Genomic DNA, 288,358 nt, shown 5'->3' on the forward strand with positions numbered 1-288,358 from the left:
TGGACTTGTTGAATTTTGATGAGCAGTGTTATACAGCCTTGTAGATAATGTAGATAATCATTTTTTGAAGTGCAGCACTGTGTGTTGTCTGAAGGAGAGGCAGCAAGGATATGCTGTGTTGCTGGAAGGGCATGACCAATGATTCCAGCAACAGAGTGGCCAATGTACTACCAGTCAAATCCAGTACTAGTTGGAAATGGCAAAGAAAGTCATTGCTGATAACAACTTCACTGATTTCCTTGATAAGAAAGTTCTATGTGATCACATCTTTCAGATTGAGATCCAGTGATTGAAGTCACTGTCCCAGGCTGGGGCTGGGACGTTAAAGTCGGTGGAGATTGGTCTGGTTTGGCTGGGCTCAGCTGCAGCTAGGGGGTAGGCATGTAGATGCTGTGGTCCATGTGCAATGGTACTGTTGATGCATTTCATTTCATTTCATACATACTTGCTAGCAACTATGATAGGATGGCAGCATATATATTTCTATCTGGCATTCTATTATGCCATAATAAGGCCCTATATCATAACATATTAGCTGAGCTCATAGTGCCAGATAAAATATCATTCAAAATTGAACCAGTATCCACATCAACATATGTAACATGACTATACACCCGTTAGCAATCTGAGTTGCTTCTGGAGTAAATCAGAGACAAAAGAACAGATATTAATTTGTTTATTGCTGGTGATGTATTGATGCATTGTTGGTGTTGGAGTACAGTGAAGATCCAGCCTGCTAATTTGAGTTCTCTATCCCGGATAGGTTAAAGTTAGATATAGTGGAAATTAGTGAAGTTTGGTGGCAGGAGGAACAAGACTTTTGGTCAGGTGAATACGGGGTTATAAATACAAAATCAAATAGGGGTAATGCAGGAGTAGGTTTAATCATGAATAAAACAATAGGAATGCGGGTAAGCTACTACAAACAGTACAGCGAACACATTGTTGTGCCCAAGATAGACATGAAGCCCACGCCTACGACAGTAGTACAAGTCTATATGCCAACTTGCTCTGCAGATGATGAAGAAATTGAAGAAATGTATGATGAAATAAAAGAAATTATTCAGGTAGTGAAGGGAGACGACAATTTAATAGTCATGGGTGGCTGGAATTTGGTAGTAGGAAAAGGGAGAGAAGGAAACGTAGTAGGTGAATATGGATTGGGGGTAAGAAATGGAAGAGGAACCCGCCTGGTGGAATTTTGCACAGAGCATAACTTAATCATAGTTAACACTTGGTTCAAGAATCATAAAAGAAGGTTGTATATATGGAAGAAGCCTGGAGATACTGACAGGTTTCAGATAGATTATATAATGGTAAGACAGAGATTTAACAACCAGGTTTTAAATTGTAAGACATTTCCAGGGGCAGATGCGGACTCTGACCGCAATCTATTGGTTATGAACTGTAGATTAAAACTGAAGAAACTGTAAAAAGGTGGGAATTTGAGGAGATGGGACCTGGATAAACTGAAAGAACCAGAGGTTGTACAGGGTTTCAGGGAGAGCATAAGGGAACAAGTGACAAGAATGGGGGAAAGAAATACAGCAGAAGAAGAATGGGTAGCTCTGAGGGATGAAGTAGTGAAGGCAGCAGAGGATCAAGTAGGTAAAAAGATGAGGGCTAGTAGAAATCCTTGGGTAACAGAAGAAATATTGAATTTAACTGATGAAAGGAGAAAATACAAAAATGCAGTAAATGAAGCAGGCAAAAAGGAATACAAATGTCTCAAAAATGAGATCGACAGGAAGTCCAAAATGGCTAAGCAGGCATGGCTAGAGGACAAATGTAAGGATGTAGAGGCTCATCTCACTAGGGGTAAGATTGATACTGCCTACAGGAAAATTAAAGAGACCTTTGTAGAAAAGAGAATGGCTTGTATGAATATCAAGAGCTCAGATGCAAACCCAGTTCTATGCAAAGAAGGGAAGGCAGAAAGGTGGAAGGAGTATATAGAGGGTCTATACAAGGGAGATGTACTTGAGGGCAATGTTATAGAAATGGAAGAAGATGTAGATGAAGATGAAATGGGAGATATGATACTGCGTGAAGAGTTTGACAGATCACTGAAAGACTTAAGTCGAAACAAGGCCCCGGGAGTAGACAACATTTCATTAGAACTACTGACGGCCTTGGGAGAGCCGGTCCTGACAAAACTCTACCATCTGCTGAGCAAGATGTATGAGACAGGTGAAATACCCTCAGACTTCAAGAAGAATATAATAATTCCAATCCCAAAGAAAGCAGGTGTTGACAGATGTCAAAATTACCGAACCATCAGTTTAATAAGTCACAGCTGCAAAATACTAATGTGAATTCTTTACAGATGAATGGGAAAACTGGTAGAAGCTGCCCTTGGGGAAGATCAGTTTGGATTCCATAGAAATATGGGAACATGTGAGGCAATACTGACCCTACGACTTATTTTAGAAGCTAGATTAAGAAAAGGCAAACCTACGTTTCTAGCATTTGTAGACTTAGAGAAAGCTTTTGACAATGTTAACTGGAATACTCTCTTTCAAATTCTGAAGGTGGCAGGGGTAAAATACAGGGAGCGAAAGGCTATTTACAATTTGTACAGAAACCAGATGGCAGTTATAAGAGTCGAGGGGCATGAAAGGGAAGCAGTGGTTGAGAAAGGAGTGAGACAGGGTTGTAGCCTCTCCCCGATGTTATTCAATCTGTATATTGAGCAAGCAGTAAAGGAAACAAAAGAAAAATTTGGAGTAGGTATTAAAATCCATGGAGAAGAAATAAAAACTTTAAGGGTCGCCGATGACATTGTAATTCTGTCAGAGACAGCAAAGGACTTGGAAGAGCAGTTGAACGGAATGGACAGTGTCTTGAAAGGAGGATATAAGATGAGCATCAACAAAAGCAAAACGAGGATAATGGAATGTAGTCAAATTAAATCGGGTGATGCTGAGGGGATTAGATTAGGAAATGAGACACTTAAAGTAGTAAAGGTGTTTTGCTATTTGGGGAACAAAATAAATGATGATGGACGAAGTAGAGAGGATATAAAATGTAGACTGGCAATGGCGAGGAAAGCGTTTCTGAAGAAGAGAAATTTGTTAACATCAAGTATCGATTTAAGTGTCAGGAAGTCATTTCTGCAAGTATTTGTATGGAGTGTAGCTTTGTATGGAAGTGAAACATGGATGATAAATAGTTTAGACAAGAAGAGAATAGAAGCTTTCGAAATGTGGTGCTACAGAAGAATGCTGAAGATTAGATGGGTAGATCACATAACTAATGAGGAGGTATTGAATAGGATTGGGGAGAATAGGAGTTTGTGGCACAACTTGACTAGAAGAAGGGATCGGTTGGTAGGAAATGTTCTGAGGCATCAAGGGATCACCAATTTAGTATTGGAGGGCAGTGTGGAGGGTAAAAATCGTAGAGGGAGACCAAGAGATGAATACACTAAGCAGATTCAGAGGGATGTAGGCTGCAGTATGTACTGGGAGATGAAGAAGCTTGCACAGGATAGAGTAGCGTGGAGAGCTGCATCAAACCAGTCTCAGGACTGAAGACCACAACAACAACAACATCCAATGATTCACGTTCATGGGTGGTCATGGCAAATTGCTCTTGTGGCGGAAGTTTGACCATCCATAAGCTTTAAAGTGTGTGGTTCAGAATCAGTTGATAATCAACTAATGTGTGCAACACGTGCCAGAGCTGTGATGGAGAACAGTTACCCAGTTGTTCATTGTAAATCACTTGCTGTAGTTGTTCTTCCAGTATGTATGAGAGGCATTGCAGAACAGCTGATTTTGCTGCTATGTACAGATTATTTATGGGGAGCATAAAGTTAATGTCACTTATCAGATCAGCATGCTCTCCTAAGTGACTGAGCAGCATAATAAATGTAGCATAATCGCTAGTGATGTCATACATGGGAGCAGCTGGTTTCCAGGAGCCCAGGAAATCAGTCAGGGATCAGTGGTTCATGTCTTGGAGATAGCAGCACCACCATAAGCTTGGTGTTGGCCATTACAGACTGGACATCATACTACTGTTCAGTGATGATGGGCTAAATCTAGGGGATTTAAATACCACCACCTAAGGCTGATCATTGTGGAAGGAGTCATGATACTGGGTGCGTTGAAATGTCTCAGACATGATCGGTGTTTTAGATGTGGCTATCGTCACTCAGGAGGAGGTCAATACATAAGTAGCCCACCAATGAGTGGTTGCTGCAACAGGTCTCTATCCAGGACTGCTGGTGGAGATAGTAGCCTGGTTATCTCTCTGGACAGGGCTGAGTTTCATGCCACTACAATGCAATGAACTGCTTAAAAGCCATCAGCATATAGTGCAGAAGGAAAGAGAAATGTTACTGTAGTGCCAGTAAGCTTTAAGGAAGGTTCCACCAAGGGGCCTGGGATGTGACTGGGGTGGGGCCTAACCTTCCTCACAATATACCCACCCCCCTTTATGGAACCCAGAGCTGAAAACAGCCACACAACTCAGTCATGAACCTGACTCTGTACCTACAACATCCTTCCTGAGCACCTGACTAGCTATATCCTCGCCCAGAATTACTACTCTTCCTCTTACAAATAAATTTCTGGGAGAGCAATAGGCACCCACGTGACATCATCTCATGCCACCTTATTCATAGGCCATCTAGAGAAATCCTTGTGAAGACACCTTGTCTACATTTCTCCAGAACATTAACATCGCCTCCATGCACTTCACCTTATGTTCCTCAACCCAACACGCCATCTTTCTCAGTGTTGGCTTCCTGCTCAAGGATTGCTGTATTAGTACTTCTGCCTATGAACCAAAAGCAATACCACCACTTCAACAGCTGCCTCCCATTCCATACCTGAAAATCCCCACCATACAGCCTAGCCACCAATGGTTGTAACATCTGGAGTGATGAGCTGTCCCTCTCCAAATATGCCATGGGTTTCACTGGTCTTCATAGACTCAAATTACCCTTCTAGCTTTGTTCAGAAACCAATACCCCATGCTCTGTCCCTCCAGTCACCTACCACCTCCCATATATCCACTGTCCAGCATCAAAAGAACACTCCTCTCATGAATCAGTATCATCCAGGACTGGAGCAGCTGAATTAAATTCTCAGCCAGGCTTTTGACTACCTCTCATCATGCCCTGAAATAAGGAATACTGAACCCACTATCTTTCCCACTGCTTCCACAGTGGTGTTCTGCCATGTGTCAAATCTCTGCAGAATTCTTCTCCATCCCTACTCCACCTGTGCTCCTACACCTTTTTCTCATGTCTCATATCCCTGAGATAGACCTACACCCAAGACCTGTCCCATACATCCTCCCACTACCACCTGTTACAGTCTGGTCACAGGTATCTGCTATCCCATCAAAGGCAAAGCTACCAGTAAAAGCAGCCACAAACAAATTTGCAACCACTGTGGTGGTTTTTATGAGGGCATGGCAACTAACAAGCTCCTCATGAATGGCCACCACCAAACTGTGGCCAAGACACACTGGGACAACTGGTTGCTGAACATGTTGCACAGCATTCTGTGCTTCACTTCAATAACTACTTCACAGTCTGCACCATCTGGATCCTTCCTACCAACATCAGCTTTTCTGAATTCCGCTGGTAGGAACTCTCCCTACAACGTATCTTATGTTCCCACAACCCCCCTGGTCTCATCTTTTCCCCTTCTCTACACCTCTCTTTCACCCTCTTCCCTTTCCACTCCCTCATCCATCCGTATGCTGCAATTCCTCCCTCGTCCCACCCCATACCACCTCCTTACCCTCACCATCCGCCACAGATTGCTGCTTACATCAGACATAATCACAGTCCACACTCGCAGTGGCCGGAGACAGAGCAATTTGTGTATGAGTTATGCTTGTGTACTTGCTTGTAATTTCTATTTCCAAAGAATGACTTTTTTGTCTGAATGCTTAAACATTTAGTAGTTTTCTCATTGTGCCTGTCTACAACTCACCTCCTTCTCTACATGCTGAGTGGCAATCTATCCTTTTCATAAAAATGCTATACAATACAGTGGTTATTTGGCACTGTGAGATGAGAAAAATGGTATTGCATATGAAAGTTGGATGTCTTCTGTTCTGATTTATAAAATCCAGCCTAAAAAGAATTGTGGATTAATAATTGCACATAATAGTACTAACAGAGAAGTGGAACTTTGAGTCCATTTGGGATTCGTACTACAAAGAATCATTATCTATGAGCACCTTCAAAAATGAGCACAAAATTTGTCATATGCATCCAACAGAGAATCTTAATTCCAGTTAAGTTTTTAATTACAAACCTCCCTGTTTAACAGCTTATGGTGTCTAAATTTGTGTATGCGTACAACATAATCTACATATTTCCTTTATTGACGATGTGAGGTACTGCTTTATGGTGCATATGCCAGTGTGCATCTTTACAGGAGTTAGTTTCAAATGTTCTACATAGACAAGTATAAATTTTAAAGGCCTTCAGTCATACTTACTTACTTACTCACTGGTCATACCGGACTCAAGAGTCCATTTCGCAGCAACGTATTTTCGCCATCTGTCCCTGTCTTGGGCTATTTCCCTCCATTCACCTTCAATACCTAGGCTCCTCAAATCAGCCTTCACATTGTCCTCCCATCTTCGCCTCGGTCCCCCCACAGGACATTTTCCTTCTAGGTGCCCTACCAGTACTCTTCACGCTGCCCTGTCCTCATCCATTCGATCTACGTGACCCGCCCATCGTAGCCTACATGATTTAATAATATTGATTATGTCAGGGCTTGAATAGAGTTCGTGAACCTCTTCGTTATGCAGTTTTCGCCACTCTCCGCTAATGTCATCCCTTTTTGCTCCAAAAATTTTCCTCAAAATTTTGCTTTCAAATACTCGAAATGGTTTTTCGTTTTTCACAGTGAGAGACCAGGTCTCACACCCATACAGCATAACTGGTAGAATAATAGTTTTGTATATTCTAATCTTTAAATTCCTAGACAATATCTGTGATGAAAGTAATCTATTCAGTGAGAAGTAGCACGCATTTCCCACCTGTAATCTCTTCTTCAGTTCAGATTAAGAGAAGAAGAAACAGGTATGGTTCATCACGCCATTGCCTGCTCCCCACCGGCTGTCCGCGACTGCTTATTTTTTGCATTCACAGCTACCCTTCATATCTGAAGGCCGTATCCCCTATCCGCAACCTGGGTACGTGCTGTGCCATGGTCGTAGGGGCCCACGAGACAGAAGGCCTTCAGTCATGCAGTATGATAGTATTTTCGCTTAAAATCACTGAAGTAGGAAGAGTGTTTCAGTGCATTTATTATATTTTCCAATAGCAGGAACAGTAACTTACAGTTTGTTATGATCTAGTTAAAAGAAAGGCAGTTTTTAATTGCACATATCTTCAGCCTTGCTGGTATGGTATATATTGTATTTTCATTTTCTTTCAAAATTCATGCAGATTTAAAAGTGCACATGTCTTTAAAGCTGACATAAATCGAGTAGTTTGCTTTTATTTAAAGTAATGTAATAAGACAATTAAAGCCTGCATACATTCTTAACCGTGCTATTACTGGAAATGTGATGTACTGTGTGAAAGTCTATATAACAATACTACAGTGCACATAGTTTTGCAGTTGGAAATAGATGAAATCTTATTTGGCTTTAATCATCAGATAGTGAAACTGTGCATCTAGAGTTTTGTAGAACGATTGTAATTGCTAAAAACACAAAGGTTTTAACTTTCCTTACTAAGTTTAGGTACATTAAATATTTTTGTAGTCACAGCTTTACAAGTGAATGTAGTGAACTATCATTTCACCAAGTTCATGCAGGAAGGTAATTTTGAAACATATGCGTTACTAGATTCACCATAGAAAATTGTGATTCCATTTTGTAAAACTTAATGCATGAAGACAATTCACAACTACTGTCAGGGTTAACATATTTAATAAAAAGCTTTTACAAATTTTCAAAGCTGAAGTTTACAAGCAGTAATGAGATTCTGATAAAGCTAAGTTTTCAGTCTATAGTCAAACAGTGGAAAATCCAAGATGGAATGTAACAATATTAGAGAAGGAAAGTTTCTATTCACCATATAGCGGAGATGCTGAGTTGTGATAGGCACAATAAAAAGATTCACACAATCATAGCTTTCAGTCATTAAGGCCTTTGTCAGCAGTAGACGCACATACACACACACACACACACACACACACACACACACACACACACACACACACACACACACACCGAGCGAGGTGGCGCAGTGGTTAGACACTGGACTCGCATTCGGGAGGACGACGGTTCGATCCCGCGTCCGGCCATCCTGATTTAGGTTTTCCGTGATTTCCCTAAATCGCTCCAGGCAAATGCTGGGATGGTTCCTCTGAAAGGGCATGGCCGACTTCCTTCCCCATCCTTCCCTAATCCGATGAGGCCGATGACCACGCTGTCTGGTCTCCTTCCCCAAACCAACCAACCAACACACACACACACACACACACACACACACACACACACACACACACACACACACACCGAGCGAGGTGGCGCAGTGGTTAGACACTGGACTCGCATTCGGGAGGACGACGGTTCGATCCCGCGTCCGGCCATCCTGATTTAGGTTTTCCGTGATTTCCCTAAATCGCTCCAGGCAAATGCTGGGATGGTTCCTCTGAAAGGGCATGGCCGACTTCCTTCCCCATCCTTCCCTAATCCGATGAGGCCGATGACCACGCTGTCTGGTCTCCTTCCCCAAACCAACCAACCAACACACACACACACACACACACACACACACACACGCGCGCAAGTGTAACTTGCACACACGTCTGCAGTCTCAGAAAGCTGAAACTACAGTGCGAGCAGGAGCACCAGTGCATGATGGGAGTGGTGACTGGGTGGGGGCAAGGAGGAGGCTGGGGCAGGGAGGGGAGGGATAATATTGTGGGAGTGGCGGACAGTGAAGTGTTGCAGTTTAGACAGAGGACAGGAGAGAAAGTGCGGAGGCGGGAGGGGGTAAGTAGCGGAAAGGAGAGAAATAAAAATAAAAATAAATTAAAAGACTGGGTGTGGTGGTGAAATGATGGCTGTGTAGTGCTGGAATGGGAATAGGGAGGGGGCTGGATGGGTGAGGACAATGAGTAACACTCCCATCATGCACTAGTGCTGCTGCTCGCAGCGTAGTTTCATCTCTCTGAGACTGCAGACGTGAGTGCAAGTTGTGCCTGCGTGAGTGTGTGTGTGCGCATGTGTGTATGTGTGTCTACTGCTGACAAAGGCCTTAATGGCTGAAAGCTATGATTGTGTGAATCTTTTTATTGTGCCTATCGCGACTCAGCATCTCTGCTAAGTTTTCAGTCTATAGCTCTCACAGTATTTTAAAAAGTATGAACTTTGAGACAGATTATCTAATGGCAATTACAAGCATCTGTTGTGGCTGTGTGTTCTGTGTTGCTGATATGGAACAAGAATAATGAGGACGGATGTGATGTTATTTAGCAGTGGCCATGGTTCAATGTATCATTGTGTCTTCAGATACGGATGCCTTTTGTGATAATGTAGGTCATGGTTTAAGCACACTGAAACTCTTTCAGCAAATAGTGGGATAGTTATTGTGATAAATTTGACGTTATTATTAGCATTCCTTCTTAAGTGAAGTGATTTCACTATAAAGATTATGATTTATCTAATTAAATTAATGTAATTAATCAGTCCGATGAAGTGCACAGTACTAACTGCTTGGGTAGTCTTGAAAAGATATTGTCATTACAAGTGAAAATAGTTAAGGATTTAACATAGAAGTGTAACAGTAGTTGATGCTACTTTGAATTTTGATAACTTATAGGGGGGGCGGAGGGGAAGAGAGAATAGGGCTATTAGAATCTCAGAGCAACTGTGTGCTTCCTGTCACATGAGATCATCAAGAAACTACTAAATGTCTTTCTCCTTACGAGGAAGTTACCTAATTCTCTCCAGCATGCATGAACAACCTTGCTGCCCATGATGGCTTCACCAGCATTCCCCGCTGACTTTTGGCCCATCATTGTTTCCACCAGGCTTGCCACCGTTTTGCACAAGGTACCGGCAGCACAGTTAATGTGATTGTTGTGGATGAGTGTCAGTAGGCATTCATCCTTTAGTACAAGATGTTGGAAAATACATTTGTCTCTAACTGAGCTCACACCAACACGGTTCACTATGCCACTCTGTCTTCATGACATCACAGGACTTTTCCAAGGTGTTTGACTTGTTACGCCTTGCTGCCCTCCACCCACTACTGAGGGTGCATGGCCTACCTGAGGAATTGTGGATTACATCAAGGAGCGTTATGAGGGCAGCATGACAGTAATAGCAGGTGGCACTGGTGAGTTCATGGCTATGCAGCCATCTACAGGGTCTCATCAGGGTGATACCCCTGCCCTGTCCTTAACCTCATTGACCTGACCATAGATACTGTGTTAAGTAGCTTGCCATCTCACATCGGGGTGTGGAATCTCTGCTGTCAATTCTGCAGCCTTTGTTGACAATGTACTTTTCTTTGCTTCCTGGATGGTCAATGCCCCTGTCACAGAGAGAGAGAGAGAGAGAGAGAGAGAGAGAGAGAGAGAGAGACGCTATTAGTGGCCTTGTTCTGTGGAAAGAAGGAGAAGGTGGATCCTGCCATTGTCTTGAATTGCTGGCTACGCTGCCAGCATCTGTGTGTGAGCAAGTTCTTCTGGTATATAGAGCTGCAGTTCTCCTCTGCTCAACAGTGCCTATTCCATCAAAGGGGTCACTTGGAGGAGTAGCTGACCATCATTAGCTGGTTTCTTGGGTAGGCTCCACAGCACAAGACCACTAACAGCATTTGTCTCTCTCTCTCTCTCTCTCTCTCTCTCTCTCTCTCTCTCTCTCTCTCTCTCTCCCCCACCCCCCCCCCCTCCCCCCTCTTCTCTCTGATCAGTGTACTCGAGGCACAAGACATCTGCATCAGATCTGCCATCAGAAGACACTTACGTCTGCCAGCAGACACACGCCAATACCACTTCCGTGCTCTTACCACTGAGAGGAGGCCTTGGTATTCCTTTGACACAATGGGTGCAACCAACCCTCTGGCACAGCAGTCTTTTGACATTGCAGAAACTCAGGTCAGCCATTAACAGCATGGTCCTGAAAGAGATATGGAGGGATGGAGATGGTGGACTCAAGTGCCACATGAGGAGGGTTGGTCATTCATGGAAATTGTCAGTGCTGGTCAACAATATGTGGGGAGCTTGTCTGCATGTTGCCTTTGACAGAGTAGCCCGGTCAACATCTGTCACGACACCAGAGCTGCACCATTGGGTCCTGTACTCCACTCATTTTCTGTCTGGGTGTGACTGTGTATTGAGCATCTGAACACACACGGACATCTTCCACACAAAGGCAAGGAGAAGTTGTGGGCGGGAGGTGGACACTAGATTCTGTGCAGGGTGCAGTGACAGAGACTGTAGGGCACATCATTCAGTCATGCATCCAGACTCATAGGAACCACATGAAGCCTCACAACGCTTCCATCGAGTACTTCTGACTGGCTCTGTGGGGCTTCTTTGTCACTGTGGAGCCCTGTTCTCCAATTTCAGGAGGAGTCCAGAAGATGAACATTCTAGAAGATGAGGATAGAAGCCGCAGAATATCAACATCGAAATTGTCATTAACTATCTCTGTCTCTGCTGGTGCCACACTAAAAAGGCCGCAAAGCATCAGTAACCCGACTTCCATCATGCTGTCTGGACTTGTGACGTGACGTTGATGAGGTCATGTCATCAATGGGCACCTCCGAATGGCATGGGACCTGTCACCATCCTCAGCAAGGGACCTGCAACAATTTAGATTTCATGAGAGTGAACTTTCAATGCTCAGTTCACACATGCTAGTGAGTATGTGGAGTATGTGTGTTATCCATGGTATTTTTGAGAATATGATAGCCTGATTTAGGCTAGAGAGCTGGACTAAATCTCTTCCTGACACCTGGGGCACTGCAAATACATGCAAGACATTTATGATTGAAATTGGTTGTTTTCCCCTAAAGGTCACACATTTTGTGTGGTTTTACTGTAGTTATAACTTTGTGATACCTATGTAACGATATTTTGGAAAAATAAATTTATGTTTAAGCATCATATCCTAAGAACAATCCTTGGATAGGTAACTTGTTTTTCAAATTTCAAGAAAGGAAAATTGTTCACTTTGCTGAGAGTTCCATGCAACATATTTGTCCATAATGTCAAAACTATTCATGATAGCAAACTGAAACTGAGTTGGTTGGAAAGGTCTTGGGTTTTAGCTTTAATTTGATATGTGACATAATACTGTTGATAAAATAGTCTCCCAGCTGGGGACTACTCAGGATGATGCCATCATCAGTAAAAAAAGAAAAAAAAAGAAGAAAAATAAAACCAGAAAATTAGAAGTGAAAGAACGTAAGATAATGAGGAAAATCCTAGGACCAAGAACTAAAGATGGGGTACATTATCCAAAACCCAATGCAGAAATATATAAAAATATCTCCAAAATAACAGACACAATGCGCATGAGAAGAATCCAATTCATGGGGCACTTAGAAAGAATGGACTCAAAGAGGTTAACGCACAAAATTCATACATTCTTAAAGAACAAAATTACGAGACCGAAGTGGTACAAACAGACGGAAAAAGAACTGAGAGAATTAGGGTCTCCAAATCTACATGATAGAAATTAAATCAGAAAAATCACAAACACACGGGGTTTTGAGGAAGAAGAGAGAAAAACTAACCGACATACATGGTCTATGCAATGAAAGCCAGCCCATTCATTGTTTATGAAGGAATACTGGGCGAAAAGGAAGGCCAACAAATGTTGATTACGCGTGGTCCTAAGTGATCCATCCGCGAAGAAGAAGAAGAAGAAGAAAACCAGGTATTCTACAGGTCAGAGAATGGAATGTTAGATCTATCAATGGGGCAAATAAGTGAGAGAATTAAATAGGGAAATGTATGGGTTGAAGTTAGATATAGTGGTAATTACTCAACTGCAGTGGCAGGAAGGGCAGGACTTCTTCTCACGTCAGTAGAGTGTTTTCAACAAAAAGTCAAATAGAGGTAATGAAGGTACCAGACCAAATAACGAGTGTGGGTATGTTACTATGGGCTACATAGTGAATGCATTATTGTAGCCAAGATAGACACAAAGCCAATACCCAAACCAGTACAAAAGTTAATACACCAACCAGTTCTGTGGATGATGAAGGGATTGAAAAGAATATGTGGTGAGATAAAGGGAATCATTCAAATAGTTAAGGAAATGAAAATTTAATTGTGGAGGGCAGTTGGAAGTTAAGGAAAGAAAGAGAAGGAAAAATAGTGAGAGGATGCAGATTGGGAGAAAGGAATGAAAGACACGGTCACCAAGTTGAATTTAAAACACAGCTTAATTTAATCATCACTGGCACTTGGTTTAAGAATCATGTAAGAAGCTGTGTTCATGGAAAAGAGACTGGAAGGTTTCAGATTGATCATGTAATTTATTTACATTTTTGTGTGGAGTCACCAATATTATGGGTTTTACAGATGTATATTACATTTATCTCTTAGTATTACAGGTAGCAACAAAACACAATCAAAAATGCTTGTCAAAATACATTACAATCTTTACAACAGAAATCCTGAATTTACCACAAACTATGAAATCTATATTTGATAAAAATCATCTTGTTGATTTCTGAAAACACTTGAAATATCATATGTCTAGCTTGCATATATATATTTTTTTCCAATACAACAATGGACTCTTAATCTTTGCTGCTTCTAAAATCAGTAAGTGAATTGAGGCACCTTTCAGTTAAGAATTTTGTTTTTTTAGTTTTGATTTGAATTGTTTTTTAATACTAGTTTTCAGGGACTGTTGCCCTGTATTACACCACATCAGCCCATTAATGCATGGGGTCTGGTCTGTCCTTTTTAATTTAGTTTTTGCTTTGAAGTAGTCACATTTGGATCTAGTGTTGTGGTCATGTATATCATTACATTTAGTTACTTCAGCTTTCTTGGAGATGAAAGAAGTAGGTTAGGTCATAGACATACAAAGAATAGATGGTGAAGTATTTGTGTTGTAGGAAAAGTTGACAGCAAGGATGTTTACAGCCCAGTCCATACATACTCATAAGCCCCCTTTTTTGTATAAACAGTGCTCTGTTAGAGCGTATATCTAAAGAACAACCCCATATTTCTATGCAGTGCCTAAGTTAAGGATAGATTGTCCCATTTCAGGGTGTGACCGAACACCAATTTGGACAACTGGCTAAAAAGACACAGGCCATTGCCAATTTTGTTACACACAGCATTAAAGTGGTTAATCTAGACATTTGCAACTGTTTGCTTCCTCTTCCATTATTCCACTTACCTCATTTGTGCAAGAGTGGTATGAGCTACCAGTTGCAAATATTACTATATATGATTTGCTTACATTGACCTTTAGTCCTTGTGTGGGCACAGAGTGAGGTGGTGCTTTGTTTGGTGCATTGGACTTGCATTTGGAATGATGGTGATTCAATTCCATGTCCGGTCATCCGGACTTAGGTTTTCCATGATTTCCCTAAATCGTTCCAGGCAAATGCAAAGCTGGTTCCTTTCAAAGGGCACAACTGGTTTTCTTCCCCATCCTGGATACATTTCAAGCTTGTGCTCCTTCTCCAGTGACCTTGATGTCAATGGGATATTATACACTGATCTTCCTTCCTTCCTTTTGCATGGAAATACGTTCTTAATTCTAATACACCATTAGTTGCTGAAAATTCCAGTTCCTCACAGTCTTTGCCAAACAAAAAAACTGAGATGTCATCAGCATAATTTACAGTGTGCAAATTAAAGTGGTGTACAATAAAATAAATATACCACAACTGAGATTGCTTTGGTCCAGTTTTTACTGTCTTTTTTTATAAGTGACAAGAAAACAATGGATAGTAGCAGAGAGGAAAATTCAAATATATTTTCTACGGTTGTCAAAGACTCCTACTATCAATTAAAAAGGTGTATTAAAATAAATTATATTTTTCCTGTGGTTCTATATATAAAAAAAATTGGTTCAATGTCAACCACACTTGGGGTAATTTGACCAATTCACAAGCAGAGCGCACAATGTTGGGATCATGGATTTACTTCAGACTTTGCACACCTTTAGTAGACCATTACAACAGCTTAAGCTCCAAGCAGTAAGGTTCACTTCTATGGCAATTCTGAGAAAATCGCAAAAGAAGTTCTACACATCTGTTATGTTGTGGATGTATCTGTGCGTAGCTACTGGACGATAGAGTTCATGGTGGTCAAGTGGTTAGCGTTCATGCTTTGTAATGCAAATGTGTATGAGGCAACAGTTTGACTCCTGCTCAAACTTGATTTTTAATCTTTCTTTTTCTTTTTTATCATTGGTCACATTATTCAGTTTACATGACAATTTGGTAGGTAATATAATTAAAGAAAACCACTCGTACTTGCATGAAGTTTTAGTGAATTTCATGTTATTTGACTACTTACTATTATAAATTAAATTTAAATATTAGAACAAACATATTTATAACTACCAAAAATTAAATGAAGAAATGTGTAGGATTTTCCTGAAATTGTATGCCTACTGTGATCTGCGAAATCCCTCATACATGCAATCTGATAAGGTATCCAGAATTACATTGCACCTTGATGCTTTGAGCTGCAGACACATAGGCAGGCCCCATTTAACATTTAACCTGTGTAGTGGTCAAATGTTGCTAATGTAGCATGAATTTACATTTGTACTGCAAAAATTAAGGTTTGAGTGGGGTTTGAACTGTCGCTGTGGTGTCACCACCAGACACCACACTTGCTAGGTGGTAGCCTTTAAATTGGCCGCGGTCCGTTAGTATACGTCAGACCCGCATGTCGCCACTATCAGTGATTGCAGACCGAGTGCCGCCACACGCCAGGTCTAGTCTAGAGAGACTCCCTAGCACTCGCCCCAGTTGTACAACCGACTTTGCTAGCGATGGTTCACTGACTGCATACGCTCTTATTTGCAGAGATGACAGTTTAGCATAGCCTTCAGCTATGTCATTTGCTACGACCTAGCAAGGCGCCGTATTCAGTTACTATGTGTTCTGAACAGATAGTATTGTGACTCATGTACTGTCAAGAGTGACATTCATCATTATTGGATTAAAGTTAAGTATCAAACTTATTACATCCACTTTCTGAATTCTAATTCCTTGTCATGTTCCAGACCTCATGTCAGTAGAGTCCTTCCCTCCTCACGCCGGCCTGCGTGAGCTAAAACATGTGCATTTTGGCCTCCTCTAGTAACACGGTGTTGGCCCTTCTGCCAACACAACAGTCGCCTCTTACACATTTGTCTTACAAAGCTCAAACACTAACCATTTGAACACCATGACCTCTAACATGTGTCTCCTATGCGCAGATACATCAGTTTTTTAATAGTCTACTAAAGGTGTACAAAGTTTGAAGTAAATCTGTGATCCCAACATTGTGGCCTCCCCTTGTCAGTCATTTTTTCATGAAAAATTGGTAATATAATCATTGGTCACATTATTCAGTTTACATGACAATTTGGTAGGTAATATAATTAAAGAAAACCACTCGTACTTGCATGAAGTTTTAGTGAATTTCATGTTATTTGACTACTTACTATTATAAATTAAATTTAAATATTAGAACAAACATATTTATAACTACCAAAAATTAAATGAAGAAATGTGTAGGATTTTCCTGAAATTGTATGCCTACTGTGATCTGCGAAATCCCTCATACATGCAATCTGATAAGGTATCCAGAATTACATTGCACCTTGATGCTTTGAGCTGCAGACACATAGGCAGGCCCCATTTAACATTTAACCTGTGTAGTGGTCAAATGTTGCTAATGTAGCATGAATTTACATTTGTACTGCAAAAATTAAGGTTTGAGTGGGGTTTGAACTGTCGCTGTGGTGTCACCACCAGACACCACACTTGCTAGGTGGTAGCCTTTAAATTGGCCGCGGTCCGTTAGTATACGTCAGACCCGCATGTCGCCACTATCAGTGATTGCAGACCGAGTGCCGCCACACGCCAGGTCTAGTCTAGAGAGACTCCCTAGCACTCGCCCCAGTTGTACAACCGACTTTGCTAGCGATGGTTCACTGACTGCATACGCTCTTATTTGCAGAGATGACAGTTTAGCATAGCCTTCAGCTATGTCATTTGCTACGACCTAGCAAGGCGCCGTATTCAGTTACTATGTGTTCTGAACAGATAGTATTGTGACTCATGTACTGTCAAGAGTGACATTCATCATTATTGGATTAAAGTTAAGTATCAAACTTATTACATCCACTTTCTGAATTCTAATTCCTTGTCATGTTCCAGACCTCATGTCAGTAGAGTCCTTCCCTCCTCACGCCGGCCTGCGTGAGCTAAAACATGTGCATTTTGGCCTCCTCTAGTAACACGGTGTTGGCCCTTCTGCCAACACAACAGTCGCCTCTTACACATTTGTCTTACAAAGCTCAAACACTAACCATTTGAACACCATGACCTCTAACATGTGTCTCCTATGCGCAGATACATCAGTTTTTTAATAGTCTACTAAAGGTGTACAAAGTTTGAAGTAAATCTGTGATCCCAACATTGTGGCCTCCCCTTGTCAGTCATTTTTTCATGAAAAATTGGTAATATAATGTTGGCACAAAGTGCACTCAATGAATAACTCTAGAGTAGACATTCAAGACCATGAGGAGCAAACAGAACACTAAATTTTGAAAGCAACAACAGGGAATACTGAACTTTAGAAAGTGATGTGTAGATGTACAACTGTGGTATATTTCTCCAGCTGACTAATTCATTTCCAAGTTACATGTTGTACTATGGTAACTATTTTCAAAGGAAATATATCATGTTAAGGATACAGTACAGTATGAGAATGAGCCTTGTTACAAAAATTACTGGAGCTCTGGCACTCGAAAATAACCAAATTTTATTAGTCATGTTGGACTGATAAGACTTATCAAATCCTTGCAAGGATAAAACATTTTATCTTTTTGCACTATCTTTTGGAATAGGATTTTGTTTTTCCCATACAGATCCCTTAACACCCCCACCACTCACGTCAGGATACAGTGCCTGAAAAGATCTAGATGATGGTCTGCCAGTGTGATGTGAAATCCAATGTTCCACCTACTGTGAGATGCTTCAGGTGTATAATGTTTGTACATATGTCTTCCCATTGCACTGCTACCACTATCTGCAGGGATTGTGGACATCTGCTGCACATGAACATTCCTTGTACCCCACCCCCCATCTGTGTAAAATGTGGTGAGCTCCACTCTCACTGACACCATATTGCTCAGTATTTAAGCATACAAGAAAATCCAAGAGTGGAAGACCTTGGACATGCTCACATATCAAGTGGCCAGAAAAAAAAAGTTTGAGCATTTAATTCCCAGACAAATGACGTGATCTCATGCTACAGCTGCAACTTCACAGTGCCTTCCTCTGTTGCATCTCTTCCAGGGGGTGCTCAGAGCAGCCTGCTTGATATCTGCCCACCAGGCAGTCGGGGCCCCTTCTGGTGCTTGCACCACATCCACTTTATGAGCATTCTCCTCCGGCTTCTCTAGCTTCTTCCTTGGTACTCTTCCTTCCATGGTTCCTGCTGGTCCACAGCAAGATACCTGCCTGTGACTGAAGGAACTTTGGATTGCTGCCTGTTGAACTTCTCATTCCTACTCTGCACCCAATTCAGGGAAATCCTCATCTTCTGGTGAGAAGAAGGACAAAACAAACTCCTTGAAGACAGCAGAAACTCTGGTGGCCACCATACTCTGGACTCTGCATGTACACCTGTGCTCAAGGTGGATATCCCGGTGTTCCCTGAGGCACCAGATCTCACTAGACAATGTGCCACAGAACCTATGTCAGTCGATCCCCTAATGTTTCAGTTGGTGGCACTACCTGACCTTCGGTCATAGCCTGCCCCCCCCCCCCCCCAACCCTCCTGGTCGCTTCATGCCCCTGCAGCATTCACACAGTTTTATCCTGCAGTGGAATTGTAGTGGATTTTTCCACAACCTGGCTGAGCTAAAGCAGCTTTTAAGCACGTACCCTGCATCCTGTATTGCCATCCAGGAAACATGGTTTCCATCAACTCTGACCACTGCCCTTCATGGCCACCGAGGTTATTTTAAGAATCATACTGACTATGAAAGGGTATCAGGTGGAGTTTGCACATATGTGCTGGACTCTATGTACAATGACCTTGTACACCATTGGAATTGTGGCTTTTTGGGTACAGGATGTACTGTCTGCATTACCCTCTCAGCTTCTCCACTATTGCTAGTCTTGGGTGTCTTCTATACCCCTAGCCCTTTGAGGGGTGGAGCAATGATCACTGGCCATGGTAAAGACATTGAAACCTTACTAGCACAACTTGATCTTTGCCTCTTGAACTCTGATACCCCCATGCACTTCAGTGTGGCACACAGGATTTATTCAGCCATTGATCTCTCCTTTTGCAGTGTTGATCTTCTACCATCTATCCACTGGAGGATCCACAATGACCTGTGTGGTAGTGATCACTTCCCTATCTTCCTGTCCTCCCTCAACATAGCTCCCCTGGACACCCACCAGGATGGCTTCTGTATAATAGTGACTGGTATGGGTTAACCTCTGCTGTCATCCTTAGGACAAGGCTGTATTGATGTGGCTGTTCAGCATACAATGGCAGCTATTCTTCTGGCAGTTGACCAAGCCATTTTGTCTCTCCTTTTGCAGTGTTGATCTTCTACCATCTATCCACTGGAGGATCCACAATGACCTGTGTGGTAGTGATCACTTCCCTATCTTCCTGTCCTCCCTCAACATACCTCCCCTGGACACCCACCAGGATGGCTTCTGTATAATAGTGACTGGTATGGGTTAACCTCTGCTGTCATCCTTAGGACAAGGCTGTATTGATGTGGCTGTTCAGCATACAATGGCAGCTATTCTTCTGGCAGTTGACCAAGCCATTTTGTCTTCTTCGTCAGAAGGTGGTGCCCTGGTGGACCCCAGAGATCACTGCAGCCATTAGAGATCATAGACAGGCTCTCAAATACCAAAAGCAGCACCCTTCAGTGGAGCACCTCATGACTTTAAATGGCTCTGTGCCAGTGTTCGCTAGTTCATAAGATAATGAAAGCAAGAATCTTGGGAACAGTACATTTCCACCTTTGGATCACGTACCTCTCCATCACAGGTATGGGCAAAGAGCAGGCGGCTCTACACTTTACAGGCTCTACACCTCTACAGGTGTACCAAATACTTCCTTAGATGGTGCCATTTATACTGATCCAGAAGTTGTCACTGAGCATTTTCCTGAGCATTAGGCTCATGCATCTGCATCTAAAAACTACCACCCCACCTTTTGGCTACTAAAACAGCAGGAGGAGTGAATGTGCTTATCTTCTACTACTCACCATTGCCCTGATATGGCCCCAGTGCAAGATCATATCCACAACCAAGTCATGAAACTTCTTTCAGTGGATTGTCAGTGCCACATCTTTGCCCTCTTTAGTCGGATATGGAATAAGGCTGAGTTCCCATATCAGTGGCAAGAAACTGGGTAAGTGCCCACTCGAAAAGGACAGCTGTTGCCCAATCAGCCTTATCGACATTCTCTGTAAGTTGCTCGAATTCATGGTGAGAAAGTTTCTGTGTTGGGACCTTGAGTCCTGGGGCAATTTCGCTGCATCTCAGGGCAGTTTGCACAAAGGCCATTCCACTGCCGATAATTTTATTCACCTGGAGTTCACCATCTGAATGGCATTGCTGTCTTTTCTGACCTACAGAAGGCTTATGACATGACATGCCATCAACACATCCTTACTCATTACATGAGTTGAGTCTCTGGGGTCCACTCCCAATTTTTGGCAATGACTTTCTGTTGCACCGTATGTTCTGGGTTCAATTGAGCACTTCACACAGTACCACCCATATCCAAGAGAATGGGGTTGTGCATGGCTCTGTACTGTTCCCCACTTTCTGGTGCCCATCAGTGGCCTAGCAGTATCACCATCCTTATATGCCAACGATTTTTGTTTTTATTATTGCTCCTCTAGTATGGTTGTTGCTGAGCATTGCCTACAGGGTCCATGGGAAAAGCACATTCATGGGCTCTCACACATGGCTTTCAGTTTTCAGCCACCAAGGTATGTGTCTTGCATTTTTGTCACTGTCATACTGTCCAGCAACACCCACAGATTTACCTAGACAATAAATTACTTCTTGTAGTTGAGACGTACCACTTTCTGGGACTAGTCTTTGATTCCCAATTGATGTGGCTTCCCCACTGTGCTGTAGTTGTGTCCAGCTCTTTGAAAAGCACGACAGGCAGAGTGCTTTCACTTCACGTCTAGTTTTTGCAGTGACGCTTTCGGTTTGGCACACTGCTTGGATCACCACTGCCCTCTGACGGGAGGTGGAGCAAGTGTACGGTCATGTGATGATCGAGGAGTGTGTACTGGGCGGTGACCGGGAGATGTGATGGCACGAACGGGGCCCGGCTGTTGGGGGTTGTCAACTGCTCGCCACGTGCTTTGCCTGACCTCTTGGCTGTCAGGAGCTAAGTTTGCCTTACCCGCATGTATGTGGCCTATGAAGCTTAGAAGCCGTGGTGCAGGAGATCAGCGCATGGGACCGTATGTCTTCTTATCGCCCGTTGAAACCACTGGCAGCAGTTGGCTCTGATGAGCATTTGGAAGTGCAAAGCATTCCTGGCACTGTGGTGGAGTGCGATATATATATTTCTTCACCAGTGCTTTTATTGGGGTCTTCCCACCACAGTTTTCATTTGGCTGTCCGCGGGAATGTGGTAATTGCTTCTTCGTCAGGCCGTTTCATTCACACTTTGATTGGGTGATTTAGGGTCGGTGTCACGTGTCTCTGTGCTTCGGAGTCTGTGCAGGCCCCGCCCTTGCTACATCTTCTGGTTTTGGGTAACTTGTGTCTGTATGTGTGGATGGATATGTGCGTGTGTGCGAGTGTATACCTGTCCTTTTTTCCCCCTAAGGTAAGTCTTTCCGCTCCCGGGATTGGAATGACTCCTTACCCTCTCCCTTAAAACCCACTTCCTTTCGTCTTCCCCTCTCCTTCCCTCTTTCCTGATGAGGCAACAGTTTGTTGCGAAAGATTGAATTTTGTGTGTATGTTTGTGTTTGTTTGTTTGTGTGTCTATCGACCTGCCAGCGCTTTCGTTCGGTAAGTCACCTCATCTTTGTTTTTATACATAATTTTTTATTTTGTTTGTTTGTTCACATTTACTTTTAGAGTTTATATTTCAGGGCGTGATGGTGGTGAGGGAGTGCCCAGGCTTAGGATTGCTCCAGTGCAAGCAGCTTTTGTACTAAATTAAGATCCATGGGATTAACAAGGAGGGCATGGTTCGAGAGCTGGCCGCATGTTTACGAGATTCCTTGCAGTGGCCTGTTGTTGTTACTGAGGAAGTCATTGGTGGTCTGCCGGCCAGTGTAGCCATGGCCGTTGAGGTGGTGGGTGAGTTTGAAAAGCCTCTTAGTTGGTTTTCAGTAGATCAGCCTAACCGGAATCCAGAGCAGTAGTAGACTACTGGCGTCTTAATGAGAAAGTGATTTTGGAATCAGTACCCCTTCCCAACCTCCACAACTCCTTTACTTGGTTTGCTGGTGCTACTTGGTTTACTGTACTTGATTTGAATCAGGCCTATTATCTTATTCCTTTGACTGAAAATTGTAAGCACATTACTGCTTTCTGTACCGATTGGAATCTGTATGAATTCAATCGCGTTCCATTCAGTCTTGCTACTGGGACTGCTGTTTTGACCCATTTATTAGAAAATGTGTTGGGTGATTTAAAGTTACGTTGCATCTGCAATTATTTAGATGATCTAGTTATTTATAGTCGGTCATTTGAAGAACATTTGATTCATTTGCGTCAGGTGCTGGCTAGGCTCCAGATGGCCGGTCTAACAGTCAAACATCTAAGGTTACACTGGTGAAACCGCATATTTCCTTTTTGGGCCTTATCATTTTGGGGCAGTCAGCCCAGATTGATCAGGATCGTATAAAAGCCTTGCGCGCCTTGCCCCCTCCTAAGGATAAGCGGGGAGTGGCAAAGTTCATTGGTATGGTGAACTATTTTAGGCGTTTCATACCGGATTTTGCCTCCTTAGCCACACCTTTGAATCAACTCCATAAGAAGGATGTTCGTTTTGTTTGGGGTCCCACTCAGCAGGCCTTTGGGCAGATTAAGATGGCTATTGCCAACCCGCTGGTTCTTGGGGTTCCCGACTTTGACAAACCCTTTGTTGTGCAAACGGACACGTCAAATGCTGGAGTTTCAGCTGTTCTACTACAAGAGTTGGAGGGCCATAGAAAACCTTTGGCTTATGCATCTCGCAGGCTAAATGACACTGAGTCAAAGTACTCAGTGTATGAGTGCGAGGCGTTAGCTTTTCTCTTTGCTTTGGAGAAATTTCGTTTTTATCTGGAGCATAAGCCTCTCCAGCTCGAGACTGATAATCAGGCTTTAAGTTGGGTCCTGACCAGACCATGAAAGATGGGGCAGATCGCCCAGTGAGCCGTGAGGATCTCGGCTTTTAAGTTCCCGGTGAAACATTAGGGGTACCGAGAATGTGGTGGCGGACGCCCTTAGTCGAATGTTTGACCAGCAGCTTGGGGGTTTGGGTGACGGACAGGATTATTCACAAGACGTTCAGGCCATGGTCTTGGGCGAGGTACCCCAGCCGTTCGGGGATCTTGCTGAGAATCAGGATCAGGATTCCCAAATAGCACGTTTAAGCAACAGGTGAAGTCGGGCGAGTTAGTTTGGGGATATAGTATTAGGAAAGGAATTTTGTGTAAAGAAGTGGGTCGAGATCATCATCCCAGGATCTGCTTCCCCCAAGTGTTGATTCAACCCTTGTTTCAGTATTATCATTGCTCCTTGCGGGGGGGGGGGGGGGGGGAGGGGGGGGGGGGAGTCACTTGGGCACATATAAAACTATTCATAGGATTAAACAGTATGTTATGTGGCCTCAACTTGAACTGTATGTTGAACAGCTGGTAGCTAAGTGTCATTTATGTCGGGCTGCTAAACCTAACAATGCCATGTGGCCCTATGGACCATTTACATATTGATTATGTGGGTCTGTTGCCTTGGTCCAAGAGAGGCATTCTATATATATTAGTCATCATTGATGCTTTCTCTAAGTTTGCGTGGCTGGTTCCTAGCTGGAACGTTACTATCAAAGTCACTATCTCGCATCTCACCAACATCTCCTCTGTTTTCAGTCCACCTAAGAGTTTGGTCAGTGATAATGCTCCCACCTTTGTTTCGGTGAAGTTTAAGGCCTTTTGTTTTGGGAATGGTGTTAAACATATAACCACTACCCCATATTACCCTCAGGGATCTTTTGCAGAGACCATGAATAGGAACTTTAAATCAGCCCTTATCATTGCCATCAAGGTAGTCCGAGTAGGTGTGATTCCAATTTACTGTGGATCAACTTCACAATTAATACAGCAGTTCACAAGGCATTGGCCTATCCAGTCAATTCCCCCTTGTCAAACTTCTGGCAGATCCAAGAACTACTCCCCAAGCTGGTAACCCCTTGTCAGATTAAGAAGAATTGGAATCAGGCACGCTGGAATATTGCTGCCACTCATGGTAGACAAGCTTTGAGATATAATTGCAATCGGCAGCCTTATAAAGGAAAACCAGGCGATCAGGTTTATATCAGGAATTTCTCTGGCTGGGGGAGGGGCAAAGGCAGAGTAAGCAAATTTACTCCCCGCTTTTTGGGCCCTTGTACCTTCCTTCGGATTCTGGGTCTGGTTAACTTGCTGGTTAGGCATAATCAGTCTGGTAGGGAGTACTGAGTCCATTTGAGCCAGGTTAAGTCTGGTTAAGTTGGCTTTCAGTTACCAGCATGTGGTCACCTTTGGGGGGTGGTTGGGGTGGGGGTGGAGGGGGGGGGTGGAGGTTGAGCCATAGTTGTGTCCAGCTCTTCAAAAAGTGTGGCAGATGGAGAGCTTTCACTTTGCATCTAGTTTTTGCAGTGGAACTTTCAGTTTGGCGCACTGTTTGGATCGCTACTGCCCCCTGACGGGAGGTGGAACAAGTGTACGGTCGCATGACGATCGAGGAGTACGTACTGGGCGGTGACCAAGAGAGGTGGTGGCGCGGGCGGGGCCCTGTTGTTGGGGGTCGTCAACTGCTCACCACGTGCTTTGCCTGACCTCTTGGCTGTCAGGAGCTAAGTCTGCCTTACCTACATGTATGTGGCCTTTGAAGCTTAGAAGCTGTGGTGCAGGAAATCAGTGCATGGGACCATACGTCTTCTTATCAGCCACTGAAACCACTGGCAGCAGTTGGCTCTGACGAGCATATGGAAGTGCAACGCGTTCCCAGCACTGTGGTGGAGTGTGAGAAGCTGAGTACTGTTTTTATGTAGCAGAGTCAGTTATATTTTTCTTCACCAGCGGTTTTGTTGGGCTCTTCCCACCACAGTTTTCATTTGGCTGTCCGCAGGAATGTGGTAATTGCTTCTTCGTCGGGCCATTTCATTCACACCTCGACTGGGTGATTTAGGGTCAGTGTCACGTGTCTCTGTGCTTCGGAGTCTGTGCAGGCACCACCCTTGCTACATCTTCTGGTTTTGGGTAACTCGGGGAGGTGGTGGCTTGTAGTGGAAGTTTTGGGGCTGTTCTGCTGTGGCCCTTTAGACCACCAGCAACTATTCCGTCTATTGTCATTTGGGCCCTTTACACATGTCACTCCCTCACTGAACTAAGGAAATTTTTTTTGGGAACTGCCTTTAATGTGAAGGTTTGTGTGCTGGCTTATTCACATTTATCTTGTAACAACTGACAGGTGTAAATTAAGTTATTTAACTGGCGAGAGATAACTATTTTAGCTTTAGTACAAACTAGCTACTTAAAGGTGTTTTTTTAAGGAATTGTTCTCATATAGATATAACAAGTTTAAAATCTTATTGTAGGGAGGTTGTTAATGTCATATCTTGCAATATCCTTTACATAGAGAAAATTTGTCAGCTATTTAAAAGAGTTTTTTAATTGTTGTCTTATATATACAAACATCAAGTTAAAATCTTACTATTGGGAAGTTGTTAACATGCTGTGATTTACCAAATGAGAAAGATTTGGTAGACAGACACAATAAAAAACACACAAACACACACACAAATTTCAAGCTTTCGCAACCCACGGTTGCTTCATCAAGAAGGAGGGATGGGGAGGGAAAGTTGAAAGGATGTGGGTTTTAAGGGAGAGGGTAAGGAGACATTCCAATCCTGGGAGCGGAAAGACTTACCTTGGGGGGGAAAAGGGACAGGTATACACTCGCACACACACACATATCCATCCGCACATATACAGACACAGAAAGACATATGTAAAGGCAAAGAGTTTGGGCAGAAATGTCAGTCAAGGTGGAAGTAAAGAGGCAAAGATGTTGTTGAGTGACAAGTGATGTACAAGGGGCGGCAACTTGAAATTAGCGGAGGTTTAGGCCTGGTGGGTAACGGGAAGAGAGGATATATTGAAGGGCAAGTTCCCATCTCCGGAGTTCTGATAGGTTGGTGTCAGTGGGAAGTATCCAGATAACCCCGACAGTGTAACACTGTGCCAAGATGTGCTGGGCATGCACCAAGGCATGTTTAGCCACCAACAAACACTGTCTGCCTGTGTCCATTCATGCGAATGGACAGTTTGTTGGTGGTCATTCCCACATAGAAAGCTCCACAGTGTAGGCAGGTCAGTTGGTAAATCACGTGGGTGCTTTCACAAGTGGCTCTGCCTTTGATCGTGTACACCTTCCGGGTTACAGGACTAGAGTAGGTGCTGGTGGGATTTTTACATCGGGGGCGGTTACAAGGGTAGGAGCCAGAGGGTACGGAAGGTGGTTTGGGGATTTCATAGGGATGAACCAAGAGGTTATGAAGGTTAGGTGGACAGTGGAAAGACACTCTTGGTGGAGTGGGGAGGATTTCATGAAGGATGGATCTCATTTCAGGGCAGGATTTGAGGAAGTCGTATCCCTGCTGGAGAGCCACATTCATAGTTTGATCCAGTCCTGGAAAGTATCCTGTCACAAGTGGGGCACTTTTGGGGTTCTTCTGTGGGAGGTTGTGGGTTTGAGGGGACGAGGAAGTGGCTCTGGTTATTTGCTTCTGTACCAGGTTGGGAGGGCAGTTGCGGGATGAGAAATCTGTTTTCAGGTTGTTGGTGTAATGGTTCAGGGGTTCAGGACTGGAGCAGATTCATTTGCCACGAAGACCTAAGCTGCAGGGAAGGGACCGTTTGATATGGAATGGGTGGTAGCTGTCATAATGTAGGTACTGTTGCTTGTTGGTGGGTTTGATGTGGACGGATGTGTGAAGCTGGCCATTGGACAGATGGAGGTCAACGTCGAGGAAAGTGGCATGGGATATGGAGTAGGACCAGGTGAATCTGATGGAACCAAAGGAGTTGAGGTTGGAGAGGAACTTCTGGAGTTCTTCTTCACTGTGAGTCCATATCATGAAGATGTCATTGATAAATCTGTACCAAACTTTGGGTTGGCAGGCCTGGGTAGCCAAGAAGGCTTCCTCTAAGTGACCCATAAATAGGTTGGCGTATGAGGGGGCCATCCTGGTACCCATGGCTGTTCCCTTTAATTGTTGGTATGTCTGGCCTTCAAAAGTGAAGAAGTTGTGAGTTAGGATGAAGCTGGCTAAGGTAATGAGGAAAGAGGTTTTAGGTAGGGTGGCAGGTGATCGGCGTGAAAGGAAGTGCTCCATAGCAGTGAAGCCCTGGACATGTGGGATATTTTGTATAGGGAAGTGGCATCAATGGTTACAAGGATGGTTTCCGGGGGTAGCAGATTGGGTAAGGATTCCAGGCGTTCAAGAAAGTGGTTGGTGTCTTTGGTGAAGGATGGGAGACTGCATGTAGTGGGTTGAAGGTGTTGATCTACATAGGCAGAGATATGTTCTGTGGGGGCTTGGTAACCAGCTACAATGGGGTGGCTGGGATGTTTGGGTTTGTGAATTTAAGGAAGTAGGTAGAAGGTAGGGGTGTGGGGTGTTGGTGGGTTCAGGAGATTGATGGAGTCAGGTGAAAGGTTTTGTAGGGGGCCTAAGGTTCTGAGGATTCCTTGAAGCTCCGCCTGGACATCAGGAATGGGATTACCTTGGCAAACTTTGTATGTAGTGTTGTCTGAAAGCTGACTCAGTCCCTCAGTCACATACTCAGGATGATCAAGTACCACAGTCGTGGAACCCTTGTCAGCCGGAAGAATGACAATGGATCAGTCAGCTTTCAGATCACGGATAGCCTGGGCATCAGCTGTGGTGATGTTGGGAGTAGGATTAAGGTTTTTCAAGAAAGATTGAGAGACATGGCTGGAAGTAAGAAATTCCTGGAAGGTTTGGAGAGAGTGATTTTGAGGAAGAGGAGGTGGGTCCCACTGTGATGGAGGATGGAACTGTTCCAGGCAGGGTTCACTTTGGATAGTGTCTTGGGGAGTTGGATCATTAGGAGTAGGATTAGGATTATTTTTCTTTGTGGCAAAGTGATATTTCCAGCAGAGACTACGAGTGTAGGACAGTAAATCTTTGATGAGGGGTGTTTGGTTGAATCTGGGAGTGGGACTGAAGGTGAGGCCTTTGGATAGAACAGAGGTTTCGGATTCGTAGAGAGGTTTGGAGGAAAGGTTAACTACTGAATTGGGGTGTTGTGGTTCCAGATTGTGTTGACTAGAATTTTGAGGTTTTGGGGGGAGTGGAGCTGGAAGTGGGAGATTGAGTAGATGAGAGAGACTGGGTCTGTGTGCAGTGAGAGGAGGTTGAGGTTTGTTGGAAAGGTTGTGGAGTGTGAGTGAGTTGCCTTTCCAGTGGTGGGAAACCAGGAGACTGGATAGTTTTTTTGAGGTGGAGGGTGGTATGTTGTTCTAATTTGCGGTTGGCCTGTAGGAGGATGCTCTGAACAGTCGGTGTGGATGTGGGAGAGGAAAGATTGAGGACTTTGATTAAGGATAGGAGTTGACAGGTGTGTTCATTGGCTGAGTTGATGCGTATGTGAAGGATTAGGTGGGTGAAGGCTATGGATTGTTCAGTTTGGAACTGGTATAGGGACTGATGGAAAGAAGGGTTACACCCAGAGATGGGAACTTTAAGTGTGAGGCCTTTGGGGGTAATGCCAAATGTCAGACAAGCCTGAGTAAATAAAATATGGGAGTGTAATCTGGCTAGGGCAAAGGCATGTTTGCGGAGGGAATGTAAATAAAACTTAATGGGGTCATTGTGGGGATGTTGTGAGGGTGACATGGTATTAGAAGGTGGAAAATGTAACATGAGGCTAAAGTGAAAATAAAAATATATGGGGAGAGATAAAGGTGAACTAAAAAGCAACTGGAGTTCTGGTGTGAAAAAATTCGAAAATGTGTTGGTTTAAGCTGATCTATGTTGATCCTGTGGTGAACTTAGGTTGGTAAACAATGATGTGTACAAAGGTTAGGTAGTTGTGTTGCCTCAAAAACACGTTAAAGGGTGGAGTAATTTGGGAAAATTTCGAAAAAACTGCATGTAAATGTATTAAAAGGACTGATTATGTGTTGGCAGATTATGAAAATGAGGCTAACAATTGTCTGACGATGAAATAATAATGTTAAAACCTATGGGAAGCTGCTAAAAATGATCGGTTATGTGGGAAAAACGGGATTGGAAATAAAATGAAAGTTGTTAGAACTAGCTGAAATGGTGGTTTAATACGTGAAAGGAACTGAATTGTGAAACAGTATTCACGAGGTTACACGAGAAATGTTTGTAAACTGGGAACGGTGGATTTTATAGCAGCAGTAGTGTTGAAACCGTTAAAAATTTTTTGGTTATGGTTTGGAAGTAAATTACGTATTATTGAGTATATATAGGCAGGATAAATTGTATGGTAGATTACAGAAAAAAGGGAAGGTGAATACAAAGTGAAACTACTTGCACAAACAAAAAGAGAAAGTAGGATGACAGAAAAGATTTCGAAATGCAACAATGACAGTAACAAACGTAATTGTTGGGTTCAAATTAATGATATGAATATAATAGAAAGAAACATTCCACATGGGAAAAATATATTAAAAAACAAAGATGTTGTGACTTACCAAACGAGAAAGCGCTGGTAGATAGGCACAATAAAAAACACACAGGCCACCAGGATGCTTATTTTGGAAAGGAGGGGTCCCAGAATGAGACATTCAGTCGTTTATATGCCATTGCTTGCTGGAGGTCTGGAACTCAGAATGGTCTGGCCTGATCTCCTCAAACAAACTGAGGTCAATTAAGGACACCATGACTATGTGAAAGTCTTTCCTGCATGTTTCTCACAGGGGATTCATCGTCCTCTGTGGACTACACATTGGCCACACTTGTCTGACTCATGGCCACTTTCTCAGACTGCCCACTGCCAATGCAGAGCCTGCCTGAAGATGGTGGCCCACTTACTCAAAGACCACCCTAATTTGGTTGCTTTGAAGCAGCATCTTAATCTTCCAGACACACTCCCACTGGTGCTAGCGCATGACGCCAACTTGGCTGACCCGTTGGTTCATTTTGCCCGCGAAGGCGGTTCCTATTCATCCCCTCCCCCCCTCCCCCCTCCTCCATGGGGCCCTTCGTGGCCCTTGCTGGGTGGCTCAGCCCTTCCCACCATTTTATTCTCTTTACCATTTATTATTTTTTGGTTTTAATGTTTTGTCTTGAGTGGTCTTTTGATGACTTTTCTGTGCTGTCTTTTTCTCAGCTTTATCTCTGTTTTTTATTGTGTTAGATACACTTAAGCTTTCCAGGATCTTCTTCTGTCTCCTTCCCTTGGTGACATCTCCTGGTATGCCACTTAACAGATGAAGGGACTGATGACCTTGCAGTTTAGTTCCTTTTATTCCAAACCAACCAACCAACAATATTGCTTCATGAAACTAACAATGTTCTAGACCATTCTTCACACATTATGAAAGTATACTGTGTTGTTTACTCCATGCTAATGATGCAATTTTAACAAGAAAAAAATTTTTAAGTGTTTTTCCAACCAATGGGTGAAAGTTACCCTCAAAGGGCCAAAGTAACATAGCTTACTGTATGCTAGAAAAAAGAAAGGTCCAAGAAATGAGCCTTGAGTGCCTTTGTGTGTCAATGTTTCAGTTGTGGAGTTGAAAGCTAAAATCTTATCGGTTTTAGATATAAGTTTGGTACACTGTTCCCAAGTCATCAGGCACATGGCTAGAAGTTTCACTGATGTGTTGTTGATAGTGTGTACCCTGTTTTTTTTTTTAAAAGAAAAGCCCATGGGTTACTGAGTCAAAGGCATTTATCAGATCTGGAAATATTCTGGCTGTGTGCACACACTGCTCTGTATTACTATGTAATTCATGGAAGAAACTGGCTGTGTTTAGGTCCATCCTAAATCCATGCTGTGATTCAGTAATCATTTCAAGTCTTCAGAAAAGGGCTGTTAGTTGTGATAGGATAACTGTTTCAAGTATTTTAGTGAAGATGAAGGTTAGTGATATTGGACTGTAATTAGAAACTACTTACTTACTTTCTCTCTTATGGACTGACCAAATTAAACTTATTTTAAGGCACTTGTGTGTTTTCATTAATACTATAATTGATATGCTAGGCGAGGAGTTTAGTAATTTCATTAACATATTTCTTTAACACCACATTTGAGATACCATCCCATCCAGATGAGTGCTTGTTCTTTAGCATCTGTATTGCATTAAATATCTCCTGTTGATTCACCTCCACTAATTAGAGCCCTATATCATCAGTGATATTATTAGGTGTGTGAGCCTGTAGATCTATAATAGGAGCTATTTGGTCACACAAACAAATTAAATTGCATTTGGGTATTTCACTAGGCAGTCTTAATGTCTAATGCTAACTGGTTCATACAGCACCTTGCTGACAGTTTTACAATGTTTATCAATTGGTCTCCAGGATACCTTAACTATGCTCTATTGCATTATTGTTTATCTGTTTCCTCAGCTGTAAAAGGTCTACCTTTAAAGTTCTTTGGCATGATTGTACTGCTCCTTAAATATGTATAGCTTTGTTTCTTTATAGAACTGTTCAACATCATAATATTCTGCCTTAACTTAATTAGCCTAGGTGTTAGTTTCAGTCTACTATTTGTTTCAATATTACAGGTTGCTAGTACCCTGGTTATTTCTTTGAAAGGGCAGCAGTAGTCAGAAACCCTTAGCACTGATCTATAAAATTTACCTCATTTGTTTTCTGATCCTTTAGTTTGGTAAATGGTGTCCCATTTCTTCTCTGTCAGCTTAGTTTTGTTGACACTGGTGTTGGTGATATCCAGAATCCATTTCTTCTCAAATATTTTAATTGTGTTTGTTATAGCAAAGCTTAAGTACCTAACAAGTGACAACAGTGATCAGAATTATTAAACTCAACACTTCAGCAACTGACATAGTCTTTTACATTGCTGTTGACTATTGCATAATCTATTTTATAGGAGCTTGACTCTATTACCGTAGTGTCAGGGCTTTTTGAATTTGTGAGATTATGTGAATTTAATATAACTGTTAGTTTAATTTTGGTTTTACTGCAGGAGTTCATGTCAATATTCAGGTCTCCAACTATAGTGAGATCAGTGAGGCCTGTTTGCCCCACATATCAGTGTATTCCAATAATTCTTTGTTTAGCTAACCTACTTGAATGAATGCTTATATGGATGACATCAGCCTTTCAGTTGTTCCTTCTTTATTTCTTCAGTGTGCTGTGCAACAAATGAGATTCTTTTAAATGTAAGATGTTCATTAACAAATATTGTGACTGCACACACCTTTGTATTGTTGCCTGTGGTAACTATCTGCTGCAAATTGAGCTTGTTTCTAAGATACTGCAGAATTAGTTGCATTATCCTATTTTTGTTTATCTTTTGTTCTGTATAAATCATAACAGTTTGAGGTATGATTCTGATAAGTAAAATCGTTACACAGGTCTTTCACACTGCACTGAACTGACAGTTGATTGGCTTCCAAGCTGCTTTCCCTGCCTTGTTAACAGGGTTCTATCACATCCGGGTGTTTAATTCAATACATTCACATTTCTTCTTGTGCATAGTGGAGCCCGTGTATGGTATATTCTTCCCACTCTATTTTGTCTATATCTAGAAGGTCCACATGATTTCATTTTTACATGGTTTCTGTAGCTGAAGTTGTGGCACTCAATTTCTCTGTCAACAGTCAATCACTGAAGGAGCAGTATGTTTATTAAGGTGACATTTCGAAGTTACTAAATAGTGATATTTAGTAACTTTCCTTGCAATACATCCTACGTTTCCGTAACCCTCCTGGTCTCAACCTTCGTTAGTCACTGTCCTCACCCATCCAGCCCAATCCCCGTTCCCATTCCAGCACTACACAGCCGTCATTTAGCTGCCCCCAGCCTTTTAATTTCTTTTTATTTCTCTCCTTTCCACTACTTCCTCTCCCCCCCCCCCCCCCCCCCACCTCTCTCCTGCCACTGTCTAACCTGCAGCACTTCACTGTCTGCCAGCCCCACTGTACTATCCCTCCCCCTCCGTGCCCCAGCCTCCTCCTTACCCTCACCCATCATGCACTGGTGCTGCGGCTCGCAGTGTGGTTTCAGTTATGAGACACTGCAGATGTGTGTGCAAGTTGCGTTTGTGCGCGCTTTTGTGTGTGTGTGTGTGTGTGTGTGTGTGTGTGTGTGTGTGCGTCAATTTCTGACAAAGACCTTAATGGCCGAAAGCTATAATTGTGAGATTCTTTTTGTTGTGCCTGTCACAACTCAGTATCTCTGCTATAAGGTCAGTAGCAACTTTCATTCTCTAATATTGTTACATTCCACCTTGGATTTTCCATTGCTTGATTTTTGCCTGATGGCTTTTCTTTGATCCTAACCCTGTGCTATTTTCCTTTGTCACTACTTTCTTTTGCAATGCTACGCTCAATGTCCATCCTTCTTTCTTTTCTTTCTTGTATTTCTCTTGTTACCTTACAAACCGCACTGCACGCTCTACTTATGAGCCACACTGTGTCAACCATCTCGGTTGCGTGCAACAGATGGCCTCAAGACCATGCTGATTGTTGGTGCAGCATCTTTTGTCCCACATTACTCCAGCCAATATAATTAATCCAATACTTTCAAACTAATCACTCTCCCTGCATCAGTTTCCATATTTTTGCACCTCTACAACAACTACCAAACCTCCCCCCTGTCCCCTCATAGCTGACAAATTCTGTCTTGAAGACCTACTACACATATCCCTCCCTCCAAAACTTCCTCCCACCACCACACAGAACCTAAACAGGCCCACAACACAGTCATTCAGTTTATTCAGTATATTCACCATTGAACAGGCCCACAACACATTCAGTTTATTCAGTATTCAGTTTATTCACCATTGATCACTTACAGCGGAATAGGTCTGAACATTAAATATACAATTAACAATAACTTTACAGTAAAGTTTTTACAATTTAATTCCACTTCTTTCAGGAATATTCTTATATACTAATGCCAATGATTATTTCAAAATATTCTGTTATCTTATTAAATGGGTGTTTGAGTAACCAGTCATAAATCTTACGTATGAAAATATTACTGGTCAGTGACCGAGCAGATGCTGGAAGTTTATTGAAGAGTTTTAAACTCATTATTTAGTGTGAGTTTGCAGTCTTTGTGAGTCTGTGTCTTGGTATGTTGAAGTCCAGTTTGCCTCTGGTGTTGTGGTGATGTATGTTCTCTCTGGTCTCCAACTCATTTAAGTTGCTTTTGACATAGAGCAGTGCTGTGTAGATGTATAGATTCACAACAGTTAATATCATGTGCTTGATAAAGAGGGGGCAGCAGTGTTCCTTGGGCTTAACTTTGCTCATTATTCTGTTTTTTTTTTTTTTTTTTTTTTTTTTTTTTTCCACTGACAAAGCAAGAATGTCCCCATTCCAATATGCCGTAGGAAATGTGTGACTGAAACAGGCCAAATATACCACTTTTAGATACTCATCAGTGACTCCATCTGTCAGTCTCCAGATGGGATAACACACTCTTGCTATTCTCTTGCAGATATGACTAATATGTTTCTCCTAGTTTAATTTTGAATCAATGTGGAATTCTAACAATTTTACTGATTTGCTTTCAACAGCTGTAGTTAAATCTAGAATTAGTTATTGTGTTTTATTAGGATTACATAGGAGTTCATTAGAAGGAAACCAATTCATTACTAGTTCTAGTTTTTCCTATGTTGCCTGATGCAGTTCTGTTGTGTCATGGTGTGTATTGAGCAGTGTTGTGTCATCTGCATAACACACAATTGAATTTGCTCCTACATGGTAAGGTAAATCATTAATTGCAATGATGAACAGAAAAGGATGAACCTTTCCTCCAGAAGCCTTAGTCCCACAGAAATATCAGTCTTTTCCAAAGGCCTCACCTTTTGCCCGACTCCCAAATTCAATCATGCAGAACTTGTTAAAGACCTTCTCTCCTTCTCCTGGTCTCTACAGTGGAAACACTTTTTCGCCACCAACCCGGCCAGCCAGACTCAACCAAAGACCAATATTGAACCTTGCCTAACCCAGTTCACTCCTCTATCCAACTGTGATCCACCCCCACTGGCTCCAAGCCACCCCCTGTTCACTTTCCAGAGTTTCTTAACATCGAACCTTGCCGCACCATCATTCACCAAATCCCTCGACATGCAAACTAACCTCACATCCACATAAAAGAACCGCAGTCCACCCTCTAAAAATGGATCCGACTTAATAATACTACCTGCAGACAAAGACTCCACCACCGTTGTTTTGAACCGCAAGGATTACCTGGCGGAAGGACTCCATCAGCTGTCAGATACTTCCACCTACAAACCTTGCCACAGTGACCCCATCCAGTAATCCAGCAGGATCTCCAGTCACTACTCAAATCCTTAGGCCCATCTCACAACCTCTCCCCAGAGTCCATCTCTCTACTTACCCCTAACACTCCCCGCACCCCCACCTTCTACATGCTTCCTAAAGTCCATAAACCCAACCATCCAGGACGACCCATTGTGGCGGGTTACTGTGCCCCCAAATTAGAGAATCTCTGCTCTCATAGACCAACACCATCAACCTATTATCTGGAACCTATCCTCCTATATAAAAGATACCAACCATTTCCTCCACCGACTCTCCACAGTTCCTGTCCCTTTATCACACAGTACCCTGCTCATCACTGTTGATGCCACCTCCCTGTACACTAACATTCCTAATGCCCACAGCCTGACTGCTATTGAACACTACCTTTCCAGATGCCCTATAGATTCAAAACCAACAACCTCTTCCTAGTTACAATGCCCAACTATATCCTCACCCACAATTACTTCTCCTTTGAAGGCATTACCTACAAACAAATCCGGGGTATGGCTATGGGCACCTACATGCCACCATCCTATGCCAACCTACTCATGGGCCATCTAGAGGAATCCTTCCTAAAAACCCAGAATCCCCCCCTCACCTGGTTCACACTCATTGATGACATCTTTGCTATTTGGATTGAAGGTGACGACACCCTATCCACATTCCTCCAGAACCTCAACAACTTCTCCCCCATTTGCTTCACCTGGGCCTACTCAACGCAACAAGCCACCTTCCTAGATGTTGACCTCCATCTCAGAGATGGCTACATCAGTACCTCTGTCCATATCAAACCTACTAACCACCAGCAATACCTCCACTTCGACAGCTGCCACCCATTCCATACCAAGAAGTCCCTTCCATAAAGCCTAGCCACCTGTTGCCATTGCATCTGCAGTGACGAGCAGTCCCTTTCAAAATATACCGAGGGTCTTACTGAAGCCTTCACTGACCATAATTACCCTCCCAATCTTGTACAAAAACAAATCTCCCATGCCTTACCTTTCCAGTCTCCCACCACCTCCCGAAGTCCCACCGTACAGCCACAGAGGAGCATTCCCCTCCTAACTCAGTACCACCCAGGACTGGAGCAACTGAGTTACATTCTCTGCCAGGGTTTTTATTACCTCTCATCGTGCCCTGAAATGAGAAATGTCCTGCCCACTATCCTTTCCACCCCTCCAGACAGGCCGTCCACTGAACTTTCACAATATACTCATCCATCCTTACACAACCCTTGCTCCCAATCCCTTACCTCATGGCTCATACCCCTGTAATAGACCTAGATGCAAGACCTGTCCCATACATCCTCCTACCACCACCTACTCCAGTCCGGTCAGTAACATCACCTATCCCATCAGAGGCAGGGCCACCTGTGAAACCAGTCATGTGATTTGCAAGTTAAGTTGCAACCACTGTGCTGCATTCTATGTAGGCATGACAAACAACAAGCTGTCTGTCCGCATGAATGGCCACTGACAAACTGTGGCCAAAAAACAAGTGGACCAACCTGCTGCTGAACATGCCAAACATGATATCCCTCATCTCAATGACTGCTTCACAGCCTGTGCCATATGAATCCTTCCCACCAACACCAGCTTTTCTGAACTGCGCAGGTGGGAACTTTCCCTGCAGTACATCCTATGTTCCCATAACCCTCCTGGTCTCAACCTTCGTTAGTCACAGTCCTCACCCATCCAGCCTAATCCCTGTTCCCATTCCAGCACTACACAGCCATCATTTCACCGCCGCACCTACTCTTTTAATTTCTCTCCTTTCCACTATTTCATCCCCCCCCCCCCCCATCCTCCTCCCCGCACATCTCTTCTGCCCTCCGTCTAAAATGTAGCACTTAAGATCAAATTCATCACACATAGTCACTACATGACCAACTAATATCATTTATGAATTTCAGATTCATGTCTGCACAACTTTTGTGTAATCAGAAGTTGCACTTCATATACTGGACATCCTTCATCATATGCTTTTTGCATTCTTTACATGAAGAGTTATTATAAAATTGCTTTTTAAATGGGGCTGAAGTAGCACAGCACTGACCTACCTGTGCCATCTTGAGATTTTCAATGTGGAGCTGCCCCATAGGAACCGATGCAGAAGTTACAAGGGAGAGGAAGAGATAGGGGGGGGGGGGGGGGAGAGAGAGAGAGAGAGAGAGAGAGAGAGAGAGAGAGAGAGAGAGAGAGAGAGAGAGAGCTGCATATTAAAACTGAAGGAACTGAAATAAGGTAGGAGACTGTACCTGGAAATATTGTTATGACTGTTTAAGTTAGTTGAGAGTTTCAGAAGGAGCATTAGATGATTGACTGAAATGGGAAAGCAATACAATAGTAGATGAGTGGGTAGCTTTAAAAGACGAAAATGTGAATGCAGCAGAGAATTAAAAAATATCCAGTAGGATCTCTTCAATTATATGTGAGTTATTGAATGTAACTGATGAAAGGAGAAAATATAAAAATGAAGCAAGCAAATGGGGATATTGCGGTCAAAAAACTGAGACTGACTGGGAGTACAAAGCAGCAGACTTACCTTAGATTATAAATTAAACAAAGGCAAATCTACATTTATAGCATTGGTAGGTTTAGAGAGAAATTTTGACAGTATTAACAGGAATACTTTCTTTGAAATTATTAATGCAAGAGCAGGAAGCAAAGAGTATTTACAACTTCTACAGAAACCTGACTGCAATTATAAGAACAACATGAAAAGGAAGCAATTGTTGAAATGGGAGTCACACATCATTGTATCCTGTCCCAGATGATGTTCGATTTGTACATTGGACAAGCAGTAAAGAAAGCCAAGTGGAAATTTGAAAGTTGAATTAAAATTCAGGGAGTAGAAACTGAAACATTAAGGTTTACTGGTGGCATTTTGATTCTGTCATGGACAGCAAAGGGCTTAGAAGAGAAGTACAATGAAATGGACTGTGTCTTTGAAGAAAAAAAAAGCTATTATATGAACATCAACAAAAGCAAAACAAGGGTAATAGAATGTGGTTAAATTAAATAAATGATGCAGAAGGAAATGAGAGACAAAAAAGCAGTAAAAGAGTTTTTCTTTTTGGCCATAAAAATAACTCATGATGGCTGAAGTAGAGAGAATATATGTAATCAGAAACAGTAAAAGAAGATTTATTATAAGTCAGTCTGCACAGTTAATATGTAATGGTTTACACTCAATGGTGGATGGCAATAACATACACAAATGATAAAACAACAAAAACATCTGAAAAATGAAAGTTAACATAAAAAACAAAGTACTGCTGCCTTAAAACAATTTATTTATTTATTTTTCCATCCGTAGACAATAAATATTGTATGGTTGTTGTCCAAAAGTACATGTAAATTTATGGGAAACAATTTATGGAAAAGGAACATACAAAACTTTACGTTAAGTAGTACAAAGAATAGAACATACAAAATTGTACAAAAAACATACAAAGAATAATACTTGGTCATACAAGACACATTAATACAACTTTTGTACATGTATACTGACAGTATTGCAATTGCATAGTCCGTTTGTCCTAAGGCTTTACTTTCGTCTTCCCTAAACAGGAAGCCCTTATAATCACTGCAATAATTCAATAAAGATATTACCAAACTCAACAGCTGTCAATCAGAGATACAAAATTAATGGAAACTTTAGGGGATGAAAGACAGTATTTTCAGTTTTGCCTCAGTATAAACATTATCAGAATTATTTATTGGCCTAAATAGTCATTTACCAAGTAAAACCATTGTTCAAGTAGAAATTCTTTTAATACTACTTTAAATCTGTTTTCATCGTCTAGCTTTCTGATGTTGGCTGGCAGTATGTTGTAGAGTTTTGCACCAATATGGCTCACATGCCTTTGTGTGCATGCTCTTTTTGTTCATTGGGTATGGAGTGCTGTGCTATTTTGGGTGTTGTAGTTATGCAAGTCGGCATTTGTCTGAAAATCTGCAAGGTGGGCCCTAACATATAACACATTTGTATGTACACTATGTGATCAAAAGTATCTGGACACCTGACTGAAAATGACTTACAAGTTTGTGGCACCCTCTATCGGTAATGTTGGAATTCAATATGGTGTTGGACCACCCTTAGCCTTGATGACAGCTTCCATTCCCGCAGACATATGTTCAATCAGGTGCTTGAAGGTTTCTTGGGGAATGTCAGCCCATTCTTCATGGAGTGCTGCACTGAGGAGAGGTATCGATGTCAGTCAGTGAGACCTGGCATGAAGTCGGCATTCCAAAATATCCCAGAGGTGTTCTATACGATTCAGGTAAGGACCCTGTGTAGGACAGTCCATTCCAGGGATGTTATTGTTGTGTAACCACTCCGCCACCGGCCATGCTTTATAAACAGGTGCTCAATAATGTTAAAAGATGCAATCACCATCCCCGAACTGCTCTTCAACAGTGGGAAGCAAGAAGGTGCTTAAAAAATCCATGTAGACCTGTGCTGTGATAGTGCCATGCAAAACAACAAGGGGCGCGAGCCCCCTCCATGAAAAACATGACCACACCATAACACCAACCCCTCCAAATTTTATTGTTGGCACTACAGTTGCTGGGAGATGACATTCCCCGGGCATTCGCCATAACCACACCCAGACATCGGATTGCCACATTGTGTACCGTGACTCGTACACGTTTTTCCACTGTTCAATCGTCCAATGTTTACGCTCCTTACACCAAGCAAGGCGTCGTTTGGCATTTACTGGCGTGATGTGTGGCTTATGAGTATCCGCTCGACCATGAAATCCAAGTTCTCCCTGCCTAACTGTCATAGTACTTGCAGTGGATCCTGATGCAGTTTAAAATTCCTGTGTGATGGTCTGGGTAGATGTTTGGCTATAATACATTATGGCCCTCTTCAACTGTCAACGGTCTCTGTCAGTCAACAGATGAGGTTGCCTTGTAAGCTTTTGTGCTGTACGTGTCCCTTCATGTTTCCACTTCACTATCGCATCGGAAACAGGGATGTTTAGGAGTGTGGAAATTTCACATACAGACGTATGACACAAGTGACACCCAATCACCTGACCATGTTCGAAGTCCGTGAGTTCTGCAGAGTGTCCTGTTCTGCTCTCTCATGTCGTCTAATGACTACTGAGGTTGCTGTTATGGAGTACCTGGCAGTAGGTGGCAGCACAATGCACCTAATGTGAAAAATGTATGTTTTTGGGGGTGTCTGAATACTTTTGATCACATAGTGTATACGAAGAAGGTATTGTTAGAACTTTAAGCTTGTCGAATAAGGGTTTGCATGACTGGACTGATGACCAGCCACGGAAATTTTAAAAAACATCTACACACAATGGGTATAACAGAATAGGACCCTAAATGTAGGATCTGTGATAAAGGTGAAGAAACTGCATCACACCTAATCTTCAAATGCATGGCACTGGAGAGTAAAAGATACTGAATCTTTGGGACAACTAGACCTGAAGAAATTGTGTCTATTAAAAAACTAGTAGAGGGACTCCTTGCACAATTTAAGGGCACTGGTTGGCTTTACTAGATATACAGGGAGCGATACCGCACAATAAACCTAGTTTCCCTGCGGGCAGTGGCAGGTCACCTAAGCTGTTTTAGCTTCCCTGTTAAAATCAATCAAATCAATCAAGTGTTTGCATTGTGTCTGCGGATGACTGTGTGTTATTATTCAAATAGCCCTCTTCTGTAACAGAAAGATTTGTTTTAGATGGCAAGTGGTGGAACCCCAAAATATTATTCCATATGTTGCAAGAGACTGAAAATGTCAAAATATGCCAGCCTGTCATCCTGTGCAGTACAAACATTTGCAGTAATTCTAAGAGCAAAACAGGCTGAGTTAAGTTTCTTCACAAGTTTCATTACACGGTTATTAAAATTAAGATTTTCATCTACATGAATCCCCAGCAATTTTGTTGATGCCACTCTGTCTATGGCCTTGTCACCCACCAGCAGATCAAGATTTACATTTTGTCATATTTTCCCAAACTGCATATAATTTGTTTTATTTGCATCTAATATCAACTGGTTTGCATTGAACCAAGTGTAGACATTCTTTATTACTTGATCAGTAGTTGTTTGCAGCATTTGCTTTAGTGCACCTATTATCACACTAGTTTCATCTGTGAATAGTATGGCCTTTGCTGCTGCATCTGAGGTGTGTATGTCATTTATGCAGACAAGGAACGATAAGGGATCTAGAATACTGCCCTGTGGCACTCCTGTTTCCACTCTTTTTGCCTCTGGTATTAAATTTATTTTGTGGTTGGAATAATCTGACATCAGTCCTACAACCTGTGTCCTATTTTGTAGGTATGATTCAAACCACTTTTTCCCTGTCCCATGAATACCTAATGCTTCCAGTTTTTCTATAAGAATGCCTTGATTGACAGTATCAGATGCTTTGGAGATATCTAAATTTATTCCTATTACACAGTTGTCTTATTCTAGATTTTTGATTATTTGTTCAGTGTAGCACATTAGCGCTGTTTCTGATTTTTACGTGCCTGGAAGCCACGCTGATTTCTATTTAGTAGCTTACGTTCATTTAGATATTTGTTGATTCTGTGCTTCATTAATTTTTCTATTATTTTGGAAAATGCTGGAAAGAGGGATAGTGGCCAATAGTTTTCTACCCACCATACCTCTCCTGCTGTATGGGTGTCATACTGTTTCAGCATTGTTGGTTCATGGCAGTCACCTCCCACTGAAGTTCCACACTACGAGGATGTGGAGGAGAGGGGGAGAGGGTATGCGGGAGAGGGACATTGCAATGCAACATATCAACCTCACAGACTAATGGCAGTGCTCTCAAGCAGGTGACCTTTTGAACTGAGAGTCTGCTGGAGCTGGTTCTATCGCTGGCTCTTGTATGGACGTTATCTCGTTCTGTGGTTACTTGTGTAATAAAGAGAGTACTGTCTCATACCAGGATGTTATCTACAACCCTGATCCCATCCCAGAGTAGGACATAAAGATATACAATTATACACTTTAACAGTATTCTCACTGCTTCTGCTGTATAAACATTTTATTTACTTTATGTGCAGAGCCTCAGAAGATAATTCCATAACAATGGAGTGAAAATATGCAAAACTAGCCAACACACTTGTCTATATGTCAACACAATGAGAAATACTTCTATTCACATATAACACTAAACTGAGCTTCATGATCAATTTATCTATCTGTCAACTCCATTTTAACTTGTTAACCATCTGGATCCCGAGAAATTTTACAGTGCATTTTATTTAATACATGACTACTGATGTCTCCTTATAGTGCTAACAGCTCAGTAATGACTATTTTAAATTTGATAATATGAATTTTTGTGATGTTAAGACTTCTGTGTGTCTTCAGCTATCACTGGAGCTCTGTCTGCTGAGGTTGGTTTGGGCCCTTTATTAGTATGTCAGCATTACCAGCAAACATTAGTTTTTGAACAACCATTTAGTCATTGTAACATCATTTATGTAACATAGACATAAGATTGCGCCAAGTGCCAATGCCTTTGGCATTTCACGTGTTATGTTCCCCCATTCTGACATTTGTTTAATGCCAGAGACATTTTGTCAATGAGACCCTGTGTGTTCTGTTATGTTTGTTCCATAGACCATTTGAACAATTCTTTTATCAAAATGATGTGGAATGAGTCAGTTTAAAGGATATGTATACACAATTAGTGTTGACATTAATAAACACATTATTTTGTTAGTCCTGCTCATACAGCTTCCTGCTACATATTATTCTTACTGCTCACTTTTATGCATTCAGCACTTTCTTTCTCAATGGTGAGCTACCACAGAAAATTATTGCATAAGATATTATTTAGTAGAAATATGCAGATATGTCAGGAATTTAATTCATTTATTTCCAAGATTAGAAATAATACAATGTACAAAGGTAGCTAGCTGTTTGACAAGCTCAGTATTTTGCCTTTTCCAGTTCAAGTTTCCATCAATACGAACAAACAAAAAAATTGGAGCATTCTACCCCATTTAATGGCTCCTGCTCATGTGCTACCTCAATTGTTGGTACTAATGTGAAGGTAGAATTCCATCCATGTATGAAAGATCACAATAATGCCATAAGATTCACATTCACTTTAGTGATCTCATATTTCTTTGGGCAATCATAAGTTTTTGATTTTATTTTGCTATGGAAATTTTACAACTGCACAAGAATATCTCAGATTTAAACTTAAAGCTCTTCCTTCATACTGCTGTTCTTCACTACATGCGGTATAGCACATATCCAACAAAATATTCACAGTGGCATTTGTTTTAGCAATTTCGAGAAAAGCTCCAACATGACCATAACAGATTTTGATTAAACTTGATATGAATAGTCACACATGTTCCCACAATCAACATCAGCAAAGTTTGACTTTCCACCAATTTAATATTTGAGAGATATATTTAGCTCCAACGTGCAGTTTTCAAGAGTGCGCCCTTCAGTTTTTGGCAACTTTCGAGACTTTATTTCTTTGACAATATTTTCATGAAAGAAACAAAACTAGGCTATCTTGTACAATTTTTTGTGTCCTCTGGTGTGAAATTACATTAAAACATTAAAAAAGTTTAAATGAGCAATTACCATATAGAAAGTCGACATAAAAGTTTTCTGGGTGTGGTTGTTGTTGTGGTCTTCAGTCCTGAGGCTGGTTTTATGCAGCTCTCCATGCTACTCTATCCTGTGCAAGCTTCTTCATCTCCCAGTACCTACTGCAACCTACATCCTTCTGAATCTGCTTAGTGTATTCATCTCTTGGTCTCCCTCTACGATTTTTACCCTCCACACTGCCCTCCAATGCTAAATTTGTGATCCCTTGATGCCTCAAAACATGTCCTACCAACCGATCCCTTCTTCTAGTCAAGTTGTGCCACAAACTTCTCTTCTCCCCACTCCTATTCAATACCTCCTCATTAGTTACATGATCTACCCACCTTATCTTCAGCATTCTTCTGTAGCACCACATTTCGAAAGCTTCTATTCTCTTCTTGTCCAAACTAGTTATCGTCCATGTCTCACTTCCATACATGGCCACACTCCATACAAATACTTTCAGAAACGACTTCCTGACACTTAAATCTATACTTGATGTTAACAAATTTCTCTTCTTCAGAAACGCTTTCCTTGCCATTGCCAGTCTACATTTTATATCCTCTCTACTTCGACCATCATCAGTTATTTTACTCCCTAAATAGCAAAACTCCTTTACTACTTTAAGTGTCTCATTTCCCAATCCAATTCCCTCAGCATCACCTGATTTAATTTGACTACATTCCATTATCCTCGTTTTGCTTTTGTTGATGTTCATCTTATATCCTCCTTTCAAGACACTGTCCATTCCGTTCAACTGCTCTTCCAAGTCCTTTGCTGTCTCTGACAGAATTACAATGTCATCGGCAACCCTTAAAATTTTTATTTCTTCTCCATGGATTTTAATACCTACTCCAAATTTTTCTTTTGTTTCCTTTACTGCTTGCTCAATAGACAGATTGAACATCAGGGAGAGGCTCCAACACTGCCTTACTCCCTTCCCAACCACTGTTTCCCTTTCATGTCCCTCGACTCTTATACCTACCATCTAGTTTCTGTACAAATTGTAAATAGCCTTTCGCTCCCTGTATTTTACCCCTGCCACCTTCAGAATTTGAAAGAGGGTATTCCAGTTAACATTGTCAAGAGCTTTCTCTAAGTCTACAAATGCTGGAAACGTAGGTTTGCCTTCTCTTAATCTTTCTCCTAAGGTAAGTCGTAAGGTTAGTATTGCCTCAAGTGTTCCATCATTTCTACGGAATCCAAACTGATCTTCCCTGAGGTCCACTTCTACCAGTTTTTCCATTCGTCTGTAAAGAATTCGCGTTAGTATTTTGCAGCTGTGACTTATTAAACTGATAGTTCGGTAATTTTGACATCTGTCAACACCTGCTTTCTTTGGTATTGGAATTATTATATTCTTCTTGAAGTCTGAGGGTATTTCGCCTGTCTCATACATCTTGCTCACCAGATGGTAGAGTTTTGTCATGGCTGGCTCTCCCAAGGCCATCAGTAGTTCTAATGGAATGTTGTCTACTCCCGGGGCCTTGTTTCAACTCAGGTCTTTCAGTGCTTTGCCAAACTCTTCACGCAGTATCTTATCTCCCATTTAGTCTTCATCTACATCCTCTTCCATTTCCATAATATTGTCCTCAAGTACATCGCCCTTGTATAAACCCTCTATATACTCCTTCCACCTTTCTGCCTTCCCTTCTTTGCTTAGAACTGGGTTGCCATCTGAGCTCTTGATATTCATACAAGTGGTTCTCTTCTCTCCAAAGGTCTCTTTAATTTTCCTGTAGGCAGTATCAATCTGACCCCTAGTGAGATAAGCCTCTACATCCTTACATTTGTCCTCTAGCCATGCCTGCTTAGCCATTTTGGACTTCCTGTCGATCTCATTTTTGAGACATTTGTATTCCTTTTTGCCTGCTTCATTTACTGCATTTTTGTATTTTCTCCTTTCATCAATTAAATTCAATATTTCTTCTGTTACCCAAGGATTTCTACTAGCCCTCATCTTTTTACCTACTTGATCCTCTGCTGCCTTCACTACTTCATCCCTCAGAGCTACCCATTCTTCTTCTACTGTATTTCTCTCCCCCATTCCTGTCAATTGTTCCCTTATGCTCTCCCTGAAACTCTCTATAACCTCTGGTTCTTTCAGTTTATCCAGGTCCCATCTCCTTAAATTCCCACCTTTTTGCAGTTTCTTCAGTTTCAATCTGCAGTTCATAACCAATAGATTGTGGTCAGAATCCACATCTGCCCCTGGAAACGTCTTACAATTTAAAACCTGGTTCCTAAATCTCTGTCTTACCATTATATAATCTATCTGATACCTTTTCGTATCTCCAGGATTCTTCCAGGTATACAACCTTCTTTTATGATTCTTGAACCAACTGTTAGCTATGATTAAGTTATGCTCTGTGCAAAATTCTACAAGGCGGCTTCTTCTTTCATTTCTTCCCCCCAATCCTTATTCACCTACTATGTTTCCTTCTCTCCCTTTTCCTACTGACGAATTCCAGTCACCCATGACTATTAAATTTTCGCCTCCCTTCACTACCTGAATAATTTATTTTATCTCGTCATACATTTCATCAATTTCTTCATCATCTGCAGAGCTAGTTGGCATATAAACTTGTACTACTGTAGTAGGCATGGGCTTTGTGTCTATCTTGGCCACAATAATGCGTTCACTATGCTGTTTGTAGTAGCTAACCCGCACTCCTATTTTTTATTCATTATTAAACCTACTCCTGCATTACCCCTATTTGATTTTGTATTTATAACCCTGTAATCACCTGACCAAAAGTCTTGTTCCTCCTGCCACCAAACTTCACTAATTCCCACTATATCTAACTCTAATCTATCCATTTTCCTTTTTAAATTTTCTAACCTACCTGCCCGATTAAGGGATCTGACATTCCACACTGCGATCCGTAGAATGCCAGTTTTCTTTCTCCTGATAACGATGGCCTCTTGAGTAGCCCCCGTCCGGAGTTCCGAATGGGGGACTATTTTACCTCCGGAATATTTTACCCAAGAGGACGCCATCATCATTTAATCATACAGTAAAGCTGCATGTCCTTGGGAAAAATTACGGCTGTAGTTTCCCCTTGCTTTCAGCTGTTCGTAGTACCAGCACAGCAAGGCCGTTTTGGTTAATGTTGCAAGGCCAGATCAGTCAATCATCCAGACTGTTGCCCCTGCAACTACTGAAAAGGCTGCTGCCCCTCTTCAGGAACCACATGTTTGTCTGGCCTCTCAACAGATACCCCTCCGTTGTGGTTGCACCTACGGTACGGCCATCTGTATCGCTGAGGCACGCAAGCCTCTCCACCAACGGCAAGGTCCATGGTTCATGGGGGGGGGGGGGGGGGGGCTGTGGTACTGCATCATAATGTATAAAACTACTGCTCCTGGAGGAAAACCAACATTTTGGCCACACTTGCAGCAGCATTCTTCTGGGTCTGTGTCTACGTCTAATAATTTTATGTCGACTGACTATGGCCGCAGAAACCTACGCAATTACGAGGGCTATCCACAAAGTACATTACGTTTTGGGATTAAAAATAAATAAAGTATTGGAATTTTTTTTATTATATACAGATGAAAGCCACACTTAAATACTAATTTTCTACATAGTTGCCATTTAAATTAAGGCACTTATCGTAGCGATGGACGAGCTTGGAAATTCCTTCGTCGTAAAATTCGGCCGCCTGATTATTCCTGAATAACATACGGTTTTTCTGTTGAATGTGGTAGTTCTAATTTACTTGATTAGGAAAAAAAAAATAACAAACAGCCATTTGCGGTCCAATTTCAGTCATTTTCTACTAATAATATATTTACATTTTTGCCATGTTGCTCACTTGACCCCCATTTTATTTCTCCTTCGTCTTCATGCAGCCCCCTCCCCCTCCCCCATTTCCCAGCCCTTCATTGTCTCCCATCCCCCCACCCCCTCCCACTACAACCACGCTACCACCCTACACACCCATGAGTGTGGTTATGCTATGTCTTCCTCAGGATGGCACATACATTTTTGGTGCTTTGTAAAAGACAACTTTGAGGTATGATGTCTTTTACCTGGGACATCTTACAAATGTTAGAAAAAGTTGTTTGATCTTCACGTAATTTGTAAAAATTGTTACGATGAAGTTTTTATGCTTGTAGAGGGTCAGAAGTGATGAACATTTTTAATTTCCTATTGGTTTGGTTTCTTTTAATGCTAACACTGTTGTTCTCATTAAATGATTTTTATGTGCCAACACGACATACAACTTTGTAATACACACAGCATGTGGCGTTGCTGTGTTTTGCTGTTCAATGAATTTAGTTTTTGGTAAAGGTTTGAAAAGTATTTTAATTTATTGTTGATGTGTATGGTTATTGTATTAACTATTGTATTCTTAATGGATTGAGAACATTTTTACACACAAAAAAGGTTTCCTATAACCATCCTTCCCGAGGTTTCCTTAAGGCAGTGGAAGGAGTAAACTGCCTGTTATCTGTATGCACTGTAACTGTTCATTGCACGTTTTTGACACGGTTTTCACGTCCTTGGAAATACCATTTTTTACTATGTGACATAAGTCTTGGAATGATATTTCCAGTGTTTCTGGCATACGCTTGAAAAAATTTGCTAATACCTATTCTATACATCAGTGTAAATTTGGTTTTCTGCCCTGTAAAATGATTTGAAAATAGGTCTTGGCACAAAACTAGCTATCAAGTGAATAAAAAAGTAAAATTTGCAACTCTGAACTCGTTTTTCATTGTTCTGATTAACAGAAGTTGCTGACAGCTACTCCAGCATACTGGAGGTTCTTAAATATGTGCCATGTCAGGAATTAAGGGATGCATGTGTGTATGTGTACAGAAGGTTGAAATTGGCAAAGGCATGTGCGAAGATACGGTTAAATCAAAGATATCTCTAGAATGGTAATGTTCTGAAGTATGCAAGGGTAATTGTCAACAAGTTAGGAAGTGCAGTGATGGTGTAAAGGAAGGCAGAAACCATGTGTGGGTTAGGAGTGAGATTAGGATAGCCCATGGTTCAAAAGACAAACTTAACAAAGACCTACCTTTTGTATTTGAGATTGGTAGCATGTATTGGATATTACAATTCTTACTTTGTAGCAAGGGGTCAGGTTGTTCACTTCGGCTACCTATGTCTGAGAGCAATGTTGCAAATTTGATTTCTGAAGTTAAGGCAGCATGCACATAAGGAAAATTGGATTGCCTTGAGGGGACGTTAGTTGCCGTCAAACACAGGCTAGCTAAGGAGTGTCTCACTGCTTAGGGCAATAGGGCCAGGGATAGTGAGAAACAGGTTTTGGCTGGCATCAATTGTAAATTAAATAGAGAGAAGATGTTAACAATAAAAAACAATAAAAGAAATACATTAGTCGTCTTATCAGAGGTAATGTAACAGGATAAAGTCCTGGATTTTTTGATAAATAACGGTATGCAACAATTGATAGGATCCAACAATGTGAATATAGCTTTAAAAAAGAAAATTTATGATTTGCAATTCTTGATGACACCAAGGGAAAAAATGGGAGTCTGATATGTATGAATCCAAATTTGCCTGTATAAATTCTCCAGTAATTATAGTGTACCAAATAGTGCAGTTTTCACGGCTGAATGCCAGAAATTTAAAATGACAGATGATATGGTAATAGCTTCTTCTGATATTCTGAATTTGTACAACAATACCCCAATCAAAGAAACCCTTTCCCTTATAAAGAATAACATTTTGCATAATGCTACTATGAGTTGAGGAGCTAATTGAGTTTCTCCATCTCCTCTGGTTCAGTCTATCATATAATTACTTTGGTTTTCATAATATGGTCTACCAACAGCCAGATGGCCTTGCTATGGGCAACTGCCTCTCAGGCTCATTGGCTGACATTTTTATTAATAATTTGGAGACTAGAATTTTGAACTGAATCAGGATCTCTGTGATGAAATTGTTTTTTTTTTTTTTTTATAAAAGATATGTTGTTGATGATTTCATGATTATGAAGGGCACTTACGACAAGGTGGTATACATTTTTAATTTATTCAATGAGCACCATCCGAAGATGAAGTACATGTTGGAAGTTGAAGTGGATTGGAAATTGAGTTTCCTGAATTTAATTATTGCAAGAAATGATGAGAGCATCGGCTTCTCAGTTTTTCAGAAGTCTACGCAATCTGATGCCATAATATGCAACGATTCCAATCATCCCATCAGACACAAGATAGCCTCATTTTGTACTATGGTAGCATGACTGTTGAGTTTGCCTCTAAATGAGGATGTAATTAATAAAGAGTTAAAAATTTTGAAGTGGGTTGCTCTGGCTAATGGCTATAACCAATTGCTGGTATCTGGTTTGTACAGGAAGCACAAGTGGATGAAGCCACTAAGGACAGATGTTATAAAAAAAGAACCTAATGTTGAAATATAGGGGACCAACCTCCAAAACGTTGGCCTGCTCCTTCCCGAAAAGATTTTAGGGTAGGATTCCGTACAAGTGGCCAACTAAGGCTATAAGTTGACACACAGGCTTGGCAATAAGGGAGTGGGTCATGGAGGTGGCAAATGTAATTCATGCAGTGTATGTAAGTTGCAATGCCAGTCCTGTAACCATTATATTGGTCAAACAGGTAGAAATTTTGTCGCTTGTTTTAAAGAACATGTAGGTCTTTCTAATAGGACTACATTTGGACAGCATTTAAAAAATGAGGGTCATTGGGTTGGTACTATACTTAAGGTTTTGCATCACACATCAAATAGTGTCTGTTGGAAAATTTGGAAGAACTTGAGATTTTTAAGAGCAAAATAAAGGAGCTGGATAAAGCATTGAATGAACAAGTCCATTTTCAGTTTAGTCAGTTTTTTGCTCTGTTCCAAAAATTGTGTTTAGTTTATACTCTCTCCGTCTACCACCAATACTACTGTTATATCCGCCAACCCCTGGATCACGAACTCCTGTATGCCTGAGATTCGCCCCCCAACATCCCCTTTCCTTCCCCCTTTTCTGCCCCCCCCCCCCCCTCCCGCTGACATCCACTCAATTTCTAATATTCTCATAGTGACATTTTGCTCCCTGGGTTCATTGTCATGTACTGAGTTCAGTTTCCAGCTTTTTCATCTATCTGACTATTGGCCGCATATCGTACGTCCCTGTAGAGTAGGTCTACATAGTACGAGGTGTTGGTTACCAAAAAGTCTTTCAAGCCCTATTTAAACTGAGCTTTATCTGAAACAAAGTGTTTAATAGACAAGTTTTTAATAGTTACTGGCAATTTATTGAAAATGTGAGTTCCTGAATATTGGACCCCTTTTAGGACCAAGGATAGTGACTTTGTCTTATTCCTAGTATTGATACTATGTATGAGCTATTGGATGGAAACAGAGACATATAATTTGCAAAAAATTTCATTAAGGAATAAAATATTGAGGAGCAGTGGTTAAAATACTGAGTTTCTTGAAAAAGCTTCCACGTGATGTTCTTGAATTTACACCCCAAATGAGGCTTGTTACATGCTCTTGCTCACTTTGACAGGTTATCTCAAAATATGATCCCATTTGACGTAATAGAATGAAAGCAAGCAAAATACGCAAGGTTGTGTTGTGTGTTCCCTCCTACATCTGATATCACTCACATTGCAAATACGGAATTGTTTAGGCACTTCAGCAATTCTTTGGTTTGCCCTTCCCAACTGAATTTATTATCAAGTTGTAATCCCAGAAATTTAACGCTGTCAAAATCTTATCTGCATGTCTTCAGATATTATACACATGATGGACAGAAATCTCTTACAGATTCTGAACTGCATATAGTTGGTCTTGTCGAATGACAGTGATCATCTTTACACCATTTACTAATGTCAATGAAACTTTTATTTGCAACCATTTCTAAATCTGTACTTGACTTGCTATTTATTGGAATGTTTGTTTCATCTGCTAACAGAATGAACAGAACAAAATTAGCATCTGGCAATGTAATAGACAAGGTGTCATTAATGTACACTAGAAAAAGCAGTGGACCCAAGACAGAACCTTGAGGTGCAACTGGTACCAACAATGTCAGTGGACAACAATAATGTTGAATCTGGCAATGGAACTTAATTCTTGGGTTTTCCATAACTTAATTCAACTAGCACAATATTCAGCAAAGTATATATTATGGTCAGATCAATTAGGAATGTTACAAACACGAGTACACTGATAATAATGTATTATGCTCTTTTCTCACACTGCCCTAGTAAGGGAATTGTTTTTTGGGTCAAAGTTCTGAGTCAGTTGAATTATTTTAACTTCAAAAGAAAATAACCAGAATAATTTTATTCAAACTTTCGTGCCAATACATACTAGCAATATGACCTTCCACTAGGACAAGCATTAACAAACTTGACAGAAATATGGACAAACTTGACAGAAGTATGGACTGTCACCATCATGACAAGATCATAAAGCTTATTTATGACTAATTCCCCACTCAACAAACATGTATAGCAATGGTGTTAAATGTATGGTAATAAAATTATGCAATCACCTTCCAGCATCAATAAACAAAATTCAGGAAATAAATTGTGCAATCCTAAAGCATCGACTGCACACCAACTAAAGCAGTGCCGTGAAACAGCAGCAAGCAGGCACCAACTCGCGCGCCATGTTCAGCGCCCCCATCAATGATGATTTAACCAGCCACCCATTGCTGGTAGATACATATCCGTTGAGAGCATCCGTATGGAGTAATAGGAAGCTGATACTTAGTCTGCAGTCTGTCAGCAGTAATAGTAGCTAAAGTACTTGCAAGCAGGAGGCACAGGAGCCACTTCATAAAGAGAAGTTACATTTATTTCCTTTTCAGAAATGAAGTATTGCGATAATTTAAGTTTAATGTACAGATCATTTTGGTTTCCTGCTCTCCTCCTTTGTCTGTGTCAGTACTGAATTCCACAGTAGTTGATACAGCACAAATAAATTTTAAATGAATGTAAAATCTCTCTAAATAAAATACTGTAATTCCATGATCCAGGAAATTTTTTGACTCTGACCTGCCCTAACAAAAGTATACCAAAACAGTCATCATATAAGACATTTTCATGTGCTGCTTATGCTATCTATAGAAATAAAAGTAAATGAAATGAAAATGTTACTGTTTCAGCATACTCGTCTTGTAACCCAATCGTGTGTCACACAGGAAAACAAGATAATGAACTACATAAAGCTGTAGCTGTTAGAACGTGTGCTATATATGTAAAATACCAATATTATGATGTTCCTGTCTGCTGTTCATAAAGGGCCTTTAACAAAACTCGGTGAAACTTTTGTTTGATATTTGTGTTATATATGTTTAATATGTATTTTTGTACTGACTTAACCCATGTAATATGTATTTTTGTTTTCACTTATCCCATATCAATTGTAGAAGCTATGTGTCTGATTTTATCCATGGGACAAATAATGATAAATAAATACAATCTTCCAGCAGCCACAAAAGTCTTATGATCTGGGGTAATTACAACAGGCAACATGCATAATTAACCTTCCAATACAAAAAGAAATTAATTAAATCTTGAGGGCCTAATTTTGAAAGTCTGTACATTTGTTTAAAATTCAATTTATAAAAATTCAGGTACAAAAATCAATGAAAGGCTTCACAATGCACAACAAGACAAAGGTTTCAAACACTTTGCTGTTCTATCTCAACATGAACATCCATATCAACCAATTCAGCAAATACAACAGAATCTTTATTACCCTTCCTGCACGTCCGAATCAGAGTTGTACATAACATGGGCTGAGGCATAATAACCAAGGGTTGGAACGACTACTCACAACTCTTTAACCTTCAGCATTGTTTTTATGTTTACTGTTCCTTGATCCGACAACCTCATGTTTCAATTAACTCTGTCAGCGCTATGTATTGAGGCCTACGTATATGTTTATAGGCTACCATAATTGTGTCTGCAATCTTTTTATTCAACAGGCGATCCACTTCTTAACGTTTATTGTGAATATGATTTCCGCAACGTGGAATTAAATGACAGAATCAAAAAACCAACATAAAACCTTGATGGAAGTTTATGACTGAACTCCCGACCAAATAGAATGAGGTAGTAATATCAAATCGTACTTAATGGGTTAACCAGAAGTAGTGCACGGCCTACTTCTTCTCGTAGACAGAGTTAGATTACTACAGACTACTTTGAAAATTTCTAGTCTGCCACGTTTACATAGGCTACTGAATTGGAACTACTTCACGACAAGAAGAATATTGTACACCTGTCAAACTTCCGGACACTCTCATGCATTCCCTGTCATCTTTCAGAAACAAATGCTACCCTCGATCAAAGATATCGTGCCGAAATGCATTCTGGTAGTGCTGCCACGTAATTTGTGACGTGTAGTTACTTCCGTTGATAACAAGTCAAGATCATATGTGAAGCTATGTGATAAAACATGACTTTCAAATTGGCGTTAGGATTAAAATTGTGATTGCAGAGGTGGTCGGTGTGTATATTTTCTGCCCGTTGTGTAGCCATTTCGATAGAAGTCGGTCCTATTCTTACATTTAATCCGCATGTTGTAGGAGTTGGCCGGTTTGATGAGATTGCAGATCGTGGTAGCTTTCATTTCGTCTGTCAATGTAGGAATTGTAATCTTACTGCTGTGTATTACTGTAGCAGAAAACACAAGATAACACATTATTCGTTGCGTAGGATTGCTTGCTGTTGTTCCTAATACTGTGATTTAGTTTCATGACATGACATACTTATTCAAGGTTATTTTTTTCATTGGTAATGTAGTGTTTCGTATATAGTGATTTAGCGTTTCTGCTACTTACAGGAGGATTATTGTTGTTTATCAGAGTTAAACACATTTTCACTATGTAATCTTTGAGCTAAGTGTGTTTCATGCGCTGTGTAGTAGTGTAATTATTGGCTTTAAAGCTATTGTAGTATCAGCTTATGTAATTCCCTTTTCAGTACTGCAGTTGAACAAGTTCAAGTAGCAAAATAACAATGTCTCAACAAACAGGGTATACGGATACTACACCTGTCATTCCAGGTCAGTGTTTGTCTCGTAATGTTCTCGTCGATTCACTTTAGGGCGTGTATTTTTGAGTAATGTAAACAGTAATTACAGGACTTGGTGCTTCACCAGTACCTACGCTAATACCAAATGGTCAACCTCCTCAATGGACAAAGCCACCAATTTCGTATTCTGCGAAACAGCAGAGACCACCAGTGAATGGGCAGCGGCCTCAAAGTTCAAGTAATCCATTTGCAGCTAATGGAACACAGACACCTCAAAACCCTGGTATGTTATTACTATACTAGATATTACATATTATGTTCTGCTTAGCTGTTTTTGTTGGGGTGCTTTCGTGACTGTCACAGAGCTAGAAATCAAAAGAGTAACTTCATCAGCCTGATTTTTAAAAAAAATTCTATATTTCTTTCTACCTCTGCCATTTTAATTATGTACAGTATGCATCACAGTTCTTAGTTTACTGCAATAGAGTGTGATTGACGTGGTTATGTGCATATAGGCCTACTGTGTTTCAAAGCCAGTGCAAGAAAGAGGGATGAAGGAAAATGAATTGTGAGGTTTAGAGAATGGGCAGAGTCATGGAAAAGTTGCCGAGAAGCCAAGGTCAGAGGAGATTTAACAAACGGAATGGAAGGAACCAACTCGGAGTGCACAGATTTTGTTTGTTCATTTTTATTAAATTTCTGTGTTATGTAGATCCTAACACGAAGGTGAACATACACAGATGTGTAACTAGTAAAGCTATATACTAATAAAAAGACAGCTGTTTGAAACAAATTCTGTTCCCAGTGATTCATATCAATAAACTACTCAAGCCCGTCAACTATTTGTGCTTACATAAGCTAGCAAAAAGACTATGACTTTAGGAGAAAAGTTGCCACTAATACCTCACATATACTTAAATGTTTGCAGTTATACCAAATAGATATTTATGGATTATTGCTAGCCTAATATTTAAATGTATTTGTATTGATTATCATTACCTGTGAAATTATTAGTAGAAATTTTAAGTAGTTTGCACCTAGGTAATCGTGTAAGTTGGAGACACAGCTACAAATTTCAGTGTTGGATCATTCCATGTCAAATCACCCAGGTCATGTCACCCACCATCTCATATTTACATGAAATTTCATTTGTTTGCATACACTTCTAACCTAAGAACTTCTGGAACTTCCTTTTTGGTCTCAGACTAAAACTATTTTTTTAAGTATTGATTTTTCGGTATAGTGATGATCCGATAATTTCACTGTGCGAGAATGTCCATGCAAAGTTTTACTTATTTATAGAAACTCTCATAACTCTGGCACATATTAAGCTTTTGATTTGGATTTTTTTTTTTTCAGAAGTTAAAAGAGGTACATTGTTAACAGAAACACACCTATTTAAACCATAAAGTTACAAAGAAAATTACAAAAACATATTAACATAGGTCACTTTCAAATTTCTAGAAGAATTACAAGGATGTTGAAAAACATTTACGTCACGGTTCTCCAAGCTGCTGGTGATCTAGTTTTGGTCTTAAATTGTTCCCAAGATTGTAGGCTTTCTAATAAAATTAAAATATTAACACAAATAAATCAAGACTTTATTTTGATGAAAAATGGGTCATTCCTAATGAGTGCATGTGGGTCCGATGCCCACTGCCTCAAATTTTCATGAAATATTTTTACTTATTACTTTTGTAATGGCAAAAAAAATTTCTTCTGTATATTTCACATAGTTTTTGAAGAAGATGTGGCAAAGTTTTCGGAAAGCTTACATTGTGTCAGAAGCTTCCATTTTGGATTGCCTTACTTTGGAAAAGAAACAGAGCTTAGCTAATTTTCAACAAATCACCAATATTTTTCCACATACCAGAAAAAATTTATCTTTATGGGAAAAAATAGTTAACTGTCTCGACTTCTGGTAATAAAGAAAATCAACTTAAATTCTTATGGCTCAAATAATAGACCAGTTCTTTTAACTGAAATTCAAATATGATGTGTTTAAAAAACTAAAAAACAGCATGGATTCTGACAAACATAGGATTTTCCTTTTCACTTTCAATTTATTGCGCATAATGTGTAATTTTACATGCATGTGCATTTTCGGCTAAGTGTGAAGTTTTTACAGTTACAATTTTTTAGTTTACATTTTTCTTATTACATTATAATTCATGATAAATTCAAGTTATAAGAGCATTTTTGGATAAGCCATTACTTGAATTGCTTTTTAAAAGTATCCCCTGTCAATATCTTAACTTTGTTTGGTGGTAAGTTATTAAGAACAGCTTCTTTGACGTAAGTGCTTTTCGCTGTTGAAGTTATTCTCATGTTAACCATATGAAAGTCTTTCCTATGTCTTGTTTCATAGTTGTGAATATCCATGTGTCTTTTTGTGAACTTAGTGTCTTCTCTCACTAGCATTATAGTTTCTAGTATATACATGGCATAAACTGTGAGAATATTGTGTCTAATGAATAGGGTTTTGCAAGACTTTCCTGGTTTTCCATTTGCTATGATCCTCAAGCCTCACTTCTGAAATATGAAAACTCTTTTCATATTAGTTTGGCATGTTCTACCCCACAGTACTATTCCATTAGACGAGAAATGATACACTAATCCATAATATGCAGTCCTTAAGAGAACTAAGATATGGAGATAATCTTCTTAAAACATATAGACCGGGTGTTATTTTTTTTACAGACATAATCATCTTGCTGCTTCCATGAAAGTTGATCATCATTGCATAAACCGGGACTAGTGTAGCAGGGGATACAACCCGTCGGCTTTGGACATTGACGTCACAAGTCGCCAATCGAGAAGCGATTCTTCTTAGTGTTGTAGCTCTCTTCAGTGGCCGATAAGTGTTTTTTGGCTTTTTTTTAAAAAAAATCTCACGAGATAGAATAAACAGATCCACTTTATTAAGCAATCGGTAAAAAAACGAAACTGAAACATAACAGCAAAAGCGAAAATGGTAAACTGCTATCTGGCGACTTGTGACGTCATTGTCCAAAGCCGACGGGTTGTATCCCCTGCTACACTAGACCCCATAAACCCAAGAATTTACAGTCTGTGCAGATTTTTGGTAGAATTTCACCAATCACAGTATTTTGTCTGTTTGTACCACATGGTTTAAAATGGATAATATTAGTTTTTTCTATGTTTACTTTTAGGTTTTCTCTTTCAAAGTGAGCTCTTGCCTTTTCAATAAAGTTACGGACCTCTTCAACTAGGGTCAGCTCACTGTCTGCACAGCAGACACAAGATGTATTGTCTGCATACATAGTGATCAATTACTTATTGTTAAGAGATCTTGGGGAATCATTTACATAGCATATGAATAGGAATAGACATAAATGGAACCCTGAGGGACACCAAAGTGTGTATTTCTTATACTTGACCTTCTCCTCGCCAATATTTCTCCATCTGAGGATATAATTTTCGTGCACTGCTGCCTACCCTTTAAATATGTTTTTAGCAATTGCATGAGTTTTCCAATTTTCTCAATTTTTGATAGGAGAATGTCATGATGTACTCCATCGAAAGCCGTTGAGAGGTCCAGGAATAATCCTGTTGCTTAGGATGTTTCATTTATCATTTCAAGTACTTGATGGACAAATTGTACTGCTGCTGACGCAGTACTTCGATCTCTTCTGAAACCATGCTGGAAATCATCTAGTATGTCAGCATTGTCTTAATGTTCCAGGATTTTTTAAATATTATTTTCTATATCAGTTTGTTGAAAGTTGAGATTAGGGCAATGGGTCTGTAGTTCTGTATGTGTTTCATTTCACCCTTTTTGTGTATTGGTTTAACTACACCTAGTTTCAACTTGTCAGTGATCAGTGTCCTTGAGAACACATTTCATTAGATGAATTAGTGGTTTCATTAGTTTGTGCTTGCATTACTTCAGTAGATATGGAGAAATTTCATCTAATCCTGCTGATTTTTCATTTTGGCGGCTATCAATAAGCTGCAGTATGTCCTATGTGCTTATTGCGAGTAGTTTACTGCAGTTATGTTTGTTACTAGACTCAAATGTGTGCTGTATATCATGTTTCATAGATACATTATTTTCGACAGTATGTATGACATAATTATTAAAAATATTCCTAACTATAAGGGGATCAGAGATATCATTATTCACAGTTAATTAATAATGTACAATTTTAGTTTCTGTTTCATAGTTTCTGATTTTATTTAAACTGAACGGTAGGGCTTTGAAATATTAGCTGAACCTCCTATCTGTTGGCTGATTCTTTCTGCTTTTAAATCTCCTGTCTTCTTTGTTCTGCTTATATTTGTACTGCTTGTAGAGTTCTTTATGTAACTCTGAGTTAGTCAGTATGTGTAGGCTATACATGTTTTCCATTTTTTCTTTCAGATGTTTTGTTTAAAATGTAATGGCACAGGTTTTGATTTTAAAGGTTGATTTTTTTTTGTGGAAACTCACTTTTTTAAATGACATGGCTCTATTTAAGTGCTCAGTCAAAATTTCTGTGAACATGTTCCATTTGTTGTTGACCCCAATGGTAGTAATAACTGATTCCCATAATTCCTGGCTTAAACTATGTCTTAGTGTGCCCGCCACGCTAGCTGCATGGTCTAACACGCTGCTTCCTGAGCGGGAAGGCATGCTGGTCCCCAGCTCAAATCCGCCCGGTGGATTAATGTCGAGATCTGGTGCCAGCCAGTCCGCGGATGATTTTTAAGGCAGTTTTCAATCTGCCTCGGTGAATGCAGGCTGGTTCCCCTTCTTCTATCTCAGTTACACTATGTCGGTGACTGCTGCACAAACTATGTCACCACATACATGTACACCATAATTACTCTACCATGCAAACATTTGGGGTTACATTCATCTGGTATGAGACGTTCCTGGGGGAGGGGGTTTGTCAGCTGGGGGCTGAACCACACAATAACCCTGGGTTCGGTGTGCAACAGTGACAGGGTGGGTGGACTGCTGTGGCCTGTTTTGGGGTTGTGAACCGCTGAGGGCCAAGGCAGGATGAAGCGTCTTCATCGTTTCTAGGCCCCCAGTTTGCATACACAATACACACAATGTCTTAGTGTTGCAGTGTTGTTTGCAAATAGTATTTGCCTGTGCTCATATATTTTTGTTGGTTTGGATTTAATATTACATTTTAGCACTAGTGTTTGGCCTAAACGGTTTGAGAGGTGACAATTTAAGTCTGTTGAGATGATGTGGCCATAATTTGTGATAGCATGATCATTTGAACTACTGTGTGTGTTAGAGATACTAGTCCAAGAAGATCTTTAGCCCCATAAGAAAGGATACATAGCCCATATCAATTCAAGCAGGCTAGGAAGAGAATCTTACCTTCATAGTCTTGAATCTTATTGAATTTAGCATATGTTAGAATGAAGAACTAAGTAAGGAACATACTTTTTTTTTTGTTTTCTCCCAAAAAGTTTCTGCTTAACAGCCCTCCAAAGATGACACTGCACATATAATTTTGAAGGTGCAAATTTTGAAAAAATTTTAAAATGTTGTATCTCTATAACAGTTCTAGACATTTTTTTTAATATTTATTTTGAAGATAATTGCTTTATGATTTGGACTTATCTGTCAAAGTTCTTGTACTATACCATTCTGAAATTTTTTTATAATTCATGGAAAAAATGTTTTTTTCAGAAATGAGAATCGATAAATTTTGATAAATTTTTTTTCTGTTGGTTAGTACCATATAGTTCTACATTCCATGAAAAAGAGAGCTTCCACTTTCAAGTTGAACAGGTTTTGTAAACAATTGGAATTTTTGCCATACATAAAACCTGTTTTATTACCACATTATCACATAACAGGCTCATAAAAATGAAAACGTAGCATTATATATCTAAAATCAAAGATGATGAGACTTACCAAACAAAAGCGCTGGCAGGTCGATAGACACAGAAACAAACACAAACATACACACAAAATTCTAGTTTTCGCAACCAAAGGTTGCTTCGTCAGGAAAGAGGGAAGGAGAGGGAAAGACGAAAGGATGTGGGTTTTAAGGGAGAGGGTAAGGAGTCATCCCAATCCCGGGAGCGGAAAGACTTACCTTAGGGGGAAAAAAAGGACGGGTATACACTCGCGCGCGCGCACACACACACACACACACACACACACACACACACACACACACACACACACACACACGTATCCATCTGCACATACACAAGCAGACATTTGTAAAGGCAAAGAGTTTGGGCAGAGATCTCAGTCGAGGCGGAAGTAAAGAGGCAAAGATGTTGTTGAAAGACAGGTGAGGTATGAGCGGCGGCAACTTGAAATTAGCGGAGGTTGAGGCCTGGCGGGTAACGAGAAGCGAGGATATACTGAAGGGCAAGTTCCCATCTCCAGAGTTCTGACAGGTTGGTGTTAGTGGGAAGTATCCAGATACCCCGGATGGTGTACCACTGTGCCAAGATGTGCTGGCCGTGCACCAAGGCATGTTTAGCCACAGGGTGATCCTCATTACCAACACTGTCTGCCAGTGTCCATTCATGCGAATGGACAGTTTGTTGCTGATCATTCCCACATAGAAAGCTTCACAGTGTAGGCAGGTTAGTTGGTAAATCACGTGGGCGCTTTCACACGTGGCTCTGCCTTTGATCGTGAACACCTTCCGGGTTACAGGACTGGAGTAGGTGGTGGTGGGAGGGTGCATGGGACAGGTTTTACGCCGGGGGCAGTTACAAGGGTAGGAGCCAGAGGGTACGGAAGATGGTTTGGGGATTTCATAGGGATGAACTAAGAGGTTACGAAGGTTAGGTGGACGGCGGAAAGACACTCTTGGTGGAGTGGGGAGGATTTCATGAAGGATGGATCTCATTTCAGGGCAGGATTTGAGGAAGTCGTATCCCTGCTGGAGAGCCACATTCACAGTCTGATCCAGTCCCAGAAAGTATCCTGTCACAAGTGGGGCACTTTTGTGGTTCTTTCGTGGGAGGTTCTGGGTTTGAGGGGATGAGGAAGTGGCTCTGGTTATTTGCTTCTGTACCAGGTCGGGAGGGTAGTTGCGGGATGCGAAAGCTGTTTTCAGGTTGTTGGTGTAATGGTTCAGGGATTCCGGACTGGAGTAGATTCGCTTGCCACGAAGACCTAGGCTGTAGGGAAGGGACTGTTTGATGTGGAATGGGTGGCAGCTGTCATAATGTAGGTACTGTTGCTTTTTGGTGGGTTTGATGTGGACGGACGTGTGAAGCTGGCCATTGGACAGATGGAGGTCAACGTCATGGAAAGTGGTATGGGATTTGGAGTAGGACCAGGTGAATCTGATGGAACAAAAGGAGTTGAGGTTGGAGAGGAAATTCTGGAGTTCTTCTTCACTGTGAGTCCAGATCATGAAGATGTCATCAATAAATCTGTACCAAACTTTGGGTTGGCAGGCCTGGGTAACCAAGAAGGCTTCCTCTAAGCGACCCATGAATAGGTTGGCGTACGAGGGGGCCATCCTGGTACCCATGGCTGTTCCCTTTAATTGTTGATGTGTCTGGCCTTCAAAAGTGAAGAAGTTGTGGGTCAGGATGAAGCTGGCTAAGGTAATGAGGAAAGGGGTTTTAGGTAGGGTGGCAGGTGATCGGCGTGAAAGGAAGTGCTCCATCGCAGCGAGGCCCTGGACGTGCGGAATATTTGTGTATAAAGAAGTGGCATCAATGGTTACAAGGATGGTTTCCGGGGGTAACAGACTGGGTAAGAATTCCAGGCGTTCGAGAAAGTGGTTGGTGTCTTTGATGAAGGATGGGAGACTGCATGTAATGGGTTGAAGGTGTTGATCTACATAGGCAGAAATACGTTCTGTGGGGGCTTGGTAACCAGCTACAATAGGACAGCCAGGATGATTGGGTTTGTGAATTTAAGGAAGTAGATAGAAGGTAGGGGTGCGGGGTGTCGGTGGGGTCAGGAGGTTGATGGAGTCAGGTGAAAGGTTTTGTAGGGGGCCTAAGGTTCTGAGGATTCCTTGAAGCTCCGCCTGGACATCAGGAATGGGAATACCTTGGCAAACTTTGTATTTGGTGTTGTCTGAAAGCTGACGCAGTCCGTCAGCCACATACTCCCGTCGATGAAGTACCACGGTCGTGGAACCCTTGTCCGCCGGAAGAATGACGATGGAACGGTCAGCCTTCAGATCACGGATAGCTTGGGCTTCAACAGTGATGATGTTGGGAGTAGGATTAATGTTTTTTAAGAAGGATTGAGTGGCAAGGCTGGCAGTGAGAAATTCCTGGAAGGTTTGGAGAGGGTGATTTTGAGGAAGAGAAGGTGGGTCCCGCTGTGACGGAGGACGGAACTGTTCCAGGCAGGGTTCAATTTGGATAGTGTCTTGGGGAGTTGGATCATTAGGAGTAGGATTAGGGTCATTTTTCTTCGTGGCAAAGTGATATTTCCAGCAGAGAGTACGAGTGTAGGACAGTAAATCTTTGACGAGGGCTGTTTGGTTGAATCTGGGAGTGGGGCTGAAGGTGAGGCCTTTGGATAGGACAGAGGTTTCGGATTCGGAGAGAGGTTTGGAGGAAAGGTTAACTACTGAATTAGGGTGTTGTGGTTCCAGATTGTGTTGATTGGAATTTTGAGGTTTTGGAGGGAGTGGAGCTGGAAGTGGGAGATCGAGTAGATGGGAGAGACTGGGTCTGTGTGCAATGAGAGGAGGTTGAGGTTTGCTGGAAAGGTTGTGAAGGGTGAGTGAGTTGCCTTTCCGGAGGTGGGAAACCAGGAGATTGGATAGTTTTTTTAAGGTGGAGGGTGGCATGCTGTTCTAACTTGCGGTTGGCCTGTAGAAGGAACAGTTGGTGTGGATGTGGGAGAGGAAAGATTGAGGACTTTTATTAAGGATAGGAGTTGACGGGTGTGTTCATTGGTTGAGTTGATGTGTAGGTGAAGGATTAGGTGGGTGATGGCAATGGATTGTTCAGTTTGGAACTGGTATAGGGACTGATGGAAAGAAGGGTTGCAGCCAGAGATGGGAACTTTAAGTGTGAGGCCTTGGGGTGTAATGCCAAATGTGAGACAAGCCTGAGAAAATAAAATATGGGAGTGTAATCTGGCTAGGGCGAAGGCATGTTTGCGGAGGGAATGTAAATAAAACTTATGGGGTCGTTGTGGGGGTGTTGTGAGGGTGACATGGTATTAGAAGGTAGAAAGTGTAACATGAGGCTGAAATGAAAATGAAAATGAAAATATATGGGGGGAGATAAAGGTGAACTAGAAAGCAACTGGAGATCTGGTGTGAAAAAAGGCGAAAAAGTGTTGGTTAAAGCTGGGCTATGTTGATCCTGTGGTGAACTTGGGTTGGTAGACAACGACGTGCATAAAGGTTAGGTGGTTGTGTTGCCGCCAAAACACGTGAAAGGGTGGAAAAATTCGAGAAAATTTCGAAAAAACTACGTGTAAATGTATTAAAAGGAGTGGTTTTGTGGTGGCAGATTATGAAAATGAGGTTAACAATTGTCTGACGAAGAAATAATGATCTTAAATTCTGTGGGAAGCGGCTAAAAATGATCAGTGATGTGAGAAAAACGCAAATGGAAATAAAGCAAAAGTTATTAGAACTAGCCGAAATGGTTGTTTAATAGGTGAAAGGAACTGTTTGTGAACTACAAACGGTGGATTTTATAGCAGCAGTAGTGTTGAAAGCGGAAAAAATTTTTTTGGTTATGGTTTGGAAGTGGGTTACGTATTATTACTTATTATTGAGTATATATCGGCGGGATAAAATTGTATAGTAGATTACGGTAAAAAGGAGAAGGTGAATACAAAGTGAAACTACTGGCAAAAACAGAAAGAGAAAATAAGACGACAGAAAAGATTTCGAAATGCAACAGTGACAATAACAAACGTAATTGTTGGGTTCAAATTAATGATATGAATATAATAGAGGGAAACATTCCACGTGGGAAAAATATATCTAAAATCAAAGATGATGAAACTTACCAAACAAAAGCACTGGCAGGTCGATAGACACACAAACAAACACAAACATACACACAAAATTCTAGCTTTTGCAACCAACGGATGCTTCGTCAGGAAAGAGGGAAGGAGAGGGAAAGACGAAAGGATGTGGGTTTTAAGGGAGAGAGTAAGGAGTCATCCCAATCCCGGGAGCGGAAAGACTTACCTTAGGGGGAAAAAAAGGACGGGTATACACTCGCACGCGCGCGCACACACACACACACACACACACACACACACACACACACACACACACACAAGCAGACATTTGTAAAGGCAAAGAGTTTGGGCAGAGATCAAAGGCAGAGCCATGTGTGAAAGCACCCACGTGATTTACCAACTAACCTGCCTACACTGTGAAGCTTTCTATGTGGGAATGACCAGCAACAAACTGTCCATTCGCATGAATGGACACAGGCAGACAGTGTTTGTTGGTAATGAGGATCACCCCGTGGCAAAACATGCCAGCACATCTTGGTACAGTGTTACACCGTCCGGATTATCTGGATACTTCCCACTAACACCAACCTGTCAGAACTCTGGAGATGGGAACTTGCCTTTCAGTATATCCTCTCTTCTCATTACCCGCCAGGCCTCAACCTCCGCTAATTTCAAGTTGCCGCCGCTCATACCTCACCTGTCTTTCAACAACGTCTTTGCCTCTTTACTTCCGCCTCGACTGAGATCTCTGCCCAAACTCTTTGCCTTTACAAATGTCTGCTTGTGTATGGATATATGTGTGCGAGTGTATACCCGTCCTTTTTTCCCCCCTAAGGTAAGTCTTTCCGCTCCTGGGATTTGGATGACTCCTTACCCTCTCCCTTAAAACCCACATCATTTCGTCTTTCCTTCTCCTTCCCTCTTTCCTGACGAAACAACCGTTGGTTGCGAAAGCTAGAATTTTGTGTGTATGTTTGTGTTTGTTTGTGTGTGTATCGACCTGCCAGTGCTTTTGTTTGGTAAGTCTCATCATCTTTGTTTGTAGATATATTTTTCCCACGTGGAATGTTTCCCTCTATTATATTCAAAACCTAGCCTTATTCAGAATAATCTTAGTTTTGAAAGATGAATAAGAGACTCATTTTTCAAGCATTTTAAATGGTTCCAAAATGTATGTGAAAGGTCCAAAGACTTAAATGTTTCAATGTATACAACTTCTGCACATTTTGTTTTGTACTGAAATTAACCAGTCAATGAACTAAGTGTTTCACTGCTTCAGTATCTTCCTTTAATATAGAGTTATTCCTTCCTGCTGAACCAGTAGGAACTGGAGCACTTACAATCTTCAAAACATTGTGAACAGGAAGTGAGCACTGATGGCGTTGTTGCTGTCCTTCAGCTGGAAACCTATATCTAGCAGCTGGTCCATGTGGTAACGTAAAGTTCACTACAGTTTCGTTTAACTTGTAACTGGTGTCTATAATCTCTGCAATCCGCCAGACACAGTCGTACACACATGCCACAAACATCCCCCTTCTCAGGTTGTGAATCTGAATATTATCCTGCTGTTTCTGAGGAGTTGGCCAAACAAATGAAATTTCTTCTTTCTTGCTTTTTAAAATGCGTGAAATATGAGTTCATCCATCACTTTCAGTCCAAAAATGTGTCTTCTGAATTCCTTTCACAGGAGTAGTTTGTTTGGACCATTCTTCTTTTTCCTGCTCACGGAATTCTTCGATTTCCGCTTTGGACAAAAGAATGAGGGCTGTGGATGTGTAAGATTTCATGACTTGTAAAATCCTCAGCATTCTGAATCACAGCTGTATTTGGTCTGGAAAGATTGCTTTGTGGCATGGTGCTTTAGCAGACCCACACCATCATAAGGCCTGTTCCTGCGACCAGTAGGACTGTATACCCAGTCGTTTGGCACAAGTTACTTACTCCATTCAAAAAGTTGATAACAATTTTTAAAATGACTAGGAGTACCATCAGAAATAATGATGATCTTCTCTACCCCCGTTTGCAGTTGAAGAGTTTCGCACATTGCTAGCAAAGCATGTGTTGAGTCATGTCCTGTGTCATCACTTATAACTGCAACACTTGTGGTATTGTATTGAAAATGTCACTCCTGTAAAAACTGAAACCTGGTCATTACTCCAATGATACTTCTTGTGGGAGAATTACAGACCAGTTCTCAGCAAAATCACAGTGAAGCACTGAACATAGTTATTTAGCCTGTACACATGATTTCACTTTTGCAATCTGTTGTTGCAATTTCTTCAGATGCTGGTATGTCACTACTTTCACTGACCATTTACTAAGTTCATCAATGAAACTGTCAAATGCAACAGTTTTCTTAATTAGGCCTAGTATATTTTCCTCCCATGTTGCATGTGTAATTTCTGCAGAGTTATCTGCTATGTCTTCCAGGCCAAGTGTCTGTAAAGATGGTCCTCCTTTTCCAGGACAGTCACCACATTCTTGAAACAAACAAGTCTCTCGCTTTACATCACAGACTACTAATGACTTCACACGCCCAACCGAGGGTTCATGTTATGTGCTCCAGCAAGTTCTTCAAAGTTGCTGCACAAACTTCAAAATTCGCACAGTACGCACATTAACGGACGTCTCTAGGTGGGTGTGGAACCACCCACTTCGGTCGTAGAGCGTAAAATTTTGATCTTCCAATATGTGAAGTTGTATAGTTGCTCTTATAAATTGCAAAAGTTTCTTTAATACGGCAGTCGTGTACCTCCTCACTTTCACAACTTTTTGTCCTTTAACTGTTACAGTTATATTTTCATTTTTGTTGGCACTCTATTGAGAGCAGTCCCATTAATCTTCCAGATACAATGACTGCACTATTTAAACTTGAGCTCCTTCTACAGAATGACCATAATAGGTATCTGGTCTTCCAAAGTCTCCTTTTACAGACCTCACATTTCTTGATTTGTCTACCATGTTCGTCAGTACTGATGGAACGTGGTTCAAAATTGTTTTCTTTCGAAAATCTCTCGGGAAAAATAGTTAAAACTTGCACCTTTTCGCTGTAGGATGCACAATATTCAATAGCTGAATTGACATTTGTGAAAAATTCCTGCCAAGAGGTGCAAGAGTGCTTTGGTTCATTTTCCTCTGAAGATGGAATTTGTACTTTGAAAAGTGTGGTGAGTTTTGCTGCAGTGTATTCACCCGTAGCTTTTGTAATGTTTTTGCGCTTTCTTGATGCATAAAGCATATGACTTGACTTCGGTTTCTTAACAGGACTAGCACCTACCTCTGTAGTTGACTGATTCAGGGTATTTAATTCTTCCTCTATTGATGCAAAGTCTGCATCATCTGCACCATGGGAGGCTTCACCTTGGTCAGATACTATCATGGTTGTTATTCTGTGAAAACATTTAGAACACAAAAAGTCGTCACTGGAAACTTCTTCACTTTGAAACAGAGTCTTCAAATGAGAACTCTTATTCCCAACCTGAACAAAGTTCGTTTTTTTGTGGATATGCAAATATGACCCCAATCAGAAGTCATTTCAGACAGTCCTTTTCACAAAACACAGTGCAACTTTGTCAACTGGTAAATTCCTCACAAAAACGCAAAACTCTCTAGATAGTCTCAGATTTCTTAGAAACTTCTTCAGTAAACAAATTAGCACTGAGCAACTACAATACAGAAACCTGCAATGAAGAATCACGACAAAGAAACTGACAAGAAACTACAACAAATTGTAAGAAATATCTGCAACAATGAAAGTGAAAAGAAATAACTGCAAGAAAGACAATCGAAGTAACAAAGAAATTACCAAGAAACAACTTCAGTGAAGACATAAATTACCCTTGAATGTTAAAAAAAAAAAGATTTTTCAAAATAAAACTTGTCCAACTTAAAAGTGGAAGTTCTCCTTTACAGAGAATATAGTACTACATGGTATTAACCAACAGAAAAAAATCTAACTTTTCTGGATCGGCATTTGAAAAAAAAAAAAAAAAAAAAATAAAATAAAATAAAATAAATAAATAAAAATCCATAAATTATAAAAATTTCAAAAGGCGACAGTAAACTTTGACAGGTATGTCCAAATGGAGGATACCATTGTAATCATAAAGCAATTATCTTTGAAATAAAAAACCTCTAACAAAATACCTAGAACTGTTACAGAGATACAGCACTTTAAAAATTTTTCTTAAATTTGCATCTTCAAAATGGTGTTCAGTGTCATCTTTGGAAGCCTGTATCTTGGGGCAGGAATTTTTTTGGAGCAAACAAAAAATACGTGTTTCTTATTTACTCCTGAATTTTAACATATACTAAATCCAATAACATCCAATACCATGAAGGTAACCCCCTGCCTGAAGTGATACGGATTATGCCATTTGCTTTCCTGACCATCATGTAAAGTTTTGATATTCAGATCTCCCAGTATGACAAAATTTACACTTCTACAATCTGACATTAATTTACTTAAAACTCCACCAAGTGATTTCAGAAAAGCATCAAAATTTGCACAGGGGGCTCTATATGTACCTATGACATAGAAAGGAACAGTGCAAAATGTGAGTTTAAGAATTGCAGTTTTGAAATCTTTGTCAACACAGAAATTGTTCCCCAATAGCACTTTTTCTGTGGTGGTTATGAACTTACATTTTCTTGAGTACAGTGGAACACCACCACCTTTATTGTGTGTTCTACAACAGAACGTACCTAGGTTGTAGCCTTCTAATTTCCAACATTGAACGGTGTTCACTGTTTTCAGATGTTATGTAACTATTACTCCATGTGGAGATAGTCTTGTGATAAATGATTCAAAAGCATCTATTTTGTTTCCTAAACCCTGTACATAATGCAAAATTATTGTTTCACTGACCTGGCATATCGTCATTTGTTCTCCCAAGAATTCGTTATTTTTGCCCTTGAGAGGGATGGCCTCTGTAGCACAACTTGGTATATTCAATTTGCCGTTTACTACTTCTTGGGTACCTGTTATAACTAAGTCCTTCCCTAGTCTATTGAGATGTAAGCCATGGGATGTGTGGAACCTTCTTCCTGCGCAGCTTATGTTGACAAATGTAGCATTTTTAAATTTCGTGCATATATTTAGGATCTGTCTATTTGCACTTCGCACTTTTTTATTTACACACAACCAGATTGGCAAGTTGTGTTGATGTAAAACAGAGATGATGATATGTTTGAGCTTCTCTGCTCATGTTGCGTTCTTTTGAGAGAGATCACTAGGTCATTTCATTTCTTGCTACATCATTTGGTCCCGCTAAGAACATGAAAAAGTCATTATTTGTTGTTGCTGTTTTCATATCGTGGTTCATGGAAGTCACTGCTTGAAATTTTGCACCTGGTTTCACTATGCTAGTTATTTTGTGATTGCATCTAGACTGAAATTCGGCTGCTATGTTCCATGCATGATTTTCTGCAAATAAGTTTGTTTTACACATTTTTGCTGGTTGATGGTAACTATTTTTAGGCCTGCCAGTACTTGGGTGTTGTGTGGTGGCACTGTTTGTTTTGTAGTTTTTGTCCACAGTAGCTGATAATCCATCTTGAGGGACATTTTATTTTGGTTCACTGTCGGTGACTACAATCACAGTTGAATTTTTTTTTTTCCTTTGGTTGAAAGCAGCTCTGTCGTTCTTTGTTTTTGATGTCCTTTTTCTTCCCACGTGGTTCTACACAGCTCGTTGAGATATCAGTTTACAGTTTGAAAGTACTTCAAATGGGTTTTCGTGCACAATGAGTGTGTCACTGGTATGTTTGCTGTTTACACGATTTTGCAGGCCTTGCATACTGTTTTTGTAAATGATTTTAGTCCACTTTTTGCTAGCAGTCATGATGCTTTGTGGAACTTGTCAGATATTCAGCTCACTTGTTCCAAGCTGAAAATTCAAGATATCCACTTTCAGAGTACTGATTGTAAAATGTAAGCTCAACACAGGTTCCTATAACTTTGTGATTTTTGTCTTTGCAATTTGTATGCACCTTCTTTTTAACAGCAAAATTAACTCTTTCCGCGGAGAAACGTGTCGAACTTTTGTATTGGCCGCCATGTTGTACCTGTGCCCCTTTATATATTAAAATATTTGTAACATTGTTCAGAATGTCTTTTAAAGCATATTATGTAGACTGCTAAGCTTTAGTACATGTCTCACATTTTGTTAAAATAATAAAAGTAGAGAGGCAAAAGTTATAATTTTAATTGAAATACTAGGTCTACAACTTTGCTTCCACCTTTTTTTCTGGAAGTTCGGGGCTTTATTGTGAAAAACTTAAAACTTATAAAAAAATTAAGATTCATAGTATTGCCCATCGCTGGCCAATACATTCTCTCATCTATTGGATAGCATACAAATCCCGTGGCGGGAGAACTGGGCGTCTTTTGGGGGGATCCATGAATCAATTCACCGTATGTACTCTAATCTAAGCCGCACTCGAATCTTAAGCCGCGCCTGAAAAATGAGACTCGAAATCAAGGAAAAATTTTTTACCGAATCTAAGCCGCACCTGAAATTTCAGACTTGAAATTCAAGGGGGGAGAGAAGTTTTAGACTGCACCTCCAAATCAAAACAAAGTTGTTCCATTGTAACATGAGACACAATTTAGGTTGAATGGATGAAGATACGGCAACAGTAGTTTGGTTCGAGTTGTAAGCTTAACAGTTAAGCTTTACCAAGTAGCCATTTCTATGTGTCAGGCGCTCCATCCGTATTTATACGGGTACCCTTCATTTTTCACGTGCTTCATCTGGTTTGAATTGATTGCTTATTTTGCTTTGATCTGATAAGTGCCGTTCTATTTGTTATAGGTGTTTACATCACTCTAAGCTGAAAATGCATTATTGTACTGTGACATGCATTGTTTGTCGCATTCTGACAATAAGTGTTTACGTCCTGTCGCCCGCTCGCGGCATGGCTTGCTTTTGTGCGCGCTACCGCCGCTTGCAATTAAAAAAAGAGAGGAATTGTCTCATTAGCGAAACAATGGCAAGAGACTGCTATTTGTTGTTACTTACACTGGTGCTTTTTTTTTATAATGATCAACAAGAACCAAATGATAGACTGCGTATGATAGCAGATGTTCTGGATGAGAGTTTACCGAAAATTTTTCTCCGTTTGAAAATCTTTGCAGACACCTCTTCAGTACATTACATTCTGCACAGAAACTAGTCATCTTAAATTTAAAAATCTAGTCAGTTGCTGTGCTTCATTTCTGACTGTATCACTATTCAGCATAAGTTTAATACGAATATAAACATGACATGATATATATATTCTTCGCGTTTGCTGTTGTCTCACTCTAGTTTCGTAGTTTATTAGGCAGACAGGATTTAAATGAGGTAGCAGCAAACACGAAAGAATACATGGCATAATGTTTACATTCCTCTACCTTGTCTATTAATTTACTTACTGACACAGAGGTTTTGGCGCCAGTATTTATCTTTGTGCCTCGAAAGCATGCCTTTGTAGCGTCACATATATTCGACGGCAGAAGTTAGTTGTGCCGGCACCTACCAACATTTTTCAGAACTTCCGCTTACTTTGCACTCAATTCTAAGCCACAGGCAAATTTTTGGATTACAAAAACCAGAAAAAAAGTGCGGCTTACATTCGAGTAAATTTGGTCAATTTTGCACTTGTTCTTATGATCGGAAGTACTGGTCAGACGGACTGTATGCCACTCATCGAAAAAGGTATCACTGTATTGTGGCTGTTTATGTATCAGTGCTGGGCTCGAACGCATCAGTTGCTTTCGATAATGACGTCCTGTGACTGTTTTTGTCTGTTTCAGTAGCTACGAAAGTGTTCTGTCTTCCACGTCCATGCCAGTCTTTGACATCAAAATCAGCGTTCTTAAGGCATTGAAAACATTCTCTGCATGGTTTCCACTGATAGTTCCCTCACCATTGTTCTTACCCAGCATTTTAAGAGCCACAGCCACAGATTTCTTCATATTAAAGCAGAAAATTAAACTTCCCACAAACTGCGAAAAATGGGTACGTAAGTTGACGTACTTAACCGAGAATAACCTTATCGTGCAATCACAAATCGACTAATATTTTTATGGCCTTATGTTGACAGATGCCTAAGTTTATTGTATTACACCTATGACAAACCACCCGAACCCCACTTGCCGCTACTACCGTCTATTGTAAAACGGCAGAAGCAAAGTTGTAGATCTAATATTTTCGTTGCTGATATTAACGTTATTAAGGGTAGCAAATGAGCATGTTTAAATCACAATTATTCTATGCAGACAAATGTTTAAATTTAAAACTTACATGTTCAGTGAAGATCCTTGGAGTTCTCAGGTGAAAGTTGTAATAACGTGTCTGTTTTGAATACACTGTGAGAAATTAGATTCTGTTGACTTAATATCATTTTCATTAAAATAATACACTCTTACTAATGTGCTTAATTCAGGTGCACCAACAGTACATACAGTGTTTCCAAAGGCACAAAACAAGAATCTTCCTTCTCAGACCAAAAAGAATGACACTGACAGTCCAAATAACAATTATTGAACTATATGAAATAAAATAACCGTAACTTCTGAACAGTTAGCATCAGGACGTTCAAACTGCACTATTGGTCGCAGAGCATGATGGGAATTGGCATGCACACACACTTTGTTTTTGTTGGCCATTTACACATGAAAATGTCATGGTACAGCGTGCCTTAGTGTATAATGCTTGTGAAGGCCTCTTTGCGAGCACCAACAGCCCTACTGTGGCTCAAAGGAAGTTTGCGACTAAGTTCAAGCTGAAGGCAACTGGTCCAAGTGTGCTAACAATCAAGAATTTGATCCACAAGTTTGAGAGAACAGGTAGTGTTCACCATGACAGTGTTGGCCATGTCTTTCATCTAAAAGGGTGAAAAGTCTGAAAACATTGAGAGGACATGCACCGTGTTTCAAACCAGCCCCAGGAAATTGATCAGACAAGCTGCACAGCTGGTGGGAATCAGTTGGGAGACACTGCGACAAATTGTCGTTGAAGTCCTACATCTCTTCCCATACAAAATTCAAACCTGTCATCTGTTAAGTTGCAGAGCCATAGAACAGTTGTTGTATTTCACCAACACTATTGTTCACAGAATTGACAGGACTTTGATGTGGGTATGGGTTGGATTAGCAACGAAGCCCACTTTCATTTGGATGGTTTCGACAATAAGCAAAATTCGCGCATTTGGGGGACTGAGAATCCATGTTTCACAACCGAGAAGTCACTTCACACTCAGTATGACTATGTGGTGTGCAGTGTCCAATCACAGAATAATTGGTGCGATATTCCTTGATGGCATGGTGACTACTGAATGGTACATGAACATTTTTGAAGATGATTTCATCCTCATTATCCAAAGTGCCTGATTTCAGCAAGATTTGGTCCATGCAAGATGGAGCTCAATTCCATCAAAGCAGAAGCGTGTTTAATGCCCTTGAGGAGCACTTTGGGAAGTACATTCTGGCTATGGGTTACAGAGGGGCCACTGGCATGGGCCTTGATTGGTCGTCTTATTCTCCGGATTTGAACACATGTGACTCCCTTTTGTGGGGCTGTATTAAAGACAAGGTGTACAGCAATGATCCCAAAATCATTGTTGAGCTGAAAACAGCCATTCAGGAGGTCATCGACAGCATTGAGGTTATGACACTTCAGCAGATCATGCAGAATTTCGCTATTCATCTGCACCACATCATCACCAATGATGGCAGGAGTATTGAACATCTCATAACCTAAATCTGAATATCTGTAGTGGCGTTTACATATTGAACAAAGTGTGTCCATGCTTGAGTCGGTAACTAATTTATGTCCCCCCCCCCCATGTAATTCAACACTTGTTGCCCTGTAGTTTCTTGAATGTGTTCTTCTTCGAAAAAAGAAGTTTTACATTTTGGTGGACACCACAGACACACACTGAATGAGTGCCTGCTGTACCAGCTCAAATACACTACTCTGGTCTTAGAGAACAAAATTTAGAAAAAAACAATGTTAATGTTTGGGTTCTCGCATTTAAAACAATAATATAGCTCCTTTCGGCTGCAGTGGATAAATCTTTGTTATATATAGACATTCTTCTGAATGCTAACTTTGTTTTTTGTTCCTGGTTATGTTTGAGTACATTAATCATTTTGCTAAAATCAGTGACAAATTTTGCAACTTCATCAGTGATCATTTTACCGCTTTTTGGCTAAGGAATTGGTAAAATACCTATTCTGTTTTCAGTTTCCTTGCCTGTCGAACTACATACTTTGTAACAAGGAATTCTGACATTTTTCCCTTTTGATCAAGAGGAAGGAGCTAAAGATAAAACTTGAGTTTTCCAGATCTCCCTACGCCAGCAGCTCATTCTTTCATTAACAATGCCGTGGCATCAAATTCTTTGTTTTTCTTAACAATTTCATCATCCATTTTTTCCTCTACCTGTCAAGAATTTCTGTACTGCAATACAATGCCTGTTACACCTTTTCTTTAAAATGTGCTTCACTTTTTGTAGTTTCAGTTTGCAATATGGGGCATTGGGGTGAATTTGGAATGGAATGAAGTTGGGAAAGCACCCCAAATCATCCCAAGTTTTATTTGCATCATTGATACTTTCACTTTCTAACACTGACTCTTGAGTTGTCACCTCTGGGTCACTGGCATCACTGTCATTTCCATCACTGGTCTAATTTTTTTGTTCACAAATACTGAAACATGTTGTACAGATTTTTGCTTGGTTTGACATCGATTCTCTTAGCATTTAATGATTTAGACAAAGGCAAACTTATTTACCTCAAGGACTTTTTAACTGTCTGTCTGTATATTTGGAAATGATGAGAACAAATTATTTGCTGGGTTTCAAAAACCTTTAAGTAATAGTAGCTGTCATGTCCACATATAGTTCTTCCTTGATCATCTGGAAAGTTTATATTGGACCATAACTCTGCCAAATATTCTTGGTCTGCGCTGTTTGAAGACTTTTTTACCGAGGTGTAGGTTGTCAAATTACATGGTATTGTAATTAATTTTCCTGCATTACTCAAATTCATATTTTCCGTTGTAAGTAACTGAGCACTGCATCAGTTAAAAATGCACTACATTACTGCACAATGAACAAATATGACCCGCCGCAAAGGAAGATGAAACAGCAGGGGCCAAATGGACTGATTGTTGCATGTCAGTGATGTTCAACAATATATGACAGTGATTGTGGCAGTGTTTTCATTTATGTGCAGGTTTCAAGCAAGCTACTGCAAACACATAGAACACTTTATCACTGTGAGCTGTGGTTAGCTGCATAGATAAATGCGATAGATTATATGCATCAAGAATCACTTAGTTAATATAATGAAATAAATTCTTCACACTTAAGAACAATTAGTCTGCCTGTAATAATTGATATTTAAGTTGCTAATTTGAGACCCCTGCATCTGAGTCATTGGTTGTCAGACCTGGCTGAACTTAGTTGTAATGACTAGTTTTTTGTCACAGTCAAATTTTTTGATTTCAGATTTATTTGTTCATTCACAGAACACCCATTAATATTTTTATTTTATTAGAAAGCTTACAAACTTATGAAATATTAACGCCAATACTAGATTCCAAGCAGGTTGGATAAACATGTTTTTCCTGTGTCCTTGTAATTTTTCCAGATATAAGAAAGTGACTGATATTAACATTTTTTTATAATTTTCTTTGTAACTTTACAGCTGAAATAAATGCAGCCTCTCTTAACTTCTGAAAAAGAAAGAATCCAAATCGAAAGCTTCATATACATATAAGTTATGAGTACTTCTATAGATAAGTGGAAATGGAAGAGAATGTAGATGAAGATGAAATGGGAGATACGATACTGCGTGAAGAGTTTGACGGAGCACTGAAAGACATGAGTTGAAACAAGGCCCCGGGAGTAGACAACATTCCATTGGAACTACTGACGGCCTTGAGAGAGCCAGTCCTGACAAAACTCTACCATCTGGTGAGCAAGATGTATGAGGCAGGCGAAATACCCACAGACTTCAAGAAGAATATAATAATTCCATTCCCAAAGAAAGCAGGTGTTGACAGATGTCAAAATTACCGAACTATCAGTTTAATAAGTCACAGCTGCAAAATACTAACGCGAATTCTTTACAGACGAATGGAAAAACTGGTAGAAGCCGACCTCGGCGAGGATCAGTTTGGATTCTGCAGAAATGTTGGAACACTTGAGGCAATAGTGACCCTACGACTTATCTTAGAAAATAGATTAAGGAAAGGCAAACCTACATTTCTAGCATTTGTAGACTTAAAGAAAGCTTTTGACAATGTTGACTGGAATACTCTCTTTCAAATTCTAAAGGAGGCAGGGGTAAAATACAGGGAGCGAAAGGCTATTTACAATTTATACAGAAACCAGATGGCAGTTACAAGAGTCGAGGGGCATGAAAGGGAAGCAGTGGTTGGGAAGGGAGTGAGACGGGGTTGTAACCTGTCCCTGATGTTATTCAATCTGTATATTGAGCAAGCAGTAAAGGAAACAAAAGAAAAATTCTGAGTAGGTATTAAAATACATGGAGAAGAAATAAAAACTTTGAGGTTTGCCAATGACATTGTAATTCTGTCAGAGACAGCAAAGGACTTGGAAGAGCAGCTGAACAGAATGGACAGTGTCATGAAAGGAGGATATAAGATGAACATCAACAAAAGCAAAACGAGGATAATGGAATGTAGTCGAATTAAGTTGGGTGATTCGGAGGGAATTAAATTAGGAAATCAGACACTTAAAGTAGTAAAGGAGTTTTGCTATTTGGGGAGCAAAATAACTGATGATGGTCAAAGTAGAGAGGATATAAAATGAAGACTGGCAATGGCAAGGAAAGTGTTTCTGAAGAAGAGAAATTTGTTAACATCAAGTATAGATTTAAGTGTTAGGAAGTCTTTTCTGAAAGTATTTGTATGGAGTGTAGCCATGTATGGAAGTGAAACATGGACGATAAATAGTTTGGACAAGAAGAGAATAGAAGCTTTCAAAATGTGGTGCTACAGGGGTAGATCACATAACTAATGAGGAGGTATTGAATAGAATTGGGGAGAAGAGGAGTTTGTGGCACAGCTTGACAAGAAGAAGGGACTGGTTGGTAGGACATCTTCTGAGGCATCAAGGGATCACAAATTTAGCATTGCAGGGCAGGGTGGAGGGTAAAAATCGTAGAGGGAGACCAAGAGATGAATACACTAAGCAGATTCAGAAGGATGTATATTGCAGTAAGTACTGGGAGATGAAGAAGCTTGCGCAGGATAGAGTAGCATGGAGAGCTGCATCAAACCAGTCTCAGGACTGAAGACAACAACAACATAGATAAGTACTACATTGCATGGACATTCTCACAGGACCAAATCATCAGGACATTGTTATGTAGAAAATTCAGTATAAAAAAGTTTTAGTCTGAGACAAAAAAATGCAGATGTTCTTATGTTATAGGTATAAACAAATACACAAAGTTTCATGAAAATCGGAGAGTGCGGGGTACAAATTCTAGAATTATTGGGAGAACTGTCATGGATTGACCCTTTCGTGTTTTGAATCTGTAAATATTTAGGTTAGGGTGTGATACTGGACAACCACCTCCCCCCTTCTTCCACCCACATGAAATGTTGTTTGTGGTGACACAGTTCTGTAGCATAGCCTGAGGTCTTTGTTTGGTTGAAAAGTAATAATTTAGTTAGGAGTTGGGGAATCAATGAAAATGAATGCCAAATAAAGGCTATTGTAGTTGAGTGACCTTTAGTGTAGCTTAAAATTTGTTTCTGCTGTATTTAATTGCACTTTACCATATTTAACACACTTTTTATGATAAAAACTATAACTGCAAGGTAAGTCTAGAAACCATAAATTAGATAATGAACAAATCTCAAGACTATTTTGTTCCATATGATGCACATATATTGTACATAAACTATAAAAAATGAAAGGCTCGTCCACATTGTAACTATTATTCTGCGTTATTATTTCTATCAATGTGTGTACTTTTGGCTAGATAAAGAGGAAGAGCCAGAAAACTATTTGAATATGGTTTTGTGTGTGTGTGTGTGTGTGTGTGTGTGTGTGTGTGTGTGTGTGTGTGTGTGTGTGATTTTTGACTTCAGTCAATAACTTGAGTAGTGTACCGTAGTGTTATGTAATAGCCTATAGTATTTGACTAAATATGGAAGAGACAATTGCTTCATTTTAAAATATGTTGTCGGTCGAACGGCTAACACAGTGATAAGTGGTGTTGTCATACAGCAGTGGTACATTGAAGAGCCAAAGAAACTGATACACGTGCCTAATATCACATAGGGCCCCCGCGATCATGCAGAAGTGTTGAGTTGTGACATGGCATGGACTTGACTAATGCCTAAAGTAGTGCCAGAGGGAATTCAAACGATGAATCATGCAAGATGGAGATCTCTTCTGAACAGCACATTTGCAAGATGTCCCAGATATGCTCAATAATGTTCATGTTTGGGAAATTAGGTGTTGACAGGCCCAGGCGAGGCATAAAGCTTTGTGTCGTGCAGTCATCAAGCGTACATGAGTACCGGATTCCGGATATTCACGGTACACTTGTGAAATGGTCATAAGGGAAAATCCCCATTTCATCACTACCTCAGAGAGACTGTGTCTCATTGCTTGTGCACAGACTATAACACCACGTTCAAACTCGCTTAAATCTTGATAATCTGTCATTTTAGCTGCAGTAACCAATCTAATAACTGCGCCAAATAATTTTGTTTTATATGGGCACTGCCAATCGCAGTGCAGTATTCTGCCTGTTTATGTATCTCTGTATTTGAATATGCAGGCTTGTACCAGTTTATTTGGCACCTCAGTGTATAAATAAACAATGAGTCAAGAGAGAAAAAAATTAAGATTCGTGCAAGAAAATGCTCCAGATTCTGAGCTAGCAGCACAATCCCACAATGAGATGCCTTCAAAATAATTAGCAGGGTGGCGACCCATCTGGAAAACTTGAAATTCTTGTGGATTTATATTTTATCATGAAAAATCAGAGAATTTCGTAAAACCTTAGGGAATTCTGTATTTCTAATGTAGCACTGAAATTTAATTTTATTGTGTTTTGTAAATCACTGGTTTTAAAATACTTAACATTTCAGTGTTTGTTAATAATATTATCCCATATAAATCATCATTTCCTCCACCCCTGTCCTGTTAATTTTCCTGTAGCTTCTTGACATCCTCTTCCTCCTCAGACTTGAGATTCTCAGGAACCTGAGTGATACAATTTAAGTTTATTTTATTGCTGTTTAATTAAACTAGGATTTGAACTGTGATTTAGCTCATAAATATTTATCTTGGTAACATACAGAAGCTACTCTTTACGTGTGTACAAAGTACAGTCCGTGCTTGCTTGTGTTACAAAAAAAACGACGTGCCCACTTGAAAGTTAACTAGGCTAATTTGACATTTATTTAGTCATTCATTGGCATTATATTGTTTTCAGTCTCCCTCTTTGTTCTCATTGTTGGTTATAAAGGCAAACTGAATTATTGAAGCGTTGTTGATAAATGTGATAAATGTTTTTCGTTGTACATGAAATGATTTTATTGGTGAGCATTATCACTAATTTTATACATGACCACTCGTGTCGTCGTGTGTGTGTGTGTGTGTGTGTGTGTGTGTGTGTGTGTGTTTGTCGCCAAAAATTTGCATGTTTAGTAGTCTTTTTCTTGCGCATATGTGTGACTCAATATCCCTGCTGTACGGTGAGTAGCAGTCTATCCTTTTCATAACAATGCAGGAAAGGACAGATTGTTACTTACCATAAAGAAGATTCTCTCTCTCTCTCTCTCTCTCTCTCTCTCCCCCCCCCCCCCCCCCCCCCCCCTCTCCTGATGAAGGTTGTGGGCGAAAGCTATATGAGTGTGTCTTTTATCATGCCTACCTGTAGCTTGACGTGTAAGTAACAATCTCTCTTTTCCTACATTGTTGATATTTGTGCCTGAGTTTCCATTGTTTGCTTTGATCTTCCATTGTTATCGAACTAATAAGAATTTATTTGAATCTAGTTGGGTAGAAAAGAAAATTATGACACAGCTTGACTAAAAGAAGGGATTATTTCATAGAACCTTTGCCAAGGCACAAAGGAATCATCAATTTGGTAGCGGAGGGAAGTGTGTTGGGTATAAATTGTAGAGAGAGAGACCATGGGATGAATATAGTAAGCAGGTTCAAATGGACGTGCGTTGCAGTTGTTGCGCAGAGATGAAGAGGCTCGCGTGGGATAGAGTAGTGTGGTGAGGTCCATCAGATCAATTTTCAGACCGAAGGCAACAGCAGTAATTATTATGATTCGAAATTTTTATCTTCATCTTTGCTTTTTCCATCAAAGAATGATCTGACTTCATATTGGCTTTGTGTTTGGCTGACACATTGAGAGTCTACATTTGGAAATATTTTGTTCCTTTCATCTGGTACAGTATTGCTTCCTTCCATATTTGTCGGTTCAGTGTGTATTCTGCCAACAAATGTGCATCCACTACTGCACTTTCAAATCATTCTGTCTCTTATTGCATTTTGTTTATTGTTAGTGGCAGTGACATTAGAAGCAGACCGAGCGAGGTGGCGCAGTGGTTAGCACACTGGACTCGCATTCGGGAGGACGACGGTTCAATCCCGTCTCCAGCCATCCTGATTTAGGTTTTCCGTGATTTCCCTAAATCGTTTCAGGCAAATGCCGGGATGGTTCCTTTGAAAGGGCACGGCCGATTTCCTTCCCAATCCTTCCCTAACCCGAGCTTGCACTCCGTCTCTAATGATCTCGTTGTCGACGGGACATTAAACACTAACCACCACCACAACCACCACCACCACCACCACCACCATTAGAAGCAGTCAGTGAAGTATTGTTACCACAGACATGACAGATAAGATTGTGTTTAAATCATTTACATGAATCGTGAAGTATGACTTCCATGAACTAATGTTTTAAGTAACTGCACACAACAACTGTTGCTTCAGTAATTGTGTATAAGGTAGTATAGCTGGTCAAAAGTCACTACTTCCATAATTTTGGAATTTATTCTTTTAGGTTATCTTTTTAGTATAGAGTATGTATGGTTTTGTTTCTTTCATAGATTTTAGTTTAAAATCTTTTAATTTAGAAAGTTAGTCACCAACACTTGTTTGTTACTACTTAAAAAGTCAAGTCTGCAAATGGAATGAGTGTGAAAGTGCTGGAAAATGTGTTAGGATACTCAGTTCACTGCAGTCTGTTCACCACTACTTTTCTAATTCAACAGTATTAAATTTTACTGGTATTGGTGCTTTCTTTATTTTTCATTCTATCATACAGTTCAAATGCAGGGTGACGTAGAGGAACCATGGCACAAGTAGAACTAATAGTTGACCAAGCACAGGGTAGACATGTATGTAGTAGAGCAGTTTATGATGGGAGGGACCATTCATTGTACACAGTCACTTTGAATAAACAGATAGTACTTTATGTAAAACTAAACGTAGGGCTGTACACAGGAAGATGCTGAAGGGAATGGGTTTGGCTGTCAAGAGGGGAATATGTGAAGCTATCAAAGACTACACTAGCAGAATATTATTGAGATACCTGGCACAAGAATATTATTGAGATACCTGGCACAAAACCCAAAGGAATCCTGTGAGATGCAAGAGCAGTTACTGGCCCCAAAGTTAGTGTCTCGACATTTGGGGATGACAGAGGAACTGAAACTAAGAGGAGAAAAGCAAAGCCAGAAATAGCTAAGTCTGTTTTGATATGTTCCTTTGCAAAGGAAGGTACTTAGGTACTGCCCCAGTTTAATTCTCATACTACTGCAAAGTTTAGTGATATATGAGGGTTCAGTGAAAAGTTACGCACCACCTTTGTTTCTTGTGTTTTGATGAGAATATGTTAATAAATCAGACACAGAAATAACCTATAGGATGTTCTCTTTAATATTCGATACTCACTTCAGCACATTATCAGTGGACTACTGAATACACTTCTGTCGGCAGTGAGTTTTCTGAAGTCATCACAGTATGTTGATGCAGGAATTCTTATTATTCCATGATTACCGGTTGCGATGAAACTAAAGCCGCCATCATTGTATCTAGGGAGGACAGAAAACACTATAAAAGTGGGCTTGGATTCCACTTATATGACATGTATACATATAAATTTATTTACATACCTTAGGACATATACAGTTTACAACATAAAGTGGTGATATTAATAGTTGCCTATAACACGCAGGCCTTACAAAATTGTCGTACGTAGCACATAGGCGTCCAAGAGAGATGACATAAATGTTAAGTGTCTCCATCACAGAGAAGCGTACGCTAGGTACTACCACAACTCCGGCTCTGTTTTTACACCACAGGCTGTGTCGCGAGATGGTGCTAGCAGAAGAGGCGCCAATGAATGTCCCAGCTTGCGTCATAACAGGCTCTGCGTGTGTGGTAACACTACATCATTAGGGCTTGTACATAATTCTAGATATTACTGTATCACATAAACATATACAAAACTTACGAAAGCAGCAGACCTACACAATTGCACATCTGCCTGCTCACATACACGACCTATCGAGAAGCAAATGCAAATTTCATGAGAAGTGCGGAATTACAAAAATGTAAATCTATCTGGTCCTATACGTAATAAGATGCGATCATACACAGATATTTTATGGGATCTGCAGGGTTATACACTGCACATCAGTCTGGTGATATATAAAATCTACCAAGAGTATATACAAAATTTTAAGAACATTACAGGCTTACACAGTTTGTACCCATCTGGTCATATATAAAAATGCCAATAAAACGCACCTTGCGTATGGGCGCAGATTTTTCCAGTCATATCAAATGCACATCTGCCTGGTTACATATACAAAACATACCAAAAAGAAATGCAAATTTTTTGGGACTACAGAGTTACACAAGTGCACATCTGTCTAGTCATATATAAAACCTACCAAAAGTCATACCCCCTCTCCGTGCTCAACTAGTTGGAACATCTCTAAAGCAGACTGGGGGCTCTTCTCTTCCAGGGCGACCTTTCGGGATCAAACCTTCGCAAGCTGCGATAGCCAGGTCGCACACCTCACGGAAGTCATTCTCACTGCTGCTGAATATTCCATCTACTTCTTCTCCACGTCGCGTACCGGTCCCCTGGGGAACCACAGCATGTAGAGACACTTTACGTGCTCGTCAACGTGCTTTACGCACCTTTAAATGCCACCCTACGATGGCAAATTGTATCAATTATAAACGATTACGTGCGCAGTGTCAACGTGTTATTAAAGAAAACAAGAAAGCCAGCTGGGCTGCTTTCACAAGCACCTTCAACAGTTTTACTCCTCCTTCTGTTGTCTGGGGTAGCCTGCGCCGGCTATCTGGGACTAAGGTCCACTCACCAGTTTCTGGCTTGACGGTCGTGAATGACATCCTTGTGGCCCCTGAGGATGTCTCCAATGCCTTCGGCCGCTTTTTTTGCAGAGGTTTCGAGCTCTGCTCATTACCACCCTGCCTTCCTCCCCTGAAAACAGGCAGAGGAGGCAAGGCTACCTAACTTCCGCTCCTCGACTCGTGAAAGTTATAATGCCCCATTCACCATGTGGGAACTCGAAAATGCACTTGCCCGGTCACGTTCCTCTGCTCCGGGGCCTGATTCTATTCATATTCAGATGCTGAAGAACCTTTCTCCTGCGGGTAAAAGTTTTCTTCTTCGTACTTATAATCCCATCTGGATTGAGGGTCATGTTCCCACATGCTGGCACGAGTCTATTGTTGTCCCGGTTTCTAAGCCGGGGAAGGACAAGCATTTGCCTTCCAGTTATCGACCCATCTCCCTTACCAGCTGTGTCTGTAAGGTGGTGGAGCGAATGGTTAACTCTCGTTTGGTTTGGCCGCTCGAATCTCGACACCTACTTACCAATGTACAATGTGGATTTCGTAGGCGCTGCTCTGCTGTTGACCATCTGGTTACCTTGTCGACCTTCATTATGAATAACGTCTTGCGGAAGCACCCGACCGTGGCTGTGTTCTTTGATTTGTAGAAGGTTTACGACACCTGTTGAAGGGCGGGCATTCTCCGCACCATGCATACATGGGGTCTTCGCGGTTGCCTTCCTCTTTTTATTTGTTCGTTTTTAATGGATCGACAGTTCAGGGTACGTGTGGGTTCTGTCCTGTCGGACACCTTTCGCCAGGAGAATGGGGTGCCACAGGGCTGTTTTGAGCGTCGCTCTCTTCGCCATAGCGATCAATCCAATAATGGATTGCCTCCCAGCTGATGTATCATGCTCCCTTTTCGTGGACGATTTTACCATCTATTTTAGCGCGCAATGTACGTGTTTCCTGGAGCGCTGTCTTCAGTGTTGTCTTGACCGTCTTTACTCCTGGAGTGTCGCCAATGGCTTCCGTTTTTCTGCCGAGTAGACGGTCTATATTAACTTCTGGCGCTACAAAGAGTTTCTCCCACCGTCCTTACGACTCGGTCCCGTTGCTCTCCCATTCGTGGAGACAACAAAATTTTTGGGTCTTACATTTGACAGGAAACTTAGCTGGTCTCCACGTGTGTCATATTTGGCTGCCCGTTGTACCCGTTCTCTAAATGTCCTCCGTGTTCTCAGCGGTATGTCATGGGGAGCGGATCAAACCGTCCTACTTTGCCTATATTGGTCGATCGTCTGCTCAAAGCTGGATTATGGGAGCTTCGTATACTCCTCTGCACGGCCGTCCATCTTGTGCCGCCTCAACTCTATACAACATCGGGGTTTACATCTTCCGATCGGAACGTTCTATACTAGTCCCGTTGAGTCTTCATGCTGAAGCCAGTGAATTGCCACTAACCTACCGGCGCGATGTACTGCTTTGGCGGTATGCCTGTCAGCTATTGTCAATGCCTGACCACCCGTCTTATCGTTCCTTTTTTGACGACTCTCTCGACCGTCAATACGGGTTGTATGTCTCTGCCCTGCTACCCCCTGGAGTTCACTTTCGTCGACTCCTTCAGCACCTTGATTTTTCACTCACTGCAACCTTTCAGTGGGCGAGAGCCACACGCCACATTGGCTCCAGGCTCAGGTTTGCGTTCACCTTGACCTCAGCTCGCTCCCAAAGGAGGTTACCCCAGTTTCGGTATACCACTCCCGTTTTGTCGAACTTCGTTCGAAGTTCATTAATATGATCTTCATTTATACAGATGGCTCTAAGACCAATGACAGTGTCGAGTGTTCTTTTATTGTCGGGGCACACAGTTTCAAATACTGGCTCCATGGCCATTGTTCGGTCTTCACAGCTGAGCTATTTGCCCTCTACCAGGCTGTTCTTTACATCTGCCGCCACTGACATTCTGCTTATGTCATCTGCTCTGATTCCCTGAGTGCCATCCAGAGCCTCAGTGATCCGTATCCGGTTCACCCTTTTGTGCACCGGATCCAACGCTCTCTTCAGCAGCTGGCGGACGACAGTTCTCCGGTTATCTTTATGTGGGTTCCTGGCCATGTCGGTATCCCTGGGAACAAAGCTGCAGATGCCGCGGCCAAGGCTGCAGTCCTCCAGCCTCGGACAGCTTCTTGTTGTGTCCCTTCTCCAGATTGTAGCAGGCTCATTTGTCAGCGCATTTTATCACTGTGGCATGCCGATTGGTCTACACTTACTGGAAACAAGCTTCGGGCCTTGAAACCTCTCCCCACGGCTTGGACGACCTCTTCACACCCTTCTCGCTAGGAGGAGGTCGTTTTGGCCAGGTTACGAATTGGACACTGCCGGTTCAGCCATCGCCATCTGCTGACGGCTGCGCCGGTGCCGTTCAGCCGATGTGGGCAATTACTGTTGGTACGCCACATTTTAACGTCCTGTCCGAATTTTAATACACTGCGCTTTGATCTTGGCCTGCTGTGTACTCTGGATGCCATTTTAGCAGATGACCCAGGAGCAGCTGCTCGCGTTCTTCGTTTTATCCACTTGACAACCGTGTCTAAGGACATTTGATCATGCTTTTTTTTTTTTAATCGTATGCCTGCTAATGTCTTTTATAGTGTTGTCCCTTTTAGTTGCTGTTTTAACCTTGTGCCTCGCGGTGCATTCCTAACTTAGTCTGGGCGCTAATGACCATTGTAGTTGTGCGCTCTAAAACCACAAAAAAAAATTTAGGGTGTGAAACAAAATTTGTGATGAGATTGAGGATTTTATAAAATGTCAAATGAAAGATGCATTCAGCAGTCTATATTTCCACTTTTACTTTATTTTTGTGACCAACTTTATTGTTTCACTGCATCAGCTTATGACCCCTCAACTGATTTGTAGGAAAAATCGAACCTCATGTGAAATTGCAATAAGGGTCAGCATTCAGTAAGTGATATCTTTAGAGGTCTTTTTAACAATGTGTTCACTATATTGATTCCAGTGTGCAGTTGACGGATGATGAGATTGTGTTGTTAAAAAGAAGTCTACGGATACCCGTTACTGAATGCTGGCCCCTATTTTGATCATGCCTGAGGCCCAATTTTTCGTACACGGGACCTGAAGATGGCACAGTGAAATGCTAAAACAGGTTACACAAATAAAATAAAATTGGAAATATAGACACCTGAAGATAATTTTGATTTGACATTTTATATTGAATATACTAAGTCCCACAACCGTCCTGTATAAAGAGGAGCTTACAGAGCCTTGAGGATTTTGTGGTAGGGAAGACATAGCATGTAATCACAGATGTAGAGTCATCAAAAGAAGTAGAAGTAGCTTCAGGTGTGCCAGAGGGAAGTGTGTTGAGCTGCTTTCTGTTTGTAACTCTTCAGGCTTTCCCGGCGAGATCTTGACATGTGGAATAAACGGGTCTACTGCCGGATGTTTGTGTCGCTCTGGCACAATATTTTGGCCACGTAACTTGTTGCCTTCTTCAGGTGCTACCTCAGACTGCCATGTTGGGGGATCTTGTCCAGTATTTATGCCCAGAGGGCACTGGGTGCTGTTTGTTTTGTGGTAGATAATATTACTACTAACCACAGACTTTTTGCAGTTAATGCAGTTATCTGTACTAAAGAAAATATTCACAAATATCTTTAAGATTTCAAAGTGGTATTAAGATTGGTAAGTTGCTTTAAATGTATGCAATTTAAAATTGAGCTTCACAAAATGCTATAAAATTGTATCATATGGCTAAAAGTTTCACTGTGTCACGCTTGGAACTGGTCAACTCGAATAGAATGGTTTGTAGGGATACGAAATGGGATTACCGCATATGCTTAGTTGTAGGCAGAATGGGTGCAGATGATTTGTTGGCAGTATTTGGGGGAAATGTGATTAGTCTACAAAGGAAATTGCTTACAAAATGCATGCGTCCAATGTTAAAGTATTGGTCAGATGTGGGGGACCCATTCCGAATAGGACTAACAGGCACACAAATGGTGACAGTCAGTTTGGCCCACAGGAGAGTGTTATGGAAATGTTGAGAAACCTGAATTGGCTGATGCTTAAAGATAAGTGACAATTATTTTGCAAAAACCTATTTACAAAGTTTAGAGAACCAATATTAAGTGAGGCATATGAAGATATACTTCAGCCACTTTTGTATTGCCACCATATGGATGGCAAGACTAGGTAGAGTAACTACAATGCACAAAGAGCCATTGAAGCATGGAAGAAACCCTAAAGTGTGATATAATACTAAGTACCCTTTGCTATACACATTAGTGTTTTGCAGAATACATGTCTAGATGTAGAACTGGTGAAAATATGACATAAAACATGCCACCATCAAGGATGGAGCAAGACAATGCTGAAATTCAGATACAAGTATTCTGAAGCACAGTATCTCCCACAGACATGCAGTTAGAGTTCAGCTGCAAGGAGATGGTACAGGTACACTCCATAACTCACTGAGATCGAAAGTCTTGACAAAAGGGGGAAAATTAATATCTACATAACCACCTGCAGTACTCAGTTCTGATCTACAGCTTCTGTAGAGTTGGATAGAAAGCATCTTAACATTTTTTAAAGAAGTGCAATGAGGAGATTCTTTGGGATCTGTTAAAGATGGACAGTGGAAATGTGAAAACCAAGCACTGTTTCATAATTTTGTATTTGATACCGGAGAAAGAGCATAAGAATATTCTTTGTCTAACCTCGCTGCTCAGATAGTGCACTTTGATTTTAGATTAACAGAAAATTGTTATATTTGTACTGTTTTGTTGTAGGTAGTCTGTCTTCACAATCGTCAAGGGATCCTTCGCCGGCACCGTCAAGTGCATCTACCCTATCGTCTTCTACTCCAAACCTCGCGTCCCTCGATAACACTGGGCGGCAACCTGGAAGAGTGCCTGTATTGCCTTCTAACCCGTACACCCCTTTGCAGACTGGATCGGGGTCACCACTGAGAATAGCACCACACGGTAGCAGCCATCCACATCTCTCAGCAGGTGCTTCATCTGGCCAGCAAGTGCAGCCAGAACAGAGGTTTGTTATAAGCAATAAGCAAACTATTTCTATTGTGTTCCACATAGTCATTACTTTCCCAGATGTACTTAATCCAGTTATCCTAATTTTCGCAATAAGATATGCTACTATAGTGCAAGTTGTTTTTTAACATTGTTACCAAAAATCTCAAAGTTGTTGACTGATTTACTTCAAATTTTTACACGACACTCTAATAAACATTCAGACAGATGTAGGTTGCATATATTTTTTAACTGATTCTGAGAAAGATAATTCTGCACTATGCTGTGCTGCAAAAATGTACAGTTTCATTTTCTTGGACAGAAAGGAGGGAGAAGGAGATTAGGACATGTATCCAGTTCCCATATAAATATACACCGAAGAGCCAAAGAAACTGGTACACTCGCCTAATATCGTGTAGTGCTGCTGCAAGCTTGCAGAAGTGCCACGGCACGCCATGGCATGGACTCTAGTGATGTCTGAAGTAGTGCTGGAGGTAATTGAAACAATAAATCCTGCAGAGCTGGCCATAATTTTGTAAGAGTACAAGGGGGTGGAGATCTCTTCTGAACACCTTGTTGCAAGGCATCCCAGATATGCTCAATAATGTTCATGTCTGGGGAGATTGGTGACCAGCGGAAATATGTAAATTCAGAAGTGTGCCCCTGGAGCCACTCTGTACTGGAATTGCCCAAATCTGTCGCAATGCACAATGGACATGAATGGATGCAGGTGATCAGACAGGATGCTTACATAAGTGTTACCTGTCAGAGGCATAGCTAGACACATCAGGGGTCCCATATCACTCCAATTGCACACGCCCCACACCGTTACAGAGCATCCACTAGCTTGCACAGTGCCCTGCTGACAAGCATGGTTCATGGCTTCATGAGGTTGTCTCCATACCCATACACATCCATCGGCTTGATACAATTTGAAATGAGACTTGTCCAACCAGGCAACATGTTTCCAGTAATCAACAGTCCAGTGTCAGTGTTGATGGGCCCAGACAAGTTGAAAAGCTTTGAGAGACAAGGCATAAAGCTGCGTGTTGTGCAGTCATCAAGGGTACACGAGTGGGCTACCAGCTCCAAAAGCCCATATTGGTGATGTTTTATTGAATGGTTCATACGCTGACACTTGCTGATAACCCAGCATTGAAATCTGCAGCAATTTGCCGATGGGTTGCACTCCTGTCATGTTGAACAATTCTCTTCAGTCGTCGTTGGTCCCATTCTTGCAGGATCATTTCCTGGCTGCAACGATGTTGGAGATTTGCTGTTTTCCCAGATGCCTGATATTCACGGTACACTCGTGAAATAGCCATATGGGAAAATCCTCACTTCATCACTACCTTGGTGATGCTGTGTCCCATTGCTCATGCGCTGACTATAACACCACATTCAAACTCGCTCAAATCTTGATAACCTGCCGTTGTAGCAGCAGTAACTGATCCAACAACTGCGCCAGACACTTGTTGTCTTATAGGTGTTGCCGACCACAGCACTGTATTCTACCTGTTTGCATATCTCTGTTTTTGAATATGCTTGTCTATACCAATTTCTGTTACTTCAGTGTACTTAGCAATTGTAAAGCTCTGTTGGATTCACTAGCACATTTAAGAGAGCGTACAATATCAAAATAGGAGCAAGATCCCTTAGTCTTTTGTCCAGTGCCCTTTAGTGGTGTGTGAACTCTAGCCCTCCCCCCCCCCCCCTCTCTCTCTCTCTCTCTCTCTCTCTCTCTCTCTCTCTCTCTCTCTCTCTCTCTCTCTCTCTCTGTGTTTATGTGTGTGTGTTGTCTCCCAATATTGTAGCCTGGCTGCTTAAAAAGTTTGCATGTCCTTTTTTTATGTGCTTGTTTACTGCTAAAGATATCATATGTTTAGTAAAACATCATTCTGTCCTCTCATATGACATATATTCGATGGTGGGTTTCCTTTATTGCTCATTTAAATAACATTTGAGAGAAAAGGGATGGCTCTGCTTATTAGCTACCAAGATGTAACATTTGGAGAATGGATAAGCCCTGAAGAATATTAAGCCATTCATATTCTACAAAGGTAATGTTACTTGTGTTGCAACACAATTTGACCACTTAAACAGAAGACAATTTTTTTTGTCCAGGAAAAAACCGCGAAAAATCCAGGAATTTTTCATTGTTTTAATCTTGAGTTAAATTTTTGTAATTTTGACTGGTAAGAACTGATAGTCTAACAAAGAATTTTACTGTACCCACTACTGGAGAATAGTACTGCAGCAATAAAATGTAAACGAGAGAATAAAACCAAAATAAAACTTACAATAATAAAACTTAAGTTGCAAAAGGTAATGCGCCATTTACAACAACAAAACACAGTGCACACACAAGTGCCTGTCAAAAGCAAAATGTGTCAAAGGCCTTGGGATGAAGACAGTGGAATACTTGATAACAGCAAAATACTTCCAATGAGCCTGACATCATAACTGTTTACATTAAGTTCGGTTTGAGCCAGCGGGCTCATGCGCATGTACAGTTGAGTTGTGTATGAGCAGTACCTTCTGCTTCTGGCTACTTGAAGAGTGGCTGCAGCATGACACGGGGAAGTTATGGGACGCAGAACAATTTTTCTGGTGCGCCTAAGCTGCCAGATTCGTGCATGTACAGAGCAGTCTGGGTTGTATTGGGGAGGGGGATAGTGACCAGTGTTTACATTTAGTGATTTTGATGCTTTCTCTTCATTTACATTTCATACGACAAATGAAAGCAAAATGGATTTCTGTGGCTGGAAGCTATCAAGGGAATTAAAATATAGTCACATAATTACAGAAGGCTAAAATGTGTCACTAGTTTCAATTTTCTGATTTTATTTTATTTCTATGTTTTTGACAGTCAAGCATTAATCGCCTTGCACAACAACGAAGTTATTTTTGTCGATTTTCTACATAATTGTGGGTTTTATTAATCTTTGCCACACATGCAGTCAATTTATAAGAAACAAAATGTTTCATTCCACACTATTGGCTAGTTTCAAGTGTTCACTGAATTTAAAGTGCACATTTTCATCTTCTGGCACGTATGACATTTTGTGATAATAAAGAATCAAACATGAGACAACACAGTACTGGTACTCCAAGAAAATTTGCATCCCGAAAAGCACAATAAAAAGCTCAGTGTCAGGTTGTGGCCTACTTCATTGTAAATCTGGACATAAGAATGTGTCCTTTAAGCTGAATTATGCATTTTAGTGTGGTTTACAAAATTCCTATATTCTTGAAGTATTCTCTGATGTCCTATTTCCTTTATGATGATGTGTAAGGACTCACTGCCATATGTGAATAAACATATGGGCTACCTATATCACCGTAGCTGCCCACGTGCAGTTACATCTGTTTTCTGGTGCTCTCGGGCAGCTGCTGAAACAACCCATTTCAAAGAGGTCGCAGGAGAATATTGCGAATGGTTCTTTGAGAAGCGTTATTTTCAAAGGAAATTACCTTTTATGCAAGATGAATTATGTTATGTGTGAGAATGAGCAATGAATTTTTTTAAATCGTAGAGGATTTGACTCTCATTTAAAACTTAACAATTTGAGTACCAAACCACTTGGAATAATTTCGAGTTCAGAAGACCAGACATTAATGTCATTGTTTGAAATTTTACTGGCACATTTGTGTGTTGTATCTTAAAGTATAACTCTCGCTAAAAAGACTAGTGTTATATGTGAAAGCTTAACTTTTCTTGTAGTTTACTAATCCTCAAGATCAGTATTATTCGTGAATGCTTAGGTTTTCATGTTGCTGCACTACATACATTAATTTAAGCCATTAACTTTTCCTTTTTGTGTGTTCACACTACTTAACAGTGATGTTGCTGCTGGGTCACTACATCATATGTCATGCTCTATCTGCTGTCATTGGCTGACAAGATCACATGAGATGAGCTATGATTGACTTGCAAAAGTGCATTGCACTCTCTATTTCAATTCTTTTGAAATTAATGTGCTGTGTTTGATGGAATTCAGATTTGTACTTCTGTAATATGAAAATATGCAGTGTATTGTAATATGAAAATATGCAGCGTATGTGTTGCTGCACATCAAAGATCTTTCCAAAATGTGTCTTTTCACCAAGTTTCGTTTTCTAAACTGCTGGGAAGTTCTATGCTGGTGTATAAAACCTTTACCATTCAAAGGATTGTTGTTCTTACTGCTCCGAGGGAAACTACACTGTTGCGTATCATGGAAAAAGTGTATTTTCACCTCGGAAGAAGAGTATTTTCACGTGGGGAAAAGTTCGTTTTTAACCAAGAGCCCCGGAATTTTTCTTTTTTCTTGTCCATGTATACACCCTGTAAAAGTTTTAATAAAGCAGTTTCCAATGCTACTAATTTTCTGTAGTCCTGTACCACCTGCATGAATCTGTGTAGCAATGATACATTTTTGGGAAGCATGTTCTTGCTCCCACTTCAAATGGTGGCCCTAATAACTACTTTGAAACTCTAGGGCACACTATAGTAATCTCTCTTCTGTTAAGACATTGTGAAAGCAAATGTGCTGTTTGTTTTACGTATAATTCCACACATGTTTTATTTACAGGTACAGTCCAGCTGTTCAGCAGATGGGCTTCTCATCTCCACATATAAATGGCCCAAATGTGGGGATTCCTCCCACTTCGAGGATTGTGCGAACTAATATGGAAGGAACTGTTGCGAGGAGTGATGTGCAGGATGGCTCGGAGCATCTCGACCAGTCACCAAAAAATCAAGAACTGCAGAGACAGATGCCTTATGCACAACCTGCTGTAACACAGCAGCAAAGCAGTGGACAGGTGCCTTCTTACCCCCAGCAACAAGGCCAGAGAATGCAAGGGGACCACCAGGTTTCAGCTCAGTTCATGCAGCCTGGTCAGCATCAGTTACAAGGCCCCCCCACTTTGTACAGTGGTGTCAGTCCTCAGAAGATTCAAGGAATGTCTAGTGTTCAGCAGGCATCACCAGTCCAGGCTGCTTTCCAGACTGTGAATCCAATTTTTAAGCCACAGGTGACTGGTCAGCAGCACATGGATCAAAGTTCTCCCTCTCAGCAACTTTTAAATCAGAGGAAGCCAGTCGATAGACCTCAGCCCCAAGGGCTTCAGTCACAGACCCCTGCAGGCAACCAGTATCAACAGAGCGTGAGTGTCTACGAAAACCAGGGAGCGAATCCACAGGTACAGCAGGCACCGCAGCTAGCGAGGACAAACTTAACACAAACACCAGTGAATCGTTTGCAAGGACAGAATCAGTTTTCCTCTTCTACGACAAACCAACGACTGGTGAACTTGCCGGAACAAACTTTTGTTCAGCCTCGAGCCCAGGGTCCAAGTCAGATAATGCGTCCACCACTTAATCAACCTGTGGGACAAGCTTTCACTTCTGAGCCTCCCAAGAGTGGTACGCAGTTGCATCCGACAAATCAGTTTCCACAGCCTCCAAATCAGCTCTCAGCTGGTGCTCCCACTCAGCAACCGTATACCCCAAATACTTACGGACAGGCCAGGAACAATCCACCCGCGAATCAGTTCTCATACGCTTCGAGTCAGCCGTATCCCCAGAGTTCAGATTCACATGTAAACTCATCTGCCAGGCAGATGCAGGAGCAGCAGCAGCAGCACATTCCAGGTCAGTTCCCTCCACAGCAGCCAGCTGGTGCCTCTTATCAGTCTGGAATCACTGGTCCTGCTTCACCAGGCTACCCAGGACAGAACATTGTGACTCAGATGGGCACACAACAACAGCACCACCACCACCACCACCAGCAGCAGCAGCAGCAGCAGCAGCCACAGCCACAACCAGTACCTTATAAACCTGGAGCATCTGCACCAACATTAACACAGTTCGCACCATCTATTCCAAGGAGTCAAGATCAGGGCCCTTATTTGCCAGCCTCACAGGGACCACCACAAATGACACATCCTCCACAGCTACAGCAGCAGCAACCACAGCAACAGGTGCCTCAACAACTACAGCAGCAGCAACACCAGCAACAATTGCTTCAACAACGTCAACAACAGCAGCAGCAGCAGCAGCAGCCGCAGCCGCAGCAACAACTGCTTCAACAACAGCAGCAGCATCCGGTAGCTCCATGGCTCAACACGCAAGTGACACCCATTCAGCAGCAGCAGCAGCAGCATCACCCATTGGTCAAAAGGTATCCACAGCAGGTATGTAAATAGTACAAAAATGTGAAAAATGTTAACTTTGAGAGAATAAAAGCTGACTGCAATTATATAAGCACTTTTTAGGCTGCAGATTTTCAATATCTTGGATTCAAAGTTCCATATTCCAGTGGTAGAGAGAATAGATGGAAATTGAGTGGAATGAAACATAACAATGATGTACAGCAAATGGATTATGTAGATAAAGGCAGCAGAGTGTTGCTAGAATAGGGATCATAGTTGATGTAAATGGTTTGCTTTCAGTCAGAGCAGCCTACTGGTATGAGTTGTAACAGAGTTAGTAAATGTTCACAAATAGTAGTGTGTCATAACAGCTGACACAGGGTGTGGAGTTGTGCCCAGCAGCTTGTTTTACTGCTAGGTAGTAGATTGTTAATTATTGGCTGCAATATGGCAGCCACCGTTTATTTGTGTAGACAGATGGTTGGTTCGGCACGTTATTTGCATACCACATTCATCAGGAAATTGCAGAATGTAGAAAACTTGGAGATCCATTGCATAAGTGCTGATTGACCAACTAAATAATTATGGAAAGCATGAGGATGCTCTGGCAAAGGCACGGAGTAGGTGGAAGAAATTAGGCAACGAGACATCTGTGAGCTTTTATGGGAGATAGTAGCTCCTGAATTTGAATCTGACCAAAATGTTAGCACTGTCAGGATGACCTTACTGTGTGTGTCAAGGTACCCATGGTATTCTAATCTCTGCAGTTAGTGTTGTAATCTGGTTTTATATATGAGTGATATAACTCTGCATCTATATCTAAATGCCGCGCGGGATTAGCTGAGCGGTCTAAGGCACTGCAGTCGTGGACTGTGTGGCTGGTCCCGGCGGAGGTTAGAGTCCTCCCTCGGGCATGGGTGTGTGTGTTTGTCCTAAGGATAATTTAGGTTATGTAGTGTGTAAGCTTAGGGACTGATGACCTTAGCAGTTAAGTCCCATACGATTTCACACACATTTGAACATATCTAAATCTATACTCTACAAACCACAATGAGCTGCATGTCAGAGGGTATGTCCCATTTTACCCGTTTCTAGTATTCCTTCCCATTCCATTCACATGGATTGTGGGAAGAATGATAGTTTGAAGGCCTCTGTGTGTGCTGTAATTATTCTAATCATGTCCTCATGACCCCTATATGTGCAATACATAGGGGTTTTAGTATATTTCTAGAGTCATTTAAAGCTGGTTTGTGGAACTTTGTTAATAGACTTTCTCAGGATAGTTTGCATCTACCGTCAGGAGCCTTCCAGTTCAGTTCCTTAAATAGCTCTGTGACATACTCCCACAGATCGAACAAACATGTGACCATTCGTGCTTAAATTGTTTGTATATGTGATTATCCCATGTTTGTCCTATTTTGTATGGGTCCCACACACTTGAGTAAGGTTTGAATTGAAGTTTGTGTTAGGGTGGACATTGGACTTAGGTAGTCTATGCACCTGTATTAGCCCCAACGATACAGTGGCATAATGGCTGGCACATCTGTCTAGTAAGCAGGAAACATGGGTTCAAGTCCCAGTCGTGGTACAGATTTTATTTCATTCTTTTGGGTTCTGTCCTTACCATATTTAAATGGCTGAACATTTAAAGCAACTTGTCAATCTTTGCACCACTTTGATCAAGATCTGACTGACTATTTATGCAGCTTCTTTCAGACAGTACTCCATTATAGATAACTGCATCATCTGCAAAAAGTCTGAAGTTACTAATAATATTGTCTTCATGGTCATTAATATACTTACAACATGAACAGCAAGTGTCCCAACCCTCTCTTTTGAGGCACACACAAAGTTACTGCTACATCTGACAATGACTCTCCATCCAAGATAACAGGCTGCATCCTCCCTACCAAATAGTTCTCGGTCCAGTAACAAATTTCCCGTGATACCCCTTATGATCGTACTTCCGACAATATATGTAGGTGTGGTACAGAGTCAAATGCTTTTTGGAAATAAATAAATACTGCATCTGCCTGACTTCCTTGATCAAAAGCTTTCAGTTGGCACGTGAGAAAAGTTTGAGTAGGATTTTGTATGATGGATGTTATCGGTATATATGCTGGTTGGCATGGAATGGGTTATTCTGTTGGAGATACCTTAAGATAATATGTTCTAAGATTGTACAACAAATTCATGTCAGGGGTATTGGATGGTAGTTTTGTGGATCACTTCTATTACCATTCTTGTGCACATGCTTGACCTGTGCTTTCCTACAACTACTGGGCACGATTTCTTGTTTGAGGGATCTACAATAGATTATAGTTAGAGAGGGGCTGGTTCATTATAGTAACTGATAAGGATACCATTAGGCCCTGTAGCTTTGTTAAATTGTGACGGTTTTAGCTGTTTCTCAACGCCACTGACACTAATACCTCTTTCACTCATCTCTCCAGTGGTACGAGCGTTAAATTGGAGCTAATCTCTTGGGTTTTACATTGTAAAGGAACATTTGAAAATAAGAGTTAATAATTTCAGCGGTTGCTTTGCTACTCTCAATTTCAGCTCCTGTCTCATTCACTAGGGACTAGACACTGACTTGGTGCCACTAACTGCCATTACATATGACCAGAATTTCTTTGGGTTTTCTGAAATATCATTTAACAACATTTTGCTATGGTAGTCATTGAAGACATCATGCATTGCTCTCTTGACAGGCAAATGTGTTGCATTCAGCACCTATTTGTCTATAGTCCTACGCATTGTTTTGCATCTATTATGCAATAGTCTGTTTTTTCTTTAGAAGTTTCTTTACAGTGGCTGTATACCATGAAGGTTCCCCCCTATTATGAACTGTCTACTTGGTACCTATATATCCAGTGCATGGTCAACTATTCTTTTAAACTTTAGCTATAGTTCCTCTACATGTTCTTGCCCTGGGCTGAAAGTTTGAAGTTCCTCATTGAGATAGGACACTGCTGAATTTTTAGGTAGTTTACTAAACATATGAGAGTTGGAACTTTAATAGTGACAACTATTTATTTACAGCTCATACAAAATAGATGTTGTTGTTGTTGTTGTTGTTGTTGTTGTGGTCTTCAGTCCTGAGACTGGTTCGATGCAGCTCTCCATGCTACTCTATCCTGTGCAAGCTTCTTCATCTCCCAGTACCTACTGCAACCTACATCCTTCTGAATCTGCTTAGTGTATTCATCTCTTGGTCTCCCTCTACAATTTTTACCCTCCACCCTGCCCTGCAATGCTAAATTTGTGATCCCTTGATGCCTCAAAACATGTCCTACCAACCGATCCCTTCTTCTAGTCAAGTTGTGCCACAAACTTCTCTTCTCACCAATCCTATTCAATACCTCCCCATTAGTTACGTGATCTACCCGCCTTATCTTCAGCATTCTTCTGTAGCACCATATTTCGAAAGCTTCTATTCTCTTCTTGTCCAAACTGGTTATTGTCCATGTTTCACTTCCATACATGGCTACACTCAATACAAATACTTGCAGAAATGACTTCCTGACACTTAAATCTATATTTGATGTTAACAAATTTCTCTTCTTCAGAAACGCTTTCCTTGCCATTGCCAGTCTACATTTTATATCCTCTCTACTTCGACCATCATCGGTTATTTTACTCCCTAAATAGCAAAACTCCTTTACTACTTTAAGTGTCTCATTTCCTAATCTAATCCCCTCAGCATCACCCGATTTAATTTGACTACATTCCATTATCCTCGTTTTGCTTTTGTTGATGTTCATCTTATATCCTCCTTTCAAGACACTGTCCATTCCGTTCAACTGCTCTTCCAAGTCCTTTGCTGTCTCTGACAGAATTACAATGTCATCGGCAAACCTCAAAGTTTTTATTTCTTCTCCATGAATTTTAATACCTACTCCGAATTTTTCTTATGTTTCCTTTACTGCTTGGTCAATATACAGATTGAATAACATCGGGGAGAGGCTACAACCCTGTCTCACTCCTTTCCCAACCACTGCTTCCCTTTCATGCCCCTCGACTCTTATAACTGCCATCTGGTTTCTGTACAAATTGTAAATAGCCTTTCGCTCCCTTCAGAGTTTGAAAGAGAGTATTTCAGTTAACGTTGTCAAAAGCTTTCTCTAAGTTTACAAATGCTAGAAACGTAGGTCTGCCTTTTCTTAATCTTTCTTCTAAGATAAGTCGTAAGATTAGTATTGCCTCACGTGTTCCAACATTTCTACGGAATCCAAACTGATCTTCCCCGAGGTCCGCTTCTACCAGTTTTTCCATTCGTTTGTAAATAATACGCATTAGTATTTTGCAGCTGTGACTTATTAAACTGATAGTTCGGTAATTTTCACATCTGTCAACACCTGCTTTCTTTGGGATTGGAATTATTATATTCTTCTTGAAGTCTGTGGGTATTTCGCCTGTCTCATACATCTTGCTCACCAAATGATAGAGTTTTGTCATGACTGGCTCTCCCAAGGCCATCAGTAGTTCTAATGGAATGTTGTCTACTCCCGGGGCCTTGTTTCGACTCAGGTCTTTCAGTGCTCTGTCAAACTCTTCACGCAGTATCTTATCTCCCATTTCATCTTCATCTACATCCTCTTCCATTTCCATAATATTGTCCTCAAGTACATCGCCCTTGTATAAACCCTCTATATACTCCTTCCACCTTTCTGCCTTCCCTTCTTTGCTTAGAACTGGGTTGCCATCTGAGCTCTTGATATTCATACAAGTGGTTCTCTTCTCTCCAAAGGTCTCTTTAATTTTCCTGTAGGCAGTATCTATCTTACCCCTAGTGAGACAAGCCTCTACATCCTTACATTTGTCCTCTAGCCATCCCTGCTTAGCCATTTTGGACTTCCTGTCGATCTCATTTTTGAGACGTTTGTATTCCTTTTTGCCTGCTTCATTTACTGCATTTTTATATTTTCTCCTTTCATCAATTAAATTGAATATTTCTTCTGTTACCCAAGGATTTCTATTAGCCCTCGTCTTTTTACCTACTTGATCCTCTGCTGCCTTCACTACTTCATCCCTCAGAGCTACCCATTCTTCTTCTGCTGTATTTCTCTCCCCCATTCCTGTCAATTGTTCCCTTATGCTCTCCCTGAAACCCTGTACAACCTCTGGTTCTTTCAGTTTATCCAGGTCCCATCTCCTTAAATTCCCACCTTTTTGCAGTTTCTTCAGTTTCAATCTGCAGTTCATAACCAATAGGTTGTGGTCAGAATCCACATCTGTCCCTGGAAATGTCTTGCAATTTAAAACCTGGTTCCTAAATCTCTGTCTTACCATTATATAATCTATCTGATACCTTTTCGTATCTCCAGGATTCTTCTAGGTATACAACCTTCTTTTATGATTCTTGAACCAACTGTTAGCTATGATTAAGTTATGCTCTGTGCAAAATTCTACAAGGTGGCTTCCTCTTTCATTTCTTCCCCCCAATCCATATTCACCTACTATGTTTCCTTCTCCCCTTTTTTCTACTGACGAATTCCAGTCACCCATGACTATTAAATTTTCGTCTCCCTTCACGACCTGAATAATTTCTTTTATCTCGTCATACATTTCATCAATTTCTTCATCATCTGCAGAGCTAGTTGGCATATAAACTTGTACTACTGTAGTAGGCATGGGCGTTGTGTCTATCTTGGCCACAATAATGCGTTCACTATGCTGTTTGTAGTAGCTAACCCGCACTCCTATTTTTTTATTCATTATTAAACCTACTCCTGCATTACCCCTATTTGATTTTGTATTTATAACCCTGTAATCACCTGACCAAAAGTCTTGTTCCTCCTGCCACCGAACTTCACTAATTCCCACTATATCTAACTTTAACCTATCCATTTCTCTTTTTAAATTTTCTAACCTACCTGCCCGATTAAGGGATCTGACATTCCATGCTCAGATCCGTAGAACGCCAGTTTTCTTTCTCCTGATAACAACGTCCTCTTGAGTAGTCCCCGCCCGGAGATATGAATGGGGGACTATTTTACCTCCGGAATATTTTACCCAAGAGGACGCCATCATCATTTAATCATACAGTAAAGCTGCATGTCCTCGGGAAAATTTACGGCTGTAGTTTCCCCTTGCTTTCAGCCGTTCGCAGTACCAGCACAGCAAGGCCGTTTTGGTTAATGTTACAAGGCCAGATCAGTCAATCATCCAGACTGTTGCCCCTGCAACTACTGAAAAGGCTGCTGCCCCTCTTCAGGAACCACATGTTTGTCTGGCCTCTCAACAGATACCCCTCCGTTGTGGTTGCACCTACGGTATGGCCATCTGTATCGCTGAGGCACGCAAGCCTCCCCACCAACGGCAAGGTCCATGGTTCATGGGGGGAGGCAAAATAGATATTGGTTTCAAAGTTTCACTGACCTTCAAAGTAGTCACCAGCATTGTGTATAACACATTGCCAGTGATGTGGAAGTCGTAGGTTACTCTTAACAGTGCCAGTTGCGTTGACAGTTCAAGCAGCACAGTCTCTTGCCTGACAATTGTAGCAGTTCTGAAGTGAATGCCGTGAAGTGTTTCCTTCAGTTTATAAATCGAGTTGAACTCCCGAGGGCTGAAGTCAGGGGAGTGCACTTAGCAGCTCCATCAGTGAAACAAATCAGTAACTGTATGGTCTTGAGCATTGTCCTGCAAAATGATGGTCAGGTCCTGCAAAAAGTGTCATCACTTCTGTCTCTGTGCTGTTCATTTTGGAACACAATCTACGACCAGCTTAGACACAGAAGTGATGACACTTTCTGCAGGACCTGACCGTCATTTTGCAGGACAATGCTCAAGCACGTACAGTGCAAGATGTTACTGATTTGTTTGACTGATGGGGCTGCTAAGTGCTATACCACCTACTGCATTCCCCTGACTTAAGCCCTCGTGAGTTCAACTCGATTTATAAACTGAAGGAAACACTTCACGGCATTCGCTTCAGAACTGCTACAAATTCGTCGGGCAATAGACTGCGCCACTCAAACCTTCAACACAACTGGCACTGCTAAGAGTATCCTACGAGTTCTAAATCGCTGGCAACGAGTTATACACAATGCTGGTGACTACTTTGAAGGTCAGTAAAACTTTGAAACACACATCTATTTTGTACGAGCTGTAAATAAATAGTTGCCGCTATTAAAGTTCCAACCCTCATACATGTGTTTCTGTTTGTTTTAATTGTCGTTTCTACTTTGGTAATCGTTGTTGCCACAATCGCGTCATGATCACTCATACCAGTTTTGGTGTGGACATTCTCAAAGAGGTTTTTTTTCGTCACGAGTGGAGTCCCTAACTAGATTTTCGTGGTAGTTTCCAGAAAAGGCATTTAGTAATATCCCACAAGATGTCTTTATCACACCCACCACTAATAAAACTTTTACTTTCCAAATTAATTGTTGGTTGATTAAAGTCTGCACCAGTGATTGGGGAACTTACATACAAGTGAACTGAGGTTTTCTCTAAAGTTTTCTGTTACATCTGGAGATGAGTCTGGTGGACAATAGAAGGATCCAGGTATCATTTTATGCCCACTCCTGATACTGAGTCTTGCCCAAAGTCTCACATGCAGCTTCAATATCTACCTTGGTGGATTTGAGTTTCTTGACAACTGCAACAAATAGAGCACCTACATTTCTCGTTTTCCTATCCTTTCAATACACACTCACATTTTCCCCAAAAATCTCACAGCTATCAGTTTCAGATTTCAACCAGCTTCCTCTACCTATTTTTATTTGAGCTTCACTGCCTTTCAGGAGTGCTTCAAACTCTGGCTCTTTGTTGCGAATGCTTTGGCAGTTAACCAATAGGATTTTGATACTTTCACCTGTGGGGGAATCATTTCTATCAATCTTACACTGATTCTTCTTGGTTTCCTACAGCTGTCAGTATCTGGATTGAATGAAGAGTGTACAGTTCTCAACCATATGGCACAAGTTCAGGAAGTCACGGGCTACCTTGTCACAGAGCCTTCGAAGTCTTTCCACTTCACTCTGAACCAAAGGGCTACAATTAGTTCTGGGGACAATCCTGCAGATTGTGAGATTCGTTTAAACTCCATATGCAAAGCTGATCTTCTCAATCTACTTTGTCAGTCACGGAATGACAAGTATGACCCCGGAGCCCAAACAACAGGCATCATTTGTTCCTGCATGTGCCACAGTCTGCAGTTGATTGCATCCTGTTCGCTCGAGGCCGAACGTTTGAACCGCCAATGTTAATAGATCCCGTATCCTTTTGTGTTTACCTGTGCTTGACAACTACAAAACAGGTTTCCCCAGAAAGTTGAAGTGAGTCCCACTGGCTCAGTTTCAGTGAAAGACAGCAGCTCGAACTTGTTGGTTAGGGGGATCAATACACCACTTGAGTCTTTCCTCATCCCTGTCCATCCTGTACAGGATGCCAAGATCTATCATTGACATGCCATTTGCGGTAAAGTGGATGAGCAATGACAGATTCTATACTTTCTGCAGAGGAGATAGGATCCGTAGGAGAGAATAGTACTTGAGTTACCTCTGGTGCCGGTTCGCAGAAGCTCTTCCAACACACTGATTTGCAGCAGATGCCTATTGTTTGACAGTAGGCAGGGCGATTTCCAGCTTCTTACGTATGTCAACCAATTAACGTAGTTGCAGTGTCAGATTGACTCATTTTGAACATTAGTTTTTTCTTGTTGTGCTTCTTTTTGTTATTTACAATAGCTTAATGCCTTTTCTGACAGTGTTACCACAGTCTTATCATGATTCTTGCACCATCCTCCTCAACTCTGCCTGCTGGTGATTAAGATGGTGGTGAGGTGGATGCCGGCTTGTAGATATTCAGTGAGAAATGGTCAGTTTTGTTCATAAGAACTGGTGTAGTAGAAAATGGTGTAATTTGAAGGGGGAAGGAGAGGGGAGATGTGGGGAAATGTAGCTTTGAGATAAATTTCAGATGCTAAGGAATGCATGATATTTTTTGTTCCTTTCTCATTTGTCCCTGTCCTATTGCAACGGAGGATGATACTACTTGGATACTTTTTAAAAGTTAGTGTATCGAATGGTTTTTTAATTAGTGATGCATGAGTAAAGTGTTGCTCACATAGCAAGATTGTTTTGTAGGTATCTTGCTGTTACATGCTTCTGCCGTGTGTGTATTGTTACTTCCTAACTGTTTGCAAAGATTGATTGCATTGTTAGCTGTAACAGGTAGAAAATGCAATTTTGACTGAGAGATACACTGATGCAGCAGTGTTCATCTTCAGCATGCCACTGTAGAAGTTGGCACAGAAACAGCTGAGTAAAAAATCGGTGCAGTTCACACATTTATTTATTATTCAAAACAACTTTAGAGTTCATGTGAGACAACTTGTGCAAGATGTGTGTGCAAATTTGAAATTCTAGATTCACACATTTTACTGTTGGCGTCGCTTCTGTATATTCTTTCATTGATTGTATCAATACATATTTGTATTGTGCTATATTGTGAAATTTCTAACACTCCTACTGCCATGGTAAACTTGTACTGTTGTTGTCAATTGTAGCCTCAAATTTAGCGCTCTTTCAAAATTTTTGAGATCGGTAGGCCTACCTTCATTCAAAACAATCTTTCTCTAATTCCATTGTACACCTATGTGAGAAGCAGATCTTTTTTGAGAATTTTTGGACACTTACAAAACTATTTTTGTAAATTATTGTTACGAGTGTTTTGGATAATTCATTTGATAGCAAATCAACGTTTGTGATTCACAGTTACTGCCAAATAATAGATCATCACATATTTCATTGTATATCAGTACAAATAAATGAGCATTTTTGAGAATTTTCAGAAGGTAGCATTGTTCTGTGCATAATCTAATTTGTTGTAAATTGACATTTATGATTTAGTTCCTGTAGCAGATATTGTAACTAACACATTATGTTAAAACTTGTTTTCCTTTAAAGAGAACTGTATATTTGTTACATATACTGTAGATTAATTCTATTTTAGGGTTTGCTAACAACTGCAATTAACCTCAGAAAGTTTTAGGAAACAAGTAATTTTTACCGTGGGTTTTTCAGTTGCATTGATTGTAATCTTTGTTTTGTGTATTTGCTTCAGTTCTTAGAGAAAATTAGTAAGTTTCTAGCCTAACTTATTAAAAGATAATCAGCAGGCTTAGTTTTAAATTATTTATTCACTGTCCTTTTATACATTGCACCAGCCAAAATGCAGCCACACTCTAAATGCTGTTCTTGAACATGGAATGAGTTGGGTGACATTTGTAGGCAACTGGAAATCACACTGACTAATGTCAAATGATTGGCAGCTGCTGTGAATTTCTGTGCTGGAAGAGCTCCCAAGAGTCATGTACCTATGGTACACCTCAAGTACTGTCCTCTCATGTGGGTCGTATCTCCTCTGCAGGAAGTATGGGACCAATTATTTCTTGTCCACTTGACTCGGAGTGGTGTTTCAATGGTAGGGTAGGCGCCCTATAGAGGGTTCACGGGGACTAGGGAGGACTTGGATTGTTACACCAACTCGCTAATAAAAAATTCTGATGTGTTGTCTTTCACTCTAACTGAAACTGAGCCAGTGGGACTCAATTCACCTGTTTGGGGGAAACCTGTTGTTTCTGGTGTCAAGGGGAGGCAAACACAAAAGGGGAGGAGTCTATTCATCGTTGACAGTTCAAACGTATGGTGAATGATTGAACCCCGTAGGGAAATGGCAGTAAGGTACAGGAAAGGACACCAGGTGCACTCTTTATGTATGCCTGGGGTCTCATTCCACATGTTGAAGAGGCTATTTGCTGTCATCTTGGTTCAGAAGTCTTACTTGGAGCATTCCATCGACTAGCAGAGAAAGTTGAGAAGACCAGCCTCATGCATAAAAATTCAATGAAGCTCACATTTTGCAGTATTGCCCCCAGACCTGTCATGCCCCTTCACTTCTGCATGGAGTGGAAGGATGGAACCAGAACCTTTGAAGGTTCAGTGACCAGCTGGGCTTCAACTTCCTGGACTTTTGCAATAGTGTTGAGAACTTTTTCTCCCTAATCAGGCCTAACCAGGTTTCGGGGTACACTGAAGGCTTTTTTTTTTTTTTAGGTTAGGCAACTCTCCATCCAATCCAGAAAACAATGTTGTTGTTGTTGTGGTCTTCAGTCCTGAGACTGGTTTGATGCAGCTCTCCATGCTAATCTTTCCTGTGCAAGCTCCTTCATCTCCCAGTACCTACTGCAACCTACATCCTTCTGAATCTGCTTAGTGTATTCATCTCTTGGTCTCCCTCTACGATTTTTACCCTCCACACTGCCCTCCAATGTTAAATTTGTGATCCCTTGATGCCTCAGGACATGTCCTACCAACCGATCCCTTCTTCTAGTCAAGTTGTGCCACAAACTTCTCTTCTCCCCAGTCCTATTCAATACCTCCCCATTAGTTATGTGATCTACCCACCTTATCTTCAGCATTCTTCTGTAGCACCACATTTCGAAAGCTTCTATTCTCTTCTTGTCCAAGCTATTTCTTGTCCATGTTTCACTTCCATACATGGCTACACTCCATACAAATACTTTTAGAAATGACTTCCTGAAACTTAAATCTATACACGATGTTAACAAATTTCTCTTCCTCAGAAATGCTTTCCTTGCCATTGCCAGTCTACATTTTGTATCCTCTCTACTTCGACCATCATCAGTTATTTTGCTCCCCAAATAGCAAAACTCCTTTACTACTTTAAGTGTCTCATTTCCTAATCGAATTCCCTCAGCATCACCTGACTTAATTCGACTATATTCCATTGTCCTCGTTTTGCTTTTGTTGATGTTCATCTTATATCCTCCTTTCAAGACACTGTCCATTCCGATCAACTGCTCTTCCAAATCCTTTGCTGTCTCTGACAGAATTACAATGTCATCGGCGAACCTCAAAGTTTTTATTTCTTCTCCATGGATTTTAATACCTACTCCAAATTTTTCTTTTGTTTCCTTTACCGCTTGCTCAATATACATATTGAATAACATAGGGGAGAGGCTACAACTCTCTCACTCCCTTCCCAACCACTGCTTCCCTTTCATGCCCCTCGACTCTTATAACTGCCATCTGGTTTCTGTACAAATTGTAAATAGCCTTTCGCTCCCTGTATTTTACCCCTGCCACCTTTAGAATTTGAGAGAGAGTATTCCAGTCAACATTGTCAAAAGCTTTCTCTACGTCTACAAATGCTAGAAACATAGGTTTGCCTTTCCTTAATCTTTCTTCTAAGATAAGTCATAAGGTCAGTATTGTGTCACGTGTTCCAACATTTCTACGGAATCCAAACTGATCTTCCCCGAGGTCAACTTCTACCAGTTTTTCCATTCGTCTGTAAATAATACGCATTAGTATTTTGCAGCTGTGACTTATTAAACTGATAGTTCGGTAATTTTCACATCTGTCAACACCTGCTTTCTTTGGGACTGGAATTATTATATTCTTCTTGAAGTCTGAGGGTATTTCGCCTGTTTCATACATCTTGCTCACCAGATGGTAGAGTTTTGTCAGGGCTGGCTCCCCCATGGCCGTCAGTAGTTCCAATGGAATGTTGTCTACTCCGGGGGCCTTGTTTGGACTAGGTCTTTCAGTGCTCTGTCAAACTCTTCACGCAGTATCGTATCTCCCATTTCATCTTCATCTACATCCTCTTCCATTTCCATAATATTGTCCTTAAGTACATCGCCCTTGTATAGACCCTCTATAAAACAATAGCTGTAGAAAACCCGGAAATATCAATGTAAGATCGAAAGTAATGCCTCCCACAGATAATAATAGTTAACTGACGAAGCATTTGCAACAAAATGCCAGAGTTCTTGCTCCTGAAAAGGAGTGAAGCACACATAATATGAGGAGCAGAAAGCTGTTTGAAACCTGAAATTGATAGCAGTGAGATTTTTGGGGAGAATTTCAGTGGATATTGAAAGGTGGGGCAAATGGGAAGTGGAGGTGGTGAATTTGTTGCTGTAGACAAGAAAGTCAAATCCATGAAGACAGAAATTGAAGCTGCATGGGAGATTGATAGGGTAAGACCCAGTATCCCGTGTGGGCATAAAATGGTCTATTGATATGATTGAGAACTTCAGAGAAAACCTCAGTTCACTATACGTAAGTTCTGCAATGATATAGTAATTGTCAGTGGAGATTCTAATCGTCTGCCAATCAATTGGGAAAATTAAAGAGTTTTGTTAAGCCATCCTGTGAAATGTTACTAAATGCCTTCTCTGAAAACTATCTAGAACAGATAGTTAGGAGTCCCCAGTCATGATGGAATTGTATTGGATCTAATGTCAACAAATAGACCTGATGTCTTTGAGGATGTCCACATCAAAACTGATAACAATGTCTGTGACACTGTTGTGGCAGCAATGAGTACAAAGGACAGCTCAAACAAGCAGAAGCATATATATGTTCAGCACACTAGATAAAAAATCAGTAGTGTCATATCTCAAGTGAGGAACTAGAAACTTTCACCACAGGACAGGAGTATGTAGAGGAACTGCGGCTCAAGTTTAAAAGTATAATTGATGATGCAGTGGATAGATATGTACCCAGTAGAACACTTCATAATGGGAGGGAACCTCCATGATATACCGTCACTTTGAAGAAACTTCTAAAGAAACGGAGATTACTGCATAACTGGTAGCATAGGGCTGTTAATAGAGAAATGCTAAATGCAATGCATTTGGCTGACAAGTGAGAAATGACTATCGTCTCAGGATACTGTCAAATGATCTTCCACAAAACCTAAAGAAATTCTGGTTGCATGTAAAGGCTGTTAGTGGCAGCAAAGTTAGTGTCCAGTCCCTAATGAAAGAGACAGGAACTGAAATTGGGGGTACCAAAAAGGAAGCTGAAATGCCTAACTCTATTTTAAAATGTTCCTTTACAAAGTAAAACCCAGGAAAATAGCCCCAATTTAACCATTGTACCATTGAAGAGATGAGTGAAATAAGTCTGTGTTAATGGTGTTGAGAAACAGCTGAAATAGTTAAAATAGAATAAAGCTCAACGCTCTGGTGGAATCCCTGTCAGATTATATACTGAATTTGTGGCTGATTTAGCCCCTCTTCTAACTATAATCTTTTGCTGTTTCCTCGAACAAAAAACTGCCAAGTTCTTGGAAAAAGGCAGAGGTCACACCTGTCTACAGGAAGGGTAGTAGAAGTGATCCACAAAACTGCAGTCCAATATCCTTGATCGATTTGTTGCAGAATCTTAGAACATGTTCTGAGCTCAAACATAATGAGGTATCTTGAACAGAGTGTCGTCCTCAAAGCCAACCAGCATGGATTTCAAAAACATCGATCATGTGAAACCCAACTCGCACTTTTCTTGCATGACATACTGAAAGCTTTGGATCAATGCAACCAGGTAGGATGCAGTTTTCCTTGATTTCCGAACAGCATTTGACTCTGTACTGCGCGCGCGCGCGCGCGCGCCCACACACACACACACACACACACACACACACACACACACACACTTATTGTCAAAAGTACAATCATATGGGGTATGAAGTGAAATTTGTGAATGGATTGAGGGCTTTTTAGTCAGGAGGAGGCAGCATGTTATCTTTGATGGAGAGTCATAATCAGATGTGGAAATAACTTCGGACGTGTCTCAGGGAAGTGTGTTGGGACTCTTGCTGTTCATGTTGTATATTAATGACCTTGCAGACAATATTATATTAACAAATGTTCAGAAACGTAAAATTGCGCAATTCACAAAACAAAAAACCATGGTATTCTATGACTATAATATCAGTGAGTCACAATTGGAATCGGCCAACTCGTACATATACGTGGATGTAACATTTTGTAGAGATATGAAATGGGATGATCACATAGGCTCAGTCGTGGGTGAAGCAGGTGATAGACTTTGGTTTATTGATAGAATACTGAGGACCTGCAATCAATCTAGAAAGGAGATTGCTTATAAATTACTCATTCTAGTGGTTCTAGAGTATTAATCAAGTGTGTGGGACCCATACAAAATAGGGCTAACAGGGTATACTGAATGTGTACAGAGAAAGGCAGTATGAATGCTCACAGTCTTGTTTGACCCATGGGGGTGTCCCGCAGAGATGCTGAAGAAACTGAACTAGAAGAATCTTGACGATAGATGTAAACTATCCCAAAAAGTCTGGTAACAAAGTTTCAAGTACAGTTTTGAAGTGATGGCTCTAGGAATATACAACAAGCCCCTATTGATTGTGAGGATGAGATTAGAATAATTACAGCATGCACACAGCTGCTCTCCATATGTGAATGGAATGGAAAAAAACCCTAATTACTGGTACAGTTGTACATGGCCTGTGCCATGCACTTCAGTGTTTTGCAGAGTGTAGATATAAATGTATTTATAAATTGCTTGTGAAGCATAGTATTTTATGGGTAGTTATGGATGAGTTTCAAAGTGGGATATGGAGAACCAACATTATGATGTTGCTACATGGGAGAACCTTGAATAGTGTCCATGAGACTATTGAAGATTATTTTCTCGTCTGATGGACATACCACCTCATGCATACTTCAACGATTTTGTGTAATTTAAAATGTCTTAGGACATGTGAGGCAGATGTCAAATTTGGATGAAAGTTTTGACAACTTTACCTATATTTGGCGACATCAGCTATGTGGTTGTCCCCATATAATTTCTACAGCTTTTGTTGCCTACATTTCTGTCCAGCTTTCGTCAGAGGAACTGTTGTTTCTGAAACTATGTAACTGTGACACTATCTTTGTCAAGTTTCAACAGCATTATATGCCATTAAGAAGTTAATCTTCTGTGTCCCTTTGGTATGAGAATTCATTTTAAACATGTAAGTAATTTAATTTACTATCACTGATTTTTATATAACAATTTGTTATGCCTCTGCTACAGTAGTTCTACATTGTTGACTAAATTTTTTGCAGCCTGATTATCAGCCTACCAGCCCAGATAATCTCAGTCAGATGATGTCTGGAATGTCAGTTGCTCAACAAGGTTTCAACAAATTGTGGGTAAGTATATCTTACAATGTAATTGAGTCTCTTGCCTGTAAGAGAAGTTCTTGCTTTCTTCTGCTATACCCTAATTTTTCTGTCTGAAACAACAACGTAAAAATTTGTGGAATATAATTGTTAGTGGGTGGTGTTCTTTTTGTAGTGTAAAGAAAATTTTATAACTGTTCTAGAGTAAATTTATCTCCAAATAGTGTGCTAGAGGTGGCATTGATTTGTCAACAAACAGTGCACTACATCTGGTGTGTTTTATCAGATTTTTCTCAATTCTGAGGGCTACCAGTTTCCAGTCACAGGAAGCAAAGCATTTTATTCTGTTGTGATCAGCTGTGTTCTTTCATTAAATAAGCTAAGAATGTTGGTGTCTAGCAAACTCCTACCACAAGAGATATATAAAGATCTGTACAAGATGTAATAAGCAATAAAAAAGGAAATGTTGAAGTCGGGTAATGTAAGATCGTTCCCAAAGATCAAGGACATCTTGCAAAGAGCGGCCTACCTGAACTGGCAATGGGCTGGCCACATTGCTAGAGGCAAACATGAGAGGTGGGCAAAACTGGTGATGCAGTTGAGTTCAGGAAGCAGATGAAGGTCCAGAAGAAGACCACCAGACTGGTGAAATAAGGACAAGATCACACTAGTGCTGGAGGAACCTGCTAAAAGTGCACCTGAATGTTTGACTTGAAGAGCCCTTGCCATTTTGTGATAGAAATGGCTGATCATGATGAAGCTAAAGATATCAGACAGTGATTTTGCATGTTTTTACTGGAGTAATGTTTTCAATTTTGAATTGTTCAGTAGAGATACTTCTGCAATGTTTAGCTGTTTTTGGTAACACTAAATAATTGTTCTGAATTACCTGTATTAATGTGGACGGCATCTGAAATTTTCAATCTTTTTTTTTATTCGGTCTGTTGGTTGGGTATTGGAAAGATCACCACCAGGTATTCAGCCAGGTTGCCAGGTTGCGTCATCCAAATTGTGTGATACTTTGCCAAGACATGTAGGCATCGTGAGGCCATCATGATGCCTGAATATCTTTCTGTGAGTGCCAACTTGTAAATCCTCTCCATGTTATTGAGGAACAAACAGTGGCCATACTTGCTGAAAAGGATGGGAAATCTGCCACTGGAACATGACCTGTGGTTTGTGAGAGACTGCTGAAAACATGTGTGTGGTGTCATTCCAGCACCTCAGTTGGTGTGGCATATGCCATACTTTTAACAGTGAAGACACAGTCTGAATAAGAGTATTCAGTTATATTAAATAGTACATTATTATGATGTACAGTCAAGATCAAACTGTATTTCACCAATTTCGAAAATTACTAGTTTTGACCTGTGAACATATTATGAAGACTAGTGTCTGCTACCAATGAAAGCCAATGGGAGTATCTACATATTGATTTGTTAGCCATTTTTTTTACATTTTGACATATTTATTGTGGACCATTGTAGTAAGTATAGACAGTGTTCCATGATATTGTCTTCCTGTTTGTTAAAGAACATTTTAATCAATAATTAGTCTTTTAATAACTACATCATCATCATCATTTATTTTGCTGGAGATATCTAGGACCATGTTAAGTCTTGTTACATTTGGCAGAGAACTAAGCTTTCTTTGAAGCCTAGATATCCTTCATGCTTTGTGAATGGGCGTGATTGCTCTCCATCATTCAAGGGGCAGCACATCTTTTTATTTCCTTCAGCTTGGTTTAGCCATTCCTCAACATCGACTTCTGGAAGAGATTCCTGTAGCAAGTGACTTTGGGTTTTATTTGTTGGAGTTCAAGGATTTTTTTATTTCTAAACTAGAGAATTGTGGATTTTGGAGTTGAATAAAAAAGTGGAAGATCTTCTTGGTTAACCTGTTCCTGCCTATTCTTTTGAGGTACCTTAAAATTGTTACACATATTGTGCAGGTTGTCTGTAATTCTCTCTGTTTTGCGATGGATTCCTTATTGGATCAAGTTTGCTGGATGTTACTCATGTAATTGGATGCCATGGATGGTGGTCTAATGATTCTGTGCTCTTTTTCTCCAGTTCTTTGACAAGCCTTTTGTGTGCCTTTAGGGATCGGGTTGTGGCTCCATACATAGCTATTGGCTTCAGAAGTGTTTCATAGTGATGTATCTTAGTGTTTTGTGAAAAGCATTTCTAGTTTTAGATCGTGTGTGATGTTCGATAGGCTATTTCAACTTTATGCTTCCTTGTCCAGTCTATTTTTAGGGTTCTTTAGTCCAGTCGGTAAAAATGGAACCCCCAATAGGATTGTTTTGTTGTCTACGTCTGTCTGTCAGACTGTTCAAATCCCTTTTTCTCAGGAATGGGTTCCCCCAGGGGCTCACTGTTCTTTCATGAGTTATTGCGCAGCACACATTGGGCCCTGAGCTATTGGAGCCCATTCTTCATTCCCAGGCTGCATTTCCTTCACTGTGACCCTCGCTCCTCATCCTCACTCCTACTCTGCTGACCCTTCCTTCCCTTCTCTTGGCATTCTTATCTATGTCAATCTAGCTGTCCATGTGGTTCCCTGTATTCCTAGCGGTTTTGTTCCTTTTGCCTATTTGATCTCCACTTCTAGATTTTCTGTCTTCAGTGTGAGCCATTTGAGGAAGAATTCCCTCCCTAATGTCCACGCTGTGGAGCCCTGCCCTTTCTGCCCCTTGCCCCCCCCCCCTCCTCCCCCTTCCTTCCTTGCCATAGCCCCCCTTCTGCCCTGCTAGGTCACCAGCATGTGTTAAAAGTCTGTGTGGTGAAGCTGTTATGTATCTGTCAGGCTGAGCCCCTTGACAACAGAGGTATCACACTACTGATACCTGAGCTGTTGCTTCCCCATGTATGCCAAGGAGTGGTTGCTTGTCATCCTGGAGCATCAGCATCCCTGGCAACAGCCACCATGCCGGACGACACGTACTGTGGCTGGGTAGCAGCCATGGGGGAGAGCCCCTGCTCGGAGTGGGTGGTATCAGGGTAGATGCTTGGTGCATGAAGTGGATCAAGCAGCAAAAATCTGGCTGTTCTCAAATGGCTGTCTTGGGAATGGTACCGGATCATTGACTACTGCTTTATATGACCCTGAAACCTTCCCTTTCCGGGTCACACCCTGGGAGAAGAGCCGGGTTCGCCATCTTAGGATGAAACACTGTCCACACTACCTGGTCTGTACTGGGATGGGTGAAGACACATTCACCACCACAAAGCCATCGTTTTTTTGTGGAGAATATGAAGGACAAGTTTGGTGAAGTGGAGTCTCTCGGCATGATGTGGTTGGATCTCCAGTTAATCAAAGCTGCTTCAGCCACCCAGTCTGCAGCTCTTCGTGCTTGTGATCATCTTGGCGATCTCCTGGTGTTTATTGCTCGTCATCAGCCTCTGAATATGGTCCGGGAAGTGATTTGTAATTGGAACCTCATACTTCAAATTGATGAGTAACTCTGGGCTAATCTGAAACGACACGGTATTCAGTTCATTAGATGTGTGCAGAAGGATCATAAAGACTAATGCATCAATACTGGTGCCTTTGTTTTGGCTTTTGAGGGGGTATCCTCCTAGAGAGGGTCAAAGCAACGTGTTACCAATGTGGTGTGAAGCCATACGCCCTGCTACCCACAAGGTGCTTTTGGTGCTTGCGTTTTGGATATATGTCTTCGTGCCGTAAGGCAGACTCGCTGTGTGGTGACTGGACACCCATTCCATGAGAGAAGTCGCTGTGTTTTGCCACCTGTGTGTGTGCAAATTGTCATGACCACCACTCTCCCTGCTCACCAGACTGCCCTGCTTATAAGTAAGAAAAGAATAGACAAGACTGTAAGTCCGTGGATCGTCTATCTTATAGTGAGACTCGTCAGCAATATGACTGACTCCACCCTGTGTCAGTGTTTTCTACTTTTGCCTCTGTTGCATCCTTTCTCCCTCCTATACTTGGTCCTGTCCCCCATCTCCTGTGGTTCTCCCTTCCCTTTCCTCCACCCCAATCGATCTCATCTCTTCCCCTCAAGAAACTGCTCCTCCTCCTCAGCCAGAGAAGAAATCCTCTCCTCTGGCTCTTGCTTGGGACGGGGCTCCCTCTTGGAACACCCCTCCCTGGCATTCTCAAGATAGAAAGCCTGCAACCTCGGCTCGCACAAGGGAACCACAGTCAAAGGTCCCAAAGCATGTCGCTCTCTGTCCAATCCGAACATTGCTCCCACCCTCTAACGGAGGAGGAGAGGAGGAGGAGGAGAAGGAGAAGCAGTAGCAGTGCAAGTCCAAGGATGAGGCTTCCCTGGCATCCTAGGGAAGCTCCACCCCCTCCTCACTCCAAATCAGATCCAGTTTTTATGGATGTCACCCTATCCTCGTGTGTGTGGTGACCACTGACCCGATGACATGATGTCCGCTCGGCTTCTTTGTGTCTAACCTGGACTCTCACCACTCGATAATCCAGTGGAATTGCAATGGATATTACTGTCACCTACTGGAAATACAACTAGTTTCCTTTTTTCTCCATTCTGTCTTGCTCTTCAAGATATGCACTTCCGTGATGACCACTCTGAAATGTTTGATGGTTATCGGACGGTTCTGTCAGAACTGTGCCGTTACCGAGATAGCATCTAGAGGGGTCTGCACTTTTGTGACATTAATGACTGGATTCCCCTTCTTACCAAACTGGAAGCAATAGCGGTATGAGTGCAAATGATCCCCAGCAATCACTATTTGCAGTGTCGACCTCCCTCCAGGTAGGCCATTTCCTAATGTTGAACTGCCTACCTTAATACAGCAACTCCCGCCCCCATATCTCCCCCTTGGGAACTTCAGTGCAGACCACCCCCCTGTGACTAGAGATCTTCTAATTGGCCACCTTATTACAGACTTTGATATATCTCCTCAATGATGACGCTCCTACACACTTCAGTGTTGCTCATGGCACCTTTTCTGCCATTGATCTCACGATCTCCTCCCCTGCTCTCATGGCTTCACTACATAGGTCTCACCTCATGATGAGCTTTGTGACAGTGTCCACTTTCCTGTGATTCTGTTGTTCCCCTAACACCGCCAGGCAGACCGTCCCCCATTTTGGGCATTCTGTAGAGCCAAGTGGCCCATATATACATTTGCTGTGCACTTTGTCAACTCTCTCTTAGATTGCATTGATGTGGTTGTGCAAGACATCTCTGACACTATTCTTAATGCCACTGGCACTGCTATCCTGCTATACACACGTCCCCTTCATGGTCGAGTGGTACCATGATGGACCGAGGATGTAAGAGTCGCAATCCAGGACCACCAATGGGCACTGCAACAAATTAAATAACACCCTCACAGACTAACCTTATCGCTTTTAGGTGTCTCCGTGCTAAGGTTTGCTACATTATTAAACAGAGTATAAAAAAATACTTGTTTCTTCTCGGGGGATGTAACCCTCTTCATTGCAGGTTTGGTCCAAGGTCTGTAGCCTTCTCAGCAGCCAGTGACTTTCAACTGTCCAGGGTCTTATCCCACAGGGTGTTTTGTGTATTGATCCATCGATCCTTGTAGAACACCTCGCGACAGCATCGGTGTTCTCATCCTATCCCACTACCTTTCTCTGGCAGAAATGATGAATTGTAGAACCCACCTCTGTTTCAACCCCACCAAGCTGAATCTTGTAATGAACCCTTCACTGAGTGGGAACCCTGGTAGGCTCTTACTTCTTCACATGACGTGGCCTCAGGCCCAGATTCCACCCACAATTGTCCTTAAATCAGGGAATAATCCAAGGTCTCTTGACAGTTACCGGTTGATTAGCCAGACCAGCTTACTTTATAAGTTGATCAAGAGGATGGTTAGCTTCTGATTATGTTGGGTGCTTGAATCTTGGAGCGTTTTGTCCCCGTATCAGTGTGGCTTCTGGGAAGGATGATCTACAACTGACCATTTACTCAGATTGGAAACAACAATATGACAGGCTTTTGCTAAATGCAGACACCTTGTTGCAGTCTTCTTTGACCTACATAGGGCATAAATTTTAGTTACCTTCCATGACTGGGTATTTCACGACCCCCTTCAGATTTTTATCTGCGAGTTTTTATCCCACTGGCCTTGCAGGCTAGACTTGGCATTTCACTCAGCACCCCTTGATCCAGGAGAATGGATCTCACAGTGTTCTTGTATTAAGTGTCACACTCTCTCGATGCCATCGATAGGCTTGTAACTTGTGTTGGAGTTCTGGTTACTCTGGCATTATATGTCGATTTTTGCAGCTGGAGCAACTCCCACTTGATAGCATCTGCTGAACGCTTGCTCCAAGGCGCCAGTTTTCTCCCTCCAAAACTCGGGTCATGCATTTTGCTGTCAACCCACAGTACATCCCGATCCAGAACTTCATTTAGGCAACCACTGCCTAGATGTTGTAGCACAGTCTTGTTTCTTGGGCCTTATATTTGATAAAAAAAAACTAACATGAATGCCCCATATTCACCACCTGAAGACTACCTGCATGCTGGAGCTTAATGCTCTCCGCCTCCTGGCTCACACATCTTGGAGTGCAGACAGCACCACTTTTCTCCATCATTACCGTGCTCTGGTCTTGTCCAGACTAGATATGGTAGCCAGGTTTATGGCTCAGCGGCACCTTCCACTTTGAAACTGCTTTACTCCTGTTCATCATTGTGGGGTATGTCTGGCTATTGGTGCATTTCACACTAGTTCCATCGACGCCCTCCTCACAGAAGTGGGGATTCTCCCTCTCAAATATGATGGAGCCACCTCCTGGTTTCTTATGCAATCGCCATTCGCCAATTCCCCGACCATCCAATGTACCCTGTCTTCTTTGCAACGAGGGATGTCTCCCTCCTGACACTTGCCCATGGGTGGGATTGCCAGCTGGCATGTGTCTCACTTCCCTCTGTCAGGATCTCCACCTCCACTCACTGAAATGCACCCCGTGTCTTCCCTCCTATAAACCCCCCCCCCCCCCCCCCCTTTTGGATGGCGCCTACACCACAGATTAGGACTGATCTGTTCCAGGGTCCTAAGATCTCTGTCGCCCCTATGATTTTTCTGGTGTCTTGTATGTGCCATCCTTGCAGAGTTCCAGGATGTCACCATCTTCTACACTGATGGTTCTAAGAAAATTGATAAGGTGGGATGCACTTTGTCTCTTACTGGCATGGAACGCCATATACTGCCGGAATCATGTAGTGTGTTCACAGCAGAGCTGCTAGCCATTAACAGGACCCTCCATTTTGTTAAAGAAATCTGGAATAAACAAGGTTTCACAGAACAATTAAGGGGCAAAAAATCAGAACATTGTTAATTTGTGATTATATCATGCGAAAAAAAACTTCAGTATTTGTTTGCTATTCAAACTTCAAATATTCTCAAAACTCTTGGAATTCCTGGGATCAACATGTTGCCAATATTGATGTTGATAACAGGCAAAAATCGTCGAGATTTTCGATTCCTGGGATGGATGAAATGTTTATATGCACAATTAAATTTGTATGGAACCCTCAGAGTGAACTCCCACTCGCACCTGGTCAGTTTCTTCTTGATGATCTTACCTAGGTATTTAAATTTTTCTACCCTGCTGATGTCTCTGTATTTCATTCGGAGTTCTTGGGAAGGCCATCTTTGATGTTGATCATCGCTTCTGTGTTGTCAAATTATATGTACAGTCCAGTTTGATTCACGGTTATGTTAGCAGTTAGAGTTGAATTGTAGCAGTTTGTGTCATTTGACAGTATGGCTATATCACTGGCAGAAGTTACAGACTGTCATGATTACCTTGGATTTACTTCCCATTCTCATTAGGTTGTTGTCAGGTTCCATCAGTCTTGGTTACCAGATTCTGGTCCCCCCCCCCCCTCCCAAGAACACGACTGAAAATCATTGGAGATAGCCGTGTTTTGATATTGGAGGAATCTGAGAAGAATTCTGCGTACTTTATCTTGTGGTATATGCATGTCAGTGTAACTCTAATTAATGCCAGCAGTTTGTCAACCCCAAATTCATTAAGGATGTTGAACAGGATTTTGCCATCTATTGAACCACAGGCATTCTTGAAGTTAAAAAAGACTGACACACATTGTTGTGAGCTTAGAGTGTCATTTGATGATGCTTTTGAGGTTACAGGACTGTTCAGCTGAACAACCTTTACTGAAGCCCTCTTGGTACTCCCGTACTTGATGTTCGGTTTGGGTTTCTAAACGCTCCAGTATGGAAAGTGATAGAATTTTATAGGTTATCAGTAGCAGGGATATTTCTTTGTAATTGTCATTTTTTGTGCTGCCTTTCTCGGGCAGTGGATGGATTAGGGCTGTTTTCCAGCCTTCAGGTAGGTGCCCTCTGTCTAATTTTTTTTTAAATTTACTGTTACAAGATTTTAACTGATTACTCAGGTGCACACTTTAACAGTGTTTTTGAAATTACTGAGTCTTCTGTAGGTACTTTGTTGTTTTGGAGACAGCACTTGATTAGTTTTTGTCATTTCGTCTGTACCCGGAGCACTGGAGAAGGTCTTTGTTGGCTTTGATTGGGCTTATGAATTTTTCACAATTTACTAATTTCTTTAAGTAATCTGCTAGAATGTTACAACTTTCTTCATTTGAAATTGCCAAGCATAGTGATAGTCGCTTATAGACCAGGAGTTCCTTTTAAAGATTCTGTGATACAATCGGGTTTCATTTCTCATAACGTTTTGGTGTAAAATTTCGATAAGTGATTTTTTTTTTACCATTGTAGCAATTTGGGCCCATTGGATTTTGTGGTTTTCCCAGTCAGTTTCCAGTTTCTTCAGGTAATACTGTTGCCATACAAAGAGTCTTTCCTTGAGGACTGATTCACTGATAACGTTTCACAATACAAGATTTTTGTCTTTTGACTTCTGCCAGTTCTTTTGCCTCCTCAATCATAGCCATATTTATTTAGATTTAGTGGCTTTTTAAATACTAATTGGTAAGTAATTTTTGTTTGTGAATTTCCCATTTTTGTATGGGATAATTACTGTGACTGGTGTTTAATGTAATACATAACACCATAGTGTATAAGAGAGTATTTTATCACATATGTGATAATAGCACTATCCAGCAGCAGCAACACATCTGTATAAAAGGGTAATGATATTAACAAGGAATTAGCACATGTACTTGATACCTGCATCATGGTCATGACAAGATACTTTGATACAAAGATAACACTGAATTTGTATGTTATGTTTTATATTTGTGTGTATTTTATGTGATTGTTTAATTTCTCATATGTGCTGTTCTGTTTCCATAACAGAAACTAAAGAGATATCTACTGGACAATACTAGTAAATAGGAAAGCATGTGCGACATAATTGAAATCTTAACTGTATATTATAAAATACGCTTTATTCTTTCTTTATAATCAAATTGTGTAGCTGAGGTTCCACCAGTTCCTTTTGGAATGCCGGGAACAGGTGAATACATTCTGGGACTGTCTTTCATTGCCATCTGACGAATATTTGAGAGTAATTCAAAATAATCACTCTTTGAAAGTGTGAAATCTCTCAAATTCACCACCACTTGTGAAGCTGAATGAAAAGCTAGGGAAGCTTGGTGGAACTTTTACTAAAGTAGACAGAAAGTAGACTCTTCTGTGCATTGTGTGTTGCTTTTTCAAAATAATGTGTTACAACAACTGATATATACTTTGTGGAAAACCACATGAATGGGTGGAGTAATAACAAACAACTTATGCTAAGTCTGGTTTGTTGCAGGGACATGAAAGCTGTGATCTTCTACAGAACCGAAACATACTACCTCCTGAGAAAATTGAACCACCAAAAATTAGATTACACCAAGAATTTTTGGATAGTGTTAATTGTAGCCCAGAGTAAGTGAAGTTTTATTGTAGTGACTTGCTTTTGTGTTTACTCTTGTGTATGATTTCATGTTTGGCAAAAAGTTCTTTAAGGCTAACTCTGTTGTAAATCTACATTTCAGCATTTTTAGGTGCACACTTACCAAAATACCTGAAACGAGTTCTCTTCTGCAGAAATCAAGATTACCTTTAGGAATACTTATTCATCCCTTCAAGGATCTTAATGTAAGTTCAGATTGATCTATCTGATCTTATTTTAGTCTTTCCTTCTTATCCCATCCAGTAAGTCTTCCTGGACCTGGGGTTCTGGTTGACTTTTCCAAAGTCTACCCCTTTTCGTAAACTTCTTACTGTTCTTTCCCTTTACCCCTCTTCCTTCCCCTACAACCGTTTGCCAAGAGAAGAAGCTGCTGGCTGTGAAAACGTTTTTTTTTTATATGTGTGTTCTTCTGCCCCTGCTTGGTGTGTGTGTGTGTGTGTGTGTGTGTGTGTGTGTGTGTGTGTGTGTGTGTGTAATTTAATGTGACAATGCCAAATGCAACTTGAAATACAAATAATAGAATGACTGAAGATAACACTTTACAGAAGAGGTACTGGTGCTGTGTAAATAAAGTAGTTGTTAAACATTGTAGTTTAGCTTTTGAATAACACAGGTTTCTGGATCTACATAATGTATTACAGTTGGTTAGTTCACTAAGTACTACACAAAGTCCTGTTCCTTTCATTATGCCTGCCTTTTGTTGCAGCACTTGCCTGTTATACAGTGCAACACCATTGTCCGCTGCCGTTCATGTCGAACTTACATTAATCCATTTGTGTATTTTGTGGACCACAAACGATGGAAATGCAATCTCTGCTTCAGGGCAAATGAATGTAAGTTATTTCTTGCTCTTCATTTCTTAAGACAGTAAATATTAAACTTAAATAAAAGTCCAGTATATGAAATTTGCTGCCATGACCAGTCTCATTCATTTCTCTTTTCAGTACCAGAGGAGTTCCAGTTTGATCCTGTCAGCAAATCCTTTGGGGATCCGTCAAGGAGGCCTGAGATAAAGTCTTCAACCATAGAATTTATTGCTCCATCGGAGTATATGGTGAGTGGAAAGTTGATGATCTGCTGAAATGAGTAACTTGATGATGATGATTGTCTCATTTGCCTATTTATGTAATATTCACAGTACTGGACTGTTACAACATTGTTTTAAACTTTGATTACATTTTTTAGCTACGTCCACCGCAGCCGGCTGTGTACCTCTTTGTGCTGGATGTAAGTGCTTTAGCTGTCGAGTCTGGATACCTTCAGATATTTTGTGAGACTCTGCTGGAGGAACTGGATAAACTGCCAGGTGATGCAAGAACCACTGTGGGCTTCATCACGTTCGACAGTACAATTCACTTCTACAGTCTCGCAGAGGGCCTCAGTCAGCCACACCAGATGATTGTTGTGGACACTGATGGTCAGTAACGCAGCCAAATATAAACATGTAGCTAAGTTGCACATTTTATTGCCTCTGCTTGCAAGAAATTCTCGGGTTTTTTAGTTTATCAAATTTCTCCGTGAAAGTTGATAAACAGTAGTTTTGTAGTAATATATATTACCTTAATTGCTACTTTTTTGCTTGAGTAATTTTTTTAATGGATCCCTAAAAAAAAGTTGCAGTTCAAATCTCAGAAATTTTTTAGGTTTTTGGAAGTGTGCGTGTGCACTTTCATCCAGTTGCAACTACATGTAACAGTTTCCCCTTCATGGTATCTAATCATTTCCCACCTTTTTAACTTTATGATTCACCAAGTTTGTGGTCAGCTATTGAGAAAGCTCTTCACTCTGTTAAGTTGAACTACAGACAGGACTTCAGCAACCGTGCAACACACTCAACAATGCTCTGTCACTAACAGTAAATGCAAAGATCATTTCTTTGTAAGTGTGACAGTAGATGCCCCTTTGCCAGCTTGTATATCAGGTTTCTTTAAATGTGACATTGATGAGTAAATGGTGTAGTGTAGTCTCTGACATCAGATTTGGAGATACTTCTGCTCAACAAAGTGCACTAAGAAGAAACATTTTTGAGATATATTTAATGCAGTGCATCAATTAAAGCACACTTCTAAATAAGAAAACCACCAAATAAGGCACTTCAGCTTAGCAAACATGTAAATCAGAATGGCATCTGCTTTGTTTTCTTCTATCAGCCAATCAAAACACATTGTATGTGAAGTCATGCAGACATCATTCTCACTGCACAGGGATCAGAAGATTCTAAACCACGTTGCACAAGGCGTATGACAATTCTTATGGAACCAAGTTAATTGTTTTCAAAAAATCTGAACCAAATTATCACCTTTGCTCCTAACTGGACGTATGGCTGTGCAACAGATCAGGCTCTCCACAAACTTCACTCACAAAATGATGTGGAACAAATGTATTCATTGTTAAGTTTTTTCACCATAAAAACTGCATGGTGTTCAGTACCCTGTGCTGTGACTGGCTGATAGAAGTGCCTCAATATGTGGTATGTTGATTTATGTGCTTGCGGAGCTCAAATTTATGGCATTTCTGCTATTTTACTGTATGACTGATAAGGAAATACGGCACATGCCATAACCCGATCTCCCAAAACTTTGCTCATTGGAAGAGGGGCGAGAATAAGCAAACAAGTATCTTTGGTTATCTGTATATATTAAATTGTTTCTGTGTTGTTGTTGTTGTTGTTGTTGTTGTTGCTGCTGTTGTTGTTGTTGTCTTCAGTCCAGAGACTGCTTTGATGCAGCTTTCCATGCTACTCTATCCTGTGCAAGCTTCTTTATCTCCAAGTACCTACTGCAACCTACATCCTTCTGAATCTGTGAATCTGCTTACAGTATTCATCTCTTGGTCTCCCTCTACAATTTTTACCTTCCGCACTGCCCTCCAATACTAAATTGGTGATCACTTGATGCCTCAGAATGTGTCCTACCAACCGATCCTTTCTTCTAGTCATGTTGTGCCACAAATTTCTCTTCTCCCCAATTCTATTCAGCACCTCCTCATTAGTTATGTGATCTACCCATCTAATCTTCATCATTCTTCTGTAGCACCACGTTTTGAAAGCTTCTGTTCTCTTCTTCTCTAAACTATTTATCGTCCGTGTTTCACTTCCATACATGGCTACACTCCATCAAATACTTTCAGAAAGGACTTCCTGACGCTTAAATCTACATTTAGTGTTAACAAATTTCTCTTCTTCAGAAACAACTTCCTTGCCATTGTCAGTCTACATTTGATATCCTCTCTACTTCGACCATCGTCATTTATTTTGCTCCCCAAATAGCAAAACTCATCTACTACTTCAAGTGTCTCATTTCCTAATCTAATTCCCACAGCATCACCTGATTTAATTCAACTACATTCCATTATCCTCATTTTCCTTTTATTGATGTTCATCTTATATTCTCCTTTCAAGACACTGCCCATTCCGTTCAACTGCTCTTCCAGGTCCTTTGCTGTCTCTGACAGAATTACAATCTCATCAGCAAACCTCAAAGTTTTTATTTCATCTCCATGGATTTTAATTCCTACTCCAAATTTTTCTTTCCTTTCCTTTACTGCTTGCTCAATATACAGATTGAATAACCCTAGGGATCTCTCCCCCCCCCCCCCCCCCCCAACCACTGCTTGTCTTTCATAATCCTCGACTCTTATAACTGCCATCTGGTTCCTGTACAAATTTTAAATAGCCTTTCACTCCCTGTATTTCACCCCTGCCACCTTTAGAATTTGAAAGAGAGTATTCCAGTCAACATTGTCAGTATTGCCTCACGTGTTCCAACATTTCTACAGAATCCAAACTGATCTTCCCCAAGGTCAGCTTCTCCCTGGTTTTCCATTCATCTGTAAAGAATTCATGTTAGTATTCTGCAGCCGTGACTTATTAAACTAATAGTTCGGTAATTTTCACACCTGTCAACACCTGCTTTCTTTGCGATTCGAATTATTATATTCTTCTTGAAGTCGGAGGGTATTTCGCCTGTCTCATATCTCTTGCTCACTAGATGGAAGAGTTTTGTCATGGCTGGCTCTCCCAAGGTCTAATGGAATGTTGTCTACTCCTGGGGCCTTGTTTCAACTTGGGTCTTCCAGTGCTCTCTCAAACTCTTCATGCAATAACATATCTCCCATTTAATCTTCATCTACGTCCTCTTCCATTTCCATAAGATTGCCTTCAAGTACATTGCCCTTGTATAAACCGTCTATATACTTCTTCCACCTTTTTGCTTTCCCTTCTTTGCTTAGAACTGGTTACCATCAGAGCTCTTGATATTCATACAAGTGGTTCTTTTTCCTCGAAAGGTCTCTCTAATTTTCCTGTAGGCAGTATCTATCTTACCCCTAGTGATACATGCCTCTACATCCTTACATTTGTCCTCTAGCCATCCCTGCTTAGCCATTTTGCACTTCTTGTAGATATCATTTTTGAGACGTTTGTATTCCTTTTTGCCTGCTTCATTTACTGCATTTTTATATTTTCTCCTTTCATCAATTAAATTCAATCTCCCTTCTGTTACCCAAGGATTTCTACTAGTCGTCTGCTGCCTTCAATTGTTCCCTAATGCTCTCTCTGAAACTCTGTACAACCTCTGATTCTTTCAATTTATCCAGGACCCATCTCCTTAAATTTCCACCTTTTTGCAGTTTCTTCAGTTTTAATCTACAGCTCATGACCAACATATTGTGGTCAGAGACCACATTTGCCCCTGTCTTACAATTTAAAACCTGATTCCTAAATCTGTCTTGCCATTATATAATCTATCTGAAAACTTCCAGTGTCTCCAGGCCTCTTCCATGTATTTAACCTTGTTTCATGATTATTAAACAAAGTGTTAGCTGTGATTAACTTATGCTCTGTGCAAAATTCTTCCAGGTGGCTTCCTCTTTCATTCCTTACCCCCATTCCATATTCACCCACTACTTTTCCTTCTCTCCCTTTTCCTACTGTCGATTTCCAATCCCCCATACTATTGAATTTTCATCTCACTTCAGTATTTGAATAATTTCTTTTATCTCATTGTACAATTCTTCAATCTCTTTGTCTTCTGCGGAGCTAGTTGGCATATGAACTTTTACTGCTGTGGTAGGCGTGGGCTTTATGTCCATCTTGGCTACAATAATGTGTTCACTATGCTTTTCTTAGTAGCTTATCCACATTCCTATTTTTTTTATTCATTATTAAAGCTACCCCTATTTGATTTTGTGTGTATTCACCTGACCAAAAGTAGTGTTCCTCCTGCCACTGAAATTCACTAATTTCCACTATATCTAACTTTCACCTATCCATTTCCCTTTTTAAGTTTTCTAACCTACCTGCCCAATTAAGGGATTTGACATTGCAAGCTCCGATCCGTAGAATGCCAGTTTTCTTTCTCCTAGTAATGACATCCTCCTGAGTAGTCCCCACCTGGAGATCCGAAAGGGGAACTATTTTACCTCCGGAATATTCTACCCAAGAGGACGCCACCACCATTTAACCATACAGTAAAGCTGCATGCCCTCGGGGAAAAATCACGGTGGTAGTTTCCCCTTGCTTTCAGCTGTTCGCAGCACCATCACAGCAAGGCCATTTTGGTTACTGTTACAAGGCCAGATCAGTCAATCATCCAGACTACTGAAAAGGCTGCTGCCCCTATTCAGGAAACACATGTTTGTCTGGCCTCTCAACAGATACCCCTCCGTTGTGGTTGCACCTGCGGTACGGCTATCTGTATCGCTGAGGCACGCAAGCCTCCCCACCAATGGCAAGGTTCATTTTTCATGAAGGGGAGAGTTTCTGAAATAACAACAAATAAAGTTTTTGAGTAAATAGTTCAGTTGAAGCAGTGGCATGGTGGTTAGTATTGCAGCATTACACTTTCACACCCCATGTTTGAAACCTAGTTATTATCTTTATTTTTGTTTTTTATTTATATACCTGTGCCTGTAGATTACTGCATGAATATTTCCCATTGTATATCAGAATAATGGTGTCCTCCTTCATCTACTAATTATGTGTTTGGTGGATGAATTTAAAAAAATATATGGAATAATTTTTTTTGGTTAAATTACTGTAGTGAATCTTGATTGATAATCAGTTGCAGGTGCCAGTTTTCAAAAAAGTGACCCATTACGTGTGGTTTGCTGTGACATTATTGCAGACGTGTGAAATAGTCATCAATGTTAATATTTCTTTCCAGAGTAAGACCGTACAAAGCAATGTCACTGTGGCAAACCTGCCTTCGCGTGGTGCTTGTGGTGTACAGAATTTCTATGTTTAGAATGTATCTATGATTTGTATCATCCAAGGGAATGCAACAAATCTCCCTGAAGTATAAGCATAAAAATAAAATATAAGAGTTAAGAATTGATAAAAGAATAAGATATAAGAATATGAAAAAAAAAAAAAAAAACCCTGCAAATAGCGCGCGCACACACACATTTATAATAAATGTATGACACAAACTGTGAAACCCAGTTGTAATTTTACAATAAATATAATGCCCTAAGTTGATAAGAAGCATTCATGTAGTAACCTTCTATGGGCATGGGTAGGTAAACAAAAAATAAAATAATAGACAATAATTGGGTTTCAAGAACAGAATGCAAAATTTGGAGGCCGTGACGCTAGTCACTGTGCCACCAGTTTGGCTGAGCTTATCACATGCTGAAAGGCATCTGAATTACGTCTAAAACTTTGATGCTCCTGTCCTTAGAAACGGTAGAGTATCTACAGATAAGCTGGAACACTTTCACTTATTTTGGCTCCTTTTCCACTGAGCGAAGTTTCTGGGAAATTGGGTTATGCCACTTGCTTTGTTCTCCTCTGGAGTTAATGGAAGAAATTTCATTCATAAGTTCGCTCATGTATTTAAAAAAAAATTAATCTTCCTTTTTTATTTTTTGTAAACCAACTGTATTAGAAATCTAATATAAAAATCCCCTGATGCAGTCAATGTTCCAGCACAAAAGTCATGATTAAGGCTTACAATTTGGTATCTGACCAATTTAATTCACTGCTACAATCAAATACTGCTGCTATCTGTGACTAATAAAGCAAGGAAGACTTAGACACAAATCTAAGAATAAACAGTTCTCCCAACTTCAACGCTTGCTAATGAAAAGAAAACTCCGCATATCACATAGCTACTCATTTCTGATTGTCAAAGATTGAAAGTTGAACTAAAAATCTGCATTTGTTCTGCAAAAACAATAAAATCACTATGCCTCATAGTAAGAGCTTGCTAATATTCTTTATATGGAAATAATTCAGTAATCCTGGGCTGGCCCAAAGAAAATCAATGTCTGTTGAAAAAGAATAAAAGGCAGACTGAATACAATTAAATTTTTATTCTTCATTCATCACTGGCTGGTTTTCATCACTGTGCCTCTTGTTCCTTACACATTATTGTGCTCTTTCATTCCATGTATGTTGGATTTGATTTAATTTTGGGAGAACTGAAGGGTGATCTGCTTAATTGTTAAAAATCATTCAACATCCAAAATCACATAAAATATTTATTTTTTAATCAAGCCATCTGGTTTCAACAGACTATGCTGTCATCTTCAGGTCTTAAAATTTTTTGTTGTAAAACATGTTCATTTTACGCTTTTCTGCGTACTCTGTCTGTTGTGTTGTGATGCTGCCTACTAGCCACTCTTCTTCGATCGCTCAATAAAAATTTTTAATGTGTTACTTTAGTTTTATATTTTGAGTGAATGCTGTGCTGAGGAATAAAAAGATGGATATAACTGGACTTTGAAAGTGTCATATTTGGTGTTTACACACACACACACACACACACACACACACACACTTACTTACTTCCCTACCACGAAAATAGTCTTTTTCTTCTTCTTGTTTATCCTGGCTTCTTGAGATCTCTTGTGAAGAGACACGATACAAGAAGTTCCGTAGTGGTGTAGGACAATCAATGAAGTTGTACAACTGTTAATAGTTTAGCTTTTGAAACTACCAGGTTATTGGCATGTATGGGAAGAAAGGCATATATGGAAAGAAAAACACTCTCATACTCTCATGCGGTCAGCAAGCTTTGTGTAACATTTTGTGTATGTAATGGGCCTTACTACGTCATAAATAGTTCTAATGAATTAAGCTGCTTTACAGTGTTGTTAGGCAATGTGATCAACAAGGTGATAAATGTCTCAGTTAAAACTAGACCTCGATATTTTGAATAAACTTTCGGTTAATTTTTTAAAATCAAAATCAGCACTTCTCTCAAAATTAATTTCCAACTTTGTGCATTAAGTCCAAATGCATTTGCAACTATTGTACTCGATTTACTGGACAGCTCGATCATGCTTTGGCATGTAACGTATTTCAAATTGAGCATGCAGGTTTCAGTTTTCCCTCACGGGCTAAACGATTCTTTTGTAATTAAGAGTTTGAAGATTGCGTTATTGTGAGAAAAGGAATTTTTGGTGTTGAAACCAGCAAGATTTTGAGAAGTATGATGGGACAAATACTTTGTCAGAACAATGAAACACCATGCGTTGTACCTTCATACTGAACTAACAGCTTGTATGACCACAGATCTGTACAATTCTGTTCACGGTCCAAATTTCTTATTTCAGACAGGGTGATAATGATGAACTTGAGTGAGAATGATCAGAGTGTAGATTTGCTTAAGGGATACAAATTCCCTTTAGAACTTAGTGGTAAAGCAATTTTCATGCAAGCAGTAAATGTGGACATTGTCAAATGTCTACAGTTGTACTGAATGCAGTTTGTCCTCAGTTTTCAAATATAGTGTGTTTTCAGACAATAAAAAAACTGTTGCCAGATTGTCAGCATGATATTCCAGAAGAAAACTTTGTAGTTATGGCAATCTTTCCTTTTGAAAACCTTTCAAATGTATGGTTATAGAATTTTTTTCTTTAATTGGGTTCATTTAATAGATTTGATATGTAAATGTTTCTTTTTTTCCATTCTTCTTCTTGTTCTTCTTTTCTGAAATGTTTCTGTACATAAATGTGATGTACCACTGATAGGTAAGTTTTTGACATTCAACATAAAACTGAAAAATGAGGCAGTAATGCCTTTAAATATTTAAAGACAATCAGTAAATAAATAAATAAATAAGACAAAAATGGATGACTTGTGTGTTTCAGAAATAAATGGACAGCAATCAACACAAAAATTAGTGGAAAACAAAATTCAAATTGGCCTTAAAGTAAACCAATTTTGCCTTGTTCCTACATATAACATATCTCCTCTCAAATAATGTTCTGATCCTGTGGATGGATTTGCCACAAACAGTGCCACACTTCTCAGTGCTGTAGACGTTACTGAATGCAGAACACTGGTGTCAAATTGTGATCCAGCAGTGTATGTTACTTACAGTCATTTTTGGTCAAATGCTGATGATGAAAATTTCTTTCATCACCTAGATTCAAACTGCTTTCATCAGAGTAGAGTTTGTTTGTGTTCTCAGCTGTTGTGGTAGGTATTTTTGATATGCCTTCAAAGCATACTTTACTTTGTTTTTGGTCAACCAATATTTGTTAAGATTTTTATGACAAATCAATTTTTCACTCCTGAGTGTGTCACACTTGTAACAACCGACATGATTGAAGGTTTTGGAGGGATTATTAATTACAGTTAGTTATTGAGGCTGTCTCAAAGCAATTCATCTTCTTTTTCACGATATGTTTGTGTTCTTAAGTATGTAAACGGCATGAAATTTATGGTTGCAGATGTTTTCCTGCCATGTCCTGACAATCTGCTCGTCAACCTTGCCGAATGTCGAGAGCTCGTGAGAGACCTGTTGCAGCAGCTGCCTCAGAAATTCTCGGTGTCTCATGACAGCCAATCAGTGCTGGGTGCTGCCCTGCAGGCTGCCCACAAGTTAATTGTAAGAAACACATACAAGTTAGTCTTTCTTCTGGGTGTAGTTCTCTGCAAAAGCGTTTGTGCTGTCATGTATATTACTGTCAATTAGTGTACGTTTGATACTTGGTGGCTGATAAAATATTCAATTTTGTTGTCAGAGTATTGTTTCAATGCTCTGGAATTGATTCCACAAGTTTGTGGTGGTGAAGTGTGTAACCTTCGATATTTGTTTTAGCCAAACAATTGGAGTACAAAAACCACACATTATTTTCTATTGGGTATTAGCTATTTTTAAAAAAAGTGACTGAAGTAAAGTTTAGCAGAAGTTAAGACAAGCACATTCCATAGAGTAATTTCCAACTTTTATAGAATGGCAGGTGTGCTGATGCAACGACAAGGCCTTGTTTTTGTGAAAATCACTTGCTTTGTATGCTGCCATTATAGTGTGTCTGTGTGTGTTCACAGTTCTTTCAACATTCTCATCATAGTGCCAATTTAAATTTTTTGTTACTTGCTTAATCAGTGGAGTATGCTCTTTACAAACAGATCAGAAAGTAGTAAAATACCTCTCGAGCAGTAACCAGTTTTCTATCAACATTGCCACTGGAGCAGTTGCAACTCTTAATTTTGCACAGTGTGTTTAGTTTAGATTCTTTGCTAATGCGTCTACTAAGAAATGAAAGTAGATAGTTTTGACTATGAAGAATTCTGATGATGTGTAGATTTCTTTACTTATTTTGTTATGTAAAAGTGATGGAAACATACGGACTTCGCTGTGGTGTAAATTTTAGCACTACACTATGTGATAAAAAGTATCTGGACACCCCCAAAAACTTATGTTTTTACTATTAGGTGCATTGTGCTGCCACCTACTGCCAGGTACTCCATAACAGCGACCTCAATAGTCATTAGGCATCGTGAAAGAGCAGAATGGGTCACTCCACGGAACTCATGTACTTCGAACGTGGTCAGGTGATTGGGTGTCACTTATGTCATATGTGTGTATGCAAGATTTCCAAACTCCTAATCATCCCTTGGTCCAGTGTTTCTGATGTGATAGTAAAGTGGAAATGTGAAGGAACACGTACAGCACAAAAGCGTACAGGCCAACCTCGTCTGTTGACTGACAAGAGACCGCCGACAGTTGAAAAGGGTAGTAATGTGTAATAGGCAGCCATATATCCAGACCAGCACACAGGAATTCCAAACTGCATCAGGATCCACTGCAGGTACTATGACACTTAGGCAGGAGGTGAGAAAACTTGGATTTCATGGTCAAGCAGCTGCTCATAAGCCACATATCACGCTGGTAAATGCCAAACGACGCCTCACTTGGTGTAAGGAGTCTAAACATTGGATGATTGAACAGTGAAAAACATTGGGTGGAGTGGCAAATGTGGCGATCTGATGGCAGGGTGTGGGTATGGTAAATGCCTGGTGAATGTAGTCTGCCAGCATATGTAGTGCCAACAGTAAAATTCGGAGGCGGTGGTGTTACGGTGTGGTCGTGTTTTTCACGGAGGAAGCTTGCACACCTTGTTGTTTTGTGTGGCACTATCACAGGACAGGCCTACATTGATGATTTAAGCTTCTTGTTTCCCACTGTTGAAGAGCAATTTGGGGATGGTAATTGCATCTTTCAACATGATTGAGCACCTGTTCATAATGCATGGCTTGTGGTGGAGTGGTTACACGACAATAACATCTCTGTAATGGACTAGCCTGCGCAGAGTGCTGACCTAAATTCTATAGAACACCTTTGGGATGTTTTAGAACACTGACTTTGTGCCAGGCCTCACTGACCGACATCAATACCTCTCCTCAGTGCAGCACTCCGTGAAGAATGAGCTGCTATTCCACAAGAAACCTTCCAGCATCTGATTGAATGTATGCCTGCGAGAGTGGGAGTTGTCATCAATGCTAAGGGTGGGCCAATACCATATTGAATTCCAGCATTACCGATAGAAGGCGCCACAAACTTGTAAATCATTTTCAGCCAGGTGTCCGGATACCTTTGATCACATAGTGTAGGAGTAGGTTTCTTAGCAGTGAACTGCCAGTGCTTTCCCATGCATCTTTATTGTTAAGGAAAGCAGACACACCTGTGTCTAACTAGAATTTAATTGATTTTGAGACCTTTTAATTAGATTAAAAAATTGTTCTGCTGCCTGTGTTCCATAGCAGCAGATTTCTGCGACACGGAGATGCGAACCTTCGCTCGTGCGGGCTGTAATGGTAATGTTGACAAGACATGCACTTGTTGGTAGCTTTGGTATTGCCATCCACCTGACAAAATATATGAATATGACATTGCCTACCAGACTGGAAACATTGTGCATCATGGCAAGGTGAAGCTTATGTATCATACAATGAGAAGCACTGAGAACGAGACATCCTGACTGCACGTGTAGAACACTGCGAGCACCACGAACTGAAAGTTATTACCTCTGCGTCTAGAATTAGTTTCAGTATGCCCCCCTTATCCCTTCTGAGTAGGCCTCATGGTTCATTACTCTAATACACATTTCTATGTATACCATAATTAAGTATCTTCCGGTAAAGCTATAAATCTATTTTAAACTTCACATTCATTCTTTAATATATCATTCACTCCCTAGAGTCCTCCTCTACTTATCAACTTCTATACTTTCAATAGATATTACGTCTATATAGACTACTTACGTCCCACTATCCTTAAATTCATCAGAGACTTTATTGCACTGACGTTGCTTAATGATCAACCTGACTAATTCTACTTTAGTTTTCTTTCTTTGGTCATGCCTCTCTTTTACTTATCCATTACTCATTACTACTTTATATCTAAAAACGAAGATGATGTAACTTACCAAACAAAAGTGCTGGCATGTTGATAGACAAACAAACAAACACAAACATACACACAAAATTCAAGCTTTCGCAACCAATGGTTGCTTCATCAGGAAAGAGGGAAGGAGAGGGAAAGACGAAAGGATGTGGGTTTTAAGGGAGAGGGTAAGGAGTCATTCCAATCCTGGGAGCGGAAAGACTTACCTTAGGGGGAAAAAAGGACAGGTATACACTCGCGCGCACACACACACACACACACACACACACACACACACACACACACACACACACGTATCCATCCACACATACAGACTGCCCAAACTCTTTGTCTTTAAATATGTCTGCTTGTGTCTGTATGTGTGGATGGATACGTGTGTGTGTGTGCGCGAGTGTATACCTGTCCTTTTTTCCCCCTAAGGTAAGTCTTTCCGCTCCCGGGATTGGAATGACTCCTTACCCTCTCCCTTAAAACCCACATCCTTTCATCTTTCCCTCTCCTTCCCTCTTTCCTGATGAGGCAACCGTTGGTTGCGAAAGCTAGAATTTTGTGTGTATGTTTGTGTGTCTATCAACATGCCAGCACTTTCGTTTGGTAAGTTACATCATCTTCGTTTTTAGATATATTTTTCCCACGTGGAATGTTTCCCTCTATTATATTCATTACTACTTTATAATCGTTCATTATGTATGTGCACCTCTTCTTATGTATATTCGATGTAGGATCGTCATAACTCCCCATATGTGTGCGCTTAATACCCTATGTACACACATTTTCCCCTACACCACCTGGCAGTTCTCACATCATGACAGGCTATGTCTTATATAATTTAATGTTTGTGTAGAAGTGTATATTTGTGTATATGTGGATGTGTGTTTGTGTAATCTGATTGGAAAAAATAGATGTGGTTGTTAGGGTTGAAGAAGAGAGAGAAGATAGCCCCCAAAGACAGAAAAACCCTTCCCACCCCCTTTCCCCAGGCTCCCTACCTCTCAGGTACTTGAGTGAGAAGCTGGAGGAGTTTTGGTGTTAAATCATCTCCTACAGAACGGACTTATCCCACCTTCACTCTTTGAGGTCCCTGAAGGAAATCCTAGCAGCCCTACGGAAACGGCAAATGAAGAAGAATCAGGCACTTGTTTGTGAGGGTTGTTTGAAAGGTGTGATGTGTGTTTTGTGTTAGTCATGATTTATCTGTTCTTTTAAATCAAGCTTTTAGCTACAATACCCACCTCTTTCAAAATTTATACAAACCCTCCCATCTGTTTCACATCTCATAAAAGGTATAAAATTCTCTATACAAAATAGAAAAGTTATACACTTCGGTACAATTGTTCAGTCAATCACATCATATTATATCTTCCACAAAAGTAATACTGTATTCAATTTATTTTGTCTAGACATCACTTTCTTTTAAGCAGTATGATTATAGGATAGTTTAGATTTTAAAGGAATTTGGTGCAGGTAAACTGTCTTGGAGGAAACTTTTGAATACTCCACACAATCATCAATAGTTCTTTTTAGGTATCTGCTTTAATTTAGTTCCTGCTTATTTAGGCTTCAGCTAGCAAAAGCTATGGTTCTGTGTTCTACATTAGTCGGGTCCCATTACTCTCCTTGGAAAAGTTCGGCAGTAATACCGTAATCAGATGCATCTGTCAAAATTTTAAACGGTTCGCCCATAACTGGATGATGTAATATGGGTGCCTCAAGAAGTGCTCTTGTAACATTTTCAAATGCATCATTTGCACCTTGAGGCCAAGTCCACGGTACTCCCTTTTTTAATAAACGTATAATTCTTGGGTCATTTAACTCCTGCCCTTGTACGGACTGTCGATAGTATCCGGCCATACCTATAAATCCTTTTAATTGTCTTACATTTCTGGGCTGCGGACATTCTTTGATAGCTTTTATGCATTAAGGGTCTGATTTAATTCCCTCTGCCCCTACAATGTGCCCTAAGAACTTAAGTTCTAGGCACGCAAAAAACGATTTTGACAGCTTCCCCGTAATACCGTTCTCTTTAAATTTTTTCAGAGTGTTGCACAAAGTTACTCAGTGTTCCTCCCAAGTAGCTGATATTATTAGGATATTGTCTACATATATTATCAAATCCTCCAATAAGTTTCTCCCTAGTGCTTCATCTAACACACGTATAAATACGGACACAGAGATATTAAATCCAAATGGCAATACATTGAAATGATATGATTTTCCATCAAATAAAAAGGCTGTATACTTTTTGGATTCTGGGTGTAATTTTACCTGCCAACATCCAGCAGTCAAATACATTGTGCTAAAGAATCTTGCCTTTTCAAATTTGGATAACAGTTTGTCGATATTAATCGGCCGGTCCCTTTCCATCTCTATATGTCAATTCAATGTATGAGCATCTAAGACTAATCGTAGCCTGAAGCTTTCTTCACCACTACCAGAGGATTATTCATTGCACTGGAATTTCGTTCTATAAAATTATCATCAATCATTTTGTTAATCTCATCCTGAACTGCTTCCTTCAAACTCACTGGTTTTGGATACATTTTGCAAAAGAATGGAGTGTCATCTTTGATTTTGAACTTACAAATATAGTCGCTGATATTCCCTGGACAATTGGAAAATACCACTTCGTACTCCATTAAAATTTTATACAAATCTCGTCCTTGTTGATCGGTTAATATTAGAGTGTTATTAACGATGTCTTGTATATCAGTTCAATGTGTTCCTTGATCAACATTATCAATTTTTAGCGATAATTGTGCTGTAGCTGTTAATCGCAGATACTGGCGCTCTGTTGTTTGTTCCTTAAAGCGACTATTTGTCACAAAAAGTGTCCAGCATCTACTGTCCCCTTTACCAAAACAAAGATGATGTTCATCAAAGCTTAAGATGACTTTAAACTCTAACAACCAATCTAAACCAAACAGTATGCCTCTATTAATATTCTGTACCATCAACAGCATTTGACAAAATAACATATTTCCAATACTGCAGTTCACTTGAGTTTTGTATTTTAGAAGTTTACTTTTTGTTCCAGTTATCTCGATTATGTATACTCCAGTCACTGGCAATAACAGTAAGTGCTGTTTATTCTGTATTGAGTTAAAAAATGTGTTTGAGATGAGTGATACCTCACTTCCCAAATCTATAAATATGTTAACCTTGGAATTTTTTACTGTCCCTGCTATTACAGGTTTTGGGTTATTAGTAGCTAAGCTTGGATCTTCAAATAACAACCTCCTTTGTGGGTATTTTGTGCATAAAGTTAACATACTTATATGGAATACGGCCTCCTAATGTATTTCCATGACCTGGGCGCCGGTCCTGGATCCAGGTCGAACGACGTTTTCCTCATTACTACTAATTACGGGTTGGTTACCGCAACAAGGTACTACATTCCATTTTGTGTTTTTTGGTTACTTGGTACAAATTCTTGAGAAGTTACTGGATCTAAATTTGAATGTGGATGCTTCTTTTGATAATTACCGTTACAACTTTTCTTATTACACTGGTGTACTTTTGCTAAGTTTGCCTCATGCCTTTTAAAATTATTCCTGCTATTCTTTTTATAGTTCGAACTTTCACTTTGGTATAAAGTTTCGTTGTGGTCATTAGTTAATGCATCAACAGAAGACAGCAACTCTTCTACCATTTTCCTACCACTATTATAAGATGTCTTTTCTCGCATAGATGGGCAATCGTGTAATTAAAATATATACCAAACCCTGTTCTTCCATTGGCTTATCTAAATACTTTGCTTGTGTTAAATGCCAATCGAAATATTTCCTCACAGTACCCCAAGTATTATTGTAATATTTTGTGTCTCATATATCTGATATCAACTTTTCTTGAGCACTGGCAGACCAGAATTTCTCTTTAAATTAATTTTGAAAGTCCTCCCAAGAGGAAAAATTCTCAATATTTACTGTACCCCATTCTGAGACTTCCCCTAGAAGGTACCTCACAGCAAATTCGATCTCCTTAGTATCTTCCCAATTTTTTGGTAATGTTTTGTTAAACCTTTTTAAGAAATGGGTCGGATGTACATCTCTGTCTGGCTTAAATTTAGGCAATTGTCTAGATAACCCTGAATTAGCTTCGCTAGTTAATACAATGTTAGGTGAAGATACCCTTTTTTCTACTTTATCTTGGATAAGCTTAATCTCTTTCCACAGGTCATCCATATCCTTCCTGGTATCGTTAAGTTCAGAAGAAGGAATAAAGGAATAGGCGATACATTCCCAGATGTTATTCTATCAGTAACTTTTTGATCTATAATTTCCTCAAATTGTTCCTCCAAACTAATTACATTTACATTATCAGAGTTAGCTATTTTTTCTTTGAAATTTCTTTCTTCCTTCATTATCTACCCATTTATTGACACCTTCAAGTTGTGATTGAATGACTGGCATTAACTCATTCTGTTTATCTACTCTCTCTTACAAAGTATACAACCTGTGCCTTACATCATTATCCTTAATACTGTACACTCTTTCAAAGGATCTCAACTTTTGGATACATTCTGATCCTACACTATTACATTTGTTCTCAATGTTAAGTTCTAACCTGTTTTACAAATCCTGAAAGGTATCATTTTGTTTCTGACCAAGGCCGGTAAACGTATGATTTATGTGAGTAGTCGAAGAGTTTGTCAACTCATTCTTTAGATCTACCTTTTAAATCCTCTACTTTAGTACTTATAGCGTCGAACTCAGTCATCAAAGCGCCCATGCCTTCACGCAGATTACTAAATTCTTCACTTTGAGAGTCGACCTTGGACTTAAGAAACCTAAATTTGTCATTTGAATATTTAGAGTTTCCCTCTGAGCATTTAAAGCTTCATTCTGAGTATTTAATTGAGAATTTATTAAGTGTAGTTCTTTACTTAGTCGCGCTTTGAGCTTTGATTAAATTTACCAACTCAGCCCAGTCAAGCACTTCTTTGCTAATTTTCATGGTCATAGCTGGGTCTTGAGTTTCCCCAGCCTGTTGTATATTTTCCACGCTCTTGTATGCTTTAGCTCTCGTAAGCATTTAAAGCCATCTTTAAATATGATAACAACACAAATAAAGTTCACTCAACAGTATCTTATACCACTTCGTACTTACTAAAGTAATAAAGTTTTGTATCACGCTCACCCGGCGTAGAATTCTCATAGTGTAGGTGAGCGGATTTGGAGGCAGGTCAGCATGCGTGAACAGTAGTTGGTGCCAGCGGCATCGGATTTAGTACATTGGTTTCCGCATCTGCGTCCCCGCGACATGTGTGAGAGCAGTAATTCCCCGCACTGGATCTTCTTGGTTGAAGCATTCTATGCGTATTTCTCATAGACAAATACGTCAAAATCTTCTTTGCTGTTTAATCATTGTGAATTTTTCATGTCTTCACCATTTTTCATTCAAATTTTGCTCCATTAGATACTTGAACATATTCCAATGTCTCAGAGTAAATCCCTTTTCGTATTATGTTTGGTTGCTAGGGCAACATGCAACAGCAGCTTTTCTTGTTTTTGACTGAAAATTCCTGTTTTTTTCCCACACAGGTTGCCAAGTTCCAATGTTTTGATGAGTTAAAGTGTGAGTGTGAGGGTGGGTCTGGGTTATACTGATTTATTTCCCCAAATGACATTCCACTTCTTTACAAGATGGCTTACTTGGGGTTTGCAGCCACTCTTCTTTACTGGGTAGCCGGCTGCTGAAAATTCTCTTGATTTCTTCTCCATTGAATAATGCTAGGCACAGGAACTTCAAAGTCTCTTTCTACTAGTGAAATAAGTAGCTATACAAACTTTACATTTAGTCAATCAACGATGTATTTGACTTTCAAGCACAATAAAATTTATCAGTTTCATCATAATATGTAACTTCAGTAATTCTCTCAAACAGTAGTATGTTGGAAACAAATTGATTTACATTCAAAAGAAAATTCGCTTAGACACCATGACTTTCAGAAAAGGAGATTGAAAAAACGTCTTGCCTCTAACAAGACTGAGTCAAGAGTCTATATGAGCAAATTTTCAACTGTTCTTGTTTCACATAACAATAGTCAGGGATACAATAAGCACAAAGCTGCATATAGATTCCATGATTATTCCATACACACTCACTACCACATCTGTGGATTGCCCGACAGGTACTTGTTGGTGCCGTTCGACTGCCGCGTCTAGTTTTTTCCCGCAACTTATTTTAAACCTGCACACACACAAACTTGTGATGCGCAGTAGGTAGGATTTAACCATCCCACACTCGTATCTAGAATACTGTGTGTTCGAGACGGTAGAAGGCTGAGTGGTACTAGAATTTACATAGAAATTCTCAAATCACTACAACAGTCACATGACTCATGCGGTGCTTGTGCAAGAGGTGCACAATTGGCCAGGAAACTATGAACTAGCAACCACAACAATCTGCTGCTGTGCTTAAAATTTGACAATTTAGTGAAACACGAGGATGTAACATTAAGTTCTATCATCTTGTAAACTATTGTTTGCAATAACAGTCGTCACACATGTATGAATACCATATACAAACATTTATGATGCTTCTGAAGTAAACATTTTTTGATTGAATGCAGGTCAATATTTTATTTGGTTATCGGGGAAACTGTAATGATTTACCAGTTGGTTTGCAAATGAGAAATTTGGTCACTGTTAAAGTATTATAGTACCGGGTTAAAACAGGGTGACCTTTTAATCAGCTATATAACAAGGTGATGGCATTCAGGTGAAGCAAGAAACAACATTAATCCAGAATTAAATGTCTAAATAATTAAATAAATTGTATTAAACTGACTGTAATTGTTAACACCAGAAGAAATTACAGCTGCAAGACCAGTTGTGGAGATGATGCTGAAAGACATCACTACATCACAGGATGAGCAGAAGTTTGAGAACTGAACTGAATTGTGATCTCTTATTTATGTGTTAGTTGGCATTTTCACACATGATTGGCACCGTAGAAGCTATTGCAGTCAGTATTTTTCAGTTGCTCAAGCACAGCACTGCACAGGTGTTGGAGGGGAACAGTGACATCAGCTCAGCTGAGAAGCAGGGAGAAGGGAGAAGTGACGAAAGCAAATTTCGTCCTGTTGGCAACCAAGGGACTCTGTATCACACACTTTGGCTTTTTATGAACGTACACCACATTCAAACTACAGTTTGTCTGAACCCATTTGAGTTGACTTTAAAACCGAACAAATGTGCAACAATAGTATACATTTCTGCAGGAGATGGTAAACATCTAGATAGGGGCCAGTAGTGTACATAAGTGTTCCCTGCAACAGTGTTTCCTATGCTCACTGTAATGCTTGATGAAATGAAAGGGGGTGGGTCAGTTGCTGGTTCTACACAGCCACTGAGAGTGAAGTGAGCAGACAATATGTATGAAAGCAAGAAACATTGTAACATTCTCACGTCAGTATAGAAGCGAAATCTGATATATTTGACAAAAAACACCTGTGTTTTCAAGTCCCACTGTAACCACTGCTTCAGAAATCTTAGTATATTCAGAGGGAACAACCAAATATTTGTGACAACAGAGATATAAATTCACAATTGGATTATTAGGAGGGTGGTGATTAAAAATAGTTATACCCCATATGATAAGCTTAAAGGTGGTGGAGATAAAAATTAATGTTAACCATTTTCTTTGTTTGTTTTATTTCTCACTGTGTTATCAAATTGTAGGCAATCAATAAATGGCCTAAAGCTAGAAAAGGTATAATGCTAACGTTTTAGGCAGGTACTTTATGCCAGTAAGACAGTTTGTAATTTTGATTAGTCAGAATTTGTTACAAATAAATTTTTCTCAAGGAACCTCATAAAAAGGGGGCAGGGTTGTCTTATATTCAGAGTCATCTTATACTCAGGTAAATACAGTATGTTGAAATGCCAGGCTGTGAAGGCATAGAACAATATTTTCTTTGAGAGCGCAGGTGTGAAATGAGATGTTTCCGTGATTTGTCTTGCTGGAAACCAGTGTCTCAGTCGAGCAGGTTGTCTGCCGATTATATTTCCACAGCTCCCTTGGCCATTGAATCCCAGTAGGATGAAGCTGTGTCTAGTACCTTAACTTTCCTGTTATGTGTGGAACAGTCAATGGAAATAGTGTTAAGCCGCTGCAGATTTCTTGGTCTATAGTAGAAGTGTGTGCTGCTGGTGTTCAGTGCAGTGTTTTTACAATGCATGTTGTTTGTCCTATGTACCTTTTATTGCACTCCCAAGGAATTTCGTTCATACCCACCTTTTGTAAAAGCTGATCATTCTTCACGGATCCCAAAAGAGCTGCTATCTTGGCCAGTGCGAGGTTTTCTTAGTCAGTGGAAGGTAGATCACACCAATTTTATGCTGCTCCAGTACACTCTGTAGGATGTCCGTGTCAGACATTACATGTGCCCTGTGTGCTAAAGTTTTAAGTACACTCATAATTTGCAAAGTATAATGGCAGCCTATAAGTATAAATTGCTATGAGTGGGCTACAGTAAACACCATGTCCTAAAAACCCTGCTTCCTTTCATCATAGTAATACATCACTAGTAGCATTGTATTAACACTGGCCATTCTGTGGACAACAGGAAAACTAAGGTACTGGCCACAGACTCGTAGTACTGGGATTCAGTGGTCAAGGAAGCTGTGGAAATATAATTAGCAGACAACCTGCTCAACCAAGCCAAAGGTTTCCAGCAAAACAAATCATGGAAACGCCTCATTTCGTGTCTGCGCTCTCAAAGGAAATGTTGTTATAAGTCTTCACTGTCTTGTGTTCCAACATATATACCCTCTGCAGTAAGCAATCAAGTAGATCGCAAGGACTGTAGATTTGCTGATTCTGCCCATGCTTTGTTTTGTTAGAGGCATAAGGTCTTATCTCTAACTGATGCTCTTGTTTCCAACAGTGTTATCTGTGATGCATGCATGTTTAGTCAATAGTGTAAAGTGCTTTAAAACTGTTGCTAGTGACTCACCTTCAGAACAGCTAAAAGGTTGTCAGCCAAAATATCACTATAAGAGTTAATACTATCCCAGATGCACTCCCAAAAGATGATGCAATATCATACGTGTAGTCATCGTTTTTATTCTTGTAAATACATACTGTACTTCAGTAAATCATAAAACTTATACAGTGATTTGTCTCAGATTTGTCAGACACACAAGCATAGCAGATTGTTACTGCTTGTTCCCAAGTTACCAAAACTGTGTAGGCCTGTGAAAGTGGAGGCTAAATGCAAAATAGGATTGGAGAAATAAAAGCATTGTTAATATGTGACTTGCTGGTTTAAGGCTCAGTTATCAATCTTATTTATGATTGTAAGTAATGTAATGAGTGGAGGTAACAACTCACTGTGTAGTTGAGGTGTTGAGTTGTCAATGAGCACGTAAAAAAGGCGGAGAATGTTGCTAAGCTTATGGTTGAATCCTCCTTCAGAGTTAACTGTAGGCAAGTGTGAGTGTGTGTGTGTGTGTGTGTGTGTGTGTGTGTGTGTGTGTGTGTGTGTGTGCGCACGCACACACACACCGCAGGAGACTATATACTCCTGTCGGACTTCATTGTGCTGGCACTGCAGCTATTGGCTGGGGTGGGGGCTTGTGTCATGTGAAATGAGAAAGGGAATGGGGAGTGGGAGGAAGGGTTGAAGAACGGTTGCTGAAAACAGGGGGAGAGGCAGCAGGTGTACAGGATAGGACTGTGGCACTGGTGACCTTGTTCTGGCCACAGGCATGCTGAGTTGTGTGTGGTGCGTAGCCCGTTATTACATTTGTCCTGTCCGTGTGCAAGACAGGTGCAAAACCAGTTCAGTGCACCCAACCAGCCTATACTGCTGCAGTCCTGCCAGAGGCAGGGCCACCTGTATGATATCACTCATATCATACTTCAGCTACACAGCATTTATATGGACACAGTGACCAACTAGCTGTCCACCCAGATCAACTGCATCTTACAAATTGTGGCCAAGAGCAGAGTTGTCCACCGCATGGCAGAATACACTGCTGAGCGTGATGAGCTCTAGTACAGTATCTGCAGTTTCAACCCATGCCATTTGAATCCCTCTCCCCATCGGCAGCTTCTCTTAATTACATCAATGGGAATTGTTTTTGTAACACATCCTTCATTCCCATTATCCTCCTGGTCTCTTATATCCACTAGCCCCATGCCCCACATCTTCCTCCACCCCTGCTCACACCTGCCTTCACCCCTGCCCTGTGACTGATCCTGTATCCACATGCTCTACCCTGCAGTCTCCCCCTTCTCCTGATCTATCTCCCCCTTCCAATCCTGCGTCTTCATGGCATAATACGCTTTGTCCAGCTCCGCCTGTGGTCAGAGCGAGCTCACTGGTGGCACACTACTGTAAGCTGCCAACATTCTTGCCATCAGTGTAATAGTGTGGATGGGGGAGGGGGGGGAGGTTGTACAGGCACTATTATATCCCAGGATGACCGCCTCTTTCTCTCTAGGTACAGGGCGATGGATTGCGTAATACCAGCAACTTGTATGCTGTGGATTTGAAAATGCTCCATTAGTTGATACATTCTTTATTCAATGAGTCAGTCATACAGGGGCTGTTGCCAGTGACTTGAAATTGTGTGTTTACCCGCAGGCAGCAGTGACAGCTTTAGCAAGCATGTGGCGATGCACTTGGCTTGTGGCAGGGTGAGGACACTGAGGCAGCTTTGTGCTTCCTTGGCAGTAGCAGTGCCAGTGGCCTTGTTAGTGTATTAGTGTAAAACAGACAGCCACTACCGTGGGTGGTTAGGTGGGCAGTGTGCAAGTGCATAGGCTCCGTACCCGGGACTCCTGGTAGACACCTAGAGACCAAATGATGTCACTCTGGAGGTGACCCTTCACGATGGCCCTCGCTCGAGCCCCAGAAGCAGCAGGTGTAGCAGTGGCTCAGAAACCAGCAGTAACAGGTGAAGTGACAAAACATAGACTAAGCTGATAGACAGACATGGGACCATCGAGTGGTGTGGAGTAGGCCTTGGTGTCGGCAGTTGTCGAAGATGAGATACTGGAAGGTTCCCAGCGAAGATTGCTTGTAGTTGCTGTTCTGGTTTTCTTATGACAGGACATCACTTTTAATCACATATAGTGATGTAAAATGCCTGGGCATTTATAAGTTGAGGCAAATGCGCAGGATAAATGCCGTGGCAAATGCCCAAAGTTCAATTCCCAAAAAAAAAAGAAATTAACCTGATATTTTGTATTGGAAAAGGTGTTTTGCAATACTGCTTCTTCAGTGATTGGGTAACCAAGTTGAAAAAGCTGCTTGAGAGTTAGGGGAGAGTTATTAGCGGACTAAATTGGACAGTAAACATAACTTTTTACATCTTTAATGAGGTCGATTCTCGGGGTAGTACATAATAAAAAAAAAAGTGGCACTCAAGTTTAATAATAATTTTTGAAATGAGGTATAGTTAATGTTAAGTAGCTAGCCAGTAGGTAGTATTTTTACATATACTACACCACTGCAAAAAATAAAAAAAATAAAAAAATAAAATAAAAGTTGGTCTCAATCACTGTACCTAACTCAAGCACTTTTTTTGTATTCTGGGGCACCTAAAACACTTTTTGATATGATTTACATTTTTTTTGGAAGGTGACAGTTTGTATTCCACAAAACAATATTTACAAGATAATCCTTTCTCTTTTAAATTGGAAATATTGGTAGGACATGTGATCTAGAGTCTAACGTCTGATAATATAATTGCTAATGCCATCGGTATGGTGGACCTTAACTGATGTGTGTGCTTTCCACAAATAAGTGTATGGTCTCCAGTGAGAACATTGTAGCTTTGATTCATATTGTAGCAGTGATATTTGTTTTTAAATCTAACATCTTTAGTGATTGTTATGAAATTCGACAGATAATTTTTCAGTTTTTCATCAGCAGATAGCCACTCACATGGATTATCTTGATATTTTTGTTACATTTTTCTGAGGGAAAAGACAAAATTGTTGAATCCATTTGCTTTACATGCAAACATTATCATGCTAAACAATTACCATCCAGTCTTAAGTCTTTATTGCCATTGTAGCAGCACTTCCTTTTTCAAAGCTAATGTGTGACAGAGTTGCAGCAGTTAATTTTATACCAATTATTTGTTAATAAGATTAAGTGCATTACTTACAACACAGAAATTATCTATTGCTTCTTCTTATATAGCAAATTAGCTCTAGAGCTTAACTGTATTGGTGTTGTGTACTAATGTTTCTATATTTTATGTTTCATTAGTCACCAACTGGAGGAAGAGTGACAGTTTTCCAGTCTTGCTTGCCAAATCAAGGGCCTGGTGCACTCACTCCTCGAGAGGATCCCAGTCAGCGAGCGGGGAAAGATGCTCCACATCTTAACCCTGCTACTGACTTTTATAAAAGGCTGGCTCTCGACTGTTCAGGGCATCAAGTTGCAGTTGATCTGTTTATTGTCAACAGCCAATACTGTGACTTAGCCACAATATGTGAGTAGCACCATTTTGTTTTTCCTGCTGTACAATTGCTTTCTCAAATAACTAAGTACATCCAGGTTAGTGTTAAAGGGTTGTCATCTTTGCGGAAATTGCATTTCAAAACCAGAGCAGGAACATAACAAATAAAATAAAAAAGAGCCATGAAGATTTGGGCTGAATGCCAGTTATTTACAGTTGAGGTGTGAATTGTCTGTTAAATCTTCTGGTTGAGTGTGTATGGCATGTGAATAAATTATTGAAAAGCAATCAGTGTAATTTTTATTGTGATGTGAAGTATCAATCAGTAGTCTTGGTAGAGGGTTGAAATCAAAGGGCAGTGTAAAAACAAACTGCAGAATTCACATAAGTGAACACTTAGAGCCTTTGGAAAAAGATAATTAGTATTGCATAATCATTGCTGGTGTAAACATAATGCCAGAATGATTGTGCAAGTTTGGAGTCAGCATATTGGATTAAAGCGGAGGTGGTCACCAGATCGTAAAATGTGCTGATAATATCAAGAATCTTGATGGACTTCAAAGAAAAAAAAATAAATAAATAAATAAAATTGTGCACAGATGGGAGCTTCCATCACTCGTTTGTTTTAACTTGCAGCAATTTGATAGATACCACACGATTCATACTACTAACAGAGGCTGCCACAGGATTCCAGTTGAGGCTTTCCAAAAAGCAAAATTTTGGGATTGTGCCTATGCATTACTTATGTCATCAGATTATCATACTGAATAAGTAGTGCATGTGATGGTGTGTGATGCTGCAGGATATCATTGGCAAATACGGCTCCTGTTAGCGCCACATACTCTGAACAGCAGGTGGTGGTGATTTCCTTGTAGTAGAACTGTTTAAAGTCACACACTCTATAAAATGTAATCATTATGAACTTACCACTTGTATAGTGATTAGCCATGTATGGACAATAACTACTGCTAAACATTCTGCAGAGGTTGTGGACCCACACTTCAAGAAAACTGGGAAGTCAGTGCACAAATAGTAATATATTACTAACAAAAACACTTGAGCACATAATCTATGTACTTTAGTGTTTATTTGCTCCATGATGTAATGTACCAATTTTTTTACGGTACCTTGAGAACATGCTCTGTAGAACAGAGTCACTTAAAATGTAGCCAAACACTGCCCTTAAGTTATGTAAATACACAAAAAAGCGGTTTCCAACACATGTACTTTGGGCTGTCTGTGTGTTTTTTATCATCTGTGTTTTCTTAGGTCCACACTAACCTTGGATAGTTGGGAGCTTGCTCTAATTTAACAATAAGTGTGAAGGTACATATCTTCCCAGGTAGTACAGCAGTAACACTTTGTTGCTTTGACGTTTTTGTTATGACTTAATTGCCCTGCGGATTAGAGGTTATAATTCAATAATATTTTGTTTCACTTTTATTTGTAAAGTAATCATCAGAACTGCGTTGCAATTAAATTGATAGAAAAAGTTTCTGCTTCTGAAGTGGAAGCAGGAACAGTCACAGTCACTAACAAAATCATAAGCTTTTAGGTTTGTTTGTTATTTGTGTTTCATTTTTGATTTTCCCCTTCATCTGGTTCTGCTTCCTCTTCCTAATTCAGAGTCTTAAATGACTTCCGATTTTAATTATTCTTGTTTCCTTCATTGTGTTCCAGTTTTCACAAATATACAATTTTATGTAGCATGTCTGCACTGGATATATGATTGCTACTGACTGAAATTAGACTGGTGCAGAGGGATTCATTTAAATCAAAAATAATTATTATTTGATGCACATGTGTAAGTCTTGCTTGCTCTGTTTCTATGATTAATAATAACATACATTTCTGACCAAAATTATTTTTTTCAGCTGGAATTTCGAGGTTTTCTGGGGGTTGTATTCATCATTTCCCTCTTTTCAAAGCCTCAAATGTTCTTCAAGCAGAATATTTTCAGAGGTCACTGAAGAGGTACCTAACACGCAAGATTGGGTTTGAAGCGGTGATGAGAATCCGATGCAGCAGGTAACTCGCTATACTGCATCAAATTGTCCATGTTATTTTCTTACATCATATTATGCAGCCACCATGTACTCCTTCCCTGCACTCAAACTGTAGAATAAGTGCTGAAATTGCCAAAAGAATGAAAGGGAAAAAAACCTAAAGTCAGAGCTAAGTTAACCCATAAATATTTAAAAACCAGCATTTTTACTGAGAAAAATATAAGCATTGAAAAAGAAACAAAGTTAAAAATAGAAACTATTTTTTTAACAATACCTAACAATGTGCTTCAAAATTTTTGTGTATAAGGTAGCAAGGAATGGCGATAAGATTCTGTAGTGGACAGTCAATTGAAGAAAAGACAGATGGAAAAAAAGTAAGTAAACTGTTTATTACTTCAGAAGTAATTGCTGTAACTGTTAATACAATTATTCCACAGTGAGACAAGGTGATGAATACCGTCATGGAAAGTGTTTGTGGTTGCCTACAGTACCATGATTGTACACAGATGTGCACTTCATTGCTCGCCTACTTGATGCCAAGGTTGTTTAGACTACACTGCAGAAATTATGTTGGGAAGCCCTTACACATCTTCCACACAGTCCCCGTCTCTCCCCAAGCGATGTCCTTATTTTTGGTGCCCTGAAGAAAGACGTTCATGGCCCTTAATTTACTTTTGACACTGAGGCACACACTTTGGTGCAATCATGGTTCCATAGGCAAGCGCAAACATTTGTGCATGGAGTTATTGAACATTTTGCTTGATAGTGGGATGAATGTCTTAACAGCTATTATGTTTACTTCTGAAATAATAAACAGTACACTCACTTTTCCATCTGTCTTGTCTTCATTTGACTGTTGGTTATAAAATCTTATCCATCTGTCTTATTTTCGTTTGACTGCTCCTTGTAGTTTGCTGTTTCTGCTGTAGTTGAACAAACAAAAAGTAGATAGCTGAGAGATTTACAAACTTATGTGAAAGGTGGCAGCATTTCCACACTTTCATTAAAGCTTTTGTAATTGTTGCACTATTGCTTCATTTAGTGCTGGTAAGGAGATTCATCAGTTAACACATTTTTGTATGCATTTAAAGTTAAATTTTTGGCAGTTCTTGCCCGGATATGTCCTCATAGATGTCTTACACTGGAGCAAACAGAGAGCAGTGCCATTGTGTTTGTTCTCCTGTATTATAATAAGTGGTGTTCACCCACAATCATCTATTAAGTAGCTCTTCAAGGAGTAAGATATACTAAGTGCGCTTTCACAGTATCTTTATTCACCAATGAAAATAAACAAACAATGGAAACTCCAGGTAGGAATATCAACAATGTAGGAAAAGACAGGTTGCTACTTACTGTAAAAAAGGCATGTCAAATTGCAGACAGGCACAATTAAGACACTTACGTGAAGCTTTTGGCCACAGCCTTCATTGGTGAAAGAGAGAGAGAGAGAGAGAGAGAGAGAGAGAGAGAGAGAGAGAGAGAGAGAGAGTGTAAGTGTCTTTTAATTGTGCCTGCCTGCAACTTGCTGTGTCTTCTTTATGGTAAGTAGCAGTTTGTGTTTTCCTACGTCACTAATGAAATTGGTCGTAAATAATCCATTGCAATTTAAGAACAACAAAATGGTGTTTACTAACCATCACTAAAGCTGTCAGTGGCTCAGAAGGCATTAAATATGCATCATCAAAAATTTCTGATCATTTTCTCAACAACATAAAATGTCTAACAAGGAGGAGAGCAATATTTAAATCTGACCTACAATCATTGCTCTTGGACAATTCTTTTATTCCATAGACAAATTTTTGTTTAAATACTGGTAGTGTGTCTTTTTTTAAAAAAAATACTGGACAAATATGAGTAGCACTTACAATCTGAGGGTTCTGTGTAAATTTAGTTGTGTGTGTAGATTATGATTGTTATTGTTAATCTAAATTTCAACTTGTATAAAACTAATTACCCATTCCTAAGAAAACTAGGGAGATCCTGTTTTTACCTATTGAGGCATGGAACCCTTAAAAAAACTAATTTTAAGTGTAGTTTTGTTAGTAGGACTAAAAGTAATATGTTCAGTAATGTTAAACCTAATGATGTATCAATATCCTGTTAACTAACTCATTCTACATTATTTCGATAATAGAAAATCATTCAGATGATTTATGGAGTGTAAAACTAACTCTTTGTCTACTCCAAGAACTTGGTGGCTTACAGTTCTCCTTTGTACGACATTTTTCCTACTTGGTGTTTTTCTCATTAAATTCCTGAAGAGTTAACATTAGAAGTTTCATATATATTTTCTTTCAGTCTGATATATTCTTTATTACAGACTTTGTAGTTGTTTACTTTCTTTCACTATTAAAGCATCCCTTTTTCTGTGATAGGAATGTGTGCACATGAGAACATGGCTTGTGCCCCTGTGTTGGTATTTGCCCGGTGTTTCCTTTCACTTTTGCTCATAGCTGTTATGTTGGTGCATAAGTTTGTAAAATTTTTCCATAAGTTTAATAAACCAGCAGATAGACGTAACAGAGACATTAGTTAAGAATATAATAGAGGGAAACATTCCACGTGGGAAAAATATATCTAAAAACAAAGATGATGTGACTTAACAAACGAAGCGCTGGCAGGTCGATAGACACACAAACTAACACAAACAAACGCACAAAATTCAAGCTTTCGCAACAAACTGTTGCCTCATCAGGAAAGAGGAAAGGAGAGGGAAAGACGAAAGGAAGTGGGTTTTAAGGGAGAGGGTAAGGAGTCATTCCAATCCCGGGAGCGGAAAGACTTACCTTAGGGGGGAAAAAAGGACGGGTATACACTTGCGCTCGCGCGCGCGCACGCGCACACATATCCATCCACACATATACAGACACAAGCAGACATATTTAAAGACCATAAACTTGTGTCTGTATATGTGTGGATGGATATGTGTGTGTGCGAGTGTATACCCGTCCTTTTTCCCCCCTAAGGTAAGTCTTTCCGCTCCCGGGATTGGAATGACTCCTTACCCTCTCCCTTAAAACCCACATCCTTTCGTCTTTCCCTCTTTCCTGATGAGGCAACAGTTTGTTGCGAAAGCTTGAATTTTGTGTGTTTGTTTGTGTTAGTTTGTGTGTCTATCGCCCTGCCAGCGCTTCGTTTGGTAAGTCACATCATCTTTGTTTTTAGATATATAGAGACATTAGTTAACAATAATTGACTATTTACAACATTCTGGCAACATTGGGTTAACTTTTCAATTTCACAACTGTAAAAATTGTGTGGTTTAAATGATTAATAGAAAATCTCTTATAAAGATGTGAAACAAATACTAACAAAGAGATAGAGGGGCTGGCCAGTACTTACCTCAGCTCAGTACAGCCGATAGATGCACACAACAGGACAGAAAATTTACATCCCACATACCCATGGTCTCTCTGCCCTTGAACACTACCTCTCCCAATGGCCACCCGAAGATCTTCCAGAAACCTCGTTCCTTATCACACTTACCAACTTCATCCTCACCCATAATTACTTCACTTTTGAAGGCCAGACCTACAAACAAATCAGGGGAACGGCTATGGGAACCAGGATGGCTCCGTCCTATGCCAACCTCTTTATGGGCCGCATGGAGGCGGCTTTCCTGAAGATCGAACAGCTGTTTCCCCTGGCCTGGTATAGGTTTATAGATGACATCTTTGTGGTCTGGACTCATGGTGAAGAAACACTCCTTAATTTCCCCCATAACCTCAACTCCTTTTCAAATCTGAATTTCACCTGGTCCTTCTCCAAAACCCAAGCCACCTTCCTGGATGTTGACCTTCATCTTGTTGAAGCTCACATCCACACCTCTGTCCATATCAAACCCACAAACAAACAACAATACCTCCACTTTGATAGCTGCTATCCATTCCACATAAAACACTCCCTTCCCTACAGCCTAGGTATTCGTGGCAAACGTATCTGCTCCAGTGACAAATCTCTCAACAATTACACCAATAACCTGACCAGAGCTTTCCTCTCCCGCAACTATCCTGCAAACTTTGTCCACAAACAGATCTCCAGAGCAATACATTCCTCCCCATCCAACAAAAGTGTTCCTACCCCCAGACCACACAGAAGCATCCCCCATGTCACCCAATATTGTCCTGGCCTCGAATACATAATAAAATTACTCCGCCAGGGATATGACTTTCTGAAGTCAAGCCCTGAAATGATATCATCCCTTGACAATATTCTCCCCATACCATCCAGAGTTGCCTTTCGTCGCCCCCCCCCCCCCCCAACTCCGTAACATCCTTGTCAAACCCTACGATATTCCCAGGCCACCTTCTCTACCCAGCTGTTCCTACCCCTGTAACCGACCCCGCAGCAAAACCTGCCACATGCACCCCCCACAACCACCTACTCCAGCTCCGCTACTGGTAAAACATACGCAATTCAAGGCAGGGCCATATGTGAAACCACACGTCATTTATCAGCTGACATGCTTGCACTGCACAGCCTTTTACATCGGTATGACGACAACTAAACTGGCTGAGCGCATGAACGGGCACAGACGAACTGTCCGCCTAGGAGATGTCCAATACCCAGTAGCAGAGCATGCCCTCCAGCATAATTCTAGGGACCAAGGAACCTGCTACAACGTACGTGCCATTTGGCTTCTCCCACCCAACACCAGTCCCTCGGAACTGCGGAGATGGGAACTTGCACTCCAACACATCCTTTCATCCCGCCATCCCCCTGGACTGAACCTACGTTAACCAACCTCACTCCCATTTACTCTTCAGTCTTCTTCTTTTTCCCTCTCCTCTTTAGCCATTCACGCATCTTTTCATCCTACATAGTTGTGTTTATCTTTATACTATATACCTCTTTACTTCTGTATGCATCCTCTTAGGTTTGAAGCTTGCACAGTACTTACAGTAGAATATCTTTGGCTTCCCTCTGACAACCATGCCTCCATCCTTGCTACCCTCCCAGTTTACCTTTCCCTGTTGCTTCATAGCCTGGGTTGTGAGTAACTGAATCCCCTTTTTTCCCCTCTCTCCTCCCTGATGAAGGAACAAAGTTCCGAAAGCAGGAATGTAAATTTTCTGTTCTGTTTTGTGTATCTATTGGCTGTACTGAGCTGAGGTAAGAACTGGCCAGCTCCTCTATCTCTTTGTTAGTAAATTGTGTTGTTTTCAGCCGAAGAACTTGTTGAGTCTTGTTCAGAGCATATTTTCATCTGGAAAGGAAGTTCTTTAAAGGTTGTTCAATAGAGAGTGAAAAAATTTGAAATCTGAGGGTGCAAGATTAGGTGAATAAGGTGAGTGCAGAAAGACTTCCCAGCCCAACTCCCCTACAGTGTTTTTGTCACTCTAGGATAATGTGGGCGAGCATTATCGTGGTATAGCATCACTTCACCCAGTCTTCCTGGTTGTTGTTCTTGGATTGGGCCTGCAAGACGTCTCAGATGTTGAGAGTAAATGTCAGTAGTGATGGTTACACCTTTGGGAAGCAATTCATAGTGCACACATTGTCGCTGTTCCACCAGATGCATAACATTACCTTTTTTGGATGTGCACAGATCTTTGTATGGGGAGTTGCTACATTGTTTGGGCTCAACCGTTCCTTTCAGAATAAAGACATGACTGAGCAAGGTGGCACAGTGGTTAGCACACTGGACTCCCATTCGTGAGGACAATGGTTGAAACCCGCATCTGGCCATTCTGATTTATGTTTTCTGTGATTTCCCTTAATCACTTTAGGCAAGTGCTGGAATGGTTCCCTAAATCCAGTGGGACCAATGACCTCGTTGTTTAGTCTCCTCCCCAAAATCGACCAACCAACCATAAACACACCATTTCTTGTCACTGGTAACGATACAGGGTAAGATTGGTCAGTGTTGTTCACCAGGCAACTGATCATGAGCAAGCACTGATACGTATGACCACCCATTGAGTTTTGTGATTTTTGCTTAGAGAATGCTGTACCCGTGCACCAGATTTTCGAACCTTCCCTGTTGCATGCAAATATCGCACATGGTGGAATGACCATAGTTCATTGCATTTGCCAATTCTCGAGTACACTGATTTGATTATTGTGGATTAATGCATTTAAATGATCTTCATCAAACTCCGAAAGTCTTCCTGAATACAGAGAGCCACTAATGTCAAAACGATCTTCCTTAAAATGAGAAAACTATTTTTTTTTTTGCCTTGCTTTATCCAATGGCATTATCCCTATGTGGGGAAAAAATTATTGGCTGCTTCCGTTGCTGTCACCTTTTTATTAAACTCAATTAGAAGAATATGTTGGAAATGTTCCAATTTCCTCACTTGGCACTTGATTTTCTGTCATCCCCAGCTTCACTCACTATCTCCCTATGACAAAATAATAATACATAAACTCAGATAGCAACAGTGAATTGCAAATGAAAAATGAGTCTATAAATGAAGCCATAGCAACCAGCATTCAGACATTCAAAACAAAAATGCTACTAACTTCGACACCAACCTGATATAGTTTCATGCATTGTATTGTTTTACTTTACTCATTGTTGTGGGTTCTTTCATTGCAATTTCTTCTTTACATGTTGCATTTTATTATTCTCTCCTACAATTTATTCCTCTTTTTCTTCATTTAACTCATCCTTCCTTCTTCCTTCTTTCTCTTGCTATTTTGAACATTCATTTTATCTTAACATTTTCAATTTAATTTTTTTTCCATAAATACTGTATGTGTAATTTGTTCTCCCTGTACTCTTGATTCCTTGTCCCCAATGCAATTCAGTAAGTTCCTATTCTGAAGTGCTTCAATAGAAGTTGAACTGTCAGTAAGCAAATTATAGCTTACCACAAGAAGCATTTTTAAACTCTGGTTTTGTGTTAGGGCAAGGTGGGATTTCTAAAAGTGGCACAGTACGAGGACGAGTCAAAAAGTAAGTTACACTTCCAAGTTGTGGCCGTTTATTAAACTATATGCACATAGGCAACACGGCTGCGACAACGTAGCCCCCAAGAAACCGTAAACATTTCTCGGAACGGGTAACAAAGTTTTCAGTTCCGGATCCGTAGAAGTCACCTCCAGAGCTATGTAACCACCGGAATATAGCTTCATTCACCTTCTCATCATTTTGGAATCGTCATCCACAAAGCTCCTCATTTGTTTTGTCAGACACATAATAAACACGTGGCACTAGGTCCGGACTGTATGGAGGATGTTGCCATATGTCTTAGTTGAATAGCTCCATATCTGCATCCAGTGACACCTGTGGGCTGACACGGCGGCCGGTCCGTACCGTTGGGCCTTTATGGCCTGTTCGGAAGGAGTTTCATTTTTCAGTTGAATAGCTGTAGCAGTTGGTGGGCCAAGTGCAGTGTTACATTATCGTACAGCAAAATCACCCTGCTGCTGAATTTTTCCCTGCTGTTCTCTCTCTCTCTCTCTCTCTCTCTCTCTCTCTCTCTCTCTCCTTTTACTTGGGGGGGGGGGGGGGGGGGGGGGCGGAAGTGAAGTCGTGGATCCCTGTTTCAACCTCTGTGATGGTTCACTGCAGAAACCCTTTGCCCTCCACAGTCTACTGTTCCAGAAATGCCAGTGACAATTGCAAATGTTGTCCCTTCTGAACGTCAGTGAACAACTGTGGGATCCATCTGGCACACAGTTCACAATATCCAAGGTGCTAGCAATGGAAGACACATTGCCATACAAAATGTTCAACATGCTGACAGTTTCGTGCTGCATTATGTGCATATCCTCTCTAATGATCACATCCAGACTGTGAACATTTGCAATGGTTCTGGATGTCGCAGACCTACTTTGGCGATATTTGTTAGTGAGATCAGTGTGTCCAGTGTCAAATTACTTACACCACTTTACAATACCTTGGTGAGAGATTGCATGCTCGCATTATACAGCAGTGATTTCACTATGAATGTTAGTGCAGTTGAGCCATGTAGCCCATAGAAATATGATTATTGCATGAAGGTCTGTAGGATGTTCACTCCAATTTGGAGTGAACATCCAATTGACATGCCATTGAGCCTAGCCTACTCAGCACACAGAACAGGATACCACACTGCCCATCCTATCAGATGTGTCGGCAATTACTGTCTCGTGCTATACATTGTCTACAGTCACAATACTCGGTGTGCTCTCACATTGAGCTAGTGTAACTTATTTTATGATTTACCCTTGTATGTTCAGATATGTATGGTTGTGCCAATGTTAAGATATTTTTGTGAAGTAAAAGATAAACAGAAAATGTGAATGTCACTTTTCCTTACAGAGGACTGGCAATACACACATTCCACGGCAACTTTTTTGTACGATCAACTGATCTGTTGTCACTGCCAAATGTGAACCCAGATGCAGGCTTTGGGATGCAAATTTCTATTGAGGAGAGCCTTACAGACCTTCAGAATGTATGTTTTCAGGCAGCTTTGCTTTACACATCAAGTAAAGGTATTTATTTACAGTGATGGTAATGTAGTTTGTAATGTTGATATTTGTGCAGGTTTAGTAATTGTAATTTGGTAAAAGGCTTGCAATTATTTGTACTACATCTAATTTTCATACTGTTTAATTTTTACAGGAGAACGTCGAATTAGAGTACATACACTTTGTTTACCAGTTGCGACTGGCCTGGCGGACATCCTTCATTCTGCAGATCAACAGTGTATTGTGGGATTGCTTGCAAAGATGGGTATGTGATTTTATATGATGTGTTAGGTTTGTAAAGTTCTTGACACATTTGTGGGTGATATTTTGGATCTAAGTATTCTAGTGAGCACATTCAAAAAATTATGGTTAATTACAACCCTAAAATGTGATATTGGTATGTCATTTTGTGGTTAAAAGTATTGATTTTTTTATTTACATTAGGAACTGAAAACCCATGAAGTCAAGATGGCACATGAAATCATTCTTATTTGTACTGATTACTAGTTTTGGCTAACAATCTAGTCCTCTTCAGATGTAAGAAATAAAATAGATGTTTTCGTGTTAGCAACATAAAACAGCTTACAGAACTACACGTAATACTGTAGCAGAGATCAAGAATATGTACACAAATTAATTACAGAATACATACATTAAAACAGTCTTTATTAGTGTTGGTGCCATATGGCCTCACTCATCATTAAAACCTTTCTTATAATGACAACATCTATACATGACTTAATTAAAAAAAGCTTTTCATCATTCATGGGCAGTGTAATTGAACAGTGGTCATAAAACTAAAAACATACATTAATGTCGAAGAGGCAATGAAAATAGAACAATATTTACATAAGGAACTATCCGTTAAAATGACTGAATATAAAATATATTTCCTTACCAAAGGCATTATGCTGTTGAGCTGAATGTGACACAGTCAATACTGGCATCATTTCATAACACAGATCATCATGTCTATGTTGCTGTGACGTGTTACATGTGAATAGTACGACTGTTGATGCTCATTACAGTGTTCGTGAACTGCTTCATTCGGCTTATTCATAGTATACACATGTGTGACCAGTACTGTGGTGAAATAGGGACTGACAGCCACAAGCATTTGACAAGTTTCTTGATGCGAAGACAGTTAGTTGGCATTATCAGCTAACTATATAACTTACATAAAATCTTCATATTCTGACAACAATTTAAGGAAAAATATGTAAATGTGATAAAATTTAAATATCAGTCAAACATCAGTATAGCTCATGTTATAATTAAACCGACAGGACTTTAATGATAATAACTAACATGATAGAAATCTGTTGACATTATATAAACCAAGCTACTTAGACATTGTGTTAAAATGTTTTTAACACATGTCTAGACAATGAATGAAAGTATAATGAACATTGCCATCAAGGAACACCGTGGGCCACAATTAAGGTGGAACTAATGACAGACAATTTTTCTATTATTGTGAGGATAACACTAATAACAATAGATTATACAATTATTAAACTGAGAAGGATGTAAAATTTGTGACAAAGCACATGTCTGTTCAAAAAATTCCAGAGTATTCATAATTTTGTGCCAATGGTGTGTTGGAGTGAAATGCAGTTGGCATCCCTGCATGTCTGCATTTAATGTGTAGCTGCTGGAAGTTTCATACTTATATGTCTGTTAATTATTTTTTAGTGCTATATTGAGTAGAACGTTGTGTTGCACAGTTTGCGAATTTCAAGATGGCAGAGATAGAGTAGCAACACATCTGCATGAAATTTTGCGTGAAACTCAGGAAAACCTTAACAGAAATACACCAAATGATGCAGAAAGCCTGCGGTGATGAGTGCTGAGACCGTACTCAGTATTACGAATAGTTCACATGGTTTAAAAATGATAGGACAGAAGTTAAAGATGACCCTCGTTCAGGATGCCCTTTGAAGTCTACCAACGACGCTCATGTCAGGAATGTCAACGAAATTGTGCATGCCAGTCAAAGACTGACTCTGTGGGTATTTACGGAAGAATGTAACATTTCAGGTACAGAATCTTGGTATGCATCATGTTTGCATCGTGTTGTCGCCAAGTTCATTCCACAGCTCATCAGTCAAGACAACAAAGACCTTCGCCTTGCAATCTGTGGAGAGCTTCCAGTTGGTGCAAATGAGAATGAGAATGAGATGTTTCTTAAGAGAATCATAACCGGCGATGAGACATGGGTCTACATTTATGATGTTGAGGCCAGTGTTAATCTTCACACGGGTTGGGAAAGGTTCTCACAGGCCAAAAAAAGCTTGTCAGCTCAGGTCGGGTCAAATGTCAAAACTATGCTGGTAGTTGTCTTTGACTCTGAAGGATTAGTTCACCATGAATTCGTGCCACAGGGACAAACTTAATCGATGGGACTATTGGGATGCGTTGAGACACCTGCGAGAAAATGTGAGAAGGAAACATCCTGAAATGTGACAAGTTAGTTTGTGGTTCTTGGATGACATAACGCACCCACACATTCATCTTTGTTGGTGCATGACTATTGCACAAAAAAGAAATGACTGTGCTGCTTCATCATCAGTACACTCTGGGCCTGGCCCCTGCAAATTTTTTTTATTTCCAAAGTTGAGAACCATGTTGAAAGGATGAAGATTTGCAATGATAGATGAGATAAAAGAAAATTCACAGATGGCGCCTTGTGCGATCCAGCAAGAGGCGTACAGGTACTGCTTCCAGAAGTAGAAACGGCATTGTGAGCAGTGCATTGTGGAGGAGAGTATTTTGAAGGAGACTATGCACAATAAATAAAAGGTAAGCATAGAAAAATTTTGTAGACTATAAAGTTCAGGAATTTTTGAACAGACCTCATATGCTATATGTCTTAATGATGAACCGTGGTTTAAGGAACTTCACTCGTATGCAACATTATGAATTACACTTCTTTATTCGTGTCAGAGGTCCACTAAAATGAACACGCATACAATACATACAAGTTAACTATACAGTATTCACCCAGAATTGGGCAACTTTGATAGCATTGGGTGCTGCAGATTTTAAGTCCTTCATGCTACAGCTGGTTGGGCATGAGTTATATTTGAAGAGATGCTGGATTGTCTGCAATTCACTACATTTGCATAGTGTTGTGTTGGCAGTTGGAAGTTCCATTTAAGGAGATTGTCCCTCAGTCTTGCAACTTTGGCCCGTAGTCTGTTCAAGGACTTCCAGATGACCCACTTCTCCACGTGTCCAGGCAGCAGTGATTTTTGTGGTGTCATCCAGTTTGACAGGTGTTGGCATCTTTCTTTCCACTTGGTGAGTCAGGTAGCCACAGCTGATCCTTCTAAGGGCTGTGAAGTTGTTAGGAAACTCTTCCTGGACTTCAGTCTTGGCTTGGCGGGTTGATGTCCAAAGAGTGGATGTGAGGTCAATGTATTTGATTTATGCCTCTCGATGTTAGCAGCGACCTCTCTTCTGATGTCACATGGAGCAATCCCAGCGAGACATTGAACTTTGTCCATGCGGGTTGATCATAGGCAGCCTGTAGCAATCCTACAGGTGTCATTTAAGGCTACATCAGCCTGCTTTGCATGTACTGAAATGTACCGCACTGGGCTAGCATACTCTCCTGCAGAATAGCATAAGGCAAGAGCTGTTGTTCTTAATGTTTGTGGCTGTGTGCCCCAGTTTGATCCCACCAGTTTCTGAAGAAGGTATTTTCTGGATGATACTTTCTGCTTCAGCTTCAGAAAGTGTTCCTTGTTGGTCAGTGTGTGGTCGAGAGTGGCACCAAATACCTGGCTTGGGAACAATACTCTAGTGCAACGCTATTCCAGAATATTTCAAGTTTCCTGTCAGCTTGTTTGTGTTGCAGATGGAATGAACACACTCGTGTTTTCTTACGATTGGGTGTGAGTTGATTCTTTTTCATAGTAAGTACCAAGCTGTTGTAGACCATGTGTAAGCATTGTCTCTACATCTTCAAACCAATTGCCCTGGGCAGCAAGAGCAAGGTCGTCAGCTTATATGAAACTTTTGCATCCTTGAGGATGTGGTTGATTATTAGTGTACACATTAGATAAAATAGGTGACAGTACGCTTCCCTGTGGGAGACGTTCTTATGAGTTCTCCGTCGGAAGTCCACGATTGTAGATTTTGTGCAGTAACACTCTGTGGTTTACGGTGTCAAAGGCTGCCGAAAGGTCAACAAAAGCTACACCTGTTATCTTTCTCTGCTTAAAGCCATCTTCTATGAACTGAGAAAGATAAAGGATCTGTGATGTGCAATTCTTGCCTGGTCTAAAGCCAGCTTGCTGCGAGATAAGAAGTGGATCAACTACCGCAGTTAAGTGGTGAAGAATCATTCTCTCTAGGATCTTACAGAGATGGCAAAGGAGAGATATTGGCCTGAAGTTCTTTGGATCTGTTGGTGACTTTCCAGATTTTAGTGTCACAATCACGTGTGCCTTGTGCCATAATTTCGAAGCCAGACAGTGGTTATACAGGTTTCAGAGCCAGTCTTCGGTTGCGGTGCCAAAATGTTTAATTTGCTCTAAACAAATGTCGTCTAATAACGCTGCCTTGCCATTTTTGCATTTGTGAATGGCTTTTAATTCACTTAGGTTGAATGGTCTAGTCAGGTTATTATTCTGAGATTGTTCCTTAAACTCTAATTTGGAGTCCAATTTTTTGATAGGAGATCTTGGTTTAGCATTCTCAAGAATTTTTGTAGCAATTTCATTTGGAGTGATGTTAGCGTGATTGGCGTGTTTGGTTGAATTGTATTTTTAGTTTTCTCGGCAGTTTCCAGACCTTCTGGCTACTAATTGAAAGATCTGTTTCCTCCATAAGTTTAATCCATCTTTCTCTTTTGTTTTCTGTTTTGGAAGTCATTACTTCTTGACCAACAAAGATGGTTTGCTTATTGAATGGATCTTGTTCAAACAGCGACAGGTATTTATTCGTTAGGGCTGTCGACTGGGTTGTTAATCTGTAGAGGTGTTGTGTTCTGCAGCCCCGTGGCATAGATGACCGTGATACCTTCTTCACTACATCCACAAATTTATCGTAGTTTTCTGGTGTTGCCTGGAGATCTGTTACAACTTTATCCAGGTTGGAACTAAGAAGTTCCCAGTTAGCCTTAGGGAAGTTGTATCTTCTGGGAAATGGAATGGTTCTCGGTTGGGATACTGCAGTGACTTGGCACATCACAGGGCAGTGTTGAGACTTGGGTAGAGGGTGGCAAACTGACTTAACACTCTGTTGGCCTATGTGCTCACTTCTGAAGATTAGGTCTGGGTTAGATCCACATTTCCACCGTCCACTGTTGAAAGATGCGAGGAGTTTACTATTGTGGATGAAAGTTAGTTGGAAGGTACCAGACCATTTCAGCACTACTTCCCCGTTATCATCTTGTGAGTAGCCCCAAACTGTACTGTGGCTGTTGAAGTCTCCAACTACAAACTTGGTTTGGTGTTTGTTGAAGTTCTCAGGGGTTACAAAAGAGAACTTCGCATTAGGTGGTTTGTAGATGCAATTATTAAGTTCTACTGTGAGTATTTCAGCATCATTGTGTTTAGAGATGGATGTAGACATAATGTGGAGGTTGGGTCATACAAATAAGGCACTTCCATATGGTTTCTGAGGTCTTTCAGCAACAAGTCTCATTCCAGGTGTTTTGGGGCAACACATTTGATCATCTCTGTGGGTTTCTTGTAGTCACAGAACATCACAGCGGCTAGTTTGGTAGAGTTACACTAAAGAGCCTAATATCATGTAGGGCTCCTGCGAGCACACAAATGCTGCAACATGACATGGTGTGGACTTGGCTAATGTCAGAAGTAGTGCTGGAGGGAATTGACACCATGAATCCTGAAGGGCTATCCATAAATCCAGATGAGTATGAGGGGATGGAGATCTCTTCTGAACAGCACGTTGCAAGGCATCCCAGATATGCTCAATAATGTTCATGTCTGGGAAGTTTGGTGGCCAGCGGATGTGTTTAAATTCTGAAGAGTGTTCCTGGAGCCACTCTGTAGCAATTCTGGACCACTGGAGTGTCACAATGTTGTGCTGAAATTGTCAAAGTTCATCAAAATGCACAATGGACAGGAGTGGATGCAGGTGATCAGACAGGATGCTTACGTACATGTCACCTGTCAGTCATATCTAGACGTGTCGGGGATCCCATATCACTCCAACTGCACACGTACCACACTGTTACAGAGCCTCCACCAGCTTGAACAGTCCCCTTCTGACATGCATGGTCCATGAAGTTGTCTCCATACCCGTACACATCCATCTGCTCGATACAGTTTGAAATGAGACTCGTCTGACCAGGGAACGTGTTTCCCGTCATCAACAGTCCAATGTCGATGTTGACAGGCCCAGGCGAGGCGTAAAGCTTTGTATTGTGCAGTCATCAAGGGTACACGAGTGGGCCTTTGGCTCCGAAAGCCCATATTGGTGATGTTTTTTAATGGTTCACACGTTGGCACGTGTTGATCGCCCAGCATTAAAACTTGGACAATTGGCGGAAGGGTTGCACGTCTGTCATGTTGAACGATTCTCTTCAGTTGTTGTTTGTCCTTTTCTTGTGGGCTCTTTGTCCGACTGCAGTGATGTCAGAGATTTGATGTTTTACCAGATTCCTGATATTCATGGTACATTCTTGAAATGGTCATATGGGAAAATTCCCACTTCATCGCTGCCTCAGAGATGCTGTGTCCTGAGTATAGCACTACATTCAAACACACTTAAATCTTGACAGCCTGCCATTGTAGCAGCAGTAACAGACCTAACAACTGCACCAGACACTTGTTGTTGTGTACAAGTATTGCTGACTACAGTGCCATATTCTGCCTGTTTACATATCTTTGTATTTGAAGACATATGCCTATACGAGTTTCTTTGGCACTTCAGTGTACAACAGAGGTCAAAACAATGTCAGGTAATTTTTATGGTGTAACAGCAGTACTAGGTAACAAGGGATTCATTTTATTAAAATGAAATGTACAAAATGCGTGACAATATGAGTAACATAAAGAGATATTATAAAAGAAAAAATAATAATTGCATTTAGCTCTGTAGCCAGATGCTAACCAACTGCACACATAAAAGTGCAATACATAAGTTTTTGGCATTTATCATAATCTCATACATTCAGTGTACCATTGCTTGACATCCACTTACAGAAGTGTATGTATTTTAACTAACTTTGTATCATACTCTATCAAACGGTTGGTGCTCCCACTCTTAGTAGAAAAACTTTACGTAATCTGGTTTTAGGCAATTTCTTGAACGCATTGGTGAAATTTGGTCATAGTAGTCATCCACATGCTGGTGGTAGCATTGCCAGAAGTCTTAAATTCATATCGGTAGAAGGAAGCCATTGCAACTTGACTGTCTTCGTAAGGCAAGGCATACTAATAATATTTATATATCTCTGTATTGTACATGCAGTACATATAGTGGATTGAATCCTTTTAATATTCAAAGGCTATTGGTAATTAGTAAACTGTAATTAAACTGTAATTCATTTGATAATTACATTGCTAGTGCACTTGCTTACATTTCTGGACTTCCGTATCATGTGAAGCTTACAACTCACCATATAGTGGAGATGTTGAGTCACAGATAGGAACAACAAAAAGGTTGTGCATATTTGCGACTCAACATATCTGCTATATGGTGAGTAGCAGTCTATCTTTTTCATGATATTGTCATTATTTCATCCTGGATTTTGTTTGATTTTAAACACAGCAACCTCTTGGTCTCAAAGCATAATGTAAAAGTTTATATTTCAACAATTACTCTCTTACCTTACTACAGATTTCCATTATTATACATCATCCAGGGGAATTGTTCAGTCATATTGTTTCTCCTGTTACACCCTGTTTTTTGAGGCCTCATACACCTCTCTACTTTGGCCCTGAATGATGATTTCATGGTTTTCGAGCACTAGTTGGTGGTAGTATATATTACATGTTATATTTTGTTCTGGAGAATAGTTCAGTCATATTGTTTTTCCTATTGCGTCCTGTTACAACCTATATCTCAAGCAATCAGTGTTTTCTGTGTTATGTCCTGTTCCCCACAGTCGTTTAATGAACAAAGTAAGAGCATATGGACTATCAGACCAATTGTGTGATTGGATTGAGTTCCTAGCTCGCAGAATGCAGCACGTCATTCTCAATGGAGAGAAGTCTTTTGAAGTAAGAGTGATTTCAGATCTGCCGAAGGGGTGTGTCGTAGGACCGTTGCTATTCACAATATACATAAATGACCTTGTGGATAACATTGGAAGTTCACTGAGGCTTTTTGGGGATGATACTGTGGTATATCGAGAGGTAGTAACAATGGAAAATTGTACTGAAATGCAGGAGGATCTGCAACGAATTGATGCATGGTGCAGGGAATGGCAGTTGAATCTCAATGTAGACAAGTGTAATGTGCTGTGAATACATAGAAAGAAAGATCCTTTATCATTTAGCTACAATATAGCAGGTCAGCAACTGGAAGCAGTTAGTTTCATAAATTATCTGGGAGTGGTCATTAGGAGTGATTTAAAATCGAATGAGCATATGAAGTTGATCGTCGGTAAAGTAGATGCCAGACTGAGATTTATTGGAAGATTCCTAAGGAAATGCAATCTGAAAACAAAGGAAGTAGGTTACAGTACACTTGTTCACCCACTGCTTGAATATTGCTCACCAGTGTGGGATCTGTACCAGATAGGGTTGATAGAAGAGATAGAGAAGATCCAGTGGAGAGCAGTGCGCTTTGTTACAGGATCATTTAGCAATTGCGAAAGTGTTACGGAGATGATAGATAAACTCCAGTGGAAGACTTTGCAGGAGAGATGCTCAGGAGTAGCTCACTACGGGCTTATGTTGAAGTTTCGAGAACATACATTCACCGAGGAGTCAAGCAGTATATTGCTCCCTCCTATGTATATCTCGCGAAGAGACCATGAGGATAAAATCAGAGAGATTAGAGCCCACGTAGAGGCGTACCGACAATCTTTCTTTCCACAAACAATACGAGACTGGAATAGAAGGGAGAACCGATAGAGGTACTCAAGGTACCCTCCGCCACACACTGTCAGGTGGCTTGCAGAGTACGGATGTAGATAGATGTATAACGTAACTGCGGGTGGCTATTACTTTTGCCTTGGATGATAAATACGATCTTTACGAGAGGTGGTTGCTGGTAATATATATCACTTATTGATAAGGTGTATATAGCTGTGGAAGTTCAGAGTACATCCTGGAATGGCGCAGACCTGGGGCAACTTTCTACTGTGACCATAAATAATTGATTTGATTTTTACAAGTGCTAGTTGCTAGTAGTATTGATGTCAATTATTTAAATTTTAATTACATTTATGTCTTGTTTCTTAAAGTGTTATTACAACATGTAGATTTTACATAAGTTGTATAGCTAGCTGCTAATGGCACCTAGAAGTCTTCACCTCAAGAAACGTGGTGGTGGTTTAGAATCATAACAATGTATCTACAAAATGTGTGTTTAGGGATAAAGAAAAAGAAGTTTTGCAACAATATAAATACTCTAACTGTTACCAGCTAAGTTCTCATTGCTGAGAATCAAGGTGCCTCATGGTAGTTAATGTGTTTACATTCATTTAACATTGTCCCAGATTTACATTAAGACAGTGATGAAGCAGATATGTCAAAATGGCAGATTTTGTTTATACATTGTTATGGTCCTAAACCCCCGGTATCAAAACCTAGTGACCATTGTCCCTATTTCACTACAGTACTGGCCACGTTTTTATACTATGTATTTGCCAAATATTGTGTTTCTTGGATGTTGTAATCTGCATAAACTGCCATACTATTCACAGCAACATATATATGATCTGTGTTACTAAAAAATGTAAATACTGATTGTGTCAGATATTAAGCTGTAACAGCATAACACCTTCGGTAAGATTTAATCATTTTAGTGGAAGTTCCATATCCAAAAATTGTTTCATTTTCACCTCCTCTTTTCAACATTAAGGTATATTTCAGTTTTATGACAATCATTCAATTACACTGCCTACAAACAATGAAAGGCTGTTTTTGATTATGCCATGTATGGATGCTGTCATTTTAAGAAAGATTTTACTGATTTGTGAAGCCAAATGGCACCAACACTAATCACGAATGTTTTATCATATGTACTCTGTAATTAATTCATATATATACTCTTGCTCCCTGCTACAGTATAATGTGCAGTTTTGTAAGCTGCTGTATCCTGAATGAGATTTTCACTCTGCAGCAGTGTGTGCGCTGATATGAAACTTCCTGGCAGATTAAAACTGTGTGCCGGACCGAGACTCGAACTCGGGACCTTTACCTTTCATGGGGAAGTGCTCTACCAGCTGAGCTACCCAAGCACGACTCACACCCCATCCTCACAGCTTTACTTCTGCCAGGGTCGTCTCCTACCTTCCAAACTTTACAGAAGCTCTCCTGTGAACCTTGCAGAACTAGCACTCCTGAAAGGAAGGATATTGCAGAGACATGGCTTAGCCACAGCCTGGGGGATGTTTCCAAAATGAGAGTTTCATTCTGCAACAGTGTGTGCGCTGATATGAAACTTCGTGCAGATTAAAACTGCGTGCCAGACCGAGACTTGAACTCGGGACCTTTGCCTTTCGCAGGCAAATGCTGGATGTTGCTAACATGAAAACATCTGTTTTATGTCTTAGATCTGAAGATGACTAGATTGTTAGCCAAAACTAGTAATCAATCCCAATAAGGATGATTTCATGTGCCCGTCTTGACTTCATAGGTTTTCAATACGTAACAAAAAAAAGTTTACAACAGATCATGTATCTCCTGCTTGAAAATGTCAACAAACTTGATAAAAGTATTGAAACTAGATTCTTCCACGGAAGTGAAAAGTTTTTCTCCTGAGAGATTGAATTTGTAACAGTGGTCTTAACCCTTTCACTGGTACAGATGTGCTCTTTGCATTCCTTGCTGAGGGTGATTTTTGTTACGGTAGTACTGATCACCAAATACTGGTGCCTTCACTCAATAAAGAGTTGATTTTTTTTTTTATCCATTGTACTTTCTGTGCTGCACCAAATTAAACAGAACTTAGCACAAAATTTTAATAGAGTTTGCAGAGGTAAAAACGCATTGCATAAACTTTGCTTGTGGTTGATTTTAGCTCATACATTGCAGTGAATTAAATGTAAATAAGACACCAACATTTTATTTAAAATTCAGAGTAGAACACTATATCACTTCATTCTCTACTTACTGGGTTTTATATCCAACTGGTGGTCCTGAACAAAGTTCCCATTCACGCCCTCACAAATCGTGTACTCATAATAGTCATCATATCACGTAAATGATTAAAGTTACTGAAATGAAGTTTTTCCCAGATGATAGCATGCAATGAGATAAGTATGTTGTGTGATAAATACTCAAAACTTTCTTATACACCAAAAAATGGAAATAACTCGTCCGCAATAGTGAGAGGTCTGCAGCTCAGGATGCTTGCAGAGATCCCTAGCACTGTAGGAAAACCCAGGTGGCATACACGTCCACAGCATCTGGGGAGTGGCACAGCAGGATGTGTATACATGCCCACAACAGCGAAAGGTTCAGCCAGTGGGAGTTGCAATGAGTGCACTCGTTATCGCATCTTCTTACACTGAGGTCTGTTGTAAAACTACATCAGATAATACTTCGCAACTTAGGGAACACCGAGAAGAATTACACACATACCAAGAATGGAAATTCCTGGATGGAATAATACATAAAATATAGGAAACTCAACCATTCACCTGTAGCTGACTGATGTATGTGCCTAGAAACAAGCAACAGGAAACTATTCATACTAGCATCTGATGTTTTGCACTTTCTCAAGGGAAAGACAGACATTCACACACACCACCCAAATGCACACGCCCGTAGCCAAAGCGAGTCTCACAGGTGTGTTTATTTAGGTGTGTGGGGTTGTGTGTTTGTGTGAATGTGTGTATTTCCACTGGAGAAATATCAAAAGCTCAAAAGGTGATATGAATAATTTTCTGTTGCATGTTTCTGTACACCACATATCTTTCAACTATAAGTGAGTCATTGCCTTTATTTTATGTATTGCCCCAATATCAATATTTTGTCAGACAAAAAGTTTTCTGCAAAGCATCACTGTGTCACTTGACAGCTAAAACTGTAAAAAAATCATTCTTCCAGTTACCCAGCTCTCTATTTACAAAAGTGGAAAATATTACTTAAGAGTACCAAGTAATTAATTTACAGAAACAAAAATGGATCTAGCAAGCCTATGAATGAATTGTAGATAGTATATAAGCACACTTGCAGCTCAGTTAATTTCACTTGCTTTTGAGCTTTTACTTTTTAAGTCCCAGCATCTTTATGTTAATCCATACAACACCAGCAGCCTGTTGCTGCACATGAAATATTAAAAATTTGTAGTCTTGGCATGAAGAAACACAACTTTATTATTAGCTAGTGCTAGACAGGTATTCAGTAATGAGCAAAATCCTTTCTGATTTATTAATGTGGTAAGGGTGCAATGAACTGTAAAGTAGATGTAAAAAATTTTCTGTATGTGAAGTTCAGGTCCCCATTATAACTTCTTTGTGAAAACGGTGGGATAAAGTCATAAGGAGTGTTTTGTATTAATATGTAATTTAATTATCAATCTCTTTGATGTGATGATTACACAGAATAATGGTCACAGAATATATAAATAACTAGTGTATGACATGTAGTGTCAATTAACACCACACAGATATTGGTCGTCACCGTACATACTCATATGGCTCTGTCACTGTGCCATCTATACCTGTATTACTGTAGTTTCTGTATTGCCTTCCAGTAACATTTGCAAGTAACCTCTAGACACCTGGACTGCCGTTGGCCACTGTGTGTCCAACGGGCTAGCTACGTAATTGCTTTGCAACATTTTTATATTTTCTTTCTGTTGCTGCTGTAGCTCCTGGGTTTGATTGACACAAGACTTTTTAGGATTCCTTTGAATGTGAAATTTCCTCTAACTTGCATTTTCTATAATTTTGAGCATATTTAAGGGATGTATCGGGTGACATCTTTCATTATTTTGTTATTTTCAGTTTAATACCAATTTTCACATGCATTTCAATGAATATTTTTATTGTCGCACTTAATGTCCCAGTAGTGCTCAAAAGTTGCTCTCAGTGACACCCAAATCGATATCCTAGCTAAATCCTTTTCTGTGCCACACCAGTTTGTAACTTTACACAAAAATAATTCATAAAAACTGTGTGTGTACGCACTTACACTGGTATGATTACATCACTGGTGAAACAAGTACTGCATGACAACATGTACGGACTTGATCTGTCCGTTGTGTGCTCATCCGTTGCTTCCACATTATTAGTCTCATAGTTATTACCAATTCAGATATTATGTTATTGTTAGTATCGCACAATAAAATTTGATTGATAACCACTGTAATAACAAGTGTGTACATGTTTTCACATAAAGTCATTGAACTGAAGGTTGATTTGAATACCACAGTGGTTTACTAGACTTGGGTCTTATTAGAGGTGGTATGCTGTTACCTTCCTCTGACCTTAGGACTGTCTTACCCAGCCAATTACTAAGTGACCCTCAGTTTAATGTGGATTGTGAACCATGAAGTGATCATTCTTTTAAAAGATTGGCTTGCTTTCAGTGCCATGCTCCTCTTTGCTGTAGGCCCTAAACATATAATAGCCACAATTTCTGACTAATATACACTGATCAACCAGAACATTATGGCCACTGACCTACTATCAATATAAATCTGTCCAAGTGGTATCATTGCCACCTGGCGAGGAGTGACTGCCGGTCAGACACTTGGGCGGTGCACGTAGTATCCGTGAGCATGCTTTCCTTGTGTGGAATGAGGCAGGCATGTGATCTATCTGAATTTGACCAAGGGCAGATTGTGATGACCCAGAGGCTTAGCACAAGCAGTTTAAGAAACTGCACAACTTGTCGTGTGTTTGATGAGTGCTGTGGAGAGAGTCTTCAATGTATGGCGAAACCGAGGTGTAACTACGTCCAGACATCATTACAGATGTAGGCTGGACAGACTGTTAAAGAGGACATGCGGTGTGGTGGAACTAACATCAGACTTTAATGCCAGGTGGTTTACAAGTGTGTGTGAACACGCAGTGCACCGAACACTCCTAACGATGGGCCATTGCAGCCAACGGCTGATGCGTTTGCCAATCTTAATGCCATGATATCGGCATCTAAAACTGAAAATGGCATGTGACCATCAGCACTGGGCATTAGTGCTGTGGCAGAGCATTGAAAGGTCTGATGAATCCCAATACCTTCATTGTCGTGCCGATGGGAGGGCACATGTCAGTCATCTCCCAGGGGAACAATTCCTTGACACCTGTACTGCAGGATGGAGTCAAGTTGACGACAGCTCCATTACGCTCCAGTGAAGATTCACTTGGGCATTGATGTGTACAGTGGAGCTCGTGCAAGGCACCATGGTGGCCAAGGAGTATCATGCACTGGTTGCAGATCACGTACACCCGTTCATGGCAATCACGTTTCTCGATGGCAGTGGCATTTTTGAACAAAATAATGGGCCGTGTCACAAGGCCAGGAGTACGATGGATTGGTTCGAGGAACAAAGTGGCGAGTTCCAATTGATCCGCTGTTATCCGTCCCAAAGGTGGACATACCGGCTATTAGGTAGACGGTTGTAATGTTTTGGCTTGATCAGTGTACATGGTGAAATGTGAGTGCAGTACACCATAGTTTCATGTATTTGGCATAGAATTTTCTGCAGTTTGACTGTCAGTAACACACGAGAAATGACACAAAAGAATGTCTGAAAGTTATATCTAATTAAAATAATGAGAAAGATACATACACTTTTATAACCTGTTGGCATCGATCAGAATTAGTTAGGCATAAAACATCACACTAAAACGAAAATTACATCAGTGAATAGAAAGTTATATGGCTGAGTCCCTTGAAAGAATCCAGTGATGCCTGTGGGGTGAGGATGACACGGTGGCAGGTTGGTATTGTTGGGCTTGCATGGCCTGTTCGGGAGGAGTTTAGTTTTTGATTCATATTGGCACATACATATGTAGGGATATTACAATGTAACACAATTTTAAACCTAGGAAGAAAGGCACATAGCTAGACACTAAAAGTCCACAGGAAAGATTTGTCTTTCTACATACTTTGAACGAAAAGGAAAGTTGCCACTCATCATATAGCGGAGATGCCGAGTTGTATATAGGCACAACAAAGAGAGTGTCACAAAAGTTTACTTGCACATAAGGAATGTAATGTTTCCTGATTATGAACGTTACATAATTTATGGTTGTGCTAGAGTAAATTTTCAACATGTGTGTGACATTTCTGCTTGTATTGAGCTTACATAGACTTTTTGCGAGATTTAAATTTGTTGTTGTTGTTATGTTAACTAAAGTGTACACTGCAGTGTGTGTTAAAATATTTATTTTTAATGTACAGATGTGAGGAAGGAGTGTACTTTATTTAAACCTCATCTGTGGTTTTACAGCTGTGGACCGTTCCCATGAATCGTCACTTTCTGATGCTCGTGATGCCTTCATCAATGTTGCTATTGATGTGCTGTCTGCGTACAGATTGGCACAGGGTTCCGCAGCAGCTAGTGGAGGACTTGTTGCACCATTCAGCTTAAGATTGTTGCCTCTCTACATTCTTGCACTTCTAAAATATGTGAGTAGAAAATTCTTTGTTGACTAGTAAGTGGTTTATGACCTGCATGTTTTGTAGTAATTCCAACCAAAAATTGCACAGAGTTCAGTGCAGTGACGCATAATGTAGATTTTATGTTTGTTAACACTACAAAAATAAACAAAATCTGTCCAAAAAGTTGCATGCAATGGCAACGCAAAAAAAATGTGTAAGATCATATGCTTTCAGAATTAGATGTCTCCTCCTGGCAGGGTATGAGAGAGAGAGAGAGAGAGAGAGAGAGAGAGAGAGAGAGAGAGAGAGAGAGAGAGAAGTTGGCGAATAGCAGATGACTGTACATAAGTTATGAATAAATTAAAAATAGGGAGGAAACTGAGAACAAGAAAAATTTGAGAGCGTAAAATAAATGAATGTAACAGGAACGCAATAAAACAAAAAAGGGGAAGTAGAATCTTTCCTTTTCATTTAATTTATTTTTACCTCATCAATCCATACTGGCACTCTTAATCCTGTATGTCTGTTTAAAGCCGAGATCCTCCTTGTGCCCCCCCCCCCCCCCCTCCCATATCCTCTTCTGCCTGGAGGAGGTGCATTTGATTCTGATCGCAGTTTTTCGTCTTTCTGCTTTCTGTCCATTAATGTCTGCTGTGCTGTGAATCACTCAGTTTTTCTCTGTAAGTATTTTAATTTTCGGCCTGTTGATTTTATATTTACATTTGTCTGGCATGTATATAATGGGGTAGAGAAAGTGAAATTGTGCCTTGTTGTTTCACTTCTTTATGGCAGCAATTGTTTGTTATTGCTCCTATGTGTAAATTTTGTGTGTTTGTGTGCTATTCTGTGTGTAATATAATGGGTATTTGGAATTCTTCTACTGTGCAAATGTAATGTTATTTCTCACAGAGAAAAAACATTTTCTCTCATCAGTCACTTCTTAAATGAGTTGTGTTAAGTGTGATATGTTTGGAGACTTTGCTCTCATTCACAAGTATTGCATTTGCTTATAAATAACTCTTATTTATCCAGAAACTTATGTGCCCACCTTGAGCACAATACATTTTACTTTTCTTTGCGTTTTGTTTCTGATTTTTTGTATTCATCACTTGACAGAATTTAATAATTGTGTAACACACAAAGCATAAAGTTCTGTACCTCATTTGCAAGAAATGCATTTCACCTAGCAAATATAAAAGCAAAACCACTACAAAAGGGGAACAAATTCTCAAAAAGTGCCACGCATAGTACAATAAAATAATTTTTTAGAAGTTAATGGTTTTGTAATTTGTTTGTGTGAGACAGTATTAGTTTACGTCAAAATGAAAGAATCGGTCTGTGCAGTCATTACATCTGTAAAGATTCTTGGTGGTAGTCACAATCTTCAGTGTGCTGCTGCTTCTAAGTTTTTGAATGTATCAGTTACTTATATATACTATAACTCGATTTTGAATTTCATGCAAAGCAACTTACTAATCTTTACAAAACAACTGTTCACCTCTGTCTGTGCTTAGTTGAATATGTGTCTGTAGGTAATGACCATTTATTCTGCACATATACTGAGAAAATTGCCATGCTGATGAGTTATATGCCAAACCAGAGGTCCCAGGCTTTTGTGTCTGTATGTAATCTGCTGTGAAGCTGCTGACTATTGTTTGGCATAGACCCTCAGTATCTAGGCACTTAGTGTTTTCCACAGGTGTGACATGATGTGGAGGAATATGTGGAATGCCACCTTCAGTATGAACATTTTGCTTAATTCGGATTGCCAGTATCCCAATTTCTAAGGTTATCCATTAGGTAGATCTGAATGGAATTCTGATGGAGTTTTATTCTACTGTCACACTCCAAAGAAAGACACATAATAACAGCAGTCAGTCTAACCTACGGTTGTAAGTTACAACAATGTGTTAACTTTTAGAAGCGGTGAAATGTTCTCATGTAATTGAAATGGCAAAATTTGCACACAGATTTTTTTTGTGCTCTGTGAGTGAGATTGTGTGCAAGTATGTGTATTGCGTGTATTGAGGAACAACATGTGGTAAAAGGGTAAAAGTGTGTAAAATATTTGGGTGCGTATCTGGGTAACAAGTTAAAATGGAGTCAACATGTGGATGAACTAATGAAGCTTTTTTAACTCTGTGTTGATGTAAAGACAAGACAGTTGGTTTATTTTTCGTACGAGGTTACCATATGTTCTGAAGATCAGGGAATTTCAAACAAGTCATGCAAATATCAGGGAAATTTGAAAAAACACTGGAAAAATGTCATTTTTGTTTCAACAGATGAAATGGCTTGTTTAATGAGATGTGCATCGTTGCTGGCTGGGCACAGCTGAGTAGGGGAACCGCTTCCATACTCCCTCATTCCTGCTGCTCCTCCCCTTCCTACCACTCCCTTAAGCTTGCAGTCAGTGCTGCCACCAGTTCTTGCCCCTAGCGTAGCGGCTGCTGACAAGATGTAGAGAGGCATGAAGAGTGGTTTGTTTGGATCTGATTCTCAGAGACTGTAGACGCAGCGGTCATGTGTGCATGAGTTGTGTCTCAATGATAGTGTGAATGTGTGTGTGTGCTCTCATTTTCTGACAAAAGCTGTGGCAGAAAATTTACTTGTGAGAGTGTGATTGTCTTTTCTACATGCCTGTCTGCAGTTCAGAGATCATCTTTACGGCGAGTTGCTACCCATCCTCATTATTATTGATATTCAGAGTACTTGAACAAGTTATCTGTTGCATGGATTGATTACCATGTTCTCATTTCATTAACATGCTGTCTGTGACTCATGAATAACTGGCCACATGAGTGGATTTCCATGAAGGGGCCAAAACTGCAGGCCATTTCTGTGGGTATCTCTAACAGATCGGGCCCACTTATCAGAAGCCCTTCAATTCCCATTAATGTGCAGGCCCTACACGTCAGAGCTAGTCTCACTGATTTGTCTGCAGATCATCATCCATCATCATCAGTCTGTTTCTGTGTGGCATTATGCAGCAGACCTTTATAGTTTATCCATGACCCAGGACTGCGGTGCTCCTCAGCAGGCCAGATGCCATGGGTGATGGATTTCAGGAATTGCGACTGTCTCACCACAAGTACGTTGTACAATGTGGCGTTTTACAGACATTTTATTTATTCTAGTACATTTTGGCATTTCAAAAGTAGTTTATGTGTTGGAAAGTATGGACAATAAGAAAGAAGAAAATTGTCAGTCACTGGCGGTTTGTACACTATGTACTCAATATATTTATCAAAAGAAAAATCGCATAGTACCTGTAAAATAATAGATATAACACAATGAGTAAAACTGAGAATAATGAACATAGTGGAACCAACATTTTGTTGGCGGTCACCTACAGTGTTGCTTTGCACAATTCTTCCCCACCTTGTACACTTCTTTCAAGAGGCCCACTTTTTTTCTGAGATTATTTCTAAAATCATTGAAGGTATTTTAAATCTGTCTTGCGACTCCAAAGAAGTACGTATTTCTATCACCTAATGTGTTTTGTTTTATTGAAATAAAATATCGGTGGTCTTAATGAAACAATATACCATTTGCCTTGCTTTCTCCATCTAAAAACAGTTCGTTTGCTTATGTCTTAACTTACCCTTGAAATGTAATATTTGTTGGGGAAAAAGGCTGAAACTTGTCTGTAAATCAGGGAAATATCAAGGAATTTCACTTCAGGAAACTTGTGGCTACTCTGTCATATTTTCACTCCGTGTTGTTATATGGAATTATACTGTTGGGTCAGTGCACCTCAAATAAACGAAGTATTTGTTCAGCAGAAGCAAACGGTAAGGATATTGGGTAAAGCAGATAATTGTACATCTTGCAGAAGCCTTTTTAAGGATCAAAGAATCCTTATGCTCGCTGCCCAGTACGTGTATTTCATAAGTTTTTGTTGCTGATAATAAAAATTGGTTTCAACTGATCTGTGATATACACAGAGTCACAATACAAGACAAAGAAATAACTTTCATGTAGATCTTGCCTCCTCATTCACGGTTGCATACCCTGTTGATGATATATTCAGCAAGCTCCCATCTAAAGCAAGAAATAGGGAATCTATAGTGATTCAAAAGAAAGTTAGAAAAATGTACTTCATTAGTAGCTCTTTCTAAAAATTATTTGAGTAGCTACAGTCAGGGACTGAAAGATTCTGTTAGCTTCACAGCAAGTATACTCAGATTAAAATTACTTTGGGATTGAGAGACGGCAGTGGCGGGGAATGGAGTTGCCACCTCTTACAGAACATGCCACGTGCTCGTATGATTGTGATTTGTGTGCACAACAAAAAAGGAATGAATCTCCTTGTTTCTGTCTGTTGCCAACATCTTTGAAAGTAGTGGGGAAAGCAGTTGTGGGGGCTGCTACTACTGTACTGATGTCGATGCACGAGATAACGTAATCACATGCTACAGGCAAATAATGGCAATAACATAAGCGATTGCATGCATCTCGCTAAATAACAAATTATCTAATTAAGTGGAGAAAATTGTAAGGTGTGAACACAGCTGAATTTTAGAGTTAACACACTACACCACTGATGAATGAACACCACTTAAGTCTTCACTATCATCTGTATGGCCATTAGAAATGCTGTCAAAATTAAGTGAAACCGTAAGTTATTCAGTGTTAGTTTCAGTTACATGTTCATTCTCCCATGCTTTCATTATTACTTCCTTCATATCTCTTACAACATTATGCCAATCTGAAGACGAAGTTTTGTTGTAGCAGTCTTTGTCAGTCTTTCCACCTCTGCCATTATAATGTTTTTGTTGTTCTTTGCCTCAAAGCCCTTAACTTGAGCCCATATGATTTCAGTTGAATTGAAGTGGCTATGACCTGATTGCAGTCTGAGTATCATATGGCCATAAAATTTATTTATTTATTTTCCATTTCATGTATAACCTATAGAGGTAAATGTGGTTCATTCTCAACTACAAGATCCAATAATTCACCCTTTCAACAGTCATCTGGTGTGGGAATGTTTTTTTCATTGTCACCAGTCAATAATGTCTTGTTTTCTGGAAGCTAATGTAGACACCTTATTGAGGGTAGTCAAATGAAAAGACATTCTTCATGCCTATTTTGAAGTTTGCTGAAGTTTGTAAACATAGAGTCCTTAAGCCACCCCTGAAATGAAATGTGTCTTCATTCATTTGTTCATGATAATCAGTACTTTTCTTCAATCTAAACATCATTGTGAAGTTTTCCACAATCCCTACTGATGTACTTGCATGCAGAAGAATCAGTCTGTAAACTTTTCTCATGGGTTGTGGCGTGGTGCCAGTGAAACATCTGTCCAGCCTGTGCTCATTGAACAGCTTGCAGTTACTCTTACTTTGTCAAGCCAAATAATATCATCAAATATTTCTTTTGATATTGTCCTCAAAAACTGACACAGCGGAAGATACAGCCTTGCCCTATTTGCGTAAAAAGTATCTTTATAGTGTTACAACTGAATGTGCAAAAATCATTGCATATGTGGTACGGCTTCCCCTGGTCCCCTACTATCTCATGCAGGCCTTGTCACCAGGCAAGGCTCGTGCTTGCAGAGCAGACAGTGCAGCGAACACTTCTAGCCAGAGAAGAGAGCTGCAATTGACTGACCCCTGGCCCCTACCGCTCGACTCACTGGAAATGTCAGTTGCAAAGTAATTTTAATCAGAGTATAGCAGTGTTTACCATGAAGAGTTATAACAAATAGTAATGTATTCAGAAGGGAACTCAGTGTTGATAAGAGTAAAAAATTTTTTTTTCTGTGAATACCACAATTGTAATCAAGTAGATTTCAAGTTACTAACAGCAGATAAATATCAGCTCTGAAGTAAAAGTGAGGTGGAGGCAGTGGCAGTGGCAGCAGCAGCAGCAGCCCCTTTTAAAGTAGCAGCTTGTGCTCACTAGCTTACTAGATTAAATATAGATGGCATAAGTGTGAATAGCATTAATCAGCATAGTCATTGTTCTGCTGTCAATGTAGTATACAGATTGTGTCCATGATACTTTGTCTCATGTTAACATTAACCTTGCCTCATTACACATCCCCAAAGCGCCTGCTTCTGATGGGAGTTTACTTCCTCATGGTCTTTTATTGGTGCAGTTAATTCAGACACAAAAGAAGGAATTGGAAAGTAAAACTCTGATTAGCCACTTGAAAATTGATAGTGAAGAAAATATAAACTGTGGCATATTGAACAGGACATCTGCTGCACATGCTGCATGTTCTAGAACTTGCTTTGGAAGTCAATGCAAATTAAGCAACTCATTCTATGATAAATGGTTATCTTTACTCATTTCTTTGTTTGTTTATCATACAGGATTTTCTGAGATCATACTGAGTACTCAGCTCTAAGTTATTAGTGTTCCATTGAATGTGTGCTTCACTGTGCTTTCTGTGCTCAGTTTAAATTCTTTAGTGTGACTAATGCAGTGACTGATGGTTTTTTGTTTCAGACTGCATTTCGCACTGGGCAGAGCACGAGACTTGATGATCGTTTATTTGCCATGTGCCAGATGAAAAACCTGCCTTTGGCATTACTTATACAAAGCATTTACCCAGATATGTATCCTGTTCATTCCCTCAGTGATCAGGTAATTTTAATTTTTCCTTCTTTGAATTGTATTTCTGTGTGTTACAACACTTAATTTTAATGATCATCACATTATAAATGTGCTGGCTGCTGTGATTCATTATAGTTTTTAAAATAATTAACATTACAATGCATTCTGGAAAGAGGCCATAGGAAGTAATGAGACAATGTCTTTAAATTAGTCAAGTATTATTTTATAATGTCTGTACTTCTCGGCTTCTGTATATGACTTATTCAACAAGACACAACTACCAGAATGCTTTTGGACAAGTTAATGTTACTTGATATTCAGAAAGCCATTAAGTGTTCTGGCATGTTTGTTGTGTTTAGTACTGTTGAAATGTGCTGTAAAACATTCTGCAGGCGCAAGTGAAATGTGTATTGGATAAACACTCATGAACATCCAAAATAGTGCTCCAATAGGCAAGAAAGGTACAAACAAATGGTGAAACTTTGCAAATAATAGATTGACATCTGATATGTAAATTGCTCAAGTTTGGTGCCAATGTGCATGCCCACAGACCCTACAGTGGCCCTACAATCACAAAGATGGCCCTGTTTATACAGCACATAGTGGAAGAGGCATACACATAAGGATCACATTTTGAGGGGGTTCTAATCATTGGCATGAAAACCACAGGATGGTCGACATGCTATGTGACTTGTTAGGTCAATCGTTCAGTGTATTCTGTCAGATATGTTGGGAGCAGTGGACACTACATGGCACCTGCATGCGATGTACTGGGTTTGGAGTGACCAGGAAAATGAGGTGAGAGGTTGGAATGATTGTGCTGCAAGTGATCAGGGATCCCGCAGTGACCCACTCCACAATACAGTTGATGTGTGAGTGCCAGTTGTTTCACAAGCCATTTCCGAAGGCCTTGCAGATGTGAATTTGCAAATCACGTGCCATGTACACCCCCTCGGAGGTGTAGTCAGGATTTAAAAGTTATGTGAGATTGGAATACACGGTGCTCGGGTTTAGAAAAAGAAACTGTATTAGTTTGTTTGTTCATGGGGATTACATGGCAAGGATTGCCAGGAGGATGAGAGAAGCTAACTGCAGTTGCCCCAGACCTGTCTTGAAGGAGAAGGAAAATTTCAAAGGTGAAGCAACTATGTAGGCCATTTATCATCTGCTCTAGGCAGCAACACAGAACAAGAGAGAGAGGTTTTTCAGTAGCAGCTCCAAGAGCTGTCAGTTTCACCAGTTGTGTGATCTGGCAACTGATTTGACTGGCAAGACGGCCTTGCTGATGATGATTCAGCCTGTTCTAGTGTGAACTGGTAGATTGTCGTCACATCAGGTGAAAAGTGACAGACAAATTAGATGAGCTCTTTGTAAATTTTAAATACTAAAACTTACTCACATTTGGGGCATGGAGGTACCTCGTATGGCCCTCATCGTGCCCTGCCATTAACACCAAGACATCCGTGACCCTGTCTACAGTGGTGCCTAGCCAGGATGATGTGGACTGCCACAGACCAGCAAAATATGGTGTTTATTGTTGAATCCTGATTTGTTTTCAGGTGGATGATAACCGGATAGTTGTGTAGGCAGCCTAGTGAACACTACTGTCCCATGCCACTGTGCACCATACCACATACAAAGCTGGTGTAATGGTCTGCCGGGATGATAGCCTCAGATAGCCAGTCCCCTTTACATATGGTGTATGGAACCTTAACAGGCCAGTGTTATGTTGATGACATTCTTTGGCACCATGGTCTGCCAGGGGCATTTTTCCAGCAAGATAATGCGTGTCTACATATAACTCGAATTCTTGAAGACTTCCTATGTCATGTTCCAACTTTTGCACGGCCAGCCTGCTCCCCAGACTTCTCCCCTTTCGACGGTGTGTGGGATATGCTGAAACGCCAGATTCCGCCATGTTGCTCTGTACTCGGTTTGGAAGTTGCTGTTATAGATTTGCGAGCCATTCTGCCTCGGGACAATGTTAGACATCTAAACAAATCTATGCCAGACTGTTGCGGCATGTATTGCAGTAAAAGGGGCCCAACGTGTTTCTGTTTTTGCACTGTACCTGTTTACTTGTACTCGCTGTATTTGTTTGTATGTCTTAATTTTGAGATCAATTATGTCTAGTAAATTTCATTTCTAACTAATGCTCCCTTCTTGGTGCACTATTTTCAGTGTTTCAGACTGTATACTAAATGACACTTACAATGTGTCCAAAAAAGTTGCTGGTATAGTAAAAGATGTATGTAGTATTCTCTTCCAATTCTGTGCCATTTGAAAAGTTTTATTTGTTGATGAATGTTTCACGTGGGAGGTGAAGAATCAACTGAAATGGTAAAAGGCAGTATAAAACAATTACCTTCTTGCAGGCATAAGAAAGTATAACTGTGGTAATCATAGGAGAGAAATAAAGCTGTGAGGGTGGGCCTTGGTCATTCTTGGATGCTCAGCTGATAAGAGTAGCTGGCTGCCACAGGCCAAAGTCACAGATTTGAGTCCCAGTCAGACACACAGTTTGTTTTAAACTGACAGGATGTTTCAAACATAATACTTGTTCAAAGTTAATCTCTGTTATTGCACATACTAGTTTCATCATTTTATTTTGAAAGCTCCTGGTATCTTTAATTTGAACACCACATTAATCTGTTACCCTCAGCTGCTCCGTATTGGTGGAGGGGATGGGGTATTCTAGCTGTGATGGGCAAGATATCAGACAACATACCCTGAAATGAGAACCATTCTGTCTGATATTGTGACTGCCACACACAGAATAGCTTTCTGTCACCCCCCCCCCCCCCCCCCCCCCCCAAATCTCTGCAATGTCCTGGTCAGACCCTGTGCTCCTTCTACACCTATTTATCTACCAGTGGTCTGACTGTCCCCACTGTAATACTTGTCGTATACACTCTTTCACCATCTATACCAGCCCTGTAGTGAACAGTACATATGCTATCAAAGGGAGACCCACCTGTGAAATGATGCATTGTGTCCCAGCTGTAATGTAAACACTGCTTGACCTTCTACACTGGTTTGGCTACCACGTAGCTATCTGTTAGGAGAATGGGCATAGACAGAGGGTGTATATTGGCAGCACACAGTATCTTGTAGAGCGTGCTCTTCAGTATCAGTTTCTCAGAATTCCACAAGTGGGAACTGGTGTTACAAATAGCCTTGGCTCTCACCACCGACATGGCCTAAATTTATGTTAATTTCTTCGGTCATAGGATTTGTTTTCAGTAACTGTTCCTTTTTCCACTCCTCTTTGGTTTTCTATATCTTTTATTTTCTGACCTCTCTTTTGTCTCCCCACTGCCCTCCCCTTTGCCTGTCTACCATGTATAATCCAGTTAGTTTTACACTCTTGTTAAGTCTGTCATGATGTTTTGTTGGTAATCTCTGTCTTGCGTATTAACCTATCCTTCCATGTTAGAGCTCTCAGGTTTTCAAATCTCGTTCAGTGCAGTCCCCAGCAGGCAATCTTTCCTTCTCATCCTGTTCGACAAGTCTCCTTGTTCTTGTGTTCTGGGCAACTTTTCTGTAAATCTCCCCATTTCCTAAATCTCACCAGAGTTTTTCCTTCATCCCTCTTTGTTCACCTTCTACCCTTCTGCTGGGGGGAGGGGACACTGGCTCTGAAAATTTGCACATTTAGTTACTTTTACGTGTGTGTTCTCCTGCCACCTCGTAGTGAGTAGATTTTTTATGAATCCAGTTAAGATACACACGTAGAATTACCCAAATTAATCCCAACTCACCAGTTGTGTACTACCAATAAATGATAAAATTTTTAGGAACTAGTCCCTACATGTTACAGGAGTGTATGCTGACATGTATAGCCTAACATAATTATTATTTCCACTGAGTTAATAGTTTACACGAGTACTTTATTAAGCACTAATGGCCATTTCTGAACACGTCAGAAATAAATTACTCATTTAAACCAACAGCTTGGTGGAAATGAGATCATTCTTTGAATTTTGTAGGAGCTTTATTGCCCACACAGAAGAAGTTGGTCTATGTAGAGTAACCATAGGATGATCCATTCTATATCATAGGTAAAAAAAAAAGAGAGATTAAAGGAGAACATAGTTTAATTGCCCCTCTTTTGGCCAGACCAGAGGACCTCCATCTGCTGTGACAATGATATTGCAGATCAACAAATCTGTTCAAGCAAGCTGAAGGGATATTCAGTATTTTTGTCTTTTTGTGTGTCACCAAAAAGAATGGAGGAAGAAGTTGGATTCCAGATATCAGAAGTGCTTCACACCAGTGTGAACCAACAATGGCTGCACCCAAATGCTTTTGATGGTTCCCCATTATTCAAACTGCTGGCAGTAAGACTCATACACAGCTGAGTGTAACTTCAAGACTCAGAAAACTCGGCAGCCACTCACATGCCAGCAGTATAATTTTTCATTAGTATTTAGCATGCAGCACAACTACTGCTCCAATCCTTAATAAGGAAAATATTTGGAAGTATCTTATTTGCTAAAATTTAGTTACATGTATAAACTACACTCTCTAGCAACATACTGACAGTGTATGAGATAATGAAGACAGTGCAATGCTTGAAACAAAACGCTCATTCAGTAAGTCTAATATACTTTTTGTGGATCATGGGCTAGTTAGCTCGCAACTCAGTGCTTCGAAGAAAAATTTAATGTCAACATAAATGTAGTATTTTTGTGTCTTAGTTGTATAGATATTCACCTTTCACTACTATAATGATACGGGCCTCATAAGTGAAGCCACTGATGTTTTTCCACGTGATAAAATTAGTGCGCACACACATACAGGCCCGAGTGCCCACTAGACACCAAACTTTTGCTGCTCACACTGTTTCTTACTTTTCCACTAGCTCAGTTTAAGCACAGATGTTACTGTTGTTCATTCATGTCCTGTGCTACAAACTGTTTCTTGCATAAGGCTATACAGGTGGACCGAGGTACACTTACATTGTCAAAGCAGTACTTAAAACAACAATTCCATTTACTCACTTGTTGAGCTGAGATTGACTATGAATGCACTCTGCTGAAATTGCCTATTGATTTAAGTGAGGAACTGAACTGCTTGACTTTAGATTGAATTGGATGGACTTAGTTCCAGAAGTGTGACAGCCACCAAAGAAAGAAATGAACCTAAACATTTAGCTGTAATGACTCATAAATGAATTGCATTGGTTTTGTGGAGACCTATTAACATTGGGTGTAGGACATACCATATATGAAGTATTTCAATCACATGTATTTCATTCCATAATAATTTGTAACTTCTGTTTCCAGTTCCTTTCCTGTCTGTTCTATTGCTAGGGTTTGCCCCATGAATTGCTATCAGTAAAGTACTACATTGTTTAACCTTGGGGGCGCAGATATTCCAGAAACTTATTAAAGCTAATATTCTTAACTATAAATATTTCATTGTTCATGAATTTACTACTTCCCTCATCACAATGACAATAAAAGTGTTATTTATATGAATATCACTGTTTGGAAATGTAGTTCTGAGGAATGTTTTACAGTGATGCAAATATTCTCATCACTTCTGTCACTTCATGCACAAAGGAAGTTATTTAGTTTTATTGTTTGTTTGTAGGGCATTCCACAGGAGAATGGTGAAATCATACCTCAACCTCCAAGACTACATCTCAGTGCAGAAAAATTGGATTTTAGAGGAGCATTCCTAATGGACACTGGTGATCATATGATTATATATGTTGGGCGCAATGTTGCTCCTGAATTTTGTATAAATGCTCTTGGTGTTCAAAGTTTTTCAATGATACCTGAAGACATGGTAAGTAAAGTACAGTTTTTTATTTATCATGATAAATATTTTCATATGAGAAAAGATAACTGGAAATAATCAAATGGAGAATTTAATTATTCAGACATTAAGAGTCTGGAAATTGATTTTTGTAGATTTAATTCTCTGGTATTCTCAGCTGCCAGCCTATCAGACAACATTTCAGGAGCATGCTGATGTTAACTTCAGTCAAAAACCATATAGATTCTTATCCATTGACAAAGCTTTATATAATGTCGCAGTTTATACCTATTTTTGACTACCTAATGTCTGCACATTCTCCCATGTCTGTTATGTTGTATCTCCCGGGGTACTTAATGTTTGTTGTCACCATGTTCTACAAACTGAGAGACTCTGGCCCCACTTTTAGTTAATTAAGTTAGTGCTTTAAACAGCAACAAATGTGTGGTTGTGAGGAAAGATATTTGCAGATACCTAGCCTCTGCACCTAGCAATACTAAGGTTATATTTTGGTTTCATGCTTGTGAAATACACTGCAAGAAGGTAACGACTGGTAGGGTGGAAGTAGAGATGATTGTGTGTCAGAAGGCAATCTCCTAGTTTGCTGCCGGCCAGGGTGGCCGAGCGGTTCTAGGCGCTACAGTCTGGAACCGCGCTACTGCTACCGTCGCAGGTTCGAATCCTGCCTCGGGCATGGATGTGTGTGATGTCCTTAGGTTAGTTAAGTTTAAGTAGTTCTAAGTTCTAGGGGACTGATGACCTCAGAAGTTAAGTCCCATAGTGCTCAGAGCCATTTGAACCTAGTTTGCTCCCTGCAAGTTTTCCTCAGAAGGATGGTGGTGACCTATTGTTAGCGGTATTGATTTCCGTAAGTTATAATCAGTGTCACGACTCGCTGTTGACATCGCTGTCAGATTAGCACCTTAATCGGCTTTCAGCCCACTCAGTGTAGCTGACACCACATTCTCCATTCCTGGCTGGCTGCTGTTATGACAGTTCACCACCCGCAGTGGCTCCAGCACTGGCCGTACCGCGATGCTGCAGCAGTGAGTGAGTGAGTGAGTGAGTGAAGGCGATGCGTGTGTTGGGCTGACGCACACCAATTTGGGAGCTGCTATGTCCCTTGCCGCTCACTGCTGTTCTTGTTCACCAGTGTGATGATGGTTGCCATGTAGTGTGATACTCTTGGCCTGCTGTTCAGGTAGCCCTGGTCAGTCCACCAAACTATCAGGAATGCTGATGTCCTAACCCGGGATGATAGGGAAGACGCCCTGACCTGCCCATCTGTGGCAATGGCAGGCTGTGGTGTACGCAACGAGTGATTATGGCAGAGTAGCCATCTCTTCCAGTAGCAGCTATCATTACTCAATAGTGTGCAGGAAATCTACAACAGAGTTGTGCCAGACATCACTTTACTGTAATCATGGAATCGAATGTGAACGTTATGTACAATCCATCTGACTGACTGCCTTATGGCCTAAAATGCTGGGATATTTATGGTGCAGAGTATTGGCTAATGTTTCCCCGACGTTACATAGGTCTTCCTATTATGCAGATATCACCGGTTCTCACTCTGCCATGCTTGTTTAATAAGTTTGAGATCTCGTTCATAAAAGCTCTTGGTATGTTGTTGCACTAACAATGTTTTTTTCATTGCATAGCAAAGGTGATATGAGCTTGTCCAGCTGCTCTAACGTGGTACATTTCTGCTAAGGTCTGCTGTCTGGCTCGCCAGGAGGGTCAGTGTTATGTTTTTTCCTGATCCGCTCTAGTTGGTCAAATGTTATTTTTTGCACCTGGGAAATGTTGACATTGCCGTAATGTAAGTGAGATAGTTTTCTTTGGGACTTAGAAAATTTTAACAGGTTGCTGCTTTGTACAAGGTTGGCATGCAACATACAACATAATCCCCTTCTCTAAAAAACTTGAATTGAATTTCTAGGAAAAACAAAAAAATCTGAACCTTTAATATGAAATCTTGCTGTACTTAAAATATTCTTTACCAACTTAATCTATGTTAAAATTTCTGTTTTTCTTCATGGTACAAGCCGTTCCAGAGGAAACTTGTGTAGTTTTTAATTCTGCTTGTGTTGTTTTACATCTTAGGAAAAGGTATAAGATATAGTACTATGATTATACTACTGGCTGTTACGCTGGTGGTAATCGTGTTCTGCTTTTGTTCACTGGGACATCTGTAAACATGTCTTAACATTTTATCAACAGCAATTTGCCTATTTTATGCATCAGTTAACTTCTCTGTGTCCTGTAGTACCACGGCTTTTAATGTATAATAAAAGTGTATATACCCCGCGACAACTGGGAAATCTGGGAATTTTTTGATCTGGGGAAAAATCCGGGAAAATATGGGAATTTTTCATTGTTTTAGTTTTCAATTAAATTTTTGTAATTTCGACTGGCAAGCACTGATATTTTTAACAATTAATTTTACTTTAGCCAGCTGCTGCAGCAGTAAAACATAAACAAAAGAATAACACCAAAATAAAACTGTAGCTGCAAAGAAAATGGGGCATTCACAACAATGAAACACAGTGCACACACATGCATCTGCTGAAACAAAATGTGTCTGGGGTTTTAGAGTGAAAACTATGCATTACGTTGTAACTGCTTTTATCAGTGTGATGTTACAACTGTTGACATTTCTAAAGGACTCCATACACGAACGACAGATTGCAGCAATCCATTGCGTGGGCAGCCAATGGCTTTGTAGATTGCACATGTGTGGGCAGGTCGCAGCAATCAGTCACTGATCGATGGTAGCATGGAAACCCTTGGCATTCCGATGGATTGCATGTAATTCGTGCACCCAATATGGCTGCCTGGCTGGTTAGCAGCAGCGTGTGGCAATATGGCAGCGAGTCATTTCTCTGTTTGTTAAGGATGATTGTGCAGATTTGTCGTTTCATTTTACCCACGTAAAGTAAGAATTTTATGTTAGAATTTATTTATCCGTGGACTGCAAGCTATTCTGAGAATGAAGAGGAAGCCAGAGTTGTCATTTATATTAACAAGTAATACAAATTACACCCTCTGATTTTGCAGTGATTAGCATTTTGAAGCTTGTGCTATAGTAATAGAATTAATGATAAGTTCATAGTCATGATTCATTGGACTCCCTCTTACGATTTTGAGTTATTTATGAATTAATTATAGATATTGTTAAAGTTTTTAAGTTCTAAATAGAATGACATATCTACCTACAATAATGTTAAAAGGACATTTAAATTAAAATGTTCAGGGCAGATCTATTATATAGTTATACTCAAATCCCTTGTCATTTCATATAATCTAACTGTTCTTCATACAGTTTATAATATACTTACTGTAATTAGTAGTGCTGCTGTTGACAATCTATCTATAGACACACCGAGTAAATTATGTAAATACTTGCAGTTAAATTACGAGACAATGAATGAAAAGGAATTTAGCAGTAATAAACATAAAATGAATTGTATTGATACACAGGAAAGATGTTCACAACTTATTTGGCATCAGTGAGAAACGTAATATGTTAAAGTAACTTACAGTTCCGAAGAAAAGTGTTTTGGAGCAAATTTAATAAATTATAATTCTTATTTATTTTGAATATATGTTTTGCAAGTATTCCTGGGGATAAGATAATAAGTTGCAGCTGTTGCTAAACATAGCAGTTCATTTTCCATAGCAGAACACAGTGACATTCATAATACTGATAAAAATTGCTTGGCAAATCACTTGTGTGTGGGGTGTCAAGGCAAATGTTGCGCATGGGGAATGTATGGAGAATTTCTTAAATAACATTCAGAACTTAACCCTTTGAGCACCAACCACATAGAAAAATTTCAGACCCAGGGGACCAACCATTTGTGCCATTATTTAAAATGTTACTAGCACATTTGTTTTTGTTGTATCTTAAAGGGATGACACACATTAAGAGAGACCAATATTATCTGTGAAAGCTTAGCTTTTTGTGTCGATATACTATATGTATATCAATTTAAACCAATAACTTTTTCCATGTGTGTGTTTGCACTACTTAACAGTGATATTGCTATTGGCTGACTGTATCAGATGTCCTATGCTGTGAATATCTGCTGACATTGGCTAGTGAGATCATGTGACATGAGCTATGATAGGCTGACCAAGGCTATCTCAATTTTAGTTCCTTGGAAGCTACTGTGTTGTATTTTTGTGGAATTTGTATTTATACTTTCACAATATGAAAATGTGCAGAGTACATGTTACCACACATCGAAGAGCTTTCCAAAACACGTTGTTTTTTTCTGGGTTTTGTGTCCTAAAGTGCCAAGAAGTTAACAGTGGTGTATAAAACCTTTGCCATTCAAAGGATTGGTAACTTTTACAGCTCCAAAGGAAAGTATGTTGTTATTTAACATGGAAAAAGTGTATTTTCACCTGGGAAATAAGTGTGTTAGTAACTGGGAAAGCCGGGAAAAATCCTGGATTTGCTCCCCTCCTCTTCCCATATAATTTAGAAAGGAAATATTCTGAAGGGATTTTCTTGTCAATACGGTGTTGATTGTATCGTAGTAATTACCGTAATACCTGTGATGGTTGTTCCTGTAGAAGTCTTGTTTTTGTAACAGTTTACCATTACCGGTTGCGGCTCGTACACGGAATAAATCCAATCATTTCTGATTCATAAAATGTGTTCATAACTTCATAACTACCTTCTTACACTCGGGTGCTGTCGGATTCCCCAGAAATAGGTGTACTTTACACAACCGGTTATCTTTTTGAACTACACATGCAGGATGAATAGTAATAATTTCAATAATACACTTACCAGGGTCTTCTACTGATAGAACTACATGCATTTCCCATTGTTTAGACACAAGTAATCCTTCATTAACCAAGAATTTAATCCATCTGCCAGTAAAACTCCATCCAACTGAATATGTTTGAATCATATAACATCCAAATTGTGACTTAAAGCTAGTTACTGGGAATTGCGTGATTGATTTTGTGTGAGAGATTGATTGATTGTGTGTGTGTGTGTGTGTGTGTGTGTGTGTGTGTGTGTAATGATGTGCTTGATGTGCTGCAGAGCTGTACTGTAGGAAATTCCTTTACTGCTTGGGTGTCAACACCCCAGTGCTTAAATATTTAAGCGTAACATGGTGGACAGCTTCTTGAATTTTTTCCAGTTCTGGTCTTGGTGGACAGCTTCTTGAATTTTTTCCAGTTCTGTTCTAACATTACTATAACTGTTTGCTAGTTCTCTCATTAGCCTAGCTATCCCAACTTTGCTATCTAATGTTTTCGGATGATTCTATATTATACCTAAGTCCTTATTCGTGGTAATCATTCTATCATTAGGATATTGCTGTAATTTAGTTGTTATTTTACATATCATTTTGGTTACATTTAACAATCCTTACTTTCAACTTGTAATTTATGATGAGTGCCAAACCACTGTTGTTTCTGTACCTCTTACTACTTCTTGCACTTGATCTATTGCGCTTGACCTATTGCACTATTCAAACTTGAAATATCGTCAACTGCTGTGCCAAACACAGTTTTTAGCTGTTTATCACCCACATTCAGCCATCCTCTCTTCCGCTGTACTAGAGAATATGGGATTGTACCATTTATTTGCTGCAGCTGCTCTCTATCCCCTATTATACTGCCATGTTTTGCTTCCTGTAGCACTTGTAAGAACATATCTTGCAACCTTTTTCACTACATTCCTTACCTCCCAGATGTCGAAAGTCAGTCTCAATGACCAACTGTATTTCGTGAGGACTACATCCAGCTGCTGTGGAACAAAACCCCATCCAGCAAAGGCTGGTTGACAATTTCTTCTGCTCTGAAGATGAGCAACATTGTAACACTCACTAAACTCCATCTAAGCATCATCCTCACAATCACCTACAGAAAATATTTTACATATACTACTTCTCTCCTTTAAAAAAATGGGAATACAACAAAAAATACTTACATTCCTAAGTACATTACATGGATCAGTGAATACAAAGAAAAAATCCTACCATTACTTATGTATTTTTACATTTCAGACTATGTTTGCCTTTGTCCCAACCTGTACAGCCTATTCTGTGATATTTATTTACTCTTTTGCTTCTTAATTCTAGTACTTGGCATTTTGCCTGGTACTTGAGGAAAGGAATCTGTATCCCCACAAAAAGGTTTAATATTACAGATATGAACTACTGAAGTTCATCCTGGTAATCATAACTTTCTTGTTGGCCCGTTTTTATCTTTTGCCAGACACTCTTTAGTTTTTGCAAATACCTTGATGTGTTCACCTTCTTTCTTGTAAGCTGATAACCCTTTTCCTGTATGAGTTTTTGAATTGTAGGCAATAACTACAAAATCTAAATATTTGTCCCAGTCTAGGTGTTCAGAATTCACATAATGGCTTAGCATCTTTGATGTAGTCCTATGAACTCTTTCCATACCATGTTGAATGTGGGTGGAGTGCACTCGTACATAATTTCTTAACTTTCAGTAACCGGCACAACTGCTTAATGACATCAGACATGAAATTTGCCCCTTATTCTGTAATAATCATTCGAAGTACCCCAAATTTCAGCATCCAATGATTTACCATAGCGTGAACTACTGTGCTCACTTTCTGATCTGGTGTTGCTACCGTTATTAAATACGTTGAGAAATGATCAATAATTGTTAATACATACGTGTTACCTCATTGACTGATGTGAAGCAGCCCCAAAGTATTGGCTTCTATCATTTGAGATGCTGAGTCGGACTCTAGTAGTCTTTGTAATTGTATCTGTTGGTGACATAAATCGGCACATTGTACACATGGAATACTGTTCTTGACATACTGCTGAACATCAGCGCGTTGTATCCTCCACCAGAACCTTTCTGGTACTCTTCTATCCATTATTCTCTCACTCCTATGGTCCAATAACATATAATCATTTACTTGCCGTAATACTTCCGTCCGCAAAGTTGCTTAAAGTATCACAAGTGGTCCACACTTGGTTGTACACAATATCCCATCTTATATGACACTGTGGCTATTTGTGATACACCTGGCACTCTTACTGATTTTATTTAGATCTTTAACATCAAACCCAGAGACTTGCAGTGACCCAGTCTTCCTACTAACTGTGTCAGCATTTACGTGTTTAACAGATGGTTTGAGGATTACATCATACTGAAATTCATTTAGATTCAAAGGATCTTACAGCCCTAGTAGCTGTTTTAAAGCTGCATGATCAGTAATCGTTGTGAACTTAAATCCTTATGGATACCATCTGAAATAAGAAATACTACGTATTTGTCTCAACATTTCCTTTACAGTGGTAGAATAATTTTGCTCAGCCTTATTAAGCTGATGAAATGCATATGTGGTGGGGTATTCTCTCCTGTCAAGAATAACTTGGGTGAAACTGACAGTCGGTAGTGTTTACACCCGTCAGCACTTGCATTCTTTGGAATCAGAATTACTATATTGTACTCAAAGTCTACAGATATTTTGCCTGTGTCATATATCTTACCTACGAGGTGGAGTAATTTTGTCATGTCAGGCTCTTCCAAGTATCACAATAAAGTTACATAGTTGTTTGTTTGTTTGTTTGTAGGGGCTCATCAGCAGTAATAGTACACATTCACACTGCCACAGTACCGTGGTGTGCTGCCACAACAAAATGGTGCTGCACATTGATAAGATGGAGACGGGTAGCACCATTTTGTCCTGGCTCCTCTAGTGGCATGCTGTGGTAGTGTTGCACAGCGATGTCAGTGTGTACAGCAAACAAACAGAAAACTGAACAAATGGTCCTCAGGGGAGATGTTGGATGTTATCGTGAAGTTACCACAATATTTCTTTGATGCAACTGATCAACACCATGTGCGACAAACATGTTCGTCTCATCAGAGAGTGTTGGTCAGTTGCGCTGATGAAATATTGTGGGGCTTTAGGAATGATGTCAAACATCTCAACCGAAAACCATTTGTATGACTAGTCTGTCGGAAAAGCCTCAAGCAACAGACACGAAAAGTTAATTGTGTAACTTTACTTTTCTGGTGGATTGTTTAAAACTTAGTTTGCTCTATGTATTTCCTCAATTATCTTAAAATATAGGTAATTATTGGAAACAGTTACTCGGATGCAAATTAATACTGTAGAACATTCACAGTTTTCTGCTTTCCATTTGTAATAAATTGAATAACTCTCCTTTTTCCTATTTAACTAAAATGGCAAAAACAGTGTTGGATTTCTATTGAAGAAATTGGGTAAAAAAGTTTCCACAACAAATGGGCTACTTTGTTAAATCCTCCTAAAATGTGGAAGTGATACATCAATCCCCACGTAGCACGCATGCTGCTCAACCAGAGCAGTGTGTTCAATTGTTTCTTTTCTGACTCCAACTTGAGGGGCCTAGCCGTATAGGAATAATATTTGGATAAGCTGAAAATGTAAGGGTATATTAGAGACATTTAGTGAATTGCACAGAACTTATTATGGACATTTTGAAATAGTTTTGTGAATAACCTTGAAGACGTACTGCAAAGCCAGTTAGCAGTCCCTTAATCAAATAGTAGAGGCTTTGATTAATTGAAAGACACACAAACAATACTGGAAACTCGGCTAGCTTTCAGGCGACTCCTTTTCTGAGCTAGGGTGTGCCCCCCTCTCCACATATGCACACCTACATGACTACATTGTGCCAGCAGACTACAAGGTGCGATGAAAATGTAACAGGAAATTTTTAATTTTGTGGGATTATACACCTGATTTTCAATTTTTTTAAATCCTGTTGACACACATTTTTGTGAAATCTTGTTGGTACACTTTTTCGTGATGTATGTTGGCATTTTCAGCTCAGTTGACTTTACTGTTGACAGTTGAAAAGGCTACTCATGGTTTAGAGTGCTAAGAGAATTTTGACTTTTAAAAAAGATTGATCAAAGAATGTGCATTAAATTTTGCTTGAAAAATTTATTAAAATATAGCACCACATGTAAAATGTTGACTGTGGCTTTTGGTATATCCACTATGAGTAAGATATGAGTTTACAAGTGGTATAAACATTTCAAAGAGAGCCGAGAAGACATTGAAGGTAACTGCCCTGGATGCACTAGCACATAAAACACTGAAGACAATGAAAATGGTCCTGGAAAATCACCAAATCAGTATGAGAAAGGTTGTTAATGATGTCGGCATTGTCTTTTGGCTCACGTCAACCCATTTTAGTGGATGTTTTGGGCATGGAACTTATAGCAGCAAAGTTCATTCCAAAATTGTTGAATTTTGACCAAAAATAACATCGTGTAGACAGCACTCAGGAATTGCTGAATGAAGTAGACAATGATCCAGAACTTCTAAAGAAGGTTATAATAGTCGATGAAACATAGGTATGTACGTATGACATCAAAACCAGGGTGCAATCTTCCCAGTGGAAACTGTCAGCAAATCTGATCACGTGTGAAGGTTCTTCTCACTGTTTTCCTCAATTACAATGGGATAGTGCATCATGAGTTTCTGCCTTATAGTCATATGGTCAATAAGGAATACTACCTGGAAGTTAGCACCATTTGCTTGAAGCAATCTGAAGAAAACAACCAGAATTGTGGTCAAACCACTCGTGGAACTTGCATCACAATAATGCTCCTGCTCACACCTCAATGCTTGTTCATGATTTTTTGAGTTTTTGGCAAAAATCAAAACTGTCATTTCGCCTCGGCAACCACATTCGCTGGATATGGGGCCCCTGCTGCTTCTTTCTATTCCTGCGTCTGAAGAGAACCATGAAAGGACATTATTTTGTCACTGTTGGTGAGATAGAGAGATTCATTGAAGGAGCTGAACACCATGACAAAAAATTAGTTCCAGAAGTGCTTCTGAGATTGGAAAAAGAGCTGGCACAAGTGTATTATAACTGAGGGGGGATTATTTTGAAGGTGACAAAGTTGATGTTGATGAATAAAGAACCTTCAAGAGAAACAAAAATTCCGGATACTTTTTTATCACACCTCGTACTTAGTGCCAGCGCTATAGCTCTGGAGTTTAACTGGGGTGAAATCTTGTCAGATAGTGGGGAGGTGGGGGGGGGGGGGGGGAGGGGGGAGGGTGATAGTGGGAGGTGGGTGGGAGAATTAGGAAAGTGTGTCTGATGACTAGAAATTAGATGCAGTAGATGCATGATGTGGAATGGGTAGGCAGCAGATGCACAAGATAGGAAACGAACATACGGACACTGGCACCATTGAATTAGTGTAGTGCACAAAGACAATGGATGTGGAGGAGTGAATTGAGAAGGAGGAGGCAGAACAGAACAGAGGAAAGGAAAAATTCGTGGTAGAGCGTGTATTTCTAGGTTGAGTGAATTGAGGACCGAGGACAAGGGTAGGAATGGGAGCAGATCAGGGACTAGCAGAGATTGAGGCCAGAAGGATTGCAGTATTGAATGATGTGTTGCAAGGGATCGCCGTGAGTATCAAGGTGGTGTAGGTTGTGAAGCAGCCATTGAAGTCATCATGTTGTGCTCGGCACTATGTTCCACCACTGGATGGTTAACTCTACTCTCCACCACAGTTTGGTGGTGGCCATGGATTTAGGACGACAGTTGACAGGTGGTCAGGCACATACAAAATACTTTGCAGAAATTGCAGCAGAGCTAGCACATGGCACGGCTACTTTCAGAGGTGGCCTCACCTGTAGTGGGATAGGATAAGCATGTGACAGGACTGGATTGAGATGTGCTTGGGTGGCGGTACCAGACAAATACTGTACATTGATCTTTGTGGCATAAAAATGGACCTCGATATTGCATAGATCTGGTGGATGGTCAATACCACTTTGGGAAGGGCAGTTAGGTTGTTCCTCGTTTCTGGTCACAGTGATAAATAGCCAAAGCTTCACACACTCATAAAAGCAGTTTTTTTCCCCAATACATTACTGAAACATTGTTATTGATAAGTGAGATAGCTACAAAAGAAATTCTTATGCCTACTATTCTAACTACTACTATGTAATTTACCCTGAGAGTTGTTCCCTGAATGCTTCACTACAGAGCACTGCTCTTAACATAATTTTGTGATACAACCATTGGGTTCAGATGGGTATAACACTGGAATTAACTAATAGGCTAATGAATACAACAATGGAAATGAGGAACTTACTTGTTGTGATATGTGTGTCTGTAATAGTGTAGGTAGTGTAAAAAATAAGACCTGTGTTTTAAAGTTTCACTTTGTTAACATTTCTTTTACAGATAAACTCACAATTTTTATTTTCTGAATGGCCATAATAATAATATATTTGCATTATTTTCATTGTTATTGTTTTAATGTTACAGTATGAGCTACCAGAGCTTGAAACGATAGAATCTGGAAGGCTACGTAGATTTATTAACCATCTTCAGTCGGAGAAGCCGGTACCTGCAACTTTAGAAGTTATAAGGTAATAAAGTGAGGAAATCATGTTACATATGTTTTGTCATGTGAAATATGTTGTACTTCTGAGTCTCTGCTCCAAGTAGTAAAGCTGGCTGTTTGAGATCTGGTCCATTACATAGAGTTGGGTTCTTTTCAGCCTATGTGTAGGCTAGCTGGTAATGTGGTAATTGGGAGAGGGGTTCCCAATTGGTAATTAGTTAAAGCTTTTTTAATAGCTTGGGGATTGGAATTATTTGGTCAGTGTTATCCATTGTCCCAGGTGGAAACAAAGTGAGTGTGTGTGTGTGTGTGTGTGTGTGTGTGTGTGTGTGTGTGTGTGTGTGTGCGTGTGGAGGGGAGGGGGGGGGGGGAGAGAGAGAGAGAGAGAGAGAGAGAGAGAGAGAGAGAGAGAGAGAGAGAGATTGCAAGAGGGGTGAATGTGGAAGGGGGCGGGGATTATTTTGATCTGTAATGATTTCTGAAAGAATTAAGGAAGCAGCATGTCAGCATTGGTTGAGATCATGAAGGTGTCATCGATAAATTCGTACGACATAATAAAATTTGGATTTTGATGGATAGGAAAGATTGTTGTAGATATACTATGACTATTGTAGCACAGGAGTGCCCATGACTGTGCTGCCGGCGTATAGGTTTTCCGTCCTTTAAATGAGAAGCAATTGCCTATAACTTGAGTTTGATGGCAGCAAAGTCATGTTTGGGAAAACATTAACATGTTGGAAGGTGTTATTAGTAGACATGTGGATCATAAAGTGACCATGCACAGAAACAACGGAGAAATTTTAGGGAAAGTTATTCGGGTTTTAGATGTGGATATCTGGGATATGTTTAAGAGGCTGAAAATGTTGGTCTGCAAGAACAGTGGTAAAATCAGAGCCATCCAGTGAACCATATTGTGATCTTCAAGGTAATTGTGTTTTGCATACCAGAGCAGAACATTCATTTCTGAGAGGAAGTAGATAAAAGACCCATGTCCTTCTCCATACATCCCACACATTTTCCCCTTTCTGCTACTACTTTAAAAGTCTTTCTTCACCAGTCTAGATTTAGTAGTATTTTCTTACACAGTTAATATTTTGTCATGTTGTGTGTTACAGAGACGACAGCCCTCGCCGTGGGAAGTTTCTAGAACGACTCATAGAGGACCGTACAGAATCGGCGTTATCTTACTACGAGTTCCTGCAACACCTGAAGTCAAACATAAAGTGATCCTATACAGAACACAGCACATTCACAACATTAAACAGCTGACACTTGTTAGCAAGGCTCTAAACATCAGATTTATGCATTGTGTATAATGTGTTGTGCATTAAAGTTTTTGAGTTCATGGACAATTACTCGTGCTGCGCACTCGTTCGGATACAGATGAAACATGATTACAGTATAGGAATTTGCTGCAGTTTCTTTAAGTTGTGGGCCATCTTGGCTTTTTCTGTTGTTTGTGCTCTATTAAACCACTTGATAGCAAAGTGCACATACAGTGACAACATTTTTGCCATTCTGTTTCTTCATATCTGATATTTAAAAAAGTGAATATTCTTGAGCTGTTCTTGACTCAGTGAAGATATCATCAGCTAACTAGGGAACATTTCAGAAGCAAATGGAAAAAAATTCTTCAGCTTTAAAAACTTAAATGACTATGGTGTTGTGATGCCTGAGATTCTCTTTTGCCCAAAGAGTTTATGTAGTCTGATTCTTGTTTTTTCTGAGTGAAGGAAAAGACTATAGTGTACAATGTGGTGAATATTTATGAATGTGTTTGTCTGTAAAGAATGATACTTTTAGGGCAGGGACAGACTTTGTTTAACTGTAGAATATATATATATATATATAATTTTGTTAAATGTAGATGTTTTTGCTGTTTGTACTTTGTTAAATAATTGTTGTGTAAATGGTAGAAATGAAAATGGATAGAAAGTTTCATGTCAAATCTGGAAGCAGCGTCCGGTTAATCTCCCAGTTCGTATGTCTCATATTTCTTTGGAGCTCATACATCTTAACAGAGGATATAGTTTTTAAAGGAAGAAAAGATCAATTTTTTTATTCTAGTCACATATAGACTAATTTACTACCTTTTATTGGTGTGAAGTCCTGTGTGTCCACTTGCTGCAAACCTTTTACAGTATACTGTGTTGAAATTTTTTTAATGCATTGTACAGTGGCATTTTTTGAATCACTCTGGGTTGTATTATCTGTATTGAATACCGTGGTAGACTGTTTTGGGTCCAGAATTTTATCACCTCTTCAAAAGATTGTGTTTGTTATATAATTCCTCACAAAAGATTTTCATTTTTTGCCTGGTTGGGATGTTTTTTAGTTATTCTTTCATGTTTGACATGTTTTAAGAAGAGTTTGAATGTAATATATTGTGATTATTATAAAATTTGTATCAGATATTGTACTACAAAACTGAACTGGTCAGAAGCTTTTTTATATTCTACTTATGGTTCACTATCAGGGGAGTAATGTAATGACCAGAGTTATATAAAACTGTTGATCTGTGGATTTTGTTACTGGATTGTCCACATGCCATTACAAAATCAAAAATTGGCTATAATAAATTAAATTATCACTTATTCTTTAAACATGAATTATCAGTTACTGATTTTAAATAATGACCAGGAACATCATTTAATTTAGTTATGTGGACTATGAGGATGAAGAAAAGCTGGGAACAGTATATTTGAAAAGAGTGACGTACTGTGTGTGATAGTTCTAGGAAGGTCTGTTATATTTTTCACTTGATAGGAATGTTGTGTTCTCTGCACTTCACTTACAACAAAATGAAGATCTGCAACGAGAGAAATGTGAAGTGGTAACATGAAGGTCTGTAGAAGGTGTTGTGTGAAGAGTGTGTGCTGTGGTTAGTAGATGCTCCAACTTTTGAAATTTTGAAAGTGTTAGTAACATGTCATTGCACGTAGGTAAGACATACCTTCAAAAGTATTATGAAGCCTTTGTCTCATCTTACCTCAATTATGGATACTTACTGTTTGGATTTGTTAGTCCTTCATATTTAAAGATGTTGTATGCAGTCCACCATAAGGAATTCGGCCTTTCAGTTATCATCTTTGTGTTGAGTCTAAAAGTCACCAGTTGCCATTAGTTGGTGGTTCCTTACTTCGTTGCAGGTGTATGAAATGTATTCATTATGCACCAGTATGGCATACTGCTGGTCACTCAAACATTATATGACAAAAAACACATTATTATTATTATTATTATTATTATTATTTGACAAGTCTGGCTTGTCACGCTGCCGTCTGGCCCTTGCGTCCTTTGATAGTTAGAGAACCCATACAAGTCAGTGTAGTACGGTTATGCACTTCAGCACATGTTACAAATACATGGCTTTCTGCCGTGCTGTTTTTCCCTGTGTGTGTTGTCTGTTTTGTGATACAGTAGTCTGAAATTTTCATTGATCAGTTGTGAAATGATTTCTTGATAGTATTAGCTTTGTGAATAAGTGGCATTTAAAATCCTTTAATTTGAATTTTGAATAGTAGTTGATAAATTTAGTTATGATTCAGACATTAACAGCAGTTTTTATCCTAAATTTTATGAGACAAAGTTTCTGGTGATGAAAATAGAGCGCAAAGTTCAACAAGTAGTGTTGATGCACCATGACCAACAAAATTGGCTGCAAACATATCACAAAAGAACATTAGTACAAATCAGATACACCTTCTGATTCAGCACCACATATTCCAAAAAATGTAGACTTTGTTCCATAAAATTACTGTGATGCACATGTGTGTCACAAAACTGACGAGAATACACTGAAGCTACAGACTGTGATGCAAATCTTATGTCGCTTTGGTTATTTTGACGTTGCAAATAATAAAACAAGATTTGATACAGTTGCACTAGAGCAAGAGCAGCTGTATTCGAGCATCAATCATTTTGTGAAACAACAGTCAGTGAAAGGACAGCATTGATTTCATGGTTTACTCAATTCACAGACAGCACAAAATGATGAATTGAAGAAAATCAAACCAACGGGATCTCTGTTTACTCAAAATTTTTGAAGATTTCTTTGCCAAACCAGGCTATTGTACTACTGAATATCTAAAGGAATTTAGAGGGAAGAATCCATTAAAATGTTGTATAGTGTTCATCAGAGGAAAAACAGTGAAAAAGTGTCACTGTATTTACCAGAAATTTTCAAACTGTACCACACCAAAACAAATTTCAGAACCTACATAGTAACACAAAGTTTCTAAAATACACATTCCAGATGCTTAGTCTTCTATATAAATAAAAATGTAAGCATGTTTGTGTTCAGAATCTTAAATCCCCGAAAGATATTCACCAATTATTTCCAAATTTTGATGCAACATAGCATTTTTTTAATACAAATTTTTAAAATATGCATAATACAGAGTGTCCCACACAAACCTCCCTGATTTCAAAGGCCCAGGAAAAAAACACAGTAGATACAACAGTGAAAAATGCACCACATTGTAGAGCATCTCAAAGAATTTATTTATTTATCATCAATACTCCTCTACATGTGAACTATTTGTAGCACGAAGAATATGGAGTCTATATTCAATTTCTTGCCAAGTTCTTCGTAACATTTCCTCTGTTATTGTTGCAATCGCATTAGTGTTATGTTGTCACAGTGTAGGAATATCATCCACTTTGGTCGCACACACGTGGTCCTTCACAAATCTCCACATGAAGAAATCAAGCAATGTAATTTCGGGTGAACGTGGTGGCGAGGCAATGGGTCTGAACCAACGATTGGGAAATTCCCTATCCAGGAACTTGCGAACAGCTGTTGACCAATGGGGCAGAGCTCCATCTTGTTGAAAAATGATGTTGGGTTGCAAGTCTTGTATCTGCTCCAACATGTCCAGATACACTGATCCATTCACTGTTTGTTCCACAAAGAAGAACAGTCCAACAATGCTTGGCCAATGTACTCCAGGTTTTTGCACATATGTGATCGCTGTAAGCTTGTTGACACCAGTGCCTACCAATTTGAATTATATATTACAGCACTGAAGATGGTCACTAAGTGACCGAAAATCGATTTTGCGTTTAATAAAACAAAAAAATACGACCAATGCTGTCTCTCTTTCCAAGTATACCCATTATATGGTCGTGGTGCACAGGACACTCCATGGAGTCGCCAATCAATACATCTATCTGTTTATCTGAATCTTTAACATAATACTTGAACATAGCTGCCCAAGTACCAGGCTCGCCTTTCTTTCCTCTTCGTCTTTTTATGGCAATACTTTCAGTTTGTCGCTGTAAGAACATATCTTGTTCGTTCTTAGTGTCAAAGTCTTTCACGTAATTAACTGCTTCTAACAATGCGTTTTCAGAAATCAAGTTGAGACATTGTTTCCTGCATCTGAAATATATGATAATTTTTTTATAAACAAGAGTCCACATTACTAGTAATTACCAGTCTCAGTATGCTACAATGATGTTTACAAGAGTATTGCGTACAACAGTATTGTGAAACAAAATTAAATCCAAATTGCTTACCCACAAGTGGGTCCTGTTTGTCTAGCTGAAACTAACTTACCCACATGATTTACGTGCCCCAAACCTTTAACCTTAGCATGCCTTATTGTAGCTGTCTTGTATTCTGCAGCCCTTTTCATTCCTTTCCTCCTTTTTTGGTCATCATTTTCTTCATTTTCAACACCACCAATACAAAAAGAACTGCTGTTAGATGCCATTTTCGTTTTCAACTAACGTAACGCAGGTCTACCATACAAACAAAAATAATATAGACATTTTACCATCTTAAAGTTGTATATGAACCTGTTAACAACTATCATTACCTGACAAGCAAAACAACTTAAGTCCTGGACTATGACTGTTTTGCCGGTAAACATGAATGTTCTGTTACTGTAAATAATGTACAGAAGTTAGGGACTAAAGTCTCTTTGGTATTAAGCGATGCGTGTTGAGTATTGGAACGTTGCTGTGCCCATAACTCAAAACTATGAAAATGTCACTTTGCAAATTCACGATTCATTTAATGTCTGTATGCATTTTAAGTAAGAAGGCATGTGGGAGGCTTCTCTTTTGCATAAATTTCCATTTACTGTGTTTACATGTTAGGTTAAGCTTCTGCCAAGTTTCATATATTAGTAAATTATAGGTACGTTAGAATATGTTTTCTTTTTTTAAAGATACTCCATTTTGTAAAAATTAGTGTTTCGAGTACAGGGTGTTTCACACTTCATGTTACACTTCTGGAGGTTGTAGAGGGGACTTAGTAGGTCAAGGAATCCATTTCCAGAAACGGTTTGTTCCCATGTTACAAGGAAATCAAGATTTACAGATTTCACTCCTATTTACTTTGACATTACAACAATTGTTTGACATGATGATCAGAAAGTTCGGTGCACATAGTGTACCCATGCAGTAAGTTTGCATAAACTGAGTCCAACAATCATAGTGTATTGTTTCATCATTTCTGCTGCAGTCATGATCCATGCGACCAGATCTTCCTCCGATTGGACAGGGGTCTTGTAAACAAGGCTCTTCATGTGGACCCACAGGAAAAATCCATAGGGTTAAATCTGGGGATCTTAGTAGCTAAGCATGTTGTCCATCTCAATCAATCCACCAGTCCCCATAGACTATGTTCAGATGATTTCGGATGCTAACTGCGATATGTACTCCTGCACTATCATGCTGGAACCACCACAGTTCCTGACAAATGTCCAATGGCACATCTTGTAAAAACTCCACCAGCAGTTGTTGCAGGAATATCAAGTACCTGGCACTTGTTATGTGGGAAGGAAGGATGTACGGCCAAATCCCACGACCATCGCAGATAGCTCCTCAGACGTTGGTGGTGAATGTGTGCTGAAATCTTCATGTACCTGTGACTGTGGGGCTTTTTGATCCCAACTGTGACTACTTTGAGCATTCAAAAAGCCTTCCCTGTTGAAATTCTGTTTGTCAGCAAAATTCACCTTGGAAACTGAGGAAAAGCCACACAGTGATGTAAAAACCAAGTACAGAAATTGAAATGTGGCACAGAATCTGCCAGGAGCATGGTGTGTACCTTCTGAGGGGTGTATGGGTAGAGCTGCTGTTCATGCAGAACACGCCAGACAGACGAGTGAGAGACATTCAAGTCACGTGCAATGGCTTGAGGACTCGTCAGTGGGTGCTCTTCAACTTGATAAAGCATTTCCTCTTCCCATATGAGCGTGTGCTGCCTTCTTGGAGCACCACACTTTGTTCTGTCAGTGGTGAATTTCCCATTTTACGTCTGCCATTGTTCTACTCTGGCAAATATGGGATGAGATGGAGTCTCACAATTTGGAAAGTACTTGTGGTACAGATGTTAAGTTTCTCTTCCATTACAGCGAGCCTGACTGTAAATTAACATCATATGAGTGTACTCTGCGAACTTGTACACAGGCATCCTGTTACTGCAGCACTGGTCACCAGAATGTCAACTGATGCATCACTAGGAAGCATGAAAACAATGCCAGTGGAGAAAGAGGAAATCACGTGACATCAATACCATTCACGGCGTGTGCAGCCTACATAACAGGCAAACTGCATAAGAAACATCTATTGTGTGATTGAGTAGCTCTTATTTTCATTGTAACATGGAAACAAACCATTTCAGGACATGGATTCCTATGTGAATCTTGATCTGCTAGGTCCCCTGTATAACTTCTAGAAGTGTGTGACGGGAATTGTGAAAAACTGTGTATATTCAAACAAGGCAGAGGTAATGTTTTCAGATTTTCAAAAATGGCTCTACAGGAATCCCTGCATTTAGCTTGCTTTATCATGGAATTCCTCCAAAAAATTATTCCATACATCAGTAGAGGCTGTATAGAGTACCATTGTACATTGTCACCACCAATCAGCAGCTTTCATTTTGAGTGAGAATCCTAACAGCATAAGTTAGTGTATTAAGTTCTTTATTTAAATTGTTATAGTGCATCTCCCACTTCAAACCCTCCCGAATGTTTGTGCTTAAAAACTTTGCATGACTCACGTTTGAGACACTTTTTTTCTTCAGTGAATTTGCAGGATGGAGGTTTCTTCAGAAGTTATGATGAGAGTGTTGCTCTAGAACTGCTGTGCTAAACTATACATGACCGATGTTGCACTTTCCCGCAGATTTTCCTCTCTGTGTGATTTAATTAAAATATTACTGTCACCTGCAAAGAGTACTGTGGTTCCATAATTTATTTTATCACCTGCATCTTTTACACACAGCAGAAATAGGATTTGTCCAAGAACTGACACTTGTGGGATTCTGTACATGATTTATTTTGGTCATTACTGCAGAAACTAGAATTATTTTTTTTTATATTTACTGTCTTTGTATCTTATTTCTGTAATTGTTGACAATTGCTGAGGTATAATTGGCTCCACCTTTCAGACTGGCCTCTAATTCCAAAATTACTTTTGCAAGAGAATATCATGATCAGTAACATTACAGACTTTGCTAATATCAAGAAATATTCAGAAACATGTCGTGTATCGTCCACAGCTGTCAGTATTTCAATTAGAAAGGCAAAAATTGCTGACTGGGTTGACTTTCCAGCTCTGAACCAACGTCGTTAGTAATTTATCGGCCTTTCTGTATTTAATGAGGTTGTTAATCTAAGGAACCTTTTTTCCCTAATTTTGCTGAAGCCTGACAAAACTGAAACTGGCCGAAAATTAGCAATTCCACGTTTTGCATCTTTCTGTGTACTCGGTGGCTCAGATGGGTAGAACGTCTGCCATGTAAGCAGGAGATCCCGGGTTCGAGTCCCGGTCGGGGCACACATTTTCATCTGTCCCCGTTGATGTATGTCAACCCCTGTAAGCAGCTAAGGGTGTTCATTTCATTGTAATTTCATTCTAATGAGCTGCATGGTCATCAATGGTATCTGTTCTTTCGGACATGTCCGAAAGAACAGATACCATCTTAGTATGATTAGATTTTTACGCCCCACACATTTCACTTTCATTTGCAAAGCATCTTCTGTGGTGATTCTGTAAACATAGGTACATATGTTAGCACATTTTTAAACAATGGAAACTCCAGACTGGAATGTCAACAATATTGGGAGAAGGATAACTCGGTACTCTCCGTAAAGATGACCCATTGAGTTGCTGACAAGCACAATTAAGGCGGTTACACATTATAGCTTTCAGTCAAAACCTTCTTCAGCAAAGGAAATGCATACATTCACTTAAGCAAGTACACCTCATGCACATATGACCGCTACCCCTGCCACCTCCAACCGGAATGAAACTGTTGCATAGCAACCGAGTGGGCTGGATAGCAGTGTATGAGTAGCAAGAGAAAATAGCACTGTCTGGTGGGGTCTGCAGGGACCAGATGGTAGCCAGATGAGACTGCCAGCACAGCGTTGGTAGATGCCATGTGTGAGATGAAAATGGGGAACAGAAAAGGGAGGGAAGCAGGAAGGGGAAAGGACAGAACAGGTGCTTTGGCTGAGGGCAGTGCACGAAGATGGTGAGTAGACAGGGGGAGTGGAAACTATTGAGTGGAGGGTGTGGGGATGGTAGCTTACAGTAGATTGAGGATGGGATGATACAGGAGGCAGAGAATGTTTTATAAGGACAACTCCAATCTGCAAGTTCAGAAAGGCTGGTGTGGAGGGGATGATCCAGATGGCCTGGGTTGTGAAGCAGCCATTAAAATCGGGCATGTCATGTTCGGCTGCATGTTGTCAGTTTGGTGGCGGCCATTCATCCTGGTTCACAGCTGTTTGGTAACCACATCAATATTAAAAGCTGTGAAGTGGTTGCAGCAGGGCTGGAATATGACATGGCTGCTTTCACCAGTGGCCTGTCCTTTGATGAGATAAGATAAGCCTGTGACAGGACTTAAATAGGAAGTGCTGGATGAGTGGATCGGATACGTCTTGCACCTGTGTCTTCCATAGGGATATGATCTGTGTGGCAAAGGGTTGATACTGGGAGTGGCATGGGGATGGACTACAATGTTATGTGGACTGGGCGGTTGAATAAACACTATAGTCGGAGGGCTGGAAAGGATCTTGGGTAGGCCCCTCTTTTCAGGGAATGGTAATAGATAATCAAAGCCCTGACATTTTTTTGTTGTTTTAAAGTAAAAACAGTGTTCCTGTTTAAAGTTTCCACGTATTTTACTTATTGTGCTTCTGAATCTTGTTGTCAACCCTCACAACCTACAAAAAAACAAATGAACAAACATAAACACTGTAATACTGTGCTGAGCGTAAACACATGTAACTGCAGTACTATTACAAAAAGTATGGTGAAGTGTAAGTAATGCCAATGCAGCATAAGATAAAATGCAAAAACTGCCAAGTGGATGTGTGTAATGAAGTTTCTTTCGACATCAACTTCCATTAACAGAGAGGGAAGAAACAGCGGTTTACGGAACATATGAGCAAGAGGCAGAAACGCTGTAAATAAATTGTGTATCAGTTTTATAAAGGATTATTAGTTTTAATCTGAAACAACCAAAAATGTTAAAGCATATGTATCCACATTTCCAGAACAACCACAGAAGATAATTCATAAATAACAGGAAAAGTGCATCTCGTGTAAAATTCTCTTTAATTAGTTGCAGTGAGCTTAAGATGTAGAAACTAATAATAATTGGTCATTCAGATTATTTAATGTTATTTCTGTTTCAGTAAGTGTATTGGACAGTGGTTGAACATTCTGGTGGAGTAGTTTAAAATCAGACAGAGAGAATATACATATTTCTTGTCTGACCACTTATTAACTTTTTGTACTAGTATCTCTAGTGGAAAAAATCCTGATATGTGAAATTCTTGATATTTGCCTTTTAGCTGGTTGGTTCACTGGATGTGGGATTCTGCCTCTTCTGTGTTGATGTTTCCAATTTCGATTTTATTACAGTCCAATCCATTAATGAGTGCTTTGTTGCTGTGTTTGTGGCTCAAAATTCAATTCAGTAGTTGTTCAGTAGGGATCACAAATTTAGCATTGGAGGGTAAAAATCTTAGAGGGAGACCAAGAGATGAATACACTAAGCAGATTCAGAAGGATGTGGGTTGCAGTAAGTACTGAGAGATGAAGAAGCTTGCACAGGATAGGGTAGCATGGAGAGTTGCATCAAACCAGTCTCAGGACTGAAGACCACAACAACAACAGTCGTGTTGCTGTTTCTTTGTTTCTGCTTGAATACTGGTTCAGTTATTGTTTGGTAGTTTCACTTCAACAGTCACTTTTCAGCTGATGTACATGGGTTAATAATGAAGTTTAAGCAGTGAAGTCTTTCATATTCGTGCAAAGAGCTGCCTTTCTTTACAGTTTACACCAAGGTTGCAGTTTCACTTCTTAACGAGCCTGATCATAATTTGGTTTGGTAGATTTTAGTAAAGAAAGGAACTCTGACGTCTCCTGTTCCCCCTTCCTAGTTTTTACCCAGTTGTTTTACAGTATTTTAGATCAGTTCCACAATTTTTTTGTGTATGGACCAACATTAGAGTTCTCGCATTGGTGTTCTGTTGCTTCTCCTAGTTGTGTCATAAAGATCTACCTTCCAAATGAATTTACAGCCATAGCAAGGCTGCATGTTGTCCAGAAGACAGTCATAAAGGAAGGATGATTCCTGTGGCTTTGTCAAGGACCTTCTGCAAATATGTCCAGTCATTCCATATCCACATTGCAAAAGCGGAGGAGTGATGTACCTGCTAGGCACAAAGAAGTGTTGGTATTAAAGGAAATGTCGCTGATACAGCAATGAGGGACGTGTAGAGGATACTAAATTGAATTTTTGCAATTCCATTCCAGGTTGTCATGGTCTATCTCCAAATAATTTTCTGTACTCTGACATGTGAAAATTTGAGGCAGTATATACTGTAAGAAAACCTCAAGCAGTCACTTTCTTTTCCTTGTTCATTGGTTATTGACAGTTTCAATGTGAACTGGCTCATGTCCTGATGGGTGTGCCATTTCCGTTGTATTGAAGTATGAGAGTGCATCAAATGCAAACAGGATTTTTATAAAACAAAAGGAAGTTACAATTTATTTTTCCACATAGTTTCCCTCTTTAGTAGCACACATTACCAGCAAGGAGGAAGGTTCTTTTCTCACAGCATCATATTACGAAGCTGTTCATATTTGATTCACCCTCACACACATGGTATACTGCTTATTAATGTAAGATACGAATATTTTGCAAAAGAGTAGGGTGTTTACAAGAAAGTGTTTGATATGATGAGCTGTCTTGGCATCACAAATCACATAATGATTGTTTAGTGCACTAGAATGTACAAAATGAATTAATACATATTTCACCTCTATCTACAGTACATGTGAGATATTTAGAGACAAATCTGCATCCAACTCTAGAGCACTGTGCAGTGAAGGCCAATGGTGGGGAGATGAATGGCAGTAAGGCCGATGGTGGGGAGATGCATGGCAGCAATATACAGTATACTACTTGACATTACAGCCAATGTCATCATTCCACTATTTCCATCTGCTCCATATATTACTGACTGTCCTTAGAGCTTTTAGTGCTGATGTTTTAGATTAGTACACATGTTGACACCTATATTTGTCTCGTAGTGTCTGTTGCAGGTGACAGAAAGAAACACAGCAAGTGTTACAATAATAAACTGTAGCTATTATATTCTGTGGTCATTATTTCTTCAAAAGACAACTGGATGCAGATGCATGGCAAGAGCAACTGTAGTGTGTAATACAGCACCGAAGCTTGCATTGGCTATGGGGGCAAATGAGTGCATGTATTAAAACTATGAATGCACTTCTTTTAAATCACCAGGGAACTAAAAAAAAAGAAGGTAACAGAGATGACTGTGCCAAAAACAGTTTATGTAACAGGATTTCACTTGCACTCTAAATGTTAATGTCCAATAGAAAATACTTTCAATCTACAAAGGAAATCCAGAATTGTATGAGAAGTTGGATAGTATTACAAATATTGAAGAAGATAAACTTTATCAGAATGGTAATTTTTGGTCTCATAACGTACATACATAAAGCACTGATTTAAAGTACAGGAGACACATCAATATAGATACAGCACCAGAGATAACATACAGTGTGTCAAACAAAGGTCAAAACAATTGTAATGTACAACACCATTACAGATTTGTTTCACTACTCAAAAAAATGTCTTCATCATCATTTAAAAATTTCATGAGTGAATGAAAACCTTTTTGCACTAGGATGGAGTGTAGTTTTTAATTTTCACAGCCATGCATTGAGGAGTCTGGGAGTAGAGTTTTAGCCCATAAGATGGAATTATCTTTGTTTCTAGTGTCATCCATGTGTTGAAAATGACAGTATTATGAAACAAATAGTTGCTCCTCGCCATAGAGTGGAGATGTTGAGTCGCAGATAGGCACAACAAAGAACTTTGGCCAAACAGACCTTCATCAGAATCGGCCTCTCTCTCTCTCTCTCTCTCTCTCTCTCTCTCTCTCACACACACACACACACACACACACACACACACACACACACATTGTGTTTTGTCTGAGCTGATGAAGGCCTGCTTGGCAGAAAGTTTTGTTTGATCATCTTTTAGTTATGCCTATCTGTGACTCAGCATCTCCACTATATGGTGAGTAGCAACTACCCTTTTCATAATATTGTTATTATTCCATCCTGAATTTTCCATTGTTTGATATGGTGAATATGGTTTTCTATAAATAATTCTGGATTGGTGTGGATAGAGACAAACAGTTCATAAATTAAATACATGGAATAGTTAGATTACTGAATAAAGATTGGCATGACTGTATAGGCTTAATATTGCACATATGTCGAATAATAGTTGTCTGAAGTAATAATATTCTATTTACTATACTTGCATTCCTCCAAAAGATTATTTGGTATCCTACAATAGCTTCAAAATAGCATGGTAAACAACTTGCCTAATGTCAATGTCACTTGTGAAAGTCAGCATTATCATTGTGAATGCAAGACTGTGTAACGTTTCCGACTTAAAGGGTGAGTGTGAATCCTGGGTTATTTTGGTTTATTTCCGCAAACCACCTACCACTTCTTTATGAGGTGACTTAACCACTCTTCTTTACTGGATAGCCGGCTGCTGGAAACCGTCTTGACTTCTTTGCCATAGGATAATGCTAGATACAGGAATTTTTGACTCTTTCTACTTATGAAATAAGTAGACATACAAACTTTGCTTATCGTCAATTAATGGTGTATTTGACTTTCATACACAATAAAACTCTCACTTTCAACAAAAATATATAACTTCCGGTAAGTCCCGCATACAGTTGAACATCAGAAACAAATTAAATGACGGTTAAAAGAAAGTTGGCTTTGATACTGTAACTTTTCTTAACATAAATCAGAAAATAAGTCTTGCCTATAGCAAGGTTATGCCAAGAGTTTTCAGAAGTTCTTTTTCAACTGTCTTTGTTTTAATAACAATAGTCAATTACCCAATAAGCACAGAGCTGCATATAAACTCCATGGTTCTTCCTTACACACTCACTAAAACGTCTATGGATTGCCCGACAGGTACTTGTCGGTGCCATCCGCCCGCTGCATCTACTTTCTTCCCGCGACTGATTTTAAACCTGCACACACAAACATGTGATGCGCAGTAGGTAGGATTCTACCATGCCACACTCATATCCAGAATATCGTGTGTTCGAGACATTATAAGGCTGAGTGGTTCTACGATCTATGCAGAAATTCTCAAATCACTGCAACTGTGTAGCTTGTTTGCCAAGTGGCTTATATGCGAAGAATGTAATAAACTTTTTCTAAATATATCCTCAGGAATTTTATAGGCTCTGTTTCTCTAAATTATGTTTTTATGGGTAATTTAGAAGTCACATGAATTTGATTTTTTGGTTTTAAATTTTGTAAGGTGGGTTTCTTAATGTTTAGTTTTAATCCATTTACATCAAAAGAATATTCTAAACTATTTAGAATGTCAATAAATCTTTCAGGAATTTGTTCTGTGGTCTCACTTTCAATGAAATAAAACTGAATGGGATGTTATATTATTTACAGGTAAATTACTTACATAAAGTAAAAACAGTATTGAACCTAAAATCGAACCTTGTGAGATCCCTGTGAAAAATACTTTAAAAATACGAATGAACAGAAATTACATTAGGAAAGGAGTATATTGCAAGAGATCTTAGATAGTGAGAGATATTATATTTAGTACATGTTGAAATGTTTGTAAACCAGAATACACAATGTGCTGTAAAATGAGTGATGACCTTATTGGTCTGAAAATTCTGGTGCCTAGAGAGAGCTAACCATTTATTCTTCATGCAACGCATGAAGAATAGGATTCTACATCAGTAGACACGTGCTCTATTTCTCAAAGTAAGCTTATATTTAAGGCATTAATGTGTAAATACTTCTGAGGAGTAACATTGTGAAATGGTACATACCTTCTCAAACAATGGTTTACAAACTATTGATTGCTGTACTTCCATCATGTCTGTTTGTTGTGTTGGACAATTCCAGAATCCACTCAATTTAAACTAACAATATCTCTACTGTGAATACCAGGAAATGTTGCCCCACAAAACAAACTGGCATAGAATTGCTGTTGCTTGTAAACACCCATGAGCTTCAATACCATATTTTTGAAGTAGACAAGTTTGTGAAACGAAGTTATTAGAGTGCCATCATGCTAATCCATTACAATGATATTGTAGATGTGAACCGGGTAAAATAAAAAAATAGCAGACACTGAGTCTCCCATATACAGACAGCATAAGACATGCAGAAAAATTACAAAGTTTGTTCTGACATCTTTTGTCTAACATCTATGTGTATCAGGATTAGCGGGTAAGTGTATGGCACTACTTTAAAATAATTAATTAAATAATTTTTTTTGATGTAACATGTTTTTTAAAACATACTGAAATATGTAAAATAATTTCTGCTAGCATCATACAGATTCGTAACCCTTTCCGGGTAGTCCTGAAAATTTATGCTTGTGAATTTTTAATAGCTATGAAAATATTTGTAGAATTTAAACTGAAAACGTGGGGTGAATGCAGTAGATAATAATGATGAGGTGAACTATTTCTGCATCAGTTATGTACTGCCCGGATCTCGCATTTTTCATTTCAAATTCTACAGATATTTTCATAGCTATTAAAAATTCAGAAGCACACATTTTCAGAGCAATCTGCATGGGTTAGGAATCTGTATGGGACTAGGAGAAATTATTTTACACATTTTAGTCCATTTTAAAAACATGTTATATTAAAAGGTTTTTTTATTTAAATATTTTTTTTCTTTTTAGTATTGTGTGTGTCAAATGTTTCAATCAATATTAAACGTTTTGATGAGATCACAACAGAGACATGCGGTAAATATCAAGATTATTTCAATTTCCCTTCTCCTGAGTGTACCAATACATTGCTTCCTCCTTCAATTATCTCATGAAAAGATCTTAAACATAAAAGAGAGAATGAAGCCAACATGGAGAGATACCAGCAACTGTTGTTGCCACAAAACAGTCACAATTAGAACAGGAAAAGGAGAAAATAACAGTGGTACACAAAGTACACTCCACCACACACCAGACACAAAAGTGAGTTAATAATGCATTGTCATAAAGTTCTGAGTTGTGATGAAAGCTTAAACTATCTAGCTGCTTGAGGAGTTAGTCTAAAATCAATTGTAAAGTTCGTACCAAACAAACAGAAAAATGTGACCTAATAAAAACGTTTTCAAAATAGTTGACCACACACTTGATGGTATGTATCTCGTAGAGCAGTTCATGATGGAGAAACCTCTCCATGGTAGGTGCTCACTGTAAAGGAAGTGACTGTTCCACAATATTTTTAAAACAAAACATAAGGCTAGAGATAGTTGCTTAATGAAACATGTTTGGCTCTCAGAAGAGTAATACATGAACCCTTAAATGACTACCATACCAGAATCTTATCAGAAGACTTCTCACAAAACCGAAATCAATTCTGGTCATAAGTAAAGGCTGTCAGTGGCACCAAAGTTAGTGTCCAAACACATATGTATGTGAAAGTGGAAAAGCAAGTGACAATATGCTGAACTTCAGGTTCAAATGTAACTTTACAGAGGAAGATACAAATGTTCTACCACAGTTTCCCATAATACTGTAGAGGTGACAAGATATTAGTATCAGTGACATTGAGAAACATTGCCAGATTTGAACAAGGCCTCAGTGTCTGACAATACCTAAGAGATTCTATACAGGTTTGGCAGCTGAGTTCACTGATTTTGAGCAGTAATATAATGTAGATCCTTGCGCAGAAAAGTGGCCAATGGGTGGAAGAAAGCAAAGGTCACATCTTTCTATTAGAAGGGTAGAGGAAGTGATCCTCAAGACTAGCATCCTATATCATTGGCACTCATCAAGCAAAATGACCTCCTCCATGCCAGTCAGGATGTAGTCCATAAACGTGTCGTGCAAATCCCAACTGGTGATTTTCTCGCACGATGTCCTGGAAGCCATGGACCTAGACAGTTAGGAAGAATGAGTATTTATTGAGTTCCATAAACCATTTCACTCAATATTCCAGCAGCAGTATATATTGCTTGCAGTAATACCATACCAATGTTAGTAATTAAAGTATGATCATATGGATATCAAATTAAATTTGTGACTGAGAATTTCTTGGTAGGAAGGATGCAGCATGTTGGAACGCATGGAGAGTCAGTGGCACATTTAGAAGTAGATTAGTTGTGTGTCTGAAAAATCTGTGATGGCTCTCTTGCTGTTCATACTGTATGTCAGTAACCTAGGAGACTGTACTAACTGCAACCTCGCACTTTCTGCAATAGGTAAAATATTGTTTATAATGAATACTGGTAATTTCTTTAAATGTGCAGAACTGGGAAATTGTGCACTTCACAAAATGGGAAAATGTAATATCCTATGACTATGATATCAGTGATCTGTTGGTATCAGTCAGCTCATACAAATACAAAGTCATCTGAACCTACCAATACCAAAAGTCGGCTTTGTCCTGTAACTTGATGATGATGATGATGATGATGATGATGATGATGTGTGTAATTTCAAATACTCACAAACAGGTAGAAAAGAGCACACTGACAATATTTCTTTTCCACCTATATTATTTCTTGGAAAGTAGTTTGTGGTGACATACTGATCTGTAGTGTAGCCCAAGATCTACGTTAGGTTGAAAGGTGACTGAGTGAGAGTTGAAGACGTGGTATTGAATACTTCAGTTAACATCAAGAACCTGTTTGTAACAATTTGTGTGAATATTAAATGGAATGATTACTTCGGCTCAGTTGTAGGTAAAGCAGGGGCAGACTTAGGATCATTAATAGGATTCTTGGAAAACACAGTCACTCTACTAAAGAGGCTGCTTACAAAAACTCATGCAGACCATGCTGCTATATTATGAGGGACCCATGCCAGATTGCACTAACATTACAGAGGAGAGCACAGCACAAATGAAACAGATTTGTTTGTCCAACAGGCAATATCATAAATAGGACGAAAAATCTGAACTGGGATATTCTTGAAGACAGACAACAGCTATACAGTGGAAGCTTACTTACAAAGTTTCAAGAACCAGTGTTAAATGAGGAATGTATGAAAATCCCCAACATAGTGCCTCTGTAATAGCCGCAAAGAAACAATTATTCCAATTACATTGCACTTCTGCATATAAGCAGTTATTTGTCTCATCTTGCAAACGCAAATGGTATGGGAAGACACCATAATTTGTGATATAATCAGAAGTATTCTCTCCCATGAGCTTACTGTGGTTTGCAGAGTATAAATATATGTGTAGATCTGATTCATATAAGTTGGACAGTGAAGATAATGCCATGGCTATATGAGTGAAGTAAGTATTAAAATACTTACAAACTTATCTGTGGAGTTTGTCTAACATTGGACTGTACATCATTAGTAGTTAAGGATTTGACCTGGGAACAGTACAAAGTTTCATTTTTTATTTATAAGACAGCATCTGCTCTCTTTAAGCCTGATTTTTTTTATGAAATGAGTCAGTACAGATTTCACAAAATAAGGAAGTTTAAGACTATTAGGACCCATCTGATTTCTAAGATTAATTTTAATATATAAAAGGCAACTTTGTGATGAACAGACAGAATCAGTTCTAAATAAATCACTTAAAGGGCACTGCCTTCAGTTACACTGTCTTTTATTATTTTTATTTTTTTGCTCAGATATATACATAGCAGTATTGTAACATGCTGAACAATTTAATTATTTAGTTCCACATTCGCTGAATATATTTGTAATTTGCACTCAGACACACCATTATTAAAATTTACTCCTGTCTTTGGTTATGCATATATTTCCTAAAGTTTTCACAACTGGAAATTATTTAGGAAAGTATTCTTTTTATTTCTACCAGGGATGTTTGTCTTAGTGGCCATACATGATGCTGTGTACAAAAGCATATTTATTGCACACAGTGCTTCCATTAAGATGAGAGGTTTACCAATAACCATGTATATATGTATACACAGACACTTCAGCCTTCTGCCTATTACTGAAACAAACGGCAGCACATTCAGGGCAAACAACTCTCTCTCTCTCTCTCTCTCTCTCTCTCTCTCTGAAAGCTGTGGTAAACTGAATTCTTACACCCAAACCTCCAGAACTTAGACACTCAGATTGCTACCAAGCATTGTGTGTCAATAGAGTATCAATCAAAACACTAATTTAGTTTGTACTGTCGTTCAGCAGAAGACATGTAAATGATAATTAAAAGTAACACCAGAACTACTGAGTACAGGAAAAGCCTATATGAGAGCAGTGAATGTGAAGATCATTGGTAGATGAATTAGATTGCCGGCACAGTAGCTCAGTGTATTTGGTTAACTGCCCTCTGTAATAAAAAACTGAGTGAACCGATCAATGATGAACTAAAACAGGTGTCATGGGACATCTGCCCTGATCAAATGCAATGACCAATAGTGGTTGGTAAAGTGTCAGATGGTCGTACAAACGATCCCGTGTTTGAGACCACCTAAAGGTGAATTATTTTTTTAACAGTCTACGAGTGGAATTGTTATATAGGAGAGCACTTTTATGATATTTAAAAGGATGTTTTGGAGTTTGTAGCACTGTTCTCTTGGCAGTTTGCTTTCACTTCATTAGATGAAAGTAGCAAACCTATAGCATACATTTGTATAGATAACATCACACCTATGTATACAGATGTACTCTATAGGTTTGCTACTTTCAACTAACCAAGTGAAAGCAGATTTCCAAAAGAACAGTGCTACAAACTCCGAAATGTCCTTTTAGATGTCAGAAAAATGTTCTCCCATACAACAATTTCACATGTCAACTGTTAAAAAAATTCGCCATCAGTAGGTTAGGAACTCAGCACCTTCAATATCACAATCTTACACTCTACCAACTCAACTACCATGGATCTCCATGTTGTTCTGTCACAGATACGTTTTTCCCCCCTTCCGTACTTCTGATGTTACTTTGAATTACCATTTACACACATTCTACTGTACAACAGCACACAGCATGAACTAAATCAGTGTTTTGGTTGACGCTCTATCAACACACAGCATCTGGTACTGATCTGAGAGTCTGACATCTGGAGGGTTGTGTGTTTGCTACAGTGACAGATGTGTATATAGAAAGTATGCTTTTTATTTACATGCACATTCACTGTGCTCATGGGCACCCATATGCAATAATAGTTACATATAAGTGTAACTAAAAATTGGTAAAACATGCATTTCCTCAACACATCCTTCATTAGATTTCATTTTACATCACTTCGGACGCATGCTATTTGATCTTATATGTCTTAAGAGTGTTACCCCACCCACCATGAACAATGGACCTTGCTGTCAGTGGTGTGGCTTGCGTGTCTCAGTGATACAGATAGCCATATTGTTGAGAGACCAAATGTGTGGTTCCTGTGGAGGGGCAGCAGGATTTTGGTACAAACAGGGGCAACAATCTGTATGATCAACTGATCTGGCCTTGTAACTTCAACTAACACAGCCTTGCAGTGCTGATACTGTGAACCGGTGAAAGCAAGGGGAATCTACAGCTGTGATTTTCTCTGATGGCATACAGCTTTAGTGTACGGTTAATGATGATGGCCGGAGTGGTCGAGTGGTTCTAGGCGTTTGTCTGGAACCGCGCGACCGCTACGCTTGCAGGTTCGAATCCTGCCTCGGGCATGGATGTGTGTGGTGTGCTTAGTTTAGTTAGGTTTAAGTAGTTCTAAGTTCTAGGGGACTGATGACCTCAGATGTTAAATCCCATAGTGCTCAGAGCCATTTGAACCATTTTTTGATGATGGCATGTTCTTGGGTAAAAAATTCTGGAGATAAAATAGTTGTTCATTTGGATCTCTGGGCAGGGCTACTCAGCTGGATGTCTTCATCAGCAGAAACAAAACTGACATTCTACAAATTGGAGTGTGGAATGTTAGGTCCCTTAATCATGCAGGTAGGTTAGAAAATGTAAAAAAGGGAAATGGATAGGCTGCAGTTAGACATAGTGGGAATTAGTGAAGTAAGGTGGCAGCAGGAACAGGACTTCTGATCAGGCGAATACAGGGTTATAAATACAAAACCAAAAAGGCGTAATGCAGGAGTATGTTCAATAATGAATAAGAAATAGGAATAACGGTAAGCTACTACGAACAGCATAGTGAAATGAAATGAGCGTTTGGCGTCATTGGCCGGGAGGCCCCTCGCGGGGCAGGTCCGGCCGCCATATCGCAGGTCTTATTACATTCGGCGCCACATTGGGCGACCTGCACGCCGGATGGGGATGAAATGATGATGAACACAACACAACACCCAGTCCCTGAGCGGAGAAAATCTCCGACCCAGCCGGGAATCGAACCCGGGCCCAGAGGACGGCAATCCGTCACGCTGACCACTCAGCTACTGGGGCGGACAACAGCATAGTGAACGCATTATTGTCACCAAGATACACACTAAACTGACTTCCAACACACAGTAAAAGTTTATATGCCAACAACCTACGCAGATGATGAAGAGATTGAAAAAATGCATAATGAAATACACGAAATTATTCAGATAATTAAGGGAAATGTGATGGAATGCTGGAATGTGGTAGTAGAAAACGGAAGAGACGGGAAAGTAGTGCGTGAATATGAAGTTGGGGAAAAGGAATGAAAGATGAAGCCGCCTGGTAAAATTTTGCACAGAGCATAATTCAATCATCACCAACACTTAATTTAAGAATCATGGAAGAAGATTGTATATGTGGCAGAGGCCTGGAAACACTGGAAGGTTTCAGACTGATTATATTATGGTTAGAGGAAGATTTCCGAACCAGAGTTTAAACTATGAGGGTCGTCCACACAGTAAGTTCCGTTTCTATTTCTACCTGCGGCAGCGCTACGATCGCAGTTCCGAGCTTTCACGGCGGTTACTCTGGCTCAAGGAGATGGCATGAACGTCATTTTCAGATCGCTGCTGCCAACGTGTGCTCATAGTACTTCTTCATAGTTTTTGCCGTAATTGAAAATGCCGCTGCGCAGCGCAATTTCTTAATGGTCTCGAAGTAACCATGTGCATTGATTGTTTGGCCTCGTGGTAAGAATGCCTTTTGTGTCCCAAAAAACGGTGCACATGACTTTTCAAGGTGTCAAGATTTGCTTAGGCTTAACCTTCGTTGGGGATGAAGTGGGCCTCCGTTCCACTGATTTCCGTTTTGTTTAAGGGGTGTCGTAAGATACCCCAGTTTCATCCGCCGTGACTATAAGAGAAAGAAAACCATCGCCTTCATCGTAGCGTGTCAAAAACTGAAGTGCACTACCCATCAGTTGTTTTTTTGTGTTGTTCGGTAAGAATTTTGGGTACTCAACGTGAGCAAAGTTTTCGAAATTTCAGTTTTCCAGTAATAACTTCATGAATTAGTGATCGTGAGATTTGCGGAACTTCCATAGCAAGGGCACTAAGTGTAAACTTATGGTTGTGCTTAATCTTCTCCTCAATTGTGTGAACCAGTTCATCAGTAACCACAGACGGACATCCACTTCGTTCTTCATCGTGCACTTGATCACGTCCTTCATTTGAACAGTCTGTCCGCCCCAGTAGCTGAGTGGTCAGCGTGACGGATTGCCGTCCTCTGGGCCCGGGTTCGATTCCCGGCTGGGTCGGAGATTTTCTCCGCTCAGGGACTGGGTGTTGTGTTGTGTTCATCGTCATTTCATCCCCATCCGGCGTGCAGGTCGCCCAATGTGGCGCCGAATGTAATAAGACCTGCGATATGGCGGCCGGACCTGCCCCGCGAGGGGCCTCCCGGCCAATGACGCCAAACGCTCATTTCCATTTCCATTTCCATTTGAACAGTCTGACCCATCATCTAACCATTGAATCACTCACAGCGTTTTCGCCGTAAACCTCGCAGATTTGCTGATGAATTTCCTTTGGTTGAAGTTTCTTTGCATTTAGAAAACGAATCACAGATCTGATTTCACCGTGGCGGCATTTTCAATTGCGGCTGACATTATAAAGAAGTACTGCAAAGCACACGTCGGCAGCAGCGATCTGAAAATGGCGTACGTGTCTTCTCCTTGAGTCAGAGTAACTGCCGCGCATTCTCGGAATTGTGATCGTAGCGCTGACGCGGATAGAAATAGAAACGGAACTTACTGTGTGGACGAGCCTCGTATAAGACATTTCCAGGGGCAGAAGTGGACTCAGCCCATAGTTAATTGGTTATCAACTGTAGATTAAAACTGCAAAAAGGTAGGAAACTGAGGAGATGGGATGTGGATAAATTCAAAGAACTACAGGTTATTGAGTGTTCCAGAGGGAGCATTAGATAACAATTGACAAGAACAGGGGAGAGAAACGGAATACAGCAGAAGACAAACGGGTAGCTTTGAGAGCTGAATTAGAGAAGGCAGCAGAGGATCGTATAGGTAAAAAGACAAGGGCTGGTAGAAATCCTTGGATAACACGGGAGGTACTGAATTTAATTGGTAGATGGAGAAAATATAAAGATACAGCAACTGAAGCAGATGAAAGGGAATACAAACTTCTAAAAAATGAGATTGGTAGGAAGTGCAAAATGGCTAAGCACGAATGGCATGAGTGCAAATGTAAACATTTAGAAGCCTATTTCACTAGGGGAAAGATTATGCTGCCTACAGGAAAATTAAAGAGGCCTTTGGAGAAAAGAGAAGCAACTATGAATATCAAGAGCTCAGACAGAAAAATAGTCCTAAGCAAAGAAGGGGTTGGTGGAAGCAGTATATGGAGGGTCTGTACAAGGGAGGTGAACTTCAAGGTGGTATTATAAAAATGGAAGAGGGCGTAGACGAAAATGAGATGGGAGATATGATACTGCAAGAAGAACTTGACGAAGCACTAAAAGATGTAAGTCCAAACACGGTCCCTGGATTACACAACATTCCGTCAGAACTACTGATAGCCTTGTGAGAGCTAGGCACGAAAAAACTATCCCATCTGGTGTGCAAGAATTACGAGACAAGTGAAATACCCTCAGGTTTCAAGCAGAATGTAATAATTATAATTCCAAAGAAAGCAGGTGTTGTCACATGTGAATATTACCAAACTATAAATTCAATAAATCTTGGTTGCAAAATACTAACACAAATTCTTTACTGAAAAAGCTGACCTCAGCGGAGATGTTTGGATTCTGGAGAAATGTAGGACAATGTGAGGCAATCTGACCCTGTGACTTATTTTGGATGATAGATTAAGGAAAGGCAAACCTGCATTTGTGAACTTATAGAAAGCTTTTGATAGTGTTGACTGGAATACTCTCTTTGAAAAGCAGGGGTTAAGTGCAGAGAGCAAAAGACTATTTACAACTTGTACAGAAATCAGATGGCAGGATATGAAGTGGAAACAATGGTTGAGAAGGAAGTGAGACAGCGTTGCAGCGTATCCCTGTTGTTAATCTGTACATTGTGTAAGTGGTAAAGGAATCAAGTGAGAAATTTGGGGGAGGAAATGAAAATCAGGAAGCAGAAATAAAACTTTGAAGTTTTACTACTTGGACAGCAAAATAATTGTTGATGACCGAATTAGAGAGTATACAAAATGCAAACTGTCTATAGCGTGAAAAGAAATTCTGAAAAATATGAACTCAAATGTTAGGAAGTATTTTCTAGAGGTACTGGTCTGAAATGTAACCTCACATGGAAACTGGATGATAAGTAGTTCAGATCAGAAGAGGATAGAAGCCCTTGAAATTTGGCGCTGCAGAATAACACTGAAGATTAAATGTGTAGACCATGGAACTAATGAGGAGATATTGAATATAATTGGGGAAAACAGAAATTTGTGTCGCAACCTGACAAGAAGAGGGGATCGGTTGGTGGGAGACATTCTGGGACCTCAGGGGAACACCAGTTCAGTGATGGAGGGAAGTCTGGGGGACAAAAATCGTAGAGGGAGACCAAGGATCTAAGTTGCAGTAGTTACTCCGAAATGAAAAGGCTTGCACAGGATCGAACCATTCTTCGGACTGAAAACCACAACAACAAAAACAAAAAAAGTGTTGCTAGTGGCTGATCAAAAATGCTGTAACCATACATATTACACCAGCCCTCTGCATATCTTCATCTACATCTACATCTACATGGATACTCTGCAAATCACATTTAAGTGTCTGGCAGAGGATTCATCGAACCACCTTCACAATTCTCTATTATTCCAACCTCGTATAGCGCGAGGAAAGAATGAACACCTATATCTTCTCGTACGAGCTCTGATTTCCCTTATTTCATCGTGGTGATCGTTCCTCCCCATGTAGGCCGGTGTCAACAAAATATTTTCGCATTCGGAGGCGAATGCTGGTGATTGGAATTTCTTGAGAAGATTCCGTCGCAACGAAAAACGCCTTTGTTTTAATGATGTTCAGCCCAAATTCTGTATCATTTCTATGACACTCTCTCCCATATTTCGCGATAGTACAAAACGTGCTGCCTTTCTTTCAACTTTTTCGATGTACTTCGTCAGTCCTATCTGGTAAGGACCCCACATCGCGCAGCAATATTCTAAAAGAGGACGGCCAAGCGTAGTTTAGGTAGTCTCCTTAGTAGGTCTGTTACATTTTCTAAGTGTCCTGCCAATAAAACGCAGTCTTTGGTTAGCCTTCCCCACAACATTTTCCATGTGTTTCTTCCAATTTAAGTTGCTCGTAATTGTAATACCCATGTATTAAGTTGAATTTACGGCTTTTAGATCAGACTGATTTATCGTGTAAAAGAAGTTTAACGAGTTCCTTTTAGCACTCATGTGGATGACCTCACACTTTTCGATATTTAGGGTCAAATGCCACTTTTCGCACCATTCAGATATCTTTTCTAAATGGTTTTGCAGTTTCGTTTGCTCTTCTGATGACTTTATTAGTCGATAAACGACAGCGTCATCTGCAAACAACAGAAGACGGCAGCTCAGATTGTCTCCCAAATCGTTTATATAGATAAGGAACAGCAAAGGGCCTATAACACTACCTTGGGGAACGCCAGAACTGTTTTACTCGATGACTTTCCGTCAATTACTACGAACTGTGATGTCTCTGACAGGAAATCGCAAATCCAGTCACATAACTGTGACGATATTCTATAAGCACGCAATTTCACTACGAGCCGCTTGTGTGGTACAGTGTCAAATGCCTTCCGGAAATCCAGAAATACGGAATCGATCTGAAATACCTTGTCAATAGCACTCAACACTTCATGTGAATAAAGAGATAGTTGTGTTTCACAGGAACGATGTTTTCTAAACTCATGTTGACTGTGTGTCAATAGACCGTTTTCTTCGAGGTAATTCATAATGTTTGAACACAATATATGTTCCAAAATTCTGCTGTATATTGAAGTTAACGATATGGGCCTGTAATTTAGTGGATTACTCCTACTACCTTTCTTGAATATTGGTGTGACCTGTGCAACTTTCCAGTCTTTGGGTACGGATCTTTCGTCGAGTGAACTGTTGTATATTATTGTTATGTATGGAGCTAATGCATCAGCATAATCCGATAGGAACCTAATTGGTATACAGTCTGGACCAGAAGACTTGCTTTTATTAAGTGATTTAAGTTGCTTCACTACTCCGAGGATATTTGCTTCTACGTTACTCATGTTGGCAACTGTTCTCGATTCGAATTCTGGAATATTTACTTTGTCTTTGTGAAGGCATTTCGGAAGGCTGTGTTTAGTAACTCTGCTTTGGCAGCACTGTCTTCGATAGTATCTCCATTGCTATCGTGCAGCGGAGGCATTGATTGTTTCTTGCCGCTAACATACTTCACATACTCTGGATTTTCTGCCAGGTTTCGAGACAAAGTTTCGTTGTGGAAACTGTTATAAGCATCTTGCATTGAAGTCCGCGCTTCTTTCGAGTTTCTGTAAAAGATCGCCAATCTTGGAGATTTTGCGTCTGTTTAAATTTGGCATGTTTGTTTCGTTGTTCCTGCAACAGTGTTCTAACCCGTTTTGTGTACCAAGGAAGATCAGCTCCGTCGTTTGTTAATTTATTTGGTATAAGCCTCCCAATTGCTGCCGATACTATTTCTTTGAATTTAAGCCACATCTGGTCTACACTTATATTATTAATTTGGAACGAGTGGAGATCTTCTCTCAAGAAGGCGTCAAGTAAATTTTTATCTGCTTTTTTGAATAGGTATATTTTTCGCTTGGTTCAAGAATCATAAAAGAAGGCTGTATACCTGGAAGAAGCCTGGAGATACTGGAAGGTTTCAGATAGACAGAGATTTAGGTACCAGGTTTTAAATGGTAAGACATTTTTAGGGGCAGATGTGGACTCTGACCACAATCTATTGGTTGTGAACTGTAGATTAAAACTGAAGAAACTGCAAAAAGATAGGAATTTAAGGAGATGGGACCTGGATACACTGAAAGAACCACAGGCTGTAGAAGGTTTCAGGGAGAGCATTAGGGAACGATTGACAAGAATGGGGGAAAGAAATACAGTAGAAGAAGAATGGGTAGCTTTGAGAGATGAAATAGTGAAGGCAGCAGAGGATCAAGTAGGTAAAAAGACGAGGGCTAGTAGAAATCCTTGGGTAACAGAAGAGATACTGAATTTAATAGATGAAAGGAGAAAATACAAAAATGCAGTAAACGAAGCAGGCAAAAAGGAATACAAACGTCTAAAAAATGAGATCGACAGGAAGTGCAAAATGGCTAAACAGGGATGGCTAGAGGACAAATGTAAGTATGTAGAGGCGTACATTACTAGGGGTAAGATAGATACTGCCTACAGGAAAATTAAAGAGACCTTTGGAGAAAAGTTCTAAGCAAAGTAGGGAAAGCAGAAAGGTGGAAGGGGTATACAGAGGGTCTATACAAGGGCGATGATCTTGCGGATAATATTATGGAAATGGAAGAGGACATAGATGAAAATGAAATGGGAGATATGATAGTGCGTGAAGAGTTTGACAGAGCACTGAAAGACCTAAGTAGAAACAAGGCCCCGGGAGTAGACAACATTCCATTAGAGCTACTGATAGCCGTGGGAGAGCCAGCCATGGCAAAACTCTTTCATCTGGTGAGGAAGATGTATGAGACAGGCGAAATACCTTCGGACTTCAAGAAGAATATAATAATCCCAAAGAAAGCAGGTGTTGACAGGTGTGAAAATTACCGAACTATTAGTTTAACAAGTCACGGCTGCAAAATACTAACTCGATTTCTTTACAGACGTTACCGACCTTGGGGAAGATCAGGTTGGATTCCGTAGAAACGTTGGAACACGTGAGGGAATTAGGTTAGGAAATGAGACGCTTAAAGTAGTAAATGAGTTTTGCTATTTGTGGAGTAAAATAACTGATGATGGTCGAAGTAGAGAGGCAGCAAAGGACCTGGTAGAGCAGTTGAACGGAATGGACAGCGCCTTGAAAGGATGATATAAGACGAACTTCAAAAGCAAAACGAGGATAATGGAATGTAGTCTAATTAAATCAAGTGATGCTGAGGGAATTAGGTTAGGAAATGAGACGCTTAAAGTAGTAAATGAGTTTTGCTATTTGTGGAGTAAAATAACTGATGATGGTCGAAGTAGAGAGGATATAAAATGTAGACTGGCAAAGGCAAGGAAAGCGTTTCTGAAGAAGAGAAATTTGTTAACATCGAATATAGATTTAAGTGTCAGGAAGTCTTTTCTGAAAGTATTTGTACGGAGTGTAGCTATGTATGGAAGTGAAACATGGACGATAAGTAGTTTAAACAAGAAGAGAATAGAAGCTTTCGACATTTGGTGCTACAGAAGAATGTTGAAGATTAAATGTGTAGATCACGCAACTAGTGAGTAGGTAGTGAATAGCATTGGGTAGAATAGGAATTTGTGGCACAACTTGACTAGAAGAAGGGCTCGGTTGGTAGGACATGTTCTGAGGCATCAAGGGATCACCAATTTAGTACTGGAGGGAAGCGTGGGGTGTAAAAATCGCAGAGGCCAAGAGACGAATACAGCAAGCAGATTGAGAAGAATGTAGGTTGCAGTAGTTACTCGGAGATGAAGAGGCTTGCACAGGATGTAGTATAATGGAGAGCTGCATCAAACCAGTCTCAGGACTGAGGACCACAACAACAACAACAACATATTTTTCGCTTATTTTTCAAGGATTTGGGGATTACAACATCCAGTCTCGCTACGACAACCCTGTGTTGACTAATCCCTGAATCGGTCTTGATGCTCGTTAGTAACTCAGGATTATGTGTTGCTAAGAGGTCAAGTGTGTTTTCACAACCGTGTACTATTCGCGTGGGCTCGAAATAATTTTTCAGAGAATGCGTTTATCACAATTTCGCGTGATATTTTATGCGTACCTCCGGAATTAAACATGTATTTTCGCCAACATATGGAGGGTAAATTAAAGTCACCACCAACTATTATCGTATGAGTCGGGTACGTGTTTGAATTCAAACTCAAGTTTTCTTTGAACCTTTCAGCGACTGTATCATCTGAATTGGGAGGTCGGTAAAAGGATCAAATTATTATTTTATTCCGGTTGCCAACAATGACCTCTGCCCATTCTAACTCACAGAAAGTATCTACTTCAATTTCGCGACAAGTTAAACTACTTCTGACAGCAACAAACACGCCAACCGTGCTTAGCCTGTCCTTCCGGAACATAACTATTTACCACAGCAGTGTTCACGAATGGGTTAGTGCAATTTCTGATATTGTTCACAAAGTCATATTGTGCATATTGTATCAGGTCATGTATCATGAACAGTAATGGTCCTACAACAGGTCATGTATCATGAACAGTAATGGTCCTACAACAGTCCTTTGGGATATGCACATAATTACTTTCGCAGCTGATAAGTTCTTGTTCTTAAGAATAACATGCTGCATTCCACTGATTCGAAAATCCCCAGTACAGTCACAAACCTGGTTTGATATTGTGATAACACATATCTTATTCTCCATGCTTTTTCAAAGCTGAACGCATAAAGTGCTTTAGAGAGTTCTCGGCAAGCATGCATGGAAGAAGGAATGGACTACTCATATGCCAAATATACAGATTGTTTAAAACAGTGTCCCACATTCTTATACAAGATACGAGTACTGGCAAAAAGTGGAAGAAAAGTTGGGAACATATACGTATTGAGGTATGGACCATTCTGTCTTATGGCAGTACAGGAAGTGATCAAACAGTCCACAGGTATACTGCCAGTTCATAGTGTCCACCGAGCGAGGTGGCGCAGTGGTTAGCACGCTGGACTTGCATTCGGGAGGACGACGGTTCAAACACCTCTCCGGCCATCCTGATTTAGGTTTTCCGTGATTTCCCTAAATCGTTTCACGCAAAAACCGGGATGGTTCCTTTCAAAGGGCAGGGCCGATTTCCTTCCCTAATCCGAGCTTGTGCTCCGTCTCTAATTACCTAGTTGTCGACAGGATGTTAGACACCAATCTCCATCTCCATAGTGTCCAGGATAATGCTATGAACCGGCAGGATACCCATGGACTTTTCGATCAACTATTACTGAAGAATCCCACTGCAGCCAGTGCGGTGTTCACTGCAGTCACCACTTGTTATTAAACAGCCTCCAGTTCTCTTTCTCAAAGAATCGTGTATTCACACGAACACACCTGGCTGCCTTGGCATTGTTCACTTGCTCGGGGTACACTCATCTGTAATGTGCGTGTTGTTGACAACAATACCCAGAGTGCGAAATGTACACAGTTTGAAGTGATCCATTGTGCTTGTGAGTGAGCCCGTGTATGCCAAGTCACTAGAACTACCTGCTGAACATTTTATCGGATGGAACATACCATTGGAGGTATTGTTCTGTGCGTGTGTCACATGCCTGTCAATTAACATCGTTGGCTAAACCATAGCAGAGTAGCATGTCTAACGTTTATCGCTCTGAATGGTATGGCTCTGTGACGTGGAATGACTAATGTAGGAGACAATTATAAGTGCTAAGTATCAACAGTAGCCGCAATACTAAACGATAGCAATAAGAAATTAGCGATTACAGTGGAACTTCAATTTCATATTATCCGATTTTACATTCTTCGCGATTCAGTGCCATAAATTCGCAGCTCCTGCGCAAACCTCATAAGATCAATGCTAAAAATTCCACAGGGTATATACGACCCAGGGGATCCGGGAAAAATCTGGAAATTTTTTCATCCGGGAAAAACCCGAGAATTTTTTAGAATTCCGGGAATTTTTCATTGTTTTAGTTTTCAGTAAAATTTTTGTAATTTTGACGTGTAAGAACCGATACTCTAACAAAGGATGTTACCAAATCCCGCTGATGCAGAATAATACTGCAGCAATAAAACATGAACGAGAGAAAAAATAAAAAATAAAAACTTAAATTGCAAAGGAAATGCTCCATATCCCACAACAAAACACAGTGCTCATACAAACGTCTGCCAACAGCAAAATGTGCCAAAGGCTTTATGAAGATTATGTAATGCTTGATAACAATAAGTTGCCTCCGATGAGCGTGACGTCACAACTGCTAACATTAGATTCGTTTTAGCAATTACAAGCGGGCTCATGCGCATCCGCAGGTGAGTCGTGTATGAGTAGTGCCTTCTCGCTACAGAAATGTGGCTGTTGGCTGTGTAAACAGAGGCGTCTGACCAACACCGACTCAAAGGAAGGCCTCGGTGCTTGTTCGTGACGTCATGTCAGCTAGGCACGGCGAACGCCAGGTCTGTTGCGGGCATACTCATAATGGTGGTGTCTCCCTCTCTGACACAGGAAAATGTGAAACTATTGGCGGTAGTTGACCAACACACATTGTTCTGAGAGATTTCTGCAATCAATTAATTGTGCAATTCATTATACTTCTTAACAAATAGTGTACTCCTGAACTTAAATTTCCGCCTGTTTAAGGATTGTCATACAAAAACAAGTTCATGGTCCAACAGCAACAGAATTCGTGCTTTTTACCTTATATGTAAATCTGAGGAAGTTACGTTTGTACTGGTTTGCTTTTACAAGAAACTGTGAACATATTGGTGCTCTTCTTTAGGTATCTTGGTTGACTATGGGGTGAGGAGCACTGAATGTTAATGAAATATCTTGCGATTGTACACATTGGGGGAGGGGGTGGGGGACAGAAGAAGAGGCAAAAGAGAGATACTTGTTTTATCAAATAATTTTTTTTTTATCTTATAAAGTTTTTCCTTTCAGTTGCAAGAGGGGAATATTTATCTTTTCTAATGTGCATGTTTAAAAAAGTTTAAGCTCAGCAGTATTTTCGATGTATGAACCTATTTTGTTTCCTGTTTAGAATATTTTCGTTGAAAACGACTGTAATCTAATGGCTGGCAACAGTTGGACATTTGCACATGTAAATTAGTTCACATTTTTGTATACGCACATAGACAAAGCACCGATGTTTGCACCTGTGTCAAACGAAAATAAGTAAATAAATAAAAGAAACGAGTGCATTGTAAGGGGGTTGGGGTAAGTTTCGATAACAAAATGGATCAAGTAAATGTAGTTACTTGAATGTAAATTTTCCGAAGCTTGCAATGGGGCAAAGCATCTTCTCATATTGATCTACGTTTGTTTCGACAGGATTCAGTAATACAGAACTATGATCTTCATTTGCAGGTTTACGATAGTAAGAAAATCTTTCATCTAAATAAAACTGCAGAATCCAAAACAATACCAAACATTTTGTCCAGAAATAAGAGGTTTATTGTGATAAGCACGCCCAGGCGTTTTTGCCTGCAACAGACCGTCACCAACAAGCGCCGAGGCCTTCCTTTGAGTCGGTGGTCTGACCCGTGGGGCAGTTTCGGAGAGGGGGGGGGGGGGGGGGGGAAATTCATATTCATGAGGGAAAGAAACCTTTGTTTCACAAAGCGCCCAGCATCCAGCGCACATTGGTCTATCGTTTACTCGTATGATTTTGAAACGCATCCCTGTTGGTTTTTGAACACATTTTAAGCTGGTTTCTGAATGAGTCATAAGCTGATTTTTGAATGCGTGCATAGTGTACGTGGTGTCTCTGTCAGGGGAATCCTTGTCGCGTCAAGAAATACGCTTTCCCGCAAACAAAAAGGGATGGGGCTATGCGAGCTGAGCGTAGTAAAGCCGAACGGGTGAATGCCAATCGCTGTCTGATTATGCGGTTGATTGTGATTGCGAATGATCAGCGTTGTTATAGGTACTAGAGAAATCCATAGCTTCAGACTACCGGAGTGGAAATAAACGACTAACAGAATAGGTTGTTTTACAAAAATTATCATGGGGTTTCACCTTCATGTCAGATTCATAGTTAGCAATGATACCTGGTTTTCGGGAAAAAAGTTCACAAATTTTAATAGTAAATCGTGCAGTAAATGTTTCTGTCAGACGCTGAGTTCATTTACAAAGTTTTCGTGCGTAGCTCGTCGCAGTTGGTAACAAGTCAGGGTCATTGTTAACGTCAATCGCACGATAGTAATGTTGCTTGTCAGAGAGCCTGTGTATTTTCGCTTTGCACTGAAGGTTGGTTATCCTGACTTTTGTTCTCATTAGATGTATGACTAATGTCCTATCGTTAAGTCATAGCGTACATTTACCTTCAGCTAGATCGATAACGGCACGATTTTTTCTTGGAAAGTCCATTTCTAAGAAACATGGAACAGGCAAGTTCTTAGCTACTAAAAATGTGCACTGTATACAGTCGGATTCAAATTGTATCGGTGCTTGTACTTGCAGGCTAACCTTCTGTTCCGCCCATTGCTCCGGATACAGTATATCCTTGTACAGGGAGTGAAGGAATTTTTGTTACAGAGCACACCTTTTTGTATACGCACATAGACAAAGCACCGATGTTTGCACCTGTGTCGATAGTGGCAATGGTAGATATTTCAGAGATGTGAATCAGAGTTGACGCCTGGACTTGGTTCTCCCACAGGTCGTCGTCGTCGTATGTTTCCTATTCGTCTAATAGGTCGTCCCGTAAGTCGCTGTCTTCTTCGTATCTAATTATGTTGATACGTCCTTTAATGAAGTTGCCCCCCAAATGTTCCGCAGCTTCTCCGTGGAGGCATAAAGAAGCTGCTACTGGTTTTCCATCTTGGGTGGAAATGAACTTTCAGTTATTTTTAACTGATTAGTATTCTCAAACGTTTTTTATTCCAGTCTCTGATCACAATATCAATTCTTTAGACGATGTCCGGTTTCAGTCCGTAATGACCATCCTCAGATTACACCATGAGGATGGTGATTATGGACTGAAACCGGTCATCGTCTAAAGAACTGATATTGTGATCAGCGAGTGGAATAAAAAAAATTTGACAGTATTGGATCACTGTCTGTGTACGCGATTATGTCGCAGTTGGTGAGATTAGTATTCTGTGTCAGATTTGGCTGGAAATTTGCGTTCGTATTCCATACGAACTGTGAATCACTTGATTGCGGGTCATTTGGCATCGCGTTTGTTGCTTGATTCGCCTGTGTGTAGAAAATGGTCAGGTTTCCTTGGTTATTGTAACTGGCGGTATTCGGAAAAGCACGTGACGGATTGTTTTGACTATTGTTCCTCATCTGTTGATTAGGTTGGTGCGAAAATGTCACATTCTGACAAGGGAACCTCCCCATCGCACTCCCCTCAGATTTAGTTAATAAGTTGGCACAGTGGATAGGCCTTGACAAACTGAACACAGATAAATCGAGAAAACAGGAAGAAGTTGTGTGGAACTATGAAAAAAAATAAGCAAAATATACAAACAGAGTAGTACATATGCAAGATAGGCAACATCAATGACAGTATGAGCTCAGGAGCGCCGTGGTCCCGTGGTTGGCGTGAGCAACTGCGGAACGACAGGTCCTTGATTCAAGTCTTCCCTCGAGTGAAAAGTTTAATTTTTTATTTTCAGACAATTATCAAACGTCAGGTACTAACACATAATCAACTTCGCTCTCCAAAATTCCGGGACATTTTCAGATTTGCTTGGACATATGCAGGATTTGACGGTCTACACACGGAAAAATCTGAAAACGTTAAAAACATATGCTTTGACAGAGCAAAGGGAAACTGTGCGACTGTGAAACTGTTGCATTCATTTGTTGCAGTTAATGTGACAAACTCTTATGTTTTCATCACTTTTTTGGGAGTGATTATCACATCCACAAGAAAACCTAAATCGGGCAAGGTAGAAGAATCTTTTTACCCATTCGCCAAGTGTACAAGTTAGGTGGGTCGACAACATATTCCTGTCATGCGACGCACATGCCGTCACCAGTGTTGTATAGGATATATCAGACGTGTTTTCCTGTGGAGGAATCGGTTGAACTATGACCTTGCGATCAAATGTTTTCTGTTCCCATTGGAGAGGCACGTCCTTTCGTTTACTAATCGCACGGTTTTTCGGTGCGGTCGCAAAACACAGACACTGAACTTATTACAGTGAACAGAGACGTCAATGAACGAACGGACAGATCATAACTTCGCGAAAATAAAGAATGTAAACTTTTTACTAGAGGGAAGACTTGAACCAAGGACTTGTCGTTCCGCAGCTGGCCACGCTAACCACGGCGCTCCTAATCTCATATTCTTCTTGATGTTGCCTATCATGCGCATGGACTACTCAGTTTGTATATTTTGCTTATTTTTTTCATAGTTCCACACAACTTCTTCCTGTTTTCTCGATTTATGTGTTCAGTTTGTCAAGGCCTATCCACTGTGCCAACTTATAACTAAATCTGAGGGGGGTGCGATGGGGAGGTTCCCTTGTGAGGTTGTGAAAAATTCATTTGGTGTGAGGGAGTGAAGTTACTTTGCTGATTAAACTGTTGTGACCTGTAATAATTGTTCCATTTTCTCCCCACGTGGCGATTGCCATTGTGTTTCCTGTTGTTCTGATACTGGTAATTATCGTTGGAATTAAACGGTTAATTACCGTATTGTCGCTGTGTGTTTTGATAAATCGGGTTGTATCTATTTTGATCTGGGTATTTGGCATATGGTTTCTCGTTGCGGCAATTGAAACTGTTATGATTACTGTAAGGCTGCACGTTTGGTGGTCCGGTGTTATGTTGGTATGACATTCCGTTGACACTGTTTACTACGTGCTGTCGCGGAACGTGCGGTCCATTGTTGTAGATATTCCGCGCACTCGCAAGTACGTTCTCGTACATCATATCCAAGTTGTCAAGAACGGAAAGGAAAGCTTCTTGGTCATCTTCGCTTACAGTGACTAATTTTTCCCTTATTGACACTGGAAGTTTTGACATTAGGATCATATGATATCTTTGGTTGAAATGAGCGTGTCCCAATACTGAATTTTAGGCAGGTATTTTTCGAAATAATGCCGCAGACCCCCTCCTTTGCCGTTGAAATGTTCGGCGTTATAGACCTCTTTTCGAAGTCTTTGTTGAATGCCTGAACTCCAGAATTTATTAAAAAAAATGTCTTCCGAAATCTGCATAGCTACGACATTTGTCTATTATTTCTGTATCCCAGAGTGATCCTTCTCCATGTACATACCCTAATGTGATCTGTATTCGCTGTTTGTCATTCCACAACTCGGGAAAGGCAACTGAGAATGATTTTAGAAATACCATTGGATGTATATTCCGTTTATCAGGTGTAAATGGCTGGAAAACTCAATGTTTCAAAACACTCTCATCTCGCATTAGTTCGACAAGTGTCAGCTGATCAGTGTGACTACGTGACGTTGAAGTTTTTTTCACGCATATTATTTGCTGTTGGTGAGAATTGCACACGATATTCCGGATATTGCCGAGAATCTGGTTCTGGCAGGAGTGAATAGTTGCTTTCATTATCGCCTTGCAATTCGATAACTTGTTTCTTAAGCTGATCGGTTTCATTGGCCAGCTGTTTCTTCCATTCCGGAAGATCATGACTGAATGCTCGTCTGATTTCGCCTAGTTCAGTGGTTAGAGTTTCATCAGAAGTTCCGGGAGCGGTCAAAATTTCTATTGTGGCAGATTTAACTGCGCCTTCCATTTCGGATTGTACCTTACTCTCTATGTGCTGTTCTTTAGATTGTATCCACTCTTCAAACTCCCTATTAAGTTTAGTGCTCATGCCTGCGGTGACATCTTTGATCCTTTTGTCAATATTGACATCTGATATACACTGGGCAAGGTTTTCAACTCGTTCGCCAATGTTATTGACACCTTCTATCAATTGACTTACTCTCTTTGAAACTTCACTGTAATTCTTCAAAGAGTCACTCGCAGTTGATTTACATACGTCTATACGTCTACTTGGGCCTGCAAATCCGTAAACTTTCTACCAATATTGGCATCGGCGGATTCCACCATGGAGAGAAAACTGTCAATTTTGGCATTTACGCTTGCGCTTAGCTCGCTCGCGTACGCAGTGGTAATGGCTTTAATTTTCTCTTCTATGGTGTCATTCGAACTTTTGATTTGGGCTTGGATGTCGGTGATAACGAAATTTATGTTGGTCATGCGCACTTGGGTATCTTCTGTTCTCAATTCTAAATTGTTTAATTTGGTGTCAACTGTTCTGTTTTGCTCCTGCAACCTGGCATCGACATCCGCTATTTGAACTCCAAGATTACCTATGTGAGCCTCAAGATTGCCAATTTTATTCTCTATCTGTACCAATCGAGTGTCAACATTACTCATGTGTGTTTCAAGACTCGTTTTCATGTCAGTGAACAATTTTAGCATATCTGTTAGCAAGCATTCACGCGATTGCGACGTGGACTGTGGCGCCGACACATCGCGTACCACTTCATCGCCCGTTAGTCGTTCACTACGAGTTTCAGGTTTGTTTACACCTGTGTGCGATCTAAGTTGTCTGTGTTACTCATCTGCCATCTTAGATTTAGCGTGGTTACTCCACACGAGACAGAGAAGATATTTTATGATTATGATTTTCATTGTCAGGCGCGAATGTTTTCGCGTCCTGATTTCTAATATATTGCTTCCACGTAGTGAACAGTTAAATCTCTAACACACGAAGATGCCAATATGGTAACCGGAGAGATAAAATAAACGAAAAACACTTATGCAGCACTGAAACTGGTGCAGATAGCATCCATTATGATTCACCAAAGTTTACAACAATAAAAATTCTTACAAAATTATTTCTAACTATTTTAAGCGATATGATGTGAAAGAGACTGTTTTAACTGGAAAAAGGAAACCGAAATTTGGAATTTAGAGAGCGAAAGGAAAAGGAATTAAGTGTAGAGAACGGTTTCTCATTAGCCGATTGAATACTTTGTGCACAAAGCTTTAAACGGAATGAAAAGTTGTACTCAATTTCGTTGTCTTGAGCGCTGCAATTTACGGCTGTTGTGGTTTCGTACTGCGAATTTTTTTTTTCATTTACTGATTTCTCTGCGTCTCGCTTCCAAATGTCCCCCAGTTGGTTGCGTGAAAAATGAAAGGAACAGATTAGTTTTTAGTCAAGTCCCTGTTCGGGCGCCACATCTAGTGTTATAGATGTTGCTATTCACAAACATTTAATCAAATATAACAGTAATGATGATAATGTCTGGCAGTGTTTGCCGACAAAATAAAGAATGCAGCCTGTAACACTATATTGCGTACTCACGGCAGTTCTGCTTTGCCGTTTTTGGTACGACTTTGAAAAAGAGAAAAATTAATGTATGATCGCCGATGTGTCGGTTCTCGATTGTGTTCAGGAGACGTAAGGTTTCTTTACGCGAAGGTGGTTTCGTGACTGACGTTCGACGCGGATTGTCTTCACGCAATCAGTATCTTCGATGAAAATACCTAAGGTACCTATTTGAATAATTAAAAAGAAATGGAAATGAATGCAAAACAGTGAAATTTTGTAAAAAGTTATCAGATTGGAAATTGAACACATTAAAGTCCTCCCGAATACAATCGAGATACCGCGATGAAGACCTTACATGTATTGAAAAATCATGGCGAGTTTAAAGAAATGAATAAGTAGAGATTTCTGTAAAGTGAAGCATCAATATATTCTCATAGAACAAAGGCGTTGCACTAATAGACGTTAACAAATACACAATGAATACAAAACTTAGTTTTATGTTTCTCTCATACATGGAGCAGTCCAACAATCGTTGCTTTTGTCTGTCCGAGATTTCTTAAAAATTAAATGTTCTGGCGTGCGCGTAGGTACTTTTTAGCGTCACACGGTTTACCGAAACCTTTTGCTTGGTGATTTACATGTTTTTTAACACTAAATAAAATATAACTTGTAGAAGTCGGCGACCAAACGTAAAAAGATAATGAAGTATCTAGAACATTTCTTAACAAATGATGGATTGTTGTTTCAAATGTTTGTTGCTATCGAGCGCTGTGGCAAAGATTTAAATATCTGTGCCCAGCGGGTCATAGTGTTTATTTGAAATATTTTAACGCTGGACGCGCGTCTTGGTGTAGACGCACATTATAAAGCATTTCGTCTCTTCACACATGCGTTGTGATGCTTAATATTTTTACGAACTACAGCCCGATGGCTGTTCCTTTCTTTTATGGCAAATATCTCATTTGCAAATTACCTGAAATCCAATAATATTACAAGTTGTTCAATATCCGGCTAGGAGCCGCATAAGTTCTATTCTGGAAGTAGCGCGGAAAACGCGTTGTACGAACATGTAACAACGCCTAACCGGAGAATAATCGCGGGCTAACTAAACCGGTGATTCTGGCAGGGTTAATGAAGTTAACCGGCGAATAAGTTTTGACAATGGCAGGAGTAGTTCCAGAATTAGTGACGACAAGATTGTTTGTGAGAACGAGGAAGAGGAAGAAACGGGGACATCATACAAATTATGAAAGAATATGACTATTCCAAATTTATATAAAAATTGTGTACTACTACTTTTCGATCTTGTGCTTGAGAAACTGGAGCGTATGAATGAAATGTGAAACTATTTCCTAACATAAAGCTTTTTTCTTGTAGTAGGCCTAATAGACATTTGATATTGGTACTTCGTGTATTATATTCTGACGTTTTATAAAAATGACCATATGTGCCAAAATAGTCTAGTTTATTTGATGTGTGTTACAATTGCTGCAATATTAGAAAGGCCTACTTTGTTTTATCTGGCAGACAGTGACAAAATAGACATAATCAGATCGAGAAACCACACCACTCTTCGATGCCATTTGTATTAACAACCTTTGCGGTATTAGACAACGGCATTACGGTTTTCATGTAGCTAAACGTTTGACGAACTTTATTGAGGTAATAGATTCTTTCGCAGAAAGGAAAGCACGCCATGTCAAGCAATAGCAAGATTAGAGAGAAAAACAATGCTAGGAGCTAAGGATTGAAGAAATGTGTGCTGTCTTACTTGTCTCTTGTCTTTACTGGTTTTATGTATCCTATATTTAATTTTATGTCACACAAAACAGCAATTTATTAAGTAATAGGTTTTTTAAATTTTTGACGTCCTAATTCAAACGCTCGAGGGAGAAGGGGGGTGGGAGGGTTGGGGGGGGGGGGGGGGGGGGGGCGCCACTTCCTAGTATTCCTCGGGTTCGGAAATATCGACAGATCCGGGGCAGATGCGCAAGAGCAGTCCGAGTTATAGTGGGGAAGTGTGGTAGTTTCCACGTGATCCGGGTGTACAATTAATGATTTTGCTGTTTCCTCTTCGTTTACTGCTCTCACGTCAAATCAAAACAAAACGGATTTCTGTGGCCGGGAGCTATCAAATGAATTAAAATATATTTACATAATTACAGAAGGCCAAAGTATGTTATTAGTTTCAGATTTTATTTTATTTCCACCTTCCTGACAGCCAAGCATTAATCGCGTTGCAGAACACTGAAGCTATTTTTGTCGGTTTGCTAAGGAAATTTGGCTTTTATTAACATTTCTCCTGAGCCAGTCAATGTGTTTGAAACGAAGTGTTTAATTCCACACTATTGGCTAGTTTCAGCTGGTCGCTGAATTTCAAGCGCACGTTTTATCTTCTAGCACGTATGGCATTACGCCATAATAAAGAACCAAACATGAGATAATACAGTACTGAAACTCCAAGAAACTTTACATCCCGAAAACCACACTGAAAAGCTTAATATCAGGTCGAGACCTACTTGATTGGGAATGTGGACATAGGAATGTGCACTTTAAGTATGCACTTTAAACGTGCACATTTTAATATAATCCACGAAATTACGCTGCTCTTGGAATATCCTCTGATGTCTTGTTTCTTTTATGACATAATGTAAGATCTTTTAATGTTTTACACGTACGAACATACGGGCTTCCTGCGTCATCGTAGCTGCGCAAGCGCGGTAGCGCCTGCTGTTTGGCGCTCTCTGGCAACTACTGAAACGAACCTATTTCTAACAGGTCGTGGGAAAATATTGCGAATCGTGGTTTGAAGCGTTACTTTCAAAGTAAATTTCCTTTTACGCAAGTTGAACTATGTGCGAGAATGTATGATGAATTTCTTAAATCACAGAGCGTTTGACTCTCATTTAAAAATCAAGTTAGATGAATTTCGAGACCGGAAGATCAGACATTTATGTTGTTATTATGAGCAAATTGATGTAGTGCTACTGGCAGCCCTCTCTCCTCTCTGGTTGCTAATTTATCAGTGGACAACTTCGAGGACAAGTCACTGGACTTAGCTAAAAATTTTACTGGCACATTTGTGTTGTACAGTATCTGTAGCTGTTCGCAACACTGACAGGGGTCGCACAACACTGAACATTCACTTTAAACAGCACTCTAGAGGCGACATGGTGGCAGATGGGGGCGGGGGAGGACCCAGACCGATGAGGAGGAAGAAAGGGGGGGAGACAAGGAGAAGAAAAAAAAGGGGGAGCCGATGGAGGGAGAGGACATAGAAAAAGGGGGACGGGGCAGGGCAGACGCGATAAGGAGTGGGGAAGGCAGTGGAGGGGAAAGCAAAAGGACTCGGTGGAGAGAAGGGAGTCAGAGAGAGAGTAGGCGGGGAAATACGCGTGAAAAAGATCAACATTATATGTGAAAGCTTAGGTTTTCTTGCAGTTTGTTAACTGTAGAGGCCAATATTATATGTGAAAGATTTGCTTTTCTTGTAGCAACACTATGTATATTAAATCAAAACATTAACTTTTCCTGTTTGTGTATTCGCACAGCTAATTGGCTGACTACATCACATGTCCTATGGTCTGTGTTGTGACTTGGCCAGACAGCCAAGTCACAATGAGAGGAAGCCGAAAGGCACGCGTTGAGCTCACGCAGATTGGCGTGAGGTCTGGAACAGTTAAAGGAATTAATAGTAGCAAATAAAGTACGTAGTTGATGTAATACTTAACTTTAATCCACAATTGTAGAACATCTCTCTTGACAGTACATGTTATAACCATAATATAAAATAATATCAAATGCTATGGCGCCTTGCTAGGTCGTAGCAAATGACGTAGCTGAAGGCTATGCTAACTATCGTCTCGGCAAATGAGAGCGTAGTTGTCAGTGATCCATCTCTGGCTAAGTCGGCTGTACAACTGGGGCGAGTGCTAGTAAGTCTCTCTAGACCTGCCGTGTGGTGGCGCCCGGTCTGCAATCACTGACAGTGGCGACACGCGGGTCCGACGTATACTAATGGACTGCGGCCGATTTAAAGGCTACCACCTAGCAAGTGTGGTGTCTGGCGGTGACACCACAGTCTGAATATCTGCTGTCATCAGTGGGCAAGATCGCGTGACATGAGCTATGACTGGCTTACAAAAGCACATTGAAATCTTGATTTCAATGGTTCGGAAAGTAACATGCGGTGTTCAGTGGAATTCGAATTTATACTTTCTTAATATGAAAATATGCAGCGTACATATTCCTGCACATCAAAGATCTTTCCACATCGTGTTTTTTTCATGAGTTTCGTTTCCTAAAGTGCCGATAAATTCTACGCCCATGTATAAAAACATAACCGTTGAAAGAATTGATAAGTTTTACAATTCTGAGGGGTAACACACTGTCACGCAAAGTGGAAAAAGCGTGTTTACCCAGGAGAAAGTGTACTTTTAACCAGTAAATCTATGAAAAATCCAGAAATTTTTTTCCTTGTCTGTGTATACAACCTGTTCCAGGAGTTTTTTTCCTTTATTGCATTTAGGAGGGGGGGAGGGGGCTGGGGCTGGGAGCAGCATAAGAGGCCACTCTAGAGCCTACAGAAAAGTTAAAAAACATAATAAGAATACAAACAAACAATAAAAACAGGTGATACAACGGTGACATTGTAAAAAGCTATAAAATGGCAGAAAGTTGTGGAATTTAAAATATAAAAACACAGCATTGACGATGCGGATGAAGACACACAGTAAGTGGACAGGCACAATTAAAAAAAACACGGTGATAGTCTGGTCTCTGTTCGCACGAGATAGAAAAACACAACTACTGACAGTATGGTGGCTGTTCGCAGCACTGGCAGGAGACACACAACATGAACATTCATTTTAAACATCACTATAGAGGTGACATGGTGGCAGATGGGGGTGGGGGCAGGATCCGGACCGATGAGGAGGGAAGAACGGGGGAAGGCGAGGAAAAGAAAGGATGGAGGGAGAGGAAATAGAAAAAGGGGGACAGGACAGGGTGGACGCGAGAGGGAGTGGGGAAGGCAGTAGAGGGGAAAGCCAAAGGACGCGGAGGAGAGAAGGGAGTCAGAGAGAGGGTAGGTGGGGAAAACAGGATGGAAGGGGTGGGGGGAGAGGGAGCCAGGGAAAAGGACAGAGGGAGGGAGGGGGAGGTGAGGATCGGAGTTGATAGGAGGGATAAGGAGGGGGAGTTGACGGAAGCCACCTAGGGAAAGTAGATAAAGGGTGTAAAGGTGGAGGGTAGGGGGGGGGGACAAACGGTGAAGGCGAATCAGAGGGCGGGGGTTAGAGAGGAGAGGAGCAACCAGGGGATGAAGGGGATCAAGTCGGCATGAGGTGTAGAAGACGCAGATATGTTCGAGGAGAAGGGGCAGGTGGGGGAAAGGAATCAGGTCATAGAGGACCTGCGTGGGGGACGGGAGGCGTATAAGGCAGGCGAGGCAGAGTGCATGGTGCTCGAGGATGTGGAGGGACTTATAGAATTTGGGGGGGCATTGCCAACGCAACTTGCAACGTTTAGCTTCACTGCACAATGATGACGGGTCGAGTACTTTTCACATTAATTTTTGCAGGAACTGACGTAATCGTGATGTGGCGCGATCAGGAACGAGATTATCGATTTGTCGGTTGCTATAGTGCCAAGTTGATGTTTATGGACGTGTTAGTGACAGGCAGTGAGCTCTCTACGAAGCAAAGCCGCAATGCGTGACGTAAGAGTCGGCGTGTTAAACTGAGGTAAGGTGTCAAACAGTTCTGCTACATAGAAAAATGTCATTACCATTTATGTACGCTATATGAGGCTGTGTGTGTGTCTGATTCACTATTAGCTATTGCGCTGTACCTTCTAACACTTCCTTGCAAAATTAATTTCGCAGTTATTCTACTGTGTTTGCATAGGCTATGTAATTTCTGTACTGTTGCTAAGGCTGTTGAGAAATTATGCTTCTCAAGAATCCTACCTCTGTGCGACAGATTTTTTTTTGCTTTCACTTTTCGAATTTTATTTCCTGAACTATATAGCAATAAAAAAGACCAAAACGTTGATATGAAAAATATCTTATTATAGTTACCTCGTCAGATGGGTAGCGAACTAGCACTCAATAACACATTTGATGCGTAAGTGCGTTTCACTCTACACCTAATGAGAAAAGTTCTGTACACATCATTATGCAACAAAACTGCAAAACCATTGCTCTGTTGCAAATTTCAACTACTAAGAGGGGAAAAAATCTTGAATGTTAACAACAATGACTTTACACGTCGTCATGTTAACGATTTACAGGCAAGAATTTTGCTAAAGGATGGAGGTGGTCAAATTAGTAACACGTAAACATAAAATTTTAATTTTAATTTATTGTTCTGCTTAATTCAATATATATTCACATGACATACATTGGCAAATGTAATTAGCTTCTCCAACCTCCGCCTCGTGACAGAACAGTTACCAAGTGCAGCAGCTGTTGCTTTATTCGTGTGTGCCTTTAATCTGATCTGAAGGTACACAGTAGCAATAGGTTGTATCGTGCATGCATGCCTTCACGGTCAGTGGCAGAGACTAGTCAGCGTATATGCTTTGCCAACTACATTGGCTTGCTCACCAAAGAAACAACAAACAGAATTAATAATCCTGTCACAAAAATGGATTGATTTGAAATAAACCTCAGTAGAGCGCCGTGGTCTAGGGGTAGCGTCTTTGATTCATAATCAAAACGTCTTCGGTCCCGGGTTCGATCCCCGCCACTGCCTAAATTTTGATAAATAATCAGCATTGGCGGCCGAAGACTTCCGGCATAAGAAGTCAGCCTCATTCTGCCAACGGCCTTGTCAAAGAGGGCGGAGGAGCGGATAGAGGTTCAGGGCACTCTCTTGTCCTAGGGGTGGGAAATTGCCCCTAAAGGTGGAAGAATCAGCAATGATCAACGACATGAGGATGCAGAAGGCAATGGAAACCACTGCATTAAAGACACGTAACGTGTATCCACAGGACATGTGGCATGTAATTGAAGAAGTGTCATGATGATCTCTCCATTGGCAAAAGATTCCGGAATAGTCCCCCATTCGGATATCCGGGAGGGGACTGCCAAGGGGGAGGTTACCATGAGAAAAAGATTGAATAATCAAGGAAAGGATAACGTTCTACGAGTCGGGGCGTGGAATGTCAGAAGCTTGAACGTGGTAGGGAAACTAGAAAAACGGAAATGCAAAGGCTCAATCTAGATATAGTAGGGGTCAGCAAAGTGAAGTGGATGGAAGACAAGGATTTCTGGTCAGATGAGCATCGGGTAATATCAACAGCAGCAGAAAATGGTATAACAGGTGTAGGATTCGTTATGAATAGGAAGGTAGGGCAGAGGGTGTGTTACTGTGAACAGTTCAGTGATCGGGTTGTTCTAATCAGAATCGACAGCAGACCAACACCGACAACGATAGTTCAGGTATACATGCCGACGTCGCAAGCTGAAGATGAACAGATAGAGAAAGTGTATGAGGATGTTGAAAGGGTAATGCAGTATGTAAAGGGGGATGAAAATCTAATAGTCATAGGCGACTGGAATGCAGTTGTAGGGGAAGGAGTAGAAGAAAAGGTTACAGGAGAATATGGGCTTGGGACAAGGAATGAGAGAGGAGAAAGACTAATTGAGTTCTGTAACAAGTTTCAGCTAGTAATAGCGAATACCCTGTTCAAGAATCACAAGGGGAGGAGGTATACTTGGAAAAGGCCGGGAGATACGCGAAGATTTCAATTAGATTACATCATGGTCAGACAGAGATTCCGAAATCAGATACTGGATTGTAAGGCGTACCCAGGAGCAGATATAGACTCAGATCACAATATAGTCGTGATGAAGAGTAGGTTGAAGTTCAAGACATTAGTCAGGAAGAATCAATACGCAAAGAAGTGGGATACGGAAGTACTAAGGAATGACGAGATACGTTTGAAGTTCTCTAACGCTACAGATACAGCAATAAGGAATAGCGTAGTAGGCAGTACAGTTGAAGAGGAATGGACATCTCTAAAAAGGGCCATCACAGAAGTTGGGAAGGAAAAAAAAGGTACAAAGAAGGTAGCTGCGAAGAAACCATGGGTAACAGAAGAAATACTTCAGTTGATTGATGAAAGGAGGAAGTACAAACATGTTCCGGGAAAATCAAGAATACAGAAACACAAGTCGCTGAGGAATGAAATAAATAGGAAGTGCAGGGAAGCTAAGACGAAATGGCTGCAGGAAAAATGTGAAGACATCGAAAAAGATATGATTGTCAGAAGGACAGCCTCAGCATACAGGACAGTCAAAACAACCTTTGGTGACATTAAAACCAACGGTGGTAACATTAAGAGTGCAACGGGAATTCCACTGTTAAATGCAGAGGAGAGAGCAGATAGGTGGAAAGAATACATTGAAAGCCTCTATGAGGGTGAAGATTTGTCTGATGTGATAGAAGAAGAAACAGGAGTCGATTTAGAAGAGATAGGGGATCCAGTATTAGAATCGGAATTTAAAACAGCTTTGGAGGACTTACGGTCAAATTAGCCAGAAGGGATAGATAACATTCCATCAGAATTTCTAAAATCATTGGCGGAAGTGGCAACAAAACGACTATTCACGTTGGTATGTAGAATATATGAGTCTGGCGATATACCATCTGACTTTCGGAAAAGCATCATCCACACAATTCCGAAGACGGCAAGAGCTGACAAGTGCGAGAATTATCGCACAATCAGCTTAACAGCTCATGCATCGAAGCTGCTTACAAGAATAATATACAGAAGAATGGAAAAGAAAATTGAGAATGCGCTAGGTGACGATCAGTTTGGCTTTAGGAAAAGTAAAGGGACGAGAGAGGCAATTCTGACGTTACGGCTAATAATGGAAGCAAGGCTAAAGAAAAATCAAGACACTTTCACAGGATTTGTCGACCTGAAAAAAGCGTTCGACAATATAAAATGGTGCAAACTGTTCGAGATTCTGAAAAAAGTAGGGGTAAGCTATAGGGAGAGACGGGTCATATGCAATATGTACAACAACCAAGAGGGAATAATAGGAGTGGACGATCAAGAACGAAGTGCTCGTATTAAGAAGGGTGTAAGACAAGGCTGTAGCCTTCCGCCCCTACTCTTCAATCTGTACATCGAGGAAGCAATGATGGAAATAAAAGAAAGGATCAGGAGTGGAATTAAAATACAAGGTGAAAGGATATCAATGATACGATTCGCTGATGACATTGCTATCCTGAGTGAAAGTGAAGAAGAATTAAATGATCTGGTGAACGGAATGAACAGTCTAATGAGTACACAGTATGGTTTGAGAGTAAATCGGAGAAAGACGAGGGTAATGAGAAGTAGTAGAAATGAGAACAGCGAGAAACTTAACATCAGGATTGATGGTCACGAAGTCAATGAAGTTAAGGAATTCTGCTACCTAGGCAGTAAAATAACAATTGACGGACGGAGCAAGGAGGACATCAAAAGCAGACTCGCTATGGCAAAAAAGGCATTTCTGGCCAAGATAAGTCTGCTAATATCAAATACCGGCCTTAATTTGAGGAAGAAATTTCTGAGGATGTACGTCTGGAGTACAGCATTGTATGGTAGTGAAACCTGGACTGTGGGAAAACCGGAACAGAAGAGAATCGAAGCATTTGAGATGCGGTGCTATAGACGAATGTTGAAAATTAGATGGACTGATAAGGTAAGGAATGAGGAGGTTCTACGCAGAATCGGAGAGGAAAGAAATATGCGGAAAACACTGATAAGGAGAAGGGACAGGATGATAGGACATCTGCTAAGACATCAGGGAATGACTTCCATGGTACTAGAGGGAGCTGTAGAGGGCAAAAACTGTAGAGAAAGACAGAGATTTGAATACGTCAAGCAAATAACTGAGGACGTAGGTTGCAAGATGAGATGAAGAGGTTAGCACAGGAAAGGAATTCGTGGCGGTCCGCATCAAACCAGTCAGTAGACTGATGATTTTTAAAAAAAAAAAAAAAAAAAAAAAAAAAAAAAAAAAAAAAAAAAGAAAAGAGCAGGGCAAAATTTTCGGGATTCAGTGAGCACTCAAGATTCTTCAGTGTCTGAATGTTGACAACAGCACAATCACACGTCACTGACCAGACAGGAAAACAGCTTCAAGTGTACAAACTCTCACCATTTCAGTGATTGGATCTAATGACAATTTATCCACAAAAAATATGCAGTTGGACGGTAACGCTTTACAGTATATGATACTATCTGAAAAATTAAAGCTTCAGTTACCAGTTCCTCTGCATCTATATTCACAATGGCGCCCAAATCAACATAGCCTGGATACACTTTTTTGCTGTTCCGTACAAGTTGCTTCCTAACAAACATACTATAAAAAATAAGTGCAAACTTTAAGATATCTTTTGTCACTGGTATTATGTTATAGATACCTGAAAATCTATTGTAGATACCCTGGTTCAAAATATACTGGTTGTAGTGACTTGGCAAGACAGCCAAGCCACTCGGAGGGAGCCGAAAGGCACGCGTTTAGCTCAAGCAGACTGGCGTGAGGTCTGGAACAGGACAATGTCTTGAGAATTGCAAATAAAGTACGAAGATCTTGGAATACTTAACTTTAATCCATAATTGGAGAACATCGCTCTTGTTGATACATTAATATAATCTCAATATAACTGGTAATGGCGCCTTGCTAGGTCGTAGCAAATGACGTAGCTGAAGGCTATGCTAACTATCGTCTCGGCAAATGAGAGCGTATTTGTCAGTGTAGCATCGCCAGCAAAGTCGGCTGTACAACTGGGGCGAGTGCTAGGAAGTCTCTCTAGACCTGCCGTGTGGCGGCGCTCGGTCTGCGATCACTGACAGTGGCGACACGCGGGTCCGACGTATACTACCGGACCGCGGCCGATTTAAAGGCTACCACCTAGCAAGTGTGGTGTCTGGCAGTGACACCACACTGGTGACACCCAACTGCGAAGAACACTGGGGTGGGGCAAAGGAAACACAGAGTGTACAGTTCTATATGCCCTAGGAGATAGAAATACAGAGTGAGGGCAAATTGTTTGATTAGTTCACCGTTTTTCATTAGGCAACAATGAAGTCTAAAGGAAGGCCACTAAAAAGTTTCCGAAAAACACTCTCCAGGTTGTTGTTCTGATAAGACCACATTTTCGTCCTCAAAGCCCTTTTCGTCGCTGGACGCATCGCCGCTGACGCCTCTATCTTCACAGAGCCGGCGCATTTCATCGCCGATTTTGATATGAAGTGCATTAATGCAATATGGACTACACTGAACAGACATACGGCCAAATTTGAAGCAATGTTGACAATTTCTCTTGGGCTGGACGTTAGTTTTGGAGCGTATCTACAAATGAGACTATTGAAACTTTCGTTCACATTTTGAGTAAAGCCGCCCAGACAAACCTCCAGCAAATCAGGTTTACTCACATCGGTATAAATGGATAGCGTAAGCGCGGAACCGGTTCTCTAACGCTCGACTTCAAGCGCTCACAGAATCGATACTTTTTGCAGGTCGCGCATAATATTTTTGGGGAATAATTCTTCAACGTGTATACATTCAAATTACGTAACAAAAAAAAAAAAAAATTCGAGTGTTTTCCACCGTCATCCTGTCGTTCTCCCTTAACGGACTCTTGGATCACCCTGTATATGAGGTGCGCAAATGCATACTTTCCTAGAAATCGAAGAAAGAAACTTTTTCGACTGTGGTGATTCAAAATATCTTAATCTTTCATCCTATATTTGACACAGGCGAGATGGCAAATGTGAGCCGAACCGGTTATAAGAAGTTTCGTCTATCCACGTGCCTAAGGGGGTTAGAGAGCAGAGTGGAGAGCGCAGACGACCTCGCCAGCGTATTCACAGATTCACCTGTTAGAGCGGGGCGGCTGTTTAATATTGCTGTTGGCGTCTCCAGGGGTCAGGCAGGCGGCGACCGTGTCACCAGGGGTCGTCAGGAAGTGAGGGGGGGGGGGGGGGGGGGGGAGGCGGGGAGGGCCAACGTAGAGGGAGCCGTGATTTGCATTCCCGTTGGGGCGCGTTGCGCGGTCTCTCTAACTCCACACCAAACAAACCTATTTACTCTCGGAGCAAGCTGTTCCCTTGCCATGTTCGACGCGTGAAAAGAGAAACTGCTTCCGTCTCGTTTTCTCGCACGGCGATTACTGCTGTCTTCGCGTCATCAGTCTTCTGATTGGTTTGGTGCAGCCACCATCAATTCTACTCTCGTGTCAGTCTCTTCATCTCAGAGTACCACTTCCTCAGTTGGGTGTATTCTAATCTCTACTTTCCTCAGGTTGATCAGTCATCTGCCCCACCATTATTCTGTTCACTTCAGCGCCTACACAAGATTTCGGTAAGTAATAGTCCCACTCGTCTCCATATCCATTCATGGATGCGTGCAGTCTACAACCTAGCTTCAGCTACGTAACCATCGAAAATCGGATACACGTTCATAGAACTTTTTTGGTTTACTTCCACACGTAGAATCACCTCATAAATTATGTGTCATTCCTCCTGAATTACTCAGCACGCTATGTTGCTTTCAAGGTAGCAGAATCCCTTCGTGTACTTCGTGATCACCAATTCTGATATTAAGTTTATCACTAATCTCGCTTCCGGCACTTCCCATTTCTTAACGTGTTTCTTCGGTTACTCTCGACCCACATCTTGTGCTCGTTATACTGTTCATTCCATTCCTGCGATTCTTCTTCATTTTTAATAAGAATAGTAACATCATAATCGAATGTTATTACCGATATAGGGCTGAGCGGTTCTAGGCGCTTCAGTCTGGAACCGCGCGACCGCTACGGTCGCAGGTTCGAATCCAGCCTCGGGCAAGGATGTGTGTGATGTCCTTAAGTTAGTTAGGTTTAAGTAGTTCTAGGGGACTGATGACCTCAGCTGTGAAGTCTCATAGTGCTCAGAGCCATTTGAACCATTTTACCGACATATTTTCATCTTGAATTTTAATACTAATCTTGACCCTCTCTTTCAGTTCCGTCATTGCTTCTCCGACACACAGATTGAACAGTAGGGGTGAAATATTGTATCCCTGTTTCACACTATTTTCAATCCGAGCATTTCGTTCTTCGTCTTCCATTATTCTGTTCCCGCCCTGCTTTGTGTACATATTGTATATTACACGTCTTTCCTACAGCTTACTGCTATTACTCTCAGAATACAGAACATCTAGCAACATTTTACACTGTCGAACTCTTTTTCCTAGATCAGCATTAGCTGTGACGGCCTCTTCATTTCCGTTGCTACCATTATCAAGCGCAACGTCACAACTGACTGCCTGGTGCCTTCACCTTTCCTAAAGCCAAACGGATCGTCATCTAACCGATTCTCAGGTTTCTTTTCGATCCTTCTGTAAATCATTTTTTCCAGCAACTTGGGTGCATGAGCTGCTAAGCTACCGTCGCTATCTTGAGACTGTGAAGGTGATATTTTCCGAAAGTCTGATGGTCTGTCTCCAGTCTCATAGTTTCTGGACACCAACCTGAGCAGTCGTTTGGTCCACAAGAACGCCATGAGAATTTATTAACCTCACTGTACATTAACGTATGACTTGGTACAGAACAAGCTACTAGTCTCTTCTCACAGAGTACAATGGACTATAATTTTTTTGCCGAGTTCTGATGGTTCGGTTGAGAGACTATCCTATCGTCTTCGGCTATGATTACTGACTGGGGCCCAGTACTACTGAGCTCAGACGTACACTACTGGCCATTAAAATTGCTACACCACGAAGCTGACGTGCTACAGATGCGAAATTTAACCGACAGGAAGAAGATGCTGTGACATACAAATGATTAAGTTTTCAGAGCATTCACACAAGGTTGGCGCCGGCGGCGACACCTACAACGTGCTGACATGAGAAAAGTTTCCAACCGATTTCTCATACTCAAACAGCAGTTTACCGGCGTTGCCTGGTGAAACGTTGTTGTGATGCCTCGTGTAAGGAGGAGAATGCGTACCATCACGTTTCCGACTTTGATAAAGGCCGGATTGTAGCCTATCGCGACTGTGGTTTATCCTATCGCGACATTGCTGCTCGCGTTGGTCGAGATCCAATGACTTTTAGCAGATTATGGAATCGCTGCGTTCACGAGGGTAATATGGAATGCCGTGCTGGATCCCAACGGCCTCGTCTCACTAGCAGTCTAGATGACAGGCATCTTATTCGCATGGCTGTAACGGATCGTGCAGCCACTTCTCGATCCCTGAGTCAACAGATGGGGACGTCTGCAAGACAACATCCATCTGCACGAACAGTTCGACGACGCAGCATGGGCTATCAGCTCGGCTACCATGGCTGCGGTTACCCTTGACGCTGCATCACATACAGGAGGGCCTGCGATGGTGTACTCAACGACGAACCTGGGTGCACGAATGGCAAAAAGTCATTTTTTCGGATGAATCCAGGTTCTGTTCACAGCATCATGATGGTCGCATCCGTGTTTGGGGTCATCGCGGTGAACCCACACTGTAAGCGTGTATTCGTCATCGCCATAGTGGCGTATCACCCGGCGTGATGGTATGGGGTGCCATTGGTTACACGTCTCGGTCACCTCTTGTTCGCATTGATGGCACTTTGCACAGTGGACGTTACATTTCAGATGTGTTACGACCCGTGGCTCTACCCTTCATTCGATCCCTGCGAAGCCCTACATCTCAGCAGGATAATGTACGACCGCATGTTGCTGGTCCTGTACGGGCCTTTCTGGATACAGAATATGTTCGACTGCTGCCCTGGCCAGCACATTCTCCAGATCTCTGACCAACTGAAAAGTCTGGTCAACGGTGGCCGAGCAATTGGCTCGTCACAATACGCCAGTCACTACTCTTGATGAACTGTGGTATCGTGTTGAAGCAGCATGGGCAGCTGTACCTGTACACGCCATCCAAGCTCTGTTTGACTCAATGCCCAGGCGTATCAAGGCCGTTATTACGGGTTAAGGTGGTTGTTCTGGGTACTGATTTCTCAGGATCTATGCACCCAAATTGCGTGAAAATGTAAACACATGTCAGTTCTAGTATAACATATTTGTCCAATGGATACCCGTTTATCATCTGCATTTCTTCTTGGTGTAGCAATTTTAGTGGCCATTAGTGTAAGTAAACGAGCCGATGCGGTGGTGCATGGAATCACTTCAGGGCATGTCTGTGGTACCAACCCTCATTCGTCGTTGCTTCTGGCAGAGACGTGTTTACTTGTGGTTCAGCTGTCGTGTACCAACCTTGCTTTGGCACTTCATACGACGGACGACACCGCCTTCGTGTAGTGCTGTGTGACGTGACGACGGCAGGAGAGAGGCCTAGATGTGGACGTGGATGAGATACAGGGAGTGGAACGTCAGCCGACGCCAGATCCCCGTTAGCACGCCAGTACCTACCTTGCGAGTGACTTGGGTCACGCCTAGATACGGTGACGCAGATGATGTGGTTGGCCGAACAGCAAGGGGACGTTCCGGAGCGGCGTGATGGGTCTCCGGGGACGGCGCCTCTAGTGACACCAGCAGCTCGGGCTGCAGGACTGGCGCCAGTGTGTGCGTGTGTGTATGTGTGTGTGTTTGGAGCTAACGGGTGCTCAACGACGAGGTTATCAGCACCCACATGCATGTTATTAGAAACGAATGTGGAGAAAGTTAGGAAAATTTGTGTCACAGTGTGAGGAGGAAACTCATGCATTCACTCCCAGCTCAAACATATTCACTCACACGATCACTCTGATGCATACGCCTTAAGACAATGGCGAAAGGGTGAAGTTGCTATACCTGGGATTAAATCACACATGAGCTCAACAAAAGGTTCAGGGACGATTGATTCGCTGACCACTTTCTAGAAAAGTGAGTGAGCCGGTCACGCTGTTAACACGTTAAAAACATCTCCCAAAATTTTTTGGAAACAAGCTGGACAAATTACAAAACTTTAAAACTCGGACCACATTCGTTTGAACGTTACGTAAAATAGAGGGCAGGTGCGCCGTCAAAGCTGCTGCTGCCCGCTGGTTGAAAAAAAAAAAAAAAAAACGCAGTGTAATAAAATGTGGCGCTCATTGATCTGTACGCCACAAGCACCGCACATTGGAGGGTCCTCTCGTCAGAGCAGGAAGCCACGCGTCGTAGGGTTGGGTTGTGGCCTATGCGAAGACGAGTAAGGAGGACCTCGTCCCGTTGACGTGGCTGGAAGAAGGCAAGCCACGGCCGCTTAGTGCCCTTTACTAGGCACAGCCATTCATCTGCCACTTCCAACTACTTCCAACCGCAAGATTGTATCTCATCAGCGAGGCGATAGCATTCAAGGGGATGGCTGTGGCCGCGCGGTTCTAGGCGCTTCCGTCCGGAACTGCGCTGCTGCTACGGTCGCAGGTTCGAATCCTGCCTCGGGCATGGATGTGTGTGATGTCCTTAGGTTAGTTAGGTTTAAGTAGTTCTAAGTCTAGGGGACTGATGACTTCAGATGTTAAGTCCCATAGTGCTTAGAGCCATTTGAACCATTTGATGGCACGCCAAACTTACTGAAGATCGCGACTCCCCTCCCTGGCTACTACATCTTCCCTTTCATTCCCCTCGATACCCATCTGCCCTGGCACCCAGCAGAAAGACACCTCCTTCCCCAGCCGTTGGAGGAGGGCGTCCTGGATATCCTGAATTACATTATCAGGTGGATATAAGCGTTTCAGAGACTGAAATGCAGCAAGAGAGTCGGAACAGACGAAAAATGGAGCAAGTATAGCAAATCTCATCTGCTCCAGCGCCCTCAATGTCACGGATGGATCGCCATCAAATACGGTGATTCAAGAGGCATCCGAATCTTGAGGACATGATCTGGGAAAATAACACAGCAACCAACGAAGACCCTATGTTTAGACCCGACCGTGAAGACGGCAACATAGTAGTGGTGCTGATTTATGATGTCGGAAAATGCTATCTTAAACACAGATGCAGGAGTGCAATCTCTGCTCTGCTGCACTAAATCTATAATTTCTCAGGGTGCCACTCGTTTAAAATCCTGGGTTTGAGCCTGTACATGCTGCACACCAAAGGACTCCAGCACACATTTTGCATGGATCCCAAACAGCCTCATTGCCTGTGAACAAATCACAAAGAGGGGTTCCATACCTGAACGAGCAGTGGTATGGCGTCCAGGGGAAGTGGGAGCAGTGAGGAGATGGCACGCCTGAGGCATAATGAGAGCCGTTGCCGGATGGTGTCAGTTCACCAGACTCAGCACCAGCACTCACTACGGGACTGGTCCTGTAAGCGCCCGTGGACAACCCGCTCCCCTCATGGCGCGCAGCATCAATAATTTTCAGATACGAAGGCCTTGCTGACCTGTACACTGTGCACCCACAGTCCAGCCGCGATCAAAGGAAAGCCATATAAAACAGCAGCAGACGTGCCCTGTTCGCTCACCAAGACATGTGGCTGAGACACTTCAAAATGTTCAGTGCCTTCTGGTCCCTTGCCTTCAGGTACTTTGGGTATCGTAACCACGACACCTTGTAGTCAAAAATGAGGCCCAAAAGCTGCAGCGAGTCTTTAAAAGGGAGAACGCTGTTCCACCTATGCAATTCAGGTAAATTAAAAATACGACGAGAACAATTAAAATAAACAGACTCACACTTCTCCGCAGAAAAGGTAAAACCAGTCTTTGCAACCCACTTCTCCAACCTCTTCAGTTTTAAGTTGCTATACTGGAAGACGAACAGAAAATTGCAAACTCGTCAACAAATAAGGACTCCTTACCATAGACGTGACACTGTTTATAGCTTCGGCAAAGGGGGTAACATTTAAAACAATTCCCTGAGGAACACCATTCTCCTGCTCAAAACTATGTGACTGCACGTCACCAACTCGGTGCCAAAAAAAGCGCTTTGTTAGAAACCACCGAATAAAGATGGGAAGATGACCATGGATGCCCCATTGGTGGAGTGTCCTAGAACAACGTGTCTCCAAATAGTATCGAACGCCTTACTGGCATCGAAAAATATACCCACAAAATTCTGTTTATGTAGGAAAACCTACTGAACCGGCGCCTCTAATGAGATCAGATTATCGACAGTAGATCGAAATCTCCTGAATCTACACTGAGAGCGACTTGGGAGCTGCCTGGTCTCCAACATCCAGACCAAAGGACTGTTAACCATTCGCCCCAAGGTCTTCCCTATACAGCTCGTTAAGGCGACGCTCTGGTAACTACTGGGACACGGTGGGTCCTTTTCCAGTTTGAGAAGAGGGATCAAAATTGCCTTCCTCCACGGTTGGGAAAGTTGCCTGCCTGCCATATCGATTAAAAACATTGTAAGAGGATTTCCTTGGACACTGGTTTCAAGTTCCACAGCATGCTGCGTCGGATTTGGTGATCACCTGAAGCAGTATCACAAGCAGCAGACAGTGACACATGGAGAATGGGCAATTATAGGACTCCAGATTGTTAGACCTGAAGTCCATTCACATCTTTCCATGGTGGCTCACTAACGACGGAAGGCAGGGTCGTGGCTAGTAGTGGCAGTAGTCAGCGGAAATTGCTCTGGCATTGTCTATACAATGTCTCCCAGTGTTGTTTGAAGACACCCTTGATGGCCGGCCGGAGTGGCCAAGCGGTTAAAGGCGCTACAGTCTGGAACCGCACGACCGCTATGGTCGCAGGTTCGAACCCTGCCTCTGGCATGGATGTCTGTGATGTTCTTAGGTTAGTTAGGTTTAAGTAGTTCTAAGTTCTAGGGAACTTATGACCACAGCAGTTGAGTCCCGTTGTGCTCAGAGCCATTGGAACCATTTGAACACCCCTGATGCAATAACGCTGCTGTAGGTAAACGACTGTCTCTACCGGATATCCTCCTGATAACTTCCCTAATGTAGTAGAACAATTGGAACGGTTCAACGGTTCACAGAGTCCAGGAACACATGCCATGACTTTTTCTTGTTCTCCTTGATTATGCATCGAGCCTTTACCGTTGTAATCGAAAGACTTCGAGGTTTTCTGCCATTGGGCGGCTCTTAAACCGTCACAGAGCTCCACGACTGACCCAAAATGACTGAACGGCACTCATCAGCCAACTAAGATACAAGGGGCCTTCTAGGATAATGAGAGCATTTTGCGATGGAGAGGTCAGCAGCATGGTGGATTACCTGTGTGATGTGGTCTCCCCACACCTGGATGCTGTCACGGCACTCAGACATAGCCAGGTGACCAAACAGCATCGACTTGGCTGTGATGATCATTCACTGTGACAGTGTCCTTTCAGGGAGAGCTCCATCCAGTAGGTGAATCCAGAGTGGCAAGTGGTCACTGGGATGAAGGTTGGCAGTGACTTCTCACTCAACAGAGTCCACAAGGGAGGAGAGCAGAAAGAGAGGTCGATGGCTGAGAATGACCCAGTAGCAGCACAGAAATGAGTGTGAGAGCCTGAGGATGCACAGCTAGAGAGATATAATGAGGCTCTCCAAAACCTGACCCTGAATGCAGATAGCAGTTAAACCCCACAATATGTGATGGTCATTTATATCTTGTAGTAGGCAGCAGTTGAATCCCACAATATGTGATGGGCACTGAAATCTCCCTGGAGGAGAAATGTTCAGGGGGTTGGTCCATAAGACCTCGAAGAGCCTCAATGTCCATTGTGTCCTGCAGAGGAAAATATAGCGAGCAAACAGTTACCCTCTGACACACATGAACATCAACCACAACTGCTTGCAGGGCAGTAGCTAGGGGGAGAGCAGTCGAGTGGTGCACATTATTGACAAACAAAGCGACCCCTTCATTGGCCCTTTCCCCAGTCAGGTCATCCTTGCGATGGAGTGTATAGCCCCTCATGACAGGGTCATTAGGCACTTTGAAATGCGTTTCCTGCAAACAACAGTGAGCGTTCATGTACTAGTAGTTTCAGTTCCTCTACATATGTCCTGATCCCATTAACGTGCCACTACAATATGGAAGTCATTTCAACAGTGAGGTTTTACTCCGTCTTTCCTGTTCTCATTCCACCGTGGTGGCGAGACAGCAGCGGAGGCAGAGAGAGGGGGGGGGGGGAGGGGACTTGAGGGACTCATAGGTTCTCTAAGGCAAATTCGACGCCCATGATTGTCATCAGATCCATCAGACAGCAACAAGATCGCATGGTCCAATGCCTTAGAGCAGACTGCTCCGGCCATTTTGCCTTCACCCACAGCTTGGATTTTGGGCACAATGGAAAAGCCGATATAACAGAAACTCTCTGCCAGGTCTCTTCTGATGCCTGTCATGAGGGTTTGATATCTATGCTGACGTTCTTTTCAGAAACTTTCAGTGCTTCAGCGATAGGAGGACTGGGATGAAAACCAGCGGAACAGGCTGGCAGCTGCATTTGCAGATGTAGGCAGACGTGCCCTGCTCAGCAGTCACAGTCTGGATGCTAACGCTGACCTGGACAGGCTGCTTCGACGTCAAGGCAGAAGACGAAATGACTTTAATTTCCTGAATCACATTTTCTTCAGTGAAGGCAGGGCAATCCCTGCTCCATATAGGATGGATCTAGGAACAACTAACACACCTGTGTGGGGCAGTGCATTGAAAACCTTCAGCAGTTTGCCATGCTGCCACATCTACTACATGTAGCCTAACTGTTAGGACCCACAGTGGTGTGACCAAAATGTTGGCACCTGAAGCAGCTCTTTGGATGTGGGACATAAAGTCTATCCTTAAGGTGGAGAAATCCTGCTGCAATATACTCTGACAGCTTCAGCAGATTGAATATCAGAATAAATTATGCTGTCTTTTGGAGCTCACCATCAATCCTTATCATAACATTTTGAACATCAGTCACCCTTGCACTTTGCATTCCTGATGCAGTTCTTTCGCATCCATATTCTTAATGCCCTGGTATGTGACAACATCTTTAACACTATTTAACCCAGTATGCAGCTCAATGTGATGGGTTATTCTCCAAGTGGCTTGACATTCAACAGCTTCTGCATTTGGGGAACCTCCATTGTCTCTAGCAGAGACTGTGCCATTCCACAGCCTCTTGATAGATTTGAGCTGCCCTGCAAGTCCCTCAAGAGCTGCATGGATGTAAAATGGCGACAATTTTTCAAAAGAATAGTCCACACGTTTCATTACATCAAAAACATTATCTACCACAGGACGTGCTCTCTTAGTTTGGTTACTGTCATTGAAAGTTAGAGATGGCGCAGGTGGACTAGCCAGACGTGGGTTCTCGTGATTTTGGGTGTTAATACTGCCCAGCGGTCCACCCGAACTGCTGGAAGTAGAAACATGAAATTTAGGCCTCATGGTGTTCCCACGAGTAGCTAAGGAAGGAGGTCCACCCAGACAGAGCCCCACTTGTGTAGGTGAGGTTTTACCATCCTCGTGATCCAGAGAGTTAAGCAAAGATCCCTGTTCTCTTTGATACACAACGTTCCGCCACCGTTCCACATGGTGGTTGCTGAAACATGCCCAGAGCCTATTGTACAGAGGACCGGCGGTGCTCACCAGTCTCCAACTCAGGGACCCTGGTGTTGCCAAGGCCGTACCCAGTAGACGAGTGCTGAGCCCCTGAGGGCGCGTCAGTGACAGCAGCAACTGGTGCTACAGGTGCAGATGCGGCAGCATGATGTTGTCGATCTCCATGGGCACCGCTCTGGATGGTGCCGGCTGCAGATTGCGGAGAGGTGGAGATGACTGTCCTCGTTGACCCCAGAGGTGTGCGGGCGAGAATTCTGACGCACAGTCACTGACAAACACATACGAGTGTTACGGCTGGTTCTTGTGACGTCGGTGCAGCCCAGCAGAAGCTTGTACGATGTAAGACACCACAATCCCAGTGTTATGCCACCATACTCCCTACGCTGTTTCTTCCCAGAAAATTTAAAGAAGACTTCATCCAGCAGTGAAATTTTGTGGGTTCTACCGGCGACTTCCCATCACTGAAGGCAGAAGATAAAAGACAAATCCGATACTGTACTAGCAGTGGTGTTGGTTATCTTGGGGACAACAAAGCGAAATTAATTGTATGCGCCTACAACCAACAACGATCACGTGTGTCAGAATGGACCTGTGAAACAAATATGGATGTATTACCACGGCCAAGACGGATGCCGCCAGTCGGGGTTGCAGCAGAGGTGACTGAGGTTCTCACAAACCTTCCAGGAGAGCTCATTTGCTCAATCGAGGCACCCACCATCCACGCCCTGCCTAGCGCGTAGTACAATGAGGCCAGGCGAGTATTGCGCGATCTATGCCCCGATGACATACGTGCAATGAGGACTAAACCACCCGCTAAAGGGAGTGAGGAATCACAATGCTTGCGTCGTCATTCTCTGTATGCAACAGCAGAACACCTGACGCCGTGGATAGCACATCACAATGCGAAAAGCAGCGACGTGCCACCGGGTGGCGAATTTCTTTGAAACTAATCGGCCACTTGTGGCGAACGTATTGCAAAATAATCAGGACCAGTAGACGCAACAATATGCTGAAAATGAATAGGAAAATTTTGAAAACTTTTGAAGACCTAAATATCGATTTGATAACATGATTCCTCAGGAGAATTAAACGCTTTGTCAGTACCCATCGCTGAGACGATACAGAGTGGTAGCCGAGACACCAAGTCAGTGTTCGGATGTTGTGTAGTGGCCTTCTACAGTAACCCGTACTGATAATTAGACAATATCAGAGCCCAACGTTGCAATTTTTGCGCTGTTGTAATATTAGTAATTTTCGCCTCACAAACATTAATATACGCTCAATAGTAAACGCCTGATGGCCTAAAGTTATCGAACAATTGTAAAGTAAAAGAAATGAATCATCGCATAGCAGCGACAGAATCTATTATTCTTTATCTTTGCCGTTCTTGCGCGGTGCCAGTAAATCTCTATGTACATGTATCGATTAATGGTATAAAAAAGAATTCTGTTGTTTCCAGACAAATGAGGCTTTTGGCGCCTCACCTTTTACTGTTTGTATTCCATGAGAGACGGACGCGGGCTTGCTGCGTTCCACAACTGTATTTTATATTTGATGTGAAAATATTGAGTGAATATGCTAATTGTTATTTTTTCCAATCAGAAAAGATGTAGTTTCTTGTAACTGATATCGAACAGACAGCATCAAGAGGACATTTTGACTGTTATGTATAAAGTATTTAACCACAATGGTCATCTATTGTAATTTAATATGAAAAGGTACGTACATTAAAAAAAAAAAAAAAAAACGTGTGTTAAAGATAAGTGTGCTTATTTTCGTAAATTAACCTTGATGAGTCCATCTCCTTATTTACTTAACTGTTAATTATTTTGTGTTACTTCATCATCAGAAATTACGATAACGCTGATGGGCCGAACGCAGCATGAGGCAGAAGGAACATTATCGTTTTCCTATTATTTCTGAACCAACTTTTTTTTTAATTGTGTAGTGTTGCATTTCTTTTAAAGTCTATAAATCTTCTGGTCCCTTAGTGTTGATCCGGGTATGACTACATCGCGACTATAAAAATGCACAGAAATGATAATGTTTCTTCCGAGCGATCTCAAATATATATATATATATATATATATATATATATATATATATATATCAATATGCTGCTCTTATTCAGGTATTTAATGGTCAACGTATGTTATTATAATAGCGTAATAAATCCCTGATTCTGTTGCCAAGTGGCCCACCAAAAATATTCACCTTTTCGACATTAAAAAAAAGTAACAATTCTTTTTATTTTCGTCCCCCAAGAGCAACGCTACACTTGGCGCCCGAACAGGGACTTGATCAAAAATCATTTCATGTATGTGTTTATTAATTTTTTAGTGCTTGTTCTAGTAATTGTTTCATTTTTTCATGTGGATGCAATTCAACCGAGAAAGAGAAGTGGGAAAGCCTTTTAATTAATTCAGAAGAACGATTGATGAAATTACCAAAAAACGCGAGTATCCAGCTGTATCATTATCAAGACAGCCATAGTAAGTCAAATTTTTATACGCAGTAGCCAAGCTTTCGTAGTGACGTAGCATCTTTCGAGTTGATCAGAACGTAAACCTGTCTTTCCTGGCCTTGAAACAGCTTTATTTCAATTTGTCCATAGTCCATTCTTATGTAGTTAAATTCAGTGAAAGTGTACTATTGTTGTCAGTGCATAAAAAAATTACGATATGGCGGATAACTACGCTCAAAACTGGTAAAACGTGTGATATTTCATTTGTTTGTAATTAGTAGGGACCACCTTGTGTTCTTGGCGTAAATAAACGTCAGTTGTTACCCAGAGTTAATATTTTATCTTAGGTCCCAGTAAGCCATAGCACTACGTCACAGACAAACGACTGACGGCAGTGACAAACAATATCTGTAGCATTTTGACGTTTGAGAAATAATTCATGAACATGGCTGACGGTAAACAGCGGACACAAACAAAAGCAGACGACAGCAGTGATGCGAATGGACCTCACTATCCATTACGATCACGCGCGATAGGTACACGAGCGGAGGCAGAAGCAGCCTCGACCGAAGTTTTAGAAGCTGGTCCTGGTGTGCAAACTATTCCCGCTTTTGAAAAAAAATGACTTGGCCGCAAAGATCGAAGCAATAATGGAACGCAAGTTCGAAAGTCAAAGACAGAGAGAGGCGCAAAGACAGGAACGTGAAAAGCAGGAAAAATTAGATGAAAAGGCCCGCGAAGAAAAAGAGAAGGCCGAAAGACGGCATAATAAAAATCAGGTCCTTACAAATCTGTGCAACTCAGTAAAAGCAGACATAAATTCAGTAAAAACAGATCTGCAAACGGAGACAAATGACCTAAATACACGGTTAAATTCGGTAAAGGCCGAACTAAAGGCAGACATAACAGCTGATTTAAATACCCTGTTGGGTAATGTCCAAAGCCAAATCAGTAGTCAGATCACGATCATGAGGCTAGAAATTGACACACAAGTAGAGTCAAAAATAGAGGATATTTCAAAACGGTTAGATGAAAAAATCGAAGCAGCCAAGCGAGAGATAAATTCGAAAGTGATGGAATATCAAAAACAAGCTGCGACCTTAAAAGAAGAGTATACTGCAATCTCTGATGAGGTCAAAGGAGTTAAAACCGCAGTAGACACGATCGAGAATGTTGTTGATGATCTTTCCAAACAGATTGAGACTCTTAATGTAGAGGATCAAATAAAGAATACTGTTAAGGCACATGCTGAAGCATTGTCCGACCACTACCAAGAGTGGATTAAAAACAAAAACGGATTCATAGAAAACAAGGTCAAGAACGAACTCAGGGAAACGGTCAAAAACGTGGCCTTTGAAATATTGGCAGCCCCTGGAAAAACAGGAGACACGGTGATGTCAGAATTAGGCCAGATAAGACGAACGTTAGCTCAAGATTTACCTGAATGGCGTCAACAGATAGTTGATGAAGTTTGTGCACTAAAATGTCAAGTTAGAAATTCCCCACCTTCCGTGTCAGGAGACTGGAATAATTCACCACGAAGTAATGAACAACAGAGGGTACATTACCGTTCACCATTTGATAACGTTCAAACTCATAGTTCTATAGAAGCGCAAGTTAACCAGGGTACCAGCCCACCCACTTTTGTCAGTTTGATGCAGGAGGAAAGCGTGATCAAACATCGTATTTTTCCGACCTTTCACCCACAGAAAAGAGAAATTCATCCTATAGTGTTCCTCCGAAATTTTTCAGGAATTTTCCCGAATAGCTGGAGTGACCGCCAGCGAATTCAATTCGTTAGTGGATTTATCGTAGGCGATGCTGCCTTATGGGGAACCGAAATGGTCGACTCTTGTAAAAGTTACAAAGAGTTTGAACAGATGTTTTTAGCTAAATTCTGGAGTTCTGGTGTGAAGCAGCGCCTGAGAAAAGAGGTTTACAACGCCGAAGTGTTTAACAGTAAGCGCGGTAGTTTGAGAAAATATTTTGAAAAGTATTTAGCGAAAATCAAGTTCTGGGATTCGCCGATCACCGCCAAAGACGTTATTATGATTCTAAAAACTAAGCTACCGATTGCGATCAGAGAAAAGTTAGTAAACGTGTCTGAGGACGATACGGACACTTTCCTATCTGTGTTAGACTCGTTAGATCTGATTTACGAGGACGCTAGAGTTGATGTTGGCAACGCCCACTTCAGTGCAGGCGGCCAGCACAATACCGAATACGCAGGCAACAATGGTGGCCGAGCGAAAGCGCGTCACAGCGACGGCCAGTACCAACCCCACAACGGTTTCAAAAATAAACACACTACGTACTCCAACAGCAAATACAAAAATAAGTACAATAACGGCCAGAGATACAATCCAATATATAATTCGTCACCACCTCAGTACGAAAATGCACATTATAACACACAGCCCCAGCAATATGGAAACACGCAACCGATCAACGGTAATCATCAAAACGATCAGTCTTACGATTCAAATCGTCAGTGGAAAAGAAATAAATGGCATGATCAAGGTGGAGACCAATGTACACCTTCCAGTAACGGTTACAATCAACACAAGCCACAGCAAAATACCTTTCAGCCACAAAATACACACTTCATGCAACAAGCGAACGGACCTTCGGGAACTCTGAAGCCTAAACGCCCGCATAATACGCAAATTTATTATGCGCAAGCGAATACGCCAGGACAACAAGATCCGTTTCCAACCGAGTTCGTACCACAAAACCAATACCAGTTCCAGGCGGAAGAAACAGAAATATAAATCAGCAGGAAAGTAAGCGTCGAGCGGAAAATTAAAAGCAGCACCTTTGAGCCTCCTAGAGGATGCTGCAAGTTTGAATGGGGACACCCTGTCCCTTAGTCCACACGAAATTAAAGCAATTAGGTATGACAAAGAGACAAACTTACGGGATGATCTAGTAGCAGACACTGAGACGAAAGACAATGATGACGTAAGGGACGAACAAGTCCAAGCTTCCATAAGAGTATCAATTGCCAACATACCAGTAACAGCCATTGTAGATACAGGAGCTAATATAAATGTCTTATCTTTATGTTTATTTAAGCAAATATCCTTTGTATGCAAAGTTTTATCACTTCCAATTCAAGGTTGCACCGTATCGGGAGCAATTGGTCCACTAACACAACGTGTAAATCTTCAGACTCAGCTTCAAATCCAGATAGAGTCTATTTCAGTAACGTGCATTTTTCTTATTGTTAAAAACCTATCAGTGCCATGTATCCTGAGTATGGAATTCTTGAGGCAGACGAAAGCTAAAATTGACATCGAGTGTGGAATCTGTACTCTAGTAGGGAGCCAGCAACAAGTAACTGTAGATTTGTTAAGAAGTAAGGTGAAGACAAACTTTGGGGTGCTTCAAATAGCAGTACGGCCATGGACTAAAAGACAACAGTACAGTCAGACAGAAGACATGACAGATCTTGAAAGTGTTAATGACGATGAGTATAAAGACCTAATTCCCGGTCAGAATGAATTATACGTTAAAGCTAGTGAGTCCATTGAATTATCCAAACAACAGAAGAATGAGCTTTACAATTTGTTAACAGATTACGTTCAAGTATTTTCTAAGAAACCTGGACTAATAAAAGGCTTTGAATATCGAATGGATGTCCTGCCCCATTCAACCTACTGTAGAACAAGCTATTCCATTCCATATGCGAGACGCGAAGCTGTCAAGTGCGAGATCAAGAAAATGTTACGCTGGAATGTGATAGAAGTATCTCATTCACCTTATTCGAGTCCTTTATTGTCTGTGCTAAAATCAGATGGTAGCGTAAGGCTAGTCCTAGATGCAAGATTAATCAATAAAATTATAGTACCCATAAGAACGAGACCAGAAGCTCTTGAAGAGCATCTGCAGAAGTTTCTTGGAGTTAGGTATTAGTCAGGACTCACTTTAAACCATCCCTGTTGTTAAAGAAGAATCGTAAGTGGCAACACATTTATGAAGGTCCCTTTGTGATAATGAGGAAACCACACATTGGTAGCTATTTGTTATCTGACCCTGCCACGAATAAAATCAAAGGTTTGTTCCACCATCAAGATTTAAGACAATTTTATAACGCCAGGAATTAAGTTAATTTAAGCTGTAAGAAAATTCTAAGGTATTGGAGATCAGGATTAACCTATGAGTAACAAGAACGGAACTGAACTGACTACGGACGTTAACCGGTGCTGAAAGGAAACCTTATGTATTAAAACAACGCGTCTGGAAAATAAAATACAGAATAAGTTGTAGACAAGTATTTACATGAATAATCTTTATGCAAACAGGAGGACATGTCCTAGAGGCGATTTTCAATTTTAGTTATAAGTTAGTATGTAAAAAAAGATGGTGTACTCGAGAGGTATTAATTAGCCCCCAGGTACTAAAATGAGGAAAGAGGAAGGAGCGAATAATGCACTTCTCTCGCTAAATAGTAATTTAAGAATGAGCAGGAAGGAGCGAATAATGCACTTCTCTCACTAAATAGTAATATGAAAATGATGATTATATGTGCTTAGTATTAGTAAGTGAAATTTAATCGAGGACAAGTTAATGACCTGTTTTAAAAGGAAATACTTAAACGTCCAGACAAAAGAGGAAAGTTGTAAGAAAAGATTCGATTCCATGAGGTTATTCCTTATTTTCAAATGTGACGTAAATAAGGAACCACCTGTTAGCGCAAAACAGTCGGTAGATTTAACTTGTAAATTCCAGCACAGTGCTGTGCCAGCGATAAAATAACATCTCTTTGAAGTGAACAGATACCTAGGATTAAGCATGAACAGATTGATAACGCAGTGCAATTGTTCTAAAAAGGCCTGACGTTAACCTTAAGTAAAAGCGTGATGGAATAAAAAGGAAGTTTATTATATAACGCAAAGTAAGATGAGTCCAGACTATAAACAAGCTGAGTAAAAGAACATATGAGTAACATGGTTTATTATGGCAACTTCACGGTACTATTGAGCATTAGCGATACTGCAAATTCACAAGCTAGCAGCACATAGAATAAGGATCTCGCCCAAGCTTCACAGGTAGCGACAGCAGCAAACAACAACACTCTAGTGAGAGGCTTATATATACAAATGATAATTAATACCCAAATGCGTAATGCATAAACTTGACTTAGTCTAAGAAATGAGCAAAGAGTAGTAAGCAAGCTGCAGCAAGATACATATTAGATATACATGCTTGAAGTGATAGATTTTATTTTAAGTGTGCACTGCAATATTTATTGTTTTCTCTGTGATTATTGAATCCCTTTCCTAAGTGCAAATCCTTTAAGATCCTTGATCCTATCCACTCCTCAGGATCAACTTGTAAAGATGCACGTGTGCTTAGGAAGTGAGGCACTACATATAAAAATGAGTAGGTTCGCGACGCGCATATTGCTTTTGTAATGCGCAAGGTAAATTAAATTTTCGACCTGGTTGAGGAGTAATTTAAATTCTGTCGACGATCAGCGAGTAGGCCCGCTTTTCCCACCTTTCTTTTTTCGACTGTTTGTATTTCTACACGAAACTCAGAGGCGGAATTGCTATTTTCAAATCTGTCCTCGAACTTTCTTTAAAGACAAGCACATACGAGAAAAACTTTTGACATAAATGAAGCTCCCCTCACAAGTCACTAAATAAGACGAGCACTAAAAAAAAATGTATTGGTCCTACCAAACGAATAAGCAAGCGTGATAAAGATTACTATGAATGAAATTAATTTGTAAAGGAGATTGGAATGGATTTGGTCAAAGAAAAAGGACTTATAATAGCCTACCTGTGACCGTAGGCTTAAATAAAAAAAAAGACTAATTAAGAAACAATTGTTTTGATTCAAAGTGGTCAATTAGATTATTTCTCGATTTAAATGAACTCTTGTAAATATTAGTATGTAAATCAACTTGTAAACACCGTGTGATGTTATGACGCGAGAATTTCTGTTAATACACCGTTCACGCAGACGCTCACCACAGTGCAAGTGAAGTTTTAAAGTTCGACGATTTTCAGTGGCAGTATTCTACTGCACCATATGTGTGAAAATTTCGTTGATGTGTGCAGTGTGTAATAATCAGTGTCATTCCACACATGCAGTTGCAGCGGTAGCTACCACTTACCAGTGAATCCGTAACTGGATAGTGGACAGGAAGTGATGTGAGGCAGTTTCGGTGGCAGAAGCTCCCTCCAGCAATCTAAAAAGCACAAAGCCACGATCCGCCGAACAAAAGCGACGCACGGCACCTCAAGCGCGAAATCAACGCTCTGCAAGAAAGCTCCGGTCACGTGCGCGCGTACAGACTGAATTTCAAGATTGCTCGCAACAGTGGAGGCGGACAGCCACCACGTGACGAAATAATGTAAACGTTCAACCGCCAACACAGTTGCTGTGCGCTACATTCTGTAGCAAAAACATTCACACCCAGTACTGAAAACATTTTGTATGTATCATGAACCTTCCGAGAGACTCTAAGATAGAGAAGTTAACGTAATTATTATAATGACTGATTGTACACAGAGACAAGTCACAAGGTCACCTCTGAACACTGTTGAAATGTAAACTTTGACGAGAGGTCACGATACGAATGAAAATAAGCACACGAAAATACGTCAAAGGATCCGATCCTTCCTATATCCCATCCCACATGTATATAAAATTAGTTTTGTAAGCTATTCTAATATAAGATATTTTATCTGTTTCATATGTGAAATAATTCGGAGAGCCGCACTCGAGCCCTGAAAGTGAAAGATATGGACTTCCTTGTCGAAGCCATCACCAGTGGCCGCTCTACAATCCAAGTCTATCATAAATAGTGTATGTGCGACGAAAATAAATGTATAATTAAGTGCGACGACGGACAAGGCAATCAATCGACAAGACGATGACAATATAATGAATACTGTCAAAACAGAAAGTTGTGTACCAGTTGTGATAGTCAAATTACTTTTGCAACGATGAAAAATGAAGTGTGACTCTATTTCCTTATAAATTTTGTAAATATGTGTACTTATAGCCTTAATTTTAAGAATCATCAAGATAGACTGAATCCATACAAACACTGATAGAAACACAGAACAAATTCACAATGATCCACTGTCAGTAATTACAAATTGAAACGTTAATTCTTTTATTATGGCATGAATATGAAATGAAACTTTTAATAACCTGTATGTTACATCCGAAAATTACAAATATTCCAATGGGCATGAGGATGAAAGTAATACCTTCGGTATTCCTTCCCTCCTCATGGGAGGCAGTGTAATATTAGTAGTTTTCGCCTCACAAACATTAATATACGCTCAATAGTAAACGCCTGATGGCCTAAAGTTATCGAACAATTGTAAAGTAAAAGAAATGAATCATCGCATAGCAGCGACAGAATCTATTATTCTTTATCTTTGCCGTTCTTACGCGGTGCCAGTAAATCTCTATGTACATGTATCGATTAATGGTATAAAAAAGAATTCTGTTGTTTCCAGACAAATGAGGCTTTTGGCGCCTCACCTTTTACTGTTTGTATTCCATGAGAGGCGGACGCGGACTTGCTGCGTTCCACAACTGTATTTTATATTTGATGTGAAAATGTCGAGTGAATATGCTAATTGTTATTTTTTCCAATCAGAGAAGATGTAGTTTCTTGTAACTGATATCGAACAGACAGCATCAAGAGGACATTTTGACTGTTATGTATAAAGTATTTAACCACAATGGTCATCTATTGTAATTTAATATGAAAAGGTACGTAGCATTAAAAAAAAACGTGTGTTAAAGATAAGTGTGCTTATTTTCGTAAATTAACCTTGATGAGTCCATCTCCTTATTTACTTAACTGTTAATTATTTTGTGTTACTTCATCATCAGAAATTACGATCACGCTGATGGGCCGAACGCAGCATGAGGCAGAAGGAACATTATCGTTTTCCTATTATTTCTGAACCAACTTTTTTTTTAATTGTGTAGTGTTGCATTTCTTTTAAAGTCTATAAATCTTCTGGTCCCTTAGTGTTGATCCGGGTATGACTACATCGCGACTATAAAAATGCACAGAAATGATAATGTTTCTTCCGAGCGATCTCAAATATATATATATATATCAATATGCTGCTCTTATTCAGGTATTTAATGGTCAACGTATGTTATTATAATAGCGTAATAAATCCCTGATTCTGTTGCCAAGTGGCCCACCAAAAATATTCACCTTTTCGACATTAAAAAAAAGTAACAATTCTTTTTACTTTCGTCCCCAAGAGCAACGCTACACTGTCCGTGGTGAGACAGGCTTTGAAGGCTAACAATTCCGATGACCTGTAAGCAGGTAGAACTTTCTACCGTACAAGAATTGGTGGAAGTTGCTTCCTGATCGTGATTACACTTAATTTCTGAATAAAATTAGCTGCTGAGGTTTCTTTACCACTTACGAACCGCAGCAATTTAACATCTCCATTACTTACGTGTGGTCTGTATCTGGCAGAAACGAGAGCAGCAGATTGACATTTCGGAGGCAATGAGCAGATTGTATGTAAGTTGCATTTGCTCAGAATTATTACAAGCTACTGCTAAATAGCCATACTGGCGTATCATCTGGCGTGATGGTATGGGGTGCCATTGGTTACACGTCTCGGTCACCTCTTGGTTGCATTGTCGGCACTTTGAACAGTGGACGTAACATTTCACATGTGTTCCGACCCGTTGCTCTATCCTTCATTCGATCCCTGCGAAACCCCACATTTCAGCAGGATAATGCACGACCGCATGTTGCAGGTCCTGTACGGACCTTTCTGGATACAGAAAAAGTTCGACTGCTGCCTTGGCCAGCACATTCTCCAGATCTCTCACCAATTGAAAACGTCTGGTCAATGGTGGCCGAGCAACTGACTCGTCACAATACGCCAGTCACTACTCTTGATGAACTGTGATATGGTGTTGAAGCTGCATCGGCAGCTGTACCTGTACACGCCATCCAAGCTCTGTTTGACTCAATGCCCAGGCGTATCTAGGCCGTTATTACGGCCAGAGTTGGTTGTTATGGGTACTGATTTCTCAGGATCTATGCACCCAAATTGCGTGAAAATGTAATCACATGTCAGTTATTGTATAACATATTTGTCCAATGAATACCCGTTTATCATCTGCATTTCTTCTTGGTGTAGCAATTTTAATGACCAGTAGGGTATTATTCACAACGATTCTATGTGGTCGCATCACGCCTTGAGTTCCACCAATACCATGAGCAACCAGGTCAGTCACATCACTCGTGGATGACGGATTTGCATCGGCTGGTTCGACGTTGTGATTTCACTTGCGCAAACCCATCTTGCAAAAGCTCATATAGGATTACTTGATACTAGATGTGGTGGTCCAATGGGCCCCCTGATCCAGTACTGCAGTGCTCAAGCTGGACAATCCTTCTTTGGACAATATTTTGAATGTCGCACGCTCTTTCGAGATAGCGTAGGCAGCAAATGAACGCTTTGTAGCTTGTCTCCAGGTAGCAGCGGCTCAATCACCACCAAGGGATCGAAAAGTTTTCGAGTCCTTTTCCCGACAGCGACGTTGTGAGTCGTTACTTTCGGACGCGTCAGTGGCCTCCGAGCAACCAGTCACACTGCGTTGTAAGCTGCAGGATGAACCATCATGTCCTGAATGTTTCACAGTGCACCATCGTGCAGATTATCCTGATCACTGGGCTTAGTGCATCCATTGTGGAAAGTATGGGCATCTCCAAACTGTCTGCCATCAAACAGTTGAACCCCAATCCGCAATTGAGTCCAGGGATGGTGCACAAACTCCAGGCCATTGTTCCCCAGGACAATCCGTCCACCACCAAGTTGTTTATTGATCTCACGATTGCACATCAGGACATTAGTTTCAAAGTGGACACAGGAGTAGTAGTTTCCCTGGTGAACCTCCAAATATAAGCTCGTCTGGGTCACCCAGCACTGGCTCCACTCTCCTGCAGGTTGGTTGCATATGGTGACAGCTGTCTCCTTCAGAGGTCAACTCACAACAGCAGAAGGATACGAGAAGGTTACATGACCGATAAAGCTACTTGTCGTCAGTAGTCATTTGGCTGGCAACATTTTCGGCCTGAATGCCTTCTCACTTTTTGGATGCTCCATCACAAACGAAGTTACATCAGACATGGTTCCCTTCCAGGAACTTAACGACCTTTGTTCCTCGTTTGCGTCTCCGTTCGAATCTGTCTTGTGGTGCACCACCAATTTCAAGGTGCATATTTCTCTACATCCAGATGCTGTGTCCATTTTATGTTGGGCATGTCCTCTTCCGGTCTCCCTATGGATCGCAGTTAAGCTGGAAGTCGATGTTTTTCACGAAGCCTGGGTAACTGAAACTGTCAAAACTACTGTTTGGGCCATACCCCTAGTAGTGGTTAAGAAACGAAATGACTCCTTTCGACTGTGTGGAAATTTTGGGTCAACAGTCAATGCCCAAGCGAGGACCTTCCCACAGAGCTTGTTGGAAGTGAATATTTTTCTGAGATAGACCTTGCCAGTGCTTATTTAAGGATCCCACTGCATGAGGAATTGCAACACATTATGGTCATCAGTGAACTCTTTGGCTTGCACAAATACAAACATTTCTCCTTTGGGATCTCTTCTGCTCTGGCAGTCTTCTGGAGATACCCATAACAGTTAACCATGTCCATTCCAGTTTGTACCAGTTACCCATATCACGTGATAGTTGTGAGTGCTATATGCCAAGACTACCTGTGCAACCTCTGCACTCTCTTTACCACACCGCGTAATGAAGGGCTCAAGTGCCACGTACACAAATGCCTGTTCTTTCAGGAGTAAGCGGTATGTCTTGGAAACTTGCTCATAAAAGGCAGACTTCAGCCCACTGACTGCAGCATTGTAGCAGTTGACTCTCTCTGACATGCCCAAAACCTACAGGACCTGAAGGCCTTTATGGATAAAGTGAATTATTGTTCTAAGTTCTTCCCACAAGCAGCATGCATTATGCACCCACTCAACAAGTTGTGGAAGGAGACCGTTTACTGCTGGCGGTTGGCTGCCTATGAGTATGCTTTCACCCAACTTAAGCACATTTTATGCTCTGTGCTCTGCCTTACACCCTTTTCTCCATTCCATCCCCTTGTTTTAGCTGGTGAAGCTTCCACCTATGGCATTGGCGTAGTGCTAGCACACTATAATGATAATGGTACTAAGCAACCCATCATGTATGGCCCTATGGGTTGTAGACACTGACACCTGCTCAAAGAAACTACTCACAGATCAAGAAAGAGGCTTTGATGGTAATCTTTTCCATTACGAAATTTCGTGTGTACCTTTTTGGGAAAAAGTTTACTGTCATTACTCACCCTCTTTGGGCTTCACTCCCGGCTTCCATGGCGGACAGCTCAGAGGCTCCAGTGTTAAGCTCTTTCCTCAGTTTTTACACTTTCACCACCAGGTGCAAGACTAGTGCGCAAAGCACAAACACAGATGTCCTCTTTTGTCTATCCTTAGGACCGGAACCAGCATTTGACCAACAGGAGATCTCCTGTTTCCGCATTGTCATAGAAGACAATGCACTTTCGGTGGATTTCCCATTACTGCTACTCAAATCGCTGCAGACATGCACCATGACCTTTTTTATGGCGTTTTGTGCACTATGTGCTACATATGTGGCCAACTTATTTCTCAAAATCTGCTGAACCGGAACTCCAGGTATGGGCTCACCTTTCTCATCATTTGTTGTCTCCAGTGTTCTCCTGCTGGATGCGAAGGAGGATACCCACTGTGTTGTCATCCTGACTACCTTACCCCTTCACATCTTGGAACTCTTCCATCGTTGGTATTGGGATGAAAGCCCTTGTCAAGCGACTTGCCTACTGGTCAGGACTGAACAAAGACGTGGAGGGCATGGTGCACAGTTGTTTTGCATGTGACCAACATGTCTGCTCCACATCAGTCTTTTGCCCCCTGGCTCACTACTCATTGCCACTGGGGCTGTATTCATCGGGACTTTTCTGGTCCGTTTCTGGGCTCTATATGGCTCATCATCATTGATGCTTGTTCCAATCACCCATATGTGGTTAGCTGGCGTTCACCACTATAGCCACCACACTCAATGCAGTCCAGATTCTTCCCTTCAAAGGGCTTCCCCAGATCCTTGTGTCCAACAATGGTTCCCAATTCACAGCAACGATCTTTGAACAGTTCTGCAATGCCAGTGGCATTAAACACCTGTTTAGTCCCCTCTTCACCCTTCCTCCAGTGGTGAAGTGGAGCAGTTGGTGCAAAATGTTTATAAAACTGTTGAAAGCAATGGGCACATCCACTACCACCACTTCAACGGCACTCACATTGTTCCTGAACTACAGGACCACCACCGTCCATGATCACACTCTGGCAGAGCTCCTCCATGGGTGACAGCCAGTACTCTCCTCCATCTCCTGGACCCACAGCCCCCAGAACACTGGATCTGACATGCTGGATGATAGCCCTCAGGTTCAGCGGTCTGGGCACGTTCATATGGAGAAACATCTTCGTGGATACTGGCTATGGTGGTGGCCACACATGGGCAACACCTTGGGACAGTTGATACTCCAAAGGGTTTGGAGAAGCGGCACACCAACCAACTTTGTCACTGCATACTGACTGCTCCACCATCAGTGGGTTGGTCAGAGATGGAGTACCCACCCTTCCAAATCCCTCAACAACGTGTGTGTGGAAGTTGAGGCCCGACCATCTCCTCAACAGTCATCTCCCACATTCTATTCCCCTGTGGATTGTCAGTGCCAGATGACCCGTGTTTCTTCTACCAGCTGGTGGGCTCCTCTCCTGGGACACCAACCATGTCACTAGCTCACCTTCTGGAACACCAAGCAGGGCACCTGAGGCCCTACACGCCCATTTTGTGGGGGAGGAATCTGGTATCCATACAATGAAGGCTTTTACGACCGGATGTTTCAGCTGCCGAGAATTCTTCCGGGTTGTATGGCTGTGGTCCATGGAACTCTTCTATCCTTGACGTTTCGTCCAAAGCTACGTTGGACATCTTCAGAGGTGCTCCTGGTTGTGCTGAGTCTTGCCGACTGACGATTCGAAGAACGGTCTAAGTACTATGGAAAGTGGGCGTGGTCTGGATTTCACGTGATAGCAGAGATAAACCTTGTCAGGGATAAAATATACCTATCGATCATAGTACGTCAATGATAAAAACTTCTCATTGACTCTGTAGCGCCACTGTACATTTATCGATGAGTTTCATAGCTTCTTCTTTTCTTTTAAAATTATCCCCATGTTTATATATTTCGATGGCTTCTCTATATAGCCGTGGACAATAGTTCGTCATAGTACATAAAACTTCAGTTTCCGAAAATTTCACTACGTGATCACTCGACTGAAGAGCAGGTTCCGCCATGGCTGACTTGTCTGTTTTCCCTAGTCGGCAAAGACTTTTATGTTCCTTCAACCGTGTATTCACACTTCTCTTTGTAGTTACAATGTAGACCCTATCACATGTATCCCACCCTGACAAATTCCAAATCCTGTCAGAATGCGTGGACCTAGAGGACAGCCGCTTGTCAGCGCTCCTGATATTTGCAAGTGCTGTTGTCACTGCCTCAGTGCTAGGCATGTACCATGTCCCCGTGGCAGCCTATAGGCGCCTGCAGCTGCCCTGTAAAGCTAGCACTGCAGGGGACCAGACGTCTCTTGTGTTAAAGTGTGCTCTGGTATTGTTTATTGTACTCAGCATTGCTTAGTTCCTGATACTACTACATCTAGGTTCTCGATCTGATTCACTCTCCAGACTGATCATTCTGTCAAGTTGTCTTCATTCCTCGTCCACCACTGTTGTCTTTCTGTAGTTTTCGGTGACACACTGTAGACGCCCTCGGTCTGTCAGCCAGTATCTCCCACTTGTATCCAATTCCGGTTTGTATAGCTTGACATATGAAGGAACTCGAAGGCTGATGATATAAATACTGTATGTAATGGTGCAGCGCCTCAAACCTATGCAAGCTACTGAAAAAAGGAAGGAATGGTTCCAAATATTACTTCTATTCTGTATTCATGAGTATGGTATACCAAGCCACTGCGAATATTATCTGTGAGTTAAGTAAATTTTGTAGAGGTCTGCACAACTTATTTTAATCCTAGTAGTGTTTCAGTTGAGAGTACAATCTTGCATAATTGTCTGGAACATGTATTTCAACTTATAGTGTTATGCAGTTTTTTTCTAAATTTCTACAGTTTGGACTTTCATTAAGGTTTCGGGTTTGTACAGAGTAAGGCCAATATTTTTTTTGTCCATTGTGGTAATTTAAGTAAATTTAAATTTCTGTAGATGTGTTAGGTTCCAGAGTAAGTAATTGTCAGGTTAGGTTATTTGAGCAATATTGCAAGATTGGTTACTTCTGGATTCGTGTACTGAATACCCTACTGGCCATTAAAATTGCTACACCAAGAAGAAATGCAGATGATAAACGGGTATTCATTGGACAAATATGTTATACTATAACTGACATGTGATTACATTTTCACGCAATTTGGGTGCATAGATCCTGAGAAATCAGTGCCCAGAACAACCACCTCTGGCCGTAATAACGGCCTTGATACGCCTGGGCATTGAGTCAAACAAAGCTTGGATGGCGTGTACAGGTACAGCTGCCGATGCAGCTTCAACACCATATCACAGTTCATCAAAACTAGTGACTGGCGTATTTTGACGAGCCAGTTGCTCGGCCACCATTGACCAGACGTTTTCAATTGGTGAGAGATCTGGAGAATGTGCTGACCAGGGCAGCAGTCGAACATTTTCTGTATCCAGAAAGGCCTGTACAGGACCTGCAACATGCGGTCGCGCATTATCCTGCTGAAATGTGGGGTTTCGCAGGGATTGAATGAAGGGTAGAGCCACGGGTCGGAACACATGTGAAATGTTACGTCCACTGTTCAAAGTGCCGTCAGTGCGAACAAGGGGTGACCGAGACGTGTAACCAATGGCACACCATACCATCACGCCGGGTGATACGCCAGTATGGCGATGACGAATACACGCTTCCAAAGTGCGTTCACCGCGATGTCGCCAAACATGGATGCGACCATCATGATGCTGTAAACAGAACCTGGATTCATCAGAAAAAATGACGTTCTACCATTCGAACACCAAGGTTCGTCGTTGAGTACGCCATCGCAGGCGCTCCCGTCTGTGATGCAGCGTCAAGGGTAACTGCAGCCATGGTCTCCGAGCTGATAGTCCATGCTGCTGCAAACGTCCTCGAACGGTTCGTGCAGATGGTTGTTGTCTTGCAAACGTCCCGATCTGTTGACTCAGGGATCGAGACGTGGCTGAACGATCCGTTACAGCCATGCTGATAAGATGCCTGTCATCTCAACTGCTAGTGATACGAGGCCGTTGGGATCCAGCACGGCGTTCCGTATTACCCTCCTGAACCCACCGATTCCATATTCTGCTAACAGTCATTGGATCTCGACCAACGCGAGCAGCAATGTCGCGATACGATAAACCACAATCGCGATAGGCTACAATCCAACCTTTATCAACGTGATGGTGCGCATTTCTCCTCCTTACACGAGGCATCACAACAACGTTTCACCAGGCAACGCCTGTCAACTGCTGTTTGTGTATGAGAAATCGGTTGGAAACTATCCCCATGTCAGCACGTTGTAGGTGTCGCCACGGGTGCGAACCTTGTGCTAATGCTCTGAAAAGCTAATTATTTGCATATCACAGCATCTTCTTCCTGTCGGTTAAATTTCGCGTCTGTAGCACGTCATCGTCGTGGTGTAGCAATTTTAATGGCCAGTAGTGTAATTATCATGGTTCAGTTTTATTAATGTAGTAACTGTTTTGGTTGTGTCACAATTTTAAGAAGAATTATTGCACAGATAAATTTAAATTCTCTAAAACTGTGAAAATATTAATAAATATGCAATGTTTTAAAGTAGATGTGGCTCAGTCGTTTCCACCCATTTTTGTCCTATGACCCCAGTCAACGCTACAGCTGAAAAGCTTTCTTGCCAGTAGCTAGCAAAAATAACGAAAAATGTAGCACAATGTAAAACCGTTTTCTATTGTCAAAACATGTAATGGCGAAATGGTATGCAACAACTGAAGCAGTCAACGTGTGCGCTCCACTACAGAGAGGTAGAACCATGAACTGCTCTCTACACTTGGTCCCACCAGCATTCAGGAGATTGAAGAAATGAGAGGCGGGAGCGTTTGCTTCAGGGGTAGAGTCCAGTTTCGGGAACTTGCCTCTATTAATTTTAACCCTATGTGGGGTTGCTTGTGCCCTATCAGGCGCCTCCACGTGTAGTAGATTGGCGGGGGGGAGGTCTTCCAGATATGAGTGGCACTGGGAAAGTGAAATTCCCAGGGGAAACCAAAGCTAACAACACAGGCAGTTCCTGTTCTGCACTCCTCACTAGGGGCAGCCAGGAAAATTATACCGCCAATTCATTCCAAAGTAAGCATCGAGATTATGGTTCCAACCTGTGAGTCATGATGTACGACAGTAAGGTAAAATGTTCTGGAGTTAAATCAACCCCTCATTTGGATCTCGAAGTGAGGCTGCTTTAGTGTCAATACTAAGTCTACAACACGAAGGACGCAATGCTTTTAAATATGCACATACAATTGCAGCTTGCTAGTGGCAGAAATATAGGAGGAAGTAGGACAATTTAACTGGAACATTATTACCTTTCGTGAAGTACGTTGTAAAGTTGAAAACCGTTATCGACTCATTTCACGAATTCTCTTCTATCACTGTGGTGAACCATATGGAAAACTATATGGAGTCGTATTTTTTGTGAACAAAACCATAGCAGACAAAATAGCAGTGCTGGAAGGAACTTCAAGCAGAATTTCACGTTTCGTCCTAAGATTACTAGAAAGGTATAAATTCCAAATAGTTGAAGCTTATGGACCCACTTCTAGTCACTCGGATGAGAAGACCAAGTGGAATGGAGTCCATCAATGACTGTCTGAAAAAATGCTTGTCAAAATGGCAGAGAGAGTTTTCGTAAATTAATAATTGGTGATACTAATGCCAAAGTTGGAACGCACAAGAGAGGTTATTCGGTCATTGGCGGATATGGAACAGATGAAATAAATGACGGAAATGAGTGATTAAATTTGCAGAAAGTATGGAAACACCTATTATGAACGTGGGCATGAAATATTTAGCGTCGGAGTCTTTGCATGAAAAGTTCTGATTTCACTTGCCGTGTCAAATTCAGATAAAATTCCAATCTGAATTTCAAGATGATGCCGTGTAGAGGATGACTCCCTAGATTTGGCTTCTGCTCTCTGTCTAGTGTCGCTTACAGCGCCTTCCATCGCATCAGGCCGTAAATTACGAGAAGTATTCCTCTGGGTTTTTTCCTTGTCAATTTCATACTTCCATGAATTGCTAATTGTCTCTGTTGAAGTTGTTTTCTGAAAATCTGATTTTAGCTGCCTCTCTGATCACGGAGTCGCAATAATTCAATGCATGAGCAAGTATCCTCGTTTGTTCAAACAAAACCTTTTCCTTGTTTAAAAGGCTGTGCTCTTCCATTGCTGGCGTCATCCTTCGGTTAGTACCTATCGCCTAGTGCATATACTATCTCTAGTTCACTTGCTGCTATTCCCCTTACACCATAGACCGGTAGAGACAACTCCCCTATGCTTTGCGTCTGTACATCTGTTTATTTTACCATGCATTTGAGACTTCTTCCGTGTGTGTGCTTGTTCATCGTCAGTTTATTCTGCCTGAGAGACTTCTTTATGTGTGCCTGTTCATCGTCACTCTGTGTTGAGCATCATTATCACTGCAGCCGCCTTCGTCTTGCTGCCGTTTCGTCGCTGCTCTTCCTCCGACGACGGCGGCGGCGGCGGCGTCGTCACCGCCGACGCCATCTCTGACCCTGACTTGGTCACTCATCCATCAACTGGTAACTTCACCACCACCATGCCTTCTCCAGCCACTACCATTGTTTACGTCTGCCCCTCCCAGCCCCCACAACCATCACTTGGCGCACTTACACCTTCCGTCAGACCTACCTCCCTCTGCCGGTCCCCTCCACTCCAGGCATGCCACCCTCAGTAACACTCTCTTCAGATCCTGCACAAGGACCAGCGTCATTAAACACAGCAACACCACCATACATCGACCCTCATGTGCCATTATCATCAATTCAGCTGGATGTTTCAGTAACAGGCTCTTGGATTGTGGTACCTTCTTCATCCAAACCCCCATCCAAACAATCATATCACCTGTTCTCCCAGTTGTATCCACCACTCCCTCCTCACTGACACCCCTCAGGAAAACTTCCAAACACCTCAGCACAGACGCTGCCCCCACCCCTGGTCCCAAAAGAAAAACCACCGAAACAAATGGAAAGCCGAGACTTAATGGAGTGCCAGGCCATTTCATCTGACCGCAGAACTTCACACTTTCTCTCCTCTCCCTTCCTGACTCCAACTTCCTCAAATCCGATACCCTCCTCTTATGTATCCCTTCCTCACCCATCACTTAGATCATCCCTAGGAATGACTCCATCCTCATCAAATCCTCTGATCCCGAATTCCACACTAAACTTCTCCAGAAGATCCCCTGTGTCACCTTCTGTTCTTATGCAAACTTCACACCCTTTCCCATAACAGCCTGAACCAAGCAACCACATCCTCCTCACCATGCTCCTATCCTTACCATCGTGGTCAAAGGATCGACCCAGAGACCACAATGGACGAGGTGTAGTCCGAGCTCATTCCTTATCCTGACCTCAAAGTTCGGTAAGCACTCTGTACCTTTGACGATTCTGGCTCAATCTTCAAAATTCGCATCTTCACTAAATCACCATCCACCATTAACCACTTTCTCAATCATGGGGTCTTGATCTAAAAACGATAACACACTACTGAGCCATCCAAATCCATTCCTCAATCCTACCACTGCCAACAATGCCTAATGTATAATGACCACCTAATCACTCATTGCAAAAACCATCCCACTTGCCCCCATTGTAAATCTGACCTTTTTCTCAAGTAATATCCTAACCTTACTTCCCCTCCCTCATATAATATCTGTAACCTGGTCCACCTAACATATTCTTCGAAGTGCAAGACTAAACCTCCACCTCCCAAACCTGAGTTGACAGTTCCCATCAAACCTATTGACAACACCATCCACCCCAATGACGCCATCCACCCCACAGCTGAAGACATCATTCATTCCATGACAATAGTTCTTTAAGACATCCACCCTTTCTGGAGGCCCCACAAAAAATGGTTCAAATGGCTCTGAGCACTATGGGACTTACCTTCTGAGGTCATGAGTCCCATGGAACTTAGAACTACTTAAAACTAACTAACCTAAGGACATCACACACATCAATGCCCAAGGCAGGATTCGAACCTGCGACCATAGCAGTTGCGCAGTTCCAGACTGTAGCACCTAGAACTGCTCGGCCACCCCAGCCAGCCGAGGCCACACATCCTACACCAAATTTCCATTGCTCACCACTCTGTCTTCCACTTCAACATTCAAGGCACCGATTTCTTCAATCAGATCCACTTTCTTTTCACCCATCTCGATACCCTAGTTTAAACCCACACCAGCCACCACCTTTTCTTTCTCACACTCATGGTGTGGCAGCATCCTATTCCACAGTATCCCTCTTTTCAGTCAACAAACCCTTGTTCATGCCTCTCCCAACATCGTATTGATGCTTTCATCCTGAATGAAACCTTCCTTCAACCTCATCATACTACCCACTCTTCACCATGCATCCTCCACTGATTGGATAACCTGCTCCCTTTGGCCCAAGGTGAAATTGCTACTGGCCATCACAAGAAACTCCCTTTTTGGCCACATCCCCTTTAAAACACTTCTACTGAGCACCTTATTCTCTCTCTCTTCCTCAAAACCGTAACCGTTACCTGTGCTAGTATCTATATCCGACCTTATCATTCCATTCCATGTTACTTCCTCACACACATAGATTGTATCTTTCAACGCATATTATTGCCACTGGCCGGCCGCGGTGGCCCAGCGGTTCTAGGCGCTTCCGTCCGGAACCCGGCGACTGCTACGGTCGCAGGTTCGAATCCTGCCTCAGGCATGGATGTGTGTGATGTCCTTAGGTTAGTTAGGTTTAAGTAGTTCTAAGTTCTATGGGACTGATGACCTCAGATGTTAAGTCCCATAGTGCTCAGAGTCATTTGAACCAATATTGCCACTGACCTTAATATCCAGCTGTGGCATCGGTTTATTTACACCCTCCATGGTGATACGGTCCCTCTTCCACTCCATACCCACTTTGAAAGCGATGCCACTCCTGATATTATCTCTCCTAACCTCCTTGGGCACATTACTGCAGCTGGCAGCGACCATCTCCCTCTCCTACTCACCATCCTCTACACTATACATCCCACCCTTGCACCCACTCCTCCTGCCTCTCCCAAACACATCCAGGACTACTTCTGTACCGACTGGGATGCCTGCAACTCTGAAGCCATCGCTTACTCTTCTAACACCCCAATAACATCCACCATGCTGCCATGTTCCTACGACAGATCTTTTCAAATACGACAATTCTCCACGTTCTGATGAAACCCATCCATCCACATAGATCCACACGCCTTCCACATGCACTCCGACTCCTCCATGAATCCTGTCGCTTTTACAGATTTTTCCTGCAGGCCCATGACTGACACACACTTACACACCACTGATGACTGCAAAAACATATCTGAAATCTGCAGACTTCAAAGTAATGTCGCGTTTGGCATCAAACATGCACTGATCTTAACACTGGACTGTCCATAAACTCTTCCAAGTACTGTAAGGCAATTGTCTGCATTTCTGGCAACAACCCTTCCCCTCCTATCACCTCCTGTATGATAATAACCTTCCAGCTGACAACCTAAGCAAAGCCAACCACTTTGCATCGTGCCTCTCTGACACCTCCACCATCCCTGGCGACTCCCCCCCACCGAATATTCCTCACAGAACTCAGTACTTCAATAACGACACAAGACATTCAACAGATGCTCTGTACCAAACGCAATACTGCAACTGGTCACGACTGCATAACCTACAGGCACCTGAAAAAATGCCCCCTTCCCTTCTCCAAAATCCTAGTCACCCTTCCCTTCTCCAAAATCCTAGTCACCCTTAATAAGTGTTTCTATCTTCAGCAATGAAAAAGCTCTCGAATCCTGCTCTTCCTCAAACCTAATAACCTATCACTATCGTCTCTTCCTTCCATCTCATCAGCCTCATCTCAGTGTTTAGCAAGGTTTTTGAGTTCATCCTATCCCACCATATGCGTAAACACCTACAACAACACCTACTCATTCCTGTTCATCAATGTGGCTTCCATACCAGTTTCTCCTCCGATGACCGAATCCAGTACCTTATTCATTTCCTGCACCAGCAAATAAACAACTGCAAATCCGCCCTTTTTGTCTTCCTCGATCTCAAAGCATATGGCCATGAATGGCATTCCAATCTTCAGTTTAAGCTCCAGATCTGTGCACTTCCCATCAATTATGTCAGCCTTATCACACCATTTCTCTCTAACCACCCATCTTATGTCACTGTCAACAACACTAACTCCCATATCTTCTATCCCAGAGAAGGTGTTCTCAAGATTTCGTCCTTCCTCCTCTCCTGTGCGTCCTCTACACCGCTGAGATGCCAAAGCCCCCTCCCCCTTATCATCTCCTCCAGTACGCCAATGACACCATGTTCCACACCCTATACCCTATCCTCCAGAAGTTCCAACGATCCCTGCAGCTGAAACTCAGCCGGTTCACTTCCTGGCGCAACAAGTGGCTACTCAAAACCAACCCTAACAAATACAGGCAATAATTATAGGCCAAACCATCCACAACCTCTGCAACCACAGCTTGTACCTTACCATGGAAAATTCGTGGTAAGTTCCTATGGGACCAAACTGCTGAGGTCATCGTTCCCAAGGACTACACACCACTTAATCTAACTCAAGCTAACTTGCGCTAAGGACAACACACACTTCCATGCCCGAAGGAGGATTCGAGCCTTCTACGGGGGGAGCCATGTGGACCGTGGCAAGGCGCCTTAGGCAACATGGCTACTCAACATGGCCGCCTTACCATTTACGACTATCCTATCCTGTTAGCAAACACATTAAAATACCTCGGACTAACACGTGATGGCTGACAAACGGGGAAGGCCCATCTACTTACCATTCAACAGAAAGCCCGCAATAAAGTAGAATTACTAAAACTACTAACTGGATGAATGTGGGGATTACACCTTTCCACAGTCCAGTACATCTATAAAACCTCGATATGACCCAGTTTCCGCTACTCAAATGTGGCATGGATTTCTGCTCCTCCCTCCTTCTATTATGTCCTGCAGATCCAGGACCACCATGCACTCTGCCTAGCCTTTTGCATCCGCTTACACTCTCCCACCCACATCCTCTATCAACTCATAAAATTCGCGTCCCTCTTCTTCCATCTTGAAGCTCTCCAAATAGCCTACATTATCCATAAACTCAACACTAACTACCCCTAGTTTCTCTGCTGCTCACTGCTCCTGAAATTCACTCTGACTATGGAACATTAATCGCCTTCCGTTATCCGATCTTGAAATCTGCCCTGATATGTACCCATCATACCAGATCTAAAAGAACCCACCTCACCTCACTCTCCTAAATTCCTCCTCCAAATATCCACCCACACAAACACCCTCATACGCACTACCACAACTGCTACGTTCCCATGATACCCCTCTTTCTGGTAGTCTAAGCCCATTCATTACTTCGCTCATCTATGTATCTATTTGAATCAGTGGACACACTGGCTTTTTAATTTTTAACTTATGCAACTGTCTCTCTGTCCTTTATCTTTTGTGAAACATTCATTTGCTATTTCATCTGTGTCGATCTTTTAATTAATCAACAAATCCTCCTTTTATATTTTAAATTATGCAACTGAAACTACGTCTTTTTATTATGTCAAACATACATTTTGTCAACTGCCATGTCCAATTTTAAAATATATTTTAAACATTTTACTTTCATGTGGCAGAGTGGCGACTTGCATGGGCTGACAGCCCACATCCCACTGATATGGGGCGACAGGAATGAAATGACAATAAAGTAAAAAAGAAAAGAAAGTCATTGCTGACTTATTCAAATTCCTGTATTTAAGAGGACGTTCATGCTCGATGCAATGATCGGCAACTGTCCATATAGACTGGCCCACCTAACTGTTTCCACATTCACAGGAAATCTTACAAATTCCCGGGAGTCTCAGGCCGAAATTATCTTTAATGTTCGCAACATTTTTCAAAATTTTTCTGGGTAGCCAGAAGACTAGTCTGATTCCATGCCTCTTTAGGGCTCTACCTACCTTGCTAGTTGTTGCACCATAGAATGAAAGCAGCTCTATGTGTTGGTTCTCTTGGGGTGAATACTGGGATTTCAGACAGTGGGAAAGACAGAGGTTTAGAAGGAGTAATGGTGTATGGGGAGGGTAGTGATACAAGAAGAAAGGGATATGAGTTGTGGAGAGCGAAAAGGAGAGAGAAGTCATGATGTGGAGTGGAACAGGTGGGGAAGGATTAAAATTGGTAGGAGGGATAACTATCAGGATGGATCTCATTGTCTAGGAGAGGGAGTTGTTTGGAATTATACTGGGGTAGGATATGGAGTGTGAGTAGGTGTAGGGATGAAGGGACATGTTTATGAAGGTGTGGCAGCGTACTATGGCTGGTGACCGGAAGTAAGGTAATGGGGTTATTGGAATCTAGTTTGTGAACAGTGTGTGAGTCTAGAGGTGTTTGATGTAGGTGAGGAGGAGTGAGAATTTGGTAAGATGGTAGAGGATCCATGTGGGGGAAGGTGAACGAAATGGAAAGGAAGACAGAGTGTATGGCATTCCAGGATGTGGAGAGACTTATAGAACTTTGGTAGGGCAGAATTCCATGCAACATTTGCATAGAAAAAGATAGATTTTGTAGGTAGGAAGAATAATGGAGGGTGTAAACCCCAAATTTGGCCTCTTAGTAGTTTCAGTAGTTTTAACTTACTGTGGATTTTCTATTGGATAGTTAGAAGGCGAGGATTCCACAATAGTTGCTGCTCAAGGATTAGTCTAAGATATTTTACTGTGTTAGCTAATTGGATAGGATGGTCGTAAATGGTAAGGTAGAAGTAATGGAGGCAGGAGATGTGGGTGGTATGTGCTATAATTATTGTCTGGGCTTTGGAAGGGTTGATCTGAGGAACAATTGATTACACCAGGAGCTAAACTGATTAAGATACATTTGGAGGGACTCTTGGGACTTCTGGAGTGTAGAGGGCAACGAAAGCAGTGTCATCAGTATACTGAAGAAAGTAGACTCATGGTGGTGGTTATTTAGGCATATCAGCAGCATAGAGAAGATACAGGAGATGATGGAGCCTTGGGGCATTCCTGCAGAAGGATGGAAGGTACAGGAATTGGTATTGTCAATAGTGATGAAGTATAGGCGATTAGATAGGGAAGATACAATAAGGTGGACATAGTTAATTGAAAGTGCATATGAAAGGAGTTCGAAAAGAAGACCAGAATGCCATATGTGGTTGTAGGTTCCTATCGGTCAAGGGACTCAAAAGCAGCAGATTTACAGGAGTTGAGTTGGTGGTACAGGAGATGATGAGGTGCAGGAGCATGTCATCAGAGGAAAAATTTGGATGGAAGCCACACTGGTTATTAGGTGTTGAATGTGTTGTGAGAGGATGGATTCAGAGATCTTGCTGAACACTGACATGAGGCAGGTGAGGCAATAGTAGGAAGCATTAGTAGGAGGTTTGTGCAGTTTGTGGAAAAGTATTATTTTGGAGGTTTTTCAGAGCTCAGGATAGTAACTTGCAGAGGGGATAGTGGTGTAAAGGGTGACAAGGGTGACAAGAAAGGAGAGAGGGCATTCTTTAAGGTGTCAGTAGGTGATGCAGTTGTGATCAGGGGATGTGTTGTGTTTTTCGTATAGTACATCTTTTATGCCCTAGCTGCGATTGGTGTATTTAATTCTGTATATGGTATGCTGACCAAGTACTTGAAGCTGGGAACCAGGATTGGGGCAGCAGTGTTAGTACATTTGTGGATAGTAAGGAACAGGGAGCAGTAAAAATGAGGTTGAGGGATGGAGAAGACATTGGAGATATAGGATGCAAAATGGTCAGCTTTGCTCAGGGTATAAGGTTAATATGGAGGAGTGGTCAGTAAGGTATGGGGTTTTTGTCTGTGAATCGATAAAATGCTTTCCAGTACTTGAGAGTTTATGGGGAGTATAGTGTTGAATCTGGTGCATGTCTGGCACCAATCACAGCGTTTTTTATATTTAAGGAATTCCTGATGTGTGTCTGTATTTGCCAGTGCTGCATGAGTGTATCCCAGTCACAAGTTTGCAGGAAGGAACGGTACATATGACGGAATTCTCGAAGGAGCAGTAGTGGTTTTGGGGGGAGGGTGGGACAGTGAAGAAGATGTGTGGTCCTGGTAGAAATGTGGGTGGATACAGCGTGTGACACAGTCTACTGCAGGAAGGAAGTGGTATAGAGGATATTGTCAGGTTGTTAGAATGTCAGGGGCTGGCTAGAACTCTGGGTTTCTGTGAGGTCCCAGTAGGCAATCCAGTTGGTTCAGTAGTAGTGTTGGATAAGTCGTAGATGGAGATTTAGATGGAGTGCATGAGTATGTGGTCCTGGTAGGAATGTGGGTGGTTACAGCATGTGACAGTCTGCTGCAGGAAGGAAGTGGTATAGGGGATATCATCAGGTCGTTAGGTCAGGGACTGGCTTGAAATCTGGGTTAGGTCAGGGGCTGGTTTGAAATCTGGGTTTCTGTGAGGCAATCCAGTTGGTTCATTGTTGTGTTGGATAAGTCATAGATGGAGTGTGTGGGTATGAGGCTGAGTGTAGGAGATGGCAAGCAGTTCAAGTAGGTTGTCACTTCCAATCTAATCAAGGACTCCTGCATTGAGATGTTCGAGGAGGTAGGGAGATGCTAGGATGACATTGGGGGTGGTGTTGCTTTCAGGATAGGTGTGGTGTGGGATGGCAACAATGACACCTTGAACTGATACCACCACTGGAGTTCCTCAAGGGATCTACTATGGATCTTGAGGTCAGCAGCAATAATATAGATGGAACAGATACAAACTCTGTGTTCAAGGAAGTCATAGGAGATGGGGTGATTAGGTCAGATGTAGATGGTTGCACAAGTAGTGGTTAAGATGTGGAAAAAGGAAATTAAGGTAAGGTGTACTGTGGGAATATTGTCTAAAGGTTTGGCTGAACAGAAATGTTCTTATGGTGGCCAATTTCAACTACATCTGGGGAAGGGGGTTATCTGTGTTCTGGAGGATATAGGGAGTGATCCAGATGGTGTGATGAAGGTATGGACGTTACATTGCGACATGGCATGTATTGAAAGATGTTGACTGGTAGGTAGGGAGTGGATGTTGTGGTACAAGATTTTGTAGTGTTGTCATGATATTACAAGGAAATTAACAGTAATTTTTTGGGTGAGGACTAGATGGACCTTAGACTAGGGTGTCAAGGCGAGTGAAGTGGAAGTGCATGTTGTTGTGGGAGTAGGTGGCTTGGGTGTTGAGATAAAAGATGGAGTGGGCAGCAAGCAAGATTTGTTGAAGGGTGTGTGGACCATGGAATGACGGAATGTTTTGGGGAACTATTGTCATGAATTTGATGATGTCCTCTAGCATTGAGGGATGAGTGAATTGTTGGGATGAGTGGGGGTACCAACTGGATGTATGGGGCAGTGAGTTCTGGCTTGGTTGGATGAGGCTTGGCTTTGTGTTTCACGGGATGATGGAGTGAGATCATTGCAAGTGTTGCAGGTAGGCCACTGTGTAAGGAAATAGGAGGCTTTGCATTGTGTATAGATAGGTGGGTTTTAACAATCTGCAACACGAGCACTGGGGGTGGGATTGGGAAGGTTCAACTTGTAGCAGTAGTGGTATATAAAGGCTCCCTCTTTAAGGAAAAGATTCAGTAAAGAGGAGGCAGATTCAGTAAATACACAGATGAGGTGAGTGGACCATTATAATTGTGGATCCAAAAGGCTTTACAAACTTCTAAATTGGAGGTGTGGTTCAGCTCAGATTCCACTTCCTGATCTGTGACTTCAAGGCCGACTTTGGCGATCACTGGAGTGCGAATGGAAGGACAGCAGGGAGGTTGGGATTGTGTGGCACATAATATTGGGGTTGAGGGTGTTAAGGCCTTAGGGATCAGAGGTAAGACAAGGAAATTTGGAGAGAATGTCAGAGTGGAAGTTGGCACTTAAGTAATACAGAGTCTTTTCGTGGGATGATATGCTGGATGTGGAGGCTTGGTAGGCAGTTTTGTTATTGAGGGTGAGGGATTTGGGGGTTAAGGAATTTCGGATCTGGGTTGGAGAGGACATAGGGAAAGATGTTGGAGGAGTGGGAGTTAGGTCTATATGCTGGCTGTCGTTGGGATCAGTTATTGGGTTTTTTGGTATGGCAGTAGGACAGATTTCATTATTTTGTCATTTTGTTGGTTTTTTAATGGCTGTTGGATGAAAGGATGTTTATGGAATAGAGGGTGGCAGGATGTAACGCTGTTGGGGTTACCTTCGAGTGGTGCAGATCCTCCAGCATGGTATGCATTGGTTGGTGCAGTGAGGCTTGATAAGGTGATGCTGACGATGTCATTTGAGGCAACTGTTGCTCAGCGGGCTGTTACTTGTGCCGCAGTGGTGGATAAGGTGGCTGAAGAGTCGTGACTGAAAGTGAAAATATACAGGGAACTAGGGGATGGAGAGAGATGAGAGATGCATGGGCTACTGCTGTGGTGGGAGAGGATACTGTATGAAAAGGCTGATATGTGTAGAGCGGGGAGGAGGGGGGGGGGGTTGCTAGAGGACGTTCTCCATATGATAACTGTGGGAGCAGGAGAAAGATATAGTTGATAGTTGTTGTGGGATGATCCACGACAGCAGACAGTGATGAGCGGCGTTGATTGGTGTGAACGGCGGCCGAAATGGCGCTGGGACGACGGTGACGAGCTGTCTTGGAGTTGCGAGCGTTGAAAATGTCTGCAATGTAATGTTACGCAGTGATCATCTGTTGGCGGTCTCTGTCAGTCAACAGACGAGGTCTGCATGTACACTTTTGTACTGTACGTGTCCCTTCACGTTTCCACTTCATTATCACATCGGAAACAGTGTTCCTAGGGATGTTTAGGAGTGTGGAAATCTCGCGAACAGACGTATGACACAAGTGACACCCAATCACCTGACCACATTCGAAGTCCGTGAGTTCCGCGGAGCGCCCCATTCTGCTCTCGCACGATGTCTAATGACTACTGAGGTCGCTGATATGGAGTATCTGGCAGTAGGTGGCAGCACAATGCACCTAATATGAGAAACGTATGTTTTTGGGGGTGTTCGGATACTTTTGATCACATAGTGTATGCCAGTCACATGTGGAATGTCCAGCTCTCGAAACGCAGCGACTCGACTTCCTAGCTTTCGCTCACTTGTTCCACGACATCGTCAGAGTCATATAATTCGACCTGAGTATTGTTTGTGGCTTGCCGAGCAACCAGTTTCGACAGGTTAGTTATGCCACTCATTAACGTTAGGGCTAGTTGGAAGATCTTTTACCGTACTCGGTACGGAAATGGCGTTGAACGGTTGTCGCATA

General features: G+C 40.8%; 1 protein-coding gene across 2 annotated transcripts; it reads left to right on the forward strand.

The window, feature by feature from the left end:
• Positions 1-54,867: 54,867 nt before the first annotated feature.
• Positions 54,868-199,334, forward strand: LOC124625773 (protein transport protein Sec24A). Of its 2 annotated transcripts, none has more exons than XM_047149213.1 (21): positions 54,868-54,994; positions 55,471-55,552; positions 55,631-55,804; positions 89,608-89,866; positions 94,422-96,027; positions 111,899-111,985; positions 121,691-121,806; positions 121,917-122,019; positions 122,541-122,667; positions 122,779-122,888; positions 123,020-123,251; positions 131,516-131,673; positions 146,705-146,930; positions 148,772-148,925; positions 157,155-157,330; positions 157,461-157,571; positions 172,862-173,040; positions 179,470-179,607; positions 185,176-185,373; positions 196,653-196,756; positions 197,847-199,334. In XM_047149213.1, exons 2-21 carry the CDS (start codon positions 55,507-55,509, stop codon positions 197,956-197,958), a joined length of 4,416 nt encoding a protein of 1,471 aa, XP_047005169.1. In that variant the 5' UTR covers positions 54,868-54,994; positions 55,471-55,506; the 3' UTR covers positions 197,959-199,334. The 2 variants fall into 2 exon arrangements, with proteins under 2 accessions (XP_047005169.1, XP_047005170.1); XM_047149214.1 differs by lacking the exon at positions 54,868-54,994 and adding an exon at positions 55,082-55,265.
• The last annotated feature ends 89,024 nt before the right edge of the window (positions 199,335-288,358 follow it).

This window comes from Schistocerca americana, chromosome 8 (assembly GCF_021461395.2).
Source record: "Schistocerca americana isolate TAMUIC-IGC-003095 chromosome 8, iqSchAmer2.1, whole genome shotgun sequence".
Classification (NCBI taxonomy): Eukaryota; Metazoa; Arthropoda; class Insecta; order Orthoptera; family Acrididae; genus Schistocerca; species Schistocerca americana.

Bases quoted from the DNA above. Each gene is read 5' to 3' on its own strand.
- LOC124625773 (XM_047149213.1), top strand. From the start codon at position 55,507: ATGTCTCAACAAACAGGGTATACGGATACTACACCTGTCATTCCAG. The intron at 55,805-89,607 runs GTATGTTATTAC...GTTTTGTTGTAG, and splicing joins ACAGACACCTCAAAACCCTG to GTAGTCTGTCTTCACAATCG. The intron at 123,252-131,515 runs GTCAGTAACGCA...TTATGGTTGCAG, and splicing joins GATTGTTGTGGACACTGATG to ATGTTTTCCTGCCATGTCCT.